The sequence below is a fragment of the Moschus berezovskii genome, chromosome 20, assembly GCF_049115385.1.
Source record: "Moschus berezovskii isolate FMDL1 chromosome 20, NW_MosBer_1.0, whole genome shotgun sequence".
Classification (NCBI taxonomy): Eukaryota; Metazoa; Chordata; class Mammalia; order Artiodactyla; family Moschidae; genus Moschus; species Moschus berezovskii.
In genome coordinates, this window is record NC_142479.1 from 51,770,876 (window position 1) to 52,059,159 (window position 288,284).

Here is a 288,284-nt window from a genome sequence, read left to right on the forward strand (position 1 = left end):
TGACCTGGAATTGTTTCCCCCTTCATCCCTTATTTGGGGACAGATATCCAAGGCCTGGACCCCAACCACCATGATCGGTGAAGCTAAAAGGAGTAGAGGATTCTGGCAAGAGGCCTTAGTGCCAGTTTGGTTCAGGCTCTTTCTGGTGGTGTGGCTCTGGGCACATCAGTACATCTCTCCTGTAAAATACTGTGATGTCTTTGTCACCTGGGATTTTTGGGAGGAAGAGGAAATTAAATGATGGGTTTCTGAGATGTTTGGATATGCTGTAAGATGCTGTGCAGGGCAGGGGTGGGGTGGGGAAGGGAGGGAGAGTGTCAATTTTGACAGGAGGACCTGTTACCACCTTACTTGACCCCTTCCCGGGCTCCACAAAAAAGAGAAATGAGAAGTAGAACGGAGATCTGCCCAGGTTCAATGACTCTAAAATAAGCCAGGCTGGGAGTTTTCTGGCAGTCTTGTGGTTAGGAGTCTACGCTTTCACTACTGAGTGAAAGTGAAGTCGCTCAGTCGTGTCCGACTCTTTGCGACCCCATGGACCATAACCTACCAGGCTCCTCTGTCCATGGGGTTTTCCAGGCAAGAGTACTAGAGTGGGTTGCCATTTCCTTCTCCAGGGGATCTTCCCAACCCAGCGATCGAACCCGGGTCTCCCACGTTGCAGGCAGACACTTTACCATCTGAGCCACCAGGGAAGCCCAGGTTTAATCTCTGACTGGGGAACTAAGAGCCTGCAAACCCATGCTGCTAAAAGTAAAATAAGCCAACCTGCTGTGTTCTGCTGGAGGGGAGTCTGTGGAATACACTGACTCCTCCTTCTCACCCTGGGTTTTGCAACAGGTGTGGGTCAGCCCTAAGATCCCACCCTAAGCAGGGCTCCCATCTTTCCCTTCGACACAAGAGAGCCTGGCATGACAGAGAAGGCCTGGGTTTTGTAGAAAGACCGGGGTTTTCAATTTCTCTATTGTGAGAAAGTGGCATAAATTTTGCTTCCCTTCCTCTTTTTAATTTTTTTTCTTTTGAGGGGGTGAGGGTGGCCACACCACACTGCTTGTGGATCCTAGTTCCCTGACCAAGGATCAAACCTGGGCCCTCAAGCAACGAAAGCACAAAGTCAAAACATCTGGACCATCAGGGAATTTCTTTCCCTTCCTCTTTTGGACCTCATCAGCACTATTTAGCGGGCTTCCCAGCTAGCCCTAGTGGTAAAGCACCCACCTACTAATGTAGGAGACATGAGAGAGGAAAGTTCGATATCAGGGTCAGGAAGATCTCCTGAAGGAGGAAATGACAACCCATTTCAGTATTCTTGCCTGGAGAATACCACGGACAGAGAAACCTGGAGGACTACAGCCCAAAGGGTCACAAAGAGTAGAACACGACTGAAGCGACTGAGCATGCATGTTCTATTTAGCAGCCAGGAGAGTTCAGATGATAGATACGTGGTTACCAGCTGGAGCAAAGCAAGTAGTAAGAACCAGAAGTCAGCTTTATGTTTCTTGGACCCTGGAATGTTCTCCTTAGGTTCTTAACCAAAAGCCTTCGGTTCTCTGAAGCAAGAAGAAAGAACTATGAGAGGTCCTGTCGTCTGATTTTTTAAAAAGACTTTCCAACTATTCTTTCACTCACTTGCTATTTCTCAAGTGCTTACTTATGTGCAAAGCTGTATGAGCCAAATCCAAGACTGGTTCCTGCCATCATGGAACTTGTCTTAACGCCTTCGTTTGCAAATTAGATATATCATAACTAGGTACACTATACAGAGGAGGACGTGGAGGCACTAAGTAATTAAGGACCACGGTGGCTCAAAAACTAATGTCCTGCACTCCAAGGTTCCCCAGTTACTGGGAGAGTGAATAAAAGGTTGCTTTTGTCTGGTCTCTGAGCTCATTCTCTCTTGCTTAACTGCCCCCCACCCCGCATTAATAAAACATCCTTCCACAGAACCCACTACACCTGGGAGGAGTAGGCCACTCTAGCAAACCCCCTTTATCCCGCCTGCGCAATCCAGCTGACTTCCGGCTGCCACTACCCACGTCATCGGGTACCCTCGCTGCGCATGCCTAATAGGAAGTCGGACTATACCACTTTGGCATACCGAAGGGGGATATTTTCCATGTTTTAAAGTTTAAAACCGACTCCTGATGTTAGACTTCTATTACTCTGGGTTTTTTCAGAATATATAAGTAAGTCTAGGGTGGTGGAATATGAAAGGACCGGACGGGAATACGGGCGAAAGCGGAACGGGGGATGGACTCTCCCCTTCACAGATAATGGGAGGAGCCTAGCGAGGGCAAGTTCTTTCCTTTCGCCGCTGCGGCCGCGGCCATGAGGTAAGCGCTCTCGGGTCTGTGATCCTGGTTGATTTTTACTTTGCGTGGCTCGGTACCGCGGCCCATAAGGGAAAAGACAGGGCGGAGGCCGCCCTGAAGCGGCTGGTCCTGGAGCTTGGGGTAGCCGGAGCACACTAGCGCCCGGCCTCGAGGAGAGGTGGGAAGGGGGACGTCCCGAGAACCCTAGGCCGGGGGAGGGCTGGCTACGCGCCCTGCACGTGTCTGAAGCGACCCACTAGGGCAGAGGAAAGGCGGCGGCGGGGACTGGGCTGTGGCCCCCTTAACTCGCTGGGGCAACCTGTGACTCCGAGCACATCTCTGCTTCCATGTGACGTAGGACAGGCCGCGAATAGGCCCCAAGCCTCTGCCTGTCCAAAATAAGGCGAACCTAGCATTTTGATGCTTTCCGCCCCGTAAACCCATCATTAAGAAAAACTTTAAAGCTAGTTTATTGCTGAGATAAGAGGCGAACGAGCCCAGGATACAAAAGACTAGACTGAACTAGCAAACGAGCCCAGGAAACAGTCCACTGGCCACAGATTCTTGACATTCAACACTTTATTTTTCGTGTTGGGTACCAGAAAAGGCGTAAAACCCCTCTTCATTCCAGTTTTATCTGTAAATCTTATTTTCCAGAGGGGAAAACAGACCCATAGACGTTGTCTACGTGGGGTGGGCAGGTTTTGTTGGGGATGCTCAGTCTTGCCCAGGTATGGTTTTCAGGACCTGATAGTGTTTTCTGTTTGTCACAGTATGCTCAGGCTTCAGAAGAGGCTTGCCTCCAGTGTCCTTCGCTGTGGCAAAAAGAAGGTCTGGTTGGACCCCAATGAGACCAATGAAATCGCCAATGCCAACTCCCGTGAGTTCTTGGGGTCTGCGTTCCTTCTATACCCTCCCCATTTCTCATCCTTTGTGCAACGAAAGGTGACACAATTATGTTAACTGTTAATATAGGCTAGCTTACAGTTTGCCGGGGGGGGGGGGGTCTCCTAAAATGGAGGAGTCATGAAAATATGGATTGCCAGAGGTTCTCCTGACCTTTGCCAGAATGACAGGATGGCAGTTGATGGCAACCACTCAGTGTTAACATTAATAAATATCGCTAGAGTGGATGTTCTGTTTTATAGCTATGTGAGAAATTTTTGGAGAGAGTACAGGGACTCAGGGAGGGGCGGGGAGCGGGTAAGAGGTGGCCAAGGAAACGAAGTGATGAATTGGGAAGTTCAAATCAGAATATAGAGTGGGCAAGTAGGAATTTATAGCCAAGGAGCACAGTGAAGGGGGTCAGTGGATGAAAAATTACTAAGAGGACAACAAACTAATGGAAAACTATGAAAATGTGTGTGTGTGTATGTACAACAGTCGCTGTGCTGTGTAGCAGAATCTCACACAACATTGTAAATCAACTACAATAAAATAAATATTTTTTAAATAAAGAAAAATACTAAGAGGAAACAGGTTAGGGGGTTTCTGGCTGAACTGACCTAACAGGATTCTTTAAGGAAGTGTACAGATTGGCCTGTGAGAACCTTCAGGGGCTGATGAAAGTTTAGCAGGAATCTTTGTCAGTATCAGGGAAATTCTTTTTCTGTTTGGGTTTGTGGTATTGTAATATGTGCTCAGAAAGTCCTTATTTTAGACTGCTTAGCTAATAGGTGAGACAGAATCTGAAGGAATAGGCCATATCTGCATACTGTTTTGAACACATACCCCAAAATACGTATATTTTGAGTGCTATTAGACATCTAAAAGGATAGACGTTTTTTGGGGGGGGAGGGGTTTAGGTCCCCTGTTTGCACCATTTTTGAAAACCAAGGATGTGAGCCATGCCTCTGTCATGTCCTGTTTGGACTCTTGAGTTATGACTGGTGGGACTAGGGCCCACCTGACTGACCAGGTATATTGTGATTTCCCAGGCCAGCAGATCCGGAAGCTGATTAAAGATGGGCTGATCATCAGGAAGCCTGTGACTGTCCATTCCCGGGCTCGATGCAGGAAAAACACCTTGGCTCGCCGGAAGGGCAGACATATGGGTATAGGTAAGTGCATTCTATTTATTCCAAGACTTAGGGAAAGATAGATGATTAAATCTAGACTGGGATAGATTCAGAATCTTTTCCCATTCTGACTTATTTTGAACCCTTTTCTTAGTCTGTGATGTTTGGTGTGTTTTTCTGTCTGCAAATCAGAATGTTGGCACAGGTGTGGGAATTGATGACACTGGTAGAAAGAGGTCTCATTTATTGAGCACCTATACCTTGCCAGGAATCCTACTGGATACTTGGGAAATGTCGTCCTATAAATCCTAACATCACTGTGTAAGGTCAGCATGATCTGGGGAGATGAAGGTCACACCACCTTTTAAGATCTTCCAGCTTACCTGGTGCAGGCTGCCTCAGTGCATGCCCTGGAGTATTCACATTCTGCCTGAAGTGAATGAGAGATAATTGCCTTGTTTCTGCTTCCTTGAAAGTTGAGTAAATGAAGGAAGTTTAATACTTGGGATCATCTGTAAAATGGAAATAACGCGACTTAAGATGAGGTATAGCTCTTGGTACATGACTCAGTGGACTATAGAGTGTTGCAGAAGTTAGTAGCTCTTGTTTCAACTAATCAGCTGGCTCTAGTAACCCAGATGCACTGTGATGAGCCTGACTCTTCTTCCTCCTAGGTAAGCGAAAGGGTACTGCCAATGCTCGAATGCCCGAGAAGGTAACCTGGATGAGGAGGATGAGAATTCTGCGCCGGCTGCTCAGACGATACCGTGAATCTAAGAAGATTGACCGCCACATGTAAGGACCTTCTCCTGGGCTCACCAAGATCCATTGCTGCTTTGATGACTTGTTCTTTGCACGGATGCAAGCTCTGTCTCATTGGCCTTGGGCAGAGAGCCATGTGTCTTAAACTTTTCTTAGGAAAGTTCTTCCATTCTATCCTCCCTGCATGCACCATCAGGGTAGCCCAATATCTGCCAGGTGAGCTCTTCTGACTCCTAATTGTGCAGAAAGTCTTGGATGAGGAAAAGAATTCTCTGCACCGAGAGGAGCGGACAGGAACTCTACATGCTTAGGGGCCTTGTGTGGAAGAGCAGATCACAAGCCCACCTCTATTGATGCCATTACTGACCAGAACCTCTAATAACCCTTGTACCCTACAGGTATCACAGCCTGTACCTGAAGGTAAAGGGTAACGTGTTCAAAAACAAGCGGATTCTCATGGAACATATCCACAAGCTGAAGGCAGACAAGGCTCGCAAGAAGCTTCTGGCGTAAGTTCTGAGACATTTAAAATATGTTAATGTCTCGTCTTGACTTCCATGCAGTCTGTCCAGAATACAGCTGTTGTGTTAGAGATACATACTGCTGTGTCTTGTACACACCCGCACACCACCCACCATCAGTGTTGGGATAGTGTGGGGCTGTTGGTTAATTGAATCAGCGTTTGGTGTCCCCAGCAGCTCACCCATCTTCTCTTTTCCAGGGACCAGGCCGAGGCCCGCAGGTCTAAGACCAAGGAAGCCCGCAAGCGCCGTGAAGAGCGGCTCCAGGCCAAGAAGGAGGAAATCATCAAGACTCTGTCCAAGGAGGAAGAGACCAAGAAATAAAGTTCTCCACTTCTTCTCTGTACATAGTGGCCTCGGCAATTGCATAGATCGCTCATTCAATAAAAGACAAGCCTTTATCTGCCTACCTCTCTGCTTCCAGAGTCTTCAGTGGGGTCTTCACTGTTTATAGGACCAGAACTGAGGACTGGGATACAGACCCTTCCCTGGGTTCCTGCTTTGTTGCTTCCTTGACTCCTAGACTCTGGTCAGGCTCATGTCCCCATCCATGGCGTGTGGGGCCTACTTTGAAGGGAGGGAAGGAATGACTTCTACCCAACCTTCGGATATTCTGCCTGTAAACTGCCCTTTACAGCAGAGTATGAGTGGCACCTCCGACACAGTCTCAGATGTTGGGTTTTAGTTGGTATTTAGTTGTAAGTTGTCACATTAATTAAAAATGACAGAAAATAGTATGCTTGCGCTCCTCAACTGTACTGAGGTACAAAGTTGCAGTCTGCTGCCTTGGAACCCCAGGATAGGGGGGATTGAACCACCACCGGTCCAGAAGGTATGATCTGAACCTGAACTGCTGACTGCTGCCTGAGCTCTTCAGACAGCCTTATTGAGATAGAACTTAAGCCATCATTTTGAGCATCCCTATTTTTAATTTCTAAACCTTTTTTTTCTTTCCTGTCCTTATCAGTACTGTTTCCTGTTTTGTTTTTTGCTTCATAACCATCAAAAGGGGTCCAAAGAAAAAAAAGACTTTCTTGGCAAGAGTTGGGATAAAGGCACATAACACACTTGTCAAAGCCATTCTGGGTTAACTTTATAAGTGAGAAGTAGGTTTTATCTTCCCTGTTATATGGTAGTAATGACCAATAAATTTTTCAATAAAATATCTATAGCTCTGTGAGCCAAGTACTGAGGCATTTACATTGACTTGCGTTGATTCTCTCACATTATAAAGTAGGGTATTTGCTTCTCCATTTTTCAGATGAGAAAAGAGGTTAAGCCACATCTTGCAGTCAACTGTTAAGCCTGAATTAGTGTTGCATCATTAGGGATGGGAGGTTCCCAGGCCTCAGGCTTTGGAAGACTGGGCAAGAGACGTCTTTGATGGTCAGAAGGATCCAGTCACAGTGGAGAATGCCTGGAAGAGCTGACTTGAATATACTGAGTGGGTGACAGTTTGAGGGACGTGTCCAGGTGGAAGGGATCGGTCAACCAATTTTAAATACAGAAGTGTCAGCTCCGGTGAGAAGTGGGAAGGAAAGGGGAACAGCTATGACGTGCCCCTCCTGGTTACTTCCCTGCCTTCCACCTGTCTTCAGGAGGAATTTTTACTTTGGAGTTATGTGAAAGCCAGTAAGGGGTCTTTAGGGTATGTAATGGGCAGATGTGCCCATCTGCATTTGGTGTGGGAATGGCAGGGCTAAAGTGATCTTGAAGGCAGCAGGCCTGTCCCCATCTCTGCCTGTAGTCTCCTTGTCCAGTCTGGACAGGTAGGGAGATGGGTAACCCAAGGCAGGGAGGTGCAGACAGAATAGTCCAGACAACCTCCACCACCACCCATGTGCATCAGAACCTGAGCTGAGAGGACACTGATTTGGGGTTGCCTGTTGCCACCATACCAGCCTGTGCATAGTGTATCCATAGGGCCTGCTCTAAGCCTATCATTCCAAATGGGGAAGCTGTGGCCTGGAAGAAGGGCTTTCACTAAGGTGCTTGGAGCATGAGACGCCTTCCCATGCCTGGACCAGAGGAGGAAGGGCATGGAAGGCCACCCACCTCCACCAGGCAGTAGAGAGATGACAGGAAGGACAATTAGAACCTTCAATGGGGCTCCTGAGCCGCCCGCACAGAAAAGAGTTGCCATCGTGGACCAGGAGGTGGTGCTGTTCTCTCACAGGTCACTGAAATGAAGTTAAGTGGTAGTCATACAGTCGTGTCCGACTCTGCAACCCCATGGACTGTAGCCTGCCAGGTTCCTCTGTCCATGGGATTCTCCAGGCAAGAATACTGGAGTGGCTTGCCATTTCCTTCTCCAGGGTCTTCCCAACCCAGGGAATGAACCCAGGTCTTCCGTATTGCAGGCAGATTCTTTACTATCTGAGCCACCAGGCAAGCCAGACCACAGGTCACTGAAGATATTGGAAACTGCCTTACTTTGGTGAGGGGCTGAAGGGAGGGGGAGGGAAGAATTAGGTTGAAGGAGCCTCTCTTGAGAAGGCTTGCATTTAATCACTTCTTTCTGAAGTTCACTCCAGGCCTAAGGTTACCTCTTTCCACCACCGGCCTCTAACCCCTTTCCAGGCAGTGCCGGGGAGGGCCCCCTCAGCAGACAGATCCCCTAAAGTAATTACTGGATCTCTTCCAGTTCTGGAGCCTTGAGAACTTCTAATGAAATGACATGTCCATTCAGGACTTTCATCATGGTCCAATGGTTAAGAATCTACCTGCTAATGCAGGGGACACAGGTTCGATCCCTGATTCTGGAAGATTCTTCATGCTGCGGAGCAATGAAGGCCATGAGCCACAATTACTGAGCCCGCATGCCGCAACTACTGAAGCCTTCGCACTCTAGGGACTGTGCTCCGCAGCAAGAGAAGCCACTGCAGTGAGAAACCCACGCACCGCAACTAGAGAAAACCAGCGCGCAGCAACAAATACCCAACACAGGCAAAAAAAAAAAGACGTGTTTGTTCTCTCAAGAGCTTGAACCTGGTCCCATCATATAATTTTGCATACCCTTCAAAGGGGTTCATGGTCCCAGGTAAAGACTCCCTAAGCAAGTCCAACTCCATTTCTGGAGAAGGAAGCTGAAGCCTGGAGGGCCCCCCATAATCCAAGCTTGGCTTAAACACCAGAACCCACCTTTGATTCCTTCAGATGTGCATGGGCGGGGGGCAGTGACTCAGAGTGGGCTGCACCTGAGAGGTACAAGCACAGCTGCTGCGCCTGGAGAAAGGCTGAGGTCCTTGGTGCTCTCTCTGAGGTGAACAGATGAACCACCTGGGCTGGCTCCCCAAAGCACAGGGAGAGCTGAGGCTGGAGGTATGCGCTGTCTTCCTCGCACTCTTCAGCAGGTGCCCCCAATGTCCTAAGCTTTGGGGAGTGGGTGTTAAGGAGGTGGGGAAGGGGGGAAGGCTGAAGGAGCCAAAGGCAGTAGTGCTAGTAAGATGAGGGGCCTTACTCTCTGCATCTCCCTGCCTCCACCTCTGGTTTCCATCTTTCTGCCCTTTTAGGCCTCTTGTTTCTGGCCCCCAGACATCCCCCCTTTTTGCATCTCCCCTAAACCTAGATAACCTTAATCCCTCAGGGTACCCAGGTTAAGCTCAGGCTGCGGTGGGCGGATAGAGGGCACAGACAACAGCCAAATGGTGGGTGGGCACCACCAGGAGGTTGCTGAGCATCCTCCACCCCAGGCCAGTGGTGTTGCTACTCCTGCCACCCCCAGAGCGGACACAGAGGAGGGCCGCGGCTACAGCGGGGGCACCAGCTGTTCCCAGCCCCCAGGCTGTGAGCCTGCTGTTGGGTGGTTCAGCCACCCGAAAAAGCTGCTGTGTTCAGCAGTGCGGCAAATGAGCTGGGGAGAGGCGGGGGTCCAGGCCAGCTGCTGGCTGGTAGGGACGCAAGTGGGTGTTCAGAAGGTTTGGCTGAAAGTCTCTGTCTCCAGGAGGTGAAGTCTTGATCCCTGGAGCCCCTCCAGCATCTCCAGGGTTCTCTGTTTCCATCTTACTGGTTTAAGGCCCTGAGGAACCCAGGGTCAAGTTGGGGAAGAGTTGAACTGGGAAGCAAGAGATAGAATTTCTGAAACCAGCTCGACCATTAATTTGCTGGGTGACCTTGGGCAAGTTTTGAGTCTGCTCTGGGCCTCAGCTGCTCCATGTAAAAAAGGGACAAGTTTGGGCTGGATAATCTGTATGACCATGGGCAAGCTACCTAATATCTCTAGGCCTCAGTTTCATTATCTGTGAAAAGGGGACAGCACCACTTTCCTCACTGGGTCCTTAAGAGGATAAAATAAAATTAAGTCCCTGGCACAGTTTCCCAGACATAGTAGGTGTCTGTGTGAGTTCCCCTCTTTATAAGCCTTTCCACTGGGTCTGTGACCCTTTTATCCAATCCCACCATCAAGGGTCCTAGGAAGGGGAGTCACATTCCTCCTGCTCCTCCGCTGCCCCCCACCCCCATCATTCCTGGATGAAAGGGACCAAAGAAAGCATGGTTGGGGACCCAGGGACTGGTCCCACCTGGCCCACCTTGATTTGGGGATGGGGGGCTGGAAGGCAGAACTGGATGAGTGCCTATCTGGAGGAGCAGGCCCCCCGCCCGCTCTGCATTCAGGCTGCACGCCGTTGCCCTGGCACCCCCGCAGCCCGCCTCTCCCTCCCTCCGCGCGCCCCTCCGTCTATAAATAGCCCAGGACGTGCTCGCCTGGGCGATGACGCGGCCGGGCGTGCCGGAGGGGAAAGGCGGCTCTGCGGAGCAGGTGGGCGGCGGGCATCGCGGCGGGAGGGGCGCCACCACGGCCCCCTTGCGCCAGGCTCCCAGTGATGGGCGTGATTGAGTCATCTCAGGGCCGCACGGTCCGCCAACGTATCTGCCTCGGGCTTAGGGGCTGCGGGGGCGAGGCTGATCTCGGGTGGATACTGAGGGCGCCAGACCCTGGATTCGGCTGGTCTCCAGGGGCATCTCTGGGGGGCAGAAACGCGGAGGTGCGTGCCCGCCCCTTGCGCAACGCAGGTCCACATCGAACCAGAAAATGACCGCAGCGCCACCCTCTCTCCCTCCAGCGTCCCCCAAACCTCCTCCTCCATTTCCTCAGATCTGGAATGAGGAGGCCTGGGGACCCACACTGTCAGGGCCAGCCCAGCCCCTCGCCGAGATGAACACATTCTCCGACCTTCAGGCTGTCTCCTATTTTGGTCCACACCCCCAACACGCCCAGGCCCCGCCCACCCCTCCCCTTCCTCTGACCCTAGCGGATAGATACATAGAGTAGCCAGGTTGGGACAAGAAACATTTAATTAGGGGTCTGGAGGCTCAGCAATGCCCCAGCAGACTCCTCATGCAGCCTCATGTACAGTGGGCATTGGGCCCGCCCCTGGGATATTGCTGGGGGGGCGCCTCATGGCAGCAAACAGGGCAGTGTGGCTTGAGTTCCTCCCCCTCTGCCAGGGAGAGGTGGGGCAGGGGCCAGTGGGTAGGAGGATGTGTCCCTCTCACCACATGGGAGGGTGTGACTGTGCCCAGGATGGGGGTGGCATTGGCTGGCACGATCAAGGGCACAAGAGGAGGCTCTGAGCTTGGGGGGGGAAAGGGAGGTTGGCACCAGAGAAAAGCAACCTGCAAGGGAGGGGTCTTCTTTGCGTGTCCCCACACACCCCCTCCTTCAGCGTGCCTACCCCCTTCCCTTTCTGGTGGTCAAACAGAATTCATTGTCTGTTTCCCACTCCCGCTTCCTCCCAGGCCTGTGTCCTGGAAAAGGGACCAGATGCAGCCAGAAAAAGGGCTCCCTGCAACAGCAGCCCTGTCCCCCACAGAGCCCCGAGAGAGGGGGTAAGGAAGGGCTATTGCAGTGTCAGTCCTGAGGGTGGGGTTCCTGGGGCAGGCCTGGCAAGGCCTGGGACAGGAACGAAGCGTTCAGAGCCCTGACAGGGAAATGGGGATTGTTTTGATCAGGTGTGGGCCGGCCAGTGGGTTTCTGTGTGCAGGCCGCTCTTGGGTGTGTCCTCTCCCAGTGAATGAGGGTAGAGTGAGGTTGCTCTGTGGTGACTGTCCCACTCGAGGGGACAGCCTCTGATTTACCACACCCTCCCCAGACCTCAGCCCTCCCCTCCACTGTCCACCCAAGTTTCAAGTAACAGGAGAGAGAGCCGCAGAACTTTCCTGAGAGTTGATGGAGTGACAGAGGTGATGAGACCACGGTCCTCCCGCAGCCATGAGCTCCCTCCCCACCCAGAGCTGGGGCTGAGGGACCCAGGAGGGCCCCACTCCCAAAGTGACAGCTGCAGGGTCACACATACAAGGGCCCAAGCAGAGGCTCTGTGAGGAGAGGGGGTGTCAGGCATGCAAAGGTGCGGTGGGCAGGGGTAGGCTCTCTGGAAGAGGCAGCCCAGACGTTCCTCAGGAACTTCCTGTCAGGGCTGGACTCTGCATGGCAACTGGACCGGGGGGACCCACCTGGAGTTTTGCCATTCCCTCCCACTTTCTCCTCCTCCCCACCCCCAAGTCTCAGAGCTGCAACCTCTTTAGGGCACCCCAGGACCCCAGAAATAACACCTTTCTCAATACAGAAGGCTCCCAAGCCATGGTGAGTGGCCCCTAGGAGAGGAGCAGAGGGAACCTCCCCGAGGCGCCAGAAGCTAGGAGGGCTGGGCATGGGCAGGGGTGGCTTCTGGGTTCTCTTGGCTCCTCTCAGATCTCAGTCAGGGCATCGGCTGGAACCAGGCCCCGCTTCTTGCCACTGCTGACGCGGATGAAGCCGTCAGCATCTTTGCTCCTGCCCACGCCCACACAGATCTGAGCAGGAGAGACACAACGCTGAGGCCTGGCACTGCCTGCCTCCCTGGCCCCGAGTCCTACTGATGGCTCCCAGTGGGCCCATCCCAGGGGATGATGGGACCAGCATCAGATGTGGTTGGAGCCGGGGTGATGGGAGCAGATCCCATGAGAATCCAGGGCACAGCAGCAAGAACCAGGCGGTCAGTGGACACCAAGCAGCACTTCGGGGCTGACCTTTGAGATCAGCTGGTCTAATGCCCCTGAGAAACTCCCTGTTTCCCAGAGGAGGTAACAACGGGGAAAGGACTTGCCCATGGTTGACAATAACATTCAGACCTAAGCCTCTGGACTCCTAACCCAATGCTCTTCCCCCAGCTGTCTCTAACATAACTGAGCCCATGCCTGTGTTGGCCACCAGCCCCAGTTCCCAGCAGTCCCACTGCTGCTTCTTTCTCTCTTTTCTTAGTGAGAATCTCAGTTCCCTGACCAAGGATTGAACCTAGCCCATGGTAGTGAAAGCCTGAAATCCTAACCACTAGGTGACCAGGGAAGTCCCCAGTCCCACTGCCTCTAATCTGCCCTCCCTCCTGCCTCCAGGCTCCAAGCCTCCTCCAGGGTGCTCGCCCACGTTCCCGCCACTTCTCTCCCTCCTATGCCAGCCTCTCCAGCCATGCGGGGCCCAGGTCCTCACCTGGTTCTCCTTGAGGCTCATGTAGCCTTGTTCCTTGTTCCCGGAGAAGGGTTGGCAGCAGCGCCAAACGTTCTCGCCTGGTCTCACCCGTTGCACAAAATTAGCTGGGAAGAAGCCAACCCGGTCGCCGATCTTGCCCTGGAATGAGGCTGGCAGTGAGCGCTGTGCTGCCCCAACCCCAACTGCTTTCTCTAGAGCTAATATCCACTCAGAGCCAATGTCATCATCCTGTAGATCCTGGGTTCTTTGTGTTTGAGCCCTTCGTCGGGGGGCTTCTGGATTGGGACGGGCACAAGGTAGGCAGAGGGACAAGACTGGGGCACAGAGGGGTGAAGTAAAGGCAAGACCTGAGGGTGAGCCTAGGCCTGGCTAGGTCGTAGAGGAAGCGGGTGGGTGTTAGGGAAAGTGCCCTCTATGGGTGTGGGCCTATTGGGTGCCTACCACCGCTCACCCTCCGCTCCCCACCCTGCCACATCACCTTCCACCAGTCCTCGTTAGAGTCATCCACCAGCATGATCCGGTCTCCAGGCCTGGGACAAGAGAGTGGGGGGGCCAGGGGGTAGCATGTGGGGCAGGAGGGACCTGCCCGCCCTGCATCCCAACAGTCCTAGACCCCCAGGTCCCCTGCAAGGGTGCTCGATGGCCCCTATGTGACCATAGGCACACAGACACTGTCTAGGACAGAGGCTTGGCAGGGGCAGGAGACATGGCATCAGCACCAGCCCTCTTGGACTCTGGCACCTCTGTCTCATTTGGGGGCTCAGTAGCCTCCAGCATGCCAGGCGGAGGTTCCTGAAGGTCCCCCTCACACTCATGTTCCAAGGTCTGGGAGCGCAGAGCCCTGAGGTTGGAGACAAGCAGCCCCCCGGGATCGGGGTGGAGGTGGTGGGGAGGCTGGGCCACTGGAGGACTCACTGCAAAGCCAGGTCGTTGTTTTCCTGGGGCAGAAACTTGTACAGAGCCACGTAGGAGTACATCGGCCCCACGTCCTTCCGGAGGGGAGGCCTGGAGGGCTGCAAAAAAGCTCAGGGTCATCGCTGGGAGAAGGACACCTTCATCACTCCACCCACTCTCCCCTTGCCCTGATCGTGCCTCCCCTGGGGCTAGGATATGGGACAGTAACAGGGAGAATTCAGAGTCTCCTGTCTGCTGTGCGTATACACCCCTGAGGGACTGGGCCAGGGATGGGAAGGGGGAGCCTCCTCTGCCTGCTGCACTGGAACTGCCTACCCTTGGGGAGGAGGCGTGGGCTCTACAGGCATGGGTCAGTGTTGGGAGGGGTAACACTCCTGCCTCCCATGCCTACTGACCCTGGCATTGCCCATCCCTGTAGATTGAGGATAAATGATGGCACAGTGAGACTCCCACTCAGCATACTCTCACCCACCTAGGGATCAGTGACAAGGAGAAGGAGGTCCCCTTCCCACCTGGCCTGACAAGGCTCAGTGCCATCCCAGCCTCACCTGTTGTCCTGGGCTCTTCTCCTCTGGTCCTGACCCTTCGCTCTCGGCTGGGGCTGTGAATACTGGAGATGCAGGGTGGGGCCAGAGTGTGAGGCTGCATGTGGCGGCCCCCACTGTGCTCCCTTCCTGCCCCTGGTCCCCAGCCCCACTCACCGCTGTCGCCAGGGCCCTCCTCTGAACTGCGGATGCTGCCCTCCCCATCCTCCGTCAGCTCATCCCGCTCACTCTGGGGACACACAGAGGGGACGGCTCAGCCCCCCACCCTCTGGGACCCCTGCCCCCTCCCTTTGGTGTTCCCCATACCAGGCTCCTTGTGGGGGACTCAGAGGTGCTGCTGAAGCTGGAGCGGTTCATCAGGGCCAGGGAGGTGCCATAGCGCAGGGTCTCGTACACTGGGTCTACCTTCCCGCTGGCCCCTGCCGAGGAGTCACCATCAAGGCCAGGTGCCTGGCTGCCCTGCTCAGCCAGCTCTAAAGTGAATTCTGCATGCCCCTCACCTGCCCCTCCCGGTCTCCCTAATTGCAGTGAGAACTCCATGTCCTCCCACGGTACCCAGGGACAAGCCTGAAGCATCCGAGACCCCTCACCCTCTGTGCTGTCTGTGTTCACTCCATCACCCCGTCCTGCCTCCCAAACAAGTCTAGCATCTGCTCATTTCTTTCCATCTCCATGACTGCCAGCCTGATCCAAGCTACCAAACTGGCAACCATCATAGCTTCCCCATGGTCTCCCTGCTTCTCTCCAACCCCTCCAATCCACACAGTAGCCAGAATGCTCTTGTAAAAACACAAAAATTGACCTTGGAATAAAGTCTAAAGACTTGAGGGGGGGGGGGGAGGGATGAATTGGGAGTTTGGGAGTAGCAGATACAAACTGTTATATAGAGAACAGAAAAACAACAATGCCCTACTGTATAGCACAGGGAACTATATTCAATATCCTGTGATAAACCAAATGGGAAAGGATATGAAAAAGAATGCATATATATATATAAAGAATGTATGTAACTGAGTCGCTTTGCTGTAAAGCAGAAATTAACACAACGTTGTAAATCAACTATACTTCAATAAACTAAACTTAAAAGAAAAAAGAATAAAGTTCAAAGAACATTCTTAAAAGGGACGCTAAGGCCCTGCACCCAGAGTTCTATCTCACCCTCTCACTCCCAGCCTCATTGTCCTTTTTCTGCCCCTTCCTGCTTCTAGGCTGCCTTCTGTCCACACTGGTCTTCCCCAGATCCTCAGGTTAATTCCCTATCCTTCAAGTTTCCTGGATGCCTTCTTTGTCTCTGCGGATGAGGTGGATGCCTTTTTATCCTCTCTTTGTTTCCTATCCTTCGGTTTCAGGCATTCACCAAACGGTGGCTAGTTGATGATTTGTGTGATTATCTGTTGCATGTCTAGCTCCCCTACTAGACCATGAGCTCCACCTTCTTTAGGACTGTGTTCCTGTGTCTAGCACAGCGCCTGGCACTTAGCAGGGGCTCCATAAAGTTTTTGTTGAAGGATGGCTGGATGGATGAATGGGTGAATCAACTCTTCATTCAGGACAGGAGCATCCAGAGAATTAGGGGGAGGGGAAGATGAAGAAAAATCTAAATAAATAAAAGGGAGTGGTAGCAGTGCCAAGAACAGGCAGTGCCAGTGTAACTCAAAGCCCATCTGAGGAGTGTGTGGGTCTCTCCTCACACCACAGGGATGAGCGGCAACGCTGGACACTCACCAGTGGGTGGGGACTCCTTGCTCACGGCACAGGCTGGTGGAGGCTCATGTACCAGGAGTGGGGAACTGAAGTTACGGCGGAAGGAGGAAGACTGTGGCAAAAGCAGGCAGAGAGAGGGTATGGAGAGGTCACGACCCCTGAGAACCTGGCCTTCCCCAAGCCTAAGCACCCCTCGACCTGAGGAAACAGCCCTGAGTGGCACTCAGAGCCCCAGAAGCCAAGCCTGGGAGCATCAGTCAGCCATCTCCACGGGGTCCCCACTCACCGTCTTGCCTGGGCATTGCTGGTGGGAGATCTCCTCGGAGCACCAGAGGTGGACGCTGACTTTGCATGTCTTACACCGCAAACCCTGCTTGGAGTTTCCTGGGAAGAACAAGAGGGGTGGTCAGTGACAGGGGGTAGTCAAGATAGGCTACATCCATGGGCAAGGAGCAAAGGAGGTAGGTTAGGGCGTGGGGGGAGCAAGGGATTGGGCTTCCTCATGCCAGCCTGGGGCCAAGCTCTGAGCGCTGACCCTGATACAGTCAGGATGGAGCTGACTCTGAAGCCTGAGTTGTTAGTAAATCCTGAGACCCACCCCCGACCCTCAAGGGTACTATGTATCTGCCCATGTGGAGGGGCACAGTTAGGTCTGGGGACCATGAATAGCTGGAGCCTCGACATCAGGCAGCCCGTTCCATGGGCCCACTCCCCACACCCACCCTGGCCCCTTCTGTTGCCACCCAGGCACCTACCCACAATGAGCTGGTGGCATAGCTCACAGGGACTGGCTCGCTTGAAGACGTGTTCCTGGAAGCTGTGCAGCCTCACTGGTTTGAGTGGTGCCAGGGGGCGTGGGACTGGGCAGGGGGATGGGGCGGGAGTGGGCAGGCCCCGGTCTGCGGAGGCTGGTGGTGGGGTAGGAGGGGGCAGTGGGGTCGGGGGCGTCAGCAGCACCTCGGTGGGGCACTTAAGCTCAGGGCCGGAGCGAAATAAGAAGTTCTCAACGCTCTTACTTCGGAGGATGGTCTTGAGAGAAAGAGAGCGCTTGAACCGCTGGAGCTGAGAGAGGAAGAGGGATGGTGAGCCTGGAGGAGGCTGGCTCCCGGGGGTCTCTCCTTGGCCAGCAGCAGCCTGAAGGTGAGAGCCAGAGGTGATACAAAGCCTCTCCTGAGAGAGAGGCTGCCAAGTTCCAGAAGGTAGGTCACCACCCCAGGTGCCCACAAGAGCCAGGCAGGGAAATTCCTCTAGCAAAGGAGTTCTGACTGGACAGGCATAATTAGTAGTGGTGGGGACTGCAGCAAACTGTATGGCCAGCAAGTAGCTGCTGGCCTCCTCTACCAGCTGAGGCTAGTCTATATGGCCAGCCCAGCATTGCCAGGGTTCCCAATTTTTAAAAAGAAGTCTAGACTTTTTTTTTATAAATGTAATTTTTTTTGGGGGTAATTTTATTTTATTTTACATGGCATGTGTAATCTTAGTTTCCCCATCAGGGATTGAACCTGTGCCCCTTGCATTGGAGCATACAGTTTTAACCACTGGACCACTAAGGAAGTTCCATATAAATGTGATTTTTTAATAAAAAAAGATTAATCCGCTTAATGAACTTATGAGATTTAAAGTCAGTCAAGAGGGACTTCCCTTGTGGTTCAGTGGTTAAGACTCTCCGTTTCCACTGTGGGGAGTGGGGTTTGGGGGGTGATGAGGGGGTTGGGGGGATGGTCATGGGAAAATCCCCGATGCCACGTGGCCAAAAAAAAAAAGTCAGTTAAGAAATTGAGACTCTTATGTGAAATTGAGACTCTTATGTGAAATTGAATAGAAACAAATTCAAAAGGTTTTATTCTCCTTTTTTTCTTTGCAGAAATGGTAGTATATTATTTCTCCTGTACCTTGCTTTTTTTCACTTAACAGTAAATCTTGGAAATCATTCCATACCAATACACAAAGAGTTTCAGCATTCTTTTTTTATGGCCACACAGGAATTTCGTTGAATGGGTGTACCATTTACTTGAGTTAACAAAATAATACTTTGGGGGCCAAATAAAACATGCCCGGTCCTCAGTTCTTGAACGGGGGGGGGGGTCGCTCTGGACCCTCATCCTCAGTGTTGATTCTCCCTCTGAAACACCTCTCCAGCCCATCCCTTACAACATCTCAGCACCCCCAGAGGCCTGCCTGAGTTCAGGCTCTGGCACCCTCAGTCTGGTTCAGGGCTACAACTCTTTGCCTCCACCTTGCCCATCCCCACCTGTTCTCCACGCAGCAGGAAGGTGACCCCTGACAATGCAAAAATCATTCATGGCTCCTCAGGACTCAGTCAAGGCCTTTGTGCCAGCCAGGCCACTACTACTTGGCCATACCCACCCTTCCAGCCCATGCCTTCCACCTGAGTTCAGACATAATGACTTGAACTCATCTGTATGTTATGCCTCTGAGCGTTTGACACGCTTGTCCTCTTCTCTGCCTTATCCAATTATGTCTCACTTTCTATCCTCCAGGGTTTCCTGTGACTATTCTTCCTCGGGGGAGCCATCTCTTCTGTAGGGATTCCTTTCAGTGGGACCACACGAGAGCTCCGATCAGGTCTATGTTTTGTTATTTACTTCTCACTCCTCCAGGAGGTTGTGAGCTCCTGGACAGCAGGGAAAATTGCTTCAAATCCCCATAATGGGCTTCAGCACATAGAAGATGCTCATTCCATGTTTGTGGAATAAATGATGAGCAAGTGGCTTGAACCCTAAACAGACTGCATGTTCTGGAGCATAGGGTGGATTCTGCACGAGGCCAGAGCACACTGGCCACCTGATGTGAAGAGCTGACTCATGGGAAAAGACCCTGATGCTGGGAAAGATTGAGGGCAAGAGGAGAAGGGGACGACAGAGGATGAGATGGTTGGATGGCATCACTGACTCAATGGACATGAGTTTGAGCAAGCTCCTGGAGTTGGTGATGGACAAGGAAGCCTGGCGTGCTGCAGTCATGGGGTCGCAAAGAGTTGGACATGATTTAGTGTTGGAATAACAATGACAAAGGGCTATTTCTCCTGCTCACCCGAAACCTGGACCGCTCTACCCAGACCCTCGCCCCACTCACTTCCTATTCAGAGCCCTTTCTCCTGCCCACTTCTTTCCACCAATGATTAAAAAAAAAATAAAAAGATGGGGGGAGGGGACATAGGGCAGAGAGACTTGGCCCAGGTTCCCAGCTGGGATATTAGGCAGCCTGTGTGCCATGGCTGCCAGCTTGGCAGCCATGCCAAGGGGATGGAAGTGAAGACCCCTCTAGCCCTGGGGAGGCCAGCAGGCCACAGGACAAAGGGGAAGCAGATGGGGAAATGTTTGGGCACAAGGCGCGTCCTGGTGTGCCAGCTGAAAGGCCAGACAGAGCCCTGGGGTGACTGGCATGTTGAGTTGCCCAGCTCCTTCCAAATCCAGTTTCCTGGCCAGCACTGTGGGCTTCTTTGTGTGTCTCTGAGAAGCAGGGCCCCAGGCCCCAGATGCCAGGGTGTTGGGGCAGAGGTGGAGGCCCAGAGGGACAATTAATTAGAACACAAATGTGTTCTATGGGCCAAACGTGGCTCTGGAGGCTCTGACAGGCCTGGAGGCACGGGTGAACCCACCACTGCTCTGCCCGGAGGCTGTAGGCACAGAGCACAGGAGGTCTCTGGGAGAATGGGCTGAGGGTGGGGGCAAAATGAAACCTGTTGCCTGAAGGCAAGTCATTTCACTTCCTCTCTCTGAGCCTCAGTTTCCCTACCCCCAAGAGGAAGGAGTCAGGGTTAGATGCTCTCTCAGCAAGACAGAAAGCAAAAACCTGAAAACCCCAAAGCAACCTAAACTTATGGGAAACTTCCCTAGTGGTCCAGTGGCTAAGGGAGGGGGCCCAGGCTCAATCCCTGGTTGGGGAACTAGATCCCACATGCCGCAACTAGGAGTTTGAATGATGCAACTAAAATGGAGACCCAGTGCAGCCAAAATAAATGAATATTAAAAAACAAAACAAAAAACTAAATTTATAAACATAACGAGAGGTGTTTATTACCAGAGTCCTGGAATGGATATGCAGCATCTCATTAACCCATTAACCTTCCACCATCCTCTGAGGTGGTGACAATTATTGTCCCACTTTTCAGGATGAGGAACTGAGGGGTTAAATTACTCACTCATCATGAGTCCTCAGCTGCTAAGGAGCAGAGCTGGGACTTGAACTAGTGGCTTTGGCTACTGAGTCCAAGGAGTAAGGAGCCCTCTGCCTTGGCCCTCGCCTCTGCCCCTCAGTTGTGCCATGGGCTTGTCATGAGATGTAAGCTTAGAAAGACTGGCTACCTAGAGCAGTGCCCACCCTGCACCACTCTGGCCACAGCCCCTCGGAATTGTTGTCTGACTCTGTTGGTCCCTCTTGTGACGGCAAGAACACCCTCTCTTGGGACAGTCATTCCATCTTTGGGCAGCTGCAATCGCTGGAAAGTGCTTCCCTATATAGAGCTGAAACCTGCCTCCCTGCCTATCGGCCCTGTTCCTCCCTTGGCTCCAGAAAGGGCTACTCCCGCTTCCGCACATCAGTTCTTCAAATATTTGAAGACATCAATCATGTTCCCCCCTTCTGAGGCCATTATTTCCAAAGTAATCCTCACAGGATGAGGTTTCAAGCCTCCCTTCTGTCCAGCCTGTGCCCTTTCCTGGTCCCTGCCTGGCCTTAGTGCCAGGAGCCACCGCTGCAGGGGACCAGAGGTCTCTGGAACAGACTGTTCCCCAGCGCCGGGGCAGTCCCGACTCTGCCCCAGATCCCAGGAGGGTGGAGAGGCAGGAAGGAAAAACACCTGGGGTGGCTGGCGGATGTCAAAGACTGTGGCTGGAGGGCAGATGCAGGCATCTCTGCCAAATGGCTTAATGCCTGCCCACTCCAGAGACATCTGCCTTGGCCACCCAAACCTCACCTGGGCTCAGCCTGGCCAGGTATTTCCACTCCTGGGACTCCTAGTTTCCAGGGAAGACCTCCCCACCACGATCTTTTTGGTGCCCCTACTGTCCCAGGACCCATTCCCTGACAGAAGAAGTTGCCATATACCCTGGCAAATGGGCACATTTGCATCCCATTTCCTCCCCACCTCCCACCCAATCACCGCCAAAGCACCAGAAGCTTGTCTGGCTTGGAGCCTGGACCACCAGGCCTGTCATTCTGAATCCCCTCTCAGAGGCAGGGCCTGGCCTGCCTGCCTCCCCACCTCTCCACACCCTTTCTTCCCTCAGTTCCCACCAGCTCCTGAAAAGGTATTAGGCAACTGGCAGAGGGGGTGGCAGATGTGACACAAGCCGACTCAGATGGCAGAGCTGGCATGGCAAGGTTTTCCCAAGAATGGCACCAGAGGGGGTGATGGCAGACCCCATGAAGTAGGATAGGATGGGGACCCAGAGAGGGCAATGCTGACACTAGGAAGCTCACTGCGTACCTTAGGTTTAGGAGTGACACCCAACCTTAGAGTGGGCAGGAGGCTGAACTTGGGCTGCAAGAAATTCCCAGGGGCCCCCAAACACTGATAAATAAGTCTGGAATGTTGGCTTCACTGCCTAACAGGCACCAGCCTCCTCTGTTGTATCTGCCTCAAACTGAGCTGGGTGGGCAGCGACCAACCCTCTCCCTTCCCTCCCCTCCACCCCGACAGTCTGAAGACAGAAGCTTCCTTGGGACAAGTTGAGATGGGGGGATGGAAGGAGGCTGCAAAGGTTCTGAATTCTCTCTGCCCACCTCTGCTCTCCTGAGTACCTTCGCCCCAGACCCGAAGCCCAGCCCATGTTGTTGTTACGGAGCCCTTCATAATGAGGTACAGGGAAGGGGGCAAAGGGGCAGGGATCCAACTGACCTGGTACAGAGGGACCAGGTCAGGTGTACACTTCTTTCCTTCCCTGCTCCTCAGATCCCCATGGCTCAGATCCAGAGGTGATGGAATGAGATGGTCCTGGGGCTGGGAGGAAGGAGGTACAGACCTGCCAGGCCCTGACAGCCCCCTTCCCACACAGCTGAACTTGCTGATTGCTGAGGCAGCGCTGCCCAGCACTCCTGCCTGCCTTCAGAAAGCCCTTAAGGAGGGGGCGGAGTGGCCAGGCCGTGGTGTGGGAAACAGGGCAGGACCTGAGAGGCCCCCAGTGCCCTGGGAAGCAAGCAGGAAGGTTGTATGTGTCTGTCCAGGGTGATTAGAAGGCAACTGAGGTCAGGCTCACTGGAACTCAGAATGGGGCTCTGTTCCTGGGACCTTCTGCTTGAAAGAAGCTGTCACAGTTATTCCAAGCAATATCCTAACACCTCAACACCTCATTCTTCTCCCAGTAGACTTGACTCTCTGAAGGGAAGTTAATTCTGTGGTCTGAGAGCCCAAGGTTTCCAGTTCTCAGAAGGGAGCAGGAGAAGGTCAAGTGTGAATCTGAAGTCTTGGACATGAAGACCCACTGGGTCCCTCTGGTTTAGGGACAGGAAGCCTACCTGGGGTGCCTCAGCTAGACTCCATCCACTCTGGCCCTACTCATCTTTCCTTGGTCATTCCCTGGATGACCTTGACCTTGAATTAACCTCATATCCTGGGAAGTAGTCCAGATAGAATTAGGAGGAGGATGGGCATGGGAAATAGCTATAGATGAACTAGTGATACCACGGAGAGCCAAAGATGGCACCCATTTCTGGTTCGGGCTGCCTCCCTCCTCATCTGGGTAACAGAAGCCAAGTGGGAACCAATTACCACGGTGGAAGGGAAACGGTAACCTTGGCCTGAAGTCTGGGGAGGGGGCAGAGAGCACTGCCCTTCTCTCCCCATCCCCAGGGACCCTGCTCAGGTTGCTTCCTGCACAACTTTTTGCGGGTCAGCATCTAGAACTTGGGGAGACAGCAGACAGATTAGAAGTGGGGGTTGCAGAATCTGAGCCCTGTTATGTTCTCCGTCCTCCTCCCCGCCCCCAGCCCCTTCCTTCAGCGCCAGGAGTCTGGGCTGTGCCTGACTTCATTGGGGAATAATTTATTCATTGTGACTCCCGCAGGAGTAACAATCATACATAATTAGGGTTAATTATGACATTCATTAATTATGATGACTTCCCTTTTTGCTTCTACCCGCTCCCCACGCCCCCACTACCACCCAACGCCCCGTCCCGCTGGCAGGGTCGGGGTGGGTCTGCCTGTCTTTCTCCTCCGGAGCCGCAACGACAGTCCGCGGGTCCCCGCGCGTGATGGCCCGCGCTGCCGCAACACCCAGCGCGAACTCGGAAGCTGCGCACCCCGGGGCCGCGGGCTCACGTCCCCGAGCCTAACCGGGCTGGGAGGAGGGAATGTCGGACTGCGGCGGGTCAGAGAGAGCCATCCAGAGACTCTGAGATAAACACGCAGAGAACCCGGGAGAGACGCACAGAGAGATACTAAGGCAGAGACAAACAGGTTGTAGAGACACATTCAGAGAGACATGGGCAGAGAGAGAGGGACACACTGAGCTACAGGCGGAGACTTGGCGGACACAGGCGAGGTGCGACCGGCGCGCACACTCAGGCGCGCACACCGGCCCACACCCGCTACACACCGCTACACACTCCCTCCGCTTCGCTGCGCCGACTCCCTCCAACAACGCCGAGTTACAACCTCCCTGGAGGGTCGCGGGGGAGCTCCGCTCGTCACGCGCGCAAGGGCGTGTCGTGTTTGAGTGATGGGAGCGGTCTGCGGTCCCTCATCCGAACCTGCTGCCCCTGGGTCGCCGCGCGGAGCGTTAGGGACCACACGGGCCCTTCTACGGTGACTCCAGGGCACCGGAGGCCACAGTGGCAACTGAGTCGGGAGGAGGATGCCCCGGCTGGGGGCGCACAGGGCAGGGGGCCAGGCTTCGCGCCTCTCGAGTTACCTTGGTTTCCTGGAGGGCAGAGACGGTCCCCGGGGGGGTGTGGGTGGCAGCGTCATCCGGTTCGTTCTCCTTCTCGCTCATTTCGGTCATGGTTAGGGGAGACGGGAAGAGAGGGCGCCGAGACCCGACGGCAGCCCACCTGGAAGCAGGCTAAGGGTGGCAGGCGTCTCTCCGGGACCTGAAGCCCTTAGAGATAGCCCCCCAACCCAGTGAACCCCTGGAGAAACCCGCCCAGGCAAAGCAATCCCCACTCCCGGGTGCGGGCGGAGAAAGTTCCTGGGTTGGTGGGTGAGAGGAGGCAATTATACGGAGCCGAGGGAGCAGGGAGACCCCAGGAGTGAGGATCAAGGGTCTGAAGAAGATGCTGCTCGGAGCGATGGGAGGAGGGAAGTGGGGACTCGGGCAGGAACCGAGGCAGGGAGCGATGGAGCTGTCAGTGTCCGGCCAGCTCCGCTGTCCTCTGCGCCCGCCCCCACCCCCCCTCCCCTCCCCCCGCCGGCCCCCGCCGGGCACCCGGCGGCCCCTCCGCCCAGTCCTCGCCTCCCAACTTTGATTTAGGAGGTCGCCTGGTCCCTCCCCCTTCCCTCCGCCGCTCCCCCGCGCCGCTATGTAAATCAGGTTCTAAGCTATTGGCTGCTGCGGTGGCCAGGAGGGCGAGCTGGGCGGAGCTTGGGGGGGCTCGACAAGATGGGGAGGAGCTTGGAGGGTAAAGAAGTGGAGGGGGCAGTTTCACACTGAAAAATCCGGAATGGGGGTGGGGGGGCATGACAAGGTTGAAGGAAGAGTTCAGGAGATCACATTAGAGTCTGGAAGGGTTAGAGGAGGATAGAAATAGGTTGGATCTGCAGAAGGAGAGCTGAGAAGGAGATGAAGGTAGGACTTCCTGAGAGTGAAGAATGGGGACCCTTCCACCCCATTAACTGGATGTCTCTCTGCCCTGGAGACATTCTCTCCAAATGTACACATCCTTGGACTGTGCGGTAGGGGTTTCTCCTGCAGAATATGGACAACTTTACACCATGTGTCAAAGGCCAGCCCTGTCCTGGAAAGCAGGACAACGACATGGATTTCCAATCCTGTTGTCTGGACTTCAGCAGAGAAGAGGCCTCAGTCCCCACACTTGAGGTCCCCAAACCTCTCCAAGACACTCCCTCTCCTAAAGATTCTGCCACAAGTGAAGTTAGATGGGGGTAGGGAGAGGTGGACCCTCCAAAGAGTCTTCTGTCCACTTGATCTGAAGCTACCTCTGCTAATGCATGTCACTCACCTGCCATTTCCTAAACTTCTCTGCTCTCCCCTCTTGGCCCTTCTGGCCCTTCATCTCTGGGCCTGTCCAAGAAAATGGAGGGAGGTTGGAGACTGAGATACTCCTTCCCTGGATGTGGGTGGAGAGACTTCTGGGTCTAAGTCTCCTTCCTCCTCATCGCTGCGGGTGATGAAATGAGGAGTGGGTGGCACTCAGAAGGGTCCTGCCTTTATGCCAGCCCTGGAGGAGGGCCTGAACCCTGTGTCCCTCCTCCTCACCCACCCATGAACACAGCCATTCATGGGATCTCTCGCCTCCTGAAGATGAGCTCACGTTGGTGCTGGAGCGCTGCTCAGGTTACAGCATCTAGGGAAAGAGATTTATTTGCCAGTGGCAGAAGTAGGACAAGTGCAGACGGGCGGGTTTGTGGTTATGGGGGCTTAGTCTCCTCCCCTTCCAGATCCACACACGGCAGACTCTCTGAGTGCTTGCTTTCCTAAAAGGAGTTTCCACAGAACTTGACCTCAGCCCTCAGACCAGTTTCCCCAAAAGCCCATTCGTGATCAGCCTCTCCTGTTCCCCTCTGAAGGCCATCCTCTTCCCTCCAGCCCAGCACAGGTCAGCCCAACAACACCTCCCTAGGCAACTCATACTTAGGAATGCTTGGAGCACCCTGAGATGGTATCACCAGGCCTCTATCTCTAGCACTCCTGAGCTGGAACAAACAAGCTTCTTCTGTGTTTGGAGACCTCCTGAGGGAGGTATGTACCTCTGTGTGTGTTAGTTGCTCAGTCGTTACCAACTGTTTGTGACCCCATGGACTATATAGCCCATCAGGCTAATCTGTCCATGGAATTCTTCAGGCAAGAATACTAGAGTGGGTTGCCATTTCCTTCTTCAAGGGATCTTCCCAACCCAGGGATTGAACCCGGGTCTCCTGCATTGCAGGCAGATTCTTTATCATCTGAGCCACCAGGAAGATACCTCTATTTCTCTCCAAAGAACCGAGGCTCTGGCTTCCTTCGAGTCCAATAACTGGGTAGTCACTAATTCGCTCGACCTTGGGTAGGTAACTTTTAAAGCTTTGATTTCTTCATCAGCAAAATGGAGACTCTGCCCACCTAATTGTTCAGAGGATGAATGAGATAGTGCAATATACCACTTAGCCTAGGAAAGACAGACACAGAAAGTTTTCATTTTCTTCTTTCTCTCCTTTTCTCTGAGGGACTTGTCTCTTCCTAGGTCTTTTTCTGAGGCAGAGAGAAGAAACAGCTTCCTTTCCTCACTTTCCTCAGCTGTTTGGAGCCTGTTATGTCGTGGAAGAACTAACCCAGAAGGAGAGCCTGACTAGACTTGGGAAAGAATTCTCAGGGGAATTAGTGGTGTGGGGGACCGAGGAAAGGCAGGGAAGTCGGTGGGCTCTGGGGCCCAGCTGGTCTCAGCAATAGAAGCCTAAGGTAGAGCAAATATGGAGGAGGCAGGGGGCTGGATCCCATGACCTCTGGATGTCCTTCCTGGCCGGCAGCCTTCGTGTTTCAGAGCGATCTTTCATGAACTAAGTCTGAGTCATTGTCTCAGTGCTGACAATTCCCACTGCAGTGGCTCAGAGCTGGGGAGGGAGCAACAGGGCTAGCTTCTCTTGGGGGCACACTGTCCATCTTATATTCGGAGGGCAGAAATGAGGGGCGGGCAGAGCAAGGGGCAAGGCATTCCAGGAGGATGAGTGGCAGTCACTCTCTCAAAAGGGCTCTCAGACCGGAAGTCAAAATAGAACTACCAGGAGGCCTCTGACTAGGAGAGCTGAGTGAATAAGCACAGCTGCTGGGCTCTCGGGAGCCTGGGGATGATAGGATGGACTGCTGCTGCTGCTGCTAAGTCACTTCAGTCGTGTCCGACTCTGTGTGACCCCATAGACGGAAGCCCACCAGGCTCCCCCGTTCCTGGGATTCTCCAGGCAAGAACACTGGAGTGGGTTGCCATTTCCTTCTCCAATGTGTGAAAGTGAAAATTGAAAGCGAAGCCGCTCAGTCGTGTCCAACCCCCAGCGACCCCACGGACTACAGCCCACCAGGCTCCTCCATCCATGGGACTTTCTAGGCAATAGTACTGGAGTGGCTTGCCATTGCCTTCTCCGGATAGGATGGACAGATGACTTCAAATCTGCATATGGCCAAGGCCCAGCACACACTAAGAAAACCTGGTCCTCACCCTGGTCTGTCCTTTTTTCCTACTCTGTGATCTTGGGCAGAGAACTGTCCATCATCTCTGGAGGGTCCTTAGTTTCTTTCTCTTCAGATTGGATGAATTGGACTAGATTATTTTGAAACGGGGAGTTGGATTAAATGGGGAGGGTAATTGTCTATCTCTTAGTGTTCTTTTGAGGATTATATAAGTTAATATACGTAAAGAATTGGGCAGAGAAAGTACATGGTAGTTACCATTGTATTTAAAAAAAATTTTTAAGGATTCTTATTAACTTTGGGTTTGTAGGTGAGTTTCAGGGAGTTCATGAACCCCTCGAAGTTGTATCAAATTCTGGAGGATAAGCATTTTCTGGAGGAGAGTCCAGAGCTTTCCTCTGCTCCTCAGAGAATCTAAGATCCCCCAAGATTAAGAATCACTGGCCTGAATGACTCCAGGGCCCTCCACTGGGGGTTGAGATTCTTTGACCGCTATTCCATAAGGACTGACCTATTTTCTCCTGTAAACACCTTCAGTTCAAGCCCCTCCTTGCTTTGGCCTCTGCCCTCATGGGTTGTCGACAGCCCAAGCTGAGCACATGAGTGACTAGCCTTTCCCTCCAGCTTTAGAATCGGGGTTCCCAAGTTGGGGAGTTTGTCATGGTTGAGGCCAAGTCTGGGTTCTCATCTTCAGCTGGGGAGAGGAAGAGTGCCCAGGCTCAGTGGGGCTGGGAATGCTGAGAATACAGTGAGAGCCTGGCCTTGTCCCATCTCCCTCACGTCCCCCTGCCAGCCCACCCCATGGGCCCCAGAGGCAGATGCCGCTCTAATGAGCTAAGGCCGGTGGCAGGCATCGGTAATTATGATTTTATGGAAATATAGAAGGCTCTTACGCAAGTGCCTGACACACTTCCTGGCTGTGGCTTCTGGGACAGCAAGGTCCCCAGGGCCTGGAGGAGGGCCTCTCCACCCCTTGGAGCTCGGGACACTGGCATAGAGCCACCCTTCCACTGCCTGTGGCACTGTCCCTAACACGCCCTGAGTGAGCGGCCCCCTCTCTCTGTGCCTCAGGCTTCCCGGAGGGGCACAATATGGGCTCCAGTATGTGCTGCCCCTCCCCCACCCCACCAGGCTGAACTGTCCCGGAGACCTGTTTTCATGGGAGGGGGATGTTTCCCTCTCCTCCAATAAGAAAGCTTCTCTTTCCAAGAAGATGCCCCTTCTATTCGGTTTCTATTCTCCTCGAGGCTGGGGACATAAGGCTGATGGCAGCCTGTATTGGGGAAGTCATAACCCCTGGCTGCCCCTCCCAGGCCCTATGCCAGTTTGCCCCTCCCCCTCCCCCATGCCTCTGATGTCCTGAAGTCTCCCCATACCCACCCACAAAGCATCTGTTACCAAGGCAACAGCAATGTCATCACTTTTGGGTGAGCAAAGAGGTGGAGCCCAGTGGATGGGGTGGGGCTGTTAGGGATTAGAATTTTGGAGATAAGAGCACTGAGGGCCCCCATATTCTTAAGGGAGGATCTTTTGCTGCAGAGGGGCCCTGGGCACAGACTGGGGTGCAGACTGCTGCTGACAGCTGGTGGGAAAGAGGGCGGATGAAGTCTGGAAGGAACTGGATCCGGGTGTTAGAGGAGAGGGTGACTGGCTTTATTAAGGGTGATGATGTTAAAGAGAGGTTGAGGCAGGCAGGATGGGGCCCGCCTGAAACTCCTCCCTTAGTGTTCAGCTCATTAACTCCTCCTGGGCAGAGATTTTCGGGCTGGGTGTCTAGACTGTTGAAACAGCAGCTGGAGTTCCTGGGGCCAGCTTGGACCCACACCGCCCCCTGCAGGCTACACAGAAAACAGCACTGGATATCTTTCGGGTAGGAGTGTGTAGGTGGGCTTCCCAGCGGGCGCCAGCGGTAAAAGGACCCGCTTGCCAATGCTGGAGACACAAGTGAGGCAGGTTCAATTCCTGCGTCGGGAAGATCCCCTGGAGGAGGAAATGGCAACCCACTCAAGTACTCTTACTGGGATAATCCCATGGATAGCGGAGCCTGGCAGGCTACAGTCCATAGCGTCGCCAAGGGTCAGACATGACTGAGGAGATTTAGCAGGTGTAGGTGGGGCCTTTAAGAGTCTACATTTGTGACATCTAAACCATGGGGTCCTACTAAGTGCCTACTAGAGAGGCTTTGGGCTCGGGGGTGCCTTTTTACTGCATTTGAAGCCCTCTTGTAAATCCTGACCCAGAGAGTGCCAACAATACAGGGGGTCCCTCTGAACAGACTTGGGGGTAGGGAGCAGTGGGGACAGATATGTGCCTTGAGCTGAGATGACAGAGGCCATAAAGAGGGCTGGAAGACAGAGGGAACAGCCTGGGCAAAGCCCAGGTGTGAAATAGAACAGACTGTTCTGGAAGCTGCAGGACTGTAAGCAAGGGAGAGGGGGAGAGGTGAGAGGGAAAGGCAGAGGAAAGTGGATCAATGGCTGTGGATGCTGGGCCAGGAAGATGGGTTTTCCTGCACAAACAGGCTTCTCAGACTCACTCATGGGAACCCAGGTGAACAACCTGGGGGTACCATGGGGCATGAGGAGGCAGCAGGTGGGCAGAGTGGTTCACTCAGAACTAGAAAGGAATTTAAAGACATGGCTCTATATTAAGTGTTTGTGCAAGCCTTGCTTTTGACTCCAAGAATATCCATATTAGTTTTCCCACTAAAATATGATTTTAGGGACTTTCCCTGATGCTCCAGTGGTTAAGAATCCACCTTTCAATGCAGGGAACTCAGGTTCAATCCCTAGTCGCGGAGCTAGGACCCCACATGCCATGAGGCCACTAAGCCCATGCATCGCAACTAGAGAAAGCCCGAGTGCCATGATGAGGACCTAGCACAGCCAAAACATTTTTTAATGATTTTAAGCATTAACCACTGTGTACCACTGATGCCTGGAAGATGGGCGGGGTTACCCCGGGGTTTTCATAACCCAGCTTGAGAATGTCACCAAGAGTGATAATGGTATGGTCATCCTTGTGTCGTAGGAAGATCCCTCTGGCTCCCAGGGCAGCAACATGGAAACAGAGCCAGAGTAGTGGGCTAAGAGCCTTCTAAGGGGATGGCCAGGAATGAGTCTTGTTTTGGCCTGGGTGTATGGCAGTGAGGTGACTCAGGGTCCAGACCACTCTTACCAGCTAATCAGTTCAGTTTAGTTGCTCAGTCATGTCCGATTCTTTGCAACTCCATGGACTACAGCACATGCGCCAGGCTTCCCTGTCCATCATCAATTCCCGGAGCTTGCTCAAACTCACATCCATCGAGTCAGTGATGCCATTTCATCCTCTGTCGTCCCCTTCTCCTCCTGCCTTCAAATCTTTCCCAGCATCAGGGTCTTTTCCAATGAGTCAGTTCTTTGCATCAGGCGGCCTAAGTATTGGCCACTAGCTAATAACCTTGGGCAAACTGCACAGACTGTAATTGGGACCTTCTTACCTCAAGAGGTGGTTGTAACATGCAGTGGGACCTGGAAGATCGAATACCCCAGAAAAGCTGTTTCCTTGCAGCCTTCACTGCTACTCATCCTGAGGGAATTCTCAAGTCATAGCCACACCTAAGGAAATAAAAATCCTGTATCCTGTCTCTCTGCCATCATTAGTCCCCCTACCCCCATTCTACAAAACCAACCGCAGCAGCCCAGCCACTATCATTCATATTTGCCCATCCTCAGAGCTCATGGGCCAGGAGTGGAACAGAAGCTGGAGAGGCTGAAGCTCAGAAAGGTCAGAAGTCCCTCCTTTCATCAGAATCCAGGTTCCAGGGTCCAATACTTCTTTGAGAGCTGTTGAATAAATGAATGCATGAATCATTCAAATCCCTGCATCAGCCCCTTTCTTTGCAGGAGGGGGAGTAGACCTTACTCTCCAGCTCCTCAAGTTGGAATGTTACTTGGAGAGTCATTTCAGAATTCCATACATATTTGTCAGGCAGAGTGTCATACAGCACAGTCATTAGGAGAAAGGGTTGTAGTTCAGGCAGCCTGGGTTCAAGCCCTGGCTGTGTCTTATCTTAGCTGTGTGACCTTGAGGTAGCTACTTAATCTCTTGGAGCCTCAGTTTCCCCATCTGTATAATTGGGGGGAGGGAGGCAGTGATAATAGAATCATAGAAAAAAATAGCATTTATCTTAGAAGGTAGATGGAAAAGTCCTCTGAAGTCACACTGAGCACTAAAGAACTATTTGTTAAATAAGCAGACTCTACATTTATGTGTTATATAAATAAACTTACACTTTCAAGTGTTAAATAAATTAACCTGTATAATGGACTAGGCACTGGAAATATATAGAGAAAAGGACATCTATATTGGGACTTTGCTGGCAGTCCATTGGTTAAGACTCCCCATTTCCACTCTAGGCAATGTGGGTTCTTTCCCTGGTCAGGGACTTGAGATCCTGATCCCAGAAACTGTGCAGTGTGGCCACAATAAATAAATAAAGACACCTACACTTACTGAGGGCTCAATTATTATCTCATTCATTATTACCCAGCCCTATGGGGTAGAGGTTCTCATCATCCCCTTTTTACAGTTGCAGCATGAACCTCAGAAAGGTTTAGTTTCTTGCCCAAAGCCACACAGCTGTACTTGCACTCAGGGTCTGTCTCGAGAAACACACTCTTAACCCTAAACACTAACCCACCTCTTAGTCTCTACTTTCAAGGGACTTCCACTCTGATGGGAAAATAGACATTAAGAGAACAAAGAATAAACTGCATGTCAGATGACTGCTGTGAAGGAATTTGGTGAAGGGCTGAGACACACGGAGAACATAAATGCCGACTGGCTGGGTGGCAGAAGGGTTTTAAGGAGGAGGCAGTGGTCGAAGGTTCAGGATCCGTGTGCCAACGCAGGGGACATGAGTCATGCCGAGGGGCAACTAAGCCCCAGCACCACAAGCTTGCACATTGCAACAAAGAGTAGCCCCCACTTTCCACAACTAGAGAAAGCCCACGCCCAGCAACAAAGTGCAGCCAAAAATAAATAATTTTAAAATATATTATTAAAAAAAAAAAAGGAGGCGGTAACTTTGAAACATGAACCGAGTACCTTTCCAACATGAGACTTCCTGATGGTGAGAAGAACTCTCAGGAATACAAGACTGGGGACTCAAAGACAGGTCTGTGCATCCTCAAACTCTAGGGGCTGCTGTTCGGTATGATGCCTTGTGGAGTTGCGCACTAGAAGCCTCAGAGACACTTTATTGGGGAAAGGAATCACCCTACTACTACTGGCCTGTAATTGTAGCTCAGCTAGTAAAGAATCCACCTGCAGTGCAGGAGACCCCGCTTCGATTCCTGGGTCAGGAAGAGTCCCTGCCTGGAGAAGGGAACAGCTATCCACTCCAGTATTCTGGCCTGGAGAATTCCATGGACAGAGGAGCCAAACAGTCTACAGTCCATGGGGTCTCAAAGAGTCAGACACGACTGAGCAACTTTCACTTACTAGGTAGGTTCAATGAATGGATGAGGGACATGCCTCTCAGCCCCTCTTCCTCTGAGGGAGCAGTAGACTTCACACTCTAACTCTTCAGGTTAGAATGTTGCCTGGGATAGAAGACAAAACAAAACAATCAATTTTGGTTAGAGGAGGACAGTAAAGTATTCCTTAGCAATTTTTACAGAAAAAAAAAAAGTTACTTCCTTGGCTTAGGGTAAGGAATAACCCCAAGGGTATTATTAGGATCGAGTTATGCCATGCCTAGACAATGATAGAGCTGTTTGGATGTGAAAAAAAAATCCACCTTAAAAAAAATATATCATGCTTTGGGACTTCTCTGGCGGTCCAGCTAAGGCTTCCATTACAGTGCGCATGGGTTCAATCACTCGAGGGGGAACTAGGATCCTGCATGCCTGTGGTGCAGGCCCCCTCCCCAGACCGGCTACTGAAGGTGTCCCCTGAGGGGCCCACACCAGTCTCTGCCTTTTCCACTTCCAGCCTCTGTAACAAACCGCCTCCCACCACCTACTCATTCCCTCTGCCCCACTGCCGCTCCCTCATCCTGTTCCACCCAGACCAGGGCCTCGCCCTGCCTCCTGACCCTTCCTAGCCCCTTCTTCTGGCCTTCTTGCAATCTTGCTCTGTCCAACCTTGGAGGGTCCCATGGTGGGGGGGTGTCTTCTGGCCTTGAATCCAGCTTTGGACAATGGGTGAGTCTTGAAGTCTTAGGGGTCTTAACGGGGATCTTGGGGACTCAAAGTTTCTTTGGCCCCCATTGGCAGGAATGTTCCCATCCCCTTTTCTCCTTTGGTCTGGCTTCATAGGAGAAGAATGTAGGTACAGGACTGAGGGCCAGGTACCTGGAGGAACCCAGCCCATTGTGTGTGTGTGTGGCGGGGGGGGTAGGGTGGGGATGGGGAGGGCAGCATACTCTGGTTTTCCTTCTCCCTTCCTCTGAGGAGGGACTGCCAGAATCACAAAGCCTGGAGAGTTAGGGTCACATGAGTTCAGGCCACATCTTTGGAGTCCTGTCTCTGCTCTCTGAAACGCCCTTATCTGTTTACACCAAACACAGTAGTGGGAGGTGGAGGCAGCAGGCCTGGGCTGACAGTGTACAGTGACAGCAGGAGCTGAGCCTGAGGAAGGGGGCCATCCATAAACAGTCTGCCCCAAGCCCCAGGGCAGAGGAGGGGCAGCGAGACCAGCCCAGCTGGACTTCCTCTCCTTCTGCCTCCCCGGGGAGGGGGCACTCCCAGGCCCAGCCCCTCTTTCTCACAGGTGTGCTCTCCCTCCCATCACCACCTCCTGAGCTGTTTCTACAGCAAGCTGGACTATATTCTGAAACCTTCAGTCCCCTAGCCAGGCAGCCCCCAGTGACAGGACAGGTGTTGGGCCATCACTGCCCCTATATGGGGGGAGGCTGGGGGGAGACCAGGGGGAGCAAAGGTCCTTTGTAGGTCCACATGATGCTGTGTGTCTGTTTGTCCTGTCCCCTGGAATGGTCAGGCTCCTAGTCCCCATAGCATCCTGTGAGGGGTCCAGGCAGTCGGTCTCCAGGAGTCAACTTGGCTTATGTATGTGGAGCTAATCTCTTAGCCCCAGGGTGGCCCTCATAGTTTCTGGGCCTCTTGGGCAACGGTAAAGGTGGGGTTGGTGGCTATCTATCCCTGTGACTGGTTTTGCTGCAAAACTGTCTCCCCTTTGAGTTAATGATTGGTGGGGAGCCCTAGGGACATCATTTCTCCATTCCCTCCCAGCTTGGGCTGCCTATCAGGTCCTGAGTTTCCTGGAGCCCTGGTTGCTCAGCCAATAAGGGGCCAAAGTCTGGCCCCACCCTTCTGTGCGTCCCTGCCTGTGTATAAAGCCTGGGGCCCCAGGTGGATGGCCCAGGGGGTCCAGCCCATCCCAGTGCTGAGCTCTCTGCGACACAGCTGCTCCTGCTCTCTCTCCAAGATGCTGTTTTGGCACAACCAGCCGGAGCACCTGTGGCCGAGCCCCGGGGAGCGGTACTCTGGGCCGCCAAGCAGCTTGCTCAGGTAAGGGCCAGAACCCCTCCCTCCAGTCCCCGAGGAAGGCACTGATCTGAGTTGTGATGGACATGGTAGGGCCATCTGTTTCAAGCTGAAGATTATGGGCTTCCTGCTCTTGCGGGGTGGTTGGTCAGTGCGTGCATGCTCAGTCATATCCAACTCTTTGTGAACCCACTGGGAAATAGTCAAATGTACCTGGAATTTAGTGGGTCCCAGGACATCTCAAAATACCCTAACCACCCACCCGCTCAGGACACATGTTGGGCAGTCACTGGCCGTCAGGCAAGCCTTGAGTTTGCAAATAAGTAATTGATGGCAGATGTTTGCAAATATTGTAGTATTGGGGATTTGCACCTTAAGAGGAGCTGAATGGGGACCCCTTAGGCCCTGGCTGCTGCAGGGGTACCTGCTTCAGCAAACTGTAGGCTCCCTGGAGGGAGAATCTGGCAGAAAGAGTCAAAACCTCTTGGAGGAGGGGGTGGGCAGGGCAGAAGCCAGCAGTGCCTTCCTCTCCCTGGCAGGGAGGCCTTGCCCTTACCCTACCTGAAGCAGGAAGAGCTGGCCAACATCCCCCGAGTGGAGCAGCCCTGTCCCACATTCCAGTACGTGCTCTGCGCAGCCACCTCTACGGCCCGTGAAGCAGCAGGAGGAGGCCCTCACCTACCTGAACCAGGGTGCGCTGGGCCTGGGGATGGAGAGGGGCTAGCGGGGTGCTAGCGGGAGGCTGGACCCGGGGTGGGCTGGGGGTGGCAGGCAGCCTCTCTGCCCCTCAGAGAGGGGTGCCCACTGCCCCTCAATTTCTCCTAGGCCAATCCTATGAGTTACGGATGCTCTGCAACCCCAAACTGGTCGATGCCACCCCAGAGCCCTGGCTGCTGAAGGCAAGTGCCTCCACTCCCAGAACTGGCAAAGGCTGGCTATGACTATCCCTCTGGCAGGAAGCCAGCATCATCGCAGTGATGTCATTCTCAAGTGGAATCCTCTCACGTCCACCTTTTCATTTGACCTTACAACAGCTCAGTGGCGGCGGGAATTGTTGAGGAAACAGGCATGGTGAGGTGAAGTATTTTCTCAAGGACACACAGGCAGTGAGTAGCAGAGCCAGGATTTAGAAACACATTTACATAGCATTATTCACACACGATTCCATCTCTCAGGAAAAAAAAGTTTTTATTTAGCTCCTGTTCTTTGCCAGAAACTGTTCTATGCACTAGAGATTCAGGGGTAAAGAGACAGATGTGGCTTCCTTCCTCAGGGGACTCATGTTCTACTGAGACAAACATGTCATTGAACAATTTAGATACGATTACAAGTTGATTTACAAATCGCAAACTGCTAAGTGCTGCGAAGAAAGAGTGAGTGCAAAGGGAGTAACGCCTCCATTTTACAGATGAGGAAACTGAGGTTCTAGGTTACTTCCTCAGTTTCACTGCTTGTTGAGTGGCAGGTGGCATCTGGACACAGATCTAGTTATTCTAAGTCCTTCTGCCCGCTGCGGGTGGGAGAGGCTGGAAAGGTTGATCTGCTCCAGAGGTGGGAGCTGGTTCCCAAATGCCCTGGTGCCCTCCTGTGCCCACAGAGCGTGGTGCATGTGGTCTTCCATGACTGGCACCTGCAGTTCACTGAGCAGCAACAGCTGGATGAGTGGAGGTGGAGCCGGCCTGGGGACCGTATCCTGGACATAGGTGAATGGGGTGGGACCAGGGCCCTTCAGGGCTGCTGTCTGGCTTAGAGGCCCCTGTGGATGGGGGTGGTGGTGCTGAGCCCTGCTCCCTGCCTGCCAATCTGTGCCTGCAGATATCCCACTGTCCGTGGGGGTGCTGGAACCCCAAGTGCTGCCCTCACAGCTGGACACCGTGGAGTTTTACTGGGACCTGACCAAGAAGACCTCTCTCTTCCTGCAGGTGAGTCTGAAGATGGGACAGGAAGGAGGCTGGAGGTCAGATGGGGGTGGCAGCAGCCTATATGGAAAAGAAAGGTGAGCTTGGGTGGAGGTCAGTGGAGGTAATAAGAATCACTTCCAGAAAGCACCATGAGGAACAAAGGTGGACAAAAGTTGATTGAATGTCACCATAGGGAAGGACTTGTTAAACATTAAGGTGATGGAAGAAATGACAATACATAGGACAGAATTTAGCTTCATAGAAAGTAATGGTCTGCAAAGTATAGGCAAAATTAAAAGGAGACATCAAATGGGAAAAACAGTTGCCACATATAACATATATAATGTTATATTTTAAATATATAAAAAGTTCTCATATATTAAAAAGTAGATGAAAGCTCAATAGAAAAATGGGCAAAGGATATATAAGCAATTTATAAAGAAGGATACAAATTGCTAATAAATGTAGACAGTTCAAACTCACAAAATGTTAATAATGCTAATTAAAGCTACATGTATATATGTGCACACACACACGCACACACGGCTTCCTTGGTGGTTCAGTGGTAAAGAATCCACCTGCCAATGCAAGAGATATGCCTTCAATCCCTGGATCGGGAAGATCCCCTGGAGAAGAAAATGGCAATCCACTCCAGTATTCTAGCCTGGGAAATCCCATGGACAAAGGAATGGCGGGCTACAGTCCATGTGTCGCAAAGAGTCAGACATGACTTGGCTAGATTAAACAACAAACTATATATATATGTATATATATACACATATACACACTGGCAAAGGCTCTTAAAAAACTCTTATTGGTAAGCTTTAGAGAAACAGACAACCTCATATCCCGAGAATGCAAATCGATGCATCCATTTTGTAGGGATGTGGGCAAATTTTATTATATTTAATGTTCATACTCATTTTCCCAGTAGTTCTAGTCTACCTCAGGAAATGCAGTGTTGAATAAGTACACAAACATACCTTTAGCAGCTATTCATGCCCCTGCCATTTTTATATTGAAAGATATTAATCAAAATGTCCATCAGATAAGGGTGGACTTTGAAATAGGTGTTTACTAGTTTATAATGGAAATTGTGTAGCCATTACAATGATGTCTTGGAAATATTTCATGACAAGAGAAACTGCTTTCCTGTACGTAAAGGCAGAATGCAGACTTGTGTTTAATATCTGATTTCTGTTTTGCAAAAGTAAAAGTGTGTGTGTATAAAAGTTGTGTTGTTTTCTTGCCCAGAGAAAAGATAGAAAGAAACAATCCTTGAATGTTAACAGGACTATCTCTGAGAGGTGGGGTGATGGAGATGCCCTCACCCTTTGTACTTTTTCAGTGCTGCACTGTCCTTAGTTGCTCAGTCCTGACTCTTTGCGACCTGATGGGCTATGTAGCCTGCCAGGCAAGAACACTGGAGTAAGCTTCCATGCCCTCCTCCAGGGAATCTTCCCAACCCAGGGATTGAACGCAGGTCTTCCACATTGCAGGCAGATTCTTTACCATCTGAGCCACCAGGGAAGCCCAAGAATACTGGAGTGGGTAGCCTATCCCTTCTACAGGGGATCTTCCCGACCCAGGGATTGAACTGGGGTCTCCTGCATTGCAGGCAGATTCTTTACCAGCTGAGCTACCAGAGAAGCCCCCCTGCATTTTCTATGTTGAATAGATTTCCTTTTATAATAAAAAGTATTGTCAAAATTCACCTGTAAGTCCCTTTTTCGAATGTCCTCTGTACTCTAAGCACCTGGACGAACAGCCAGGTGGATATGGCACAATTTCAGTTCCACCACTTCTTGGCATGGACCTTGCCCGGGTAATGTAATCTCTATGAGCCTCAGCTTCCCTACCTGTAAAGTTAGATTCTTTAGTTGTTCTTCACAAGATTGCGGGAAGGCTACAGTGGTTGTGCAGGTCAGGAAGGCTTCCTAGAGTAGACCGCTAGGTTTAGCAAATTAAATACAAGACACTCAATTTAGATAAATTTTGAATTGGTAACTTTACCCTGGAATGGAATTGATGGGCTCAAGTGTGAGCAGAGAGAGCTTTCCCAGTAGAGGACTCTAGGGACAGCTATGCAGGTGTATTGGGGTGATAAGTAGGCTAGATGGGTGGGTCAGTGTGTTCACTGATGGGAGAGAGAGAGCGCAGCCAGGCAGAAAGGCTTGTCTCTTTAAGGTGCTTGAATGCCACGGTCAGGGACTTTGCTTCTTGTCTAATAGTCTTAAGGAGCCACTGAGGGATTTTGAACCAGGGAAAGAACCTAATAAGGTATGCCTTAAGAATAGACACTGGTTGGGATGGGAAGTTGCTGTGGCTGACAGGTGGCAGACAGGTGACAGGTCTCAGGTGAGAACCCTTGACTGTGGGCGGGACCTAGATAGTCACCCTTCTTTTCCACCTCAGGTTCACTGCATCAGCACCGAGTTCACTCCTCGGAAAAAAGGCGGGGAGAAAGGCGTCCCCTTCCGCCTCCAGATCGACACTTTCAAGCCCAGTGACAAGGAGCTTCCGCTGGAGCACCTGCATTCAGCTGGGTGCCTCGTCAAGGTGTTTAAGGTATGGGCAGCACAGGGCCCTTTCCCCGCCCTCCCTCTCAGGGCTGTCCCCCTGCCTTGCTGGCTGTGTGGACCTGACTTGGCTTTGCAGTGGGCCCTCACTCAGCCTGCAGGCCCTATATCTGGGACTGTTTCCTTCTCTGTACACAGAGGGATGGGGCTTGGTCTCTTTCTCAGAGCCCTTCTTGCCATGAGAAGTGGGCAGGTATGGAGGGGAACTCTGATGTTTCCTTGTCACCCAAAAGAGCTGACTGGAAACTGAAAACTGACCGGGAGAAGATTCAGAAACAGCCCACGCATGAGAGAAACAAGCATCAGACAGCCTCTGAGAGCACCGTCTTCATGGAGGTATGTGTGCCGGGCAGGGGTGTGTGTGCAGAAAACATCCTCATTGAACACGTGGGGAAACTGAGGCCTCAGGTATTGCGACTGCTGCAGGATCATCAGCACCCCCACATACACACCAGTGATTCCCTGTTTCCTGCGAGGACAAACTGCAGTGCCTGTAGTTGATGATTCCCAGGAGCTGAGGCGCACAGGCTGACTCTCCTGTGCCCTGCTGCTGCGACTACCCGACTTCTGCTCCCTCTTCCTGGAGCACCTCCCTTGCTGCTGTAGCTCCTCCAGGAAGCCTTCCAGACTCCCCCAGCCAGACCTGAGGCTAGTTTAACTCTCTTGTGTGGAAATCTGATCTACCTGTGAGGGGCTCCTGGTGCAGGGACCAAGTTTGGCCCAAGGCCTGCCAGCAGTTGCCACTGCGCTCCTGAATGTCCAGGCTAACCTTGCTGTTTGTCTGCCCCACACGGTCCACCGTGGCCAGAGCCCATTTCAGGGGCCCATCTGCCTCAGAGCCCTTTTGCTCTGACCTCTCCCCACTCCTGCAAGATCCTGTCCCCGGAGAGGTGAGGCAGGATAAACACCTCCTATCAGCCCCTGGGGTGAGAGTGAAGAGAGAAGCCATCAACTCAGGAGGCCAGTGAGGGGCAGGCCCAGGGGTGCCACTGAGGGAGCTTCTGGGGAACACGTGGGTGACACCAGGACAGGCCTAGGGAAGCGGGGGCAGGAGACTGGGCACCCTGCTCCCCTGAGCCAGGCTCCCTGCTCCCCCACAGGCTCTGCTCACCATCACTCGCCTTGGACACCTTGCGGGGCAGCTTAGCTCTTGTGAGTCTTCCCCCCCACTCCCAACTCTTCCAAAGCCTTCTCAGCAGTTCCTTCTTTCTCCATAATAGGGTGGCCCTGCCCCCTGGTGGACAGATGTGGTATGGCCAGAGATGGCAAAATCGTTGCCTGATGGCCTTTGCATGTCCCTCGGGCTGGATGAGCCTCCCTTCTCAGACTTGGGACCCCCAAGGGCAGGGATGTTTCCCCTCCATCTTGTTGTCAGTCTGTGGGTCCATGGTGTTACTTGGACCACTCTTTATGCCTCAGGATCTGAACCCCGGAGCCTCCATCCTAGAGACACAGCAGTGGTTGCATTGGCACCAGTTCTCCAGCTACTGATAGTTGCTGGCCAGTTTCACTGGTGAGGCTGGGATCTGGTCCACAGGTAGGGACCAGACCTGTAGGGGACTGAGGGCACTCAGGCAGGAAGCCTGTCTGTCCTGGCTTGCTCTGTGTCCTTCAACTTTTACTTAGAACTAATTGTTGACAAAGCACAATGCTTGCTAGGCTGTCTTCTTGTGCATTATCTCATACCATTTATACATTACTCTGAGGACAGGGCTCAGAGAGGCTAAATACCTTGCCCAAGAGCACATAGCTAGCCAGTGGTAGAGGTGGGATTTGAATCCAAGTCTGATTTCTATGTCTGGATATACTAGGGCTATTTGTAGACTTACAGTGGATGGTATCCCTTGCCACCCTTGCTCCCTCACCTCTCTTCCCCTAATTTAGCCCTGTCTGACTTTGCAGGCACTGATCTGCTGAAGCTTACTCGCCACGACCTTACTCAGATCTGTGGAGCTGCTGATGGGATCCGCCTTTTCAATACTCTCTGAGCCAGGTGCTGGGCATGCCAACCAGGGTTCCCCTTTCACTGTAGACTGTGTGCCAAGTCACTTCAGTCACCTCTGACTCTTTGCAACCCTGTGAACTGTAGCCTGCCGGGCTCCTCTGTCCATGGGATTTTCCAGGCAAGAATATTGGAGTTGCTTGCCATGCCCTTCTCCAAGGGATCTTCCCCAACCCAGGGATCAAACTTGTTGTCCGTCTCCTGCATTGGCAGGCAGGTTCTTTACCACTAGTGCCACCTGGGAAGCCCTCCCAGTGTAGCGGCACTTACCAACTCAGCTGCAGTCCTGTTTCATAGAATGTTTAAGTGGAAGGCACCTGAAAAACTGCTTAACCCCACTTCTTTTTACAAAGTAAGAAACTCAGGAGGACAGCAACCTGCTGCCTGAGGTCAGAGCAAGGCTAGCAGAGTAGGGCTTGAAAGTTAGGCTGCTGGGACTTCTTTCTGCGGCCATCCTGTGTGCATCACTCAGTTTCTGGGGGTAAAGTTGGGTTTTTCTCCTCTCCCCACAGGGTCCAGCATTCACTAAATCTTGGTGACCCCTCTCCCTAGACACCTGGGAGGAGGTGGGGCTCTCCCAAAGGGGCTAAAACTGGGACCTCTTAGTTCAGGTATGAATGTAGACTTTTCTCTTGGCCCAGGCCCATCCGACACCGGCTGACCTTTTATGTTGCTCAGGAGGCCTCTAGGCAAGACGATGAGGTTCCTAAGAACCCTGACTCAGGTGAGGTTCTGGCCTCTTCCAAAACAAAAGCAGCAAGCCGAGTGTGTCTGCATGAAACCTCTTCTGGCCTGGGACCCAGCATGCCCTTGGCATGTTCATCTTCCGTGATTTGACTAGTCTTCTCCTTCCAGGATGTCTCCCTGGGTTTATTCCTCCATGCTCTACACTCTGATTCCACAAATTCCATCCAAACTTGTTATTCTATTAGTACAAGGGATTAGAACACTATAATCTTGTTGTGTATTTGGGCCTCAGTCATTCATACAGCATCCCATCACTTCTTTAAACTGGAGGTTCCTCTCAATTTGAGGCCTTGCCAGAGGTAAGGAATGGGAGGTGAAAAATGGAAGTGTATAAACTTTTTTCCTTTACTCCTTCTCCCCATCTGGGCACCTCCCAATGAGCTACTACTTTGCCCTCTGGGCAGTGGCACCCCCCACTGACTCCTGCCCCTGTGCTGCCCACACCCCCAGGCTTTTATCAAGAGATCTCTCTGGATGAACTCAGTGCTGTAGAGCTCCTGGGGAAACTGGCTGAACTCCTGGCCGTCCCAGCCAATCAGATCCATCGTCTTTTCCATCAGGGCCCCAGGGGCATCCTCATTCTCCTCAGTGACCAGGTAAAGTAGGCAGTGGTTCCCTGCACGGTCCCACAAGGCCTGGAATAAATACTCTTTCCAACCCCAGGCCATCTTGCTGTCTCTGCCCTAGTTTATTCTGTTTGGCTCTAAGAACAGAATTGTCTTAGTGACCCCTTCTCCTTTGCAGGTGGTTCAGAATCTTAAGGATGAATCATACTTTGTGGCTGTGGTGAAGAAAGGTAGGGGTTTTAGAGGGAGAGGTTGTGTGCCTGGTAGGCCCTAGAAAGGTTGAGATTGTCTTATACTGTCTCCTAAATGAGATTGAGTTTCCTTGAAGGTGTGTTGTGGATGCTGTGCCCCAACTAAGCTCCATGCCAGCTCTGTGTCAAAAGGACAGTCGTATAGCTAAGAACAGCTACTCATTGCTCAGTAAAAAGTAACCGTATCCTCATGAGGGGAAAATCCCCTGGTTTCAGGGAGTTATTAGGAGGAGAAAGCCCCTGCTCTCCCCACCACACTGCCTCAACCCCACCAAGTCATACCGGTCACAAGGGCAGGTGCTTGCTGGACATCACCTGGAGCGGAGCACTTCTGATCAGCAGGCTGGTGGTCCTGGTTATTCACTGCCTGCCCTCTGTGCTCCTGTACCCAGGGAGGTCCTAAAGAGCTGGACTCAGGGGCCCTGGAAAAACACGAGTGGCAGGTGCAGCACAGGCTGCTTTGACGTTTGGGAGCAGCACAGCAGGCTGGAGGTCTGCCTCATTCCACTAGAGCCCCTTCTTCTTCTAACTGCTTTCAGTGCAGAATCCAGATGGCTACTACCTGGTTCTGCCTTAGGCCCAGAGGTGCCCTGCTCAAGAGGAGACTGGTACCAGCCTGGTTCTCTGGGGTTCTATGTTCACCATAAGCTTTATTAAAATCCTCAGATGCTTCACCAGGGTTCAGGTAAAGAGCCAAACCGTCATGTGTCCTGCAAGCAGGCCCCAGGCTCATGTTTCTTTCTGCTCAGCAGCAAGTTGTTGGAACCCCTGAGACAAGCTGAGCTGAGCTGGCCAAGCCTGTGAGGCAAACACCCTGGCAATATGGATAAGGAACTCTTGCCCCAAGCTGCTCAACTACAGCTATTCTTGAACAGTGAGGTTATAGGGCTTTAATTTTTTTTAATGTAGTTCAATTAAAATCTTAATTTTGTGTTTCATTTTAAGTTTATAATCTACCTGAAACTTAATTTTCTGTGTATTTTTTTTCCATGTAGAAAACCAACTTTATATTAAACAAGGTACTTTTTAGTAAGTGTTATTAGGCCATGTTTTATGCCATATCCTTTTTTTTTCAATCCCCTTCCCTTAAAACTTTCTGATGGAAAATTTTAAACATACTGAAAAGAAAAACCTATGTGTGCATGGTGTGGAAAGCAGACCAAAATGCCTTTATTAGTCATTTACTCCACTTATCATTTACTGATCATCTCTGGTGAGTCCTAAACCTGCTGACCTCTGGCTAGGGAGGGTAGGCAGGAGGAAGGCTCTACATACTGGCTGAACAGAGTAACAGGATTAAAGGATGGGAAGGGAGAATCTGCATATTGATGTTCAAAGACCTAGAACTTGCCTCCCTCAAAGGCCAAAAGCAGGTAAGGACAAGGAAGCAGGTAGGCATCTGCTTGCACCCCTGGAAGGCAGTGTGGGACCCCGTTGGCCCCAGATGACCAATCCAGACTAGGCGTTTACCTCATGCAGCATGAGTGGATTTCAAGTGAGGCTCATGATTCCACAGGGCTCCCCAGGGGTGTTTCAGGGCAGGGTAGACACCCTGAGATCTAAATCAAGGTTGCTGATCTGGCTCCACTTCTAGTCCCTATCTCCACCAAAGGATAGGGACCCCACTGCATTTAGCTTTTGTTTATCTTTCAAGCTAGGAGCCTCCAGCAGACTAGATACTGAAATGAAGCAAATAAAAGCAGGTAATGTGTTTACTGTATGCCACTATTACTGCTTTTAACCTAAACAACTCTAAAACAGGTACTGTTGTCCCCACTTTACCAACAAAGAACTGAGATAGAGGGGTTAACATGGAATTTATTTGATTAATCATTACACTACTCCCTCACTCCTTTTTAGTCTAAGGGTAATGCTCTGCACAGATAAGGGACTCAGTTTGAACTGTTACTATCAAATTAATTAAGACAAAGGTTTTTTAGAAACTGATTTATATTATGTCTTCTATTTTTCTTAGAGACAAGTGGAGTGCAGGGTATTAAGGCTGATGAAAAGGCTATTGAAGAGATACTAAATACTTAAAAAAATAAAGATGCCAAAAAGATTGAGCCTCAGTGGCCTTTATACACCAAGGGTTCAAGGACGTTAAGAATCTTAGCTACAAGTCAGGCTATTTCCGCAGCAAAATGAAAAGTCTTCACAGCTTATTTCCTTTAATTACATCATAAAACAAATTAGAACATACAGGAAACAATAATAGTTACATAACAATTTACTTTATATATTTATATATAAAATTTTTTTTTTTTTTTTTTTAGTCCAAAGATTTTTAAAGCAAAAGGAATCCTCTACTGCCACCTTGGATTTTATTTATTTTAAATAACCCTTCCTCCCCCCCACCCCCCAATCTCAAGCGCCAAAAGTACTGGGTGGAAACACAGTTGCTTGGACAGCTAATGCTGTTAAGTCACCACAGAGGAACTGTGTTGGCCCCAGGGACTGGCTAAGTGTTGGGGCAGGCCTAGTGGAGAAACAAGCAAGCAGCGGCTCCCACACACCGAAGCTCTCACTCCAGGGCAGGCTGAATGGCTGGACAAGGCTTAGGCCAGACAGCGATGTTGGGGATCAGACCCTGCCAGTCAACCACCCTCTGAATTTTACCCCTTCCTCAAGGAGTGGGGGTGGAGGCGGGGCAGTGCAAGGGTCAAACAGCCTGATTTGAAGATAAAATTTCTCCCACAGCACCATTTACCCATCCATCTCTGTCCCCAAGCAGAGTCTGACAGGCAGGGGGAGTCCGCACAGTTCTCTGAGCTCTGCACAGGCCTGTTTCTCAGGTCTGTGCTCTCAGGGTCACTGGAAGGTGGGCAAAGGTGAGGAGAGGGGTTGGGAAATGACCGAGGCAGGTTACTTGGAAAAAAATTCCTGGGAGGAGGAAAAATGAGGCAGCCAGAATGGGAGGCATCTGAAGGGTGATCATAAACAGGAATGGAGAAAGGCAAACAAGGCCTTTCTCTCCCCGGAGCAACTCTTCGGACTGGGGTCACAGATCCTCAGGGGCCAGCTCTGAGAGCTGCAGCATGGTGAGGGAAAAAAAAAATCCCCAAGTATCTTATGATGAGCCCCATCTCACAGATCTTATATGTTAGAGGTTAGTGTATTTTTCGGGGGCAGGGTAAGGAGGTAAGCGAGAGACAACATCTCAGGCTCACCTCTTCCTGTACTTATTAGAAATTAACAGTCATCAGAGAAGCACAGAAAAGAAATTATTCTTAAGGGAAGGGAAGGAAAAAAAACAAAAAAAACAGATGTAAACCCAGAAAAGTAGCAGCAAAGGTTTCACTTATTATAGGTCTATTATATAGCACTAGGAAAGAAAATCATTCAAGTCTTTAGGCAGGGAAAGGTAAAGGAATTAATCAAACCATGCCAGTTAGAGACTTCAAGTTAGGATTTTCTAAGACTTTAGGTTCTCATTCACTAGTGCCATAAAAAAAAAAAAAAGAAAACAAAGAATAATGACATCAGGGGCTGAGAAGGGTTAGGCTAAGGTAACAAACACATACATGTACGTGAGCAGCAGTGTGGGACAGATTTGAATTAATAATAACAAGCAGTGTAAGAGACACTGACAAGCCAAAACTTAGTGGGGCAAAGCTTTCTTCCTTCACTTTAATAAAAAAAAAAAAAAAAAGAGATTACTTCACAGGTTTTCCTGGGTTCTTGGGGGTATGTCAGTTGAGAATACGTGTGTCTGGACAGCTCTCTTCCCTCATCTCTCCCTGAGATGGGGGATTCTCATTTACTTCCTACCTGCTCTTGCTCTGGTGGAAACCACGCCCAGAAGTTGCTGGGAAGCACTGGTGGTGTTCAGTGGTGCCGATCCCCTTCTGGGTAACACTGGTCGGCTGTGTGCAAAGTAGAAGCCCTCCTTGCCAGGAAGAAGGGCATGGAGTTCATTAGATGGAAAGTAAATCTGCTCACGTACGAGGCAGTTGTTTCTACATATTCAGGACAGATGCTCGTACCCGAAGCAAAGTACCCCAGTTCCAGAACCAATTTTCTCCTTTTCTTTGAATTGCAACTACCATTTCCCCACCCTGATTCTTCAAAACAAGACACTGAAAAATACAGAAAACAAAAAGGGTCAACTGATACAGTTTTGGTTGTTCATAGTTCTTTTTCTTAAAAGGGCAGTGAACCACCCTGCCCGAGGAAGCACTGAGTCTCGACACCTGGGAACTAACTTCTACCAAGGGCTTACTCAACAAAAACAGGAGGCAGAGATGGAAGAAGTGCATTATGGCATTTTTCTTAACACCCATGTAAACTTGTCCAACAATTTTTTTTTCCTGCTGAAAATTAAATGTAACTCTCTTGGGCTCCAAAGATTCACTCAGACTCAGCTGAGAAGTTCTTAGTGACTTTCCTCCAGATCAAAGGCTCCAGAGATGCGGAACTGATGTTCTTAAGGATAAAAATGGGCAAAACAGGTAGACTTGCCTTGGGGTATGGGGCAGGGGGGTAGGTGGGTTGTAGAAGCCCTTCAGGCAGAAAACTCACTTGCCTCAAATGGTAGAAAGTTTATTTCAAGTGAGAGGGCAAGTTAGAGCAGCATGCTCTCTGCTGGAGATGTCGACATGTTAAGTTTGGACATCTGGACACAGCAAATAAAAGCCAAATTACCTGGATTAATTATACCCTACTGAAATGGTTGTATACAGGTTTCTCAATCTTCCAATCTTCTAATTAACATTTATGATAGAAATAAAGGTGAGAGGCTGTGACTTTTTAACTCCCCTCACCCTTCTATCACTTTAGGGTTCTTTGGTCCAAGATCATTGTAAGGGGGAGGGTTCTGCCTCAAGACCTCCAATGAAACATCCTATCTGTCTTCTCAAACAAGACTTGACTAATTCACATAGCCTAGGTTTGAGGTGGTTAAAGATCCTAGAACTGGTGGGCAGATAGAGAAGGCAATTTTTTAATAAAATGTTCTGGAAGCTCAAAGCATAACACTGAAGGAGTCTGTCAGCCAGGATGCACAACAGGGATAGAAAATTAACCTTAAATCATGCACACAGGGAGGGGAAAAAAGCAGAACAGACTGATTTCCTTTAAACCCTTCCTCTCTCATAGCAGCTGTCATGAGCAATCTGACTTTCAGCCCAATAAACATTAAATGGACAAGGGTCCACCATGACCAAGTGTTCCTTGCTCTAAACATAGTCACCAAGGATACACTGCCCACAGGCAGGCAGGAAACCAACTCTTCTTTTCTGGGATACTCTCACACTTCCTAGCAACTTCAAACTAAGGCAGGTTCCAACTTATACTTTGTTTAGCCTCCCATGGCATTTGTGGGTTATCAAACCAGTAACAATGCATTTTACAAGGCAATCAGAAGAAATAAAAGAACTCGACTGCTACAGCACTGTAGCTATATTGAACCATTAAAACAGTTTGGAAAGCCTGAAATAAAGCATCATAAAAATACTCATCAGATTTCCCTCTAAAAGGTGATATAAGGAATATGAAAAATTTCTGACTTACATGTTTACTAAATCAACTTAATGGATGTGGAAATTTATAAAAGCCACTTAAGAAATACTTTTACACCCACTAAAGAGCAGAATAAGGTGGGAAATATTTTTTACATAAAAGCACAATGTGCTTTCATATTCCAAATATTGGAAAAAAGGGAAGAAGCCAGATTCCCTTATTCCTTATATCTGACAGTTTGATTTCAAATTCAGTAAGCAAACATCAAAGATCACTCAGTGAAAACTGGCCTGAGCTGCCTTACGGTTACTGAATTCAAGGTTGCCCAGATCAGGACAAGAATTCAGAGAGGAAGCCAGATTGAAGACATGGAAATAAATGAGCAGGGTCACTGGGAGTGAAGCAGGAGGGGTATAGAAAGGAAATGGGAGAAGTCTATGCAAAAAAAACCCAACAACTGGAATCATCACCTTCAAGGTAAGGTCAGTGAAGATGTAAAAGATACTGATGATGCTGGAAAACATAAGGGGAAAAGGATGCTTAGAAAAGAGATGACCTGGATGTGTAATAACTTTGAGGATACCTTCTTACTTTGCCCAAATCTCTTCTCACTTTCCACTCGTTTTTTTTTTTTTTTAATTGAAGGCACACTCCGGAGTCAAAGGGACCAATAAGTTTTTCCTAATGGTGAGTCAGGAAATATTACGTTCAAGTGACAGGGCTCTTTCCACCTTACCAAAACTTACCATGGGTTCTCAAAGTCCTGTATCATCAACCGACAAAGGTTTCAGATTGGCATAAAAATACATGTCCTTCCAAGCTTTATGGGCCTCAAGTTTTCTTGAGAAAGGAACAAGGCTCCTGCCTGACCATACACACACACCAGTGCTGCATACTCCAGGGCCTTTATTCTCTCACTTAACTCTGTTCTCACCTGCACAAGTCCACACAGACTTGCACATGGGTGCACTCTTTGAGAAGAGAAACAGCATTTTCAAGACATTCGTGTACTAGTGAATAGGTTTGTTCCTTTTTTAAATAAAGAAGTACCTCAAGAACTTCAACTGCTGGGAAATTAAAATCCACACTCACTAATAAATCAAGGTTTTATTCAGGCACTATTTTTTTTTTTTTAAAACTTTGTATGTTAGAGCTGTTGCCCCCTAAATACATATACATACATACATACATACATACATACATATATATATATATTAGTTTTGTTTGAGTGAGTTACCTGGGGATCTGAATATTTTCAACCACATCTAGAAGTGTGTGTGCAAATGTATATATGTATATAAGTGGGATATAGCCAGGAGAGTGGGTCTCACTTTTAAAAAGTATATTCCTTATGTGGTAATCTGAAAAGAGGATAAGGGAAAGGAAATGAAAAATACATATAATTTGAGCTTTTAAAAGGGTATAATAATAAAATAAGATTTAAAATAAATTTAACATGCTAACTAATGGTGGATAGTAGATTCCTAGGACCTTTTCAACTAATTGCTTATGGAAAAGTAAATCACATTTTATTCTTACATATGCTCATATTACTAACTCCTGCAGCATTAAAACAAGCCTTTTAACAGCCTGGATCATGTAGAAGATGACCTAAGATTGTGGTGGGCTGCACATTAATGTCCTAAAAAACCAAAAGTCACCCTATTAAAAAATCACACAAGGTTTCTAACCTTGATGTTTAGAAAACTACTTCTTACATTTCAGAAACTCATTTTATTTCCCTCATCCTCTATGATTTTTTTTTTTTTTGATGGGGGGAACCTCTTCTTTGACTCTGAGTCATGGGCACTGAATACTCTGCTCTAAGCTCTGGTGACCAGGCTGCCCAAGACACTGAACCCCCAACTTCCTCTCAGCGTTCTCTTTCTGCCACCCCAATGCCTTTACCTGGCTTCTCTGATATTTCATTCATGGAAAGTCTGGAGCTCAAGACAGAGATGGCTGATGGGTTCTGAAAAGGTTCTAGTCCTTTGAGGCTCCAACATTAGATATGATACCAAACACTGATGTACAGTTGACCAGCTGTGATAGGGTCATTCTCGCATCCCTGATAAGCTGAAATGGGAGGAAAAAAAGAGAAACAGCCCAGCTCAATCACGCAACTCCTCGAGCAGCATTCCTGCTAAAGTAGAACAAATCTCACAGGCACAAATCAGGGATGCCACTGATCACACCTAGATTTTGGTCAACACACAATATTTGAGCTTTGGTGGCAATGGCTTTCAGTTTCAGTTTTGGGATTTGCCATTCCACTCTCTCCTAATAATGCATTTCTCTGTCTTTATTAAGTGAGATGGAAGGAAAAATGTGCGGGGGGAATACTGGGTGTATCATGCATATTATCATTTACCACAAGATATAACAAAAACAAAAAGGCAAAGTTTGTTTTCATTAAAATAGTCTTAGTTCAATTTCTTCTCATAATTTTTCTTGACTGGCAAAGATTCAGGCAGGGTCCCCTAATGGTAAAATTTAGAATTAAAAAAATATTTATTGACAATGTCTCTTTTAAAAATGTTTGGTAACCCCAACTAATCATCCAAAATGCAAACTGTAAACACAACAACAGCAAAGGAGTAACAATTGAGTGTGAGTAAGCAGACTATGAACAGATGACAGACTGAGCAAGAGTGCAGGAGGGAGCCACAGAGAACGGAAGACAGGTACACAGGGTGCTACAGAGAGTGACAGTTTGAGGGAATAAGTCATCACATCTGGACCACAGTGATTTCAATGCAACCATTTAGCAAACCTCTGGGCCAAATACTAAAACACAGGAGGAGGAATGGACAAGCCTTCTTTGTGAGCATGCTCGGCATGTTGGCATGGGAACAAGGAAGCACAGAAGCTCTTTAGTCATCTCACAATGGATGGCTACCATTTATAGGATGCAAAGAAATTTTCCCTCTGGTCCCTGATACAACATGTATTGTTTTTCTATGCTTTCCTTGACCCTGGAGGACTGCAGTTACTGTTCCAAAATTGCCAAAGAAACCCCTTAACAAAATAAAGAAACCACAGTAGCAGTAACACTGGGTTTGCTGGAATGCCCCCTTCCATCTACCTTGCTTATGACTTTCCTCTGGGCACATCCAACAGGAATGGTTAAGTTTTACCAATCCACATGATAAAGCCGGCACGAACTCAGTCCCCTGGCCACAGAGACGGACTGGGTCAGGGTGAGAGTGGGGGCGCACGTATGTGTGGCTCTGGGGGTCTGGACGCCGCCCTCACTTTGTAACCTTTGCCCGGAACACTGGGGGTGCTTCCAATGGAGATCCACGGTAACTCTAGAAGTGTCATTAAATACTCAGTTCACCAAGGTTGACCACCTCCACTGTCATAGGATGATGCAGCATCTGCAGAAGCGCTGTCTGCTGCCCCCTACTGATGGGGGTGGAGTGACAGGTGCGAAGTAGGCGTGGACTTTAATATTGGGTAAATGGGTCTGAAACAAGACAGAAACATTACTAAGAGGGAGGCCTTCAACAGAAACAGCAAGGTTGCTTTTCAGAAAAACCAGAGGGACTGAGTGGACATGAAGGCAGAACAGAGGCTGAGCACGGCCAGCATGTTGAGACCTAGGTTCTACTTCACACCATTCAAGGTTATTCTAAAAGACCGTATCAGCTCACATACCTTTGGTCGCTGCTTCCATAATAAAAAAACTGGGGGCAAAAGTCATGCTCATCTCTTAACCTGTCCCAAAGGGATTCCTGGTTGGATTCCCATAGCTGGAAGAAATTATATAAACTTAAAAATTAATTTTTTCCAAGCCATTATGGACAATGTTTCCTCTGATATCTTTAAAAACCCATTATCCTCCTCTTTTAACTAACACGCTTCTAACATTTACTACAAAAATGGTTTCTAAACTCCTGCTGTGTTCAAGGCATTGTGCTAGTTCTGTAAAGGGACAATGATCAAGATAGAGATCCTGCTCTTAGGGAACTTAGGATCCAGCCAGGCAGGCCTAGGGACCATAGGCCACAGAAGCAGCTCTGGATGACCTGTGGCTTTCCTCTTTTGGTAAAGAAGAGATATGGATGCAAGGCCTTCCCACTGCAGTTACATTCTCAGTCCTCCAGGTCTAAAGGGAGAGGTGGAACTGAGGTCAACTGGAACTTCAACTTAAATCTGCTGCTCCTTTATGCACTCAGATGCTCTTAAGGCCAACAGAGATATTTTTAAAGATTGGCTGTAAGGGCCAAATTAGGCAGAGTGCCTTTCCCACAACAGGTGTGGAGCAGATGTTCCAATAAATGTCTGTTGAGCAGAACAATCCAACACAAAGATTCATCCAGTCTTTTATAACCTCTTTGCTGGCAACCTGTCTTTCAGTGATTTGGCTATACATGAGTCTGTGATGAAGGATAGGGCAAAAAGAAAAGGTAAAAAACTGTGTGATCCAACCACCATTTGCTGTCTTAAAGATCCCCAGCACAAGAGTTTGATATGAAAGGCTATACAAATTAAAAATTTTAAACCCCATTTAACTAAGTACTTTTTCATTATTTCTTTTCATCCTGCTAAACTTCCATCAGGAACAATAGGAAAGAACTATCTACCCTTAGGTTTGCCTGCCATCTTTTTTTCTCTTTGTTGAAAATACAAGTAAATACAAAAATCACAGGAATCTAAACCTTAGAAAAGGAAATGGAGGGGGGAAAAAAGAAAAAAGGAAAGAGTGCTGAGAAACTAGAGCCAGAGGGTGATGCTGCCATCTTTACCCTGAGTCTCTTGATTCCAGCCCGTGTGATTTGCTGGCAGTCATAGAGTTCTATCCGCTCGAGGCTGTGACAGCTCTTCAAGTGCTCCAGGGACGCATCTGTGATTAGGGGACAGTTGTCCAGTTCAATCACCTCCAGCTGGTCATGGGCGCAAGCCCCATTCCCCAGGTGACGAATTCCATCGTCTGTGATCAGCTCACAGTGAGACAGACTCTGCAGCCAAATAGAGCAGGGAAGGACACTGAAATATTTAATGGCATTCTTTGAATCAGAGGCCTGTGTGTAATCAGGAAAAAGAACTTTCTGGTTTGATTCCGAAATACATCGAGCCATCACGAGAGCCATGTGGTGAAATGAAGAACACATATCAGAGTCGGTGGGGTTCTGCTTTTGATAATCAATGATCAACATTCTCCGGGTGATTCTAAATACATCTTGTGAATTCCTATGACTGTGAAATAGTTCATAAACAAAACAAGACATCTCCCACAACCCTCTCGACACACAAATTATTAGTTAATATTTTTCCTCTCTTACTGGGACAAGGGGGGGCTCAAGTTTTTCCTGTAAAATTTTTTTTGAAATTTGGACTAAATATTGAATACCTGATACAGGGCATGCCCAATAGTTTATTACCTGAAGATGATTCTTACAGCTGTAAGATGTGGTCACCTATTAACTTTACAAGTTTTCCTTAAATCCCTGGTTCCTCCATGTAAAACACAGAACCCTTGACTGAAACATGGTTTAATGTGCCACAGAACACCAAAAATGAGCCTAGATACAGAACAGACAACCTGAATTCTTTCTCACAGTGTTACTGGAAGCAGTAGCAGAAACTCCCTCCAAGTAAAGCTTTGATTGGTTCTGTTTTATAGGAACATTTAGTCCCAATGAGAAGCAGACTATATTTGGGGCCATCTCATCTCTTGGATCTCTGGAAATTTAAGCATCATTCAGGCGGGAGTGTAATTCATGCAAGAGGGAGAAAAACTCTGTCAGTTTTCAATCTCCAAGCACTGATAGAGAAAACATTTAACTTTTCCACAGTTTCTTTCTCCCTTCAGACAAGTCCTCCCTTGGTCTTCTGTAAGTTGACAATTTGGAGAAATATACTTTCCCAAGATGGTAACCAGACACCAATAGAGCTCAGTTTTGAGTAAATCCAATAAATATATAAAATTTCCAAAGTCAAACTCACCAATACTTGAAGTCGAGGACAGTGTATAGAAAGTTGGATTAATGTGCTATCTGTTATCTGAAAGAAACATGTAAGTTTATTTTAGGTGTAACTGCAAAAAATTCATGGGCCATACCACATTTGACTACATTTCCAGACTGATATCCTGATAATCATCAAACAACAGAATCTTAAGGTTGAAATCCCATCAGCTACCAGAACCTGTTTTTTTGAAAATCTATCCAGGCTAGACTTAAATTCATCTAGTCATCTTTGAACAGGTCTGTTGAAAATTGTTTTTGAAATAAAGGAAAACTTGTCCCCTCATAACTTCTACCCACTGGACTTTGTTTGATCTCCTTAGAACCATCACAGAAGTGAATCAGAAGACATTGTTCCATGAAAAAAATTAATGTAGGAACATCCTCAAGTTTTTAGATATCTGATCCATATTTTTATAAGCAATACCACAACTCAGGACTGGTAACTGGCATGTCAGTTATTTTCCTCAAGGATGGCAGAAAGAAGCTGCTGGGTTAACAACAAACATTCAATAAGGAAAAACTCCTAAAAAACAACAGTCTTTCATAATTATCTTAGGATGAAAAGTAAACTAGCGTTTCTTTTCTAATTTGTCTTCAATTCTGAAATTATTATTATAATACACATAATTCCACAGGGTTTAAGAAATGGCAGGGGTAGGGGATTATAGCGGGCAAGCATGTGTGCATCACTCAGGAGTGGACACCAGAAAGGACACTCAGGCATGTGCAAGAGATGGATGTGAACATGTTTTAGTTTAATAAGGATTAACAGGTACTAAGTAGTGTCCAGATAACAAATAGTTACCTGGAGTATATATAGTTACTGAATATATAGCTGCTATAGTTACCGAAGCATCTTTTCTTCTTTATTTTTGCCATTAAAAAAATTCACTGCCTTTTTTAAATATGGAACGCTTCACGAATTTGCGTGTCATCCTTGCGCAGGGGCTGTGCTAATCTTCTCTGTATCGTTCCAATTTTAGTATATGTGCTGCTGAAGCGAGCACACTGCCTTTTTTTAAAAAGTTTTTATTTTGGCTGTGCTGGGCTTCATTGCTGTGCACAGGCTTTCTCTAGTTTTGGTGAGCATGGGTTACTATAGTTGTGGTGCTCGAAATTCTCATTGCAATGGCTTCTCTTGCTGTGGAGCGCGGGCTCTGGGGCACACAGGCTTCAGCAGTTATGGCGCATGGGCTTAGTTGCCCTGTGGCATGTGGAACCTTCCTGGACCATGGATCAAACCCATGTCCCCTGGATTGGCAGGCAGATTCGTTACCACTGGATCATCAGGGAAGTCCTCTGTCTTCTTTTCAGGAGTTCCCCCTTTAAAATTTCTCCCCACCCAACTAATAAACTCAAAGCTCTTAAAGAAAGTGTTAATAAGGTAGTAAGTCTGCCTGCCTGAAGGACAGGGTTCCACACAGAGCTCGGTCTCTAGGGTTAATGATATATGAGGCTCTGGGTCCAATTAAGCTAAAAAGGGACAGATATCTATCAGTGTAATGGGGCTTTAATTATTTACTAGTATCATAATCCTGTAGATGTAAAGAAATATCTTAATATCTTTATGATCTGAATGCCTGATCCTTCTTTCTTTCTAATGGCAACCTTACTGATGACACGTATTTTCCTAGCACAAACTGCATGAGCACCTGTGCCTGGTATGCCTGGAGGACACCTCAATAAATGGACAGCCAGCAGGCTCTACAATATGTAAGGGTAGGGAACTGAATGTTCCGATGTGCATGTATTATGTACATTTCTATTATACTGTATTTCCGAGTAAAAATCTACAATCTTACCTGAACACACTCTTCCAGGTCCATCTTTTCAAGCTCATGGCAATTCTACAAAATACCAACAACCCAACATTATAGAAAAAACATTTAAAATATAGGAAAATATTAAGGTCAGAAAACTAAGAAACAGTATTAAATATACTGATGAAATCTCAAGAGCTTAAGAACTGGTGTCATTTCAATACCACTTCCTACCTTATTCCATTACTTACACTTTTTAAAAAGGCCTGTATCATAGTGAATTTCTCAATTATTCCACACTTAAGTCCAAAGGAATAAATTTCCTGAATATTCACTGAGATAATATAGAGATCCTTTCAACCAAAAACAATTTAATGAAAATGATTTCTTTGGAAGCACAGGAAGGGAATCTGTGTCCTAATCTAGTTATGCCAAGCGCTGCCCCCTGTTCCCTCCCCCATTAGTATTCCACTGATCTGCCCTGAAAGCAAATGCCCTTCCTCGTGGTCCATTACACTGGTCAAAGATGGTATACTTTTAAATACTATTATACAGTGACTTAAAAGCCCCTTCATGTATTAGTATCTTGTGGAGAATACAGAAAATCTCTTAAAATCTCTCCATTTAGATTAGGCTTACATGCTTCTTTCAACATTCATTCACCAGTTGCATACCAAATAACCAAGGAAATTTCTTTCACAAAGCACTAGGAAATGCCTGCTCAGTTTAACCTAGCATCTTATGAAAAAGTGGGAAATCAAGTCTCTTGAAGGAGTGTCGTGCTCTCCAATGCATGTCTACCTTTCCAGAGCACTTGCCTGAAGCTTCAGCCCAAGAATGCTCAGGAACACCAGCCACAGACATATTCTCCCACATCCCATACCTCAATTTTCTACCCCCTACATTTCCCTATGTTGCTCATTCTTCTGAAATTAGAAATCCTGAACAAAGCCTACAGAACCTGAAGAAAACACTTACCCTGGCCAGAGTGGTAAAGCCTACATCGGTTAATTGAGAACATCTTGCCACTTCTAATATTCTGTCAAAAAAACAAAGTGAAAGTCAACCCCTTGGTCCCTGAAAACTGGATCTATTAAAAGAGCAAGAATTTAAGAAAACAACCTCCTATTCCCTAAGGTCTATGTAACACAGAATGACATTCACAGCTAAGCAAGTCTGTATACAGATCTTGCCATTCTCTTTCATGGAGTCATCAAAAAGTAGTTTTGTAAATATATTTCAGGGTGACGCAATCAGAAGAATATAATAGAAGCTTGTAGTTAATGCCAAAATGCATGATAAACACATTAAAAAGCCTTCATGATAGCATACTGCTTACCCCCAGAGGGCAGCCTGCTCCTAGAAAACAAAGGAAATGGAGATAAATACTCTGTTTGAGTTAATCTTGCTGCTAAAGTAAATTATTCTCTTTCCCTATTTCACATGTAGGTTCACTCAGATTTAAATAGCTTTTAAAAATACGATGAAGGGACTGGTTAATCACAGGCCTGTCCCAAATAAGAAATTCTATATGAAAAAAATATCCTTAAGCTTCCTGCCTCCTCCCACAGGCTCCCAGGGAGGCCCAGCAGAGAAGGAAGCTGAGCTGGCAGTCACTCTCCAACTCAGGAACTGCTGAACACGACCCTCAACACCAACCACAGGCTTGGTGAATCAAAAGTAGTAGCTCTTTTCTGTGAAAAGTCTGGTGCTGTCTATATGACAGTACCGAGGAAAACTGTATGTTTGCTTACAAATTACTAAAGAAGTTAAAAAAGAAAACAAAACCACATAAAGGCCCATGGCCAGGTCATTATAAAAAAGTTTTAAGAAAGTTTTTATTGGTTTACAATGATTGTTGTAGGTAAGAAAAGTGGTTTTGTAGGTTTTGGAGTTAGACTGCCTGGGACTGAACACTTATTCCTGCCCTTACTAATTGTGAGACATTGAACTGTTTACTCGACCTCTTTGTGCTTTGGTTTTCTCATCTATAATATAGATAATAACAGTGCTTATATGGTGTTATGATGATTAACTGAATTAATATTTGTTAGTCATTTAAAACGATGGCTAACACGTTTAATATATAAGTACAATGTAAGATTTGTTTTAAAGACCAAAAATCAATATGGGCTTGATACCATGTATCTGTTAACATAGCATTCTTAGTAAATATTCAGCCAATCTTGTACTTAGGTAGAGAAGAGGAGCCACAGAGAAATAAAACTTGCTTTAAAACCATCAATACAAAAGAGGAGTTGTTTTTTCTCTTTAAATATTCCCCGCTATGTACCTGACATCATTACTACAATAGAGTAGGTAGGCCTCTATAAATTTTCTTCAGAAAGAAATTACATGAAACATTAGTAAGAGGAAATGTCTTTATTTCTTTTCTCAAGTAATGAGATAAAATGTTGGTATTTTAGTACTAGTTATATTCTAGTATGGACAGCAAGAAGTAGAAAATGAGGACCATTACCCCCAGGTTCAGGTCAATTACATGTAATCAAATGAGGCACGAAGCAAGTAGGTGGGCATCTGAAAAGGCAGTAGTGGCCTTGTAGAGTCGACCTTAACAATTTCAAGTTTCCAAGGAATGAGCATGAGTGGAGGCCGCTGCTCCTTTTCTCTGATTTTTTGAGATAAACAAGAAATGTTTACCTAAGCCGAGGGCAGTTCTGACCTAAAGCGTTCAGGATGGCATCTGTGATGTTGGAGCAGCCAGAGGCACAGAGGGACTGTAACTTATGGCACCCTCTGCATATAGTAATGAGACCTTCATCTGTGATTTGCTAAAAAAAAAACAAGAGGGAAAACCCCATAGTTATCAGTAACTTAGCAGAAGATAAACACACAAAAAAGTTACCTCTGTGAAGTAAGTGCCAAAAAGAAATAAAAGCAAATTTGATATTAATCACGTAGCAGACCTAAAAGAAAATGAACACTTTCTTCCTTCCTTCCAGTTCCTTTTGATTTAGTTTTCAAGAGAATCTGTGCTCATTGCTGGTGCAAAGGGAAGAAGCTATAATGGGGTTCTTTTAACCTAATGGGAGTAACAGGACTGGGAACAGCATGGGGTGCATCTTGGTGTAGGTTCAATTAAATGATTTTAAAACCTAGAAAACAGATAAGAACAGCAGTATTTTAACAGTATAAACACATTTACAAGTTCAGAATTGATACTGGTATTAAGTTACTTTAACAACCTGTGGATGACACTACTACAGTCTTCTATCAACCATGGATCCATTTATTTCTAAATTTCAGTTTTATAATATAAAGACTATTCTAATTTAATGGAGAGAAACAGTTGTATCCAACTCAAATTTTGTATATTTCAAATTATTATTTTAATTTTAAAATGAAAAAGAACACAGAAGATGTTACATTTAAAAAAAAGATGTTGATTTGGATATGATCAACATTCTAATTTATCCTTATCTTGATGGACAACTGAAAAAAAAAAAAAAAAACAAACAAAAACCCCTCAGACTTTAAATATTCACTGCTTAAATCAGTATGCTCTCAGTATTGTAGAACTGAAACACAACTGAAAAATGGATGCAAAGACAGAGACAAGATCTGTCATAAGAATGAGTTGATAAGGCATATATACGCAGGAAAGTATTGTGAGGGCTGTGCTTTTTTTCTTCATGTTTTAAAGTCTATAAGGGATGACCGAGGAAAAAAGATGAAGAAAAGTCATATTACCAATACTCTTGATTTTTAAAAAATTAAAAAGAGTAAAAATCTGCTAAACTTTTATGTTTTCAAATCAGTCAAGAAAAAGAGACTGCATTAAGTATTTACTTTGGTCACTTCAACAGTTTCAGGCAGAAACTTCAAGAAGTCTTATGAATGCTGAGAATCATTTCATCACATTGCACAGGAATGACAGATGGAATGACTCATGCCCTAAGATCTGGGTGAAGATAAACACATGACAGAGCTGGTTCTTTATGCCAGAAGGGTAGAGGAAATGAAACTAAAATGGTAAATGGTAGGTATGGTATGTATGTATTTATATGTATGTAACATACATATGGAGAAGGCAATGGCAAGCCACTCCAGTACTCTTGCCTAGAAAATCCCATGGATGGAGGAGCCTGGTAGGCTGCAGTCCGTGGGGTCGCTAAGGGTCGGACACGACTGAGCAACTTCATTTTCACTTTTCACTTTCACACATTGGAGAAGGAAATGGCAACCCACTCCAGTGTTCTTGCCTGGCCAGGGATGGGGGACCCTGGTGGGCTTCTGTCTATGGGGTCACACAGAGTCGGACATGACTGAAGTGACGCAGCAGCAGCAGCAACATACATATAGTATCTGTGCATGTGTACATAAATAAAATCTGAAGATGTGTAAGCTTTTTCCTATCACTAAGTTGTGTAACATCTTTCTTTCAGGCCAAATACTTCAGTTTCATAAATGAAAGTAGGCAAATTTTCTGGTAGTTAGCAATTATGGGAATCAAAATATCATCCCCTTAATTCAGTCTCTAGAAGCATCTTAAACAGATCACTTATAGCACCATCCCTTAAGGGCTGGAAGGACAGGATGCTTAAACTGCACAAAACATGGCCCTATATGTGTCACCCTAAAATGACCACTGTGACCAAAGAATAAAGGGAAAGTATAACAACTAGAAGGTTTAGCACAAACAAGGAAAACCCTCACTAACTTTTTTCACTGCGATGAGAGGCTCTTACTCCAAAGTAACACACGTATGTAATTTTTGAGGCAAGAGAGAAAAGTTGAATGTGTACCATCACTGCTCTAGGATCCTGAATAATTTTAGTTAATTCTACAAGCAAAATCCAGGGGCTTTGTGATAGACACAAAAAAGTTGATAGTGTAAATAAACAAATCAAATGTAAACTATAAATACTAATTGAGAATAATTTAAAGGGTATACTTTGCTTGTCACCTACTTATATCAGTGGTCCCCAATAGTCATGACTCACTGATAGATCTTAAATTGATGTGACTGCAATTAATTTACCAAAAATATTTTAAAGGCCAAAGTTTATGAATAATTCACTTCTAAAAGGTAAGTTTTCCTAAGTAGAAGAGAAACGGGTGGAGTTATGCTTGAGCTTACTCGGAATTCAATATAAGCTACTCTCTATCTCATCTACGTCAAAGGCCCTAGGAATGAGCACTGCTGAGCATGTAAAAAAGCATGATGTTTACTTGAATCTTCAGGGATGAAGTGGACAAACTGCTGGTCTTTATGACCGAAACTCTTATAATAACATTACTGAAATGAATTACTAGCACAAAAGAGTGGTCAGAAGGACTGCTTACTAAGCAAGTCTGCAAGTTCAAAGTCACCAGTTCAGGACAGTGTGCACCTATGTACTTGAGAGCTTCATCTTCTAGCTAGAAAAATTAAAAAGAGAGAGAAAAAACTATTACTGATATTGTTTAGTATTTTAAAACTTTAAAATCTTAAAGGTTTTAGAGTGTACATACACACACAGAGTGTACATATTCATCAATGCATTTTAAATGTAGCTAACCAAGTTTCAAATGATCATATAAAAGTGCAATTCATATGATTAGTACAGTTATTAGTCTTTGTCATCAGTTTGGGCCACATTAAATTCAATCACTAAATCAAAGATAAACACTGCCTAGTGCTCACGGATATTTCTTCTGATAAATTAAATATGCTTCACAGAATTCTGCTGAAGGATTTTGAAACTAAAGTAACTTTCACATTTCTACACTTTGTAAAGTTCCTTAACAAACTTTTCAGAGCAGGAGCTGAGAAAGGAATCTGCAGTTTATCTGCTGCTGGAAGATCACTGCTATGAGTACAGTTCTGAGACCAGATGGCAAGTAATTTGACTATAATGATGCATCCCAATCAATATTTTTCAGGGTTCCATAAATAACCAGAAGTTCAAGCTGTTGTTTTAAGGCAGTCATACTTTCGAAGCTCTGTTTCAAACAATGGGAAATCTTCCCATTATGGTGAAAGAATGAGGGCATTTAAAAAAAACAGAACTCAAGGCCTGGTTTTAGCAACCATTAATAAAAAAGTGGGGGAATAAGAGCATAGCCCTACTTTGTCAGTCACTTCTAAACCCACTCTTGATCATTTCCTTCCACATGTTGGTACCATGTCAATTCCTTTTTTTCCCCCACTGTAAAACACTGAGATATTACAAATTTTAATGACAAAATATGTTGGATTTGTGATGTAACTGGCAGGAAATAAGCATCAACACTATAAAATGTAGGTTGCTATAAACTTTGCACATCCAGCTCAAGGTCTCAGGCAGTTGACAACCTGGCATGTTTTCTTTTCAGATTAAATTACATGAAACCCTTCTTGCCAACAGCACCTATTCTATACGATTTTGTCTCCTCACCTTTGCCTCTCCTCAAAAATTTATCTTTGGTCAGGTGTTAATTCTTCTCCTTTTTTGGGGGCCGGGGTGGGGGGTGGGAAGGCCATGCTGCATGGCCTTAGTTCCTCAACCAGTGACTGAACCCATGCCCTCTGCAGTGGAAGCGTGGTGTCCAAGGAATTCCCTCTTCTACTTTGTCAGTCGAGAGAAAATACTTTAATTTTTGGTAAGCATGGGTTTTTGGTCAATAACACACAACTACGTATCTCTCTAGCCAACATCTTGGGGCTGCCCACCAAGCTCATGGTGCCTCTATCAATCTAAAGTAAGACAGGGAGTTATTATTACCTGTGTGCAGCCTTTTAAGAATAAGGCTTTAAGACCTCCACAGCCTCTCACTAGAGCTTGGATACCATCCTTGGTTACTTGGTCACACCAGGAAATGTTTAATTGCTCCAACAGTGGACATCCCTCACTTAGGAATAAAACAAAATGAAACAAACATATGACTAAATCCAACTCCAAAGGCACCAATGTCTCATTTTATTGGTTATTCCATAACAACAAAAGGCGCATTTATCAATGCCTGTGGTGTTCACATAGGACTACACCACTAGGAGGGCTAGCTCAAATCTACCTTAACAAGCTCAAGCACAATGCTGCTTTTCAGATATATTAGATTTTATGGAGCTTTATACTTTTCAAAATATATTCTTTCTGCACTTATCACAACTTTAACAGTCTCAGACAGGAAATGGAAATTATGTGATTCATTCATTCATGTTAACAGAGTAATTAATGAAGAATCAGATTCAATCTCAAATTTTTCTATCAAACAATTCGAGCACTTATCAATGCATTAGTAATGAGGACACGGAAAATTTTCTTTTAAAAATTACAAAGGTTCTGCAAAATTTTCTTTTCTGGGACATATCTAGGGTATATTTTACACAAGTTGAATTTAGGATATATGATATTAGATCTCTGCCTTCTATCAAACACTATTCTATTTTCTGATTTCACATTTAAATTATAGAAGAATCCCAAGCTCTAGGGCATTCTTTGGAAAATACTGCTTTGTTTTATAAAATAAAGCCAGGCATCTTGGTTCAAGTTCATTCTTCAGCATTAATAGTGTGACTTCAGGCAGTCACCTCCGGAAGTCTGCCAGAGTCTCTCTCAGACCAAGATTAGCAACAGTCCTTGTATGTTCTCCTCAAATTGATGCATTCATTTTTACCCTGACACTTATTCCTCTGTAATACAACATACTTAAGTGTCTGTTTTCTTCTTCTAGACTCTGGGAAACTTAAGGGTAGAAACAGTTATCTTATTCAGTTACCTCCCATGGTTGAATCACGATAACTGGCATTCAGAAGAATTTTAGATTTTATCTGTAAAGTGTCTACCTCACAAGATTTTCAAATAAATGAGCTCATTTACGTGAAGTGCTATAAACTATGAACACTGTTATACTACCTTATTTACTATACCAACCAGCCTTAGATACATGTGTTCTTAAATACAGGTGACACATTTTCATATTATTTACACTCTACTTAACTAAATTTACATTTCTTCTTTTAATAGTTTAATTCTTATTATTCATAAATGTAACTAATACATGGGACCATAATCATTTATAAAAGGCTGATAAAAAAGTAAAAGTACAAAGAGAATGGGCACTTCACCCTCCTTTTAAGACAAATCTTTTTGTAATGTAGTTTTAAAAATTATATTCACATTAAAACAATTAAAACCTACTGAGTGCTTACTACACACAGAATCCTGTGCTAAGCACTTCATTCGTGTACAAACTACTATTCTGTTCAGAAATCCTAGTTACTGCTATTCATTTCACCTGAATTTGTCCTATAATGTGGGCAAGTGGTAAAACAAAGGGTCAATTATGAACCACATACATATCTATAAAACAAAAGTTTCCTTCAATTCCAACTTAAATAAGTATTTGTTCTGATTATTGGACATTCTTGTTATAAGAAATTTACCTCAGAGCTTTTAGAGACATGTTTGTTATTGATGTACAGGAAGCCAAGTCAAGGTGCCTGAGTTTGGAACAGAACTTGCTAAGGCTAGTACATGTACTGAAAAAGGAGAAAATAATAAACAAATAATAAACAAACAGTCTACTAAGCATATGATATAATAATATTATACACAATTTTCAATAAACAAATAAGAACACATCCTTAGAATTTCATAGATGATTCTCATGTGTTACAAAAACCATAAAATTTCCATACCCCAAATATTAAAAAAAAAAGTAGTTATAAATCCAAGGACCTTTCACGTTGACGAAGAGGTAGGTTCTCAAAGGATAAAAAAAGTGCTGTGTATAACAATTTGCACGGGGGGAAGATCGTTCTTGATTCACATTTAGAAACATTAATAGCTATTGACAGTGACTACATTTGTGCTGATAAGAGATTTACAGGTATTTTGTAAATTCACACACCAGAAAGCTACCTAGAATATGCCAGCAAGTTGTGATACATGAAAACCAAAAGCTGTCTCTGCTCTTTCACTTAAATCTCTTTCTGTTCACGATAACCTTGTGCATGGCATTAACAAAATAATCAGATTTTTGCAAGGTATACTGAGGATGGACCAGTGTGAGGCTGAAACAAACTAAGTTATGTAATATTACTGCCTGTTTTCCTTTATGAATTTGTTAAAAGCTCTTTGTCTCACAGTCGTCAAGTTCCTCATTTAAATTTTTTTCTCAGTTATGGAAAATCTCAAATATACTCTCAAGACTAAATAACAGAGAATGCACATATACCATCCTTAAACTCTGACATTTATCAATATTCTACTATTGCTATTTCATCTATTTCCTTCTTTTTTCTTGTTCCAATTTTTTATAGAGGAAATCCCAGACATATTATTATTTTACCTGTAAATATTTCAGGACATATTTCTAACATATAAGGATTTTAATTCCTTAATGTCTGACACCCAGTCTGTGTTCAACTTTTCCCAAAAGTATCATAAATGCCTTTGTCAAACTTCCTCTTGTGGTTTTCTTCTGCTGTTTAGTAATGAACACTCTTTCTTGTGTTTATTAGCCAATCATCTCTTTTCTTGGTGAAATGTCTATCTAAGTGCTCACAGCTTTTCTTTTCTTTCAATTGATTTTCTTTTTTGGGGCCACACTGTGTGGCATGCGGGATCTTCGTTCCCTGACCAAAGAGCAAACCTGTGCCCCATGCAATGGATGTGCAGAATCTTGACCACTGGACCACCAGGAAAGTCCCAGGCCTATTTTTAATTGGATTATCTTGTTATTATTGATATCAGTTCAGTTCAGTTGCTCAGTCGTGTCCGACTCTTTGTGATCCCATGGATTGCAGCATGCCAGGCTTCCCTGTAAATCACCATCTCCCAGAATTTACTCAAACTCATGTCTACTGACTGAGTGATGCCATCCAACCATCTCATCCTTTGTCACCCCCTTCTCCTCCTACCCTCAATCTTTCCCAGCATCAGGGTCTTTTCAAATGTGTCACTTCTTCACATCAGGTGACCAAAGTACTGGAGTTTCAGCAGCTTCAGTATCAGTCCTTCCAATGAATATTCAGGACTGATTTCCTTTAGGATAGATTGGTTTCATCTCCTTGCAGTCCAAGGGACTCTGAAGTCTTCTCCAACACCACAGTTCAAAAGCAGCATTTCTTCCGCACTCAGCTTTCTTTATAGTCCAATTCTCACATCCATACATGACTACTGGAAAAACCACAGCCTTGACTAGATGGACCTTTGTTAGCAAAGTAATATCTCTGCTTTTTAATTTGCTGTCTAGGTTGGTCATAACTTTTCTCCCAAGGAGTAAGCATCTTTTAATTTCATGGCTGCAGTCACCATCTGCAGTGATTTTGGAGCCCAAAAAAATAAAGTCTGCCACTGTTTCCACTGTTTCCCCAACTATTTCCCACGAAGTGATGGGACCAGATGTCACAATCTTCGTTTTCTGAATGTTGAGCTTTAGGCCAACTTTTTCACTCTCACTTTGCATTCTTTGGCACTGCCTCTCTTTGGGACTGGAATGAAAACTGACCTTTCCTAGTCCTGTGGCCAGTGCTGAGTTTTCCAAATTTGCTGGCATATTGAGTGTAGCACTTACACAGCATCATCTTTTAGGATTTGAAATAGCTCAACTGGAATTCCATCACTTCCACTAGCTTTGTTTGTAGTGATGCTTCCTAAGGCCCATTTGACTTCACATTCCAGGATGTTTGGCTTTGTGAGTCATCATACCATCGTGATTATCTGGGAATTGAAGATCTTTTATGGATAGTTCTTCTGTGTATTCTTGCCACCTCTTCTTAATATCTTCTGCTTCTGCTTTCTCTATATATTCTTGATATATAATTTAATGGTTTTCAGTGAAGAAATCTGGTACTTCTTATTCTCAGTAGGTTTTACATGGAAGCTTTTGATCATATTAAGGAAACTCCCTTCTATTCTTTGTTGCTTTTTTTTTGTGCCACTCAACTTGCAGGATCTTAGTTCCCGAATGAGGGACTGAACCTGCTCCCCAGCATTGAAAGCACTAAGTCCTAACCATTTGAACCACTAGGCGATTATCTGCTGAAAACTTTTTATCATAAATGAGTGTTAAGAGTTTGTTATGTGCTTTTACTGCATCTAATGAAGCATTAGTTATCTATTATTGCACAGCAAATTAAAACTGAGCAGCTTAAAATAATAATTATTTATTATCTCAGTTTTCATGAGTCAGGAATATGTGCACAGACAGCCCAGCAGAGTGACAGCCCAGCAGAGTGACTTGGACTTAGGATCTCTCACAAGGCTACCATCAAGGTATACTAGCCACAGCTGGAATCATCTCAAAGGTAGCTAGACACTGATTCCCTTCCAAGCTCATTTAGGTTAAGTGGAGGTTGGCAGACTTAAGATGACCCAATTTCAATCTTCCCCATTTGGTTTTTGATAGACTTCAAGTTCTTGCTAGCTGTTGGCCACAGACCTCAGTTTCTTGCCACATGGGCCTCTCCAAAGAACTACTCACAAGTGGGCAGAATGCTTCCCCAGTGCTGCAGAAGAAAGTAGAGCAAGATAGAAGACACAGTCTTTTTGGAACCTAATCTCCAAAGTGATACCCAACCTCTTTTTGCAGTATTCTATTGTTAGAAATGAGACACTATGTCCAGTGTACACTCAAGGGGAAAAGATTACACAAAAGTGCAAACAAGGAAGAGGCAGTGATTATTTGGGGGCCAGTTTAGAAGCTGCCCATCACAATGAAAATGATCATGTGGTTTTTGTCCTTTATTCATTCCAGAGGACAGTAAATCTCAGAAGCTGCTTATTTTTGTATGTTCAGGAAGTTAAGAATGGTTTCGGCATTTTTAAATGGTTGAAAGAAAGTCAAAAGAAGACACTATTTTGTGACATGTGATATTAAATGAAATTAAAACTCAGCAACATGCGATAAAGTTTTGGTGGAGCAGAGCCATGTTCATTTGTTAACGTACTATCTGTGGCCACTTTGTAAAACACTGGCAGAGTTGACGCTGACAGAGACTACATGGCCAACAAAGCCTAAAATATTTCTTTATCCAGCCCTAAACAGAAAAGTTTGTTGTTCTCTGCTTTATTCTAATTATTATGAAAAATTACATTAATTGATTTTCAGATGTTAAACCACATGTATTCCTGGGATAAATCCCACCTAGATAAGATCCAACCCTTTTATATGTTGCCGGATTCAGTTTGCTAAAATTTTATTATTTCTCCATCTCTGTGTCTGAGGAATATAATAGACTTCCTTTTATTGTGATGTTTTTGCTTGGCTTTGGTATCAGAAAAATACTGGCCGCATAGGACAAGTTATGAATTATTTCCTCTTTTACTTTATGAGTGAGTTTGAGTATTAGTATTCTTCCTTCTTTTGATGGACTCACCAGTGAAGTCATATGGGCCTGGGCTTTTTTTCTGTGTGGGACAATTTTGAATTATTGTATTTACTTCTATAGATTTATCCAGACTGTTAATCTATACCTTCCCAAGAATTGGTCCATCTCACCTAGGTTGTCTGATTAAATTTATTTATGATATTACCTGACAAACATTTCATCTTGTCTGCTTTTGATAATTTGAATCTACCCTCTCATTTTCTTAGTCTAGGTTTGTCAATTTACAAAACTTTTTTCAGTGATTATTGATTTTGTTACTGTTTTTGTTTCCTGCTTCACTGATATCCATTCTAATTTTTTTTCCTTGCGTTGGGCTTTGCTCTTCTTTTTGCTAAGTTTTAAAAAAATTTTATGTGTTTATTTTTGGCTGTGATGGGTCTTTGTTGCTGCACGTGGGCTTTCTTTAGTTGGGGCAAGCAGGGGCTACTCTTTGCTGTGGTGTCTCTTGTGGAGTATGGGCTCTAGGGTGAGCAGGCTTCAGTAGTTGCAGCGCACGGGCTTAGCTGGTCTGCAGTAGGTGGAATCTTCACGGACCAGGGATCAAACCCTCATCCCCTACATCGGCAGGCAGATTCTTAACCAGTGGATCACCAGGGAAGTCCTTTTCTAATTTCTCAGTATTGAAGGCTGTTACTGATAAGAGCTTTCTCTTTTTCCTCTTTTGTGACACAGGATTGCAGAGTTGTATTACTATCTTGGCCGCATCACATAAATGCTGGTAGCTTTTCATTTTCCTTCAGTTCAAAATTACATAGAAGCATGATGCTGAATTTCCAAAGATTCTGTTGAGAATCTCTAGTTTAACTTTCTAGTTCTGGTCAAAGAATATATTTTGAATGATTTTAATCTTCTTAAATTAAGACTTATTTAGTAGACCAATCTATGCTCTATCCTAGAGAATGGTCCAAGTATGTTTGTAAAGAATGTTTATTCTGTAATCATTGGGTGGAGTGTTCTATCTGCACAGTATGCATTCTTCCATCTGTTTACTTTCAAATTATTTGTGTAGTTCAATCTAAAGCTCGTCTCTTATAGACAGCACAAGCTGGGTCTTTTTTTTTTTTGAAGTTTGTTTTTTTAATCTTATTGATATATAATTGATTTACAATATTGCGTTAATTTCTGCATAGCTAAGTGATTCAGTTATACATACATATATATATTTTTTCATATTCTTTTCAGTCATGGTTTATTACAGGCTATTGGATATAGTTCCCTGTGCTATAAAGTTGGACCTTGTTGTTTATCCATGCTAAATGTAATAGTTTCTATCTACTAACCCCAAACTCGAAGTCCATCTCTCCTCTTTCCCTCTTCTTCTTGGCAACCCCAAGTCTGTTCTCTACGTCTGTGAGTCTGTTTTGTATGTGCATGCTCAGTTGTGTCCAACTCTTTGCAACCCCAGGGACTCCAGCCCACCAGGTTCCTCTGTCCATGGGATTTTCCAGGCAAGAATACTGGAGTGGGTTGCCATTTCCTACTCCATGGGTCTTGTTTTTTAATCCATACTGACAATCTGTCTTTTGGGTGAAGTGTTCAGTCTGTCCACATTTAAAAAAATTATTGGTTTTTAATTTTTTTTGGGGGGGTGCGGGGCACCATGCTGCATGGCATGTAGAATCTTAGTTCCCTGATCAGGGATCCAATCAGCAACTCCTGCATTGAAAGCATGGAGTCTTAGTCACTGGACCACCAAGGAAGTCCTAGCAAAATTATTGATATGGTTGCATTTTCTCTCCCATTTTGTTTGTTTCATGCTTTCCTTGTTTTTCTTTTACTGTTTTCTTGTATCAGATGTACTGTTTCAATTCCTCTGTTGATTTTTTTACCTTTTCCTTGAGTTATTTTCTTATAGTTTGCTCATAGAATACAATATGTATCTTAATTTACCACAATCTATTTCAGAACAATAAATCTCATCCTTTGTCGTCCCCTTTTCCCTGCCTTCAATCTTTCCCAGCATCAGGGTCTTTTCTAATGAGTCAGCTCTTCACATCAGGTGGCTAAAGTACTGGAGCTTCAGCATCAGTCCTTCCAATGAATATTCAGGCTTGATTTCTTTAGGATTGACTGGTTTGATCTCCATGCATTCCAAGGGACTCTCAAGAGTCTTCTCCAACACCACAGTTCAAAATCATCAATTCTTCGGCGCTCAGCCTTCTTTATGGCTGCCTTATTTAAGTTCTGGCAATTCTTCAGTTCAGTTTCCCAGCAATTATTCTTTCTGTTTTAGATATTCTTTGCCCAGCTTTGTGGTGTCTCAATATGTGCAAATATAGTTTACTATTCAACCAAATTTATGAAGATTTCTGTAGTTTTTTTTTGAGTAGCTTCTCTCTTTCCAGACACCTACTTAGTCATCCTGGTCTCCCAGAACTTTGATCTCTTTCTCTTCAAACCAGACAGAACTTTGTGCCCTGCTTGCATTCCTTCTCCTGTACCATTATCTCAAAAATGCCACCAAGCAGAAAGCCACGACAATCATAAGGCTCACCTCATTTGTTTCTCAGTTCTGCTCTGCATGTTGTCCAACATTTCAGACTGCTTGCTTTCTATGTTTTGTACAGTTTTAGAGCTGTTTATAGCACGAGGGCAGTGACTGTTGTTATCAGAAGCAGAGGTCTCCACCCTTGATTTTTAAAGTCTTTATCTTTTTTCTTTTAAACTATATTTACTGCTAAAGTCACTAGAACATGCAAAATTCTGAACATTAACTTGTGGTTATTTGAGATATTTAGATTTATGTGCTTATGTTAAAAGCTTTTATTTTTCAGAAATGCTTATTTTAGTAAAGCATATTGGAACTTCCCTGGTGGAGCAGTAGATAAGAATCCTCCTGCCAATGCGGGGGACATGAGTTCCATCCCTGGCCTGAGAAGATCTCACATGTTGCAGAGCAACTAAACTCGCGTGCCACAACTAATGAGCCTTCACTCCAGAGCCCTTAAGCCTGCATGCTGCAACTACTGAAGCCCGTGCCTAGAGCCTGTGCTCTGCAACGAGAGGCCACCACAATGAGAAATCCCCACAGCGTAACAAAGAGTAGCCCCCACTTGCCACAACTAGAGAAAGGCTGCTAAAAAGCGACGAAGACTCAGTGCAAAAAACGAAATGCATATTTACATTGTTTAGGAATTTTTCACAAAAAGATAAAATGAATAAGATAAAAGAGTGGGCGTACAGAGAAAACAAAACTAGCACTACTACTAAATAATATCAAGTAACTTAAAAATTTTAAATTTCATGGCAGAATTTGAGCCAAATTCCAAAATAAGCTTCTTGTTTCATTTCTAACTTCTAAAGTCGCTTTCTCTTTCTTGAAACATCTTTTCTCTATAAAACCAAAATGAAATTTACTAAATATATTAGCAGCCTGCATTAAAAGCTAGTACAGGCAGGACACAATGGGCTATGACTTACCCTTCTAAAATATAAAATACTTACGCATCTGTAGTCTTTGTACACCCATTGAGATTCAGTACTTCAATGTTCCTACAGTTTTGTGCAAAGGTTCTTTATAGGAAAGAAATAAAGTAAAGGGTCTGAGGCAAAATGTACACAATTCTCAGCATTAAAAAAATAATAAAAGATACAAAACAGCAAACCTGGATATTAGTACAAAAAGTCGTTAAGTTACGAATAAATTAATTTTCAACCATAAACTTTTAAACATCAATCTTTTTGTCAACCAAAGTTAAAATTACCTGAGCTTGAATTAAACAAACAACAAACTTTACTCAAGGTTCCAAATGAACCATTTATAATATGGGGAAGCTGGTTTTTGGTGGGGAGCACATGTTCTTGTTTTATTCCCAAAACCACATATCCCACTACTGGATATTTGTATGATAAGCAATGAATGTGTATTTGGGTTCAGAACAGCTTAAGAATATGAAAACTATCCCAGCCTTTTCTGGGTGAGATGCTGCTGTCTCTCGTGTTGTTCTTTACTGCAGTCAGTAAGATCAGTTAATCAGTAGTTATGTTTTTACCTTAAAGCATTGTCTCCTACTCCAAGACACCCACGAAGACTTAACTTTCGTAAAAAGCCCCCACACCTTTTTGAAATGTTCTCCACTACCCGGCCCTGTAAAAAGAGAAGATAGATACACAAAAAGATAAGCCACCACATCGTTTTTGAAAAGAACACATTCTCATTTTTAAAATGCTTCTAACTCGTTTTAAAAACATAATTAAATCAAATCAGCTTTCTTGATTTACTTAAAATATGCCTAACCTCTATATTGTTATTTATTTTGTTCATCTTTAAGATACTTTGCATTTGAGGAAATGGTGCCCTGTAGTTCTCTTATGTTACTGTATTACTGTTTCAGTACATTTACTATAGTACTCTAAACACAGCAGAGACTCAATGAACACTTAACAAAAGCCTGCTGAATGGTTTTGTAGGTTACGTTGCTTTAAACTTTACATCCATGAAGATAAAGAGAATTGGGAAAAACAAAAATCTACCACATTGATGATACTTTCTGAAGATAATGGAAAGTTCATGTGAGGTTTCTTAAGCTTCTTACATGAATCCTCAAGACAACTAAGCTCCATTAGTACTTTAAAAAAAAAACACAAAAACCCAACCCAGTTGAAAAAAATCTAAACATACATCTTACTTAATCCTTGTAACACAAAGAGGAAGCTATGATTTGCACTCTCCAGATGAGAGAACCAAGGACCACAGAGTTAAAATTCAGGTTAAAATAATATAAGCTTAAGCCATTCTCCATTTGAGAAAACAGGCAATACTAAGGATGAAATATGAGGGAGAAATGAGAAGGGAAAAAAAATCTCTCCACAGCAAAAGTAATCCAATACATTTTTCTGGAGAATGAAAGAAAAAACTATCTGTAGGCTCTCCTAGAACCCAAAATGCTCATCAAGAAGAATTTATGCAAATATTATGCCTCAGTAAGTTCTTAACTCCACTTATTTTTCCATAAACGGATATAAAAAGACTTCCTAAAAAGAGCAAACACAGGTCCATATTTCCACAACAAAAATAAAAACAAAAACTTAGTAATAAATAATTTACTATTATTTCAGTAAAATAATTTTGCTTATTTGCAAAAGCTGAACAAGTTCTTGGTTAACACTGCAGGCTCTCATGAAACTTGGATGAACTGAAATTAATGGTTTCTCTCTCCAGGGAAAGGAGATTTATATAGATGAGGCTAATTTGTTCCATGCTGTAATTACATTCTAACAAGAGAAATGGGGCCACACACCACATAATTATACCTCAATATCCCTCTGGAAATCAAACAGGTCAATTCGCTGCCAGTTACTGCCATCCAAAGCCAGAACATTCCAGGCCTATTTTGAAGAAAAAGACACAAAATGAGCAGAAGCTGAAATGAAGGGAAAAAGCCAGCAAAGTCCAAGTTCAAAATTCAACCTACTAATGATTGAAATTGTCCAAAAAATGTCTCAGCACGCCCATCATTAACTCCCAAAAGGTGAGTCTCACTTCTGATTCATGTTTTATTCTCCAAGTAGATTATCTCATAAATGAGTGGGTACAGAAATTAGTAGCTGTGAAAGATTTTACATTAGGGGGCTGGGGAAAGGACAGGGTGTAATAAGTACCATAGTCAGAGACTGTTTTCTAACTGGAATTTCTAATTTCAAAATGAGACGATCCAACTGGTGAAAAGCAAGTCTGTCACTCTAGGAACAAGGTGAGGAAGAAACCAAAAAAAGAAGATGGACTCTGAACGCACTGTGTTCAATACATATACCACGTTCAATAAAAACATGGTAATCCCTAGCGTCACTTGTTTGGATCTGCAACTGTGACCTGGAATTTACAAAAGACGCTATCATTTCCCTATATGCGTGACAGAGACTTTAATGCTTTCCTCATTACAACTTAGCTCACTCAGGCATGTTTTTCAATTGGTCATCTTTCCTTTCAACTCGATTCAATGGTAATACATTTCTTTAATTAGCTAAAGAGAGCCAAGAAAGTTTTTCAGCTTTTCAGGATAAGGTGAAAAATGACTCCACAGAGTTAATTTGCTATGGATCATTCTGCATCGTATTTTAATCAGAAAGCCTTTAAAAGTTTTCCTTATTAAAGTGTATGCAAAGTCTTCATCCTGTTAAGTCAAACTGAGGATATCATCTACTTTTACAACAATTCAAAACAAAGAATCGACACTGAAATTGTAAAAAGGAAACTGCAGGTACGCTTTTAAGTCCCAGGTAACTGTCATACAACCAGCAAGACATATGCCAGGGGTACAGGAGAAAACAGTCATTATTCTAGAAATCTTTAAGGTTCTCTTAGGATTTCAATGTTATGTCTCATTTTGTGGCTTCATATTTTTCTAATTTTTTTCCCTTTTTTTCTTTTAAAACATTTATCTTTAATTAGCTGTGCTGGGTCTTTGCTGCTGTGTGGGCTTTTCTCTAGTTGCTGCAAGTGGGGGCTACTTTCTAAGTTGCAGTGTGCGGGCTCTCACTGTGGTGGCTTCCCTGTTGCTGAGTACGGGCTCCAGCGCACACAGGACTCAGCAGTTGTGCTTCCCGGGCTCTAGGGTACAGGTTCAACAGTTGTGGCGCCCAGGCTCAGTTGTTCTGTGGCATCTTCCTGGATCAGGGGTCAAACCCATGTCTCCTGCACTGGCAGGCGGATTCTTTATCACTGACCCATGAGGGTGCCCCCAATGGGTTCTTAAATGGTTCCATGGGAGACAAAACTTGTAAAGATTATGTGTTCACTAGATTCATGGGCTAAATATACCTCTGATTTGGCTTGATAGTTCTCATTTTCTCACACTACTTTTTTTCCAGCAAGCAGGAAATATGGTAAACTGAGACTAAAATTAGGAATGACAGAGTTCTCTCCAGAGTTTTTTTTTAAAGCACATTAACAAAATACTTCAAGTATAGAGAGTAACAGGCTAACTACTGATGAACCAATTGCACAGATTTATCGAAGACTGGCATTGTGCTTCCTTTTAAGTTAAAACACATTAAGAAGGAAGAAGAACCTGAACATGAAAACAACAATTAAAACTCACTCAAATCAACACTCTTGAGATGAGACTCTGCTACTGAACAGGTTTAGACACCAGTTTGGGAATTTTGTTTTTCAGTGATGACCTCAGCTTCTAATGTAGACAGAAAAGAAACCCCAACTCATTTGTACCAGCTATGACTAGGCCAACGACTCAGACACCAGGACAGAAATGTCATGAATAGAAATCATCAAAATATGACTGCCTGTTTCCTAAATAGCTGATACACAGTTTCAGTATGGCTTTTAGGCGGAGAAGGCAATGGCAAGCCACTCCAGTACTCTTGCCTAGAAAATCCCATGGATGGAGGAGCCTGGTAGGCTGCAGTCCCATGGATGGAGGAGCCTGGTAGGCTGCAGTCCGTGGGGTCGCTAAGGGTCGGACACGACTGAGCGACTTCACTTTCACACGTTGGAGAAGGAAATGGCAACCCACTCCAGTGTTCTTGCCTAGAGAATCCCAGGGAAGGGGGAGCCTGGTGGGCTGCCGTCTATGGGGTCACACAGAGTTGGACACGACTGAAGTGACTTAGCAGCAGCAGCAACAGCAGCAGCAAGATAAGGTGAATTTTCTATGTTAAGTTTTGTGCGTTTTTTTTTTCCCCTGAGGAAATCAGTGTTGGAAATTTGAAGGCAAACCTGTCTTTACAAAGATAAATACTCTGATATAATCAACCACATTACATACTCAGCACCTCCAACTATACCTGGCACATAGTAGGTTCTCAATAAATATTTGTTAGACAATCAAAAAGCCATTGTCCATTTTATAAAAAGGTGGTAATTATATGTATTCACTCGTTTTATTAATTATTGTATATCTACATTACAAAAGAGACTAGGAATGGTTCATAATGTAATTTTCCCACAACGGAGATTCTATTCTTAGTGTTAGTGGCAACAATAAGATTACGATATTTCACTGTTTTGTCACAGTAATGTCAGTTGTCAGAAGTTGGTAAGTAAGCATAATGCAGAAAGTGACTTTGAGAAAGGACTTTGGTTTGCGCTCTAATTTCTTAAAAATTAAATTCTAGTTATAACCTTTTGAGAAAAAGAAAATACCAGGAGATATCAAAAGCTTTCCATGTATATACATAAAATGAAGTAGGAAAACATAATGAAACACTGTATTATTACAGTTCTAAGTAAAGTGTAATCTTTTAATTTGCATGTTTAACATGCTTTTTCCTTGCAGATGCTTCCTCTGCACATATTATAGAAATAGTCAAGAGTTTCAAAAAACTAAAGTTAGAAACAATATATATAGTAGAATTCCACTGCAGAATTAATATGGGTTTAGGTATGCCATGGGTGCAACAACATCCTTGGAAACATGACACATAGCTACCATCTGAAGTAAATGGTTTGTCTGCTACAGAAGCTGATTATCATTAATGTCAGGAAGGAATGCTCTTCGAATTATGTCAGCCACTCTTACCCTGGAGACCTGAGCACAGCGACACAAGGTAACAACATCCAGAAAAGAAAATATCCTAAAAAGAGATGGAGAAAAACTTTACTATACATTATATGACAAAGGAGTTTCTCTTGATTTTTGCCTATAAATAATTGGCTATGTTAACACATGCAGAAATAGACAAATAATCACACAGAAAGCTGAAGCAATTTATAAAGATTAATACTACCCATATAAAACACAGGGGAGAAAGTCATCTTTTACCAATGTTATGTGTAAGTACAAGTTCAATCATTCACATCAAGGGATGATAAAATATTTCCAATACATTTTTTTAAAGTAAAAAACAATTTCCACACTATGACTATCAAAAGAAAGAGGCAATGGGAAGGTTATCTTTATAAAGAATTTTACAGTTATAAAGGGAAAAAAAATAAAATACTGGCAACACCTAAAAATTAGCAACTATAAAACGTTAAATCTCTATGTATTTAATTCCAATTTGGGAAACTGTAAAACTCATTTAACACATCAATGTCAGGAAATACCACCTAATTTTTTCTCAGTCTTAGACAGTTTAGCATTATTGTAGAGACTCTCTTAGAGAGTTTAAGTAATATTATTGAAGCATTATTATTTGAAATAATTAACTTGCATAAAGAACGATAACTCTCTATACTATAAGCCACCCATAAAAACAGGTCAGAGTATCCTGGGAATAAAATGAATGGGTCACTTGAGCTTCAAGGTCTCCTTACTCATGAATACCTTTAAAGGTCATTTTGATCTGAATAACAAGCGAAGCTCTTCTGCAGGTGGCAAAAGGTACAATATAGCATGTAGTTTAAAGATGATATTCCTTGAGATAGCTGGAGATACTGGAGTGTTACAAAATGGAGGTCAAGAAGATCAATCTGGAGATGAAGGCTACATTTTCTATTCCAAGTTACTGTAACAGAACAAACTATTTGGTGATTAGAGGCTGTCAATCACATTTTAGAACTCGGAATAAACTGAGTTAATAATTACACCAGACAAAGTTATGTACATTTTGTAAATAAAGTTTTTTAAAACTATTAATTTGGGTAATATACATAACATGAAACTTACCAGTTAACCACTTTTAAATATACAGTTCAATGGTATGAAGTATATTCACACCGCTGCACAACCACCACCACCACTAGCCATCTCAAGAACTTTCTCATTTTCCCAAACTGAAACTCTATACAAAGTGAACAATGACTCCTCATTTCCCTTTCCCCCAGCTCCTGGCAACCACCACTCTACTTTGTTTCTCTATAAATTTAACTACTCTACATATTTCATATGTGTGGAATCATATAGTATTTGCCTTTTTGTTACAGGCTTCTTATTTCATGTCTTCAAGGTTCATCCATGCTGTTGCATGTATCTGAACTTACTTTTTAAAAGCTGAATAATATTCCAATGTATACATATACCATATTTTCTATATCTGTCCACAGATGGAAAGTGTGAATGCCCTTTCCTGATCCCTTGAGGTGACCCTGCTACAACCCTGATGGCTCTCTTTAATAAAATAAAATTTCCATCTTTTAAAATACTGATTACAAACTCCATTCCCAAATAAATACATACACTATCAATCTAGGTACCTTAATTCCCAAAACAGTAAGCTTACCTAATGCAATAAACCTTACACTGCTTAATGCTGCTGCTTTTCCCTGTCACCCACTATATACTATCATTTTTGTGGAGCTTCCTCAAGATCCCGTTTCTGCCAAATCACCAGTAACCCCTAAGTAATTTGCATAAATATAACGTTACACATGGCGGGGACACACGAGAGAAATTTTAGATAATGGATCCTAGACTACGTTTAGTCAAGGGGAAACGATACTGCTACTTTTATATGACAGGCAAGAACAGTAAACTACATTATACTGCTTTTCATCATCTTCAGTCTTGGTACTTTACACTGCAACCTTTTACACAATTCCTTCTTGAGGATACCTATTATCCATAACCAGAATGGTTATGATCAAAGAGATAAGAAAACTGAGGGAGAATGAAAGGTCTGTTACTATTGAAGGATACTGCTTGACTGCTTCAATAAAAGTCTTTCCCCAACTCTTATCAAGAGATTGTTGAAAAACTGGCCTAGCTTTAGGCCACCCAAGTTTAAGTAAACTAAGCCTCATTTTCCCTAATCAAGCAAGAAGACTTTGGCTAGGTTTCTGAAATATAATGTGGAAGAAGTTAGTGTCTAGTTATAAGTAGATCTTATTGCCATATGAAAAAAAAAAAAAAGACGTGCATGGTCCTGGAGAAGGTATTCAGAATTTCTGAGTGTGGAGCCCAGATATCTGCAGAATTTTTTGAAAAAACCAATCTCTAAAGGTGATTCTTATGAATATTATATAAAGGTGATAATTTACGATTTTCAAAAACATTTATAAAAGATGTACAATTCAGATATTTTAAAAATACTACACCTTCATGTTTTTAACCCCCTGATCATGGACTGAAATACACCAGGGTAGAGAGATGACAACAGTGAATAACAGCAAAACTTTTTCATTAATTTACAAATTCAAATCTCTAGATGAAGAGGAATTTTTTGGTTAATCCATATCCACTAACAAAAAATGCATGTCAAAGATGGCATCTGCCTGAGTTTGAGATCTAATACTCAAAAGAAGTCAAAGTCAAGAATCATTCTTCAGTCAGAACTCATTTTAAAGATTCAGAAAGAAGGATGGGGATGGGGCAGAAAGGAGGGACATATTTCCTGTTGGACAGATCTAGCTGGTCTCTGATCATGTTTGTTTTATAAAGTCAGAAATAAACAAAATTCGGTTCTACTTCTGGTCATGGCTGAGTAAGTTTCCACTGGACTAACTTTCTAGATACAACATCAAATTGTGAACAAAATATAAAAACAACCATCTGAAGGCAACAGAGAGTGAACAAATGCAGGCAGTTAGTAAAGGGGAAAAGGGAACAACAAGCGACTCTCCAGGTGCTTTTTTTTTTTCATGGGTTTTATTCTGAGGACAGGTTGTACTTGGGGCTCTTAGAACTTGAACAGAAACCTGTGAAGGGGAATCAAGAGCAGAGTTTGGAGCAACCATAGGCAACAGGAAGTGAGGAGAAAAAGAGAGTTAGAATGAGGTGAGGGAGCACAAATTCCGTCCAAACCCCCAAGAGACCTCTGACTAGTGGTGGAAACACTCCAAGCTGCTAAATTTAGAACTGAACTTGTATTTCAGGGGCCACCCACAACATGGGACACAAAGTTTGTAGGCTGGGGACAGCCAAGTTACCTATCTGCTAAAAATAAACAAATGAATACACTGAATAAAAGTCCAAACTGAATACACAGAGATGAATAGAATGAACTAAAATATTTTAAATGAATAATGTAAAAAAAGGGAACCAATATAATTTTTGAACTCTCTATTTTCTGTATATCACCAGGCAAAAGACCAAAAACAAACAAACTCATACCAAAAAACTATAAATAATGAACTCTAAATAGATTCTTCACAGTGTAATGGGTTATTTCATGTGCAATCTAAGATTGAGTAAATAAGTAATTATACTGTAGACAGAGTCATATTTCTCCCTTAGAGAAGAAGAGTCATATTACGCCCATAAATATGGAAAGGAGAGCTAAAATGAGCCTGAAGGTATTAGACTAGGATTGGAGGTGTTAGTATAAACTGGTTATATAACAGAATTGTCATGTTTAATCTATCTATTCATCTATATATAGATACAGAAATAAAGTTGCATAAAGATATGTTCATGCACTACCCACCTCCAAACATGTATTTCTTAGCCCCATCTGATGAGAAGATCTAGAAGAAATGATGTCCAGTAGCAATAAACATAGCTAGGGTAGAGATCTTAGTTTCTAAATACCATTCTCTACTAAAAATCATCCCTGAGCTCCTTGCAAAAAGTCTGATTCCAGGATTGTGTCAGGAAAAGTACAAGAAGATCCTAGAGTATCTTGTGCCAAAAAACAAGGATATATTCAAAGAATGATGGGACATAGTCAAAGAACATAGAATATAACCATAAGGGACTCCCCCTGGCTAACTGTGAAACATTTTGAGCACAAAACAAGAATAATCCAAATGGGATTACCACACACTGAATAAAATAGTAATTCATGAGTATATACTGATGTCACTAAAGAAAGGAAAAAATGGGACAGAAGGGAAAACTCTTCTTTAGAGAATTCCAACTAGTAAAATGTAGAAGTAATGATGGAATTAGAGAATCACAAATTAGTCTCAAAGTATTTCACCACAGGACACTTACTAATGATAAAGGGGAAAATGGTAACATTACAGTGGAGAAATCTGGCAGATACCATCTTAACCTGATGATCCAAGTTAACATCAACAGTAACGGGACAAACAGACACCTTATGCTTATGATATGAGCAATGAGGGGGCCTCCCAGGTGGTGCTAGTGGTAAAGAACCCACCTGCCAATGCAGGAGACATAAGAGATGTGGGCTCGATCCCTGGGCCAGGAGGATCCCCTAGAGGAGGGCTGGGCAAACCACTTCAGCATTCTTGCCTGGAGAATCCCATGGACAGAGGAGCCTGGCAGACTACAGTCCATAGGGTTACAAAGTGATTGGCACAGCACAGCACATGAACAATGAGAAGGATATCTATATTGTTTCTGTGGTATTCCTACAAAATTGTGCCAACTGAATTTACTCATGAAGGACATTCTATAAAGAATCTTCAAAACTGTCAATGGCTATAAAAGACAAAGAAAGACTGAAGGCCTATTCAAAATTAAAGCCAGCTGAAGAGAAGTGACAAGTAAATGCAACCTGTGATCCTGGACTGCAACTTGAATCAGGAAGAAAAATATTTTTTCTTGCCTTGTATTACAAAGAACACAAAGAATAGGATCATGCATAGGATAACTGGTAAAATAGGGATAAGGTCTATAGACTACATAATAGTATCACATCAACGTGTATTTCAAAATTACAGTAATTTCAATTACTGTACTGTGTTATATATGAGAAAGTCTTTGATTTAAGAAAATTCACACTGAACTCTTGGGTAAAGAGTATGGTCTGCAACTTAATCCGAATAGTTAAGAAAAAAATAATGTAAGTAAGGTCAAAGGTTAACATTTGAGGAATCCAAGTAAAAGTTTTATGGAATTTCTTTGAATTACTTCTTAAACTTTTTAGTAAATCTAAAATAATTTAAAAACAAAAAGAGGAAAAAAAGAGGTAAAAAATATGTTAAAACTCAAAGGAGTGGCAAGAAGTAAAAATACAAACAATAACCACTGGCTTAGTATCAGCTATATGTATCTAATTGGGTCATCTTGTATTTTGCAAGCTAACTCCTGCATCTAAGCCTTGAACAAAAACACAATTAACACACAGAAAACACAAACTTCAGGAAACAAAGAGATTATTAAAAGATTATTTTCCAAATAATGTTTTCTTCCAGGGTTATATTCCTAGGATACTCGTGCTCCTTTGTCCTCAAGATGGCCCCAATCTTGACAGAGTCATGATTTTAGGGCTATTAAAAACTGGCCCCACAAATATCAAGCTGAGCCTGGTGGGAGTTCACGTACAAGGATGTGTAATGATAGAAAGACAAAAAGGACTTGAAAAAAAACCAGTATCTCCACATAGTTAAGTGGCTCTCAGTCTCAAAAGACAAACAGCTTTGTTTGTGTCCACATACATACATAATCTACACAAAGGCAATGTGCCTAATATGTATCTTATTAATAGTCCATCACTACTAAGATATCAGGGCTTTCCTCCTGGCTCAGCTGGTAAAGAATGTGCCTGCAATGTGAGAGACCTGGGTTCGATCCCTCGGTTGGGAAGATCCCCTGGAGAAGGGAACGGCTCCCACTCCAGTATTTAAGCCTGGAGAATTCCAAGGATTGTGTAGTCCATGAGGTCACAAACAATCGGACACGACTGAGCAACTTTCACCAAGATAACAAGGCAATAGTGGAGAGTTGTTACTGGCTAAGAAAATTTGGAGCCAAGAAAGAGCTGAAGTTCTTTAACAGAACTAAAATAAAACAGCCAATTCACTCCCCAAGAATATTTTGTTACTGCTGTTGTAAGCTCCTCCAGGCAACGGAGTGTTAGGCTTGGAAATATTAAAACAGCAAATGGCAAGACTTCCTGGTGGTCCAGTGCTTAGGACTTGCTTCCACTGCAGGGGACACAGGTTCCATCCCTGGTTGGAGAACTAGATTCCACATGCCATATGGCACAGCCAAAAACAAACAAACAAAAAAAACAAATGGCAATTAAGAAGAAGCACACAAACCAGGGAAGAGATGAAGTTTGAGACAGGCAGCATCCAATTTATTAATGGACTGTATATGCAAAGTTCGTGAATTCTCCAATATAAACAATATCACAAGAGTCTGTTTGTCAGGCAAGCCTTAGGGGAAAAAATCCTAAACTACAATACTATGTATTATGAAAAAAAGCTTGAGCTTCAAATCTTGTAGCATACCTGAATCAAAAACCTTTGCCTCTGTCTACAAAGAGGAAACAATAATCTCATCTGAAATGCTGTTCTTTCTTACTCTCCTGCAACATCCAGTTAATCACTACTTACCCCTTTATGACTCAGCTCATGTCTCATTTCCTTGGAAGCATCTTCTGAACTCTCTAAGGTTGACTGTAATGTCCTACACGTGAGCTTTGCTCTAGGCAAACTTCCATTATACCTTTATATTGATTATTTTCCTGTCAGTCTTTTCTACTACTCACTGAGTTTCTTGAGGACAAAAAGTCCCGTTTATTTCTATATCCAACATAATGCTTGGTACACTGCATGTCTCCTCCTATACTAAGGTTTAAGGAAATTCCAACTAAGTAATATTCCAGAAAATGCAAAACTATGGAGATCAAAAAATAAGCGGTTGCCAGGGATAAGACCCTGGTGCTGGGAAAGACTGAAAGCAGGAGGAGAAGGGGATGACAGAGGACAAAATGGCTGGATGACATCACTGACTCAATGAGTTTGAGCAAGCTCCGGGTGATGGTGAAGGACAGGGAAGCCAGGCTGCAGTCCATGGAGTCCCAAAGAGTCGGACGCGACTGAGTGACTGAACAACAAGGGATGAGAAGGGAGAGAGAGGCAAAGCAGGAAGGATTTTTACAGCAGTGAAGACACTATGTGTGATACTGTAATGATGGTATGTTATTACACATTTGTACAAATCCATAAAACCTACGGAGAAGGAAATGGCAACCCACTCCAGTACTCCTGCCTGGCAAATCCCAAGGACGGAGGAGCCTGGTAGGCTACAGTCCATGGGGTCGCAAAGATTCGGACATGACTGAGCAACTTCACTTCACCTCATAAAATCTACAACACCAAGAGTGAACCTTAAGGTAAACTACAGACTTAAGATAATTATAAGGTGTTAACATAGGTTCATCTTTGGCAAACAAATAAACAAAAAACATTCTGGTGGGTTATGTTGATAATGGGGGTGGAGGCCTACATGTGTGAGGAAGGGGGCACTTAAGAAATCTCTGTACCTTCCTCTCATTTCACTGTAAACCTAAAACTGCTCTACAGAAACAAATTTTTTAAAAGAAAGAAAGAAAGTTGAAGGACTACAAAGGACAAGAATGAGGCCTATAATAATTATTGAACTTCAGCATTCTGCTAATGTAGAATAAAAATATACATCTTTTATTCTCTCACCAAGGAAACACATAGATTAATTGCAGTAGCAAACTCAAATGAAAATGCATCATGATACATGGTATGGAAAAAAACAGCCTAAACATATGCTTATTTTTATAAACAGTCATATATGTAACTACTGTGTTAAAAATCGGTATGAAACAAAATATATCACATGAACCCCTGCCCCCACAAAGGTTTAAGGGGACATAATTTAATTATTTTTTGGTATCTCGTGACTTTCAGAAAGAGCATCAATTATCATTCTATTCAGTGAAATCTGCATGAGTAACTAAGTGATGAAAACTTCTCTTCATTAAATAAACAACCTTGTACTGTAATATTTTTGAATATTACTATTAATTTTTAATTGATGTAACACTGATTTATAACACTGTATAAGCCTCATGTGTAAAACACGTATTTCTACTTCTGTATACCCTACAACATGCTCACCACTCAAAATTTATTTTCCATTAATTCACCATACAGTTGACCCCCTTTATACCTTTCCCACCACCCTTTCCCATCTGGGGACCACTACTCTTCTCAGTCCTACATGTTCGTATTTGTTGGTTTTCTTTTTCTTTCTCGTTTTCTTTCCTTTTTTAAGCCACACTGTGCAGCACACAGAATCTCAATTCTCTGACCAGGTGCTCCCTGAACTGGAAGTTCAGAGCTTTAAACAGTAAACCACCAGAAACGTTCCCTGCTTTTGTTTGCTTTTAAAATTAGCTTTTATATATTCTCTCTTATTGTCAGATTGCTAATAATAAACTCAGTGGACCCTCTATCAACATAACTCTTCTGATCCCATTTTTATTTACTGATACTCATAATTGAATTTGTGTTAACTGTGTTTAATGAAAATAATAAATAAGGAGTAAATGGAAACTGAGAAATGGCTGGCATGTATCCTCTAAGTAAAATGCACATTTGATCTTCCAGCTTGCTTTCTGTTTCTCTGATTTTTTCTGGATAATTGAACAGACTAGAAAACGAAATGGTCAGAAAGAGCAATATTGTTTTTCTGTTCTTTGATTCAGGTACATCTGCCAACGCACCTTAAATGTGAGAGATGATCACTTTTGGTAGTCTGAGCATCTAGTCACATCATTTTATGGTCTATGAGTAAAAAATAGAATTAACAGTAATATACATGACATTTTATTGCACTTCCTATGTGCCAGGCACTCTTTCTAGTAAGCACTTTATAGTCATCAACCTTTTTGATACTTGTTCGCTGTTGTTTAGTTGCCAAGTCGTGTCCAAATCTTTCGTGACTCCATGGACTGTAACTCGCCAGGCTCCTCTGTTCATGGAATTCCCAGTCAAGAATACTAGAGTGGGCTGCCATTTCTTTCTCCAGGGGATCTTTTTAATCCAGGGATTGAACCTGCCTCTCCTGCACTGGCAGGAGAAGTCTTTACCACTAAGTCACTAGGGAGGATTTTAGTACCTTCCTAAAAGGTAGGTACTAAAATCTTTAGTTTACAGCTAGTAAATGACAAAATGAAGGTGTTCAGATTTCAGAGTTGATGTTCCTAACCATTATGCCCTTAAAAGTAAGAAAACACACACCCCTATCCACCCTGAATTCCTGGCAATTAAAGTGAACAAAAATACTAGATATTTTCAGTGCTGTAAGCTTCCTGGAATAGAATATAATAAGATAGCATGTATAGAGAAAAGAGTTAACATAGCACACCTATCCTTATTAGAAAGGCCCTGTTTCAACTGTTGCTTGCACTGTTGCACCTTGGATGGCATTTGGGAATTTGGATTGCAAAGGTTTTCCACTATTCCCTGATAAGCTTCCCTGGGAGACATTTTAATTTTTTTTGTAACTTATTTTTGGAGGAATTAAGCACATCCTGTGTGACTCCACTGGGAAAGGACTCTTAAAGGCAAAACCTGGTTTCCTATTTCACTCCACTCAGCTTTTTATTTTAGGGAAACAAGTGAAGTTTTATTTACTAGGAGGAAAAGAGTACAATATGCTGTATAGAAATATGGGTGGACTTTGCTTTGTATCTTTTGCCTGTAATAAATCATAGCTATAAGTATGACTATATGCTGAGCCTTGAGTCCACCCAGAAAATCATCAAACTTAGGAGTACTCCAGGGGACCCAATACAGCATGATTATTTATTTTAGACAAACAACTCCAGCCAATTCATCCTCATCTAACTTTCCACCTAACTTCAGAAAATTCATCTACCAACTCATACATACACATAACATATTACATGATAATTATGACTCAAAAACCCAAGAGTTGAAAAATCAATGAAAAAAGTTTCAGATTCTCGTAAATAATGATAAGCCTCATTCTGAAACTTCATTTTGTTTCACAGCTAAAAGGGCATGTGTGGGTTCGAACAGTCTTATTTACCACTCACGTTATTTTTAAAGTTATCAATATCATCCTGAGAAGGAATCCTGAGAAACGACTCACTTTACATTAGCTCTTGGAAAACAGAAGAGTCTCTGTCTTATAAACACTGACATTCATTTTTCAAGATGTACTCCTAAAGATATACACATGGTTCTGCTCTGAAAGGAAGTACTGTCAATTCTGCTAACTGAATTTCACATTATGCAAGCAGTGGATTCCAGCCTGCTGGAGCATTACTAATAAACTTTGTTTCAAAAGGAAAGGAGGAAAATTAGTAAGTTAAAGTAAGCTACAGCTAGGAAAAAACACAAGAACACTTCCTTAATTCATTGGTAAATTGGCTGTGGCCCTGAATTTGGCCCTAGCAACACAAGTTTTCCCCTGAAGACTGATACATGTTGGATCAAATAATGTTAATATGTAACTTAAAAATCTAAAAGTCAAATAGTCTATGCTACTTATTAAACTGTATTTTTTAAAACAGCTAATACACAGACACGGTATGAAATTTCAAATACACACACCCACAAACTTAGAAGCCACACAAAAAATCTGACCAATAAGTAATGACAGTTACAATATAACTCATAAAATAAGACACATATCCACAAGTCTATACCGTTACAAATAATTGAATAAACATAACAGATGTGAAGGGTCTCCCTTACAGTAGAATTCTAATTAATAAATACAGGAAGAATTATGAAAATATAAGACCATGGCAAACATAACAATAGTAACTGTTTCAGGTAACATCAACGGAGGCTAAAATTAGTGGACAAAAATGAGTAACGACACACAGTCTTAACGTATCTCCCACAAGATACTTATCAGGCTATTTAAAGTTCCTAACTGAACTGAAGGAAATATTACATTTAATGAATTTCAAAAAATTACAAATGCCCTGGACAGAATTCATTAATATTTATACTAACTAACTGGTTCCCTGTTTAGTGTAATTTCAAAGATATCACAAAATTCTCTTTTCTATTTGGCTTAATTGGTTTAAACAAAAAGTTGACCCATTGCCTGAAAGAGAAATCAGTCAACCCATAGCTTCAGGTAATGGTAAGAAAAAGCCACTGAGATTTAGGAATTGTTTGTGGTAACAAAAACTGGTTGATATAGGAAGTCCTATTTATCCAATCTTCCCCACAATACTATCTGTTTTGGCAACTATATGCTTTACAGTTCATCAACAGTTAATAGAGAAAAGTAAAAATAGTGACTAAATCAAAACCACAATGAGATACTGACTCTCCCCTATGGCTATTATCAAGAAGACAAGAAATAACAAATGTTGGTGAGGATATGGAGAAAAGAGAACCCTCATACACTGTTGGTGGGAGTGTAAATTGGTACAGCCGTTACAGAAAACAGTATAAGATTCTTAAGTAAAGACAGGTCTACCATATAATCTAGCAATTCTAATTCTGGGCAGTTATCTGAAGAAAACAAAAATCCTAACAAGAAGATATCTGCACTTCCATATTTGTTGCAGCATTATTTACAATAGTCAAGAGATGCAAACAGTGGCTGACTTTATTTTGGGGGGCTCCAAAATCACTGCAGATGGTGATTGCAGCCATGAAATTAAAAGACACTTACTCCTTGGAAGGAAAGTTATGACCAACCTAGACAGCATATTAAAAAGCAGAGACATTACTTTGCCAACAAAGGTCTGTCTGGTCAAGGCTATCATTTTTCCTGTGGTCATGTATGGATGTGGGAGTTGGACATAAAGAAAGCTGAGCACTGAAGAACTGATGCTTTTGAACTTTGGTGTTGAAGAAGACTCTTGAGGCCCTTAGACTGCAAGGAGATACAACCAGTCCATTCTAAAGATCAGTCCTGGGTGTTCACTGGAAGGACTGATGTTGAAGCTGAAACTCCAATACTTTGGCTATCTGATGCAAACAGCTGACTCATTTGAAAAGACCCTGATGCTGGGAAAGATCGAGGGCAGGAGAAGAAGGGGAGGACAGAGGATGAGATGGTTGGATGGCATCACTGACTCAATGGACATGAGTTTGGGTAAACTCTGGGAGTTGGTGATGGACAGGGAGGCCTGGCATGCTGTGGTCCATGGGGTCCCAAAGAGTTGGACACGACTGGGCGACTGAACTGAACTGAAGAGACGGAAGCAACCTAAGTTTCCACTGATGGATGAATGGATAAAGACAATGTGATACACACATGTACAGTTAGTTCAGTTCAGTCGCTCAGTCGTGTCCGACTCTCCGCAACGCCATGAATCACAGCACACCAGGCCTCCCTGTCTATCACCAACTCCCGGAGTTCACTCAAACTCATGTCCACAGAGTCGGTGATGTCATCCAGCCATCTCATTCTCTGTCGTCCCCTTCTCCTCCTGCCCCCAACCTTTCCCAGCATCAGAGTCTTTTCCAGTGAGTCAACTCGTCGCATGAGGTGGCCAAAGTATTGCAGTTTCAGCTTTAGCATCAGTCCTTCCAATGAACACCCAGGATTGATCTCCTTTAGAATGGACTGGTTGGATCTCCTTGCAGTACAAGGGACTCTCAAGAGTCTTCTCCAACACACATGTACAACGGAATATTATCCAGCTCCAAAAAAAGACGAAATCTTGCCATTAGCAACAACCTGAATGAACTTTGAGGGTACTTATGCTACATGAAATAAGACACAGAGAGAAAAACATACTGTAAGATCTCATTAATACGCAGCATCTAAAACAATAACAACAAAAAACCCCACAAATTTTTAACTATGGGTTGTGATGGATATTGATATTAACTAGACTTACTGTGGTGATCATTTTGTAATATATTATTTTTTTTTTGCAGCATATATTATTATTGGTTTTTTTGCTGCGCCATGTGGGATCCAGGATCTTAGTTCCCAACCAGGATTGAACCTGTACCCTCAGCAGTGGAAGCATAGATCTTAACCAGATCTTAACCACTGGACCGCCATTTTACAATACATACAAATATCAAATCATTATGTTGTATACCTGAAACTAATAGATTATATGTCAATTATATCTAAAAAGGAAAGAGGGGAGGGAGTGGGAGGGGAATGAGAAATGGTGTCTAAAGCTAGAAAGGGCCAGGGCAGGCAATGGTGCTGTGTAAAGAGTTACAGAAGATGTTATCCATGTTACCCTCCTTTCTTGCCTAGATTTCTTTAATAGCCTTCTTATTGCTCTCCACTCCAATCTCCCAATCTGGCTGGCACATAGTACCCACGCTAATTCTTTAAAAATATAAACCAGATCATATTATTCCCCTGCCACAACATGAGAGGTCTCGCAGACCACTGTAAGGAATCTGAGTTTCATGACAAAAACAGAAAAACTCTAATAAAATATAAAAACATAAACACAGTACGATCACAGCATGATCGCTCAGTCACAGCCAACCCTTTGCTGCCCCATGGGTTGCAGCCTGCTAGGCTCCTCTGTCCATGGAATTTTCCAGGCAAGAGTACTACAGTGGGTTGCCATTTCCCACTCCAGGGGATCTTCCCAACCCAAGGATTGAACCTGCATTTCTTGAGTCTCCTGCATTGGCAGGGAGCACCACCTGGGAAGCCCAATTAAAAATAAGTATGTCTTAATTTATAAGTGTACTCAGTTTATGGTAACAATGAAGAACATAACCTGTTTTTAAAATATTCATCTTTAAGATAGCTAAAATTTCACTGAAATTTATGGGATACTCAAGATATTCAGAGTGCATTTTCCAATGGCTCTGGTAGTCTAGGATGTTCTTTCGACTATAGTCAACCAGCTCGTATGTCTGTTTTACTTTCATGGAAAAAATCCATTTCAAGTTCAATTCAGTTCTTCTTCTCTTTTTTTTTTTTCCCTAAGCATTTTCAAAGTCCTAAGGTTTAATCCCCGCTTCCAAGAATCTTGCAATCTAGTGGAGGACTCAGCATGCAAATACTTAGGAATGCCAGAAATACTCTTTACCAGCACTAGAGCGAGATATTTTTCATCCTGAAGCAGGGACTGGTTACGGGCTAGACAGCAATAGCAGCTATGAGCAAGAAGACGCCCCTGAGCACAGGAACTTCTAACATTTCGCAAAGAGAATGTGCTTTTTTCAGTCATGCTACTCTAACAAAATCCCAAGTGTAATAGAGGAAAGTTTCAAGAAACTTTTTAAAAGGCTGTAATTTCTAGGATAAGACTGTTTAATAAAGGCATCAATAAATTTTAAAATTCAGATAATCCAGATCTTAAAGGTACACAAAAATTAGCAAAAAGTCTAAGATTATTTTAAACAGGCAAATGTGATACACACACACACACACACAAACCTTCATAAAGTTAGACTTACCGTAATAGGAGTTCTTTGGGAAGTTTTTTATTGATTACAGCTTCATCGCTATTTGAGAACATCTGCAAAAACAAAAATCATTGTGTCAAGTGCTACTTAACATTTTATTACGTTTAACTCAACAGCTTAGGGAGAAGGCAGTGGCACCCCACTCCAGTACTCTTGCCTGGAAAATCCCATGGACGGAGGAACCTAGTAGGCTGCAGTCTATGGGGTTGCTAAGAGTCGGACATGACTGAGCGACTTCACTTTCATTTTTCACTTTCATGCATTGGAGAAGGAAATGGCAACCCACTCCAGTGTTCTTGCCTGGAGAATCCCAGGGACGAGGGCGCCTGGTGGGCTGCTGTCTATGGGGTTGCACAGAGTCGGGACACGACTGAAGTGACTTAGCAGCAGCAACAGTTTAGACTACCACCTGGTAGCTCAGACGGTAAAGCGTCTGCCTATAATGTGGGAGGCCCGGGTTCAATCCCTGGGTGGGGAAGATCCCCTGGAGAAGGAAAAGGCAACCCACTCCAGTACTCTTGCCTGGAAAATGCCATGGACCCGGGAGCCTGGTAGGCTACAGTCCATGGGGTCGCAAAGAGTCGGACATGACTGAGCAACTTCACTTCACTTCAACAGTTTAGAGGTAATCCTCTTAGGAGAGAAGAGAATAAGAACAATGGATATTATGAGCCAAAGTCCTATTTTCAGAAACTCTTTAGGTTAAAAAATGTCTGAGACATTTAATTTGCTCTCTATCTTTAGAAAAAAATTAACTAGTAGCAGCCAGAAGGAAGACATTATGTGCCAGGTGCTATTTTTAGTGTTTTTATGTATTAATGTATTGAATCTTATGACCCTTAATCTTCATTTTACATATAAGGAAACTGAGCTGCAAAAAGTTTACTTGCTTAAAACTGCATCAAGTAGAGTTACCATTTGAAAAACCTTAAGGCAAGGTTATTCTCCATATCTAACTCATATTTATTTGCTCATGGAGTTGTTCAGAAACCTAGGATAGGGAACATTCTCTTTCAAGTTTTATGAATCATGCAGAAAACTAATAATGCCTCATAACCACCAACATATGCATTCTGGATGCACAAAGGATCATTCAAGTTAATGAAATAACTCGCAATGGGTACTTTTTAAACAGACCCACAATTTCTTCCACTATAAGCTTGTCTAGTAAACTATATTAAAAATGAAATACCCATATATCCAATAAAAGTCAGGAAAGACACATGTCACTGAAACTGAGGAATACGTTCAGTCCCTGCTATTAAGTATCACATAGATGCCTCTTGACTTCACGAAGTGAACATTTACTGAACATCTTGTAAGTATTAGGCACCTTTCTAGGCAATGAAATACAAAGACAGTAAGATGTTATCTCTGTACTTAAGGGTCTCCTGCTCTACAATGAATAACATGGAAATAAGCAAATACTAAATTTGGACTGGCATCAAGGAGATAAGCTAAAATATGTTAAAACTATAGTTGAAGTAAAAGATGATACAGATCTCTAAAATTACAGGGGCAGTGGAAATGAAAAAAAAAGCTGGAGAAAAAAGGTGTTTTAAAGAAGCTACAGAATTGCTGATGGAAAGCTGGATCATCTACCAAGTTTCAGTGCAGCAAATACACTATGTTATAATAAAGCTACTGACTATCACATGCTTTAGGAAATTACCTGACATCAAAGAAAAATCTGCTTCCCTAAAATCTCTATCCATTAATGGAAGTTACTAAGAAAAAAATCATACTCCTTTTTGGTAAAGCAGTCTTTCAAAATGAAGTCATCCCATTTCCTCCTAAACAAATCCACAACTTCTAATTTTCTAAGACTCTTCATTATTATGATTATTCAGGCTTTTTTGGCCACACCACGCAGGATTTTAGTTTCTCCCAGCAGGGATCCAACACTTGCCCCTGCAGTGGAAGCATGGAGTCTTAACCAGTGGACTGCTAGGGAAGTTCCATGATCATTCTTCTCTAGGTACACTTATGAGAAAGAATGCATGAAGGAGTTATAAAGTATACCCCGAATAATCTAGGGTTGATGACATAAATAACAATGTCTATCAAAGACAGCTAGACATATCAAAAGTTGAGACCTGCCTGGGGAACTTCTTAGCATACAACATGTATCTTAAGCTTGAGATCTTTGGAAAAAATTAAACTTGTAAGTATAAAATATCACTAAAGCACCCAATATAACAGACTATGCCCAACTCAAATCCACAAAATATAAACGATAATCACTTTTATAGTAGAAATGCTAAATTCTTTATCTTGTATATTCAAAGTATTTAATTGAACACCCAGCAAGGCACTTTCTGCTCACTTGAATATAGACAATAATTAAACTGATAAAAAATATAAATCTGCTATGTATTGTTCACACAACTTGTACTAGATTTTTTTTAAGAAAAGGAACAAAAATCACACCCAGTAGCAATTTTTCCCCCTAAGTTAGCCTAAATGGGCTTCCCTAGTAGCTCAGTTGGTAAAGAATCTGCCTGCAATGCAGAAGACTCCAGTTTGATTCCTGGGTCAGGAAGATCCCCTGGAGAAGGGAACGGCTACCCACTCCACTATTCTGGCCAGGAGAATTCCATGGACTGTATACTCCATGGGCTTGCAAAGAGTCGGACACGACTAAGTGACTTTCACTTCACTTCTTCAGCCTAAATAGGCCAAACGCTGTTGTCTCTATATGAACATGAGGTATATGAAAAAGTAAAGAAGAAAAGGAATAGTGTTCTGGGAGTACCTGGGAAAGATCATGTGTATAAGACATCAGTCCAGATTTGTATTTCCCTCCTCTTCCTTCTGCATACATGTATCCTCCTCCAAGTAGAGAAAGATCAGTGGTTCACAAACTGTGGTCAAACAACAGCATCAGCATCAAACAGGACCTTGTTAGAAATTTTCTTGGGCTGTACCCCAGACCTACAGCATGAGAAACAGGGTGCCAGGTGTGGTGGAGGGAAAAGAGAGGCAACCTGTATTTTAACAAGCCCTCCAGGTGATACTGATGCTTCCTGAAGTCTGAGAACCAATGGACCAGAAAAAACGGATTGAGGACCCCAGAACTTATGAAATCACAGTTTTAACACACAGTCAGAATACTTTATTATTTAAAGTGACATAGCAATGGAACTTAGGAAATAATCCTAGAAGTAGACACACATTAATTTTAGGTGTTTTCTAGGAAATCCAAATGGCTTCCACTCTAGTTCATGATATTGTTTATAACGTAAATACTTCACAGAAGCAATAGAGTGTATTTTTTAGGCATCTTACTATTTCAGCTGAATCCAAACTCTAGATTTCTCATACAACATATAAAGATGTCAAAACCAGTTAGACCAAGGATATAATAAATTAGAAAAACTTGTGAAGGTTTTAGACATTATTGTTTTAGAGAAGTCACTGTTCAAACATCTGACATTCTTAGCTATCTTGTTTCATATTAATGTGTGGAGATATAGTGTTAGTTGCTCAGTCGTGTCCAACTTTTTGTGATCCCAAAGATCCTATTTGATCCCTATAGCCACCAGGTTCTGCTGTCCATAGAATTCTCCAGGCAAGAATACTGGAGTGGGTTGCCATTCCCTTCTCCAGACGATCTTCCAGACTCAGGGATTGAACCCCCGTCTCCTGCACTGCAGGCAAATTCTTCACCGTCTGAGTCATCAGGGATATATAATTACATATTTTAATAATCTATCTGCAAACAATTACAAGGATGTGGGGATGGGGGTGGTAGGGGAACATGAGAGCAACTATAGTATTCTCTCTCAATTATTTGTTTCAAGGTAGGACATAATCCCCTAAACAAACAGACACTGTAACAGCCCTCCTGTTACAGGGAGGGACATTCTTATATATTTATATAAGGGATATAAATATATGCCTTATTTATAGGGATAGGACATTCTTATATATTCAGGTTTTTTAAAATCTAAGTGATTTGGTTTGTCACACATTAACACTTATTACTTCTCTGTATAAAACCGTAATTGTTTTTCTATAAATTACCTGGTTGAGAAATATAATTGTGAAACTACTTTTTATAAACTGTAATTATAACAAAGAGCTCCTGAATAGTATAAAGCATTTTTTGACTATTATTTTAGCTTTCCTGGTCAGTTTTGAAATCTTTGGCAAACTTTGGGAATTAGTTTACTAACATAATGAATTTAAATGCTCAGCACACAACAAAGACACAAGAAACCAATTCAAGAGGTTTTAAATCCAGGTTCTGAGTGGGAAATGGCAACTGGGTTTAATAAAGGAAATAGGAAAAGAAACACTTTCTCAACAGTGACCCCTGCTGATTAAAGTAAAGTATAGCTAACAACTCCAAAAAACAGAAATTAAAAGGTCTGACCTATACTATTCAAGCATGATAGAGGAAATAAAAATTTAATACACATTTTGGCACAGATTACTAGTATCCCCCAATATCCTCTCTACACATCTAGAGTAATAGAACTCCCAGTTTTTAGCTAGCACATGGCTGTGTGGAAAGAAGACTTTATTTCCCATTACATTCTGGTCAATGGGATATAAGAAAAAATGATGTGTGCAGTAACAGGGGGCTTGGAGTCTCCTTAATGAGAGAGGGTGTGCCCCTTCTTTACTCCTTCATCAATTATGCTGTTTGAAATGTGGTCAGGATGAATGAACTCCATCTTGTATTATGAAACTGAAGACTACAGTTTAGAGATAAGCAGAAAACTAGAAAAAGCCTGCAGGTGACTACAGAGACACCATACTTCTGGACTTACATATGAGAGAAAAATAAACTCCTATCATATTTAAGTCATTTAATTCAGTTGCACAATACTGAATTCATTGTACACTTAAAAAAGTACAGGGTGGCAAATTTTATATGTATTTTTCCACAGTTAAAATTTTTTAAGATTCTTTTTTCACATTTTAAAGTTTCTGAATTTAGGAAGCATCTTACAATCAAAATCAAAAGCTTTTTTGTGTGTGATATACAAAATATGGTGCATTTTGTAAATCGCAGTAACTTTTAATTATAGATAGCAATTATAGTAAGACCGAGAGGAGGAAAACAGAGCTAAAATAAAAATGAAGGACCTCGTGATTCTCTTCAAACAAGTTCTGTGCTTTTTTTTCATGTTACCTTCTCTGGAGCACCCATGCAACCAAACCTGCCTATTCTGTCAAGAGGAATCGATTAATGCCCGCTGGACATGTTATCTGTGTCATGAAACCTTTTCCAATCATCCTAACTGGATGTGACTGTTCCCTTCTCAGATAAAATCCCAAAGCACCCTGGGCTGGTATGGTGTCCAATATATCAGACTGCAAGCTCTGATAGAATGACGAAAGGGGCCTTGTCCGTTTAGTTCACCACAGTACAGTCAGTAAACAACACAATGCCTATAAACTCCTGAACCAATGAATGTCATTTTTACTAAACAGATCAGGAAATATTTTTTGACTAAATTCACAGCAGACCTCCATGCTTTCTTCACTTCGTATCTCAGTAGTGGAGGGGAGGGGAAGGGAGACAAAGGAGAAGGAGGGATATGGTTGGGAAGGGAGAAGAGAGGAGGGGAGGGAAAAAGAAATTCAATAAATTGAATGTTCCTCTAAATTCATCAAATAACATGCAAATGATATGAATTTATTTCAACAACAGACTAAGTAATATTACAAAATATAACAAGTAAAACACATGAAGAAAAAAGTTTGGATACTCAACTTATGTCAACTTTCTTAAAAAAAAAAAAGTTGTAATAATTGCAAAGTTTTCACCGATATGGTATTTCATCTGTATACAGAAATTTTAGCAGCTTTAGTACGGCATAATTTACACAGCATAAAATTCACTGGTTTTAAGTATACACTTCAATAATTTTTAGTAAACTTACAAAGCTGTCAAACCATCACTACAATTCAGTTTTGATGAATTCCATCATCCCCAAAATAGCATTCACACCCATCAGCAATCAATCTTTAAGCAATTACTCATCTGTTTTCTGTGTCTGCAGATTTTCCTTTATGAACATTTAAAAAAATAGAATCATAAAATAATGCAATTTTTTGGACGTGGCTTCTTTTATTCTGCCTGTTTTCAAAGTTCATCTATGTTGTAGCATGTACTAGTAGTTCATTCCTTTTTATTGTTGAATAGTATTCCAGCGTGTGAAATTACAAATTTTGTTTATTCATTCTAGCTAACAACATTTGAATTGTTACACTTGCTTTGGGTTGAAGTGGGTTCCCATTTCTCTTGGATAAAATCTAAAATGGAGAGTTTATGGCTTGTATCATATGGTTAAGTTTATTTTAAACTTTTAAATTGTTATCCAAAGTAGTTGTACCATTTTATATTCCCACCAGCAATGTATAAGGTTTCCGATCTGTCCATATCTTACCATCCAGGGGCATCTGGGATCTCCAAACAGGGATCGAACCCTGCAATGGAAACAAGGAATCTTAACCACTGGACCTCTATGGAAGTCTCATGTTGACTTTATTTCAGCTAGTCTAATTTATTTTGGGGGGCTCTAAAATCACTGCAGGTGGTGATTACAGCCATGAAACTAAAAGATGCTTACTCCTTGGAAGGAAAGTTATGACCAACCTAGACAGCATATTAAAAAACAGAGACATTACTTTGCCAACTAAGGTCCGTCTAGTCAAGGCTATGGTTTTTCTAGTGGTCATGTATGAATGTAAGAGTTGGACTATAAAGAGGGCTGAGCGCAGAACAATTGATGCTTTTGAACTGTAGTGTTGAAGACTCTTAATAGAGTCCCTTGGACTGCAAGGAGCTCAAACCAGTCAATTCTAAAGGAAATCAGTCCTGGGTGTTCATTGGAAGGACTGATGTTGAAGTTGAAATTCCAGTATTTTGGCCACCTGATGTGAAGAGCTGACTCATTTGAAAAGACCCTGATGTTGCGAAAGACTGAAGGCAGGAGAAGGGGAGCACAGAGGATGAGATGGTTAGATGGCATCACCAACTCAATGGACATGAGTCTGGGAGTTGGTGATGGACAGGGAGGCCTGGCATGCTGCGGTTCATGGGGTCGCAAAGAGTCGGACACAACTGAGTGACTGAACTGAACTGAATGGGGTGTTATCTCATTATGGTACCAATTCGCATCTCCCTAATTATTAATGCCGGAGAAGGCAATGGCAAGCCACTCCAGTATTCTTGCCTAGAAAATCCCATGGATGGAGGAGCCTGGTAGGCTGCAGTCCGTGGGGTCACTAGGGGTCGGACACGACTGAGCGACTTCACTTTCACTTTTCACTTTCACACATTGGAGAAGGAAATGGCAACCCACTCCAGTGTTCTTGCCTGGAGAATCCCAGGGATGGGGGAGCCTGGTGGGCTTCCGTCTATGGGGTCACACAGAGTCGGACACGACTGAAGTGACTTAGCAGCAGCAGCAATTATTAATGCTGTTGGGCATCTTTTCATGTGCTTTTTGGCCATTCAAATGATTCTTGGGTGAAATATGCATTCAAATCATTTACCCTTTTGAGCTGTTTAATTTCTTAGATTTAGGGGCTCTTCATATCAATATATTTAGAATACACATTCATTATCTACTCTGATTTGTAAATATTTTCTCCCATTCTGTATTATGTCTATTTCTTAATAGTGCCTTTCAAAGAATACTTTTTTAAAAAAGAGTATTTTTAATTTTGATAAGGTCCAATTTATCTTTTTTTTTTTTACAGATAATACTTTTGATATCATATATGTGAACTCTGCCTAACCAAAGGTTACGCAATTGTTTTCTAATTCAGAAAAATTTAAAGCCATGCCTAGCTGACTCAACCAGACACAATGGTCTCTAAGCAGCTAGAAGGAAATTATGCCATAGTAGACAGACACAACCAAAATACAGAGAGGTCTGTCTTACTTAAAAAGAGTTATAATGATGGCTTTTGGGACATAGAGTAACACAAATCAGATTCATAGAAAATCCCAGAAATTTTAAAGGAAGTTGTACCTGCTGGATACAACTACAACAAGCAAGAGAGACTATTTAAAATGAAAGGAGGCCTCTGGACTCCCAACTTTCTGTAGGGAGGAAGTACCCTGAGAAAGCTACTTGGCTTCATAAGGTATTTCTTATGTAAAAGGAGAACCTCTCAGAAAGCAGTGTTAAGAGCTCATTACGCAGTACTAAGAATCACAGAGAACAGTGGATTAGGGAACCATTCCCAGGAAGTAGAACTGGGCCCCAGTCAAGGCACACTTCCTGCTAATGTGTTACCAAAAGTCAGATCCAACTGTTTGCCAACACTTGAGAGGCAAGGTTGGTGGAAAGAAAAATGCCTTATTTCAGAGGCAAGCAACCTGGGGACAGAGTAGACTCATGTCAAAAGGCCAACTTCCCACTGACAATCAGTGGGCAAGAGGTTTGTTTGTTTTTTTTAATTGAATTATTAGACCCCAGTCTCAGATATCCAATTTATTTGGCTATCTGATTTATTTAGTTTGGGATGGGCTGTTCACTGGTACTTTAAAAAAATATTTATTTATTTTTGGGTTGCGGTAGGTTTAGTTGCGGCATGCGAAATCTTTCACTGCAGCATGCAAGCTTCTCTCGAGCTATAGCACACAGGCTCAACAGTCGTTGCACTCGAGCTTACCTGCCCTGCAGCATGTGCAATCTTGTTCCCCAACCAAGGATCAAACCCACATCCCTTGTGTTACAAGGCGGATTCTTAATCACTGGGCCACCAGAGAAGTGCCTGGGCAAGAGCTTTTAAAGGGGAGTTTCAGGTGTGTTTATAGGCCAAGGGAGGGGGCTACAGTCAGCTCTGACAGACGTTGTGAAATTTTGGTCTCATCAGTGTCATCTTGATTTTATCTCCCATGAAGAGGAACTTAAGGCTCTTGACTTTGTTTGATAACTGAACAATTATTGTTTGGTTTTGTTTGTTTTCCTTTGTTTCTGCATTTTCTTGATTCTCTGTTAAACTTACTCTTTGGTTAAAGATTTTCTACAGACAAAAGGCAGGCAGAGGACATAGGGGAGAAGGACCACAGGGTTCTGCTCTGTTTTAGCTGCAGTACGTGACCCTGACAACATGTCTACTACATTTCAGGGCTGATGCATGCATGTGTGCGTGCTAAGTTGCCTCACTCGTGCACGACTCTTTGTGCCCTTATGACCATAGCTTGGCTAGCTCCGTTGTCCATGGGATTCTCCAAGCAAGAATACTGGAGTGGGTTGCCATGCCCTCCTCCAAGGATCTTCCTGACCCAGGGATCGAACCTGAGTCTCTTATGTCTCCTGCACTGGCAGGCAGGTTCCTTAACACTAGTGCCACCTGGGAAGCCCTTGCCTCCTGTTTAGTTCAGTCGCTCAGTCGTGTCCGACTCTCCGCGACCCCATGAATCACAGCACGCCAGGCCTCCCTGTCTATCACCAACTCCCGGAGTACACTCAAACTCATGTCCACAGAATCGGTGACGCCATCCAGCCATCTCATTCTCCGTCGTCCCCTTCTCCTCCCGCCCCCAACCCTTCCCAGCATTAGAGTCTTTTCCAGTGAGTCAACTCGTCGCATGAGGTGGCCAAAGTATTGCAGTTTCAGCTTTAGCATCAGTCCTTCCAATGAACATCCAGGATTGATCTCCTTTAGAATGGACTGGTTGGATCTCCTTGCAGTATAAGGGACTCTCAAGAGTCTTCTCCAACACCACAGTTCAAAAGCATCGATTCTTCGGCGATCAGCCTTCTTCACAGTCCAACTCTCACATCCATACATGACCACGGGAAAACCCATTGCCTTGACTAGACGGACCTTGGTTGGCAAAGTAATGTCTCTGCTTTTTAATATACTATCAAGGTTGGTCATAACTTTCCTTCCAAGGAGTAAGCGTCTTTTAATTTCATGGCTGCAATTAGCATCTGCAGTGATTTTGGAGCCCAAAAAAACAAAGTCTGACACTGTTTCCACTGTTTTTCCATCTATTACCCATGAAGTGATGGGACTAGATGCCATGATCTTTGTTTTCTGAATGTTGAGCTTCAAGCCAACCTTTTCACTCTGCTCTTTCACTTTCATCAAGAGGCTTTTGAGTTCCTCTTCACTTTCTGCCATAAGGGTAGTGTCATCTGCATATCTGAGGTTATTGATATTTCTCCCAGCAATCTTGATTCCAGCTTGTGCTTCTTCCAGCCCAGCGTTCCTCATGATGTACTCTGCATATAAGTTAAATAAGCAAGGTGACAATATACAACCTTGACGTACACCTTTTCCTATTTGGAACCAGTCTGTTGTTCCATGTCCAGTTCTAACAGTTGCTTCCTGACCTGCATACAGGTTTCTCAAGAGGCAGGTCAGGTGGTCTGGGATTCCCATCTCTTTCAGAATGTTCCACAGTTTATTGTGATCGACACAGTCAAAGGCTTTGGCATAGTCAATGAAGCAGAAATAGATGTTTTTCTGAAACTCTCTTGCTTTCTCCATGATCCAGCGGATGTTGGCAATTTGATCTCTGGTGCCTCTGCCTTTTCTAAAAGGCAACGAACGACACAAAGAGGCGCGGCCGTGAGGAGCTACCCCATGCCTGAGGCCAGGGCCGGCGGCCGAGAGGAGCTACCCCACGTCCAACAGGCGGTGGCTGTGCGGGCGCAGGAGGGCCGAGAGGAGCTACTCCGCGTTCAAGGTCAGGAGGGGCGGCCTTGAGGAGATACCCCTCACCCAAGGTAAGGTACAGTGGCTGCACTTTGCTGGAGCGGCTGTGAAGAGATTTTCCACGACCAAGGTAAGAGAAACCCAAATAAGACGGTAGGTATTGCTAGGGGGCACCAGAGGGCAGACATACTGAAATCATAATCACAGGAAACTAGCCGATCTGATCACATGGACCACAGCCGAATGTGGTCCACTGGAGAAGGGAATGGCAAACCACTTCAGTATACTTGCCTTGAGAACCCCTTGAACAGTAACAAAGGGCAAAATGATAGGATACTGAATGAGGAATTCCCCAGGTTGGTAGGTGCCCAGTATGCTACTGGAGCTCAGTGGAGAAATAACTATAGAAAGAATAAAGGGATGGAGCAAAAGCAAAATCAATACCCAGTTGTGGATGTGACCAGTGATAGAAGCAAGGTCCGGTGCTGTAAAGAGCAATATTGCATAAGAACCTGGAATGTTAGGTCCATGAATCAAGGCAAATTGGAAGTGGTCAAACAGGAGATGGCAAGAGTGAACGTCGACATTCTAGGAATCAGTGAATTAAAATGGACTGGAATGGGTGAATTTAACTCGGATGACCATTATATCTACTACTGTGAGCAGGAATCCCTTAGAAGAAATGGAGTAGCCATCATGGTCAACAAAAGAGTCCGAAATGCAGTACTTGGATGCAATCTTAAAAATGACAGGATGATTTCTGTTCGTTTCCAAGGCAAACCATTCAATATTACAGTAATCCAGGCCTATGCCCCAACCAGTAATGCTTCCTGTTACTCCCCCTTTAATGGGGGAATATATATTATCGTTATTTTATCTCTGTGAATAACTGTGTATGTTGAGCGTATGGGGCAGGTAACTTTTCTTTTTAGTTCACAGGTCTTTGGAACAAGAGGAACTGCAGGTAAGTACCCTCAGTTCAGTTGCTCAGTTGAGTCTGACTCTTTGCAACTTCATGGACTACAGCATGCCAGGCCTCCCTGTCCATCACCAACTCCTGAAGTTTACTCAAACTCACGTCCATGAGTCGGTGATGTCATCCAACCATCTCATCCTCTGTCATCCCCTTCTCCCACCTTCAATCTTTCCCAGCCTCAGGGTCTTTTCAAGAGAGTCAGTTCTTCACATCAGTACCCTCATCCACCTCTAAATTTGACACTGATAAGTTACAGGTATTCACCATTGTTTATTTGTACTTTTTTATTTTTTACAGGTTATTTGTCTTTGGATAAGATTTTGAAGGTCTTGGGAGAGAATGCGAATCATAGGAGCCAAAGGGCAGACCATGGTAGAACCTTATAATAAGGGCCTCCAAACAATCTTATCTCCTTGCTACAATACCCTTTTGCAATGAGGTTTTGCTGTACCTTCCTTCAATAAGTGAAGTCTATTTTCCCACCCTTTGCATCCGAGTGCACATGATTTTTGATCTGACCAAAACAAAACAAAACAACAAAAAAAACGGTGTGTGAGTGAAAATAACACTGATTTCCAAGCTAAGGCTTAAAGGAAACTTGACCTTCTTGAAACACTCCTGCCACTATGTTAGAAAGCCCAAGATAACCTTCTGCATGATGACAGGCCTTGTGGAAAAAGAGTACCAGCTGACAGTGACACCAAGATCTCAGACTATAAGTGAGGCCATCTCAGACGATCAAGCCCCTGCCAAGCCACCAGAGGACTGCAGCCTTGCCAGCAATCTTTGTGAGTGACTAGCAGAAGAACTGCCAGGCTGGATAACTGTTTCAAGCCACTAAGTTTGAGAGTGGTTGTTAGATAGCAAAAGCTGTGAAAACAGGTTCTCCATTTAAAAAGTGTATGACTTGTGATCTAAATTTTAAATATTTGAATGAAATTAGAGATATACAGAAGTAACCCAACACAGGTAAAATCTTTTGGTGGGAAGAAAATTCCTGGGAAAGATTAAGGATGAACTGCCATAGAGAAGTCCAGAGTTGAAGCTGCAGAGTTTTTTTAAAAACAATTTTTTCCGATAAGTAATTTTTACTGATTATGCCATTCCCTCACTCAACCAACACCAGATGTTTTTCCAATTGGTTAGATTTTCTTGCCAAAATCTTAACAGGAAAAACATTTTTGTATGGCTAAATAAACCTAAAACCAAATAAGTATGTAATTCCTCCACCCAACATCTTGTCCTTAGTAGAAATATAATTGCTTTTTAGAAGCAAACTGCTGCCAGTGCATTACCATCTCATGACTAAATTTATCCTAAGAAAGAAATCCCTAGATAAAAGCACCAAGGAAGGGATACATTTAGAAAACAGATACATTACTTTAACAGGTCAAACTTTCTGCTTTGGATGCCTTCTAATATCTGATTAAATAGTCCAACCTTTTCTTTTATCCTGACTTCTGCTTATTTAACCAATTCAATATCCAGAATATAAGTACACACTTCTATTCTGTTCTTTGGGTTGCCACTTTCTCCTCCCTGGGATCTTCCTGACCCAAGGACTGAACCCGTGTCTCCTGCATTGGCAGGAGGATTCTTTATCATTGAGCCACTTGGAAGCTCTACCCCATTACATACAGACAAAAGAACTAGTAGATACAAAAAGGCCATGATGGGATGTGACTCAGGATTAGCAAGCATTTAACTGAATCTCATATTGCAAAATTATCAGAGAGGGTGGTAAATCAAGGGAAAGTAGGGTTTGATTTCATGTACAAATTCTAGTCAATGTGCCAGAAACTGAAAACTGGCAGGATGTGTGGAATTTTCCAAGACATATGTCAGATAGTAATTTTACAACTCAGTCACAAACACACGTTCTAAATCATCTTACTGCTATGGAAATATTTCCAAAGCAATGGTATTTTAATACAGCCATGTTACTTATTTGTAGAAAAAGTATTCCCCTGTTTTAGATAATGTAAGAAACAAAGTACACAGTACCCAAGACATCCTAACTGCATGCCAGAAAGTATATTTTAGATTTAAAGGGAACCAAAAGAAACAATATGCTAAATTAGAAAGATTCTTTAAAAGGGAAAGGAAGAAAAGAACTTTGTAAGAAAGGCATTGAGGAAGAGTGATAACAAGTTAGTAGACCAAGAAAATCTATTAGACTTTTTAGGCCATGATATGAGCTACTGGAGATCAGTGGAGAAATAACTCCAGAAAGAATGAAGAGATGGAGCCAAAGGAAAAACAACACCCAGTTGTGGATGTGACTGGTGATAGAAGCAAGGTCCAATGCTGTAAAGAGCAATACTGCATAGGAACCTGGAACGTTAGGTCCATCAAGGCAAATTGGAAGTGGTCAAACAAGAGATGGCAAGAGTGAATGTCGACATTCTTGGAATCAGCAAACTAAAATGGACTGGAATGGGTGAATTTAACTCAGATGACCATTATATCTACTACTGCAGGCAGGAATCCCTTAGAAGAAATGAAGTAGCCATCAGAGGAAAAAAGAGTCCAAAATGCAGCACTTGGATGTAATCTCAAAAACGACAGAATGACCTCTGTTTGTTTCCAAGGCAAACCATTCACTATCATGGTAATCCAAGTCTATGCCCCGACCAGTAACACTGAAGAAGCTGAAGTTGAACAGTTCTATGAGGACCTACAAGACCTGTTAGAGCTAACACCCAAAAAAGATGTCCTTTTCATTACAGGGGACTGGAATGCAAAAGTAGGAAGTCAAGAAACACCTGGAGTAACAGGCAAATTTGGCCTTGGAGTACAGAATGAAGCAGGGCAAAGGCTAATAGAGTCCTGCCAAGAGAATGCACTGGTCATAGCAAACACCCTCTTTCAACAATACAAAAGACGACTCTACACATGGACATCACCAGATGGCCAATGCTGAAATCAGACTGATTATATTTTTTGCAGCCGAAGATGGAGAAGCTCTATACAGTCAGTAAAAACAAGACCGGAAGCTGACTGTGGCTCAGATCATGAACTCCTTATGCTAAATTCTGACTGAAACTAAAGTGGGGAAAACCACTAGACCATTCAGGTATGACCTAAATCAAATCCCTTATGATTATACACTGGAAGTGACAAATAGATTTAAGGGACTAGATCTGACAGGCAGAAGTGCCTGATGAACTATGGATGGAGGTTCGTGAAGGACTGATGTTGAAGCTGAAACTCCAATTCTTTAGCCACCTGAAGTGAAGAGCTGACTCATTTGAAAAGACCCTGATGTATAAATGCTATTAAGTTTTTAAAGAACTCTGGAGTATAAGTAAGTTTGTTTAAAGAAATTTAGTCTATTCAACCTGAATCAGCTCTGTCAAACGTTAATTAAAAGCCTCATTTTTAAAAAATAAATAAATAAATAAATAATGGTGGTGGGAGGGAGGGTTGGGAGGCTGGCTGGAGGTGGAGGTGGTGAAGTTTATAAATCTAATTAAAAATGAAGTTGCATTTCCATTTTCCAAATCCACCCATCCACCAGCGTACTGTGTCACTAGACATTATGTACGATTTTACTTTGCGACAGAAACCATTACATTTAAAAATTCATTACAGCAAGGTGAGTTAGTCACATGATGGATGCAGCTTTAATTCTGCCATATATTATTACAGTTAAAATGTAAATGATGAAAAATATTTTGTGCTTATCAGCATTTATGTGGAAATGTGTTTTACAGTGATATATGATGTTATATATCTATTATTGTGATGAAAAAAAAAAGCAATACAAAAAGACGAAGTGTTTATTAAAACATGAAAAAAAAAAAAGAAATAAATGGTTTTGCAGCACTGAAGAAATTATAGAAAGTAAATAAGCTAGATCAGACCTGTTTTATGTAGTAATTTTATAGTTTATTTTAATTATTTCAGTTGTAAAATATTGTTATACTGTTAATTAGTTCTGATTGTTCATATTAAACTATTGTAATGCAAAAAAATAAATAAATAAATAAAATTAAAACAAGAAAAAAAAAAAATGAAAAGACCCTGATGCTGGGAAAGATTGAGGGCAGGAGGAAAAGGGCACAACAGAGGATGAGACAGTTGGATGGCATCACCAACTCAATGGACATGAGTTTGAGTAAACTCCGGGAGTTGGTGATGGACAAGGAGGCCTGGTGTGCGGCAGTCCATGTGGTCACAAACAGTCGGACACGACTGAGCGACTGAACTGAACTGATGAACAAGACAGTGGTACTGTTAAGAACAAGATAGATAAACAAAGGCTGTAAGATATGGCTAGATATTTGGCTGTTATTAATTGATATATATATATCTAGAAAGACGTCTCTATACCATATAACTCAACTGAATTTTTATATAAAATGTCAACCAAGACAAAAGGACATTAGAAAAACAATAGTATCCTCCCTATACCTAAGAAATCTTGTAGGGAGTTCTGATATTTACCTGTTTTTCTAAATATGGTTATCAAATTTAGACAGTTTCTTCCTGGTGCCTCAGCTGGTTAAGAATCCGCCTACAACGCAGGACACCCCGGTTCGATTCCTGGGTCAGGAAGATATGCTGGAGAAGGGTTTAGGCTACCCACTCCAGTATTCTTGGGGTTCCCTGGTGGCTCAGACGGCAAAGAATCTGCCAGCAATGTGGGAGACCGGGGCTCAATCCCAGAGTTGGGAAGATTCCCTGGAGGAGGGCATGGCTACCGACTCCAGTATTCGTACCTGAAGAATCCCCATGAACAATGGAGCCTGGCAGGCTACAGTCCACGGGGTCGCAAGAGTCGGACACAACTGTAACTTCAAGGTCCTTTTTCTGGATGTTTTTAGCATAGCCTTCTGTGGCCTCAGTTTACTGAAATCATAATCAGTACCTATGATCTGTGTCTTTATGAAACTGCTTCAACTTTGCTTCCAATCTTTCCACTAAATTTTTTTGGAGGTATCATTTTTTATTTCCAAAAGTTACTTATTTATTGAAAGAGTTTCAAAAGAGTGTTCTCTTCTTTTGAAGATGCAACACTTAATTTCTAACAGATTGATGCCCCTTCCCCCCGGCCCACCCTGTTTTTCCCCCTCTGCTCTCTACTTCATCTCTTTTATTTGTTCACCCTCTCATCAACTGTTAGGTTATCCCTGACTGTCTACTTCTATTCATCGCATTAAGAAACTATACGGAAGTTTACTGTTTGGCTCCACGTCCCTTCCTTTTCATGCATCTGATATACCTGGATCCAGAATATCAGCCTCTATTTTCTTGGAGAAAAAATAATGCCCAGTTTTTAGAAGGGCAAATAGTTTAGAGGATTCAACCACTTCATTTAAGACATTCTACAGCTATTATCTACTTTTAATCTCCAGCCTCATCCTTGTATTTTCACTTTTTACTACCAAGTGTTGAGTCTTTTTGGAGGTTTTGTAAATCTCCAAGCTAGTCTCTGCAGACAAGTCAGAGTGTACGTCCTTCCACTTGGCTAAATCATTTAATACTCTTCTACTAATTTTTTCTTATCTTTAAAAATTTTTTTGTCATATTTGTCCCTGTGATCTTACACTTCTTTTTATTCTTTTATTGTAATGTCAGTGCTATTTGAAAAGAAAGGAAATAATGCATTAAGTCAAACGCCCATGTTTAACCAAAATTCCCATGCAGCAGTTTCAGTTATCTTAAATAAAGTCATAAGTATATTTAACAAAATTTCTGGATACCATGAAACTCATCAGGGTAAATAATAACCTTGGATAGCAGAATGAGGGTTAAACATGATTTCAAAAGGATAGTATCAAGAGGAAACTAAACGATAAATTTTAAAAAGTCTTAGATTGAGCAACTACTAGTTATATAAATATGAAACTAGAAAGCGAGCTTCACACACACAAACAGGGAATTTTAATTTATCATGATTTATTTATGTGACTTACTGTAACAAATTTTAAAAGAAAATATAATCTTAGGATACATTAATGAAAGCAGAGGACCAGACCAGGAAACAAAACTACTGTATATTCTGAGTGCTTGTCAATAATTTTAACATCATATTTAAGAAAAGAAGACAACTAAATATCATTTAGAAATGGGATTCCAGGATATTGAGAGAGCCTAAAACTAAGTTTTGTGGAAAATGGCAAAGATTAGAAGAATATTCAAAATGCTAAATGGAAGAACATTATAGCTGCTATCAAATACCTAAAGAATTGTCCTTTAAGATCAAATAGCTCTATATTGTTCAAGATAACCAACCTAGGAGAAATGGAGATAGTGTGGTTAAGACAGATTTGGCTTAATAAATGTGGAAAGCTGTGATACTCTCCCCATTACTGTTCAGCCAGCCTTTACAATATCAAGGATGTCATACAGCAGATTCTTTCATTGAGAAGGAGTTTAACTAGATGACATTAACGTTGGTACTAAGGGCAGATAACCATGATGGTGGCATCACTCACCTAGAGCCAGACATCCTGGAATTCAAAGTCAAGTGGGGCTTAGGAAGTATCACTATGAACAAAGCTAGTGGAGGTGATGGAATTTCAGTTGAGCTATTTCAAATCCTGAAAGATAATGCTGTTAAAGTGCTGTGTATCTACATCTGGACGTGAACAAATGCTAGATTCAGTCTGAGAAGCCTCATTGAGTCTCACACATGATATACGTAGCTTTTAGGGCAAACAGTTCCATCCTATTTGCAAACTGAGCTCAGTTCCTCTGGGTGGATAGGTCATTCAGACTGGAGGGACTCAGCTGGTTGGGAGAGGGAGCGAAGGGTGGAGTGTGGGGAGGTAATTCTTGCTCTGGAATCTTTTGGGCACAGGCTTAGGATCCTAGGCCACCCTATCACACTTGGGGGGGAGTCAGTGAAAAGTGAGTGTTAGTCCCTAAGTTGTGTCAAAATTGCCAGGAGAAATACCAATAACCTCAGATATGCAGATGACACCACACTTACAGTAGAAAGCAAAGAGGAACTAAAGAGTCTCTTGATGAAAGTTAAAAGAGGAAAGTGAAAAAATTGGCTTAAAATTCAACATTCAGAAAACTAAAATCAAGGCATCCGATCCCATCACTTCATGGCAAATAGATGGGGAAACAATGGAAACAGTGACAGACTTTATTTTCTTAGACTCCAAAATCACTGCAGATGGTGACTGCAGCCATGAAATTAAAAGACACTTGCTCCTTGAAAGAAAAGCTATGACAAACCTAGACAACATATTAAAAAGCAGAGTCATTACTTTGTCGACAAAGGTCCGTCTAATCAAGGCTATGGTTTTTCCAGTGGTTGTGAATGGCTGTGGACCATAAAGAAAGCTGAGGGCCAAAGAATTGATGCTTTTGAACTGTAGTGTTGGAGAAGACTCTTGAGAGTCCCTTGGACTGCAAGGAGGTCAAACCAGACAATCCTAAAGGAAATCAGTCCTGAATATTCATTGGAAGGACTGATGATGAAGTTGAAGCTCCAATACTCTGGCCACCTGATGCAAAGAACTGACTCATTGGAAAAGACCTTGATGCTGAGAAAGACTGAAGGCAGGAGGAGAAGGGGGCGACAGAGGATGAGATGGTTGGATGGCATCACTGACTCGATGGACATGAGTTTGAGTAAGTGACATGAGACACGAGTGAGTGACTGAACTGACTTAAAGGCAGATAAAGAAACTCAGAGTCAAAAAAGGTCATATAATGACAAAGGGGGTCAATTCATCAATAAGATACAAATGCAAACATTTATGAACTTAACAGTGGAGCACCTAAATATTTAGCAAATAGAACTAAAGGAGAAACAAACAGCAAAACAAAAGTAGCAGGAGATTTTAATACCTCACTGTCAACAACAGATAGATCTTCCACAGAATTCTTAAGGAAACACGATTTGAACAAATCCTAGCCTAAATGAATCCAGTAAACATACACAGAACAGTCTATCCATTAACAGCAAAATACACATTCTTCTCAAACATACACAGAACATTCTCCAGGACAGAAAATATGTTAGGCCAGAAAACAAATTTTGACAAAACCAGTTAAGAGAGAAACTATATCAAGTATCTTTCCTGATCATGATGGCAGACGTGTATTTTCCAATATCCAAGCAATATCCCATTTCTCAGCAGACACAGAATGGGTGGCCTACAAATTTAACTCAATTCTGACACGATCTACCAAGAAATAGCATCAGATCCCACTGGTTAAGGGCTTGGTCCTACACGACTGCCCCCACTGCAGATACCAATTGCAAGCCCAGGGGGTTACCTGTGTTTCTGACCAACTGGTTATAAATCGAAGGTTCCTGCAATTCACTTCTCAGGTTTAATTAACTTGCTAGAACTGGTTCACAGAACTCAGAGAAACATTAACTTATGTTTATGCGAGTTTATAGAATTCTATAAAGAATTCAGATGAACAGTTAGATGAAGAGGTACATAAGGTGGATGGGTCCTGAGTGCAGGCGCTTCTGTCCCCATAAGCACTGGGATGTACCACCCTCCTGACATATGGATCCCACCAACATCTCTGAACATCCTTTTGGGTTTTTTAAATGGAGGCTCCGTATGTCATAAATACACAGACATAATTGACTAAATCAATGGTGGCTGGCGACTGGTTCAATTTTAGTTCCTCTCTCCTCTCCAGAGGAGAAAGTTCCAATCCTCTTATCATGGTTGGCTCCCCTAGCAACTGGCCTGCACCATTCTTTTACCTAGGGTCTTTCAAAAATTCACCTTATTAACATAAATTCAGGTGTGATTGAAAGGGGCCTGTTGTAACAAAAAGACACCCATTTCACTTTTATGGCTCTTCAGTTCAGTTCAGTTCAGTCGTGTCCGACTCTCTGCGACCCCATGAATCACAGCACGCCAGGCCTCCCTGTCCATCACCAACTCCCGCAGTTCACTCAAACTCATGTCCACAGAGTCGGTGATGCCATCCAGCCATCTCATTCTCTGTCGTCCCCTTCTCCTCCCGCCCGGAACCTTTCCTAGCAGAGTCTTTTCCAGTGAGTCAACTCGTCGCCTGAGGTGGCCAAAGTATTGGAGTTTCAGCTTTAGCATCAGTCCTTCCAATGAACACCCAGGATTGATCTCCTTTAGAATGGACTGGTTGGATCTCCTTGCAGTCCAAGGGACTCTCAAGAGTCTTCTCCAGCACCACAGTTCAAAAGCATCAATTCTTCAGCGATCAGCTTTCTTCACTGTCCAACTCTCACATCCATACATGCTGCTGCTACTGCTAAGTCACTTCAGTCGTGTCCGACTCTGTGCGACCCCATGGACGGCAGCCCACTAGGCTCCGCCATCCCTGGGATTCTCCAGGCAAGAACACTGGAGTGGGTTGCCATTTCCTTCTCCAACGTGTGAAAGTGAAAAGTGAAAGTGAAGTTGCTCAGTCTTGTCCGACTAGTAGCAACCCCATGGACTGTAGCCCACCAGGCTCCTCTGTCCATGGGATTTTCTAGGCAAGAGTACCGGAGTGGCTTGCCATTGCCTTCTCTGATCCATACATGACCACGGGAAAAACCATTGCCTTGACTAGATGGACCTTGGTTGGCAAAGTAATGTCTCTGCTTCTTAATATACTATCAAGGTTGGTCATAACTTTCCTTCCAAGGAGTAAGCATCTTTTAATTTCATGGCTGCAATTAGCATCTGCAGTGATTTTGGAGCCCAAAAAAATAAAGTCTGACACTGTTTCCACTGTTTTTCCATCTATTTCCCATGAAGTGATGGGACCAGATGCCATGATTTTTGTTTTCTGAATGTTGAGCTTCAAGCCAACCTTTTCACTCTGCTCTTTCACTTTCATCAAGAGGCTTTTGAGTTCCTCTTCACTTTCTGCCATAAGGGTAGTGTCATCTGCATATCTGAGGTTACTGATATTTCTCCCGGCAATCTTGATTCCAGCTTGTGCTTCTTCCAGCCCAGCGTTCCTCATGATGTACTCTGCATATAAGTTAAATAAGCAAGGTGACAATATACAGCCTTATGGCTCTTAACTAAGGACAAAAGGCCACATATAGGACAAAAGGCCACATATACGACAAAAGATGTTTCCACTGCTCTTATCACTTCGGAAGCTACAAAGGTTTGGGGAGTCAAGAATCAAGAATGAAGACCAAAACATATAAATGTTATAAATCACAACATCACAGGCATGAAACTAGAAGTCAGTAACAGAAGGAAAATCAGAAAATTCACAAATACATGGAAATTTATCACTACTCAACAACCAATAGGTCAAAAAAGAAATCAAAAGAAAAATCAAACAATATCTTGAGACAGACAAAAATGGAAACACAACAAACCAAAATTTATGGGATGCAGTCTTAAGAGGAGTGTTTGTAGTTATAAATGCCAACATTAAAAAAAGAAATAAAGATTCCCCCATCCCAAAAAGAAAACATTTCACCTCAAGAACTAGAAAAAGAACAAACTGAGCCCACAGTTAGTAGAAAATAAAGATTAGAGCAAAAATAAACAAAATTGAGAAATCAATATAAAAGGTGAACACTTGGTTCATTAAAAAGATAATCAAAATGACAAACCTATAGGTAGCTTAATCAAAGGAAAGGAGAGGACTCAAACAAAATTGTAAAAAAAAAAAAAAAAATTGTAAATTATAAAGAGGAGACTTCACAGCTAATACCATAGAAATAAAAAGGGTCAGTTCAGCTGCTCAGTCATGTCCAACTCTTTGCAACCCCATGGACTGCAGCACGCCAGGCTTCCCTGTCCATCACCAATTCCTGGAGCTTACTCAAACTCATGTCCATCAAGTCAGTGATGCCATCCAACCATCTCATCCTCTGTCGTCCCCTTCTTTTCCCACCTTCAATCCTTTCCATCAGGGTTTTTCAGTTCCTCACATCAGGTGGCCAGAGTACTGGAGCTTCAACTTCATCATCAGTCCTTCCAATGAATATTCAGGTCTAATTTCCTTTAGAATGGACTGGTTTGACCTCCGCACAGTTCAAGGGACTCTCAAGAGTCTTCTCTAACACCACAGTTCAAAAGCATCAATTCTTCAGTGCTCAGCTTTCTTTACAGTCCAACTCTCACAGCCATACACAACCACTGGAAAAACCATAGCCTTGACTAGATGGACCTTTGTCGACAAAGTAATGTCTCTGCTTTTTAATATGCTGTCTCGGTTTGTCATAGCTTTTCTTCCAAGAAGCAAGCGTCTTTTAATTTCATGGCTGCAGTCACCATCTGCAGTGATTTTGGAGCAGTGGTTTTGGAGTCATGCAACTATGAGCAATTATACTATAACAATTACAGGAAATGAGTAATTCCTAGAAACATGATCACTTACTATTATTAAAAAATAACTAAGCAATTAGACTGAGGTGGCTGTAATGTCTTGGTAGCTGACATAACAACCAAAACCTAAGCTAGTGTATGTGTGCTGCTGCTGCTAAGTCACTTCAGTCATGTCTGACTCTGTGCGACTCCATAGACGGCAGCCAACCAGGCTCCCCCGTCCCTGGGATTCTCCAGGCAAGAACACTGGAGTGGGTTGTCATTTCCTTCTCCAATGCGTGAAAGTGAAAAATGAAAGTGAAGTCGCTCAGTCGTGTCCGACTTTTCGCGACCCCCAGACTGCAGTCTGCCAGGCTCCTCCGTCCATGGCATTTTCCAGGCAAGAGTACTGGAGTGGGTTGCCATTGCCTTCTCCGAGTGTATGTGTACTGGAATATAAAAAAATGAAACCTAAGAACAATCCCAAATAAGACAAATGCTTAAGATACAGCTGATCACTTCGCTTCAGAGTCTTATTTATAAACACCTTGCCCATAGCTCCTGGGCATGGAGCACTTCTAAAACCACTTCTGGATTGGTGCTCACAATTCAAACCAATGTCTGCTCAAATAAACTCTTCAAAATTTTAATGTGCATTAGTTTGTTTTTTAACACTTCCAAGACCGAATCACAGAGATGTAAAAAGTTTAAATAGACAAAAATTACTCCCAAACTCATTTTATGAAGCCAGCATTACCCAAAGCCAGAGAAGAAAGTACAAGAAAACTATAGGCCTATATTCCTGATGAATTTAGATGCAAAAATTCTCAGTAAAATAACAGCAAACCACATTCTACATAACCGTAAAAGGGTCATACAGCATGATTAAATGGGATTTATCCCTATGATACAAGGATGGTTCAAGGCACACAAATTAATCAATGTGATGCACCACATTAACAAAATGAAAGACCAAAATAGTATGAACATCTAAATAGATGTAGAAAAAGATTGACAAAACCCAACACTGTTTCATGAAAAAACTGGACACTAAAGGAATGTTCCTCAACATATTAAAGGCCATATACAACAAGCCTACAGCTGACACCACAATGGTGAAAGGCTAAAAGCTTTCCCCCAGGATCAAAAACAAGAGGAAAGTACTTTAATCACTCCTAGTCAACACAGTACTAGAAGTCCTAACCAGAGCAATTAGGTATGAAAGAAATAAAAGGCATCCACATCAGAAGGAAGAAGTACAAATATCTGTTTGTAGATAACATGACCTTATACAGAAAAATTTTAGATATAACATAAAACCATCAGACCTAATAAATCCATTAAAAATGCAGGTTACAAAATCAACATACAAACATCAGTTGTGCTTCTATACACTAAGAACAAACTAGATAAATATTAAACAATCCCATTTAAAATAATATTTTTAAAAAAACCCTAATAACTCTCCCAGACTTCAGACAATCCTATAAAGCTACAGTGAGCAAAACAGTGTGAAAGTGAAAGTATTAAGTCACTCAGTTCCTCTCCAACTCTTTGTGACGCCATGGATTATAGCCCGCTAGGCTCTTCTTTCCATGAAATTCTCCAGGCAACAACACTGGAGTGGGTAGCCATTCTCTTCTCCATGGGATCATCCAGACCCAGGGATCAAACCTGGGTCTCCTGAATTGCAGACAGGTTTTTTATTGTCTTAGCCATCAGGGAAGCCCGTCAAGACAGTACGGTACTGGTACAAAAACAAACATGGATCAATGGAACAGAAGAGAGAGCCCATAAATAAATTCACACACCTATGGTCAACAATCTTTAATAAAAGAGGTAAGAATATAAAATGGGAAAAAGCCCCTACAGTAAGTGGTGCTGGGAAAGTTGGACAGGTGCATCTAAATTAATGAAGTTAGAACACACCCTCACACTATGCATTTAAAAAGAACTCGAAATGGCTTAAAGGCATAAAAGTAAGACATGAAATCATAAAACTTCTAGAAGGAAAATAGGCAAAACATTACGTGACATAAATCATACCAATATTTCTTAGGTGAGTCTCCCAAGGCAACAGGAATAAAGCTACAGTGAGTATAAGTTTGACCTAATCAAACTTATAAGCTTTTGCACAGTAAAGGAAACCATTTATATATACACACACACATATATATAAAAGACAATCTATGGAATGGGACAAAATATTTGCAGATGATGCAAACAGAGGCTTAATCTCCAAAATAAATAAACAGCTCATAAAACTCAACAGGAAAAAAAAAAAAATCCAATTGAAAAATGGGCAGAATACCTTAATGTACATTTCTCCAAAGAAGATATCAAGATGACCAGTACACAAATGCAAAGATGCTCAACATCTCTAATTACTTTAGAGAAACACAAATCAAAAATATAATGAGGGGATTTCCCTGGGGGGTCCAATGGCTAAGACTTGGTACTCACCAGAGTTTAGTAAATGCTGGGGGCTCAGGTTCAATCCCCGGTCAGGGAACTAGATCCCACATGCCAAAACTAAAGATCTCACATGCTGCAATGAAGATCGAAAATCATACATGCTGCAACTAAAACCCGGTGCAGCCAAAAAAATAATTTTTTTAAAAAATACAATGAAGTATAGCCTCATAGGAGTTAGAATGACCATCATTAAAAAAGTCAACAAACGCTGGAGAGGGTGTGAGGAAAAAGGAACCCTCCTACACTGATAGTAGGAATGTAAGTTGGTGTGGCCACAATGGAAAAAAGTATGGAGGTGCCTCAGAAAACTATAATTTAATTATCATATGACCCAGCAATCCCACTCCTGTGCATATAATCAAATAAAACTATAATTCAAAAAGATAAAGGCACCTCTTTGTTCACAGCACTACTATTCACAATAGCTCAAGCATGGAAACAACTGAAATGTCCATAAACAGATGAAAACATAAAGATGTGGTACAATACAATGGGATACTACTCACCCATTAAAAAAAAAAAACACCAAATAATGGTATTTGCAGAAACATGGATGCAACTAGAGATTATCATACTAAGTGAAGTAAACCAGAAAAAGAAAGACAGATACCACACAGACATTACTCATATGTGGAATCTAAAATATGGCACAAATGAACCTATCTATAAAACACAGAGATCAGAACTTGTGGTTGCCAAGTGGAAGCAGGAAGGGAGAGGGATAGACTGGAAATTTGGAGTTGACAAATGCAAACTGTTACATTTAGAAAGGATAAATAACAGGTCCTACTCTGTAGCACAGGAAACTGTATCCAGTCTCTTGGGATAAACCATAATGGAAAAGAATATTAAAAAAAAAGTATATATATTTAAAACTGAGTCACTTCGCTCTACAGCAGAGAATGACACAACATTATAAATCAATTATACTTCCATTTAAAAATTTTTTAAATACAAAGCAATAAATTTACCACAGAGATGAAAGATCTACACATAAAAACTGCAAGACACTGATTAGAAAAATTGAGGACACTAATAAATAGAAACATTTCCATGTTTATGGACTGGAACAATTAATATTAAAATGCCCATACCACCCAAAGTGATCTACATAGGCAATGCAATCCCTATCAAAATTCCAGTGACATTTTTCACAGAAATAGAAAATAAATCTTAAAATTTAATATTGAACCACAAAAGACCTTGAATAGTGAAAGCAATTGTAAGGGAGAATAACAAAGCTGGATGGATCACACTTCCTGATCTGAAACTACATTAAGAAGCATTAGTACTCAAAACATTAGGTATTGGCATAAAAACAGACACACAGACCAACGGAACAGAACCAAGAGAGCCCAGAAATAAACCCATAAATATATGCTCAACAGATATTTGAAAAGAGAGTCAAGAATACTCAATGGGGAAAAGACAGTCTCTTCAATAGATGGTACTGGGAAAAGTGGATATTTACACGTGAAAGAATAAAATTAGACCTCTATATTCTATGACTCACAAAAATTAACTCAAAATGAATTAAAGGCTTATATAAGGCCTAAAACTCCTAGAAGAAAAATATAGTGAAAACACTCCTTAACACTGGTCTTGGCAATGACACCAAAAGCACAAGAAAAGGCAAAAAACAAGTGGGACTAAATCAAACTAAAAAACATCTGTGTAGCAAAAAAAAAATCAACAAAGTGAAAAGGCAACCTATAAAATGGGAGAAAAATGTTCACAAACTGTCTGATAAGGAATTATTACATAAAATATACAAGGAATTCATACAACAATAGCAAAAATAAGTAAATAAATAAAAATGGGTGATGGATCTGAACAGACTTTTTTCCAAAGAAAAGGTGTTCAACATAATCAGGGGAACAACATAAAACTACAATGAGATATTATCTCAACATTTGTTAGAACTGCTATAGACAAAAGAACTGAGAGGGACTTCCCTGGGGGTTCACTGGTTAAAACTCTGCTGCAATACCTGTGCAAATGCAGGGGGCACAGGTTCAATCCCTGGTCAGGGAACTAAGATCTCACATGCCATCTGGCATGGTTAAAAAAAGACATGAGACAAAAAGTACTGGTGAAAAGGTGGACACTTGTGAAGTGTTAGTAGGAATGTAAATTGGTACAGCCACTATGGAAAACAACATGAAGGTTCCTCATAAAATTAAAAACATATCTGCCATATAATCCAGCTATCCCACTTTGGGTGGACATCCAAAGGAAATGAAATTACTATCTCAAACACATATCTGCAACTCCACATGCATAGCCAAGATATGGAAAACAACCTAGGTGTCTGTCACCTAGATTAATGGATAAAGAAAACACACACATACATATATACATGTATACACACATACAAGTGTGTGTGCATATATAATACACACATACATATGTGTGTGTATATAATACACACATACATATGTGTGTGTATATAATACACACATACATATGTGTGTGTATATATATATAAACATAAACACACACAATGGAATATTATTCAACCATAAAAAGAAGGAACTTTTTCTTGCCTTTTACAACATGGATGAACCATGAAGGCATCATGCTAAGTCAAATCAGAGAAAGACAAACACTGTATGATCTCATTTATATGTGGTGGTTGCCAGGGGTCTATGAAGTAGGGGCATGTATGCAGGTCAGGAAGCAACACTCAGAACTGTACATGGAACAACAGACTGGTTCCAAATAGGAAAAGGAGTACGTCAAGGCTGTATATTGTCATCTTGCTTATTTAACTTATATGCAGAGTACATCATGAGGAACGCTGGGCTGGAAGAAGCACAAGCTGGAATCAAGATTGCCGGGAGAAATATCAATAACATCAGATATGCAGATGACACTACCCTTATGGCAGAAAGTGAAGAGGAACTCAAAAGCCTCTTGATGAAAGTGAAAGAGGAGAGTGAAAAGGTTGGCTTGAAGCTCAACATTCAGAAAACAAAGATCATGGCATCTGGTCCCATCACTTCATGGGAAATAGATGTGGAAACAGTGTCAGACTTTATTTTTTTGGGCTCCAAAATCACTGCAGATGCTGATTGCAGCCATGAAATTAAAAGACGCTTACTCCTTGGAAGGAAAGTTATGACTAACCTAGATAGTATATTAAAAAGCAGAGACATTACTTTGCCAACCAAAGTCCGTCTAGTCAAGGCTATGGTTTTTCCCATGGTCATGTATGGATGTGAGAGTTGTACTGTGAAGAAAGCTGATCGCCGAAGAATTGATGCTTTTGAACTGTGGTGCTGGAGAAGACTCTTGAGAGTCCAACCAGTCCATTCTAGAGGAGATCAATCCTGGGTGTTCATTGGAAGGACTGATGCTAAAGCTGAAACTCCAATACTTTGGCCACCTCAGGCGACGAGTTGATTCACTGGAAAAGACTCTGATGCTAGGAAGGACTGGGGGCGGGAGAAGGGGACGACAGAGAATGAGATGGCTGGATGGCATCACCGACTCTGTGGACATGAGTTTGAGTGAACTCCAGGAGTTGGTGATGGACAGGGAGGCCTGGCGTGCTGTGATTCATGGGGTCGCAAAGAGTTGGACACGACTGAGCAACTGAACTGAAATGAACTGAACTGAAGTAGGGGAAATTGGAGAGGGAGGGTCAAGTGTACAAATACCAGTTAGAAAATGAGTAAATTCTGTAAATCTCATCTATAGCGTGATGACTGCAGTTAACATTACTATATGTTACTGTACTGAACATTACTGTACATAATAAGTATTTGAGAGTACTGAGAGATCTTAAATGTTCTCCCACAAAACAAACATCATTGGGATTTTCCTGGCAGCCCAGTGGTTTCCACTTCAGGGGACACAGGTTTGATCCCTGGTCAGGGAACTAAAATCTCATGCCGTGTGGCAGGGCCAAAATAATAAAATAAAAATACACTCAAAACAATATCATTAACTATGTGAGATGATGGTTGTGTTAACTAACCTTATTGTGGCAACTGTTTTGCAAAATACACATATATCAAATCACCATGCTGTATACCTTAAACTCACATAGTGTTAAAATGTCAACTATATCTCAATAAAGCTGGATACAAAAAAAAAAAGAAAGGAAGAAGGAGACCAAAGAGGGAACCAATACAAATAAAGAAATGCAATTTATGTAGAAGTATAGAATACACTGGGCTTCCCAGGTGGCACTGTACTAGTGGTAAAGAACCAGCTTGCCAATGCAGAAGACGTAAGAGATGCGGGTTCAATCTCTGGGTCAGGAAGATCCCCTGGAGAAGGAAACACTCCAGTACTCTTGCCTGGAGAATTCCATGGACAGAGGAACCTGGCGGGCTACGGTCCACAGAGTAGCAAAGAGTCAGACATGACTGAAGCAACTTAGTACATATGCACATAGACTATACTAAAGTAGGTTTAGTTATTTTTCTTTTTTTTAAATATTCTTTTATTTATTTGGCTGCTCAGGGTCTCAGTTACATGCAGGGTCTTTTAGTTGCAGCATGTGAACTCTTAGTTGTGGCATGTGCAATCTAGTTCCCTGACCAGGGATCAAACCAATACCCCCTGCATTAGGAGCACAGAGTCTTAGCCACTGGACCACCAGGGAAGTCCTAGTTATTTTTCCTTAAACATTTAAAAAGAATCAAAATTAAAATCAATGAAGACTGAGGAAAAAGCAGGCCAGTGTCATTACTAGATGTATGAACAAATTAGCCAGCACAAAGCTTGGTAACTCTGTTCTTTGGCAGTATGCTTGATCTCATCTTCCCAAACCAGTGGTGACTCAAGACTAAACAAAAACAATTAGGACAATGATAGTTTTCATAAATCTACATGCATTCCATTTTTAAATGCTAGAATTGCACCCTTCAGATCTGGCATAAATTAATCTGTATTTCATTTAAAAATATCAATGATATGAAACATTTAAAAAAATGTTGGCAACATTTTATTAGTTAGCCCCCTCCCTTTTATTCTCCCATTTTACTAATCCAAGACTTTTGTAAACATCCTAGAATGTATGTTTTATGGACAGTTCGTTGAAGAATTTGGTTATGAATGTCATGCCCACCAACAGCCATAAAAAATAAACAAAAACATGTTTATAGATTTAAAAAATTAAACACTGATAGGTACAAGAATGTTGATATACAAGCAAAATTTTAAATTCACCTCTCTCATCTCTGGGGTGTTCTCTTACTAGAAGAGAGACTCTAATCTCTTACCTGCTTGATGGAATTCTGGAACTAGGTGAGGGAAGGAAATGAGGAACTTTCACTGCTCGATGTGGCATCTTAGCTTCATTCTCCTCTGGGTTTAGGTTTCAAGGTCCTAAACTTCTCACATTGTTTCTTCAAGAATAATCTCCTGACTCCCGTAAGGTTGATGGCAGTTGTTCAACTGATTAGGATGAAAGGGATGCGTGTGGAGGTGGTGGCACCACGAGCTCAGCAGCAGCTCAGGTCCACCTCCCATTACAGATTTCCAGTGCCACCTGTTCTCAGCCTTCATCTGTAATATACAGTACTTTTATGTTCTGAGTTTTTCAAGGGTCTTACAGACAAATCATGATCTGTCTCCTGCCAGTATTCTCCTCTATAGGGTTTGACCTTCCTCTTCTCTGTAGGTCACTTACTTTTTAACTAATCTTCCTTGCTTTCCTCCTCCTACAGAAGTAGGATTACAGATGTCTCATCCTTTAAAACAGGGAAGCTTATACTCCTGTCTTCAGATGATTTTCAAAAAAGCCTGAAAGTAATTTTACTTTGCTGTCTGAAAAGGGATGGGCTTTGTATCTTTTAAGTCAAATAACTTTGAAATAGCCAACTACTCTTCAAAGGCTAAATGTTTATCTTCGATAATAACTCCCAAAGGATAACACAATTGAAACCAAAAACTCAAATGCTCTGTTAAATTAGACTACTACCTCTTTTTCAAACAGAGCCTACACTTTCTCATCTCTATGGCTTTATATCTTTTATCTAGAAATTTATTTCATTTTTAAAACGTTCTCCAATTTCATATTCTTCAGGAAGCTTCACTGATTCTCTCTCCTAGAGGGGAATGCCTTTTTCCCACTTGAGATTTTTCGGAGGAAGAATTTTCTATAAACTCACTCCTGACTTCTCTGTACTTCTTTACTTACAGACACGGTAAATTATCTGAACCTATGTGACTACTTAATCTCACAAAAATGAAGAGCAAACTTGGTTCATCTCTGCGCTTCTACTTTTTCAAGCTATGGAGCAAGGATTCACCACTTACTCAGGGCCAGACTCTCCCTTGCATAGAGAAGCTTGAGTCAATAATGCACTGCCTGGAAGCAAGTGGGGGTCTCCCTAAAGGACTTCAGTTAAAAGACACAATTTGGCTCATACTGAAAGCTGTATCCTTCAACCTGGTCTCTGTTAGTAATAAAAGTGGTATTTTGAACCTACGCACCACCCTTGTTTTCTCCATTTGTTCAGAACTTCGGCAAAGATAAAGGATGCTTTACTTGAAACTTCAGAAATTCCAACAAGCTCTAGGTATTTCCTTCTTGCCTACTATCCAGCACTCTGTTTATGATTCTATTATAGACCTTAAATTTTGTCTTACTATGTTGTCTTCTAATCTATAAAACTGTAAGCTTTTAAAAAGTGGATTAACCACAGTGCCATACACATGACAAATCATAACAAGACTGTCAGATTATAATTAATCTTATAACAAAGATGTTATTTTTCCTTGTCAAATTTCCTCTACAATATTTTGGGTCATTATCACCAGTCCTGATTTTTAAAAGCTAGTTATACATCTTATAAATCTAAAATTGAAAATAATTCGGCTTACACTGAGGAGATGAATTCAAATGAAATGGATAGAATTTAAGCTAATATCTCAAGATATCCTTCTATATGACAAAGACAATAACCACTCAGATTCACTGCATTAATATATCATCATCAGTGATAGCAGCTGTTAAAAATTAGTACATAAAAAATGATGGATACGATATGGCCAAACTAGTGGTTGTGGTCACTCTTCTACAGAATACAGGTTAGAAATTGAGAAAGTACATTTTTAGTATAACTGAAGTATTTCAAAATTAGGAAGCCAGAATCAGGTCTTTTCTAAAACTTCAGATCAAAAGTGTACTCAGAATGACATCAGCAAAAATGATGGAATAAGAAAATTTGAAATCCCACCTTTCTATGTTCTGTGCTTAGAGGCTCAGTCGTGTCCGACTCTTTGTGACCCCATGGATTGTAGCCAATCAGGCTCCTCTGTCAATGGGGATTTTCCTAACCCAGGTCTCCTGCATTGCAGGCCGATTCTTTACCATCTGAGCCACCAGGGAGCCCCTACCTCTCCATAAAAGTAACCAAAACCTGGCAAAATCAAATGTACTTGAACTTCAGAAATTAACAGAAGGCTTGCAACAATCCAAGGAGTGTATATTCAAGCACAAAGCCTGAATTTCACTAAGAACAGAGAGCTTTGTGGCATTTTAAGTTACTCCAAGCCCCAGAACTGCAGTAGCAGTATCCTGAAAGTAAGAGCTTGCATTGCTGGTAAATGAGGAACCAGAATAGATCTCATTTTCAAAGTGTTATAATTATTTGTCTTGACTGTCTCGTTGCTCCCTGTAAGACCAGCTCAAAAGGTCTGTCTTTATTTTGCTGGCCTAAAAGGGTTGTTTTTTAATATTACCCACTAAGTCATGTCTGACTCTTCATGACCCCACGGACTAAAAGGGGCCTAATGCTAAAAAAAAAAAAAATTACTCTACTTTGTTCAGAACATTTACAGGCAAATGTTTTAGTCACTGCTGCCTAAGTAACAGATAACAACTGGAGAAGACATAACCAAAGAGTTTAGGGGAAAGGGCTAGAGAATGAGATACCCACAAGGGTATTGAAAGTTCCAATATGTTCCTGGGAATCGAGAAGACCACATGCACATCCAGGGTTGCACACACACTCAGGAAAGACCTGAGAAGATCCTAAGCTGTCACTTCTGGTTAATCTTGAGGCGTTGCAGAAACAGGAAGTGAAGGCTAAGGCATAACTGTAAACTGCCTGGCTGAGTACTGAAGGCATGCTCTAACACACACAAAGAGCCCCTCAGCAAAGACTGGTTCCAAGTGTTTAAAACTCTGCATAATCATGAGCTGACTACTAAGCTAAATGAACAGAGATTTCAGTGGCCACACACAACAAAGAATACAGAGTTTACAGAACTAGTTCAGAAAAAGACACTAAACAAAACAAACAATACTACTACAATAAGCAGCAGCATCAAAACCAGGAGGGGAAAGAATGTGATTTCCAGAGTTGCCGCATTTTAACATTCAAAATGTTTAGCTTTCAACAAAAAATTACAAAGCATGCAAAGAAATAATTTGTAAATCATCTATATGATAAAAGTCTAGTATTCAAAATAAAGAACTCTCACAATTCAACAGTAAAAATACAAAAAAACCAATTAAAAACTGCACAAAAAATATGAATAAATACTTCTTCAAAGAAGATATACAAATGGCCAACAAGGACATGATTCAACATCATTCATTAGGGAAATAGAATACAAAGCTAAACCAGCCCATATGAGATAACACCCCACATACGCTAAGATGTTATAATTTGAGAAAAAGCAGGGGGCAATGAAAAGAATAAATGTAAGAATATGGAGAAAGCTAAACCATAGTACATTGCTGGTTGGAATGTAAAATGGGCAGCTGCTGTGGAAAATAGCTTGGCAGTTCCTCAAAATGTTAAATATAGAATCACAGCATGACCCAGCAATTCCACTCCTAAGCACATGCCCAAAAGAACTGAAAAAAGGTTTCAAACACATATCTGTTAATAAATGAACGGAGAAACAAACTGTGGTATTTTCATACAATGCATTCACTATACAGTCATAAAAAGGTAAACACGCTAAAACATGGATGAACCTTGAAAACATTATGCAGAGAAGCCAGTCAAAAAAGACCACACACTGTATGATTCCATTCCTATGAAAGTCTGGAAAAGAGAAATCTAAAGAGACTAAAAGCAGATAAACGGTTGCTTAGAACAAGGGAGTGACAGGAGATAGGGAGTAATGTATAAAAGTTTTAAGTTTCTTTCTGAGGTACAGATAATTTCCCAGAATTGACTGCGGCAATAGCAAATATCTGTGACTGAATTATATACTACAAAAGGAAGAACATTCTTGTAATATAAATTATCTCAATAAAAAATATAATTTAAAACTGTGTACTCAACAAGGTCTTTGAAGAAAGGTAAAATAAATTCACAGTAACCTTCTCCTCAGTAAAAACAGAAGTCAAGAGAAAAGGGAGAAAAATCTTTAGAGTGCTCAGAGAAAATAACTGCAATTATGACCCAGGCAATAAGGAAGGAAAAAAGATGTTTCTACACAAAATTAGGTAAGTTCATCATCCGCAGGTCCACAGTAAAAGGACTTTTTAAAAGGATCTACTTTCAGAAGAAAAGTGAAACAGGTACTTCTGCTTATAGGAGTAATAAACCAGATTATTTTATGAACTTTGCAAAGATCACCAAAATTTTGATGAAATACTACTACTACTAATAGATTTTCTTAAAAGCATGGAAGAGCAAAAAAAATAGCATAAATAAATAGCATAGTCAGTCCCTGGACTTCCCTGGTGGTGCAGTGGTTGAGAATTCACCTGCCAGTGCAGGAACACCAGCTGAATCCCTGATCTGGGAAGATCCTACATGCCACAGACCAACTAAGCCCATGGGACTACTGCGCCTGTACTCTGGAGCCTGTGAGCCTCAACTACTGAAGCCTACTCGGGTAGAGCCTGTGCTCCACGAGAGAAGACACTGCAATGAGCAGCCCACACACTGCAACTGGAGAGTAGTCCGCACAGCAACAAAGATCCAGGATAACCAAAAATAAGTAAACAAATAAATAAAATTATTTAAAATATAACATATATATGGAGCAGAAACTACGCTATAAAAAGAAACAAACACATACAGAGATGGCCGGAGAACTTTAATACTCTTCTCAATGAAACCAAGAGACAATAGACAAAACGTTAATAAAAACCTAGGGGATCTGAATATCAAAGCTTGATCTGAAATATGTGTAATGAACAGAGTCAAATAATAACAGTAACTTAAATTTAATGAATGCATATTGTATACTTGGCAGCCTTGTAAACACTTTTTATACATCAATTAACTCTTACAACAACCCTGGATACTATTGTCTCCATTTTCTTATTTAAAAACTGAGGTGCAGAGATAACATGTATTCCAATGTCTAACCACTGTAAATAGCGATCTCAGTCAAAATGCACTGATAAAATGTTACCTTTGCCATAATTTGACAGTACTGTATGTCATAATTAGGAATCATTAAGACCCTGCTGCTGCTGCTGCTAAGTCACTTCAGTTGTGTCCGACTCTGTGCGACCCCATAGATGGTAGCCCACCAGGCTCCGCCGTCTCTGGGATTCTCCAGGCAAGAACACTGGAGTGGGCTGCCATTTTAGATCCTTACTGTTTTTTTTGATAAACACTATGATCCCTTTCAAAAGTGTCATCAGCCCTCTTGAAATTATCATCACCCCTTTTGAAGTTTTCCAAGTCTAAATCCACTTTTAAAATTTTGTCAGTCATAAATATGAGGTCCCGTGTACTTAGGGTTCATCATTAGGTGTTTCCCTCGTCTACCTAAAAGTCTTCTTTTGTTTACTTAAGAGTTCTGAGGCCTTACTCTTCTGTTGATCCATCATAATTTTATATTTAGATATAAACAGAAAAACTATAATTTTAAGAAATGTTAAAAAAGTGGGGTACTCTGGTCTCCAGTGTCTGATGGATAAGCACTTCCTCCTTCCTGCAACGTGCCATTTAAAAGGCAGTTTCATTTAAAAATTTTGTGTCTGATTTTTTCTCCCCATCAAACCTAACCAAGCATTTAATAAACAAAATTTTACTTTGTTCCAACACCAAATATTTAGAAAAACTGATGATGTACTTGGCCACAAAGAAACTTTCAAAAATCTGTTAACATATAAGCCACTAATACACTTACATATAATTCAATAAAATTAGAAATGAACAACAAAATAGCCCCTTGAGATCTATACCTAGGATTTTTTAAATACAGAAAGGAAATAGCAGAGCTGAAATTTGAACCGATGATGTGGTTCCACTGTCTTGCTCAAACCCGAAAGTCCTAATTTATCAGGCTCCAAGACTGTGTTACCCAGTGTGATGCAAGTGAAGTGTTAGTCGCTCAGTCATACCTGATTCTTTGCAACTGTAGCCTGCAAAGCTCCTCTGTGCATGGAATTCTCCAGGCAAGAATACTGGAGTAGGTAGCTATTCCTTCTCCAGGGGATCTTTCTGACCCAGGGACCAAACCTGGATCTCCCGCAAAGAAGACAGATTCTTTACTGTCTGAGTCACCAGGGAAGTCCATGGTACTCAGAAAAGCAAATTCACGGGACCAGGTAATTTGCCAGTTTTCCAGGTGACTGTTAAGCAAATTGAAGTTTGAAAAACCACCTCTCTAAACCAAGGCTCTTAATCCTGGGGAAAAGCTTTGCTCTGGACTCATAATTTGAGATAATTCTTTAACCCACTAAAAGGGTTTTCTACTGTGCAGTTCAAAGCATGCTAACTGGACACAAAAATGAATATACAAAAATCAACAACAACTTTATAGCTCCCTAATGACAGTAAATTCTTATTGTTTCTACCTTTAAAATATATCCAGGGTTCAATTACTCCTTATATCTCCATCACAACCAACTTCATATAAGGTACCACTACTACTTTTCTCAATTACTCAAAGAACCTTTAATACCAGTTATATACTGCTGCTGCTGCTGCTAAGTCACTTCAGTCGTGTCCGACTCTGTGCGAACCCATGGACGGCAGCCCACCAGGCTCCGCCATCCCTGGGATTCTCCAGGCAAGAACACTGGAGTGGGCTGCCATTTCCTTCTCCAATGTGTGAAAGTGAAAAGTGAAAGTGAAGTCGCTCAGTCTTGTCCAACTAGTAGCGACCCCATGGACTGTAGCCCACCAGGCTCCTCTGTCCATGGGATTTTCTAGGCAACAGTACTGGAGTGGCTTGCCATTGCCTTCTCCGAGTTATATACTACTTCTCTACAAAGCAACAGTGATCCTTTCAAAGCTTGAATATTCTTCTGCTCAAAAATCCCTATGGCTTCCCCTGTCAGAATAGAAACCAAAGGACAAAATGGTCAATAAGTCCATTTATGATCTGCCCTGCTCTCCCATCCTCCCAACCCTCACCCCTACTCCTAACTCACGACTCTCTGACCTCTTCCCTACCAGTTAACCAACCTCTCCATGATCTGGCCACAGTGACCGACCTGTTCACTCTGTTCCTAGAATATATCAAGAACACTCCCATCTTCCTTTATGCATTCCTTTGCCTGTATGAGTTTTCTCCATTGTTCCCTTAAGTCTGTTCAAATATTAACCACCAGCAAGCTGTTCCTTAACCATTCTATATAAAATATGAACCATGCCCAGCTCCCTTCTTTTTCTTATCCCTCATTTCTGTCAATAGCATTTATCAGCATCAGACACATCATGCACTTACTTTTTTATGTTTCATGTCAATTTCCCTTCACTAAATTTTAAACTATATTTGGGAGGATTTTGTGTTCTGTTCACTTTTCTCAGCATCTCTAACAATATCAAACACATATAAAGTGCTCAAATATTTGTTGACTGAATTAATGATTCTGTTTCTGTTTTGTCGCTCAGTTGTGTCCGACTCTTTGTGACCCCGTGGACTGTAGCCTACCAGGCTTCTCCATCCATGGGATTCTCCAGGCAAGAATACTGGAGTGGGTTACCGTTTCCTTCTCCAGGGGATCTTCCCGACCCAGGGATCGAACCCGGGTCTCCCACATTGGAGGCAGACGCTTTAATGTTAAAAAAAAAACATGTAAGATCTTAAAGGAAGAACTCCTTATCATATTCACGAATGAGAAGGAAATTATAATAAAGATAAATTCCCTCAAATTAATATGTAAAGTTCATGAATTAAAACTGTGGTACTGGCAATAAAAAATAGATGAAAGTACACAGTTCCAAAAAGGCCTTTGAATTCATTTAATTAGTTTTATGATAAAAATGGCATTTCAAAACTAGTGGGGAGAAGATGAACTAAATCATGTTGGGACAATTGGCTATCAAAGCTCAGTTAATACTCTATCTTATAAAACAAACAAAAAACTCTACCTTATAAACAAGCTCCAGGTAGGTTAAAAACTACCTTACATGGGACTGCAATGAGTCTGACACAACTGAGCGACTAACACTTTCACTTTTCATCTTCATGGAAGGATATTTATAATATTGAGATGTCATTCTGTAGTCACTAAGTTGTGTCCGACTCTTGTGACCCCACCAGGCTACCCTGTCCATGGGATTTCCCAGCGAAGAATAATGGAGTGGGTTGCCATTTCCTTCTCAAAAGGCTCCTCCTGACCAAGGGAGTGAACCAGTGACTCCTGCATCGCAGGTGAATTCTTCACCACTGGGCCACCCGGGAAACCCAATCCTGAGATAAGGGACACTTTTTTTTAAATAAACACCAAGAGAAAAATGACAAGACTATTCAATGAAAACCTTGCAAATATATGCGCACATAAAGGGTCAGTATCCAATACAAAGAATATCTAGAAAGAAAAAAACAAAAGACACAATCTAATTTTCAAAATTTAACAGAGAATAAAATAAGCAAGAAGAAAGAAAAACTTCTTTCTTATGGAAAAAATACACAAGATCAATAAAACATGAAAAGTAAAACAGGAAGATACTGAACTTCAGCAGTAATGAGGGAAATACAAAATACAATAAAACACAATTTTCCTTCAATCACTGAAAAATTTTAAAGTTGGGAAATATCACATGCTGGTGAAGATGTGGAGAAAGAAGTTCACTTACGTACTAGTGGCCAAAACATAAATTAAGAAGTCAGTTTGACAATATCTAATAAATATAATAATCATATATTCCCTATAGGATTCTTCCCTATAAACTCTCTTCCTGATACTTAACATAAAGGAGCATATAAAAGAACATTCATTTTATTTGTGTTTGTAATGCAAAGGACAAAACCTTAAGGTCCATTAATAGCTAGCTAAACAAACTACAATATCCATATAATGGATTATTATGTTGCTGTGAAAAGAAGTATATCTAACAGACTCAAAGACATACTGTAGTTCAGTACAGTTCAGTCGCCCAGTCGTGTCCGACTCTTGGCAACCCCATGAACCAAAGCACGCCAGGCCTCCCTGTCCACCACCAACTCCCGGAGTTCACTTAAACTCATGTCCATAGCCGGTGATGCCATCCAACCATCTCATTCTCTGTCGTCCCCTTCTCCTCTTGCCCCCAATCCTTTCCAGCATCAGAGTCTTTTCCAGTGAGTTAACTCGTCGCATGAGGTGGCCAAAGTATTGGAGTTTCAGCTTTAGCATCAGTCCTTCCAAAGAACACTCAGGATTGATCTCCCCTCCCTGGTGGCTCAGAGGTTAAAGTGTCTGCCTCCAATGCGGGAGACCCGGGTTCGATCCCTGGGTCGGGAAGATCCCCTGGAGAAGGAAACGGTAACCCACTCCAGTATTCTTGCCTGGAGAATCCCATGGACGGAGAAGCCTGGTAGGCTACAGTCCAGGGGGTCGCAAAGAGTCGGAGACGACTGAGTGACGGAACGGAACGGAGAATGTAGTTAAAACTTCCCAAAGTCAAAAACAGTATGAGGCTACTTCAGTTCAGTTCAGTCCAGTTGCTCAGTAGTGTCCAACTCTTTGCAGCCCCATGAATCACAGCACGCCAGGCCTCCCTGTCCATCACCAACTCCTGGAGTTCACTCAAACTCATGTCCATCGAGTCGGTGACGCCATAAACACAGAAAACTAAGGCTAGGTAAAAGCACAGGAAAAAAAAAAAGTACAGAAAAAGGCTTCACAAGGACACTCACGAAGTTTAAAACTGGTCCTTATCTCTCTTTTTGCTTCTCCTTTTTAAATGAATTTTTATTGAAGTATAGTTGATTTATTAATACAACATTGTGTTAATCACTGCTATACAGTAAAATGATTCAGTTATACATATACATGCATTCTTTTTTTTATTCTTTTCCATTACAAGTTTACCTCAGGATACTGAATATAGTTCTCTGTGCTAGAAGTAATACTTGTTTGTTTATCTGTTCCTTATCTACAGAGGCGAAGAGGATCAGGATTAGGGGCAGTATAATAAGAAATTATCATACTTGAAATGTCTTAGCTTTTAAATAAAACTTTATGCATGCACTTATACAAATTAAAACACTAATTTTTTTAAACTTACTATAATTTTTTAAAAGAGAAAAAGCAAGGTTCTAAACCATATGTCCAACAATTTTGTTCATTCATAAAATGTGAACATATCCATACATAATAATAATAGATACATACATTTATAAAATTACAAAATTATTGAACCCATGTCTCTTGCATCTCCTGCACTGGCATATGGGTTCATTACCACTGAGCTACTAGGGCTTCCCCTTATAGTGAACAGTTAATCATAACTTCTCTTCCAAGAACAAATACTAAAGCAAAGGTGGCGCAGTGGTCAAGAATCTGCCTGCTAATGCTGGAGATACAAGAGACACGGGTTCGATCCTTGGGTTGGGAAGAATTGCTGGAGTAGGAAATGGCAACCCACTCAAGTATTCCTGCCTGGGAAATCCCATGGACAGATGAGACCGGCACTCTACAGCCCATGGGGTCGCAAAAAGTCGGACATGATTAAGCACTCATGTACACACACACACACACACACACAAAGTCGGACATGATTAAGCACTCATGTGTACACACACACACACACAAAGTCGGACATGATTAAGCACTCATGTGTGTACACACACACACAACCAGTCCCAAATTAAACCAAAGGCCTGTAACTTCTGTACAGAAGTGGGCAGAAGAAAGACCCGTCCCTGAAACATTAAACTAAGAAACCTGAGGCTACTTTAGGACAGCCAAAGAAGATGATGCTCAAGCTGACTTTGTCTAAAATAACGGTACACTTTTCAGCCACAGTCCAACTGCAACTGTAGTAAATAAAAGCTACAAGAAGGTTTACTGAGTTTATTTTTGGTTGTTTTTTGTTAGTCGCTCAGTCGTGAACAAATCTTTGAGACCCTATGGACTGCAGCCCACCAGGCTCCTCTGTCCATGGGATTTCCCAGGCAAGAATACTGGAGTGGGCTGCTATTTCCTCCTCCGGGGGAATCTTCCTAACCCAGGGATCGAACCCATGTCTCTTCCATCTCCTGCACTGGCAGGTGGGTTCCTTGCCACTAGCACCACCAGGGAATTTTTGGTTAAATTATACTTAAGATTTCAATTTGATCATTTCCTTTCTAGTACCACTGGCATTGAGCAAAACAACTACTTACAAAAACTATTTGGCTGGCTCTGCACCTTCAACCTGAATGTGTATCCAGGCTTAATTTCACAAGAGAAAAATATTGTTTCCAGTTAAGATAATGTGAAGCATATATATTTTCCCCTGGCTCCCAGCCGAGTGCTGAACTGAATCCTGTCGTTTTCATTCTGTTAATTCATCTCCGAAACAATATTGTTACTAGAAACACTGACAAGTCACTTGACAACAGTCAGAATATGTAAAACCTAGAAAAATGAAGATGTATCCTAGGTAGGCATGTAGTACTGTCAAGACTAGAAAGGTAATGTAATGAATTATCACACATTTCATATGAACATATATTTGATAGATGTTAGAAGGGTCAGAGGGGCTTTCCTGGTAGCTCAGCTGCAATGCAGGAGACCCCGGTTCAATTACTGGGTCAGGAAGATCCCCTGGAGAAGGGATAGGCTACCCACTCCAGTATTCTTGGGCTTCCCTGGTGGCTCAGCTGATAAAGAATCCCCCTGCAGTGTGGGAGAACTGGGTTCGACCCCTGGGTTAGGAAGTTCCCCTGGAGAAGGGTCAGAAAGATCTTGGCCATAACTCCAGAACACCTTGCACTTTATGGATGGGATTATTTTTAATGCAAATTTCAAATTATTGAAATAAATAAACACTCTTTGTTTCTCAGTATTCTTCCTGATATTAATCTTTTATTCTATTAAGCCTAGTTGATCTCTGACCTAGAAATGCATGTTTATTCATAAAATACTATATCCTGAATTTTTATCATTTTTCACTCAACAGTGGTATATTGTTTATTACATAGGTATCTAAAAGGAATTTAAGACTTGGTAGGGTTTATACCGGAGAAGGCAATGGCAAGCCACTCCAGTACTACTGCCTAGAAAATCCCATGGATGGAGGAGCCTGGTAGGCTGCAGTCCATGGGGTCGCTACTAGTCGGACAAGACTGAGCGACTTCACTTTCACTTTTCACTTTCACACATTGGAGAAGGAAATGGCAACCCACTCCAGTGTTCTTGCCTGGAGAATCCCAGGGACGGGGGAGCCTGGTGGGCTTCCGTCTATTGGGTCGCACAGAGTTACACACGACTGAAGTGACTTAGCAGCAGGGTTTATACAGAATATTTGTTAACAGTTGTTTAAGAGTTACTTAAGTTGTCTAGTAAGCCAAAGAACAGGTTCAATGCCCACGCTTTCCAGTTCACATGAAATTAACTTTGCTCAATTCTTTGGCCACAAATTTAAGTGTTAATCAATCCTAACCAAACATCTTATAAATACCTGCTATGGATCAAAAGAGTAACTAACAATGGGTAAATTTTTCAAAACAACCCATTCTCAGTTGGCGTGCCCTACAGGCACATATAGGAGACTTCAAGTCAACTGGATTAAAGTTCTGGCTTTTAAATACTTAGCTATTTAATGTGGAAAAATGACAGTCTTTCAGAGCATCTGCTTTCTTATCGATACAATAGCAGAAAAATATCCTCTACCTACTACACGAGATTTTTTTTCTAAGTTCAAATGAAATCATAAATGGGAACATGTTCTTTAATGTGTAAAACACTGTATTAAGCTGTTACTTAAGATAGTTCAAAATATCTGTCTTACTGAAGGGAAGTTAGCAGGATGCCCTTCATATACGAGGGTCAGCATTTTTCAATCATTTATAAATTCCTTAAAAATATTTAATATTTGCCTAAAAAACAAATGGAACAGTATGTGTTTAACTACTTACTATATAATGAATTCCTGGAACTACTGGTGGAAGTGTTATTTTCCTGTTACTAGTTTTCTTTTTATTTTTTAAAATGTATTTACTTTTTTAATTGAAGGATAACTGCTTTACAGAATTTTGTTGTTTTCTGGCAAACATCAACATGAATCAGCCATAGGTATACATATGTCCCCTCCCTCTTGAACCTCTCTCCCATCTCCTTCCCCATCCCAGCCCTCTAGGTTGATACACAGCCCCAGTCTGAGCTGCCTGAAACAGACAGCAAATCCCCACTGGCTATCTATTTTACATATGGGACCAAGAATGAGATGGCTGGATGGCATCACCGACTCTGTGGACATGAGTTTGAGTGAACTCCGGGAGTTGGTGATGGATAGGAAGGCCTGGCGTGCTGTGATTCACAGGGTCGCGGAGAGTCGGACACGACTGAGCGACTGAACTGAACTGAACTGAACGGAAGTTTCTGTGTTACTCTCTCCATACATCTCACCCTCTCCTCCCCTCTCCCCATGTCCACTCTGCTTCTAACCTTAATTTCTGCTTAAATTTCTGAGAAATGTCCAGCTTTAGAGAAGAGCAGTTACTCTGACTAGCTCTCTTTAGTAATCCTACTGCTTTGTTTCCCAAGAAGTGAAATTGTTTTCTATAACTCTCCCATATAGCTAACACTGCCAGAACCCACTAAATTATTTTTCTCAAGCAGTTTTCTTCCTGTGTAGATTACAAGCTCTCTGAGGAAGAGACGATGCTTTGGAGCAGCTTTGCATTTCTAACACCTATCAGTATTTAACACATACTAATGCTAAATAAAATTTAAACAGAACTGGAACTCCTACCAACAGAATGCCCTGGTTTTTTAGACAGAATTTCTGTGCCCCAGACAAGGTGAGATTAGCTTTGTTGAGTTCCCAGATATAAGAACAAATATATTTTGTTCTTGGTAGTTTGAGAGGCTGGAGCGTGGTATGATAGTTTCATTAGTATAACTGAATGTATTTCAGCTGCAAAATGTACAAGTTGTAAAATAACTGTATTTTAGGTGCTATACATTAGCTACTGCTCTTGCTTCTAGGGCTAAAACATCTAGGACAGGACAGAAACCTGAAAAGAGCTATTGGTTTTATGATGGCAAATCCATGGTATGTAAACTGATTTCCCTATGGAGTTCAAGTTGTAAATACAAATTAACTTTGTATTCTTTCAAGGGATTAGTATTGTAAAAAAAACTTCACTGGTAAGCCTAAATGTCTAATTCAGATTGCTACTTATCTCTACTGTGCAATTCAGTTGCCATAAATTAAATCCAGTTTCATTTATTCCTCCTTAATGCTGTCCATTTAAGTCACGGAGTATTATTTTAGGGGCTTCCCTGGTGGCTCAGTGGTAAAGAATCCTTCTGCACATGAAGGAGACACGGGTTCGATCCCTGGTCCAGGAAGATCCCACAGGCCGAGGAGCAACGAAGCCCGTGTTCCACAACTATCCAGCCTGTGCTCTAGAGCCCAAGAACCTCAACTACTGAGCCACATCTACTGAAGCCTGCACATCACAACTATACAGTAGCCCCTGCTCGCTGCAACGAGAGAAAAGCTTGGGCAGGAAGGAAGACCCAGCAAAGGCAAAAATAAATAAGTTTTTTTTTTAAGTAGAGTTTTAGGTTTAATCTTTTTTGTTTCAGCAGAGGTATAATGGGCATAAAACATTGTATTAATACAGTTTGTAATAAGGTAGGGAAATAGATACTGGAAACCTTATTTAAGAGCTGTTAAAGACAGAGAAGTAAGCAGTTTTCCCCAGTGTGCAGTGTGGGTTTACAGTAGTGCAAACAGAAGGTCCCTTGAGTTCTTGATTCCTATTATCTAGGCCAGATTTTTATGTCTGGACCAGAAACTGATGTGCTCAGATGAAATTTATGTCATTTAAGATCTTTAATCCACCTTTTGAGGCAAATAATCTAAATACAATTATTATTTCTTAAGGAATGAGTTGACCTCAGTAAAACTGCATTTTTTTGTTGTTGTGTAGATCTAGATTTGGGAAGCTGCTTTTGTATGACTTCAGTCAGCTGTGACTAAGAATACTGAATATTAAGTCCCTTATCTTCCTGAAGTTACCATTCATGATGTTAGAAAAGTTACATTATTAAATAAATGCTTCAACTTATCCAAGGACACTTCCAAAATGTATCAGGCTTCCTTCCTACAAATGGGCTGCAGAAACAAGCTATGATGTGATTTTTGCAACAGAAGTGTCTTTACATGAAGGCATGTAAATAACTTTCAAAAAAACTGATGAGTGTAGGGAAAGGGTATTATCAATGCAGTGCTCTTAAAAATAAATAAATAAATGCATCTCTACTTACTTGTCCATGTTCAGTCATGCCATAGCTTTATTTTCTACAAACCAGAAAAGGAAGAATGACCAGTTTCTTGGGTAAAAGCTGACTGTTTTAAATGTCAACTTACAATTTGGTTCCAGATTTTCATCTTAGGAGACATTTACCCACATCTGCCTAAAAGTTAACACAATAATGGTTACAGTATAAACTACATATAAACATCATCAAATTATTACTGATTAAACTTCATAGGTTCAACTACACTGATTAAAATTCATAGGTGTTCCTGTCCAGCAAACCCAATGTATAAAATTGAATCAGATGAAAAGAAATCATTACATTCTTTCCTTTATAATACTTTTTCCTTTAAATAGTATATTCCTTTAAAGCATTTAAAACAATGATTTACGAAGAGTCTACTCAAAACCACTTTCACTCCAGAAAGTAATATAATAGGCATCATTGATTGAGCCCTTATCGTACAACAGACCATGTACAATGTTTGCTCAATGTTATAAAAACATCATAGAATTTAATCTTTATAATCCAGTATAGGTTTTATACCCATTTTTTAGATATTGAAAATTTGAGACTTTGAGAGATTAAATGACTTGTCTTAGGTCATACAGGGCTTCCCACATGGCTCAGTGGTAAAGAATGAGCCTGCTAATGCAGGAGACCCAGGTTTGATTTTGGGTCAAGAAGATTCCCTGGAGGAGAAAACGGCAACCCACTCCAATAATCTTGCCTGGAGAATGCCATGGACAGAAGAGCCTGGTGAGACACAGTTCACGGGGTCACAAAGAGTCAGACACAACTGAGTAACCAAGTACACATGCACACTAAGGTCATACAGATTGTAAATGGCAAAGCCACAGGGTACAAACTCAGACTTTAAAGCTAATGCTTTTAAATAAGTTCTCTTTATACAAATATATAAATTCCAAAAATATTAAAAACTAAATCGTAACACACTAAACTCCAGGATATCACACAATCATTACACCTATTCCTCACTCCTTAGCAAAAATCATTCAGACAGATATAACATATCTGATGCTATTAAAGTGCTGCACTCAATATGTCAGCAAATTTGGAAAACTCAGCAATAGCCACATGACTGGAAAAGGTCAATCCTCATCCCAATTCCCAAGAAGGGCAGTACTAAAGAATGTTCAAACCACCGGACAATTACACTCATTTCCTATGCTAGTAAGGTTATGCTCAAAATCCTCCAAGCTAGGCTTCAGCATTATGTGAACTGAGAACTTTCAGATGTTCAAGCTGGGTTTAGAAAAGGCACAGGAACCAGAGATCAAATTGCCAACATTCACTGGATCATACAGAAAGCAAGAGAATTCCAGAAAAACATCTACCTCTGTTTCACTGACTACACTAAAGCCTTTGACTGTGTGGATCATAACGAACTGTGGTAAACTCTTAAAGAGATGGGAATATCAGACCACCTTACCTGTCTCCTGAGAAACCTGTATGCAGGTCAAGAAGCAACAGTTAGAACCTTGTATGGAACAACTAACTGGTTCAGGATTGAGAACGGAGTATGACAAGGCTGTTTATTGTCATCCTGTTTATTTAACTTATATGCAGATCACATCATGCAAAATGCTGAGCTGGATGAAGCACAACCAAGCTGGAATCAAGACCGCCGGGAGAAATATCAACCTCAGATATGCAGATGATACCACTCTAATGGCAGAAAGCAAAAAGGAACTAAAGAGTCTCTTAATGAGGGTGAAGGAGGAGAGTGAAAAAATCAGCTGAAAACTGAACATTCAAAAAACTAAGATCATGGCATCCGGTCCCATCACTTCACGGTAAACAGAAGGGGAAGAGGTGGAAGCAGCAACAGATTTCCCCTTCTTGGGCTATAAAATTGCTGTGGATGGTGACTGCAGCCATGAAATTAGAAAATGATTGCTTCTTGGCAGGAAAGCTACGACAAACCCAGACAGTGTGTTAAAAAGCAAAGGCATCACTTTGCCAACAAAGGTCCATATAGTCAAGGCTATGATCTTTCCAGTAGTCATGTACGGATGTGAAAGCTGGACAATAAAGAAGGCAGAGACAAAGAGTTAATGTTTTCGAACTGTGGTACTCGAGAAGACTCGTGAGAGTCCCTTGGAAAACAAGAAGATCAAGCCAGTCAATCTTAAAGGAAATCAATCCTGAACACTCTTTGGAAGGACTAATGCTAAAGTTGAAGCTTCAATACTTTGGCCACCTGATGCACACAGCGGATTAATTGGAAAGGACCCTGAAAATGGAAAAGACTGAAGGCAAAAGGAGAAGAGGGCAACAGAGGATGAGATGGTTGGATGGTATACCGATTCACTGGACACGAACTGGGACAAATTCCAGGAAATGGAGTCAGACACGACTTGGCGACTGAACAACAACAACCATATCTGTATACAGATATACACGTATAGGTTCAGAGGGGCTTCCCTGGTGACTCAGTGGTAAAGAATCCACCTGCCAATGCAAGAGGCACACGTTTGATCCCGGACCTGAGAAGATCCCACATGATGCAGAGCAACCAAGCTCCAGTGACACAACTATTAAGCCTGTGTTCTACAGTCTAGGCTATGGTTTTTTCAGTGGTCACATATGGATGTGAGAGTTGGACTGTGAAGAAAGCCGAGCACCGAAGAATTGATGCTTTTGAACTGTGGTGCTGGAGAAGACTCTTGAGAGTCCCTCAGACTGCAAGGAGATCCAAGCAGTCCATTCTAAAGGAGATCAGTCCTGGGTGTTCATTGGAAGGACTGATGCTAAAGCTGAAACACCAATACTTTGGCCACCTCATGCGAAGAGCTGACTCGCTGGAAAAGAGTCTGATGCTGGGAGGGATTGGGGGCAGGAAAAGAAGGGGACAACAGAGAATGAGATGGCTGGATGGCACCACCGACTCGATGGACATGAGTTTGAGTGAACTCCGGGAGTTGGTGATAGACAGGGAGGCCTGGCGTGCTGTGATTCATGGGGTTGCAGAGCGACTGAACTGAATTAGAGTCTAGGAGCTGCAACTACGTAGCCCATGTGCTAAGACTGCTGAATCCCATGCCCTAAAGTCTATGCTCCATAGCAAGAGAAGGCACTGCAATGAGAAGCCCACATTGCAATGAGAGAAAAGTCGATGCAGCAATGAAGACTCAGTACAGCCAAAAATGAAATAAAGTGTATATAAAATAAAGAATATTTATATATAATAGTATTTAATAAATAAATATAGGGTCAGGTCACAAAGGTTGTTTTGTGTTTACTGTAATAGCAGTTAGAAACAAATATAAGAACACTGGCAATAAATTGAATATCTAATCTCCAACTCACAGCAACTTGGGGGATTTATTTAGAATCATACAATCTCCATGTTGGAAGGAACCTTAGAGTTGAGACAATGGAGGTACAGAGAGACAATTTACCCTCAGGCACACAGATACACATGTATATGTGTATATAAAATACTTATGCATGTGTTTCCTAGTTAAGAAATTATTCCTTTCTATAAAACCCTAAACATGTCATCTTAATGTTTTCATTTTCTTACTCAAATTAATTTCAAAATTAGAACATTAAAATATATAATGATCTGGCTCAAAAAATAAGATGACAAAGGGTAACATACTCCAACAGAGAACTGTAGCTAACTAACATTTATACTTAACATTACATTGTTAATTTTCAAGGAACTGTAAATCTCTTCTCTTTTTCTTCACCCCACCCATCTGAACAAAGCAAAAAAGAAAAAAGTAAAACAAACCTGACTCTTTGTTGGTAACTGCATTTCAGAATAAAAGCAGTTGGCAATGACTTTACCTGGAGGGAAGCATAAAACAAGAGGTACTCTACATTTAAAAGCCTGCCCTAATCTAGAAATTTTACTGCTTTCTTTTTGCCTGTCCCTCCTGTCACATAAATTCTCTCATTTTGCATACTCAAAGCCACTCAGAATAGCCATACCTATGGCATATTCTTACTATTGCAAATTACAAGTAAGAAACTGAGAATGCTTTTCCATTTTTTACTTTTAACTGATTGTGAAATTATATCTGCCTGCATCCTTCAGTTGATCAGAAAGTTCTGCTCACCAGCAAATATCATAACAGGTGGTACATTTGATAATATAAAATTGGGCTGCTGCTGCTGCTAAGTCACTTCAGTCGTGTCCAACTCTGTGTGACCCCATAGACAGAAGCCCACCAGGCTCCCCCATTCTCCCTGATTCTCCAGGCAAGAACACTGGAGTGGGTTGCCATTTCCTTCTCCAATGTGTGAAAGTAGAAAGTGAAAAGTGAAAGTGAAGTCGCTCAGTCGTGTCCGACCCTTAGCGACCCCACGGACTGCAGCCTACCAGGTTCCTCCATCCATGGGATTTTCCAGGCAAGAGTACTGGAGTGGCTTGCCATTGCCTTCTCCGATAAAATTGGGCAGGCATCTGATATATTGACTATCTTCACCTCCTTGTAATTAGATATGACTTGTGTCTTAGCACCAAAGTAATGCATAAGATCAATATACTATTTACTTTCACAGTGTTCTATTTCCCTTTTTTAGTTTTTACTAGAAATTCCTGGGATCAAGGACAAAAATGACAGAAGACACAGTCAATATCTGTTTCATATGACTAAATCCTTGTCTACTATGTTTTATTAATAGGTGACTTTTACGTCATAGAAACTTAAAAGACAGCAAAATGGATTAAATTAATTATATTTCCACCTGATTACAACTGTCAAATATGAGGCTTAATAAAGACAACAAAATATCATAAAATCAAATTAGAGGAAATATGATTAGGGACTAAACAGATTACTTACCTATAGCTTTAAATCACATGCCTGCTAAAGTTATTTGATATGTGCTGAAAATAACTAGCCAGCAGTGCCACTCTTTTTAACAGAAATAGTCCTCAAGAGCTAATGCAAATCTGTTTTGGATTTATTACATTTAAATACAGGATGCTCAGGGCTGGTGCACTGGGATGACCCAGAGGGATGATATGGGGAGGGAAGTGGGAAGAGGGGGTTCAAAAAAAGAAGAAAAAATAAATAAATAAAAAATACATACATTTTTTACAGTTATATAATTAAGCAACATGAATCAAGCACAAATACTACTGCGTAGTTCAATACTACCACCTACTGTTAGTGGCTATTATTAAATTAAAATCTTTTTATCAAATGGGTCCAAGTGCATTAAGATATAAAACCACCAGTTGGAAAAAAAAAAACCACAGTTGGATGCCTTCATTTTTCTGAGGCGATTTTTGGGTGGGGGTCTGATCTAAGAATTTATGAATTCTGGGATATTAAATAGGAAAACAGTGTAAAGGCAACTATGCACAAGCAGCTAAATTTGGTCAGTTTAAGGGCATTCTTTCTTCTTCCTCCCTCCCTTGGATTTTCCTAGTGTAACGGAATATTTTATTTTGGACATCTAAAAATATACCCTTGCAAGACCACAGTACTAGTTAGATTACTGAAATTTTTAATTTAGTTTCCAATCTGTCACCAGTTGAGAAACAGTAATCTAAGGGTTAGGAATTTAAAAAGTACTCATTAATCTGCAAGAAAAATGATACCAAAATTTGAAAAGATACAACTCTGAAGATGAAAATGGAGGGATTTTTAAAATAAAAAATAAAATAAAAAGCAACACCAACAGCTAAAAACTGACAAATGGCCTAGAACATGAAGACATGACTTTAAAAGTGTGGATACTTCTAACAGAAATACTGCTTTAATGAATGAAAATCTTCAATGTAAAAATAGATTACATCTTATAACGTAGAACTTAAATATCAACCATACATTTTGTAAAGTTTCCGCCAAGTTAAAAAAATTTAATGACTTAATGGATTAAGCATAATTTCCAACACCTAGCTGTTTATCTTATGTATACTGTAGCAAGATACAAATATATGTTTATTTTTAAGTAACGAGTGAACACAATATAAGTACATGACACAATGTACTGTGCTTCAAAAGGACCTATGATTGTAAAATAAACATCAGTAACACTATTCAAAAAAGAACAGATTGTCTGAATGAGCCTAAAAAGCACACTTCTAATTTCTATTTTCTATAGTAATGTTAGGTAATAGGTAATCACTTTCAAACTAATCTCTAAAGTGTTAAAAACAAAATTCCTTACTTTCACTAGTTCTCCTCCCATTGCAAGGCCTTTCAAATAGAAACAAATGACTCTCACCCACTGGAAAATACATATAACATTTTCCACATGTACCAACTTGGAAAATACGGGTATTTACTATGCAGAATGTTCTTTAGAAGATAAAACCTTAAGGGAAAAAAGGGTCATTACTGCAGTCTTTACTAAACTGTGTGACTGAGCCTACAAACTTTAACAAATACTGGAGTAGCTATTTCAAAAGAAATGGCCAAGGTCAGCTTTTAATAAAAAATTAGATTCATAGGATCTGGAATAAAAGGAACCTTAGTAATTGATTTTAACTTCTTTTTCTTACAGAGGAGGTAAATGACCAAACCAGAGAAGTGAAAAAAGTTGACCAAAGCTACAGTCAGTTGGTTGACAAAAATCAACTAAAAAAATCAAGAGTAACTAAATCAAGTTCTGGTAACTCCCAATGCAGTATGTTCTTTCTACCACGAAACAGTTTATGATTTTTCTTATTTTGGACAAACTGAAGCAGTAAAATGAAGCAGGTAAAGAAATATTATAACCTAATCAAGCAAACTTCAGTATTATAGATTTATCAGAGCAGTAGTGATGCATAATGGAAAAAAAAAAATGCCCAGTGTTTCAAAATACCCAAACTGGAACTTATTACTTCCTAACTATGTGAGTCTTAACTTCTCCAGGCACTGATTAAACTGTAAAATAGTATGAGAATATCACTGAATGTTACTACTATACTTTTCTTTAGGTTATACGTTTTAATAAATCCAAATAAGATAGAATTTTTCCTCCAATAGTACTACATTCTTATAATGGAGCTAACTAAGAGTATGACAAAGTGGAGAGGCTTAACTGATAAAAATCTAAACTTGGATTCAAGGGCTAGCCTGACACGTGTCTGTCATTAATGTCACTATGTTAAGATAGTACAAGTTACAGTACTTAAAATGAAGGACAGCTATATTCTCTCAATAGCAAAAAAAAAAATAAAACATGCTGGATAAAGAACTTTAAAAAAGCTCTTTTTCACATTTTATGAGTTTTTATGCTATGTAATGCTAAAAACAGACCAGAATGATAGAATGGAGTTAAAAAAAAAAATGCAGATTGGAATCTTGGCTTCCCAATGTACTAGCTGTGCAACTTGAATACTTGTCAGGCCCTAGCTTTCCTCGAAATAGAACTGTGAAAATTAGAAGTAACAGAGGTAAAAAAAAAATCTAGCTCAGTGCACCTGACATACAGGACACATTGTATAATCATTTTTAAATCTGAAAGGAAATTATCAAAAGTTGCCACAAAACAAAGTGTACTACAAGTAACATACAAGTATTTGAATGAGTTTCAATTAAAAGACTAAAACAATTTAGTATACAGTATTTTAACTTATAAGGGTTATTACTGTGTAGATCTAATGCCAAAGTGATACAACAAAAACAATTTTCACATCTGCATATCTTTTTAAAACTCTTTTATCCAATAGTCATCTACTTGGCCATTTCACAGGATGCTATATAGCTGCCTAATAGGTACTCTTCTCCCCTGATTTAACTTAAGAAAATATTTGGTTTTGCTTTTTACTGTTCTGAGTGTGAGATTTAAAGTGTGTGGCCAGCACTTACAACATCCAAAAGCATAATACACAAGAATATTCCCTATAAAAAGACTTTAAATAATTAAACAAAAAAGTTTTAGTTATCCCCCAAAAATGTGGCCAAGCAAAAGAAAATAATCTTTCACTTTTTGTATTAACCATAACTAACTTGAAATTAGTTGTTACATATTTGCTACAGAAATTTCCTACACTCAAGAAAAATCCTCAAAGCTACCTACTTACAATTATAAAATTATCATTTAACAACCTTCTGAGATTTTAAGAATTAAAAAATGTGATGTAAATTTTTAGATATGGAAAGCTTGTTTATCTTATCTAAATCTTTTATCCACTGAAAGTAAATATTTTAAATGTTTTCAATGAATTAGCAATAACTGTATTATTTCATGAGAGACCAAATAGTTTATTGTTTTATTACTTGTGAATTAGGTCATTAAGGGGTACATGATTTTAAAAAATACTCAGATAATGAAACTCATTAACAGGTATCATTTGCAGTCCCTTCTCATTTGTATTCCAGCATGAACACTTCCATGGGGTCATGAAGAGTCAGATACTGACTTGGAGACTGAACAACAACAAAAATTAACACTTCATATCATAGTAAGAGTAGCTTTTTGTTTACAAATAAACATGTTCATCATAAACACTGTAGAAGGAGTGGTGTTCCCTCCCTCATTCTTACTGTTCTTTTCAGACATTTTCAGAAAAATTTTGGTTCCCAGTTAATACCAATCAACACAAATAGATATGCTTAATAAAGCAATACATTTTATTATTTTAGAACCACCATTACAGATTAACTACAAATTAAAATGTAAGTATAAAAACGGGATATAGTGATACAATTTTAAAGCACAAACTACAAAAGAACTCTTTCCAACAACTACTCTCACAACCTAAAAAGTGAATAGCAAAATGACAAAGAGCTGACTGCAATGGCAAAAGGCTATCCTCTACTCAATTCTTCAGTATTTGGGTTTCCCTTTGAAGATTTCTGTTAACTGTTAAATCTCTATTTGGTAATTCTAACGACAGTCTGGACTTTTACAGTAGAACTGAATATGAAACCATCATAAATTAAGCTTTCTGCGTCTCTCTACATCAGGGCAACATAAAGTTCTATTAAAACACAAACATAACCTACTGTAATAATATCTTCCCATGACTAAAGAGACCAATTCCTTGATTTTCTCCACTCCTGGCGCTGTAGTAACGTTGTAGTTCTGAATTTAAACTCTCCCCAAACACTTCCTGTCTTGACCTTTGTGGGTAAATTAAAACATTTTCTCCATAAGCATATAAAGAAATCAAGGAAAAGATTAAGTTGAAGACCCTCAGCTAACGATTTCATCCTCAACGCTTAGTTGGCAAGTTTCCTCAAACTTTTGTCTGTCTTACAATTTCATCCTTCAAATGAAAATGAAGAAAAACATCAAGTGAGACGTACAGTGAATGTGAGTGATTCCAGGTCAGCCTGATTCTCTGTCCAAAAAGGCCAGGTAACATTTACTCTTCTTGCTGTTGCTTCTTTCTTTCTCGTCCACTCAACAAACCTCCCCGTATATTACTATACTACAGTAATTCACCTGTAGTTATACCTCACTTCCCAAAGGAATCGTTTCCCAACACTGCCTACTCCCTAAAGACGCTTTCAGATGTTTTATTTCTTCATCCATTCCATAATTTCATTACTATAAACCTCTCTCGTCAGAGGAAAAGTTCTCAGAGAAAAAGGGACTTGAAAGGATTTTCTTAAGTCTCTCAGACCTTGTCCCAATCTCAAAGCCTGTACACATCTAAGAGTTCCCAGAAACAATGAGCTACAGAAGTACAGACCACACGGGAAAGAAGAGGAAGTACCAGAACAATACCCAGACCACACTGCACCGAAAACCCTGGGACGTTTCTATCACCTCAGTCTACCACCCCCTACTCCCCCAGTTTAACCAAAGTCTCTCAAACTCAGAGAAAAAGTCCCGGGCCCATAATTTCCCCCTCGCTTCAAGAATAAAGTGGCAGAAAGAAAAGAAACGAGGTCCCTCCGGTCGATCGCAGCTGTAATACCTTTTCTGCCGGGTGAAGGGAGGCAAGCCAAGGGTTGTGTAAAGAATGGAAAGCTGAGTGATATTGGGGGGAGGGGGAATTAGGGCGCCAGAGCTAATCCCTCGCCGGGGCCCGCGAGTGGAAGACGCAGAAGGCGACCAGCCGGGAGGACAAGGGAAGCCGGGCTGCACTGAGCTTTTGGGTGGCGAGAAACGGGAGAGAAGTGTGGCAGCCCCAAAGGCCAGTGGGTGACGGCGCCAGGAGAGAAAGGAGATTCGGTGCGGAGCGAATTTTCCGGCGCTTGAGAGCGGAAATAGTCTTCCTCACGGGACCCTAGCACCCGCCCCCTCCCGCCCCCGCCTCCAGCGCACACCTCAAACCTGCTCTTGGTCACTCCGTTCACGTCCCTCCTCATGGGGCCGGCGGGTGCGGCCGGGGCCGGGCGCTGCGGCGTGCAAAGACTGGGGGCCCCGGGCAGGCCCCGGAGTTCCGGTACCGAGACAAGGCAGCGGAGCAGCGGGATGGGGCCGTCGGCGGGGAGGAGAGACCTCTCGACTCCAGCAGGGCCTCCTCCTCCTCCCGCGGTGGTGGCGACGACTGCTCGTCGCTAGCTCTTCTCTCTTTTCAGCCTCAACTTCAACCCAAAACAAAAACACTCCCCACCTGCCAGCAACGCCGCTCCTCATTGGGCAGAGCCGCCCGGGCCTCGGAACAGCGTGGGGAGGGGGAGGAGGAGGAGCGCGCAGCGGCGCAGGACCACCCCTCCCCCACCCCCGGGCACAGCCCGCGGCCGTCAGCCCAGGAGCTACGGGAGCGCGGCGGCGGCGGCGGCGGCGGCGCGAGCCCGCTCTCGCCTCCAAGGCAGACAAGCCCACCGCGAGAAGGAGAGGCAGGGAAGTGCCTATGTGTCTGTGTGTATTTGTCTCTGGGAGGGGCTGTGGGGCGGGTGCGAGTGCGCGCGTGCTCGCCGACCGGTGAGAGAGAAGAAAGCAGGACAACTGCACACAGCACCCGAGCCCCCTCCTCTCCCCTCGGCGACAGACAGCACGCACCAACCCACCAAGCACTTGAGCTGTCTGTCTTGTCCTCCCAGCCCCTTAAGTCTTGTCGCTTCCCAGTAGCCCGTGTTGGCACACATGTCCTTCCCAGCCACCCAGCTCCCTTCCCCTATCACTCACTGTCGCCTTGAACCCAAAGTGCAGCAGGCGGTCCCTGCTCGGAGCCATTTTCCTCCTTTCTGGTAGTCTCTAGGTTGGGGTAGTACTGCTGCTGCGTTCGCCGCCGCCGCTGTTGCCGCCGCTGCTGCCGCCTCCCCCGCCTCCGTGGATTGCATTACCGGGTGTTGCAGTGAGGCTTGGGGGGCCGCTGCGGGGTGTGGATCTCCCTGTGCATGGATTCGGGGGGACAGTTGCGCAGCCGTCTGCTCTGGGGACGAGCAGCGAGGCCGCACTTCGTGCCTTGTGGTCAGGGGGTGCAGTGCAGAAGCTGGGCGACCATTTCTTTAGCTGGGGGAGGGGCGCGCTTTGGTGGAGGTGGGGGCGGGTGAGACAGAAAGGCCTTGGCTTCCCCCGCCCCTCCGCCGCCCGACGGCCGCCTGCACCCAATGGGCTCTAGCGCTTACCCGCCCTCCAATCAGCGCTCTGGTTGGTGAGAGCCTGATCCTGACGCCACTTTGGCGGGAGAAACGAGCGTGTCTGAACGAGTAGGCGGTGTGGGGGGCGGGGGAGGGGAGCCTTGCCCAATGGTTAACATTCTCTTTCTTTCCTTAGAAGCTGGATTGTATCATGGTGTATGTCATAGTATACTTTAGCAATTCCAGGTCTCGAAACTTATGATCTATGAAATGCGGAAAACCACAGAATTATACCTCAAAGATAAAATATTAGAAACTGTGTCACAAACTCTAGCAGTCCTGGCTGGACCACTTCTAACTGTATTCCGAAGTAGATGACTTTTGTTTTCCTACCACTTCTTTGCACTTTCAGTGACTGGCTTATTATGAATGTCTGATTTAAGAGATGAGCTTACTTTAAGAGCAACAAGTGCAGAGATCTTTTAAGCGGGCACATTTTACCTGAAAGGTTTATCCTTCAAGCACCTTTTTTTTTTTTTCAATCTTAGAAAGGACTTCCTAAGCAAGGAAACCAGCTTCAGAAACTTATTCTCAGGCCCACACCCCCAGGTCTAGATGTTACAGCCTCCTCCTGTCCCAGACACTGTTAATGTTACTGCTTCATGGCCATCAAATAGAAATAACCTTTCAGTTGCATCTCATCTTAGAGCAGGTTTCTCCCAGCAAGAACTACTGATGAATTTGGTGACAGAGGCCTGCAAAAGATAGTAAAAGTGGCTTGAGCAAGATAAATCAGATGAAACTTCCACAGGTTTTTCTCTAATTTCAATTATCCTTTCCAGTTAACCCATTATCAAGTACTACTCAGGAGACTTTTTTACTTTGTTAAAATTTTTTTGATTGGATTTTTCAAAAGCTGAATAAACAAAAGTATTCAAAAGTTAAAAATTTATTACACATACGCATGATGCTTTTTATCAAAGAAATTTATTTGCATGTAAATAAACACATTTTTGTAATGTTTTGGGAAAAAAATCCCACAGATTTTTGTCTACTTTCAAAAAAATGAAAAACCCCAAAGTATTTACAGAACGGCCATATGCACAGAAAATCAAATTTGAAAGATTTTTTAGAAAAGACCCTCCCCAACTGCTCCTGATGTACATTTTTAAAACGCAAAATTTAAAGCTCAGTTTCTACAACTGAGCATGTTTCCCAACCTAGCTTCTGAGATGTTAGGTACTTCCTACCCCTCAAAAAAACTTCAGGGTAGAAATAAAAGAGGGAGGGAGATTTAGGGATAAAGGTTAAAAAAATGAGACTGCCAAGGGATTGAAAATGAGTTTCCTATACTGGAATCTGCTTTAAGTGACTCGACTGGATACTGTGACTCACTAGCTCCCTGGAAGGTTTCTTTTCAATTCATGATAGTGCTGCCCTGTATTTTCAGACCTAGGCCTTAAGGAAAATCCTTCCAAGAGCCACCAACCTCAAGCCTAGTTTTGGCAATTATATCCTGTTTCATTTCACACTTCCCCCCATACTTAAAGAAACTGATTTTTTGAACCTGGAATCTTCATGTACATCAGAGCAGGTTTTGACCAAGAACCCCTAACATGAAGCCAAAAGACAGAAGAGGAATCAGGTCAAACTAAGAATACATAAGACACCAGCAGCAGAAGATAGGTAGAAGTTGACTTCATGTCCTTGTCGTCTTTTGAAACAGAAGAATGAGTACACCTAGACAGGAGGGAGGTGTCCCAGGCTTGGTTTATTCTGCCTCTTCTCCTCCACCCTGTGGAGAAATGCAGTGCTCCCTGGTTCTCAGGCAGGGTGAAGCAGTTTAGCCCCGGCTCCCTGTTAAGCAAGTTCAGATGCTGGGTCAGTGTGTGGGGTGTGCCCATCGACAATTCAGGGGCTTATCCTTCATCCAGATCCTAACTCGGAATTCTTTGATCTGGGATGAAGACAGAAAGAGAGAAAAAGCTTCCCAGTTTACTCATTTTGGTATTTGTTGGCTCTACTTGGGGGAGCTGAGCCCCTGATATTATGCAGTACATTCCCCATACTTTCCCCACCCAAACTTAAAAACCATTTTAACTTTTGTTTTTTCCCCCTGCAGAAACCAATGGGATAGGATTCAAAACTAGGTGAGAAACTTGTGAGAAATCCAACCTGGTTGTATGTCTGAGAGGCTGCTACTGTATCAGCATCACAAGATAAAGCACTCTGGTATCACCTTGCCCATGTCCTCCTTAGTGTCACCCAAGACATTTGACTCTGATACGGTAACCGATAACTTTTCTTGCTCCACTTTGCAATGTTTCGTTTCCTACTTCTTATTACCTTGGGACACAAAAGTGGCAGAGTTGTTGAGAGCTGATGACCAGAAAAGGGAGAACACTAAAGGAAATCAGAGACAGTCAGGAAAGAAAGCCAAAGCTGATTTTCCAACTCTATGCTAACTCCAACCTGCAGAAAGAGCTGAATATAGAAATCTTCTTCAGTATCTGATGAAATCACTCCATTTAAGACACACACACACACAAATGAATCACCTGGCTTTTTTTTTTAATCCAGAAGAATTGTGCTGGGGATCGTGCCCCATCCTGCTGATACAGATCCTGAATGGAATCATCAGGAATGGCACAGTGCAGGTGTCAAAATCAAAGTAAGGCCGCAGAATTTTGAGAGGACCCTCCAAATACTGAGAACTTGTGTTGCACTCAATGGTCTCCTGGATTTCTATATATATGAGAAGGGCTTCTTATTGATGTCCCCCAGAATCCAGACTTAGACCTGTTCTTCCAAAAAGGTCCAATTGTGTTGCTACATAGTAGCAAGGGTTTATCTTCATGCCCACCTAGCATTCCAGGCCCCCATTACTTCAAGTGAGCTTGAAAACTGTTTTAAGTGAACTATGGCTGCAAATTTTTTACTGTTTTATCTAAGGGAGCATACAGTGGAGTGATTAAAGTCTGGACTCCTTATCCTTGTGATGAAGGGAAACAAGGAGCCCAGTTCTCAGGAATGGCATCAGTTCTCCTACAAACAAAATGCTGGGATGTGGACTTTTGGCACATTGTAGAAATAGGAGAACTATGAATTCTGTAATGGTTTTCATGCCACTGGGTCAGGGAGGCTATCCCACTTTTAAACTTTACTGCATCTGAAAACATGTTTACATCCCAAAAAGCCAGCCGAGCTTTCTTTAAAGGAAAGAGAAACTATAAATCAATACCTCCACAGAAAGATAACTCCTAATATTCCTATGATGTCTGAACCCTATGAAAAACCTCCTATAACAAAAACACCATTTTGGTTTTCTACTTGACTCTAAAGATGGGCTCTGACTGATCTGCTTCAGCTTGATACTACATTAACAGCATAAGCCACAAGCTCCCTACCACCAAATATGCCTCCTCCTTGCCTCCCATCATTTTGAACCCTGAACCTCATAGAATTAGAAAAAACACTGTATAAAAGCAAACAGATAAAGGGTTAAAATATTACAAATAAATAGCTAAAATCATCTTCCCTCCCCAATCACTCCTCTAAGAAACAGACACCAAACATTACTTAAGTGTCCAAAATGACCCAAGTCCTTCATTTGCCCCTGCCTCAAATGGACAACTACCCAAAGGTGAACAACCTTCATGCAAATGCATCAAGGAATGTATTGCTTTTTCATTTTCTGCCCAGCCCTTCAAATACATGCACTAAAATGAGTTTAAAACATGGCCTAAAAATGGAAAAAGGGAGAAAAAATATATATGAATATTTCCCACAAAACTGTTTCCCACCCTTCCCTCTCCCTAAGCCCTTCCCACCCCCTCCCTTTCATAAGCAAATATTTTAAAACTTTTTTTTTTTCCTGGCAAAGGAACAAGTGATTTGCGGTAACCAGAATCAAACCCTATGGTCTCTTTAGTAGGGTCTGGCTATGCCTTTCAAAATTCATCCCACTTGGTGTCAAAGCCATGCCATTTAAGATTCTTAAACACAAAATCAGACCTGTCTGACTCACTCCTTATGGTGATTTGCCTATACACTTAGTTCTTCTCTGGCCATATTTTTGCTTTAAAAAGTAAGGTTCCTAGTTGCCAATCAGGGCCACATCCATAAGATCGTCATCTTCCTCCCCAATCATAAAGTCAGGGCTGAGCCTTGAGGGCCTGTCTGTAGATAAGATTGTGTTACTTGTCATAGACAAGGACTGGTCTGAAGAGATAGGTGATTTAGACCAACTCTCTGGCTTGATGCTATGAGATTTTTTCTTGTCTCGGTCTTTGTCCCGGTCCCTATCTTTGTCTTTTACTTTCTTCTTTTCTTTTTTGTGCTTCTTATGTTTCTCTGTGCTGTATTCTGGAAGAGGTCGGATGCCATCATCTGAGCTAGGACTGTTCTGATAAGATTTCTCTGCTATGGAGGAGCCTGACTCACTTTCACTGTCCAGATTCTGGGGGGTATATGCTGGTGACTTACTATGGCTGGGAGAGCCACGCTCATGCTTTGGAGTGGAACCACTGATGAGTGGAGAGCCATAGTTTTTGGAAGAGGCCATCTGAGGCCTGAGCCCTTCTCCACCACCTTCCCCAGGTTTCTGCAAAGTCACTTTGGCTTTAATGCTGGGGGATCCCCCATCATGCTTGCTGATGATAATTTTTGCCACACCCGTGCTCCCCACATTTTTAGACTCTGAGGTCTTCTTAGATGAATCCACTGAGCCCCCCGAGGTGGAAACCTTTGATTTGTCTTTATCACTTTTCTCACGCTTGCCCTGGAACTCTCCTCCAGACATGTTATGTTTGGAGGACACAGGATGGCTAGAATTTGTGCTCACCCCCATTTGGCCGTCCATTGGGTCTTCACCCCCAGGGCCACTGGTGACAACCCCATGCTTCAGTTTATCTATGACAGCTGTTAAAGACGGCTTCTTATTTCTGCTGGGAGATTTCCCTTTGGAACTCCCATGCTGGTTCTGAGAGGATGACATGGAAGAGCCACTTGAGGAAAAGGAAGAGGAAGATGCTGTACAAGAGTTAGATGATGGGGGAGTTTTCTGAGACAATGAGCCTGAGGATCCTAACCCTGAAGATGACTTCATGCCGGTGCTTGAACTAGTTCCAGACATGTGAGAACCACCAGAACCTGAACTGATAGGGGACTTGGCTTTAGAGGATGGGGGAGTCCCAGGAACAGGCTTCATTGGAGAGGCAAGCTTATCAGAGCCTCCAGGTGGCCTTGAATGGGAAGGGGATATGTTTGGTTTACTTAAAGAAGGATTCATAAGTGATGATGGCTTCCCTTGAGGTTTCATCTTGGTGCTGCTGGAGCCACTGCTCAGTCCATGCTTGGTAATAGGAGAGGAGCCTGGCTTTCCCCCAGACTGGGATGAATTTTTGGATTGGCTAGATCCAGAAGACCCTTGGCTAGAATATATACTGCTACTTAACTTAGAACTTGATGAACCTTCTGATTTACTGCTTTTCATCTTGCCTGAGTTGGAAGCAGAAGATAAGGAAGAATGGCTATGGTGGCTTTTACTTCCTGAGGAAGACACAGAACCGCTGCTGGTATACTGACTGTGAGAAGAGGGCTTGCCCACCATCACAGTTCCCTTAGGAATCTGAATAGTAATTTTGGGAATGGGTGGTGTGGCAACACCTGGGGGAGTCTGAGATCTTCCTGAACTGCCTGGAGATTTGGATCCACCTGTACTAGTAGGTGGGGTGAAAGGTCGGTTAGAAGAACTGTGAGATGGAGACTTTCCCTCAGTGTCTGCCTTCTTCCGCTTTGGAGGCTTATCTTTGCTTTTGCCATCATTAGAAGGGGTTCGACTGCGCTTCCCTGGTTTGCTGTCTAATCCTGTCCCTGACAGACTACTATTACTGGCACCATTGCCTTCCTTTACTCTCTTTTGAGTCTTTTCTTTTCCTAAGTCCCCAGTGGTCAATAAAGGACTCTGGCTACCACTGTGATGCTCCATAAGATCTGTAGGACCCAAAGCCTTACCAGCCACTGCTATAATACTGAAATCAACCGTGTCAGCTTGGCTATTGCCTTTAAACTTAGTCTCCCCATTATCACCTCCAAGCATTGGCACCCCCAAAGTATTTAGTGCCTGAGATGCAAATCCTTTGAAATCATCATTATCTCCACTTTGGCTGCTTTCATCAAAATATTCTTCTCCAAAACCACTTTGGCTCTGGCTGTTCAACAAATCAGGATTGAAATCTACTCCATCAGGAAAAAAATGATTGGTAGGTGAGTCACTACTGGGGCTGCCAGCAGCATCTGCAATAAGGTCAGCTGGATCAGTGTATGGATTTTCATTATTATTGGCTTGAAAGACATCAGGGTCAAAGAGGGCACTCTGAGAATGCCCAGAGCTTGAAGAATCTCGAACAGGGGTGCCAATGGGTGGACAATCGTCACTAGTGCTGGGAAGCTTAGAAGCTTCTTCTGCAATGTCTGAAAGGATATCAGTTACATCTGGGCCAATGCTGTCTGAACTGGATAGTCGGACCATCCTTTGAATACTGGGTTGGGGGTGAGGTACTGGTTGCGGGTAAGTTGTTGGGGGAGTACTACACTGGCTTGGAGCTGGAGTGATGTGTGGCGTATCCAGCGTGTCAGCTGTCATGTTGACATCAAAGATAGGGTTTTGTGAGTCAACATCCATTGAAAATAGCTCCCTCTGAAAGTCATCTTCAGTCTGGTGCTTTGGTTTGTCAGGTGGTAATCTTGATGACTTCTTCTTCTTCGTCTTGTTGCTTCCCGAGCACATTTCCATCCGGGGTGAGCCGGAAGAGGAGTTCTGCCTTTCTAAAGGGCTGCTTCCATAAAGGGTTGAGAAATCCTGGGCAGGATTATCTTTAAGAAGGTTCATGAGCATCGGGTGGTTCTTGGTGTTGCCGGCCATCGAAGAGACAGGTGGCGGCGTGTGATGAGGAGGGGTCGGACTCGAGCCAATGGTAGACCCCCCGTTCCCTGTGATTTGCAACAAACTGGTAAGAATTGGGTTCTGAGATACCTTGCTGAAGTCCTCCCCATGGCCCACCGACTCATGCCGATCTTTGATGCTCATGCTCATATTAAACAAGGTGGTAATGGGACCCCCCGGAAAGGTGTTGGTTGGTGTAGTGGTACCACTCATTGGGTTGTTGCCTGTGGTCATGCCATACCCTGGGCTGCTAGCCGGGGGCAGGTTCTTTTTCACCATGTCTTCAACTGTCTCTGCAATGAGGGACAGTGCTGGGGTGTCGGCCTGAATGGTTTCAGCTTTCCTCCGAATAGCCCTCATCGTCACAGGAATCGACATACATCTGTAAAATAAGATGGAAAAAACAAAATGAACAATGCACTAGCTGCTACTTAAACCAATTTTTCATTTGAGATAAAGGCTTTAATTTTGCCTTAAATAAAGATTTGCAATAAACAGTTTTCAGGTAAGGCAAATAATCTGTAAGGCAGGAGCAGTTCTGTAAAATGCCAGAGCTCTGGGTATACCCATTCTAAAAAGAATCTGGAGGAAGACTTCCCTGATGGTCCAGTGGCTAAGACTCCATACTCCCAATGCAGGGTGCTTGGTTTTGATCTCTGGTAAGGAACTAGATCTCACATGCCACAACAAAAGATCCGCATGCCACAACTAAGAGCTAGCACAGCCAAATAAATATTTTATATGAATGAATGAATAAATAAAAAAGAATCTGGAAGGAATTCCCTGGTGGTCCAATGGTTAGGACTCCAAGCTTTCACTGCTGAGGGCCCAGGTTCAATCCTTGGATGGGGAACTGATATCCTGCAAGCCACACAGGGCGGCCAAAAAAAAAAAATCTGGACCAGGAGGCAATCATCAACCTCCTTTGACATGCCACCAAAAACAAACAAATCATAACAAAAGTCCAAATAATTAGATACCATACTGAACTTTAAAAACTGGTAATAATAACCTCAGTAAGAAAATGCCCTCCTTTGAGGACTTCACATATGATTAATGGTGTAACGGTATATACAATTTATCTTAATTGATGAACTACTAGAAAAATCTCAACCCATCAAATTCTATACTTAAATAGCTTAAATCACCCCAAAGCTACACTGTGAAAAGTGCTACCACTGGCAGGAAATCCTTTTTATTTTACAGCAAAGCTCTTTTTATGTTACAGATAAATTTATGTTTATAAACATGTTTGAAAACATTTCGCTCTTGACTATGTCAACAAACTTTCTTAAAAGACCAGATGGTAATAATACTGACTTTTTAAGATCACATGGTTTCTGTCCAACTACTCTGCCATCTTAGCTCAAAAGCTACTATAGACAATATGTAAAGGAACAGACGTGTTCATTTACAGGCGTGTCTTATGTTTCGATAAAATTTATTTTTATTTACTAAACAGACCACTTGTAGTTGCTCTAAAAAATCTTGAAATTATATATTAATGCTTCCAGGAAGCTGAATGGCTGAAGTATCTTCCCACATACTGCTGTTTGACATGTTACATGTGTTTTTTACAAAAATGACACAGAGGAAAAGTGAAAAAAAGATCCACATCTTTTTTCAGCTCTCTCCCTCATAAAAGAGCCCTAACACTGGGTCTGAAGTTACCTACTTTACTTCCTTTTACTCTTATGAGATTTATAAAATCAAAAACTCATATTGCTTCTAGATCCAAAAGCAGAGAAGTGTGAATTGAAAGCAGTGACTAAATGCCTTCCTCCTAAATTTCTAATTCATTTATTACTGAAAACAGCATTCTTTATACACCTCTTAATGGTAGTCTGATGAAAAAGGGCCAGTGCTACCTTTGAACAACTTTGGCAATGAAGTCATCTGTGCAGATGAGTGCATCTGACAGCCCCTTGTAGAGTTTACAGCTCACATGTGTTGAGTCCTGCACATCCATTACCACTGAAAAACAAAACATATAGGAGGTGTTTAGGATGGATTTGGCTTCAGTTTCTGACTTTTCAAAAAGAGATAAAAGGACCAAACTGCTACCCTGAGAGAGGTGCTAGCCACCCACATAACTCACCACACACCAGGGAGTCATTCACAGGGTGCTGAAAAGATACGCTGAAACGAGACTCTGAGAGGGGACACACTTCAAATTGGAGAAGCCCTGGAGAATCTAAAAGGCAAAAAAAAGGATCATAAAATAATCAACCAGATAAAAGACTTGAGATATGTAAATAGTAATCATTAATTATGAAATCCTTTCTCTCCCTCACTGGAAACTAAATCCCACACATTTTTTTAAAAACATAAAACCCATTGGGCACTCACAGGTGATTGAAGAAATCAGATTCCAAAAAATCTACCAGTTTATGTTATAAATACTCTAAAAGAAAGTAACTAAACTTCAGTTTTTTAAAACGAAGATATTTAATCCCTAAATTGATAAAGTACTTGGCAGATAAACATCCTGCCTTGAAAATCAATTCTGAAAATAAATGTGGCCAAGAGGAGTTTCTCATTCTATTTGATAAGCAGACATCAGAATCACTGTCATAAACCCTGCTTTCTACTAGTACACAGCTATTAGCTATACATTCCATAGTTTGGTAAACATGGATGTAGGGAATACAATCTAAAATGATATATTTATGCCAAATACACTTACATATAACTATCATCACTGGTTTCTAAGCCAAACATGCTGAAAGCCCAGAGACAAGAATTATATACTTTCTTGGGAAAAAGTATGCATCTCTGTAGGACTAACTTCATAACTATCTCACAAAAACTCATTTTTAAATGCTCTAAAGCTATGTGGATAATCTCCTAGGATCATTACTTCAACTTTCTAAAATTTCTCGTTTCTGGAACAATTCGTATTCCCATAAAATATATGTCCTGATTTACCTTCTGGGTTTCTTCTTGCCTACCATTTGGCACAGTTCTATCACTGAAATGTTTACAACTATTGTAAAAAATTAACTATGATTAACTAGGGCAGCCAGAATTCATATCAAGATTTCTAAGAGCAAACTGTGTGAAAAACATCAGCATTCCAGAATCCTGGAAGAGAAAGAAAAGGGCACAGGTCTCATCTGTTTTTAAGCTATATGATTAAATTCTCCAAAGAAGGTGGAGAAAATATACTCAGGGTTAAAACGTGAGAAGCACTGCCTAACAATCTAAAATTTAGGTGTCAAGAACTCTCTTCCTACCAAATCTCAAATTATACCTTATATATCTGCTGCAAGATTCAGGGCCCCAGGTACCCAATTACACCACTGCATGCAGAAAAATAGTAAGTCCATTGCAAAAAAACCTCAGTGGTTTCCATATGCCAATATACAGATTGCTTCCCTCAAAATTATCCACAGAGCTTAAACTAGATTCCCAGCTCCTCCCACAGAGATTCTAATTAAGTTCTTTGGTATGGAAACCAAATATTTGTAGTTTTAGAAGCTCCACAGGTAATATGATGAGCCACCAAATTAGAGAACTACTAGAGTAATCAGTTCCATTTACCAGTAAATACAGGAAAAAGAAAGGCAGTACCTTCCTTCAGAATAGTTCTTTTGACACAGCTTCCTATTAGGGTGTTATAGGCCACTTGGTGTCTGATCAGATTCAGGATAAGAGGAACCCGGCCAGGGTGCTGAAAGGTGATTTTGCTAACAAGGGTTCCCTGTAGACTTCTACCATCTGGAAGAGGTGCATCCTTGTTGAGGAAATAGCAGTGCTGTTGACCTGGAAGAGCCTGGGCAAAAAGAACAAAGGGAGCAAATGCTATTTACTCAGCCACTGTACTCCAACCACAAACTACCCTGAAAAAAAAACAAAACACCCTACTTCTCAAAAATCAGCAATTTCTTGCTGAACAATAAAGCTCCACAGTGAATTACTGGTCAGCTGACGTGAAACGCCAATTACTCACTTGGCTGAAAAGACCCCTTTTTTGTAAATGTTCTGCCAGTGGTTTCCTAACCTAGCTAACATAAAAATTACCTCAGATATTTGTATAAAAGGGGTCCCTGAACAGTAAGTGCAAAATTTTTATTTTTATTAACACCCTATACAGTTATAATGGAGCCAGAATTGAGGAACTGTTGACTACTGTCAAACATTCAAATAAATTCAAGTTCAGATGAGGTTTTAAAACCGGCCTTAATTCACTCATTCTAGTACTTTCTTCTCTGTAAGTACTCTATAGATCAGAAGTTCACAGCACTTGAAAGGATTAAACACAAGAATTCTTAATAATTACTTAAAAGCTTATAAAAGTTTAGGATACCATTAAGAGACTTTCATTTGAAATTTCAATAATTCAATGTACATTGTTTCCTGACTTGGAAGTTATGTTCTTTTTCAGTATATTTCAAAGATATTTGTAATTTCCTGCCTGACTGAGAAAATAGGACATGATCCAGTAAGCCAAAAGAATGTCTTCTGATCTCAGGTATCCTATAAAAGGAAGATTCTGATCTTGGTTCCAAGCATAATCTACAACAATCCATAAGGCCTTACTTACAGCATAAAATCGCATGTTGTGATTCAAAGGTAAGGGGTCAGGATCCTTTGACAGTTCAAATTGAGTGATCAGTTCATAGAGGGGTACATAAGTTGGCTGAGTTTCAAACAATGGAATTCCTGGAACAGCAGAGATCAATATAATCACAGTAAGATGAAAATGTTGACAGCTCACTTTTCCCTTCATTCACCCATTTATTCAAAAAGTACTTATTAATAAGCATTGACTAGTTTAAAACACCATGGTATCTATACCTATCACTATTTTTTTGAGGTCTAGACTGAAAGAGGGCTAAGATAATGTGAATTTGAAGTTTGCTTTCACTTTTATAACAATTATTAGCTTCTGATGCTTCTTAAAACTCACCTGTGCAGTTCTGAATTTTCTGAACAAATGCTCTAGATACTGGAAGTGGCTGGGGAAATTTCAAGAAGAAACAAGCAGGAAGATCAACACTGTTGGCACTGGTAACTGAGGAGAAGGAGGGAGTCCTTAAAAAAAAAAAGTGGAGGATTGGGATTCTGAATTGATGTAAAAATGAAAAATCTCAACACTCAGACATGTTTATATCATATAAACACATACAAAGGCTATCAAACTTCACTCTTTGAACTTCCTTTCCCCCAATTCCAAAATATCCTATTTGTTAACCCTAAAGTATCTTATCAAACATCTATCCTGAAACACATTCTCTAGTTATTAATATTACTCCAACATAGCTCCCGATCAACATAAAGTCCCATAAGAAAATCCCATAGAGCAATCACTAAACCACTAAACCAGTGGAAGTAGCACAGTTCTCTTCTTTCTCTCTCACAATAAAACAGTGTTCTATGAGCAGACTTCAAAGAGGAGCATGCAAATACTGAAAAGAGAAATCAAATGGATAAAACAAAAAGCCCACCCCTAGAAAGTCAAGTGTGGGAAGAGCCAAGTGAAAGTAATACTTGTTTCTTACTGGGCTTAAAGTTGAAAAAAATGGATTTTGCTACCCTAGAATTATATTTCACTTACCATTTGTTGTCAACTGGATGTGATCCCATAATTAATGGTGCAATTGGGAGTTTATACATAGCAGACGTTCCTTCAATTGTCACTGATGCATTCATGCCCAAAGATCGAGGAACTGGGAAAAAGAAAAAAAATGTTATTCTCCAGAGTTACATAAATTATAAGGATCTTAACATTTAAAAACACAAAAAAGCTACCGTCTGTGTAAATCTGTCAGCCCTAATTATCAGATTCTATCCCTATATAACTTAGAAATGCTAGAAGTACCTTTCTAACAAACCAATAATTCTGTTAATAAATAATACAAAATATAGGAAACAACGCGGTCTAAGGGAAAAAATTTCAAAGACCAATTACCAATATTAACTTATTTTCTCCAACTTCAGAATGCATTTAAATAGAATTATGACTATAGACAGTCAATGACTGAAGTTAAAAGGGGAGCAAAATGAGGTATTAGGCCATATTTCATTAGGTTTTAGTATATTAAAGTGCAAATACAGGAATTCCCTGGCAGTCCGTGGTTAGAACCCTGTGCCTTCACTCCCAAGGGCATGGTCAAAGAACTAAGATCCAGCAAGCCATGTGGTGCACCCAAAAAAAGTGCAAATACAAAGTAAGATCCATTATTTTAGTTCTTTAGTAAGTTGGTTAACTTCTTTACCTTTAAAGTAATGATTAAAGCAAATTATTTCAAGTCAGATTGTTTACATTTTCTCATTCACTCATTTACTCATTCAAAAGGACCAATTATGCTTTTATTATTATGTATGTATATCCTATGGATGAGGAGCCTGGCAGGCTATAGTCCATGGGGTTGCAAAAGAGTTGAGCATGACTGAGCAACTAGACAACAACAAATGTATATGTACATATACATATGTATATATGTATAAATGTGTATGTATATATAAGAAGCAAACTCTGGTAGAAATGGAAAACTTTGATAGAGATGGCAAATTTACTTGGGAGTAGCAAATCAGAAAGTACAGGCAAGTCTGGGCATTCAATTTTTTTTAAATATTTTTTAAACACTGAGCAAAACCTTTAGTTACTTTATAGTGAAAGTCTTACCATTAGTCTCATGCAAAATGATAGGGGATGTTGTCTTATCATCCAGCAGGTCAGAAGGAGAGGCATAATACTTCAAGTTCATTAAATGACCTATGAAAAATAAAACTTATCACTACTTTATCGGGTAACTTACAAATAAAGAAAAATATTCCCTTCCTATAAACCTATATACAAGAAAATAGTTTAAAATATGAGAACTCATGATCCAAAGCAGCTTGTGAAGTATGACAGAAGTATAAGTATTATTTCTAGTAGCAACAATTTACTTCACAATTAAAAAACAAGAAAACTAGGGGAGGGCAAGTATTGATACCTTAGAAACCATTAAAAAATACACAAATGAGAGAGGGGTAAATTTGGAGTCTGGGATTGGCAGATACAAACTATTATACAACAGTGTCCTACTGTAGAGCACAGGGAACTACGTTCAGTATCTTGTAATAAACTATTATGAGAAAGAATAGGAAAAAGAATAAAAGTATGTATAACTCAATCAGTTTACCATATACCAGAAACTAACACAACATTGAGAAGCAACTACATTTCAATTAAACAAAAAGAAAACCATCACAAATGACTAGTAATTTTCACCTTCTGCTTATAAAACCAAGATCAAATTTTAAGTAGTAATCTTTCAACTAAAAATTAGGTTTTTTTCTAAATAAGCAAAATAGCATCACATACCCCCACTTCTTGGAGTGAGATAGCCAACACTTCCATGAAGAATCTTATCCAAGGGACCAGCATTGGTTGCTTTCCTGCAAGACAAATGATCTATGTTTATTTACATCTAAGCCCTGAAGGTATTAGTATACAATGTGATAATGAGTTCAGCTCTTACACGTCTTTTAATTCTATCCTAATGACTCTATCTTGGGCATTTAACAATTATATTTAACCCTCAAGGTGAAGGGATTATTTCTAAGAATACACCAGTGTGTAATATGGTGAACAAAAATTACAACTATACTATTATTTATCAGAAGGGAGGCCAGGTTTCACAAGTCTTCTCATAAAACCTATGCAATACCAACCAATAACTTAGGGATACTGATATTCAGAAAATGGAATGCAATCATTTGGGAAGTGAAAGGATATGGACAAGATGTACAGTACAGGTAAAATACAGATGCATAATAACATCTATCTGTAATACATATTTTTTAAATAACAGAAGCCTAGTAACCCATAGAAAAAAAAACTTTAAAGAACAAGGTCAAAGAGAATTGACACCTTAGCCAGTCTTACCAATACATAACTGCCATTTTAGATAGATCCTGTTCTAAGGATTGGAGAGCCAAGTACATTTTAGTCTTCAGTTTGCTAAAAAGTAAACAGAACAAGAATTAGTTAACAAATATACATATACACAAACACTGAAAGCCTAGAGAGCAAGTCTAGCTTGGAGGCAACTTAGTTATCTATTAAAAAAAAAAAAAACATCAAAAAAAAAATCATTAGTGATCTACCAAAGCTAATTTTTATCTCTACTTAAAAGACCAAGCAAGTAAGCAGAATCCCAGGTAGGTTAAAAATATAAAACTAGTTCCATGACAATTTATTTTGGCCTAGAAATCAATATGCTGAAAATACCTCAAGGATACTATAATCATTAATGCAGATACTGTTTATTTAAAATACCTTTAAAAGACATTAAGTTAGAAGCTGAGTTATAGACTGTCAGTATGAATAGAAATCACAAATGAGCTAGGGCAGAAGACTTGGCAAATTTCTAAGTACAAAATGATTTATAGATTTATACTAATTTTTCAAACAAAAGCAAAAAATACTTACTTGTCCCCTGGAAGGTTATAAAGATTAACAAGACCCTTAAGGTGCTTAGAAAATTCATCAAAATTTTTTTCCCTGTAAGATGTTCAGGGAAGAGGAGAGAGGGAAGAGAATAAAACATACAATTACTACTCAATCTTTTATCAGCAAAGTCCCAAAAATCAAGGCTATAGAAAACTAATCTTAAAAATTTGCTTTAATTTCCCCCCCCAAGAGTTTTCTAGAATCAATCAAAAGTTGTGAAAGAAAATACAATGTTTTCCTTTCTCTGCCCCATTTTTCAGGAGAAAGTGCTAATAAACAGTATAAAAGATAGTCAAAAAGACCTGTTAAATCATATACTAATTTGTTCTTAAGTAATGAGACTTAGTTTAAATAAATCACTTCTCCTCTTAATTTGTAACTGAGATGACTGGATGTCATGAGGAAAAAAATCTTTTAGAGAGAAAAAGGAAGTAAATAAATTAGGAAGATAGGACACTTTCATGTATAAAGTAAGAGCAGAGAAAGGAAATGAACAGTTGGAGAGAGATGGGAGACCTAAGCAAAGGCAGAATAGGTAGTGTGGAGGCAAACGATATATTTTAAAATGTTCCTATGACAAGATTTACCCCAGGAAAAAGAAACTACTACCAGGAATCCTGGCATCCTAAAACCTAACATTCAGAGATGGATTCTTGGTCAAATAAGCTTTTATGGGCAGGAATCCAACACAACAATTCTAAGTCTCTATATCCTTTTTCAAACTTAAAAAAAAAAAAGTCTGTTGAAAACTGTACTGCTCTGACAACACTTACTGCCCAAAGTGCCATGAAGACACTAAAAGGAAACAAGAGCAACAGCAAAATATATTCCTTACCTTAAAATCATCATCTATACAAAGTGATTAAAAATACCTGATAAAGACTAATATTCTAAGGTTCCCACTTCCAAACATGCTTACAAATTAACTTAAGAATACCATCAGTTCATAAACTGGTACAGTTTCCTATTCTACATTAGAACCAGAAATACTGGTTTCCTGGACTATTCTGATAATATATCTTTGCTAGACTTATTGAGTAAATGAAATCATAAAAGGTTATTTTTTTATGTTGCATTGCAATTTTTCAAAGCTCATTCAAATCTGGTATATTTGGCTGTAAGGACATTAAAGTGATCACTGGAAAGCTGAGTGTAAAACTTGTTTCTCAATGTTAAACCCTTAAGACTCCTCCATGTGATATCTGATAACTTCACTATATTTAAAACGTAAAATTGATTTAACAACTTTCTCAAATTCCCAGAGAGTTAATTCTGGGTTTAAATTTAAGCATGGAAATCTCCACTCAATTAAAGGAGAAAAGATAAGCCAATGACAAAAAACATCAATTACTAAAAGAGACTGTTTTCAAGCCTAGCACTTTACTATGATTTGGGACCCATAAACCTTAAATATAAAACAATTCTTCTCAAAGTGAAAAAAAGTTCTTTCCATAGTATAGACTCAATTTTCTCAAGCTTTCTCTAATTCAATAATTAGGGTCTATTTATTTTTGTTCCACAGAGAATTCCTAAGGTTAACTCAGTAGTTCTCAACCAGGAGTGATTTTGTCCTCAAGAGGATGTCTGACAAAATCTGAAGATATTTTTGATTATCATGGATCAGGAGGTTATCATAGATCCTAACTAGTTGGGAGAAACCAGGGACGCTGTTTAACATCCAAGAATGAACTGGGCAACCCCCTAGAGCAAAGAATCTCCCAACCCAAAATGACAATACTGTCAAGGCTGGGAAACCCTAGGATAGATGGAATAGAGTGTAAAAAAAAAAAAGCAAGCTAAGTCAATTCTGAAAGTGATCAAGTACAGACTCTGAAAAATCTTGACCCAAGAAAATAAAGTTGTTCCTTAGAAATTCTGACCATTCTCAAAATTTAACTATAAGGAACAGCACTGTCTGCCAATAAAAGGGAATGTAAATGTCAGCTGCTCACCTTAGCTGCTGTACAAGCTCTGGACAGCTCTGAAATTAAAGAAATTATGTTAAAACTCTAAACTACTTTAAAATGCTTGAAGACATCAAGTTTTTTCTTTTTTATTAATAACACATGCTTTATAACAAAAACATTAAAACTATAGAAGGTCCTTTTATTAAGATATCAAAAACATCTTCTTCCTACTTGGTAAACCATGGGGTTGGGTCAGGAAATTAAAATCAAATATATGAAATAGTTTATAAAGGAATCAACTTTCAGTTGCTTGTTTAAAACATTAGGATCTCTCTTTAAAGCCATCCTTGGAATTCATATCCAGCTGTCTGGTATACACCTTTCACATTCCTATTACAGGGCTTTTCAGAGACCTTAGCTATATATAAGATTATCTGTCCTTCTTGGTTATAAGTTCTTTGAGGATAGGAATTTAAATTATTTGTATCCCCAGCACCTATTGTTCAACTGCGGCTCATGTTTGGTTGATATGAATTGGAAAAGGTTCCTCTGGTGTTTCTTCTTGTCAAAGCCTTTGGATGATGTCAGAGATGGACCCAGAGTATTCTAAATTCCACTCTACAGCTACTGATGTTGTAGCCCATCACATCATCTCTACAGTGGCTCATGAAAAAAACCTAAACCCAAGCTATTTCAAACCCCAACAATTTCTTTAAAAATTAATGTCCCTAAGTAAACCCCACAGATTCCAGTGAAATATCAACACATACCACAGGATTCTCCCCATGGTGAGCCACTTTTACATCACAAAGCTGTCCTGCAGGATCTAACTGCACTTCCACATAGAACATATCTGACGTGATGTAACATTCAGTGCCACTGGCACTGAGATGAGAGCCCAGTCTAGCAGGAACAAATCAAAACAAAAATTAATAGAAGACACATAAATAAAGCCACCCAAAGTCAACACTAAGTTAAATATTTCTGCCTATAGATATACTACTTACCCATTCTGTCTTGCTATAGACTCCAAACGGTCAGTCATTGCTGGTAAAGATGTTACTACAAAAGGGTGAAAAAAAGGAAATCACAAAGCATGCTCCAAATAACTTAAATTGTATTCTTCAAAGACAGAAACATCCTGAGGAGTATATCTGTCCTTCCAAAGTCATAAACACATTCAATAGTCCAAATACTTGTAATCTGCACAAAGCTCACCTGTAGTTCAAATTCAAATGCTTATAATTTGCACAAAGCTCATTGATAAGGCTTAGCTGCAGCCTAAGCAATAAGGGTCAAAAAAAAAAGACCTATTTGAAAAAAACTGGACCCTTCTCCTTTCTCTTTTTCATTACACATTTGGGACAAGTTATCTTTATAAAGAAGACATACTTAGGGACTTGCTGGTCATCTAGTGGTTAAGACTCCACACTTCTACTGAAGTAGGTATGGATTCAATCCCAGCTCATTTGTGATAATCAGTGTAAAACCTGTTCGTCTGTTTTTACTTTCATTTTCCTTCAAAACCAGACAGAAGTAGTAATTATAAGCTTGAATAATCAAGCTCATGACTTAAATTTGATGTTTGCTTAGTTTTTTTTCCTCTTTTCATTTTCTCATGAAAATATTCTTAATAAATACTGTAAAAGTCTTAGAGTCAAAAAGTCCATCTTCTTATTGAGTTAATTAGGAGAGAACATGTGAAGGAAAAAAATTTTCTCCTATATGCTATCTTAGTTACCCTTCATCAATTACTTTTTGAGTCTCTACCAGCCTTCAAAATAGAATAAAAAATAAATGTTTCAAAAGTTCAGGTAAAAGTTAATCTCAACTTCATAATGAAATCAAGAGTGACACCCACAAATCTCAATTTACATTTCTAGTATAAGTATAACGGAGAAGGCAATGGCAAGCCACTCCAGTACTCTTGCCTAGAAAATCCCATGGACGGAGGAGCCTAGTAGGCTGCAGTCCATTGGGTCGCTACGAGTCAGAAATGACTGAGCGACTTCACTTTCACACATTGGAGAAGGAAATGGCAACCCACTCCAGTGTTCTTGCCTGGAGAATCCCAGGGACGGGGGAGCCTGGTGGGCTGCCGTCGGTGGGGTCACACAGAGTCGGACATGACTGAAGTGATTTAGCAGCAGCAGCAGTATAAGAATAAAAGTCTTTCCTAAACTGGAGCATTTTTAAGAAGTTAGCATATTTCAACAAGGTTTACAAACCTTTGAGAGCTTTCTGCAATGTCTCCAAACAGCTGACCAAATGTTGGTGCCCTCCAGAACTCATTACAACCCTTTTCTCCTGTATTAAAATAGGAAAACATTTGAGGTAAAAATTAACCAAGCCAATAGTTTTTGGTAAACACATATATTATTCTAGAAATAGTATTTTAGGATAGTCTACAGATTATGAAGTAGTCTATATACTCTATATTTCTTACACATTCTAGATAATCTATAAATTTTTAATTGTTATTTTGTCCATCTATCCAAAAGAGGAAAGATTAATCTACTGAATACTTGGATACACCATATCCATATCCATGAAAGGAGAAAAAGGTATTTTCACATCTAGGACTTCCCTGGTGGTCCAGTGGTTAAGACTTCATGCTTCCAAAGCAGGGGACATGGGTTCAATCCCTGGTTGTGGGACTAAGATCCCACCACATGACACAGCGCAACAACAAAAAAGTCTACAACAAAGGTATTTCCAGATCTAAAATAATTTTCAGGGAAAAATTAGAAGAATCAAAATGTGAAATCAGCCTCCTGCAGAAGTGACTATATCCTAAGACTCAGGATGCGGTGGCTCAAATTTGACAATTTCCAAACCTAATAAGGTGATATGCATGTAATCTGAGAAATACAACCAAACCTTAGTCAAACTACTGGGCCAGCTAAAAAGTTCATTTGGATTTTTCCATAAGATGTTACGAAAAAATCAGAATAAAATTTTTGGCCAACCCAACAGACTGACTCTAGAAAACAAGATACATAGTCCAAAAATCCAAACAGCAAAAATTTAGCATAATTTTTCTAAACCTATCCAAGGAAGCAGTTTCTCTCTGTACAACATTCTAGTCCCCAGAAGTACGAGCAGTTTTATGATACAAGGATAGGTTTTGAGGCTTTTCCATGCCCTAAATCCATCTCTCTTGGCTCTAATTCCATGCTCCAAAACATCTGCTTAATTAATAATCTGGATTCCTTTATAACTTAAATAGACAAGGACTGTGTCCATTGCTCTAAACAATGGATACCAGTATTTTGGTAACTGGAAAGACAAACCCTCATTAATAAACTGGCATTCTGACTTTCATGTTAATCTACTGGTATTTTGTTAGTATGTCAGTTTTAAAAGAGATTCCCCAGTGGATCAGCAGTAAAGAATCTGCCAGCAGTGCAGGAGCCACAGGAGACACGGGTTCAATTGCTGGGTTTAGAAGATCCCCTGGAGGAGGGCATGGCAACCCACTCCAGAATTCTTGCCTAGAGAATCCCATGAACAGAGAAGCCTAGCAGGCTACAGTCCATAGGGTCGTAAAAAGTTGGACATGACTGAAGAGACTTAGAATGCACACATACAGTTGTTGAAAATTCTTCAAAATCTTTTATATACCAATAAAAGTAGGTTTCTGAATCTGCAAAAGTGACAAGTAGACAATGGAAGCTATGGTGACCAAACCAAGAACTGGTAACCCAAGAGAGGGTCTTAGTAGCCACCTGGAGTCCTCTAGCCCATGATGTTCCTCTAAAGATAGTATAATTTATAGGTGGTATCTCAAACTAGAATATGGCTGCCTTCTAGTTCAAAAATGACAACCTCTGAATACCCAGACTGGAAAAATTGTCATTAAGACTTAAAAAAAAACACTACAAATCTTTTTTATGTATACAATCCTGACCCAGAAGATATCTGCAGAACTTAGTTATGGAAATCTCTAAGCACCATGACATTTTGGTGTCCATTCTCTCATTTGATCTTTACAGCAAAACTGTGTGAAAAGGCAAACTGGTGTTGCTCATCTTACTCAAACTGGTGTCTCTACCTTCTAGATGAGGAAATTGAGGGTAAGAAAAAACAAGTAATTTGTCCAAGGTTACACAGGCGGTAGTGGAGTCAAGGTTAAAATAAAGGTTTCTCTGACAGCAGCAAATTCAGTTCTCTTACTAGTGCTGTGCTATACACTCACTGCACCCGCTGTGTTCCACTTAACTATGGGCTCCCCATACTGGTGATTGCCTCAGGAAGGAGAATGTACAGTAGAGAAACTCCGAGTAAACAAGTGAAGTTAATTAAAAATGTCTGCAAACTCTACTACTAGTATAGATACAATGAAAGTATTAACACATTAGAATCAAGGACCTTGACAGGAAGTAAAAAGTAAATGTTTTTCTATATCAGGCTATCACGTGTATTTTTTTTTTTTTTTTGGCAGCGCTGTGGGACTTGTGGGATCTCAGTTCCTCAAGCAGGGATTGAACCCAGGGTTACAGTAATGACAGTTGGGAATCCTAAACACTAGGCCACTAGGAAACTCATTATGTTTTATAAGTGTGTTTCTTACAACTTTTGCCTAAAATATCCCAGCCTACTATAACTCATGATTAACACAATTCTATTAACATATCTTCTTCTTAGGTAGACTCTTAAAAGTTGAAAGTCATCATGTACATATGATGTTATGAGAAATAAAACTGAAGACACACCCTAATAACTAGCGAGAAAAAATCTACACAGGTAACTTAGCTTATCAAATAATTTTCTAAGCACAACACTTTATCCACTTCACCATAATCCTCACCATGACTTGACGCACAAGCTTAATGGTTTCACTCCAAGGTCTATTTTGGTTAAATTTTGCATGGAGCCGTTCCAAGAGAGAACTCATCTTACTCAGCTTTTCCGACTCTAAGATATAAATCAGAAAACATCATTAGCAACTCTTCTTTCAAGACCTTCCACAGTTTTTCTTGCAAACAAAACTCCCATACTTCATCCTGATACGAACTCAGTTAAAATCTTTTCCAATATCATTTACTTCAAAATACACAAAGAATTCATTTCTAGTAACAAGTAGACAGAAATTATGGGTCTAATCTAACAAACACTATAGAAGGGGACTGCTTTCTCTTCAGACTTAATGAGAAGCAAAAAAAGAACCATCTCCAGTCCTGAGGATCAAGACTACCATTCACTGACAAAATAATTTCATGATATGCATGAAATCCCTTGCATGACATATGCACAGCATACATTTGAACATGGCCTTACTATGTTAGTTGGTTTTCAATGTGAAAATACAGACTTTTCTTAATTTTTTCACATAATTTTAAGAGATCAATTTGTAAGTATTATCAAGAAAAGAAGCTTCATTTACCATTCAGATATTTCCTGTTCGAATTCAAACTATATGAACAAGGAAGATGTCAAGTGACTGAAGGATGACTTTCAGGCAAAGGTAAGAGAAAGGTAGAAAAGAATGGATCCCAGATAGTGTTTGAAGGAACCTCCTACAACCTCCAACACTCCTGTAATTCTTTTAACTGCTTAACATGAGCAAGGACTGTGCTGGAGACCAGCAGTGCAAAAATACAATATGCCTGAGATGACATCTGTGAGGGTGTGTGGATAAGTTAATGTGAAAATAACCATCACACAAAGCAAAATGAGATATGCTCTTAAAAACAGAGACACATTACTATCAAAATTCAAAAGGAGGAAAAGTGTGTAATTAGTTTAGGGATGTAACAGAAAAGATGTCTTGAAAGATGAATACAACGCCAGCAATCAAAGTTGAAGTAGTGACATCTTCAAATCCAGGTTCAACTCCTCCCTCCAATGCCTTCATCTTCTGGAAAACTGTTTTTGGGGCTGTTTCATCCAGTTTATAATTCTGGAGAAATGTTTGGCAATTCCCACATTTAAGACATTCACTCAGGCACTATTTTACATCTCAGAGATACAGCAGTGAGCAAACTAGACAAAATTCCTGCCTCACTAAGATTCCACTTACACTTGTCATTTCTCTGCACCCTTTTCTCTGCTTCTCCTTCAAACACACCTCCCTTCTCTCCCTTGAGAAGGCCGATGATAAATATCTTTACAAAAATGCTTCAATGAAACATTTTTTTGAGCAACTGTTATGTGCCAGGAGAAGGAAACGGCAACCCACTCTAGTGATCTTGCCTGGAGAATTCCATAGGTGAAGGCGCCTGGTAGGCTGCAGTCCGTGGGGGTCACAGAGTCGTACACAACTGAGGCACTAACACAACAACACATTATGTGCCCAGGAATGAGTAAGGCAAGATCCTGCTCTACAAAGCTCAGAGTATATTGCAGAACACAAGGAAATAATCGTGTATGAATAGAACTATGTCCAAAATGCTAAGGAAGCATTTAAGCTGAAATGTGGAACTTTAGAGTATATAAAGTTACACAGAAAAGTGTTTTTCAGCAGTTCTTAGTTCAGATATTTAAAGACTGAAATTAAAAGCATTTTTAAAATATACAATACCACAAGATATGAACACTGACATTTTTGAAAACTACTGGCATTGAATACCATAAGGACCTAGTCATTTCATTCACGCCAAAACATCTTACAGTACTTTGATATATAGCGCTGTATTACTGTTTTATGTCATCATTCAGATTTCTCTTTTCGAAGGAGCAAGCAAGTTTTACATTCACTTGCCTGGTCTTCCATCTCTTAAGGCTAAAAAATGCCCTGAGGCCCAAATGTTGCCCCTTGCCAAATAAGAAACCTTCACAGAAGTTGGGAGCCCCATCTCCCCAAAGTCGAAGCTCTCCATCACCAAGGAAGGCTGTCAGAATCTAAAACTCAGACATATCCCGCCTCCTAGATCCTGCGCCCTTGGGAGAGTGGCCCCCGCGGAAGCATTAGCTCCCCCAGCTGTGTCCCGCCCCCTGCTTTCCCCCTCAGTCAGTCACTTACCCTCGGTTTCCCCCTGAGCCTTCATCCTGACGGCGGGGAGGGCCTAAGTCCTACACAAGAGGATATGCCCTTCCCCACCAGTAGTGGAGGAACCAAGTTGGTTCGGGCTCCCGGGACGCAGGGCACCTGCAGTCCCACTCTTCCAGGGAAGACTCAGTCTGAAGTCCCCGGCGGCAAGAAGAGAAGGGTGCTCGCGGCCGCCGCCATCTTCCCCAACGGAACTTCCAAAAGATCGCGAGATTAACCGTGATCCTGCGAGAGAGAGGAAAGGGGCTGGGCACCAAATATCGCGAAAAATGATTTATACCTTGCTTCTCGCGAGATTATCCCCACCCCGCCTGCTCTCTGGTTTGTCTCCGACTTCTCGGAGCTAGGCGTGGAGCTTGTGTAGTGGTAGTGTTCGACATCTCTGCGGAAGTTGGCACTTTCGATTTGGCTTTCAAGCAGTTAAGAAAGTAAAAGCCCCAGCTGTCTTTATTGAAATACTAGCTTTTCGAAGAATATTGCTGTTAGGAATATTTTATTAAAACTTTCCCTTTATTGAGATACTAGATATTGGGTCTTTTTAACACGACGTCCCAAGGTAGCCCAATACACTTAATTTCCATTACCGAATTTCCTTTTTAATTTCAGAAATATTTTTCTTGAGCAATATTTCTGAGGACGTGGAAGATTCTGAGTTAAGCAAAACTTGTTTGCAGCAGTCATCAGTTCAGGTGAGTCGCTCAGTCGTGTCCGACTCTGCGACCCCATGAACTACAGCAGGCCAGGCTTCCCTGTCCATCACCGACTCCCAGAGCCTACTCAAACTCATGTCCATTCAGTCGGTGATGCCATCCAACCATCTCATCCTCTGTCCTCCCCTTCTCCTGCCCTCAATCCTTCCTAGCATCAGGGTCTTTTTCAATGAGTGGACTTTTCGCGTCAATCAGGTGGCCAAAATATTGGAGCCTCAGCTTCAGCATCAGCCCTTCCAATGAATATTCAGCAGTCATCAGATACTGCTAATTATATTTAGGATCCCAAAGGTGTTCACGATGGATTGTATTTTTTTTGTAGTCAGTAAAAGCAAGCAGGTTAGCTCACATTCTACATTACAAATCACAAAGAATGTGTGGTCCTGTCTCTTGTATCAGTAAATTTTCACGAAGAGCAATCTGGAGTAATGCCGAGAAGTTAGAAGTTCCCGCCCATTGGAACAAGAGCCAGGCTAAAATACAATTCTACTAGCACTGGGTGGAAATTCTAAAAATAGTTAACATTACTCTTTTTCTTTTTTTTTCAAATACATCCTTGAGAATAAGTGCTGAAAAGTCGGATTTTACCTAATTTGCTGTAAGGATATTTAGCAATGGATTTCCATTGGCTCTTTAGTCTCAAGACTTTCCCCCATATTTCAAAAATGATATGCAAACATCCTCCAAAACAATTCCTCCTGGTAACTACAGTTCAGATGAACAGACTAAGAAAAAATCTCTATTTGTGACATGCTTATTTTGACAAAGATATGTATAACCATGCTCCTTGAAAGTAGAATTAAAATTTACTTCATGTCTATTCCTCTTACCCTCATTCCTTTTAGTCACTACACAGAGAGTTTCTTGAGGCAGTAATTGCCCCTCATTTCGAAATCCCTGCTACCTAGCATTGTACCTGGGCTTGGTAGGCAAATCTTTTACTCGCCCTAAAATTCCTCTCTAAATCTAGCTCTTCTCCCCTTGCCAAACCCCAACCACACTGACCTTCCACCTGCAGACAATTCTTTCACTCCTTCCTCTCCCAAGGTCCTTGAACAGGCCTTTTTAATTGCAGGAAGGCTTTCCCCTTCATTCCCCATCATCTCACTGAGGCCCTCTTATATAGTTCTCAAATGTCTTTTGATCTGGACTAGAGATGCAAACTTTCTCTAAACCCTGAATTAATAAAGTCCTCTGTTATACTATTTCAGTACTTAAATTAAGTACATGATGATGTATTCAATGTCTGTCTTCCCTGCTAAACTATAAAATCCAGGAGGGTGGCTGCACTGGGTCTAATTCTTTCACTACTGTCTAGTCTAGTGATACTGCCTAGCCTAGTTCCTGACACATGTCAGAGACTCAATGCATATGTAGAGGCAAATTGATAGGGTTGTCAGATTTTTAAAAAACAGAACACTCAGTTAAATTTTAGTTTTAAATAATTACATTTTTTAGAGAATCCCAGGGACGGGGGAGCCTGGTGGGCTGCCGTCTATGGGGTCGCACAGAGTCGGACAGGACTGAAGTGACTTAGCAGCAGTATAAAATTATGTTCCAAATATTATAGAATATAAATCTAGCGATATTAACATTGAAGTACAGAGAGAATTTATCCAACTGAGAATTTCCAAAGATAGTTCATATTTAAAATGCTGTGGGAATTTTCCCTGGTGGTCCAGTGGTTAAGAGTCCATGCTTTCACTGCCAAGCACCCAGGTTTAATCCCTGGTTCAGGAACTAAGATCCCACAAACTGCCCAGTGAAGCCAAAAAATAAATAAAAACAAAAAATAAACTAAAATGCTGTTTCAACAAGCATCTGTGGAGTCCTAATACCTGTGTATTAGAAGCTGGTAATACACACTTGACAACACAGCCCTAGCCTGTGATGGGTTCACCTGATTTAGAGTTCTGAAAATTTGACTGGTCACTGAAACTGTAGGCACTCAAAAATATGTTGTTAATTTACTCATGTCCAAAGCATGACTGTTCAATACACAGCTACAGTTTCTCATGCAAGCTCTTTGTGCAAATGAACAATAAATACCGTACTACTGTAGCTAGGAATTGTTAAGCCATATAAAACTTGAAAACAGAATAAACTTTACCAATTTTGGTCACAAAATAGAATGAGAAATTACTATTTCTCATCTGAAAATGCAGATGAAATGACATCGTTGAAAATTTGTACTCTAAAAGTAAAGATCCCTGGTAGTCCAGTGATTAAGAATTTGCCTCTCAAGGCAGGAGACAACTCAGCCTGAGCACTCCAACAAAGATCACCCCTGCTGCAACTAAGACCCGACACAGTCAAAAATAAAAATAAACAGATTTTTTTTAAAGACATGAATTTTTATAAAACAAAAAGTCAAAATAAAGATAGGATAGACATGTCATTAAATAAGAAAAGTAATTCAAGGTACATACACACAAAGAAGAGGACTACGGACAAATGTTAAATGACTAAGCTTTGAGGGAGACTTCAAAGGCTCTTAAAACCAAAATCTAAACTAACAAGTTGGACTTGGGGTGAGGGGAAATTGTTATAATTTTAGTTAAATATTTCCTCTTGTGTAGAGCCTAAAGAGAAGCTTTCTGACTTGCTTTGGGGGACTTACAGGGAAACTACAGTCATCACCTGACTGGCCACTTGGGCTTCCCAGAGTTACCCTGACTCCCTGCCCTGGGAGATCATGAAACGAACAAATCATGCAGCCCTGGAATTTCTGAGTTCAAAGTTTTCCTGTAGAGTGAAGCAATCCTCATTCTACAAAGGCACAGTCCTCACCATTTGTTGGACCAATCCCAGCAGTTTATAGTATGTTTTGTATTTTAAAATTTAGAGAGACAAAATGCCTTAAAGGCTTAAAGATCGAACACCATAAAATTCCTAGAAGAGAACATAGGCAAAACATTCTCTGACATAAATTGTACCAATGTTTTCTTAGGTCGGTCTCCCAAGGCAATAGAAATAAAAACAAAATTTTTTTAAAAAGGGACCTAATCAAACTTGCAAACTTTTGTACAGCAAAGGAAACCATAAAATAAAAAGACAACCTATAGACTGGGAGGAGAGCATTTGAAAATGAGGAGACAGAAGGGCTCAATTTCCAAAATATATAAATGGCTCGTACAACTCAATAGCAAAAACACAACCCAAGGAAAAATGGGCAGAAGACTAAAGAGACATTCCTCCAAAGAAGACACACAGATGGCCAACAGGCAGGCACAGAAAGATATGTTCCACATGGTTAATTATTAGAGAAACGTGCACGTCAAAACTACAATGAGTGGCTTCCCTGATGGTTCAGCAGTTAAGAATCCGCCTTGCAGTGCAAAGGGACACTAGTTCAATCCGTGGTCCAGGAAGATCCCACATGCTGTGGAGCAACTGAGCCCATGCACCACAACTACTGAGCCTGCTCTCTAGAGCCCAAGAGCCACAGTGACTGAATCCCACATGCAGACTGCACAGAGCCTGTGCTCTGTAGCAAGAGAGCCACTGCAATGAGACGTCCTCACACTAAAACAAGAGTAGTCCCCACTCACCACAACTAAAGAAAGCCCACATGCAACAACAAAGACCCACCACAGTCAAATAAGATAAATAATAAGTAAATACACAAATCTTAAAAAAACCCACCTACAATGAGGTACCACCTCACGCTGGTCAGAATAGGCATCAAAAAAGCGACAAATAACAAATCCTGTAGAGACTTGAAGAAAAGGGAATCCTCCTACTCTGTTGGTGGGAATGTAAATTGGTGCAGCCACTGTAGAAAACAGTATGGAGGTTCCTCAAAAACCTAGAGTTGGCATATGATCCAGCAATCCCACTCCTGGACATGTATCTGAACATAGCAGCACTATTCACAGTAGCCAAAATATGGAAACGACCTAAATGTCCATTGACAGATGAATGGATAACAAGATAACAAGATGTGGGGTGTGGGTGTGTGTGTGTTTGATGGAATAATGCCATTTTATTTTCTTGGGCTCCAAAATCACTGTGGATGATGACAACAGCTATGAAATTAAAAGACACTTGCTCCTTGGAAGAAAAGCTATGACAAACTTTTGTTGTTCAGTAGCTCAGTCGTGTCTGACTTTTGGTGACCCCATCAAGTGCAGCATGCCAGGCTTCCCAGTCCTTTAATATCTTCCTGAGCTTGCTCAAACTCATGTCCATTGATGATGCCAATTGATGATGCCATCCAAGCATCTCATCCCTCTGTCATCCCCTTCTCCTCCTGCCTTCAATCTTTCCCAGCATCAGGGTCTTTTCCAATGAGCTGGCTCTTCGCAACAGGTAGTGAAAGTATTGGACCTTCAGCTTCATCATCAGTCCTTCCAATAAATATTCAGGGTCGATTTCCTTTATGATTGACTGGTTTGATCTCCTTGCAGTCCAAGGGACTCTCAAGAGTCTTCTCCAACACCACAGTTCAATAGCATCAATTCTTTGGTGCTCAGCCTTCTTTATGGTCCAGCTCTCACACCCATACATGACTACTGGAAAAACCATAGCTTTGACTATACGGACCTTTTTTGGCAAAGTAATATCTCTGCTTTGTAATATGCTGTCTAGGTTGGTCATAGCTTTTCTTCCAAGGAGCAAGTGTCTTTTAATTTCATGGCTGCAGTCACCATCTGCAGTGATTTTGGAGCCCAAGAAAATAAAGTCTGTCACTGATTCCATTGTTTCCCTGTCTATTTGCCGTGAAGTGATGGGACCAGATGCCACAATCTTAGTTTTTTAATGTTGAGTTTTAAGCCAACTTTTTCATTCTCCTCTTTCACTTTCATCAAGAGGCTCTTTAGTTCTTCTTCGCTTTTTGCTATAAGGGTGGTATCATCTGCATATCTGAGGTTATTGATATTTCTCCTGGCAATCTTGATTCCAGCTTGGGATTCATCCGGCCCAGCTTTTCACCTGATGTACTCTGCATAGAAGTTAAATAAGCAGGGTGACAATATACAGCGTTGACATATTCCTCTCCCGATTTGAAACCAGTCTGTTGTTCCATGTTCGGTTCTAATTGTTGCTTCTTGACCTACATACAGATTTCTCTCTGGAGAAGGAAATGGCAACCCACTCCAGTATTCTTGTTTGGAAAATCCCATGTACAGAGGAGCCTGGCAGGCTATAGTCCATGGGGTCACAAAGAGTCAGACACAACTGAGCAACTAAACCACCACCACCACAGGTTTCTCAGGAGGCAGGTCAGGTGGCCTGGTGTTCCCATCTCTTTCAGAATTTTCCACAGTTTTTTGTGATCCACACAGTCAAAGGTTTTAGCATGGTCAATGAAGCAGATGTTTTTCTGGAATTCTCTTGTTTTTTCTATGATCCATCGGATGTTTGCAAGTTGATCTCTGGTTCCTCTGCCTTTTCTGAATCCAGCTTATACATCTAGAAGTTCTTGGATCACATACTATTGAAGCCTAGCATAGAGGATTTTGATCACGACCTTGCTAGCATGTGGAATGAGTGCAATTGTATGGTAGTCTGAACATTCTTTGGCATTGCCCTTCTTTGGGAATGGAACAAAACCTGATCTTTTCCAGTCCTGTGGCCATTGCTGAGTTTTCAAATCTGAGTTACAAACCTAGACAGTGCATTAAAAAGCAAAGACATCAGTTTGCCGACAAAGGTCCATATAGTCAAAGCTATGGTTTTTCCAGTAGTCATGTATGGATGTGACAGCTGGACCATAAAGAAGGCTGAGTGCCGAAGAACTGGCGCTTTCGAACTGTGTTGGAGAAGACTCGTGAGAGTCCCTTGGACAGAAAGGAGATCAAACTAGTCAGTTCTAAAGGAAATCAACCCTGAATATTCATTTTAAGGACTGATGCTAAAGCTGAAGCTCCAATACACTGGCCACCTGATGTGAAGAGCCAACTCATTGGAATAAACTCTGATGCTGAGAAAGATTGAAGGCAGGAGGAGAAGGGGACGACAGAGGATGAGACAGTTGGATGACATCACAGATTCAACGGACATGAGTTTGAGCAAGCTCCAGAAGATTGTGAAGGGCAGGAAAACCCGGCATGCTGCAGTCCTTGGGGTCACAAAAACTCAGACATGACTGAGTGACTGAACAACAACAAACATCAATGTCATTTGCAGCTACATGGATGGACCTAGAGATTATCATACTAAGCAAAATGAGTCAGAAAGAGAAAGACAAATACCATATGATATCATTTATATGTGGTATCTAAAATACAACACAGGGACTCCCCTGGTGGTACAGAGATTATGACTCTTTGCTTCCTCTGCAGAGGACACAAGTTGGATCCCTGTTTGGGGAACTTAGATCCCACATGCTGCAAAGTGTGGCAAAAGAAGAAAAATATGACACAAATGAACTTATCTGTGAAACAGAAACAGGCTCACAGACATAGGAAACACACCTGTGGTTGCCATTGGGAGGATGGGTGAGGGTGGGTTTGACTGAGAGTTTGGAATTAGCAGATGCAAACTATTATATATGAAATAGAACAAAGATCCCTCGAAAGTACCTTGGTGTGGCCAAAAAAAGAGAAAAAATATATATGCAGTGCTTAGGATTACAGAAAGAGCTGTTCCTTCGCCTATCATTTACTACTAGTGCAGATGTGCTCCAACTCCTTCTGAGTCTAAATTTCTGCCTTTAGGACTATTATCTCCAGCAAGCTACTGGTTGCCTTCGTCTCAGGTGTGGGACACAGGACAGCTCTTGGAACTGGGAGAACCAGTATTCACAAATCAGACTGTTCTGGAAAATTGAAAGGTGCTCAAGAATTTCAAAGGGTGGCACCAGGTCTTTGTGAAGGTGCTCCTAGAAGGTGTTGTTCCTGGAGCAGTGGAGGTTCTCCCCTCAGATCTGGGGAAAATGGCTGAAGTGATGGAGTCCAAGATCGAGCAAAGTTTCCAAACTGTTACTTCTTGGAGGAAAAAGAAGGAACAAGAACAATTCCGTAAACTCTTTATTGGTGGTTTGAGCTCTGAAACCACAGAAGAAAGTCTGAGGAACTACTACAAGCAGTGGGGAAGGCTTATAAGCTGTGAGATCATAAGGGACCCTGCAAGCAAAAGATCGAGAGGGTTTGGTTTTGTCACCTTTTCATCCATGGCTGAAGTGGATGCTGCCATGGATGGCAGACCTCATTCTATTGATGGGAAAGCAATTACCCCCAAACGTGCTGTCCCAAGAGAGGAATCTGGACAGCGAGGGGTTTTCCTAACTGTGAAGAAGCTGTTTTTTGGTGGAATTGAAGATACGGAGGAACATCATCTTAGAGATTACTTTGAGAAATATGGAAAAATCAATGCCATTGAGATAATTACTGATAGAGAGTCTGGAAGAAAAAGAGGCTTTGGATTTGTGACTTTTGATGACCATGATCCTGTGGATAAGATTGTGTTGTAGAAAAACCATACCATCAACGGCCATCATGCAGAAGTGAGAAAGGCCTTTACTCGACCTAAAATGCAACAAGTCCAGGCTTCTAGAGGTGGAAGGGGAGGCAAAGCTTGTTTTGGAGATTATCCTGGTGATAATGGAAATGTTGGACCAGGGTCAGGATGAGGAAGTAGTTTGGAGGACGATCTGATGGATTAAGAAGTGCTCAGTGGACTTGGTCATGGTTATAATAGGTGTGGAGGATGACCAGGAACTGGCAATTTGGGAGTTAGCCCCGGTTATGGAGGAAGAGGAGGAGTTTATGGTGGTGGAGGACTTGGATTTGGATAGACAATAGGATCTTTAGCTTCCTATTTTACATGGACTTGACTGTACAAAGAGGAGAGAATAAGAGCCCAGAGGTAACAGGGCAGCTTTAGGCTATCCAAATAATTAATGAAAACTCTTTTATCAGTCATGTCATGACTGTGGCAGTGATGTAGCAAAGACACCAGAAGAGATGCAGAGTCATTTGTGAATGGATTGGTATACTTAAGAACATCACCTTACTATGGAGGAAAGAATGAAAAACATTGCTTTTGAGACAATTTCCCAATTTTTTTGTTTCTTTCAAGTAAGAGGATAGAAGCATTCTTTATTTGATAACATTAATTTTTTAAGTGTCCAGTGACATGTGAACCTGTTTTCAAGATTTTTCTCACAAAGTTTTGAAAAACTGTTTTCTAGGATCATGGTATAATGAGACATTTAAAATACTGAAGTGTCGTGTAGTATTAAGAAGTTGTTGTACATTTATGATTTAATAAAGACTTCTAAAGGAAAAACAGCAAAAAATAAATAAATAAATTTCTGCCTTTAGGAGTTGCATATAATAATACTCATCCTGGTCACCTCATCAGGTTATTTATTTGTTTAATTGATATTTATTGACAGGTTTAAAAGACTTCTATCGAAAATTGAAAAGTGCTGTAGAAATAGAAGGTATTATAAAAACTCAATAACAAACTTCATTCATTATTCATTCATTAGGGGTTTCTAGTCTGCTTCAACAGGAAACAGATAATTAAGAAAGGATTTGGGACTTCCTTGGTGTTCCAGTGCTTAAGAACCCCCCTTACAATGCAGGGGGTGAGGGTTTGACCCCTGGTCTGGGAACTAAAATCCCACATGCCATAGAGAAACTAAGCCCATTGTGGTGCAACTAGAGAGTCTGACTGCCTCCACAAAAGATGCTGCACGATGCAATGAAGACCCCAAGTGCCGCAACTAAGACCTGAGGCAGCAAATACATAAATAAATAAAATATTTTAAGAAGTTTCTGTAAAGCAACTACATATCAATAAAATTAATTAAAAATAAAATGGAAGCAACTTAACGTCCTTTCACAGAGGAATGGACTAAGATGTGGTACATATACAATGAAATATTACTCAGCCATAAAAAGGAATGACATAATGTCATTTGCAGAACATATGAATGGACCTAGAGATTGTCATACAGAGTGAAATAAGTCAGAAAGAGAAAAACAAATAGTGTAAAACATTGTTTATATGTGGATTTAAGAAAAATGGTACAGATGAATTTATTGGCAAAGCAGAAATAGAGTCACAGATGTAGAGAACAAACTTACGATTACCAAGGGGGAAAGGGTGGGTGAGACGAACTGGGAGATTGGGATTGATATTCTGATAGAGTGCCTGAAAAACTATGGACAGAGGTTTGTAATATTGTACAGGAGGTGGTGATCAAAACCATTTCTAAGAAGAAATGCAAAAAGGCAAAATAGTTGTCTGACGAAGCCTTACAAATATATGAGAAAAGAGAATGAAAGGCAAGGGGAAAAGGAAAGATATACCCATCTGAATGCAGAATTCCAAAGAATAGCAAGGAGAGAAAAGAAAGCCTTCCTAAGTGATCAATTCAAAGAAATAGAGGAAAACAATAGAATGGGAAAGACAGAGATCTTTTCAAGAAAATTAGAGATATCAAGGGAATATTTCATGCAAAGATGGGCACAATAAAAGACAGAAATGGTATGGACCTAACAGAAGCAGAAGATATCAAGAAGTGGCAAGAATATACAGAAGAACTGTACAAAAAAGATCTTCATGACCCAGATAATCACGAAGGTGTGGCCACTCATCTAGAGCCAGACATCCTGGAGTGTGAAGTCAAGTGGGCCTAGGAAGCATCACTACGAACAAAGCTAGTGGAAGTGATGGAATTTCAGCTGAGCTATTTCAAATCCTAAAAGATGATACTGTGAATGTACTGCAGTCAATATGCTGGCAAGTTTGGAAAATTCAGCAGTGGCCACAGGACTGGAAAATGTCAGTTTTCATTCCAAACTCAAAGAAAGGCAACGCCAAAGAATGTTCAAACAGTGAAACTGTTCAAACAGAGAACTGCACTCATTTCACACACTAGCAAACTAATGCTCAAAATTCTCCAAGTTAGGCTTCAACAATATATGAACCGAGAACTTCCAGATGTTCCATTTGGATTTAGAAAAGGCAGAGGAACCAGAGATCAACTTGCCAACATCTGATGGATCATAGGAAAAAGCAAGAGAATCCCAGAAAAACATCTACTTCTGCTTCATTGACTATGCTAACGCCTTTGACTGTGTGGTCAAAACAAATTGTGGAAAATTCTGAAAGCGATGGGGATACCACACCAGCTTACCTGCCTCCTGAGAAACCAGTACGCAGGTCAAGAAGCAACAGTTAGAACCGAACATGGAACAACAGACTGGTTCCAAATTGGGAAAGGAGTATATCAAGGCTGTATATTGTAACCCTGCTTATTTAACTTCTATGCAGAGTACATCATGTGAAATGCTGGGCTGGATGAATCCCAAGCTGGAATCAAGATTGCCAGGAGAAATATCAGTAACCTCAGATATGCAGATGATACCAGCCTTATGGCAGAAAGCAAATAGGAAGTAAAGAGCCTCTTGATGAAAGTGAAAGAGGAGAATGAAAAAGCTCACTTAAAACTCAACATTCAAAAAACTAAGATCATTGCATCTGGTCCCAACAGTTCACGGCAAATAGATGGGGAATCAGTGAAAACAGGGACAGACTTTATTTTCTTGGGCTCCAAAATCACTGCAGATGGTGACTGCAGCCATGAAATTAAAAGACACTTGCTCCTTGGAAGAAAAGCTATGACCAACCTAGACAGTGTATTAAAAAGCAGAGACATCAGTTTGCCAACAAAGGTCTGTATAGTCAAAGCTATGGTTTTTCCGGTAGTCATGTATGGGTGTGAGAGCTGGATCATAAAGAAGGCTGAGTGCCAAAGAATTGATGCTTTTGAGCTGTGGTGTTGGAGAAGACTCTTGAGAGTCCCTTGGACTACAAGAAGATCAAACCAGTCAATCCTAAAGGAAATCAACCCTGAATATTCATTGGAAGGACCGATGATGAATACTTTGGCCACCTGATGTGAAGAGCCTACTAATTGGAAAAGACCCTGATGCTGGGAAAGATTGAAGGTAGGAGGAGAAGGGGACGACAGAGGATGAAATGGTTTGATGGCATCACTGACTCGATGGACATGAGTTTGAGCAAGCTCATGAGATGATGGACAGGGAAGCCTGGCATGCTGCAGTCCACAGGGTCACAGAGTCAAACACGACTGAGTGACTGAACAACAATATATACACTGTGTGGTAGGGGTTTAGTTGCTAAGTCATGTCCGACTCTTTGTGACCTCGTGAACTGTAGCCTACCAGGCTGCTCTGTCCATGGAATTCTCCAAGCAAAAATACTGGAATGGGTTGCCATTTTCTTCTCCAATATATACACTCCTATGTATAAAATATATAACTAATGAGAACCTACTATGTAGCAAAGGGAACCCTATTGAGTGATCGGTGGTCGCTGGTGGCCTAAGTGGGAAGGAAATCTAAAAAAGAGTTTATATTTGCAAACATGGACTTCCCTGTAGCTCAAACGGTAAAGAATTTGCCTGCAATGCAGGAGACCAGGGTTCAATCCCTGGGTCGGGAAGATCCTCTGGAGAAGGGAATGGCAGTCCACTCCAGTATTCTTGCCTGGAGAATCCCCATGGACAGGGGAGCCTGGCGGGCTACAGTCACGGGGTTGTAAAGAGTTGGACACGACTGAGCGACTAACACACACACACGTATGTAAACATATAACTGATTCACATTGCTGTACAGCAGAAACTAACATAACATTATAAACCAACTATACTGTAATAAAAATTAATTTCAAAATAAAGTTTCTACTGCTGGAATGATAAGCAGCAGGATGGGTGGCAGGCGGGAGGGAGGTTCAAGATGGAGGAGACTATGTATACCCATGGCTGACTCATGATGATGTATGGCAGAAACCAACACAACACTGTAAGGCAATTATCCTCCAGATAAAAATAAATCAACTAAAAACAAAGGATTTACTTGACAAAAAAAATAATAAAATCCAGCTCCATCACTCAAAAATAAAGAAAGTTTCTACTGCTGATATAATGGTGGATTAATTTGGATGATGAATTTTATTCTTCAAGGTCTTATTTGACACATCATCACAATTACTTCTGCCATCTCCACTTTTCCATTTTGTTGTGGGTGTGTTGTGGGTGCATCCTGGGTCAAATACTTGATCTCATTTAAAAAATTTAAAAAAAAATCAGAGTAATTTTGCTGAACTCATGCCAATGCTTAATAAGGCTGACCAGTCACTTTGTCTAATTAACTCATTAAATTTCCTGCCATTGTGTTAGACACTGGTGGAGATCTTCATATCCAGGCCCTTTTGCAGCAATGAGTAAGTCACCACACCTGCATTCAAGTACTAAATTCTATACTGTTTTTTTCTTTTTCTTGACAGTATTAATTTTACTTTCACAGATGATTAAAAAGTTGTTAGGTCTTCCTTTTTCTTTGGCCTAGACGCATGGTTTGTGGGTTCCTAGTTCCCCCATCACTGATAGAACCGGGGGTCCTGGCAGTGAGAGCATCTGAGTCTGGTTTCCTTATCTTTAAAACAGGGATGAGGCAAATCGTGTTTTGCAGGGTACAATGAGGGTCAGTAATAATTTAGCACGTAGTTGTATAGGCTACACAAGTTGGAAGAACTGTTAATACTTACAGACTTGGGTTGAAATAGTACCACATTCGCCCTTTATCCAGTTGACAATATTAACATGCTGATACTTAAAGAAGTTGTATAGAGTATGCAAAAATTGGGGTTTCCCTGGTGGCGCAGACGTTAAAGATACACCTGCAACGCAGGAGACCCAGGTTCGATCCCTGGGTGGGGAACATGTCCTGGAGAAAGGAATGGCAACCCACTCCACTATTCTCGCCTGGAGAATCCCAAGGACAGAGGCCGGCTATAGTCTAAGAGGTCACAAAGAACCGGACAAGACTGATCGACTAAGCATCACACACACACAGACACACACACAGACACACACATTAGTTTTCGCCGAAGCGGAATATGTATTTGTTCAATGAGTTATCAATAAAGTTTCAAATTAAAAAATTCTCCCTGGTTCCTTTAAGTTTTGCTCAAATGGCGAGCCCGGTTCTTATCGCGAGAATCTGGCGGAATGCTCCTCTGGCTGGAGACCTGCTCTCGCGTTTTTTGAGCTAGCAGCGGTGAGAGGTGAAAGGGAAGCACGAAATACCGCGAGATTACTGAAGATTCTCGCGGTATTTCTTGGGATTTACCCCCTCCCCCCGCCTTCCTCCTAGTGCCGTTTCGGTTTAACCTAGTGTGTGACTGTGAGACTGTGTGAGGGGCCGAGTGTGTGAGGTACTTAGGTGAGACGGAAGCTAGAAAAGGGGCTCCCTCAGGAGCGAGGGACAAAGAGGGCGTGAGGCACCTAGGCCGCGGGACCCCAGCGACAGGAAGCCGCCCCGAGCCGGGCTACCGGGTAGGGGAAGGGCCCGCGCAGTCCTCACAGGGCCCCAGAGCGAGAGTCGGCCACACAGCGCCGGGCCGTCGGCTTCCTACTTCTTCGACCTCCCCGGCGTCTGGGCCTGAGGATTGGCTCGGCGTGGGGAGGAGGAGAAACAGATTCGAGCAGCTACTCGTTGTCTCGCAACTCCACTGCTGAGGAACTCTCATTTCTTCCTTGGCTCCTTCACCCCCACCTCATGTAGGAGGGTGCTGAAGAGACGGGAGGGAGGAGGAGCCTGGACTACCGTCCCTTCCCTCCCCACCCCCTTGTAGGGGCGCTTTGGTAGGCGTGGGGCTGGGGGGGAGGGTGGGGGTTACTTTTTGGAGTGCTGGGGAACTTTTTCCCCTTTTTGAGGCCAGAGGAAAGGGAATGCCCAATCCAGAGAGACATGGGGGCAAGAAGGACGGGAGTGGGGGAGCTTCTGGAACTTTACAGCCGTCATCGGGAGGTGGCAGCTCCAACAGCAGAGAGCGTCACCGCTTGGGGTCGAAGCACAAGCGGCATAAGTCCAAGCACTCCAAAGACATGGGCTTGGTGACACCCGAAGCAGCACCTTTGGGCACAGTTATCAAACCTTTGGTGGAATATGATGACATTAGCTCTGATTCCGATACCTTCTCTGACGACCTGGCTTTCAAACTGGACCGGAGGGAAAATGACGAACGTCGCGGGACTGATCGCAGCGACCGCCTGCATAAACACCGTCACCACCAGCACCGACGCACTCGCGACTTATTAAAAACTAAACAGACAGAGAAAGAAAAAAACCTGGAAGCCTCAAGCAAGTCGGGCTCGACGAAGGACCGGATATCAGGAAGTTCAAAGCGTTCAAATGAGGAAAATGATGACCACGGGAAGGCACAGATCTCGAAAAGCAGCAAGGAATCCAGGTCATCCAAACTCCATAAGGAGAAGACCCGGAAAGAACGTGAGTTGAAGTCGGGACACAAAGACCGAAGTAAAAGTCATCGGAAGAGGGAAACACCCAAAAGTTACAAAACCTTGGACAGCCCCAAACGGAGATCTAGGAGTCCCCACCGGAAGTGGTCCGACAGCCCCAAGCAAGAGGATAGCCCCTCCGGAGCTTCTTACGGCCAAGATTATGACCTTAGTCCCCCGAGATCTCACACCTCTAGCAATTACGACTCCTACAAGAAGAGTCCGGGAAGTACCTCTAGAAGGCAGTCAGTCAGCCCGCCTTACAAGGAGCCTTCCGCCTACCAGTCCAGCACTCGGTCACCCAGTCCCTACAGTAGACGACAGAGGTCTGTGAGTCCCTATAGCCGGCGACGTTCTTCCAGCTATGAAAGGAGTGGCTCTTACAGTGGGAGATCACCCAGTCCCTACGGTCGAAGGCGGTCCAGCAGCCCTTTTCTGAGCAAGCGCTCTCTGAGCCGGAGTCCACTTCCCAGGTGAGCTATTTGTCTAACAGTCCGTTCTTTCCTACTGTGGCTTATGAGGAACTGGGGATTAGACCTGTTAACATTTTGTGGAAGCACCCAGTGTTTGGCATTGTCTAGAACACTTTGCTGTTGGCCAGTCATAATGTGGGTGAGACTGGTCTCCCCTTAACCCAGAATTGAAGAGGAGAGTTCACATGCCTAAAGCTACTAAAGGTAGGTACTTCCAGTGCTGGAACCTTCAGCTGTAAGCTCCTATATGAGAAAAATCATAGGCTTCTGCTTACTGAATGCATGGAGTTGATACTAGTTCCTAGAGTTTATACAGTTATTTCTGTTGCTTTGTCTTAACTTTTCAAAAATCACTTTGGAATTAGTGCTTTAGGCTTCATTGGACCTGATTGGAGATTTCATTTGTGTTATTTGAGGCTGTTTTCCTAGGTCATCTACCATTTGTGTTGTCCACTGTGTCTCCAAACCTGTAAGTTTATTTCCTTATAGACATTTTCTTTGATAACTTATAAAAGACTTCCATCTTTGATGTTTTTAGTGGAAATTAAGCTGATTAGTTCTTCCCTTTTATGGTATAACCTGGCAGAAATTGGTTCCAAGGATACTTTGATTTTCTTGACAAGCATCACAGCAGTTTTCAAAATCTTTCTCTTAAAAAATGCTAATAGTATCTTCACTGTGTTATTTTTGGTGATAAAGGCATGTTAGTTTGAAATTTAATTGTTGGAGTGAATTGTCTACAGAAAAATGTTCTTGTTCCTAAGTGATGAGGTGTATGTACCTCCCTCTTTGTAATCTTACCATTTTCCACAAAAGGAGAACTTGGGCTTAGGAGTCACATCTGAGTGGAACCCCAATCTTGTTTTGTAACCTTTGGCATATAATTTAATTTTTCTGTGTGTGAAATGAGAGTAATAACTACCTAGTTCTAGAGTTGCGAGGTTTAATTAGTAAATATGAGTGCGTAGCCAGGTACAGTGCCTGGTCAGTAAATTCTGTCAGTGAGTGAGGAAAATGTTGAGAACTAGTAGAGAAATTATGCTAATTTGAAAAAAATCCATGCCATGTCTTTTTTATGTCAATGTAATTTTTGCTGACTTCAAGTTATGATTATTTATAAACTAGTTAGAATTCATCAAGTTACAAGAGTTCCTAGCTGTTACAAGAAGTTCCTTAGGCTTTCCCCCTCCATTTTATTGTAGTCAGGACTCAAATATGTACCACCTAGATTCTGCAATTAATACTTGATATACATTTTATCATTTCTGTCCATCTCTTCATCAAGCCATCTTCATTTATTTTGATTCATCTCAAAGCAAGTTGTATACATTAGTATACTTCACTATAAACACTTTAGCATGTACACCATTAGCTGGAGTTCACTTTTTTTCTGGGGAAATGAGAAGTAAATTTATATACAGTGAGGTAGATGTCTTAAGTGTACTATTTGTAAAATTGCTTAGTTTTTTTTTTAAGGATGCCTAAGAAATAGTCTCAGAATACTTGTTTTCTTGAGGGAGTAGTTTCATTAAGGCTGTTCTGAGAATTTTGATTGTTACGGGATTTGAGAATATAGAATTGCATTGAGGCTAAAACAGCTTTCAGTAAAAACAAGCTGCTTTTGCAATAATGCCTTTTGGATTCAAATCTCAAGTTCTCTCTTCCTGTACTCACTTAGTTGAAATTAGTACAGTAATGGTAAAAATCAAGAAAGAATTGAAAACACAATATGATCCTATAGGACATAAATATATATAAACACTAAATAATAATCCTGGAGTCACACACACATTTTTAGTTAGCTAGTAAAGAGCATTACATGTTTGTAGGTGTGCAGTATGTGCAAATGTACATATTTTTCCTCATTCAGTTTCTTAGAGTAGGGAACATATGATCCCTTTTATGATCTTCTCGGTTATTTTTTTTTTCCTTGAGAGAGACAGTCAGAATTAAACAAGCGATATAATTTTTAAAGACTGAAAATGCTTTGAGAGAAACTTTGAAGATCTTTGCATCCACCAAATTAGTAGTGATTAATAGTAGCAAATTCATTTCAAATGGGTGGAACCTAACTTAATTCAGGGAAAAATTACATTTGTTTTTGAAGACAGTTTTGTTCGTTGTTTGAAGACAATTTACTTATTTGTTGTCCCCATTTTACCCCCTTTTTTCTTGAAGAGTGGATCTGGACCTCAGCTTTAACATTTGTGTAACTTACAGCCATCCAAATGTCCTATTAACAGTAAGATTCTGTTCAGAAGTTGAAGGATTTGTAGCAGAGTTCTTTAGGAAGATATAGTCATGCTGAAAGATTAAAGAAACAGTGGGTTGTAGAGCGTATTTCTGACATTACTGTTTTCCTGAGATAATATTAGTTTCAACCCAGTCTGTAATTCAGAGAAAGCTTCTTATTTTAGCCACTTTATTTACAGGAGATGTATTAGTTTTCTTAAGAGTAACTGGGTATTTAGTAAATCCGTTTAACTAGTTTCATTGTCTTGTATCCTCATGTTCATATAAATGTTGTTGTTTGATTTCAGTGATTATTTTATATTTTAATTAACTTTTGGAAGAAAATTTCCAAAAGGCATTATGGGTATAAGAAAACCATGACTAACATCATGTGAGTTGTTTCCCCTACCATGTATATGCTGTTTGTTTTGAAACATTTTGAATCACATCAGTCTTACCAATGATCAACCATAAAAGGGAGATATTGAAGATCTGAAATGGAAACAATTTGTTTTAGACTATTAGGCAAATTATGTTTTGTCCAGTCATACTTGACACATTGTGTGCCTGCTAAGTTCCTTCAGTTGTGTCCAACTCTTTGTGACCCCATGGATTGTAGCCTGCCAGGCTCCTATGTCCATGGGGATTCTCCTGGCAAGAATACTGGAGTGGGTTGCCATGCCCTCCTCCAGGGGATCTTCCTGACCCAAGAGTCGAACCTGCATCTCTTATGTCTCCTGCATTGGCAGGCAAGTTCTTTACCACTAGCACTACCTGAGAAGGCCAGTAGCACATTTGACTTTATTAAAAAGCAAAAAAAATTAAGAGGGGTTGGATTTTAATTTAGAATAATCTGCCTTTTAGATTCCCAGATTTTACTTCCCAATCCTTTCTTAATAATGGAGAAAATAAGTTGAACATGCAATAATACCTTGCTTTATGAATTTATAAAATGTTTATTGGAAATCATTTTATATTTGAAAGTACTAGAAGCCATCATAGTTTTAAGAACATCTAATAAATTATTTTGGCAAGATAGTTTCTCCAGTTTATGTAGTTTGTAAATCCTAAGTCTTGTATCTTGGGAGTTTGTTTAGTATAGGCACAACTTAATTATAAACTGAGGATACATGAACAAAATCTTTTCCTGGGATTTTTCAATTAGATAGCTCTCTAGTTTAAAATTTTAGGTTTTGGTGAAGTGTGCTAGTTACTATGTTTAGAATTAAGTATGACTTTTAAAAATCATGTTTTCACTTTATCAGATATTTAAACCAAAATTCTAAAAGTAATAGTGAATATGGATATTTTCTAACATGGGATAAAATATCCATCCATCTTCTTTCAGTTGAAGAAGTAGTGGATAATTTTTAGATTATATGACTGAAATACGTTACCAGGAAGGATTTATTTCTTTCTAATCCATTTTTTAAAGTAAAGAACATTTTTAAATTTGTAGAAAAATTGTGACGCTAGTACAAAGAATTCTTTCATATCCTCAAACTCAGTTTCCCCTATTATTAATATCTTGTATTTGTTATAATTAATGAACCAATATTGATACATTATTATTATTTGATGGTACCATCCAGTCCCATCACTTCATGGCAAATAGAAGGGGAAAAAAATGGAAGCAGTGACAGATTTTATTTTCTTGGGCTCCAAAATCACTTCGGAAACAATGACTGCAGCCGTGAAATTAAAAGACAGTTGCTCCTTGGAAGGAAAGCTATGACAAACTTAGACAACATATTAAAAAGCAAAGACATCACTTTGCTGACAAAGGTCTGTATAGTCGAAGGTATGGTTTTCCCATTAGTCATGTATGAATATGAGAGTTGGACCATTAAGAAGGCTGAGTGCCAAAGAATTGATGCTTTTGAATTGTGGTGCTGGAGAAGACTCTTGAGAGTGGGTGCCATGGACTGCAAGGCGATCAAACCAGTCAATCCTAAAAGAAATCAACCCTGAGTATTCATAGGAAGGACTGATGCTAAAGCTGAAACTTTAATACTTTGGCCACCTAATGAGAAGAGCCAGCTCATTGGAAAAGGCTCTGATGCTGGGAAAGATTGAGGGCAGGAGGAGAAGAGGGTGGCAGAGGATGAGATGATTAGATAGCAGGCTCAACGAACATGAGTTTGAGCAAACTCCGGGAGATAGTGAAGGACAAAGAAGCCTGGTGTGCTGCAGTCCATGGGGTCACAAAGAGTCAGACAGAACTGAGCGACTGAACAACAAGTCTATTTTTAAGATTACTAAGTACTCAAACTGGGTTTTTTTAGTTACAGTTCTTCATAGTTTAACTAATCTGTTTTCTTCCATATTGCTGTAGTCTATCCATTTAAATTTTTTTTCTTTTTCCAATAGAAAATCAATGAAGTCTAGAAGTAGAAGTCCTGCATATTCAAGACACTCATCTTCTCATAGTAAAAAGAAGAGATCCGGGTCACGCAGTCGACATTCCAGTATCTCACCTGTCAGGCTTCCATTGAACTCTAGCTTGGGAGCTGAACTCAGTAGGAAAAAGAAGGAAAGAGCAGCAGCAGCTGCAGCAGCAAAAATGGATGGGAAGGAATCCAAGGGTTCACCTATATTTTTGCCCAGAAAAGAGAACAGTTCAGTAGAGGCTAAGGATTCAGGCTTGGAGCCTAAAAAGTTACCCAGAAGTGTAAAATTGGAAAAATCTGCCCCAGATACTGAACTGGTGAATGTAATACATCTAAACACAGAGGTCAAAAATTCTTTAGATACAGGGAAAGTGAAGTTGGATGAGAACTCTGAGAAGCATCCTGTTCTTAAAGATACGAAAGTACAGGGAACAAGAGACTCTAAACCTGTAGCACTGAAAGAGGAGATTGTTACTCCAAAAGAGACAGAGACATCTGAAAAGGAGACCCTTCCACCTCTTCCCACAGTTACTTCTCCACCTCCTTTACCAACTACTACCCCTCCACCACAGACACCCCCCTTGCCACCTTTGCCTCCACTGCCAGCTCTTCCACAGCAGCCACCTCTGCCTCCTCCCCAGCCAACATTTAGTCAGGTTCTTTCTTCAAGTACTTCAACTTTGCCCCCCTCTGTTCATTCAAGGACATCTACTCTGTCCTCTCAGGCAAATTCTCAGCCCCCTGTACAGGTTTCTGTGAAGACTCAAGTATCTGTAACAGCTGCTATTCCACACCTAAAAACTTCAACGTTGCCTCCTCTGCCCCTCCCACCCTTATTACTGGGAGATGATGACATGGATAGGTAAGTTCTGTAGTTAACTGGGAAATTTTAACCCTCTTGATCTAAGTGTAATGTAGTTTTTGTTCTCAAGGCTTTGTCAAAATTATTCTAATGCATGTCTGTTTAGAATGCTTTCATGAATAGGAAATGCCTGTGATGTTTGGTTTTCAGTGGAAAAAGTCCTTATGTATGACATGATTAGGAAAAGAGAATTACAGTTTGAGGTCTAGTAATCCTTTTTCTCACAAAAGTATTTATCAATAATTTTGATTTAAATTTTTAAAAATCATGTGTTTTTATCCTTAAATTTTTATGTTGAAAATTTTAGTATTACATAGCTGCAGAAAAATTAACACCTATATGCCTTTCACCTAGATTGACCAGTTGTTAATTTTTTGCCATATTTTTTTAAACTATAGATATTATGACATTTTTGAATAGTTTAGCATGTCTCTCCTAACAAGAATGCTTTCCTATATAATCACAATACCTTTATCAACCTGAAAAATATTCATTTATTGAATAATATCAGTAGTATATCAATAATAATAATATTAATATCCTAAGTGGTCCCCAAAATGTCTTTTATATCAATTTTTTTCCATCTTGATACTTTAAAAAAATTATCCTTAAGAAGCAAAAGAACAATATGTAGAGTCTTTGCTAATTAGAATATAAATTCACAGTGTGGTGATAAGAGCTCTCATTTTAATGAGTCCTCTGAGTGTTGAGACCTGAAATGATTTGAAGCATGAATTGGATTTTATGGAAGGCATTAGGAAATATATTTGTTTAAATTCTTGGCGGGCCTAGCTAGGCAAGTACAACCAAACAAACTTGATTTAGCAGTGACATATACCATGGCAGTCTTTGGGTTATTGGTTTTTCTATGGAGATTCTGCCCTCTTGTTATAGAGAATATGAGTTTCACTTAATACAACAAGTTTTCATAGTAAGCACAGAAATAGACATTATCAGTCGTGCATCCCAGATCAATTCCCAAACTTCCATTACTTTCCAGGTGATAGCAGTAGTTTAAATAGTGATACATTTCAGCCCTTTAGGTCTGTATTTTTTCAGACTACTCTTTGTGCTTTTTTAGAAGGTGCAAGTGCAATAAATGATGGGAAAAGAGACTTTAAATGAATGGCTCCATTACTATATATAGTGGTAAATATGATTTTAAAGAAAAATTCCACATGCTCTTTCTAATATTAATAGGTATTAATGAATTCTGCCACATCCTGAGAACTACAAAGGAGAAGAAAAGAACCTGAAATTTATGTAGAAAAATTTGTTTGAGGTACACAATATACTTATCATAGATACAAAATATATATTTTTGTAGTTTTGTTGAAGTCATCCAGAGGCAACCTAGGCCACTATCTTTCCACGAGAACCTTGTTTAAATATTAGTTTACATAGTGGCTAGAATGATATCAGTGTGGCTAGGAATCTTCCTTTTGAAATGTTTACTTGACTAACCAAGTAGACATTGAACTTATCTACTGTGAGTCAGGGTAGAGTGCAGATTTGCAGAGGTGGAACAATTTTGATAGAAGACACATAGAGATTTCTATCTTTCAGATTGTAAATGAAGGGTAAAATAAGATCATTCAGTGCTTATTTGAGTATGTGTAGCTGTCTTTAAGAACACTCGAGAGAGAAGTGAGGAAAATTATTTTTGTTACATATTATTTCTGATTCCAAAAGTATAACTGTTTCATTTAATAGTACTTATTAAAGGTAGAAAAATGGACATGAAGATTTCTTCCAATATCAATTTTATTTTTTCACTATGTACTAACTTAAAATTCAAGATGGCTTTTCTGTTTTTGTCTTTATTTATTTGGTGCCACCCTTTCCATGTACCAGCTGCACCTTTCACATGAAAAACATTTGTTTATGAATTTAGAAAAAGGTTTTTTTGGCCATGTGGCATTTGGGACCCTACTTATTCAATCAGGGATCAAACTTGTGTCCCCTGCATAGGAAGCGCTGAATCTTAGCCATTGAACTGCCAGGCAGGGAAGTCCCAAAAAAATAATTTTATGTAAGAAGACTTTTTAGGAAGAAATCTGAAAGTTGTGAATGGAACTTCTGTTCCTCTGTACTTTATCTCATAGCAGACTACAGGAGCTTAAATGTTGAGAATGTGACTTATACATCTTTTTATTGCCTATAGTACTTTAAACATAAAGCACAGAATGCAGTCATTAAATATTGGTATATGAATAAGTAAAACTGCTGAAGGAACCAGGGTCAGGGCTTGTGTGAAATGAAATTGGGCATGTAGTTAAGAAATTATTTGTCACACGGATGATATAAAGCTTGTTTTAGAGGATGTGTCCTTTTGGGAAAAGAATTAATCTCTCTTTCAAACATATGTGTATATATATATAGTATGTATATTGAGCAGAAGTATATAAACCCAGGTATCAAGTGGAAGAGTGAATTTAATTAATGGTATTTGCAAAAACCTTTCTGATTCACAGTCTACAATTCTTGGTTTCTAGAAGCAAAAGCTTCCAAACATCCACTTTGATATAATGCATTCTTCACAGACATAGCTGTTCATGGGGATATGCTGCTTTTAAGGAGATCATCCATATGCATGCGGCTAAATTGCTTCAGTTGTGTCTGACTCTGTGCGACCCTATGGACTGTAACTCCCCCTGCCCCCAGTCTCTGTCCATGGCTCTGTCCATGGGATTCTCCAGGCAAGAATATTGGAGTGGGTTGCCATGTCCTCCTCCAGGGGATCTTCCTGATTCAGTGATCAAACATGCATCTCTTATGTCTCCTGCATTGGCAAGCAGATTCTTTACCCCTTAGCCACCTGGGAAGTCCATTCATCTGTATACTCTTCTTTAAATTTTCAGTTAACCAAATAGGGTTTTTAAAATGTTGTTTTCATCCCTATTTTTTGGATAGTCTGGTTCATCTGAAGTTTTATCAGACTTGAGTAGAGTCTACAGGATTCTTAAAGGCTGTATTTTTAAAGTACTGAACTCTTGTATAAAAGACCTCTTAAATGTTCAGGTTTGAATTTAGGATTTTGCTAATAGAATGCTTGTTTTCTATTTCTAGTCTATTAGAATGCTAATAGAATGTTTTTAATGTGTTCATTCAAATTTTAATAGAAGTTTATAAAAATAAATCACTTTTTAAACAACCTTCTTTAAGAGGAAGGAGATGAATGACCATATTTAAAGTGCATGGTCACCCAGTCTCCTCTGTCCATGGGATTTCCCAAGCAAGAATACTGGAGTGTGTTGCCATTTCTTCCTCCAGGGGATTTTCCCAACCCAGGGATCGAACCTATGTCTCCTGTGTCTGCTGCATTGCTGGCAGATTCTTTATTCACTGAGCCGTCCGGGATGGGGATATTTAAAGTTGTTTATTTTAAATTTTGATTTGTATTTAAATTACAAAAATTAATTTTGGGGAATTCCCTGACTTTTCAGTGGTTAGCACTCCAAGCTTCCACTGCTGTGGGCCCAAGTTCCATCCCTGGTCAGAGAATTGAGAACCTACAAGCTGTGTGACATGGCCCCAAAAAAAGTTAATTTTCTTTTTGTGTAGTTCATATGTAAATTCATATTTTTTTTATTAACAGTAAAGACTTATAAGAGGCGTTTACATTGTACCTACAGAATAAATTCCAGCATCATAAATTCCAAGCGACTATCCATATTCTAAAATGTGAGCACTCTGGGATTTGACAACTTTTTTTTTTTTGATTATACACAGGCATTAATGCAACCTTGTCTCCATGAGTGAACCCATCTGCTGGTAAAAATGGAGAAGGAAATACTGATATTGATAGGGTCAATCAGTTCTTTCTGGTGCTGAATCTCCAAGTAACGACTGAGGTGCTCCCTATTTCTTCCACTGTGTTAGACCCTCTCTGCATTTGCCGTATGTTCTCAGAACCATGTAGAGCTTTATTTCAGGGAGTCCCCTACACTAAAGGCTAAAGGCCATAATATTACTAAGCATTGCAATTTTATCATTTTTATTTTATGCATCATTATTGCAAGGCTTTTGGTACATGTGGAATTTGTTGAAACAGAATTTAACCTCTGTTTAACTTGTGTGCTCTAAACTGGTAGTACATATCCCATCAAACACTCATTCTTTCTTGAAATAACATACTGAAATACAGTTTTTCAGAAGCAATGTACATTTTCACAATAGCAAATAATATTTGAACTCATAAAGTAAATTTTTTAGAAAATAAGATGTAAATGTAAAACATAGACTGAACTTACATGAAATGATGGTGAAAGAATTCAGTTAATTTAATTCTAGTGACACAGAACCAAGCTGGACTTTATTTTTGAATCATGAATTGAAGTTTATAAGAAGTATTTTGACAGTAATTGAAAAATTAGGAATTTTCTTTTCTGAATGTCTTAAAAATTGGGGAAATTTTAAAAACCTATATGACATCCTGACCCAAAAGTTTTCTGGTAACAGACTTTGTTTCAAGGTAGAAAAATCTTACTGCAAGTTGGTGTGTGTTCATCACTATCAGTAATTTAACAGAAAATTTCAGATGATCGTTTTGCTCTACCTTGACTACCCCAGTTCTGGTTGATATGGTGCAAACTAGATTCTGTTATTTTGTATGATTTTTGAGATTAAAATGATGAAAAATAATAGGAAATAGTAGCTTTTGAGATTTTGTTTCACACACTGAAGGTAGCAGTATGCTTTAAAAAGATAATGTTGCAAAAAAAAAATAAAAAGATACGTTGCAAGGGATAGCTGTATTATCCATTAGATGTATTTATGGTTCTATGTAAGTATTTATGAAAGTTTTCTCTTAATAACCACTTGCTGAAAAAGTAGAAGTTCCTACTGTGGTTAGGATTCTCAGATCATTTTTAATCTTCTGATACTGTGATGGAATACAAAAAACTATCATGGTTTTATTTCTAGACATGAATTAGTATGCTGCCTGTCTTTTCTGAGGACATGCATGGCACAAAATCCTTCTTTTACTCATAAGTAGAGGTGGTTAAAAAATTAGATCTGAAAATTGAATTTTCTAATGTATTCCAGAAAAGCCATCCCTTTTGTTCCCCCACTGACTATTATAATTTGTTGGAGAGGCTTTCTGCTGCAGTACTTTGTTGTTGTTGTTTAGTCATTGTCGTGTCTGACTCTTGTGACCCCATGAACTGTAGCCCACTAGGCTCCTTTCTCCAGGAAATTTCCCAGGCAAGAATACTGGCATGAGTTGCCATTTCCTTCTCCAGGGGATTTTCCCAACCCAGGCATTGAACCGGTGTCTTTGGCATTGGCAGGAAGGTTCTTTACCATTACCATTTGAGCCACCAGTGCTTTAATGATTCTGAATAGTCTCTTGGACTCGTTCTCCTTAGTTTGAGGGTTATTTATCCATTTTGGATGGTTGAATATGATTGCCTTTTCTTCCCAACAAGTAGAATAAATCAGTGAATTTTTTCATTTATTTTGATTTCCAGCTTAGCTGTATTTCTTAAAAAACACTAAAATACTCTTTGCTTTTTCCAAGTTTCTCTCCACATCTTTAGTAACATAGTAGTATTACACTGTTGGGCTTTCCATCAGTATTGAAATCTTTAGAACAGGTTTGATGACTACGCAGGTTGCTATGGTGCTTTGCAAATTTATTTGTTTATTTATTTTTGCAAATTTAAGATTATAACTTCCTGTATTTTATTTCATCTCAATAAAAATCCAGATAGCCTCTTCGGGAGGACATTAAAGAGTTCATTAAAGTTTCTACAAATAATATCCCAGTTTTTTTTTTTTTTAATATACTGTAGATTTCTTTTTGCAAAATCCAAGTCTCTTTAACTGACTAAACTCCATTTCTTTATGTTATATTACAGGGGCTTTTCCCTTAAAAGTAAAATCTTTGTAATCTCTTAATAACCAGACATGACAATCTTTGAGTTTTATTTGCTCATTCTTTGAGTAATTGTGATCTTTTTCTTTTTTTCCTCTCTTGTTTAGTCCGAAAGAAACTCTACCTTCAAAACCTGTGAAGAAAGAGAAGGAACAGAGACCACGTCACCTACTCACAGACCTCCCTCTCCCTCCAGAGCTCCCTGGTGGGGATCCATCTCCACCAGACTCTCCAGAACCAAAGGCAATCACACCACCTCAGCAACCATACAAAAAGAGACCAAAGTGAGTTTTTGGCAGGATCCATCCCTACCTTTGGACCACAACCTAGACCATTAGGATCATAGAGGATTGGGCCTAATGTAGATCTTCCTTTATTTTCACAGATAAAATTCTTTCATCTACATCCCCAGATACCTTGTCATGTTTTTTAGAAAAGTAATAATTTTCCAAATTCAAGTTTACCATGAACATTGATCCCATGGTATCTTTTGAGTTCATACTACTTAGAGTATTAAAGAAGAAAAAAATCATTTTATTCAGAGGATGTCAACCATGTACATATTAATGAGCAATTAATAGATGGTAGGGGGTTTTTTCCCCTGAACTACATGAGTTGCCATGTCATAATGTAGTAGAATCTGAGTTTGATGTCCTGATTGCTAGCCTTCTTCTCTTAGTAAGAAAAACAGTTGCCATTTTTTGAGCATATATTATTGCCAAAGTTTTATATTTTATAGTAACCCTATAATGTAGGGATTATTTTCCCATTCTATAGTTGAGGAAGCCAGTAAGAAGTTAGAAAGTAAGCAGCAATTCTATTATTTGATCTTATGTCTTCCTGAGGCAGAAAAAGAGAAAAATCTCAGCCACTGTGAGAGACTGTTTACTATTTATTTTATATTATTTGATTCCTGGCTTTTTAATAAAGAAACTGATAAAAGACCCAGGAATCAAAGAAATCATCATAAAAGAATTCTGGCTTTTTCTTTGAATACACTTAGAGAATTTCTTGGCATGGTTAGTACTCTCAGCTTCCACTTGAAGGTCATGGGTTTGATCCTGGGTTGGGAAACAAGATTCCACAAGCTGTGTGACGCAGGAGAAAAAAATACACTTAAATTTTTAGAGCAACATTTTTGTTTATTTTTTTGTTTGCCTTTTTTAGAATTTGTTGTCCGCGTTATGGAGAAAGAAGACAAACAGAAAGTGACTGGGGGAAGCGCTGTGTGGACAAGTTTGACATTATTGGGATTATTGGAGAGGGAACTTATGGCCAGGTATATAAAGCCAAGGACAAAGACACAGGTAAATAATGCCAAAAAATTCTAGATGTCAGAAGGCTAAAAATTTAGCGGTACTGCTGTTTTAAGTGGATTTAGCAAAAGTAAACTTTGAATTCTAACTTGGTCTCCAAAAGTTACAAAATAGACTAAAATTTTCCGAAAGCACAGTATAATTATTACCCTCTAAAACCCTTCCTTCTGGTTGTCCATTGAAAAAGTTTTGGGGGATTTAAGAAAAGGTAGAAATAAAATTTGTAAGTTGCTCTTTGTTTGGTAAGGAGTTAGTCCTTGAAAATAAAATGAAGTAGTTTAATTTTTGGTATATTTTAATAATCCAGAATTTTTAGGCCTAATTGAATATGAATTAAAATTTTAAAGTCATTTAAAAATCAAAGATAAGAAAGGGAACCTGGGGATTTTAAAGTAGGCATTAAGTTTATCAGAGCAAGAGCATATATTGGTTGATTCATAATGGTGGCCAGAAAATGCTAATTATGATAAAACTGTTTGAATTTGCTGTAATAGGAGAGCTAGTGGCCCTGAAGAAGGTGAGACTAGACAATGAAAAAGAGGGCTTCCCAATCACAGCCATTCGTGAGATCAAAATCCTTCGTCAGCTGATCCACCGAAGTGTTGTTAACATGAAGGAAATTGTCACAGATAAGCAGGATGCACTGGATTTCAAGAAGGACAAAGGTACTAGCAAAGAATCGTGTTTCTCTATGGTAGATTGGTACATTTTATTTCCCTTTTCTTAGCTTGTTTCCATGTTTGTGTTTTTTAACAGGTTGTACTAAAGAAATCCAGCTTCTTTAATTCATATCAAAATTAAGATGTTAATACATTGCTCTTATGCTGAACAATGCGTATTTTATAAAATGTCCATCCATCCTCATCAGTGTACTCTTACACTTTTGAAATGATTGTTAATCATTACAATTACAGTGCTATAACACCTAATAAGGCCAGCACATAAAAAATGTAAGATTCTCCTCCAAGCAACATTTTGAAGTGTTTTTTTTTGTTTTTCACAAATTATAATAATAGTAATGAAAGTTAAAACCCGAATTAGACAGTTATTCTCATTTTTACATCCTTCCTTCACTTATGCTGTGCTTAGTCACTCAATCATGTCCAGCTGTTTGCCACCCCATGGCCTGTAGCCTGCCAGGTTACTGTATCCATGGGGATTCTCCAGGCAAGAATACTGGAGTGGGTTGCCATGACTTCCTCCAGGGGATCTTCCCAATCCAGGGTTCAAATCTAGGTCTCCCACATTTCAGGCAGATTGTTTACCATCTGAAGTCACCAAGGAAGCCCAGGAATACTGGAGTGGGTAGCCTAGCTCTTCTCCAGGGGATCTTCCTGACCCAGAACCGGGGTCTCTTGCATTGCAGTGGGATTCTTTACCGGCTGAGCTACTAGGAAGCCCTCCTTCATTTATATGCATCTTTTTTTTTTTTTAAACGTAGCTTTGTACTTATAGTTTATCATCCAAAACAGGTATTTCTAAAACAATTTTCTTCAGGTCACATTGTGGTTTTCCTGGATTTGTAACTTGTCTTTGGGGAATAAAATTGTTGAAGTCTATCTATGACATCCAGCCAACTTCTGTTAAAATAAATCTGAAGGTTTAGAAATGGGCAGCTGTAAAGAGATAGCATATGTGAATATAGCCTGGGATATTAAGAGAAAATATGATTGAAATACATAAAATTAGGAGGGTATTGGTTAAAGTTGGACTTCTTTACAGAGCCTCAGAGATACTAGCATTAAGAGAGTAGTATCTCTTGAGTTTAGTAGAAGCAGTTTTAAAGAAAAGGAAATTCTGCTTAGATAAATTTATGAAAGTTAGATTAGAATAGAATTAAGTATACTAGGTATATTTCTGGGTGTGTTTTTTAACCTTTTCTGATTATAAAAATAATACAGAGTAAAGATGCATAAGAAAATGTTAATTGGTTGCTTTTGTTGTTGTTTTTTTTTTTTGAACAGAGGAAAATTTATGCGTCGAACCTGGACTGGTCACTTATAATATACATGCTACAATTCCATTCTCTCCAATCATTCCACCTTCACCCTCTCCCACAGAGTCCCAAAGACTGTTCTAAATGCCTATGTCTCTTTTGCAGTCTCTTATACAGGGTTCAGGTTACCATTTTTCTAAATTCCATATATATGCGTTAATATACGATATTGATGTTCTTCTTTCTGGCTTACTTCACTCTGTATAATAGGCTCCAATTTCATCCACCTCATTGGTTGCTTTTGGACAGGTGCTTGCCTTATCCATATCATTCTGTACTGTATAAATAATTTACTATATACTGTTCAAATTCTTTTTCTTAAAAATCATAAAATAATTGAGGACTTCCTTGGCAGTCCAGTGGTTTGGACTCCATGCTTTCACAGCAGTGGGCACAGGTTCAGTCCATGGTCAGGGAAACGAACATGCTGTGCGGAATGGCCAAAAAATAAATTTTTTTTTTTAATCACAAAAAAATAAGTGAATAAATGGATGTGATGCATGCCTATTGTGGAAGAAATGAGAATATAGATAAATAAGAAAAGGAAAATGGCAATCACTTCTTTCCCACCCCCTTCCAGTATACTCCCATCCATAGAAAATCACTATATAGTATTAACATTTTGGCATATTTCTTTCTGGTACTTCATAGATATTGTATTTATTTTAACATAACTGAGGTCAAGGTGTATTTAGTGCTTTATATCTTGCTATAAGCAATTTCCTGTATCATTAACATGTTTTGATGAGAGTGCATGAAGATAAATGAATCCAAATTTAATTTCACCAGTCCTTGTCGAGCAATTAGTTGTCGGTTTAAAAATATAATAGCACTGCATTGAGCATCTTTGTTTAAATCATTGCATTTTGATTTATTTCTTAATATAATTTCCTAGAAATAGAATTATTTGGTGAAAGGAATTTTCATATTTAATTGTAGATTGCATAATAATTTATGTCCCACCAGTGAGTCCCATCTCACTTAATCTTCCATAATGTTGAATTTATCTTTTTAAAAAACTGTCATCTGATAGGTAAAGCATGAGTGATACCATTATTTTGGATTGCATTCCAATTTTTTCCCTTGTCTATGAATTTTACTTATTTTTCTCTTTCTTGAGTTGTCCCTTTGTATCCTTTATCCACTCCTCTTTTACAATTTTAGTGTTTTCTTTTTTGTAGGAGGGCTTAACTAAAGCTAAGGTATTCCTTTAATCCAGTGGTTGTTAACTTTTTGATAGTCATGGACCTTTTAAAATATCTCATGGATTCATTCTTCAAAAAAACATTTAAAATGTTATATGCTATTTCAGAGTCCTTGAAGCCTACCCTCTAGACTAAGAATCCTTGCCTTTATGTTACTGAGAGAAGAATTTTAGACTGGATAGATCACAGTATAACTAGGTCTAGTGTTTCTTATGTTACAGAATTTGCCTCTATTATGCACCATGCTGAAAGTGTAAAGATAATGTGGATTTCAAATCTTTTACAATTCTCTTAGCCTTTTACCTACTTTTAAATTTAGGATGTTGAATTGGATGATTCCTTTTTCTTTCAATTCTTAGATACTGTTAATTTCATTAATAGTCTACTAAATGCACCCCTGGCATATTATGTAAGTGCTGTTAGCACTTCTATAAAGATTTCTACAAAAGTAGTCTTAGACTGTGTAACAAATGGGCATGGTTGTGTGTTACAAGTAAAACTTTATTTACAGCAGTAGACAGAAGGGATTTGCCCTAAGCAGTCTGTAATTTGCCAACTGATTTAGATCATAAAAGACTAGTTATACAACCTAATTGGGGGAGTTGTCCCCTTCAAGACGTAAGTAGTCCAAAGAGCACCAGACTGTGGGTTAGAAGATTAATTCAAATAGTAGTTCTGTTATTTATTATTAGAATGGGCAAGTTACTCAATTGCTGGAGTTTTAGTTTTTTCATATATAAAATTAAACATCTTTTTCTAGAGAGCTGATGGTCAACTCCAAAATTATATAAAAATTAAGGCATTGTTATTTCAGCATCCTTTTTCTCTTTTCTAAATTTTTTCTTTCATCCTATGTAGGAGCCTTTTACCTTGTATTTGAATATATGGACCATGACTTAATGGGACTTCTGGAATCTGGTTTGGTGCACTTTTCTGAGGACCATATCAAGTCATTCATGAAACAGCTAATGGAAGGATTGGATTACTGTCACAAAAAGAATTTCCTGCATCGGGATATTAAGTGTTCTAACATTTTGCTGAACAACAGGTAACATAGTAACCATATGAGGTTAAGCATTTTCTCCCTCTCTTCTGACACCCTTAGTTTCAGCTAATTAATTAAAGAGTTATAGGTAGACCCAGTAATGCATTGTTTGTGTTTATGTACATCTGATGTCTGTACTTTAGGAACAGCTTGTGATGGGATACTTTTATCAGCAGAGTCTCAGACTCAATCTTAGTAAGGAACTAAAGGAGATACGATTGTAAAGGTATTTTTTATTTCATTTATAAAGGTTTTTTTAAATGCAAATATTTTAGAGAATCACTCACATCCTACAGGAATATTCAGAGAGCTTTTGCCATAGTTAGTAATACTTTTGTGGTCCTAAGCAAATTCCTACACACATTGAATTCTTAAGGAAATTCTCCTTTGTTTTGTTGACAGAAACAAACCTGCTTATATCTGCTTTTGAGACTTTCTTAGTTATCGAATTTCAGAGTAAATACAGATGTAGTTGGGGACTGACCTTTCTGCCAGCAGTTACTCCTGGGTTTTAATAGTATAGACAGACAGGAATTTGGTAAAGAACAGTGTTAATCCTTCAGAAGTTTTTATCATCTGCTTCCTTCCTCTTTGGCTGTTTGCTTAAAGTGAATTGGTGATATCATTTGTTACTCACAGTAGCCTTGAGTAATAGCCCTACATATTGAGGAATCAAAAGCAAGTCTGGAACCATTGAAATAAGGCCAGTGTTGGTTCTGTAGGTAATTAGGCTGTTTATAGCCATCTTTGTCTGATGCAAGGAGATCCAGCCAGTCCATCCTAAAGGAGATCAGTCCTGGGTATTCATTGGAAGGACTGATGTTGAGGCTGAAACTCCAATACTTTGGCCACCTGATGCGAAGAGCTGACTCACTTGAAAAGACCCTGATGCTGGGAAAGATTGAGGGCAGGAAGAGAAGGGGACGACAGAGGATGAGATGGTTGGATAGCATCACCGACTCCATGGACATGAGTTTGGGTAAACTCTGGGAGTTGGTGATAGACAGGGAGGCCTGGCGTGCTGCAGTTCATGGGGTCACAAAGAGTCAGAAACAAGTGAGCAACTAAACTGAACTTGTCTGATGCACCCTTTGTATTAAATATTTCTGTTCAGTTCTGTTTAACAAATATTATCTATTAATAGATGGGACTATAAAATGAATATGACATGTTTCCTATCTTTGTGGATTTGGGTGACCAACTCTTCAGGGTTGCCCAGGACTGTCCTGGTTTTAGCACCTAAAGTCCCATGTTGGATGGTTGGTCCCTGGAGAGTTGCATTTAGTAGGGAAGCAAAACAAATAAATTGCTTATTTCTGTAAACATTTATTAAACTCCCCCCAACCCCCGGATTTGGGAGCATCTGGGAAGATGTGATTTCAAGGAATGAATAGGAATTTACCAGAATGACAACAGAGGGTTACATTTCTAGGCAAAATGATTGAATTTACAAATTCACATTTGTAAATTCACATTTACAAATTCACAAAATTTACAAAAGCACATAAATGTGAAAATAACATAGCATGTTTGAAAAACTGGAAAAGGAGTCAGTATTGCTAGGGCAAGAAGAGTGAAACACATAATGGCGAAATGAAGCTGGACAGTTGCAAGGAGCCAATTTAAGCTTTATTTATAAGAGACAGCCATTAAGAGGTGCTGGTTAATTTTTTGTTTTCAAATTATACAATTAATCCATTATCATTAATTGTCCAAATTACTGTAAAATTATTACTTAAATACCTTTATGAGATAAAACATGATATTAAAAGATTCCTTTCTGTCACTATATCTGTGATCCACCACAATTCTTATTTAAGCTGGACTTGGTTAAAACCATCTATATATACAGTAATAATGCATCAAAAACTTTAATGATGATGGCTATCATGTTGCAGTTTTTTTTACTATAGTTTTAATATACTTTCTTCTGTTCCTTTTGCTCTTCTGTTGGAGGATGTGTCAGGCCAGGAAATAATTGCAGTCCTGCTTGGTGTCCATTCTGGTGCATCCAGCCCCTCTCTGTCCCTAACTTCCCGAGTTCAGGAAGCTGGTGATCTTCTAGACTAAAGTGAATTTTCTTTTCAGTTTTCTAAGCACGCTGCAGGAGTCTCATGGTCTAGTCTGATCCAACCAGCCTCTGCTCTTGCCCATTTAGTTCTGTCTACACAGAGACTTTTGAGTGAGATGGTGTAGAGAGGAGTCCTCAGCTGGATGAAGGAGGGAAAACAGTTGATGAGAGAGGGAGGAGAGTGGGGTTGGGCTTCGTAATGTTTATCTTAATTACACAACTATATATGAAACCAAATTATTTTAGATACAAGAGAGACTAAGTAGTCTTTTGCTTTAGAAAAGTCACTGAATGGTCACTATATAGGGTGTGGACTGGGGGCACACAGACTTATTAAAAACATCATAAGAAATGGTCTGAACTTAAACTAACCAAGGCATTGCGAGTAGAGGATGGACAGCATGGACTTGGTAGATCAGTAGACTTGATGAGAGAGTGAATGGTGGGGAATCAATCAGTGTACTCACAGATTTCTCACTTGAGAAACTATCTAGGTGGGCGGCACAGTAGTCAATATAGGAATACAGGAAGAATAGGATGCATCAGGCGAAAGAGGAAACCCCATACTATAGTATATTCAGGGTGCTATAATATATTCAGGGTAGTGATATCAAATGGGCATATGATCACATGGGAGTTTCAAACTAGCAGTGTAGATTCAGGAGTTACCAAGCATAGAAAAGATATGAGAAGGTGAAACCCGAGAAACTGGTCAGATAGATCGGAAGAAAATAAGGAAATATCATAAATGCAAAATTGTCAGGTTTAAGAAATGCGTGGTTATAGATGTCAGGTGATGTAAATAGGTTTTAAGACCTAAGAATAGAGTCTGAAAATAAAAAAGGTCAGTGGTGAAAGTGTGGGGTAAGTGGGTGGGTAGCATAATTAATGGGAAGGTGATTGTAGTTGTGACTTTAATTGTTTGTTTTTATTAATTTTTTATTAAGGATGCAGAGCTTTGAGCATATTTAAATGCTAAAGAAAAAGAAAGTCAATAAAGAGGGGAAAGTTGACGATTCAGGAAAGAACCAAAGTAATTTAAAGGAATGAGGTTCTAGAGGAGATGGCATCAAAGCCAGAGGATTATCCTTGAACAGGAAAAGAGATTGACACATTTTTTCTGTAACTGAAGGGAAAGGAGAAAGCAAGGTTAGAGGTGTGAATAAGTATAGGTAAAACAAAATGTTAAATAGCTCCCACCCGATGACATCTGTTTCCAGTGAAGAAGGTTATCTACTAAGAGGAAGAGGGTATGGGGATGGATTAGGAAATAAACTAGGTTCTGAGCCCCAAGCTAGCTTCCTAGGGGCCACAGAAACCGCCCACACCTCTTGGTGCCCCTCGCCTCTCCTCTGTTGCCCAGGCTGGGCCAGTCATTGGGGGGCAACATTCTGGGGAAAAGGAAGCTGGAGGGCTGCCCTGGCCATGCCTCACGCATGCCTGGTGCTGCAGCTCCACTGAGCACACGGCACTCACACATGAGGCCAGCAGCCCTGTGCATGGGACAGCAACACTAAGCACAGCACACACGTCCACACAGCACACACAGCACACAGCGCACAGTACACACAACACTCACAGCACACACACACAGCACACCCAGCACACAGCACACACAACACACACGGCACACACAGCACAGCACACACAACACTCATAGCACACACAGTACACACAGCACACACAGGCACACACACAAAAAAAAAATTAAAAAAAGAAATAAACTAGGTTCTGGTGATATTTAGGTCTAGCCTGATTTTCCATAACCATATATATCTATTGCTATTTTTTTTAAATACATTTTATCATTTCCACCATCTTTTAAATTTTTTATTTATTTAAATTTAATTAATTATTAATTTTACTTATTTAGCTGTACTGGTCTTTGTTGCTACACGTGGACTTTCTCTAGTTGCAGGGTGCAGTGGCTGCTGTCTGGCTGCAGCGTGCAGGCTTCTCACTGTGGTGGCTTCTCTTGTTGCGAAGTGTGGGCTTAGTAGTTGTGGTGCACAGGCTTAGTTACTCTGCTGCAAATGGAATCATCCCAGAGCAAGTATTGCACCCATGTTCCCTGCATTGGCAGGCTGATTCTTAAACCACTGGATCACCGAGAAAGTGCCTCTATTGCCATTTTAACTTTTAAGTAGTACCATAGTAGAATGTACCTTGAGTCTTGGGATCAAAGTAAGGATGCCACGGAATTTGAGGAACCCTTTTTGTCTCAATATAGGACTCAAGACAGCTATTTCTTTCCTTTTTGCTTTTCTCAGAAATTGCTTATAAATTGAACTTAAAATGTGATGAGGTATGGGACAAATGGGTAAGGTGCCCATAATCTTTACTAGGAATGTTGAGTTGATTTAATGTAAAATTTTGTTGCTAGTAGTTACCTGGTTTTAATATTTTGTCCTGTTGCTCAGATTTTGAGGAGCACCTCATAGAATAGCCTTTTCTCCCCCCTCTTCTGTCTCATTTTTCTGCTAGATCTGAGCTATCAAACATCTGGGATATCCCCAGTCCTTTAAAAAAAGTCAGCTGGCTTTTCATTCCCCAAGAGGTAACACAAACTACACAAAAATTGAGATAGGTATGATTAGTCCAATAGTTAATTATGGTTTTTAAATAGTTTCCCAGCATTTTGTGTTGCATTTTATTAAAATATTACTTGATTCAATGTCAAAGGAAGGATATTTAGCAGAGTGAAACATGGATGTGGTCTCTTTAACATTAACATTATATAACAATTAACATTTTGCTGTATTTGCTCTCTTATTTTTCTGCCTTACTTATTTTAAAGTAAACTACATCAGTATGTTTGACCCTAAATACTCTGACAAAATTATATTATTTTCTAACAGTCCATATTTTATGTTTTTTCAGTTATATCAAAAATATCTTTTGTAGGGAGTTCCCTACAAGTCCAGTGGTTAGGACTTGGCACTTTTACTGTTGTTGCCCAGATTCAATCCCTGGTCGAGGAACTAAGATCCAGCAAGCCCCATGGCTTGGCCAGAATAAAAGAACTGTCTTTTGTGGAGCTAATTTGTTCAAACCAGAATCAGTCAGGGATTATGAATTGGATTTAGTTATTAGGCCTCTTGAATCTCCCTTAATCTGAAATAGCCCATTCAGTTTTTCCCCAACCATAAGTATTTAATCTAGCAGGTTCTAGTCACTGTTGTTTGCCAAGAAATAAAAGAAATAAGTAGTTAAGGAATCAAATCCAAAAACATAATAGTAGTCTAAAAAAAACTCCCTTAGGCTTTGTGGAGTGGTGTGGTCAAAGAAACTTAATCTGGGAGAGTTACCATTAAGAGCAGAACTAAAAGGTTAAAATTCGTTTTTGTAATTCCTTTAACTCCTAAATTATCACTTGACTTTTTTTTTTTTTTGTATCATCTTGTTGCATGTCGGATCTTAGTTCCCTGATCAGGGATCGAACCTGTGCCCCCCGCAGCAGAAACTCCAAGTCTTAACCACTGGACTGTCAGGGAAGTCCCAGCACTTGACTTTTTAACAACAGGAAGCTCCTGTTGTTACTTATGAAAATAATTATTTTTTGTTTTACAGTGGGCAGATCAAACTAGCAGATTTTGGACTTGCTCGGCTCTATAATTCTGAAGAGAGGTGAGTCATTCATCAAAATTACATGTGGGAAATAGGAAAAAGTTCTTTTTATTCTTGGATATGCTAGTATTCTGTAAATTGCAGTAACTGAAGAGTTCCATAATTTTCTAAATGTGTTACCACCTAGATTTTAGACACTTAATTCTTTCTGAATTCTTGAACCCACTTTAGACTGAAATAAATCAACCCAAATTGGAATGAAAGTTATTTCTTCATCATCTTCTGTCCAGTTTACTTTTGAACTGTTAGGTTGCAATGGAGGTGTTTTGATGATCCCCTCTCCAATTGACAGCTGTTTTAATTTGCATTTAATTATACAAGTATTTTTCATCAGAAACCATTGTAAATTTATGTCATGGTTGTATTTTACTTTTCAGCCGTCCTTATACAAACAAAGTTATTACTCTGTGGTACCGACCTCCAGAACTTCTGCTGGGAGAGGAGCGTTATACACCAGCGATAGATGTTTGGAGCTGTGGGTAAGATTCCTTTCATCTTTTTTTTGTTTGTAACTCACATACTGATGAACTTGTATCATGTTTTATCATTTGTTTTTTGCAGTTCTTTTTTAAGTTGAAAAGGATAGGGATCAACTTTTAGCCAGAGTTCAAAGAAATCTGTTAAATATTTCTTAATATCAGACACATAGTTTCAAGTAAGATTCATAGATTGCAATTAATATCTCATCTTTTAATTATAGATTCCGCCTCCATCTCTCTTAGGTCCCCCCTCCTTATAATTTTTTTTTACAAGAAATTGGTTTATTTGTCCTGTAGAGTTTCTCACCATCTAGATGTTGCTGATTGCATCCTCATGGTGATTTTTTAGCATAGTTCTCTATTTTTATTTCCTATAAATTGTAGGTGAATTCAGGTCTGATTCTCAATACCCACTGACCCTGAAACTATTTTACAGGTGGTTTTGTGTACTTCTGACAGATCACATAGTCACTTGTATATCCTAGTTGAGGGTAGGAAGCAGTGGGAGCCTCTTGTCCAGAGTACAGGCAATAACTGAGTGCATTATCTGTAGAAAATTTAAAACAGTTTTTAAAAATCCATTACAAATTAGTCAACTTTTTATTATCTTACACAAGCAGTTCTAAACAATGTCTAATAAAATATTCATCCCTATTGGAGTGGAGTTACATATACACATACCACTTTATGTAATAATATGTAATTGTCTCATTTGGAAGTGTTGTTAGCTATTAGTGGTCTGCATCCATCAATTCATTTGGGTTTTTTTGTGGTATGGTATTCTAATAATTTCATTCTTTCTTGGAATAAAGAAAGGTTATCTATTTGGCTAACCTTGGGTACAAATGATACTGAAAAGGCTTAATTAGGAAGTTACCTGGCAGTCCAGTGGTTAAGACTCCACATTTTCACTGGTGGAGAGCTTGGTTTAGCCCCTGGTCGGGGAGCTGAAATTTCACAAGCCGCCTGGATGGGGCAAAAAAAAAAGTGTTTTAAAGAGTTTTATTAAAGGTTTAAATATTTCATTTTATTTACCAGTTTTCAAAATAATAAGGTGGCTTACTGTTATCCTCCAAAGATGACCAAAGAGAGGTTGTTTGGGGTTTGGTTTTTAGTGTCATTATGAACTCATGGATTTAAACATATTTGACATGTTTTAATTCACTAGAGTTATCCTCCTTATTCCTCTTCAAACTGTCCAGTCTTCAGTCATTGGGAGTTTATTCAGGTTAATTCTTGGGACCTTTTGACCCAACCATAGTGGAATTGATAGCCTCTATTGTTTTCTGGTTCTAGTCTCATCTAGTTCATTTCCTGCCACAGACTTGGAATTGGCCATTTCTCTTAAGGTGTCCTTTTAGTAGAAAATCATATTTAAAGACCACAGATTGTATGTTAGGGGCATAAACATTTTAAATGGGTCATGTTAGTTCATTGTTTCTTAAGCTGTATTATTTATGCACACTGACCTTGACCTCCATACTTTAGGATTCTGACACATATACTTCGCAGGGAACATATCACTTTTTTCCATCCTTTCTCTCCTCTATTAATGTCATTCTTTCAAAGCAGAACTACGGGGCTTTTATTTCAAAATTCAAAAGGGTGATGGAGACAGAGCTTAATTTCTGTAGTATCCTACCCAACTCAAATGAAGCTTTAGTTAAATTTTACTGACTCAAGCTGGGTGTGTTTGTGTTCTGGACTGTTGCTTTAACAGTATTAGCGTTTAAATTGTCACAGCTAGGCTCTAAAGTTAACGCCCCATTAAGATGCACAGAGAAAGTTCATAGCTCTGTTGGTATTCTGTGCAGTCTACCACCTCAGTACAGTAGCCAAGCGTTGATTCCATAAAGATGTCTTCCTCACTGAAGGACTAGAAACTGAAAACACAAAAACACAGTTGAAGATTAAAATTGTAGAAAATTATGCTTTCTTTAAAAGCTCAGTGACTCATTGAATTGAGATTTTGCTTGACTTTTGATGTGCACTGAATACTTTGGTATTCAGTGGTAGTCTCTCTGAAGATGTTTTTATGGGATGTTCTTGGCAGAGTTAATCGATGGAGCAGAGCAGTTCAGTGTGAAAATCAAGGGAGAAACCACACAGACTAGTATAACACATTGTACCTGGAGTCGGTAAACTCAGCAAGGTTGTTCTTTTCGTGTTTTATTTTACCTGTTGTGATAACACTGTATTTGGAATTTGATTTGGCGGGTAATAATAGAAACAAATTTTGCTTACACTTTTCTTTCTCTGGATAAGTTTCAAGAGACTATTGGTAGTAAGAATTTGAGGTTAACAAATACTAAAAGAAAATTGCTGATAACTTTAAAAGCTACGTTTGTTTGCTTTCTCAAATTTTGTCAAGCTAAAGAATTTCAAAGTTAAACTGTATTATAGTCATCCCTCTGTGTCCTCAGCAGGGTTGGTTCTAGGACCCCCTGCACGCAAAATCCTAGGGATGCTCAAGTGTGTTATATTAAATAGTGTAGTGTTTACAAGATGCTCAAGTGTGTTATATTAAATAGTGTAGTGTTTACATATAGCCTACACACACCCACATATCCTCCACTATATTTTTAATCGTCTCTGATTACTTATTATACTTAAACACTGTAAATGCTCCAATAGTTGCCAGCGTGGCAAATTTAAGTTTTGATTTTTTGAAACTTTCTGGAATTTATTTTCTGAATATTTTCAGTTCATGGTTGGTTGAATCTGTTTATGGAGGGCTGACTGTAAACACTGGTTTCAGGAGTATTTGTAAATAGATCTCATTTCAGAACACAGGCCAGAAAAGAGATTTGTTGTCCATTTTTTTTTTCTTTCCTCACTTTTTGAAAAAAATATTTCAGGTATAAAAAGTATACAGTATTGATGTAATTTTTTTCATGTTTTAAATTTATTTTGAAATAATTAGAAAAGATACTAGGATAGTACAAAGAATGTGACTATAGTGTTTATTCAGATTTACTTATTTTTTTTACCTTTCAATTGAGATTTATAGTAAACTGCATATATTTAAGGTGTATAATTTAAGTTTTGACATCGGTGAAACCATCACCACAACCAAAGTAATGTGCCACAAAATTATCCATGTGTTCCTTTGTAGTCCCTCTTTACTGTCCACATCATCCCATTACCCCCCACACCCACTCTTCCTCTCTCTCTTTAGATTGATTTTATATTTCTAGAATTTTGTGGTAAATAGAATCATAATGTACATGTTCTTTTTTCACACTGGCAGCTTTTACCCAACATAATTATTTTAAGATCATTTATGTTAGTTTTACTGATTTTTAACTTGCCACATTTCCTTCTTTAAATAATTTTATTTGTTTATTTTTGGTTGTGCTGGGTCTTCTTGGTGCTTCTCTCTAGTTGTGACTAGCGGGGGCTGGTCTCTAGTTGCAGTGCTCAGGCTTCTCATTGTGGTGGTTTCTCTTGTTGCAGAGCATGGTCTCTGATCCATGGGCTTCAGTAGTTGCAGCTCCCGGACTCTAGAGCACAGTGTCAGAGATTGTGGTGCAAGGGCTTAGTTGCTCTGCAGCATGTGGGATCTTCCCAGATCAGAAATTGAACCCATGTCTCCTGTGTTGATCGGCAGGCAGATTTTTTTGCCACTGAGCCACCAGGGAAGCCTTGCTACTGCTGCTAAGTCACTTCAGTCGTGTCCGACTCTGTGCGACCCCATGGACGGCAGCCCACTAGGCTCCGCCATCCCTGGGATTCTCCAGGCAAGAACACTGGAGTGGGTTGCCATTTCCTTCTCCAACGTGTGAAAGTGAAAAGTGAAAGGGAATTTGCTCAGTCTTGTCTGACTAGTAGCGACCCCATGGACTGTAGCCCACCAGGCTCCTCTGTGCATGGGATTTTCTAGGCAAGAGTACTGGAGTGGCTTGCCATTGCCTTCTCCAATGTATATATTATATATATATACTTATATGTAATATAACATACAGTATATTCATAGAATAAAATGTATGTTTGTATATGTGTACTGTATATCTTTTTCCAGAACCATTTGAAAGTAATTTTTTATGGTAGTGGTGGTGGTGTAGTTGCTAAATCGTGTCTAACTCTTGTGACCCCACGGACTGTAGCCCACCATGCTCCTCTGACCATGGGATTTCCCAGGCAGGAACACTGGAGTGGGTTGCCATTTCCTTCTGCAGTAGTTCTATATATTCACACACTAGTTTTGTCAGTACGCTTATAATGTCCTGGCAACAATACCTCATGTAATAGAGGATCCAGTCTAGTATCACATATTACCTTTAGTTTTCATTCTTTAATCTGGAACAGTTACTTGGCTTTTTTTTGGATTTGATTTTGGCTGAAATTTTAAGTTTAGTTACTTTGAAATATTAATTTCAGGTATACAACATAATGATTCAAAGTTTTTGTAGATTATATTCCATTTCAAGTTACTGTAAAATATTGACTGTATTCCTGTCCTTGGATCGTATTTATTTTATACATAATCTCCAACCCTATATTGCTCTTTTCCAGTTCCTTCTCCCCACTGGTAATCATTAGTTTTTTCCCTATATCTGTGTGTTTGTTTCTGTTTTGTTACATTCTTTGTTTTTAAATTATACATATAAATGGTAATATACTGTATTTGTCTGACTTATTTCACTTAAGCATAATACCCTCTAGGTCCATCCATGTTGCAGATAGCAGAATTTCATTGTTTTATATTTCAGAAGTGTTCTTTTTAAGGTATTACATTTGTACTCACATGAACCCTGCTTGCCTTTTTCTGGGGATGTTACTTTGGTCACTTAGCTAAGGTGTTGTTTTTTTTCCACTACTAAATAGTTACTAGTTTTCCTTTTATAATTAATAAATAATTTATGGAGAGGTACTTGGAGACTATGTAAATATCCCAATATAGTTTTGAAAGGCCTTTTCAAAATGGTGAAAGAATTTAAGCATAATATATTTGAAAGTCCTGTTGAAACTGATTCTGACTGATGACAATGAACTTTACAAATATAATGTCAAGAGGGCTGTATATAATGCCCATTCTGCAGAGCAGATGAAGAGAAAGACTAGTATTCTTACTGGAACTGCTCAGCATCTTTGTAAAATTGAAGTATGGGGTTTTTTAGTGTTTAGCTATTTCCTTAATTTACAGTGGAATTGGTAGAAAAGGACTCTTGACTCCTTTTTTCTTTATTTTTTTGCCACACTATGTAACGTGTAGGATCTTAGTTTCCCCACCAGGGGTTAAGCATATGCCCTCTGCATTGGAAGCACGGAGTCTTAACCACTGGACTACCAGGAAAGTCCCTTGACTTGTTTCTGCTTATAGACTATCCTTTATACGTGGCAAAAGTTTGATCTACCAGCAAATCTTAATCTTTAATATTATTTTCACCATAAGAAGTATTTTCTTTTATGAAAGCCAGGCCCTTAGTTTTGGCCTTTTTTAGTATATCAGATGCAACCTGATACACTATAAAAGTTTATTGAAATACACTTTAAGCTCCAGGGATTTCTCTTCTGACCTCTCAGTTTTATTCTTTCTAGATGCATTCTTGGGGAACTGTTCACAAAGAAGCCTATTTTTCAAGCCAATCTGGAACTGGCTCAGCTAGAACTGATCAGGTACAGCTGTGTATGTGCTCTGAGTGCCCAAGGTTGATCAGTAATCTCATCCTCTAATTTCTTAAATACTTTTCATTCATTCTACTAAATGATTTTATGCTCCTATGTCCAAGTAAGTTTCTCTTCAGTCAGGTTTACCATATATTTTGTCATGGGCTGTATACAAAAAGTGCGTGTGTGTGTGTGTATATATACACACACACACAGACACACACATATATAAATAAGTGTATTTCACTTAATTTGCATAGTTTTTATTAGTTCTTCTTGTAAAAGCATGTTGTTTTCAGAATAGTTTATTCTTATTTAGGTTAGATTAAGATCAACTTTATTCAACAAACATTCATTGAGCCTATTCTCTAACAAATTCCTATCACTGTTAAACTTTAGGATTCAGAAATAGGTCCCTGCCTTCAAAGACCTCAGAGTTTAGTAAGTGATGCATCATGTAAACAGATAATTATTAAAGAGAGCCTTTAATAGAGGGTTGGGTAAGGTCTGGGATTGGGATGGAATTTGAATTTTGTTTTTTTGTTTTGTTTTGCAATAAGATTAAAGGGAAGAATATGACAAGCTAATATAGACTTTTTTTAAAAGGTGGTGTATAACCCATTATGTGTTATGCAGTAAACTCAGTTTTTCATCAGAATTCCAGTCTTAAGCTCTCCTCTGCTAGTTTTCCCTACAAGGACGTTATGGGACCAGTTCAGCCCTTTGAAAATAATGCTAACTGAACAGAACAAAACTGGTAATGAAAATCTATGTGGGACATTAAGAACATATTTTACAAAGCCAAATATGTGAATCATTTTGGACTATTGTGCCAGTATTTTCTCATTACTATTTTTTAACCAACTCCTCCGTCCTTAAAGCAGTGAGGTCAGGTTTTACCTCTCTGCATGCCTTTTAGTTTAATAAGCCAAAAGCCCCCATACCTGAGGAGGTAATCATTTCTGCTTCTAGAATCTCTAAAATTTATAATGCTCATTCACTTCCTTGTTCTCGCTTTTTGCTTTGTTTTAGTCGACTCTGTGGTAGCCCTTGTCCAGCTGTGTGGCCTGATGTTATCAAGCTGCCCTACTTCAATACAATGAAACCGAAGAAGCAATATAGAAGGCGCCTACGAGAAGAATTCTCTTTGTGAGTTTGACAAATATGTACATCTATTTGTTTATGTGTTTGGCTGTTGTTTGGACTTAGCTTTTTCCTGTCCTGGGGAATTAGTGCTATCCCAGTTTATTATGCCAACACACTGTAGGGAAACATTTTATTTTTGAATATTATGAGTTTCATCATAGTCTTGGATTCAAGGCTTCATGTTTTCTACCTGTGGTACTACAATTGCATTTCTTGAATCCTGTGTGGAAGCAAATCTGCTTTCTTGTTTAGCCAGGTTCCAACTCCCTTCCCATGGTTTTTACATGGAGTTGGAAATTCAGAGGCCTTTGGCATAAGGTTACAGGCTTAAGAACTGTGGAGTCATTGTGAACTTGTTCTTTTGCTCTTCCTTTCCACAGCATTCCTTCAGCAGCACTTGATTTACTGGACCACATGCTGACGTTAGATCCTAGCAAACGTTGTACAGCTGAACAGACTCTACAGAGTGATTTCCTTAAAGATGTTGAACTCAGCAAAATGGATCCTCCAGAGTAAGTGCTGGTGGCCTTGTAGTGACTCTAAACCTGAGAAACTCAAAATAATAGGTTTTTTTAAAAAGAAGCTGCAGTGACCATCCAAATAGAGAGGTGTCCTTGAGTATTACGGCTGATAGAAGTTTATTGCTTTGTGTTTTCGTTTTAAACAAGGAACAGATTTAGATACGGTGTTTGTTCTAACTGGACTAAGCTATCTTCTTTTGTCCTTGGAGCCCCAGCAGATTGCTCTGTAGAGCCTCTTTGACAGTATTCCTTCTAGTTTTTGCTTTTAAACATTTCATCTTTTTTAATTCCCTATATCTGCAATGATCATGTTATCCCATACGTGCAAGAACAGTCCTAGTTTTATGTATTTATTTTCTTAAAATATTTATTTGTTTGGCTGCACCAGGTCTTAGTTGTGGCATGTTGGATCTTTAGTTGTGGCATGAGAACTCCTGGTTGAGATACAGTTTTCTGACCAGGGATCGAAACAGTAGTTTGTCTATCTATCAGGCCATATGTCCTGAATTTTTATATAGAAAATATGGTCTCTGAATGTGTCTTTCTTCTATCAGAATCTTATTAATTTTCTCTATTATTTCTCAGAGATTCTACACTCCCCATCTCACATTCTGATAGAAACCTTTGACTTTCACTGACAGCATTATAACTTTCACGTCAGAGTTTATGGGCATTTCTTTCTTATATGAACACTGTATCTTAAATGTATGAGATGTTAGTATATGAACAGGTAATAACTACAAATCTGATAATGAAATGTCCTAATTCATTTATTGTGTTTGAATTTTGATGCATTGAATGTGACTGAAGTATGTAAGCTTTTTAGCAAAAATTGGAAATTTTGGCTGTGGTAATCTATGTTGTGGTAAGATTTAACTTACTAGAATTTATTGAGTATTGGAAAGTCCAGAAATGTATTACACTTCACAAATGAAAATATTCAGTCATGGAAATTCATTGGGCAGAAAGAAAAAAGAATCAGTTTTTTGATCCTTAGAGACCAAGTAACACATAAATAGATTTTACACAGAGATGGTTTAATTACAATGTGCTCATGTGGTTCCAAGATTTAAATTACTACCTTGCCTGGGCTTTTTTTAAATATTAAGAAGGCAGTCACTTTTGTTCTGTTTATTCTCTATTAAAATTTGACCAAGAAAAAAAAGTCTCCTTAATTTTTGTTATGCTGCTGCTACTGCTGCTGCTGCTAAGTGACTTCAGTCGTGTCCGACTCTGTGTGACCCCATAGACGGAAGCCCACCAGGCTCCCCCATCCCTGGGATTCTCCAGGCACAAACAATTATAAAACTTAACCATTTGACTGGAATATGGACATTTTTATAGAGCAGGTGTGTCTCTGTTATTAGCAAGATCTTCATTTCTAACTGTAGAAAGAAATCCTTTGGGCATTTGGATCTTTAGTTCCTCAGACTACCATATGCCATGATTCTATTTACGCTGCTGCTGTTTACTAACTTTTCTGGTTATTTTTATATATTTTTTATCCTTTCCATTTCCCCTTGCTCTTTGCCTTCCCATTTTAATCTCTTGTTCCTCCATTCACTCAGTAGTGCACATTCCCACACACATTTCCCCTTTTGTCTTTTTCCAGCCTCCCCCACTGGCAGGATTGCCATGAATTATGGAGTAAGAAACGGCGACGGCAGCGACAAAGTGGTGTTTTGGTAGAAGAGCCACCTCCACCCAAAGCCTCTCGAAAAGAAACTATCTCAGGGACAAGTGCTGAGCCTATAAAGAACAGCAGCCCAGCACCACCTCAGCCTGCTCCTGGCAAGGTGGAACCTGGGGCTGGGGATGCAATAGGTCAGTGCTGGGAAGGAGCCTTTGTGCTTTTATTAAGCACTTGGCAGATTTTGAAGGTCAAGTGTAAGGATTTGTGTCTGTGTATTTTAACTTTTAGCCACTGAAGCATTAATAAAGAGTTTTATATCCTCATTATGTAAGGGGAAAAGGAGATAAGCCCAGTTTTGTACGTGTGGTCTAGAAAACTTAAAATAGATTATTTCCCTATCCTGAAAACTAATATCTCAGTTCAGTGTGTGGCATTAATTAGTGAATTCTGTTCTGTTCTGTTCTGTTCAGTCACTCAGTCGTGTCCGACTCTTTGCGACCCCATGGACTGTAGCCTACCAGGCTTCTCCGTCCATGGGATTCTCCAGGCAAGAATACTGGAGTGGGTTCCCATTTCCTTCTCCAGGGGATCTTCCTGACCCAGGGATCGAACCCGGGTCTCCCGCATTGGAGGCAGACGCTTTAACCTCTGAGCCACCAGGAAAGCCCCAATAGTTTACCCATGGCGCCCTAACATAATCAGAGCCCTGTCTGTGTTAGATTTGAAAAGACCTTAGAATTTAATCATGTTAAATCATAGTCACTAAATGTAGTTAGTTCTGTGGACTGTTATTTGATCTATTTGATGCAAAACTGTGTAATAATGAATTTTTATAAACAACAAAGTAGCTCTCCTGTGGTACAACTGTTTTTTCTGAGTTACAACTTCCTTCCTTGGCTCACTTTTCCTTCATTGTCTATTTAAAACAGTGACTTTCAACACTGGCTGCACATTTTAATCATCTGAAAAGCTTTAAACATAAACACCTCAGAACAATTGCCAGATTTCTAGGGATAGGACCTAAGGGTTCTGAATTTTAAATCTCTCCTGATGTACAGTAAGGGCTGAAAATCACTGACCTTGAAGGATATAGATAAAGTCACTTTTACTCACAATACAGAGATATTTTAATTAGTCCCTGTATTTTTAAGTGAAAATACAGAGAATAACAAATGTGTCACAATTGGAGGCATGAAAAATGAGACATTCAAAATGAAACTTCATTCATTGGATATTGTAAGTTGACATTGTCAGTTGAAGACGGCAGAGGTCCTTGCCTTGCCTCACCTCATCCTCTTATATTGGTTCCACTGTCTCTCCACAGGCCTCGGTGATATCACACAGCAGTTGAATCAGAGTGAATTGGCAGTGTTACTGAACCTGCTGCAGAGCCAAACGGACCTGAGCATTCCTCAAATGGCACAGCTGCTTAACATTCACTCCAACCCAGAGATGCAACAGCAGCTGGAGGCCCTGAACCAATCCATCAATGCCCTAACGGCTGCCACTTCCCAACAGCAGGACTCAGAGCCCACAGCCCCAGAGGAATCTTTGAAGGAGATAGCCCCTGCCCCAGCAGTCCAACCTTCAGCAGAACAGACAACCCCTGAAGCTTCAAGCACACCAGCTGACATGCAGAATATGTTGGCAGTTATCTTGAGTCAACTGATGAAAACCCAGGAGCCAGCAGGCAACCTGGAGGAAAACAACAGTGACAAGAACAGTGGGCCGCAGGGGCCCCGAAGAACTCCCACAATGCCACAGGAGGAGGCAGCAGGTAAACAGACCGGTCATGAATCTCATTGAGCTCAGGTGCTGTTGATCCTCTTAAAAATCTCTAATGTTTTCTTTTTCACATCAGTGGCCTCAGTTTCAGTTTTTCTGTAACTTAGTCTACAGAAGAACATAGCACCAAGTGATGTATTTCTTTCCCAGCTTCTTTTAAGTCTCAAAGCTTCTTAAAGCACCTTTCATATACTGATTGTTTTTCCATTTTTCCATTTCCTAGGAAGTAGGTAAGTAAAGTCCCTGTGTTCTCACACAAGAAAACCACAGCCGTAGCTAGTGATGCATCTTGAACCATTGTGTGTGGTGGTCAACTAGTACTAGCACTAAATCTGCCTTCTAAGCAAACCATTATCAGATTGTACAAATAGCCACTTGTACTCTAGAACAGTGGATGCTAGGTACTGAGTTCCTGGAAACATATAGTCAAGAAAACCCTAATAAAATATCATTGTTAATCTCCCAAAGAATGATTTGAGAAGATTTCTAAGCAGATAATTAACACCGTACATTTCCTTTCCAGAAAATTGCATATAAAAATGATTTCTTTAAATCTGTGTTCCTGAAGGATAAGTGAATGGACCCCAGGTTAGGAACTGAACGTTATTATTTTTTAAAAATCAAAAAAAGGAAATATGTATACCTTGGTCTTACATAAGCACAGCATGCAATCTATTAGAGGGAAAAGAAGTTTAAATTTTCTAGTCAATTCTGATTCACAGTCTTTATTTCTAAAATCTAAGTGTTTTCAACTCCTTGGAAATTTTTGCTGTATGAAGACCCCATGAATTGGGGAAATGAGAAGATGTACAAGGGCTGTTGGAGTACACTAACCTTCCATTTTTAGGGTGTTGCATTCACATTTCAAATCGGTTGGTGCAGAGTATATGCCTTATTTCCACTGGTACAGGATCAAATAAGTTATTGTATGTAAAGTTTTTAAAAAAAGATAAATAAATTACCCTCTTTACTTTGTGGATAAGGAAACTGCAATCTAGGGAATTTAAATAAGCCTGTCTATGGTCCCACTACTGGAACCATATTATTGGCAGACGCAGAACTAGAATTCCTGTACTTAATGAATGTGTTTCTTAATTCACTTTGCTATTCTGTCCTAACAATCCCAATAGTTTTTAAGAGACTCTGGGATGTGGAATAACAGAGAAAGCAAATCTAGAATTAAAGCATGTCACTTTGTCTCATCTCTCATACTCTCCTCCCTCGTACCACCTCCCACCCCCTCACCAACCAAAAAAATTCAACTATAATCAATAACTGAAAGAAGTTAGTCAAGTTAAGTGGCATAGTGATTGAAAGAAATTCACCCAATAATTAAGTCAACAAGCTATCAGCCAAATGGTGAAAATGAACTAAAATTTAGGCCTGGCTCATGGCCAGAAATTACTGGATTTACTTTTCAGAGGAGAGTAAAAATGCCATCCCCAATTATTCCAGTCACTTCTGGATTATCCAGTTGGTGACTCTCCTATGCCTCTATCTTGCTCCTGCTACCTCTCATGTGGCTGTTTTGCTGTTCATCAACACTTCCACCAGAGGGCAGACTGAGTTAGCCAGAGAAAGTAAAAATCTTATCACTTTGGCTACTATTGAGCTATTCTGTACTTGTTGAGAAACGGTTATGGTTGAATCTAATTAGTAAAATGAAATTTTCAGTTATTTGTATATTTCATTGATCCCTCTCACCACTGGTACAGACTGTTAAGGATTGGCAATATTGTTAACATTTTGAATGTTAACAACAGTATGTTTTTTTTTAATGTGATCTTTATTTTTAATTCTTAATATGTTTTATTAGCCTAATAGTTCTCTCCAACCAGTCTGCCTTTGCTATTTTGAAATAGTTTTCATCCTCTCATAAATGTGAAAGAATGTGAGCTCAAGAATTAGTTCTATTGAAATACAACTAAGCTATTTGTATAAAAGGCAAAGTTTAAATATGAAATGTAGTATAGATGGAAGAAAATAAGTTTAGCTTTGTCCATTTTTGCAGTTAGGCATTTTTAAAGTTGTTTGCCCTTAGTATTAAACAAACTGGTGTTCCATTTCTTGTATAGACCAAAAATACTTTTAAAAATAACTGGTACTGTGATGTTCTTATGTAGTGAGATGTGTAGTATTGATAGTGAAAAACTCTGAAATCTATAGATATTTGTAGTCCAGTTAGCTCTCCTTTTTTTGGATGTCTACTTTTCAAGTTGTGAGTTTTCTATAGCTAATTTTTCATCCTTTAATTTAGCTTTTTCTACCATCTAGTCAGCCAGCCAGTCTGTTAACAAAAAATTGAGTGGGTACTGTATATAGGATGATCAACTTGTCCTTGTACTGTCCTGGTTTTAAAACCGAAAGTTTTAAACCTGGGAACCTCCTTCAGTCTCAGGCAATTGGGACTCTTGGTCACCCTACTTGTATTTACATATAGCACCTGACCTTATCCTCCCACTGCTCAACAATTTTGCAGTATTTTCAGAATACTTTCATCTGCCCACTAAGGGTACGCTTATTTTACTGATTGTTTTTACAAAATATAATTGTGGTATATATGCTACCAAAATACCTAATTGTTATAATTATAAAAACTACTTTTGGCTTGCCTGAGTAATGATTTTATATCAGTGTCTCATAATAAAGAATTGATTATATGGACATTTAAAAATATGCTTCATTAGGGAACAGAAAAGTCAGTCATTTGAAAGATATCCCAAAACAGTCTTTTCTTCAGCAAGGTGACTACCAACTCTCTAAAGGCATGGTTCTGACTGCTTGGTTTTGTGTGTCCTCAAACTCACACCATTTTACATTTCTAGTCTCTTGCCTTGGCAGGAGTTCATTAGACAATGATTGCCGTGGTTAGGCAAATTAATCCATTTGTGGGTAACAAAATGTCTAGGGAGTGGTTCTAGTAAGACCTTCGGAAAGATATAGTGTTAGTTCAATACATTTCTAAATACTCTTGTCACTGCCTCCAAGATAAACAAATGTTTATCAACGGCCCATTCTGCATGACATTGCTGTAGTGACTTTTTATAATTACTGTAATATAGGAAGCTGAATGACAGTACGGTGGTTTTCTTCAGACTGTGATTATGGGGAGAAGGAACTCAAACTGGGAGAAGCAAGTGTTTATGTATACATGATGGTAATGAAAGGTTTTTACTAATTTCATCTCACCTGTATATTCTTCTACCTTTATTTTACGTGTTAACCTGATATCATCAAACATTCTGTAAAATGTGTTAGCTAAGTCCATACAAAGTTTCCTGTTGTACAGCAAGATTATGTCCTAGATATGTGACCACAGCATATGTATTGTTCCCTCTCATCTTCCTTCTTTCTACTTTATTTTCATTAATGTTTTGATCCAACAGCAAAAAGGGGCGGGGAGGCTACCAGCAGCCTACATATTAGAACAGTTCCTTAAGGAAGGAAATGGAGGAGATCTCAGACAAAAATCAGGACAATCATTTGAAATACATGATTTTAACACCAGATGTTAGATCCAGAATGCAACTGTTTTAATCACTTGATTTTATTTATAAATTGCGATTTCCTGATCCCAAGGTTTTTTGCTTTATATATATTTGGTTACTTGTATTGATATTTGTTTATGTTGGGCAGTGTGTGTGTGTGTGTTTGTGTTTATAATCACATGTGATTTTTAAGATGGTGTTTAAAAGAAGTAACCCTTCCACAGCATGTCCTCCTCACATTCTTCCACCAGAGAAGAGGCCCCCTGAGCCCCCCGGACCTCCACCGCCGCCACCTCCACCCCCTCTGGTTGAAGGCGATCTTTCCAGCGCCCCCCAGGAGTTGAACCCAGCCGTGACAGCCGCCTTGCTGCAACTTTTATCCCAGCCTGAAGCAGAGCCTCCTGGCCACCTGCCACATGAGCACCAGGCCTTGAGATCAATGGATTACTCCACCCGACCCCATCCCAACAGGACTTACGGAAACACTGACGGGCCTGAAACAGGGTTCAGTGCCACTGACACTGATGAACGCAACTCTGGTCCAGCCTTGACAGAATCTTTGGCCCAGACCCTGGTGAAGAACAGGACCTTCTCGGGCTCTGTGAGCCACCTTGCGGAGTCCAGCAGTTACCAGGGCACAGGGTCAGTGCAGTTCCCAGGGGACCAGGACCTCCGTTTTGCCAGGGTCCCCTTAGCATTACACTCAGTGGTCGGGCAACCATTCCTGAAGGCTGAGGGAAGCAGCAACTCTGTGGTACATGCAGAGACCAAATTGCAAAACTATGGGGAGCTGGGGCCAGGAACCACTGGGACCAGCAGCTCAGGAGCAAGCCTTAACTGGGGGGCCTCAGCTCAGTCTTCTGCTTATGGCAAAGTGTATCGGGGGCCTACGAGAGTCCCTCCAAGAGGGGGAAGAGGGAGAGGAGTTCCTTACTAACCTAGAGACTTCAGAGTCCTGAAAGATTCCTTCCCTATCCATTCTTCCATCCAGTCCTCTGAACCTTTAATGAAATCATTTGCCAGAGTGAGGTAATCATCTGCATTTGGCTATTGCAAAGCTATCTGTTGTATTCCTTGCTCACTTGCTCCTAGCAAGCGACTTATAAAATAGTGATATTGGTACCAGTTCCTCCTGGATGGGATATAGTCAGAATATTTACTTCAACTCTACCTAGTAAATACAAGTAGAGAATATGGAGAGGGTCATTAAATTGAAAAGTAAATGTTTAATTAGTTCATTTCCTGCACTTCTTGAGCAGAAGAAGGAAACAGTTTCAATTTTGAGATGGCTCAGGAGAGGTTCTTAAAGTTTTTTTGTTTTTTTCATGGTTTCTTTTGAATTTAGGTTTTTTGGTTTCTTTTGTTTTTGGTTTTTTTTTTTTTTTTTTTTTAAGAGAATAGTGTTCACAGAATTTGAGCTGCTCTTAGGCTTTTGCTTTAAGGGAAACAGAGTGACTGGCTGGTTTAAATAAATGTTTCCTTCCTCTCCACCATCTCACATTTTTGCTTTCAAGTGAACTCTTTTTTTTTTAACCCATTGAGCATCTTGAACATAACCTTTTTTCCAAATAAATTGCTCATTCTTAAAGTTTGCTCCACTTTGAGAAAAGACATGCCCCCCTCTCCCTGCACGTGAAGCAGGTTGTAGAAAGTGGCATTCTTGGGCAAGTAGGTAGACTTTATCCCATCTCTTTACCTTTTTTTACCCCATCTTTATAGACTTTCTCTTTCTCTCTCTCTCTCTCTCTTTTTGAGGCATTTGTTTGGAAAAAAAATTAATTGTTGAGATGCCCAAGAACCTGGGATAATTCTTTACTTTTTTTGAAATAAAGGAAAGGAAATTCAAACTCCTATATTGTTCTCTGTAAATCTTCAATTCTAAATTTTTTTTTTTAAAAAAAACCATGTTGTGATGGTGATGTTGATTTGTAGATGCAAACAGCGTAGGACATTGCTGCTGAGGTAGAGTTAGAGATGATACCTCCATACCTGGAGGGTTAGTAACATCAGTTAGCATACTGTTTACACATATTTTTTTATGTCAAAAAGACCCTTTGAAACAGAGCATTGTAATATTGTCAAAGAGGAAAAAAAATACATCCTGAAAATACATGGAAATGTAACTTAGTTTAGGGTGAATATTTTTCTGAAGATATATCACTACCTGAGACCTTTTTAAAAAAAAATAATTTTAAAAGAGCATCCCATAAGAAAGAACAGTATTGACATACACACATATCAGCATGAATATCCTGCCAATTCTTTTAAAGATTTTCCTCCAGAGAGATTTGGTTTTGGTAAAAGGGGTTAAATTATGACTTCGTGGCAAGAATTTTGCTTTATTATTATCAGAAAATGAAAGAGGGGAAGACTTTCAGGGTGGGATAACCTGGGAGGTTTCTCATTCTGGCTTCCAGTTCTGTGTGAGTACCAGCATATAATGTGTTTTTAAAACATACACATTTATAGAAATTATCTGCACAGACCTAGATGCTTGTGAAATGTAGGTTAGCCCCCCTTTACAAAGAAAAGGCAAAATATGTTTCAGCATCTTGGAGAATAGTTTACAGAACTCAAGTAAAGTTTTATGTTTCAATGCCAAGTTCATATATTAAAAAATAAACACTACTTGTGAGAGAGAGATGCGTTAATAAAAAAAAAAAATGTAAAAAAGTTAAAGAAGAATCCTCTTCTGATACTTACATGAAGACTATTTTCCCCTGTTACTGAAATAGGCAGATATCTGGTGTGTGTATTTCTTTATTATCCTCTGGGTTTTGGTCTGGCCTTGCCCTCAGGGCCAATCATTGATTAAAAAGAGAAACTTCTAGCCATTTTGGCATTGGTGGCTTTTTATACCGGTGAGTCCAGTTAGATTTGCTAGGCTCACTGACACGCTGTTGGTAAATTGCATTAAAGTTCATCTGAACCTTTTGTCTGTTGACTTCTTAGTCCTCAGACATGGTGGGCCTTTGTATTTTAGAATATTTGAATTAAAGACATTGGGCCCAACTCTCCCATTTTTGACTAGAGAACTTAAGCTTGGATCCTTTCAAAAGTATCCAGTGAGAAAAATTGGTTTCCCATCAAATATGAATAAAATCTCTATATATTTTAATTGTATTTTGGTTATCAGCAGTCATCAATAATGTTTTTCCCTCCCCACCCCTTATTTTTAATTATGCCAAATATTCTAAATAATATACTTAAGTCTCCATTCCCCTATCCCTTCTATTAGGGAAGGGGGTGAGTGTGTGTGTGTGTGGTGTGTGTTTGTGTGTATGTATAATCCCATTTCAACCCCCATCCCCATTTTGGGTGTCTAACCTTTAAAAAGAAAAGGTTTGGCAATTTTGCCTATTTCTAAAGACAAAGGGACAAAGAAACTCAAATATCCTGGAATATCTGTGTGGAGGAAGAAAAGGTATTTGTTAATTTTTCAGCTATGTTATCTATAAATGTGATGGAAGTAAAGGTTTGGCAGAATTTCTGCTTGGGTATTAGAAAATTACAAACCAAATTAATTATATTCAGAAGTGGTTTTGGTTTTAATTATTGAACCATGGGAGATATTAAGTCCATTAAACACATTATTTTGAACAGATGAGAAATCTGATTCTGTTCACAAGTGAGAGGCAAAACTGGTTTGACCATGATCATTTTTGTGGTTTTGAAAACAAATTTGCTTGACCCGGTTTCTTTAGTTTCTTCTTCAACTGTCCATTGGAATGATAAGAATTTGAAAACAACATCAAATCTATACATTTAAAAGCAGGGCAGTTAGCACAAACTTGTAAGTAGGACTTCTTTTAGCTTATGCCATAGACATCACCCAAACCACTTGTGTGTGTGTGTGTGTGTGTGTGTAATATGCATATATAGTTACAGTACTAAAATGGTTACCAGCAGGTTTTGAGAGAGATTGCTGCATCAGAAAAGTGTCAGTTGCGACCTCATTCTCCCTGATTAGGTTACTGACACTGTATTCCTTTCTCTCTCTTTGTTTTGCCTCCCATTGGGTTTACTTTGTTTATGTACAGATATTTTGTAATATATTAAAATTTTTCTTTCAGTTTATAAAAATGGAAAGTGGAGATTGGAAAATTAAATATTTCCTGTTACTATACCACTTTTGCTCCATTGCATTTACTTCTTGATTTTTACCCTTTGAGCAGATCTAATTATATGTATAAAGGACATTTTTCCTCCACTTTATCCTAGGGGTGCTTTGTCTCAGAATCTCTGTAGACTCATAGACTGCCAGAAAAAGAAGTTCTTAGGGTTTGAAGAGGTGCTGCAAAACATTATACTGGGAACTAGAAAATAAGAATTGGGGGAAACCATAAGCTGTGATTTTCTAAAGTAGAAAACCATTGTACAAAAGTAATGATGGTGCCAGGCCATCAAAAGAGTTGAGCTTCATGTACCCTGACTCCTTCTGAAAGGAGAGGTAAGTGGGTTTGAGCTCAACCGTTATCAAGAGAAGTTGGTATGAGGCTGTTTAGACCAAAAAATAATCTCTTCAATCAGATACGCTCATCCCCCCACCACTTCCTGTGTTACCATGAGTAGAGTCAGCATGGGGATGGATTAGTGTTCCCAGCTCTGTTGAGATTTCCTGATACATTGCCAATCCAGGAAGTAAGTCAAAATTGTTGATAGGGGTAAAATTCCTGTTACTTCCAAAAACTTTTCCTGTCTCCAACTGGAAAATTGCTTTCCCTTCTCTTTGATGGTTTAAGACACAGAAGACTAAACTTTCCCTTGTAATGTCTGTTGCAGTCCTGCTAGTTAGGACATAAGTAGAGGACAGGGAAAAAAAGTATCAGGAGACAAGAAGAGGGGTCATAGGTAGCAGGAAGTTGTGTGTGAAATAAGCAATCATACAAGATTAAGGAGTAGAGCAGAACAGGAAATTAGGAAGAAATTAATTCAAAAACTGGTGATGATGAGGATTGCCAGCGTATTTTTGAATCCCCACAGTTGTTCCCTTGCCTGTGGGCTGTCTTATCTTTACCCCAAGGAGAATGGAGAGTTCAAGATTGTTCCAGTTCCTGGAGTCTTGTGTTTTTTGTTAGTCTCCAGAGAAGAATTTGTTTTCAGTCTTTTTATATTGCAAGTTCATGACTAGGAGTGTGAACTTCAACCTAATAGAGTATATTATTTTCACTTCATAGCAATGACCATCTTCAATTCTGGGCCTGAAAGCTGAGGACCTATCTAAGCTGGACTTTTTTTGCCATCACACTCAAGGCTATTTCTAAGTAGGAACCATACTGTTCAGTACCTAAATTCTTAGGCACTATCTTTTCCAAGATAAGCATCCTTAATTGTGTGGTAAGGTTAATGCCTCCAGTAAGTTAACAGTTCTCTATGCTGAACTGGGATTTTCATTGTTATTAAAGATTGCCCCGTAGCTTGACTTTTTTTGTTTTTTTTAAGGTTTTGCATTACTTTTCTGTTCACAACTTAGTCATCCTGGAGAGCTAGGGGAAATGGATGTGGGGAGTTCCTCAAGTGAGTAAATAGTCAAAGATTCCAAAGGAGAAATGAACTGCCAAGTCTTCTGGTTGTCCTGAGAGGCAAGGTGAGCATTCCTGGACACTTTGGTTAATTTTTCTGTCCAGGTGTGGCATTTCCAGTGTTCCTATATAGCCTTAGGAATACTCAAGTGAGAGTTTACTCCAAGCCAGTTGGGGGAAGTATAACACCTAAAGGAATCACTGGTGGTACTCTACCACACCTCTCACCATGTGCAGCTAGCTCTCCATCTGCTGTCCATCCACTTCATTTCCTATCTTTGTTTTCTCCACTCACTTCCCAATTCTCATGCTTTAGTCCTGCCAGAGATATTGATTGCTTAATCCTGCAAGGAATTTAGAATTACTGCTGCTTTGTAGTTTTGAAGGATAGTGAGAAGCAATTCAGGAGACAAACTTAATGGGGTGAGAGGTGAAAGAAAAAGCAAAATACTTTCTTATTGCTAAGAGCTATGAAAGGAGCTTTTAATTATTCCAGTGCTGTATGTTGTGTAGTACAAGAGATTCTTTAACTGGTCAACCTTCACTTCATTCTCTTCCCTTATATACTGAAACTTGCTTATGCTAATAGCTCAGTTGCAGATGGTGTCTCTAGGAAGTAAAGCTTGGTGAGAAGAGAGAAAGCACCTGAGGGTTGCTTTGATGCCCTGATTAATCACTAGGTTGCCAAAACACTTGACCACTGGATTGCTGTCATATCTCTGTCTCAAGAATTAGTCCAAGGCTGAAAGAAAGAGGTTGATATGCAGTTAGTCTTTAATACTCTCTAAGTGGATAGTTGTTAATGAAGCTGTATGCAGCCCTAAGCCACATCATAGTTCTCTGGAATGAGAAGGTATAACCATGAAATAAACTCATTCAGACATAAGTTCCTTCGGACCTGAAAATAGTTGGATTTGGGGATGTTGTGCTCTGGTATGGTTGTGACTTGAAGATCATGTTGATAGTTCCAAAGGAGTGAAGGACATTTTATCCAAGTTCAAAATCACCCCTGAGGGAGGCAGCATGGAGAGACCTTTAAAAGGCTACAGTGTAGCACAGCAAATTGAAGAGCCTAGCTAAGTGTCTTGTCTTTTAGGAGCCTTTCTGATGGGTTGTCTCAGGGAGAGGATCCCTCTTGTGTTTGATGAGGGACACCCTTGGTGAGGATCAGCTTGTGGATGGATAACCCTCTCCACCAAGCCTAACGCAATTTTGAATGCTTTTGGTGCTGGAGAAAAGAGGCTGAATTCAGAGAGCTAGAGAAAACTTAGGAGTCTGATCCCTTTTATAAATTCAGGAGCTTCTAGGTTTGGCCTTGAATTAGTATTTGCAATTTCTGTTAGGGGACCAAAGTTCTCATTTAAATTGAAGCAATATGAGAAGGAAATGGAAATGAAAGAAGGGCGAACTGGAGAAGTCTGGTAGTGGAGCTGCAGAAAAGAACAGTGTATAATTGCTTATAAAGAAGAGATAAGATATGAGAGTGGTAGGCAAAATTGTGTTTGGAGTAGTGAAAGGGGATAATTGCATAAAAGATCCACAGTTTATTTCAAGGAGGTCCCATTAAAGAGTAAAACGTCCGCTTGATTACAGTAGTGTTACCTTTATGGTTGGAGGATCGGCCTGAAATCCTTAAACTGAGGGATGCTATGCAGACAGTTTCACTTGGGAAACTATATTAAGCAAATAATTTATATCTAGGATATTTTGCTTAGCACTGCTATCTACGTATTTCAAGAGAGTATTCCAGGATTAAGGAGGAAATGATGTGGATATATCAAGCTAAAAAGTATTTGTATTTTTGGAGTTCTAACATTCCCCTGCAGGTGGTTTTATATGTTTTAGGTCAACCTGGAAACTATAATGTTATTCCTCTCCCCTTCATTTTAGATACAAGTGAGGATGATGCATAGCAGAGCAAACAAACCAGAATATATGAATTTGAGTGAGAGAATGCTAGAGCCACAAAAGGGCATTAATATGTCTAGTTCAGTGCCATCGTTAGGCAGTGAAAAAGCAGACCCAGAAAGGCTGAGAGTAAGAAGGGAGAAAATGGCGACTAACATTGTCTGGAAGCTACTCTATGTTAGGTAGCACAGTACCTTTGCTTTTATTATCTGGACTATTAAACACCTTGAGGCTAAGGAATGGAAAGAATAAAAGGCAGTTCCTTATTCTGAGCAATATGTAGGAGATAAAAGGAGGGGGCAGATCACTTTTTCCGGTCAAATCACACAGGACGGGAGCTTGGTGTGCTGTAGTCCATGGAGTTGCAAAGAGTCAAATAGGACTTACCGACTAAACAACAACAAAATCACACAGGGCTAAACCAGAGGAAGTGGTGTCAGTATTTGTAAGTGAGATTACTTTACTTTCAGGAAGTACTAAGTAGTTGAGAGCAACTCGTGAATAACATCTCTATTCCAAGGGACCTTCTAAAAATGTGATGGTCAGAGACCAGCTACAGGCAAGTCTGGTAGGAAACAACCTTACTGTTGCCTCTGGGATTGATTTGCATTCTAGAAAATCAGGTCATGACCTAAGAATATAGGATTAATCTTAGGGAACAAAATGGGACTTCTCATCCTAAGGGGGCTTCAAAGAAAACAGTTTATATACTATGCACTAAGAAGATAAGAGTCCTATGGTTACTGTACTTCTTTTTTTCAATATTTTTGTTTTGTTTTGCAACACACTTTGAAGTCATGAAACAATTTGTAATTTTGGAAAGACTCAGAACCAAGTTCAATGTTGGTAGTGGCATGTGGCAGAAAGTTGACATTGTACAAAAATAAGTTTGTATTTGATGTAGTTGTTTGATATGATATTCCAAGAGTTATGCCATGAGGGTTGCTTCTATGGGGAGCAGTAATATCATTAGCTGGATCACGTCCTGAGTACAGGGCAACTTCTAGGGAAGATTATGGGAGGGTCCCATCTTTGGAAGCTTCTGGATCTAGTGAGAGATGACTCAAACTTGAAGTGGATAGATTGGTGTTTATAAGTGAACACACTGATGCAGGTTATAAAATAAAACAATAACCTAGTACAGAGGGAAGCAAAGCAAAGAAGTAATCGGAAAAACCCAGAGTTAACCAGAAAAAATTATTTGAAGGTAGTGAAGATAGAGGACATGAAACAGAAGGGAGGAAGGTGATTGGAGAGAGAAAACTTATAGAAAGTTTCTTTGTGTTTTGTGCAGAGGGCTATGAGTGGAGTAGTCAGGATAATAAAAAAATATTAGGAAATGAAGGAACAATCTTGGTGGCCTGAATGAGGAATTTGAATTTGATTTGGTAAGCAGTAACAGAATAGAGGAGACGGGGACGGCAGAGAATGAAACGGCTGGATGGCATCATCGACTCGATGGACATGAGTTTGAGTGAACTCCGGGAGTTGGTGATGGACAGGGAGGCCTGGCATGCTGTGATTCATGGGGTCACAAAGAGTCAAGACACTACTGAGCGACTGAACTGAACAGAATAGAGCATGATGAGATGAACACAATGTACAGGACTTTTGCAACTGTACTAGGTCATGGAAGCAGAAAAACTTGCTAGGATATTACTGTTCTTGTCCAGATGTAAGGGCCTAAGAGCTGCAACTAGAATAAGACAAGGGGAAGGAGAAGAAAGGGAGGGGGTCAGTAGAATTAGCAAGGCTTGATGATAGTTTGGATGTGAGGGGAGAAAAAAATATAGGCTAAGGATGATAACCTCAGGACGTATTTATACTGTTCATGGTGATGAGATTTTGGAAAGAGGTAGCTGCTTTGTTTTTAAGAAGTAGAAAATGTTTACTTTATTAACCGAATAATTGATGGGATATGTCTATATTCAGTATTGCAGAGTTTAGTAGGAGGGATAGCCCCTGGAAAATAGTTGACTGTGGGCTGTGTGCCCAGATGATCACCTGCACTCTGACTTTTTCAGATTGGAGAACCAGGTGAAAGAGTTGATTCCTGGGGTGTACCCTCAGACTTCAAGAATGCTATCCCACTCTGGATCTGGGAAAGAAAATACAGTTTTTTGCCCGTTTCTTCCCCGTTAATGCTTTGAAAATGGGATATGACTAGCCTGTGGCAGCATGTGCCTGTGGATGCACGATTCTCTGGCTTGATTCTTGGAAGGCCTTTTTCTCTCCCTCCCTGGGGGTCATTTGTATCTCTGGTTCCTTCTCCCAGAGCCATAAAGTGGGAGCCCCCATTTATTAATTGGGTTGGGACTGGGGAGGGGGTCGGTGGGGGACTCTTTAGTGCAGCAGGCGGGGGTCTTCCCGAATGAGCCCATTAGCCAGCCCCAATGGCAGCTGAAACGGGGCTGCAGCCAAGTCCTCTCGGTTTCAAAAACCCTCCATCGCCTGCAGCAGATCAGAACAAGGCCTGCGGGAGCCCTTAGCTTCTGATTGCAGCTGTGAGGAAGGACAAAACAATTTATAGGAAGCCAAGTAGCTCCTGCCTCACTGTCTCTTCCTTTCTGACTTTGGGGAGGGGAAAGACCAGGATGCGGTGTCCCCTCCCACAATAGCTTCTCAAACAGCACATATAGGCCTAAAGTAAGAACAGGATGAGTGTATGTGTATTGATTGGACATCTACACCTATGCTCTGGAAGTATTTACACATGTCCTTGCTTTCTTCCATCCACACACAGTTGTATTGGTTTAAGCAGTCACTGGTTATACAGAGTTCCCTAGGGCAAGGCCAAATGTGTGCTCAGACTCTTAAAAGTCTTAAGTTGTGTCTTGAGGTTGGGGGGGGGTGTCATGCTTTTTTGTGCCCCATACCCGCCTGGTCTCATCTGCTTTGTCAAGATTCGGGGTTAGAATTAGATTACCTTTTTAACATCATTTCTTCATAATGAAAGGAGTTTGGCCTCCTACTGGAACTCACTTGTTCGTCCCTTAATTTAAGCCAGCTTGAGAAGGCAGGTATCTACAGAGGAGCTTCTCTATGCTTTAGCCCTGAGAGAAAAGTACGAAGGGCAGGAAATTTCACTTGCTGATTGAAGGACAGTATGTCTTCTTCCTGATAGAATCATAGATGACCAGAGCTAGAAAGGGAACTAGAGACCATCTAAGTCAGCTTCCCAATTTATGAAGAAAGAAACTGAGGCTTAGGGAAGGGAAATGCCTTGTCCACGGCCTCATAGTGAGTTAGCGACAGCCAGCCAAGACTAGAAACCAAGAGTCTAGGATCTTAATCTATTGAGTATAGAGCCTCCAATTTTAAGATCATCAGTTCCTGACAGTCCTGTGCTTCCTCAAGAAAGTAAGGATGTGAGATTTTGGGGGCAGGTCAGGAGGGGAAGGACAGATTGAGGGGGAAAGTGAGGAAAAACTGAGAAGCTTTATATGTTTTTACCTCAAAGGCCCAATTACATGCAAATTGTACGACTAATTTTTATTTAGAGTCAAGAACTCTGGCTCATTGAGAAGCAAGTGGCAAGTCATAACCAAATATCCTGAAGCCTCAGAGTTATCCCAAATTCAGGGAGCTTGTTGCCAGCCATCATCCAGCAATTAGATAGTAGGAAAAGATCCTCAGAAATTTTGTGAGGAATTTACCCTAAATTTCAACTCAGGCTCCTTTGCATTATAATACAGCTATATTGAAAAAAATCAGAAAAGAGAAAGAAAACATCTCAGTTGCTGGGAAACTAAGGGGAGCTGCTGAATGAGAGAAGGGATTATAGAACTCTTGAGTAAAATAAGATACTCTCTGAGATTACAGGCAAATGGGGGCGAGGGGAGCTCTGCTCCTCTCCCTTATTTTTTTAGTTTCGGATTGTTGGTTTTCTTCTTTGGTGGAGCAGAAGCAAGGTGGTGTGCTCCACAGTGACTTGAGTCCTGAATAGTGTGCTCAGTGGGCTGACAGGCATGGCAGTTTCTAAAGTCATCTCACTCTGGTGCCGAGACTCCCTTCGCCTCTTTGGACCTCTCCCAGATGTCCCTTCCAATGCTTATTTTCTGGGCATATGAGTCTGGGAGTCACTGACCCAGGAGGGGAATGCTAACTAGTTCCTAAACTGGAAGCAAAATCTTGGGAGAAAGGCAGCTTAGAGATAGATCTAGGTCTAGGTTGTAGGTATAGGTCAGAGAGGCAGGGAGTTTGCAAAATGAGTTTTAATTGCTGATGACAAATAGATCCTAGTACATACCTTGACATTTTCTCCATCACACCGTGGTTGATAGCACAGGAGAAATGTGAAGTTGGTCCCCATGCAGATTCATCCCTACATAGGGAATATACAAACCTACCTGCCCAAACTGTGTCAAATCAGCTGTCCCACAAACCTTTCTGTCTCACAGAAAGTCCTGAGCCTTTCTTCAAGAAGATGTTTTGGACAAGAGAGCCTTCAAAACAATCTGATTATCTAATCTAAAACTAGTTATCCTCTTTTGAGTCACTTTCTTGCATTAACTTTGCATTCACGTCCAACTTTCATTGCCCTTTATAATTCTGGGTTTCAGAGCTTCCTTTTATGTTGAATTCACAATTCCTCTCTTAAGTATAGGAAGCATAGTTTTTACTTTACTAGACTGGGAGCTAGTTGCCTGGAGTTAGGAATCTTAGAAAACTTAAAACTCTTTGGGCGTGTACTTAAGGTTCATCTGAATCCTTCTCAGCTCTGTGAAATAGAAGAGTGGTGATCATCGTCATCACTTTACCTACTAGGGCCATGCTCCTTGAGTGAAAGAGCATGTACCCTTTTTGGTGTCTGGTCCCTTATCTCATGTCTAATGTTACATGTCATTTTCTTTTACAGGTGATAGCAGCAGGAGGAGAAATGGCCCCTGAGGAATTTGGTAATGTCCATTAGTTACCTGACATCCGGAGCCCTGGCAAATTCACTCTCTTTCACAGAGTTTCAAGCCAGGTAGGGATCTTAAGCTAATTAGAGGCCACTGGGCTGCTTTTATAAGGGATTAACACTTCTACACACACATATAGTCTCAGGGAAGTTCTTAGTCCTAAAGATCTCCAGGAGAGTTACCTTAGCTTTTTTAAAAAATTCTTACCCATTGTGGTTTATTATAGGATATTAAATATAGTTCCCTGTACTATGCAATAGGATCTTGTTTAATCCTTCTGTATTTAACAGTTTGCATCTGCTAGTCCCAAACTCGCAATCCATCTCTCTCCCTTCCCCTTCCCCTTGGGAAATGACAAGTCTGTACTCTATATCTTTAGATTCCACATATAACTGATATCATATAGTGTTTGACTTTCTCTTTCTGACTTACTTCGCTTAGTGTGATAATCTCTAGGTCCATCCATGTTGCTGCAAGTGGCATTATTTTATTCTTCTTTATGGGTGAGTAATATTCCATTGTATATATGTCCCACATCTTCTTTATCCACTCATATGTTGAGGAACATTTAGGTTGTTTCTGTGTGTTGGCTATTGTAAATAGTGCTACTATGAATTTATAGGGGTGTATGCATCTTTTCAAATCATAGTTTTGTCTGGATATATGCCCAAGAATGGGACTGCTGGATCAAATGGTAACTTTGGTTTTAGTTTTTAAAGGAACCTCCATACTGTTTTCCATCTTGGCTGCACCAATTTGCATTTCCACCAACAGTGTTGGGAGGGTTCCCTTTTCTCTATACCCTCCAGAATTTGTTATTTGTAGACTTTTTAATGATGGCCATTCTGACCAGTGTGAGGTGGTACCTCATTGTCGGTTTTTTTAATTAATTTTTTTTGGCTGCACTGGATCTTCGTTGTGGTGCACAGGCTTCCTCTAGTTGTGGCGAGCGGGAGTTTCTCTTAGTTGCAGTGCACAGACTTCCCATTCCAGTGGCTTCTCTTGTTGCAGAGCACAGGCTCTAGAGCATGAAGACGTAAGTAGCTGTGACACATTAATTAATTGAGCCATGGTATGTGGAATCTTCCCAGACTGGATATCGAACCCATGACCCCTGCATTGGCAGGCAGATTCTTAACTACTAGACCACCAGGGAAGTCTCTCATTGTAGTTTTGATTTGCATTTCTCTGATGCTAAAGCTGAAACTGCAATACTTTGACTCACCGGAAAAGACTCTGATGCTGGGAAAGGTTGGGGGCAGGAGGAGAAGGGGACGACAAAGAATGAGATGGCTGGATGGCATCACCGACTCTGTGGACATGAGTTTGTGTGAACTCCGGGAGTTGGTGATGGACAGGGAGGCCTGGCGTGCTGTGATTCATGGGGTCGCGGAGAGTCGGACTCGACTGAGCGACTGAACTGAACTGAACTGAACTGAACTGAATAATTAGTGATTAGATCTTTTCATGTACCAATAGAGACATGTCAGTAGACCATCTATATGTCTTCTTTGGAGAAATGTTTATTTAGGTCTTCTGCCCATTTTTTGACTATTTTTTTTTTTTGTAACTGAGTTGTATGAGCTGTTTATATATTTTGGAAATTAAGCCTTTGTTGATCACATCATTTGCAAATATTTTCTCCCAGTCTGTAGGTTGTCTTTTCATTTTGTTTATTGTTTCCTTTGTTGTGCAAAAGGTTATAAGTTTGATTAGGTCCCATTTTTTAATTTTTGCTTTTATTTCTGTTGCCTTAGGAGATCTTTAAATTTTTTTTGACCCTACTATGGTGTCCTACCTTCTTTTTAAAATAAATTTTTATTTATTTATTTATTGCTGTGCTGGGGCTTTGTTGCTGTCCATCAGATTTCTGTAGTTGGGGTCTCCTTTCTAGTTGGGAGTGCAGGCTCTAGAGAGCAGGCTCAGTAGTTGTGACACACAGGCTTAGTTGCCCCACGATATGTGGAATCCTCCCAGACCAAGTTTCGAACTCATGTGCCTTGCATTGGCAGGCAGATTCTTAACCACTGGACCACCAGGGAAGTCCAGTGTTCTACCTTCTGATTAGTAGTTCCTCCCTCCTGGCTAGAATAGGTAACCCCCTTTGTTGACATTAGTGGTCATTTCATCCCTGTGCTTATCTCTTGGTCAGCTATTACTCAGTAATGTGATGCTAATATTGGTTACTCTCAGCCTCTCTACAATAACTGCCTCCCTCACCCACTATGTCATTCACACATAGCCCTGCCTTCTTTTTCCCCCAAGAAGCTACTTTCTCTTTCTTCTGAGTCAGGATAGGACATTGATGTCCCTTTTTACTACTTCTCATCAGTTTCTCCACATCCTTCCCAGGTTTGATGGAAGATCCCCCCGTCCACACACTGTGCAGGACACCGGAAGTAGAGGTCTGCCAGCCTGCTTATTCCCATCCTCCATGCCCAGAAATGAGCAGGTCACCAACCTTCAGTGCCTACCCCTACCCTTCTTCCGGCCAGGTAGGTGCTCTCCTCTCCCTACCCTCCAACCCCAAACAGGATCGTATTTCTATTGTTAAATATCTCCAAACAAGGGGAAGGCCATGTTTACTCAGCTCTCTGGCTTGGTGACTTCCAGCCCTAATTTTTAGAGCGATGTTCCTAATGTTAGATACCATCCCCTTTTCTGTAATTCAAAACCATTTCTCCCATTTAGTGGGTGAGGGAAGAAGGGAACAGTAAATGGAAAGTGTTTGACACTGGAGAGGAAAGGTCTAGTGACAGGCAGCCCTTCTCTTAGGGCTGGAAGCCTGAAGTCCTAGATGTGCATTCTACCCTGTGGCCTGGAATCTTGGGGAATAACTTGAATCTTTTGAGGGAAAGGTTTTATCTTGTGTCTATTCCTGAGGACAAGGATCTCAGACTCTTAAGAGTCCCTGTTCATTCCCAGACACATCCAGGGAGTAGCAAATGGATCACTGTAGAACAGAACCCATCAGTGGGTAATAGTCTCCAGCTCAGGAGGCCACTCTTGTCTGGCCCCTGTAGGGAGTTAGCAAGGGTTCCAGAGCCTCTCCTGCCATTGTAGTTGATATCAGCTTACCCTTTTGACCTTAGATCTCCTCTCTCAGCAATGGCTCTTCACCCCTGCAATCCAGACAGTGTAAGCAGGAGGCCTAAGCAAACGCCAGCTCTGGGTAAGGTGCCCCCTCCCCTGGTAGGCACATACCTTGAATTGGAGGTGAAGCAGTTAGGATGGGATGGATGGAGAGTTAGGTGTTAGAAAGTAGGAAATGTCTCTGGAAGTATTGGGTACCTGGAGTACCGTGCCTATCCCTCGTGTCAATCTGGATGTCTGATCCCTCAAAGCTGCTGGGCCACTTGGGCTGCTACAGCCTTGGTTTTTGCCACACGAGGGCGCTGCTGACCAATTAAAACTCCTGCCCCTTAGCGGACAGCATTTGGGTGAAGGGAGAGGGGGGCACCACACTCTTTCCTTGAGACAGGGGTGAGAAACATCCCCAGAGAGCCTGAGTCCAAAGGCCCAAGGAGCCAGAAGAATAGTTAATTGTTCTTGCACTTGATCTTCCTTAAAAAATAGCCTGAGACCCTGAATGCTCTTCCCTAGTGGACTGACATGTCAGTAGATTCCCAGTCAAACCTGGGAAGCCTCCTAGTTTTAGGCACCAAACACCTTGTACAGGTGTTTCTTTCTTTAGGGGTGTAACAGGCTCCACCTGTCCTCAGCCTCTAGACAGTCACTTTCCAGCCCAGAGTTTGGAGGTATCTGGGTTTTCAGAGAGAAAAAAAATCTCTTATGATAATTGTTTTAAGAGAAGTAGCTCTTAAAGAGTTAGCTCTCTTAAGAGAGAGCTTCCCTGGTGGCTCAGATGGTAAAGCGTCTGCCTCCAATGCGGGAGACCTGGGTTCAATCCCTGGGTTGGGAAGATCTCCTGGAGAAGGAAACGGCAACCCACTCCAGTACTCTTGTCTGGAGAATCCCATGGATGGAGGAGCCTGGTAGGCTACAGTCCGTGGGGTTGCAAAGAGTCGGACACGACTGAGCGACTTCACTACTACTTCACTACTCTTAAGAGAAAGGGAGAGGACTGAGAAGACTGAGAGAGTAACAAAGTTCAACCTTCTGTGCCCCCATCACTTTTCCCAGCACAGACCTGCAGAGCTCAGATGATCTGAAAGATATTTACAGCCTGAGAGTCTAAAGGACACCCAGGACACTCTGGGGCTCTGTGCCAAAAAAGGTGTCAGAAAGCAGGATGGGATGGGGCTGCTTTGGCCCTTAAGCCTCAAGGTGCTCCCATATGTGTATTGCCTCCACTAAGAATCTAAGGGCCATGGAACCCTTGTGGGGATAAGGTCTCCCACATTTGGTTCTCAGTCTCCAGGAAGCCCTTCTGGGCTGAACAGGCTAAGGGAGATGACAGAGGTTCTCCTCCTCCCTCCTACCCCCATGCCCGAGGGTCCCTCCCCAGGAGGACAGCTTGATTAAACAGTCGGTGCTGCTGGAATTGCTGCACAGCTGGCGCTCCCCCCAGCACCCCGAGCAGAGCAGCAGTGCAGATTAAAATCTCCAATTAGCGTTAAAGTGAAGTGAGGAGGTACTGAGACTGCCAAGGAGGCCAGGCGGGGGCCCTCAGTTGGCAGATACCCCCAGTATTGCCTAGATTCTGAGTACCACTTTTAGTTACTCCTTTTTTTGTAGCTCCTCACCCAACAGCTCTCAGTGCCTATTAACTTTGCCTTGCTTGGGGCCAGAAGTCTTTAGAAAGGTGGAGGACAGGGCAGGACAAAATGCTAGGGACACCATAATTGTGAAGGAGAAGAGATGCCCTATTCACAGCCTGCCAGATTGAGGTGACTTTGTACTACTTCTGCTTCTTTTTGCACAGAGAAAGAACAAATAGGTCTCTCCAGAGCCTCTTACTTATAAGGTGCTGCCCACGCAAATGTCCATGCTTGTATATTTTATCCTATTTGACTCATCTGCTCCCACCCAAATCATGGCTCCTTCCTTCCTCCCTCCATTTTTTTCTCAGCTTTCCTGTGAGCAGGGGTAGGTACAGCCTGGCTTGGGAGCACTGCCATGCCCTGCCACCTGGGTCCCACCATGCTTCTCGTTATCTTCTTTGCAGTTTGGGGAAGAGCAGGAGTATACCAAGAATAGAAGCCTCAGACTCTTGCAACCCCTGAACATCACACCCCGTCTTAAGGGCCCTCTACCATTTACACTTCTACCTTTCACTCACCGAACCCAGAAGGAGGACTGTAAAGCTAGCCACAACCTTTGACTTCCCTCTGCCCCTTTAAGGGAAATGGAAGTGGGTACCCAGCTGACTGAACCTACTCACACCTCCAGAAATTAGACACCAGGGCACAGTGCCACCCTCCCAGGCTGGCACATGCTACCCTGGCAGAGGTTCAAATAGCTTTCCCCCATACCCCCACCTCTATGTCTTCCTCTTCTCTCTCCCTCTTTCTTCCTCTCTCTCTCTTTTTTTTTCTCAGCTCAAAGCACAGCTGAGCCTTAAAAGGGGGGTGGGGGGGACCAAGCTGGGGCAGGGGGGTGGAGAGCTCCAATAGCACGTTTTCACCTGCCATTTAATTGGATGTATTTTTAATTAATGGGACCTCAGGGACCAACATGAGACAATCTGATCTCTGAATAGGGACAGGGGAGAGATTGGGTAGGGGAGGAGGATTGGGCCACTGGGTGCGGTTACTGGGAACCTAGGCCCATCAATCACTGGCCACTTTGCGTTCTGGCATGGAGAATAGCGAGGTGGAGGAGGAGGAGAGGCACTGGGATTTCCCCCCAGCTACCAGGACCTTCAAAAAGGATGGAACCGTACCAGTTGACTCAGTTCTAAGCCCCCAAATTGCAGCCAGGATATTAGGTAAGGCTGTTTTCTTGTTCCCGAGTTTTGTGCAGTTGAGCTTGTCCCAGTGATTGCTGTAAAATTGTGAAAGGAAGGTGAGGACAGAGCTTTGAGGTCCTTGAAGGGTGAGGATAAGAGCCAGGGACCAAAGAACCAGAGATTCTGGTGAAAGGGAGGAGAGGAGCAGGGTTCAGAGATATTTCTGTGTGTTTAAACGTAAAATAAGTGCCATGGAGATTACGTGCATATGAGGGCTGATGCCTTGGGGTATGAATCATAGACCCTTACTGTTGTAAGGAAGAGAACTTGGAGCTCATCTTTTCAAACCATTCGTTTTACAGATGTGAAAACGGAGGCCCAGAGAAGGGAAATCAGTTGAATCTTGTCCTGGAGTTGCTTTTGTTCCTGGATTTGGGGAATTTCTGGGAACACCAGAAAATGTAGGTAGGTAGGGTATTGGGAGGAAAGTGAAGGGGAAAGGTTTGGCAGAGTATTATTTTCCGTTTCTTGGAGTCTCCTGTCTCTGACCCCTGAGTCTTGAAAGCAACTTAAGGGAGTAAGGTGGGTGCATTTCCCTCATACAGTCTGTTCCAGAGGGCATCTCCATTCCCTTGCTTTCATGTAGACAGATCCTCCAGAACTACCCACTCCCGTGAGAGTTTACTGTATTCTAAAAGGCACAGGGAAAGAAATACATACTCCCCCCATTCCTTAACCAAGGTATAAATTCCCCAATAGTGACTAAATATTGAGCTTTTTCTCAGATCTTATCACATATTTTTCTGCTGCAGTAAAAACTGATAGAGAAAAGTATGCCCCAAAATGTAGCAAGGTGTGGTCTTGTCCTATGTCTAGGCCAAGAAGAGAGAGAGAATGAAAACTCACGGCTCTGAAAGCTGAGCCAGAAATGCCCCTGTGTTTGTGCAGCACCATGGCCCAAAGCTCTCAGTGAAGCTCCGTCTAATTCTATAAGGTATTGACGCACGCTGGAGAGAGGGGCACGTTCCCAGCTGTCCCCACCCCCACCTCCTTCACTCTTCAGATGCTAGAGTTAAGAAAGACTTAGGGAGAGAAGTGACTTGCCCACCAAGTTGCCAAAGATGGCATTTTCTGGCATCTCCTTCCTTCCTCAAAAAAGTCAACATTAAAAATAAAATTCAACATTGTTCTGTGCTTCATGAGACTAAGTTGAGATCTGGACAAGGATGGACAGAGAGCTTGGAAAGCTGTGTGAGTTTTAGAAACTTTATCACACTCTCCAAGCCCCTAGCACTTATCCCCTACTCCCAGAAATGTGTTCTCATCTCAGTACACCCACCATTTAATATCCCCTAAGTCCCTAGGAAAGACCCAGATGTGCCTTTCTAAGTGCCCCCCAGGCTCACTCTGCCCTTTTCTTAGACCCTCAGGGCCATCTCCTTGGCTGTCTGATTCTCTGCCCTTTCTACTACCAACAAGATGAGAAGGCCCCCTTGCATTGCCCCTGCTTCCAAGGACCTGCAGGAATAGTTGCGGCAGTGGCGGGGGTGGGGGGGGGGTGGGCGGGGGTGGAGGGTGTGTGGCCGAAATTGTGCTAGGGAGTTGAAAAGGAAGGTTTTCTTGTGAGAGTAGGTCAGGGAGAAGCCAGAAAGAGGGAAGATAGAGAGGGGGAATTTGGAAACTGAGGCCTGTAGTCCCACCTTTGGGCAGGGGGTTGCTACCTAACTCAAAGCAGGCTGTTCGTACTGAGTGTTGTTGAGGGGATTTATTAGATGGCTCTTGTTTAGAGAAACAGAGCAATGGAAGAGCATTCAGTGGAGAAAGACAAGAGGCGTCAGGCTTCCTGAAGGCCCTCTTTCTCACCCCTTGTCTACCCCTACTCCAGGATTAGAGGTAGATTGGAGGAGCTAAAAGGCCCTTAAACCATTCAACTATTGATAGATTCTTGATGTTTCTCTCAGGAACAAGACTTCCCTCCCCTCAATCCCCACCAGCCCTGCCTCATACTCTCAAGATTTAACCAAGAATATCACATCTACAGCCTTGGAGTCAGAGCCTGGAGCCTGCTCTGGAATCCAGAAGTAACCCTGAGCTTTTGCAGGGAAAGAGGGATAGACTTGAAGTAAGTGGCAGGCAGAGGTAGCAGTACCCAGTATCCCCTGCACTCTAGAGAAGAGGGGTTGCTGAGGGACTCTGTGTTGGTCCAGGTTTAACTTTTACTCTGATGGGGCTCCTTTCCTCCTTCTTCCTCAGTGTGTCCCACTGGTTGATAAGAGAGCTGGATGTCTGAGCCTCCCACCTTGACACCTCGAAGGTTATCATGCAGACCATTCTCTAACTCCCAAAGCCATGGAGGAGGTGAAGGAAGACATTTCAGAGGTGGCAGTGCCATGATGTACATCAGTACCTGGGAGAGAAGCCAAGGAGAAGAGACAGTGACCAGAGAGGGAGCCAGGAGGAGATGCCTGCTCCTGAAAAAGCCTCCTTACCCCATCCTGTCTCACGCACCCTTTCACTTGCTGACAAGGCTCTATGCCCAGGTTGTGCCAGGTTTCCTGGCTGGTGATCTGCGCTGCCATACAGGCAGCTGGCTCTCTGCTACAGCACAGAGCACATGCTGGGGTCTCACACTTCTTTCTAACTCATCTTAGGGTGTCTGTGGTGCAGATTCCTAGGGATGAAGAAGGGGACTGTGGCCCTGGAAGTAGGAAGACGGTGGGCTCTTGGGCCCTGCAGGTGCCTGTCTGTCTAGCTGGAGTGGCTGTAGGGAGGGAGACGGCTGCTGCAGCTCAGCTGAGCTCAAGGTTCTGGTGACTCGTAGCAATAGGGGGTGGCTCACGATAACAACAGAGGAGCAAGCATCCGGGCCTGTTAGAGCTCCCTTTTGCCTCATTTCTCCCCAGCTCTGCGCTCTGTGGATAGAGGTCTCTCATCTGGATTGTGGGGCAAGGAGAGACCCCAGCTAAGAAAGAAGAGAGGAAAATGGGAGAGAAGATGGCGGGGAACACTGAGCATTCCCAGGGAGAGGCTTCTCAGTGAGGAAAGGATAGGAGAGGCTAGTTATTCTTACTCTGCTGTGTCCATGGGCTACACACAGGGTAGTGTGCTGGGCACCTCAGCACTCCTAGGCAGACACAGCTACTGCTCCCTGCCCTCTCTCACCTGCCACAGCTCTGGGCATCCAGCTGACACCCAGAAAAAAATTTTTTTAAAGTAAGGGAGCACTATTTTAAGACCAGAACCTGGAAGGATTAGTACTTGGTCTTATACTTTCTTTGCTGGAAACAGAAACTGTGGTCTTCAAAGGTGCTGATTTTCTCTTCCCTTACAGGCCAAGTAGATGATGTGCATCTTCTCCAGACTTTCTGAATCAGGGGGATGATAAAATACTGTGTTTAAGGTCACACCAGCAGAACAGGGACAGAAAGAGGACCAGGAGAACTAGCCATGGCCCTGACCACAGTCCCAGGGGCCTCCCTGTTTCAGCAAAAGGAAATAGGGATCTTGCATACCAGTGTATCTAGAAACTCAATATCCTCCTCCTAACCTCAGAGAAGAATCGGAGGGGAGTTCTCTGAGAGAACCTAAGTTTTCATTTGCCTGTTTCTGTTCTTTTCACTGATGGCAGCTCTGCTGTCCAGCAGGGATGAGGGGCCCCTCTGCTGGGATGCACCTGGGGATCCAGAGACAGTTTTGGTTGGATGAAGGGACAGGCCAGCTGCTCTTTGTGTAGGGAGATGTGACCAGTTCCACTCCCCCAGCTCTTCCTGGCAGTGTCAGGAACCCAGGGACCTCTGCTGGAACACCCGTAATAAAGCTTAACCCTGAACTGAACTGACTTATCACCTGGCTCTGCTATGAAAGTGGTGCTGTAAGGGGGAGGCTCGGTGCACCAGGTAGGGTGTAGGCAGGTGTGGGGAGTTCAGCTCCGGGAGATACAAGGATCACTCCACAAGACCACCTCTTAAACCTTCTCCTCAACCCTCCTTTAACTTCCACCTCCATTTAGCTGACTCCACTTCTGGCTCCCTCATGCCCTCCAGTCTGAGAAGACATGGTAAGTAGTTGTCTGTTCCATTTTTCTCTCACTCTCCTTCGCTCCTCCCAACTCCCAGCCAAGAGTTACCCCATTTGACCTCTTCCCATTGGTGAAAGCCCTCCGGTTCTGAACCCAGAATCCCCAGCCTCTGAAACCCTCCTTTTGAGAATGCCACTCTGGCTCTGAGACTGACTCACCAGTCCTCATCCTCCACATAAGTATAGTGAGGCCAAGACAAGTATGTCCACTGGCACCAAGGGCCCTGACCTGAAGCAAAGGGCAGCTCTAGGGGTACAGCAGAGCTTGGCCCTGAATGTGTATATGCCTGTGCATTGGGCACACTGGTTTATTAGTGTTATTTCAGCATTGTGATGCAGAGAGAGTAAGTGTAACAGCTGCTCCTTGCTTGCAGTGTTTATTGTTACCTAGAGACAACCTCCTGGCTTTTTCCCAGCTCCCCCTCCCCCCCAGCTTACCCCCCTCCCTGCCAACAGTCCTCCTCTCCCCACACTGATGGGAAATTTATGGCTTGCCCATACCATGTCTTTAACCCTCTCCTGTCCATAAGATAGGTGGGTCAAGGGAAGCCAAAGTGAGCAGTGAGAGTGCTTAGGTCCCAGCAGGGTAGAATTGTGCATGGAGGAGGGAAGGAAAGACAGAGGGACGGAAGACACCTCTTCTTCCCAATCTATGTCTGGACTCAGGCCCCAGTTTCCTTCCTGACTGTCATGTTGAGAGAGAAGTCTTAGGATCCCAGGCTTCTCCTCACAAGATGATTCTCTTCCCTGTGTATCTCTAAGTGCCCCCCTCCCCAGTGGACGGGCTGCTCCTGAGCAAGTACAACAAGGTAGTAATGAGACAGGAGGAATAAATGCAGAGTGGCAGAACCCCCAGGCCCCTCCTTTCTATAGAGATGTCATATTGAGACAAACAAGAGGCTCTGGCGTGAACGATGCCGCTGGACCTCCACAGCTGAGTAGATCAAACATGAAGCTGGCTGCTGAGCCTGGTGGGGAAAACTGCCCACCTTAACTTCACCCTGAGCCCAGCACTAAGGTCCTGAGAGAGTCCCAGGCCACCCTCCAAGCTGATCTCCTAGGTCTAATTTCCTAATCCACTTTTCTCCTGCTCATTGTTTGGTTTGATATGTTGGGGAAGATCCAAGAGACCAAGGGAACTGAGGCCTCAACAGTCCTGGGGAAAGAGAAACTCCTCTATCCCCTCAGTCCCAGGACCTTTCATGGAGGGGCATCATGTCATATATTCACCATCCCTGCTGGAAACAAGAGAGGTAAAGGGATAGGATTTTAGCAGAAAGGATAGAGGTTAGATATATGGAAAAACTTACTCATGGGATAGAAGACTTCCGAATGGACCTACTTTTCTTCAGAGACTTTTCTTTTGCCTTGGATGGTTTTCAGTCTGTGTTTTCCCATGGGGCATTGGAAGAACGGGTGCTTTTCTGGGGCTCCTCCAGACATGTACCTCAGTGCAGTTTCCTCCTCGACTGTGTGGTGGTTGGATTGAAGTTTATGGGCTGACAGCCATGAGCTCCAGTGCCAGTGCTGCTGTTTACCAGCTGTGCTACCTTGGTAAATCCCTTAACCTCTTTCAGGCCTAGTTTCCTTGTCTATGAAATGCAGATAACCTTTTAAGATGGTGAAGAGAATTTAGAGAAATAATATGTGTAAAGTACCTCAGAAAGTACCTGATACTGAGTAAGTGCTCAGTCAATAGTGGTTGATACAATAGAGTCTACTACTTTTTCAGAGTCATCAGGGCTGACGTTTCTTCAAAGACTCTTATGAATCCTCTGGAATTATAGCCAAATGTGAGTTTGTGCAAATGCTGGGGGTAATGTCCATAATGATTTGAAACAGGGTGGCAGTCTCCTGGAAAGGAAGTAGCCTCAATCCTTTGAGTCCCACTCCAGAAGAAGTCAATTTCCCCATACCCATGACTTCAGCTAGGAGTTCCTCAGGTAGTGTCCTGCCTGAAGCACAGCTTCATCAAGAATGGAACTGGGAGAGACAGCCAGTAAGACAGCAGCACAGAGTGGAAGTCCCTGGTGGCCCAGTGGTTAGGGTTCCGTGCTTCACTCAGGGGGCATGTGTGTTCTGTCCCTGGTCAGGGAACTAAGATCCTCCACACTGTGCAGCACAGCCAGAATAAAAAGACAGCAACACAGAGCACTCACCAAGCACTTTATAGCTGGTAAATGCGTTTACCTATGTTATATATTAGCTCTTTTAAATACCCAGAACCTCTCAGTAAAATGAAGAACTAACTACCTGGCATTGTTCTTGGTGTATTATATTTTTAAGTATGTTTAAACTCTATAGACTATTTCATCACCTAGTATGTCATGATTTATAAAGCTTATCCACTATTTTAATCATTTAGATATGTTTACTGTTACAAATAATACCATGATGAACATCCTACCACATAAAACTTTGTGGGTTTTTTTTTTCATTTTTTATTGAGGTAGAATTGATATACAACATTTTGTTAGTTTCAGGTTACAACATAATGGTTCAATATTTGTATATATTGCAAAATTATCATCACAGTGAGTCTAGTTAACATCCATCACCATAATAGTTACAGAATTCTTTTTTTCTTGTGAAAAACTTCTTGCAATTTTTAAAGTAAATTCAAGGGAGTGGAATTACTGGTACAACACATACAAATACCCTACTCCCCATACCCTACTCCCCATAGTTACAATCATTTTATTGATGCAATGAGAATAATATTTTTTAATCTTCCTCTTTGGAATTCTGCAGTGGGAACACAAGGGCAGTCCCTTCTCTCTCCTGTACCCAGCAGAAACATTAATAATTTATCATATCCTTTTTAAAAATTGAGGTAATTGCAGTTGTAAAAATAATACAGAGAGCTCCCTTATACATTTTGCGCACTTTCACCCAGCAGTAACATTTTGTAAAACTGTAGCAGAATATCTCTGTTATTTCAGTCCACCAGTCTTAGTCACATTTCCCCAGTTTTACCTGTGTATGTGTATATATTAAGTTCTGTGCAATTTTATTACCTCTGTAAATTCTTAAATCTGCTACCACAGTTCCACCACCACAAGGATTCTTCATGTTACCCTTTTAATGATCATGCCTCTACGTCACCCGCTTCTTAACCCTTGACAACCACTAATATATCCTCCACTTCTAAAATTTTGTCATTTGAAAATGGAATCATACACTGTGTAACTTTCGGGGATTGGATTTTTTTCACTCAGCATAATCCTCTGGAGATCCATCCGAGTTTTTTAATGTATCAGTAGTTTATTTTATTTATTTCAAGATACGGATGTACCACAGATGTACCATGTTTAACCATTAATCTATTAAAGAATACTGAATACAACATTGTAAATCAGCTGTACTCAAATAAAATTAAAGGTTTTTTTGAAAAAAGGAACACTTTGTGCTCTCACTTTGTACTCACTTAGCAACTAATGAAAAAGCCTATTCTTGGTGTCCTGAGTTGTTTTATATTCACCATTATTAAGTTTCTTAACCCTTCAGTCATGGCACCTATTATTACTTCCATCTCATAGACAGGGACAATTGAGGCTCATCAGTGATTTTCCCACAGTCACATGCTATTAAATGGCAAAGAAGAGCTTGGAACTCAAGACAACAGGGCTCTACTACCGCAGGCTTTCTCAGACCTTGACTAAGGTTGCCGGGAAGAGGATGTGGGCAGAACCAAAAGAGAGATGTCAGGCAGGAAGAGCACTGGAGCAGCCTGGGTCAGTTCAGGTCTTCACTGCTAACTTTGCTTCACAAGTTACAAGAGCAGTGTCATGAAGGTAAAGAATCTGCCTGCCAGTGCAGGAAATGCAGGAGATGCAGGTTCAGTCTCTGGGTTGGGAAGACCCCTAAAGCAGGAAATGGCAGCCCAACCCAGCATTCTTGTCTGGAGAATCCCATGGATAGAGGAACCTGGCAGGCTACGCTCCGTGAGTCGCAAAGACTTGGACACAGCTAAGCACGCCAAGTGCCCATGCACATCATGAAGCAAGGGGCAACATAGCTTGTGCATTTGAAATCATTTCCCCTTTGACACTTCAAGGTTGAAGTGGATGAAGCCCATGAGCAGTCTTTCCACAGACCTGGGACCTGGAATATGAAAGGGAGAACTCAGCCTTTGGGTATGTATCAGAGGATAAATAGCCAAGGCTCTCCTTGAAAATGTGAAGTTGAGTGTCTCTGATGAGGTTTGAGGAAACTAAGGCCCATGACAAGTGAGCTTCCTCTTCTGGGGTGATAGGTGGAGGGCAGAAATAGCATTTTAATAGTAAGGGAGAAATAGCATTTTAATTTTTTATAGTGTGGTGGGGAACTATAGGTCATTTACACACAGACACATACACCTTGGGCAGGCTCAGTGTCTGGGACATGGTACGAGGAAAGCAGAGTGGAATAAAAAAATGCCAGTTCACCATTTTGCCTCTGTGGCCGCAACCAAAAGTATGCTCAGGCTTCAGAAGAGGCTAGTCTTCAGCATCCTCTTCTGTGGCAAAAAGAAGGTCTAGTTAGGTCCCAATAAGATTAATGAAATCACCAATGCCACCTCACATCAGCAGCTCTAGAAGGTGATCAAAGATGGACTGATGATCTGGAAGAATATGATGGTCCATTCCCAGGCTTGATGCTGGAAAGACACCTTGACCCACTGGATCGGGATGCACATAGGCATAGTTAAGGGAAAGGGTACTGCCAATGCTCCGATGAGAAGGTAACCTGGATGAGGAGGCTGAGAATTCTGCACCGGCTTCTCAGAAGATACTGTAAGCCTAAGAAGATTGACCACTACATGTATCACAGCCTGTATCTTAAAGTGAAGGGTAATATGTTCAAAAACAAGCAGATTCTCATGGAACATATCCGCAAGCTGAAGGCAGACTAGGCTTGCAAGAAGCTTCTGGCGGACCAGGCTGAGGCCCACAGGTTGAAGACCAAGGAAGCCCACAAGCACCATGAAAAGCGGCTCAAGGCCAAGGAGGAAATCGTAAGGACTCTGTCCAAGGAGGAAGAAACCAAGAAATAAAGTTCTCCCCCTCTTCTCTGTACATAGTGGCCTTGGCAACTACAAGCATCACTCATTCAATAAAAAAACAAGTCTTTATCTGCCTAAAAGAAAAGACAGTTCACACTTAGTCCTCCCTTTACCACTGCTCTTTCTCTCCAAATCATGGACAGCTGTCAGAAGGAGCTAGAGAAATCATTTGGTCTATCCCTCAGCCTCTGGGCACTGGCAGAAGCTGACAGGTGGAAACCTAGAGTCAGCCCAAACGTGATGAATGGCAGAGATGCCAGCTTGCAGGAAAGAAAGTTTGGCTTTCCTCCTGGGAGCTATGTCTGGCCAAAGGCTGCTTCCTCCCACCTCCTGCTGGGACTGGACTTTTTTTTTACAGTTGCTATTACCATTGCTCCCCTGGCCTATTCCAGTAGCTGTGGTGGATTTATAACAACTTTCCCTGTCTACTTACAGCTCAGGAACCAAGCTGACAGCACACATCACTCTTCTCCATCTCCCTTGGCCCATCAGAAATGGCAGATCTTCTTCCAACGCACCCTCCATCCTTATCGAGTAATTCCAGCCATGGGGGATAAACACTGAGGGCTTCAGAATTTATAAGGAGTACTTTGCATTCTTGAAATAATCAGAGATATCCATCCTAAACCTTTTTTGGGGGTGGAAGTTGGTGGGATTTTTTTTATTTGTTTGTTTTTGTCTTTTTGCCCCGCAGTGAGGCTTACAGGATCTTAGTTCCCCCACCAGGGATTGAACCTGGGCCCTTGGCTGTGAAAGCACAGAGTCCTAACCACTGGACAATCAGGAAATTCCCTGGGTAGAAGTTCTTAGACAAAAGGAGGCCACTTTTACTGGCTTTTATTCCCAGTGAGATTCCCGACTGTCAGAGGTCTGGAATGTGGAGACAGCTACCTGCCCTTCAAGCCAAGATGGCACCTAACCAGGAAACCCCAAGACCTCTGCTTCTTCCCTTCCCTTGGCTGCCCCTCCACTCCAGGTACCCTCCTCTCCTGCCACCACTCCCTTCCCATTCCTCTTTTCTCTCTCTCAGCAAGTTTTTTATGTGATTACAGGCACTGCATGGTAATTAGTGCTAAACTCATTTGCACAACTACAGTTAATTGGCTACAACAATTAATTAATGTGTTGGAAATTTGGCACTGGAAAAAAAAAAGTTTGTCATCAAAAAAAAGGGCAAAAATTTTAGAGTGAGATACCCATAAAAATCGAGCACAGGCTTCAAAAGCCCAGCTGGGCCTCAAACTTAAGGCTGGCCTCAGATGCCTTCCAACTCTCAACTTCAACACATTTCCCTCTTTCCTCTTTCATTTTTTCCCTCTTCCTTTCTCTATTTCTCTTCTTGCTCTCTCTTTTTTTTTTTTTTTACAACTTAAGCAAACTCATTTCCCTGATAAAATATAGCATGACTAATGGCTAGAGCATGTAAAAATCATTGGGAAAATGTCCTTGGAAGACGAATGCATTTTCAGCAGAATAATTAACTTAATTAACAAATTCACATGCATATTCATCAGGCTATTAATGTCTTCTCGGCTCAGCTTGATGAACATTGCGGTAATAACCATCTCATTTACATACTGCATTCTACTGCGATCCAAAACAGAGACAACATACAGGCGTACACACGCGCACACACACACACATGCTTGCACCACTACACACAACATGCCTAGGCCGCTTTGACGTCCAGGTTGGCTGGCGGGAAGAGAGAGAGGGAGAGGTGTGGAAGCTCGACTAGGTGGTATGATTTGTAGAGGGTCATGAGTGAGGTGGGCCAAGGACGCCCACTTGTGAATGAGAGAACTTTGATATTCTCTTCCTCTGGCTCTTTTTCCTTATTTCCTTTTCTCTGTGTCATTTTCTTCCTTCTTCTCCACCCCCCCCAACCATGTCTCTCGAGGGAAAAACTTGGTATCCGTGCCAACTCCCCCACCCCCAACCTCCTCCTTTCCTCCCTCTCTCCTCCTTCCCCTCTCCCAACTGCTGCCAGCCGGCATCAGCGCCGAATTGCCATCTCCTTGAGCTCTCTGTGGAGCAATCTCAGAGAGCAGTAAGGTGTGACGCGGGGCTCTGCCGGCTTCGCAGCACCGCCCGCGGAAAGAGCGCAGGATGGCGGAGGAAGATTAAGAGAAATCGCGAGCAGGGCTCGGCTGCCATTGGTGTGTGCAAACGCCGAGGAGGAAGGGAGAGGGAGCGCGAGGAGGGGGGGTAGGAAGGGAGGGGGGAAACCAGCAGCTGTCGGCCTAATTCTTCTAACACTCTGCTTGTGGTCATATTAGAAAAACAGATTATGCCCCTCGGTGCCACTCACTTATACTTGACATACGTTAATGTTCTGTATCTCCATTCTCCCGGCTTGACGACAGTGGACTTCAGGTCTAGGAAGATGGGGGCCTGGGGGGCCAAGGGGCAAAAAAATGACCCTGCCTCCTCTTTCTTCCTGACCTCCAACCCCAGTCTGTACTTGCCCTTTAGAAAGGAAAGCTGGGCCCAGAATTTGCATCGGATGCCACCATTTGCCCCCGCTTTTTTCAGCCCCTTCGGAGGTGCAGAGGTCAGAGGACACCTGGAGGTCCTTTCTCCTAAAAGTCACTCCCCCTTTAGAGTCTTAATAAGTCTCTTAATAAACCAAGTGTGACTAGCTTTGTGGCATCCCCACCCGTATGCGCCCACGTTCCTATGCGCCCTTCCCTCTCAAATCAGAAGCCGGGGGTCAGAGAAAGGGGTGTATGAGAGCCGGTGCTCCGTGAGGGGTTTATAGAGAAGCCATAAGCTAAGTAAGGCCAGGATTGTTTCTAGGTTGCTATGGAAACCAGGTTCCCTCCTCCTGGCAGGAAGGGAGGAGTGCCTGAGGCCTTCCTCCTTCCACCAATCCTGAAGGCTATACAGGCGGAGTTTGCTAAGGTCTGGGGAATAGGGCTAGTCTTGGAGGGCAGACCCAGGGTTCCCCAGAAACCCTGCCTGCCAGGCTATAGCCCTTCAAGCCCCCACCTTCCCTGCCCTCTCACCCCAATATTCCGTCAAAGGAGGCTTTTTCCTCTAGGTGCCTTGTCCTCTATGGAGACCTGTTGCTTAGCAACCACTGGTGCCTTCTTCCTAATAACTCACAGGGACTGAGAGATATAATATCTGTCTCTATATTCAGTTTCCCTCCCTTGTCTATTTATATTTAATAGCTGAAGCCCTGTCTTGGGTTCCCTTGGCATCTGTTTTAGAAGGAATAAGCTGCAGCCTTATAAAGTTACACCTGAGGAAGAACTTCCAAACAAGGAAAAGTAGGATAATGGAGGGGAGTAGATAGGAAAGCTGTGAAATCATATTCTCTTAAGTATAGAGAGAGGAAAAAAATATAGTATTGGAATGTGGGGAGGGGGTGTCCGAAGGGATTCCCAAGGGTCCACTCAGGACCTGGAATGGATGTTTCCTGACCTGACACACCCTGCCCTGCCCCTCTGTCCTCACCACATCCAGTCTAGAGCACTCTCGTATTTCCATATATGGCAGGGTCATCCCTCTGGGGATGTCCAGTTTTCTAATGTCTGGATGTTGGTGTCCAGGAGGAGGGTGCTGTGTGGATGTGTGTCCAGTGAGACCTGGGTTTTTCAGGGAAGATCTTCTGAACTCTCCACTAGAAAACCTGGCAGACTTGACCTGGCAGTGGAAATGGTACAATCGTGGACAAAAATGAAGAGCACGGAAGGCCCAAGAGTAGCCTAGAGGCTGTGTGTAGGGTCAGGAAACCTGCCTTTAGGTCCCCTCTCCTTACTGTCCTGTGATCCAAGTGACTCACTTCATCTTTTAAACTCCTTGTTGCTTTACCTGTAGATCAAAATTAACGTTTACCTCCCTGGACTTTAGCAGGATCAGTTAAAGTCGTAATGTGAAAGGAAACACCTTGGAAGCTATCAAATTTAACTAAAATATTATTTTAAAGTTTGGCAAAGGTCTGACTGCTGGGAAGAGGGAGGCATCATGAGTCCAGCCTGGCCCTGGGACTTAGGAACACCTTTAGTTTGTTGGCCAGAAAAGTGTGATTCTTTGCCCTCTCCTTGGTGGGGTAGGAGCTTTAAATCAAAATCAAAGCTATCTAAGGAGAGCAGCACATGATGTCCTTTCTCCCCACCTCCATTCCCAACCTCTGACCTCTGGTTCTTCTTGTCGGTGCCCCACTGTGACCCTCCACCCTTATCCCCAGTCAGCATTTCCCCTGCCATTGTGCTCACTTACAGACTACAATTTCACCCTCTACACCCCCCTTCCCGGCACCTCCTCCAACCCAAGCCTTCTGTGGGAGACAGATGGGGTGTCTGCGATGGAAAAGGCTCTGGGCTCTACGCCGCCTTGGGTGGGCAGCCCGCCTCCTCATCTCCCCACCACTCCCTCTCCCTACCTAAGGCACTCAGAGTCACCCCGGGCAGCTTTGAGAGCTGCTGAGGATTTCAACTCTCTTCTCGGACTCAGCTCCAGAAGCCCAGGGCCAGAGTGCCATCTTTCTCAGAGACCTAGACCCCAGCCCCTCTTCATGGAAGACAAGGGCAAAGGCAGAAGGGCTGGGGGATGGGAGAGCTCTATGTTAAGCGGCTAATGTGGAAACGCAGGGAGAGACCCAGAGTCCTTCACTGAGGACTGGATGACTGGGGTTTGGGGCCTGAGTTGACAGAGGAGGCTAAGCCTAGCAGTTCCTTTGTTCCAGAAATCGGGGGTCCCTGGAGGGAGGCTCAGCTTAGGGAGGGGGGAAAGGGAGCTAACATTACAGAGCACCAACTGTGAGCCAGGCACCATGCCAGCCCCTTTCCATACCTGTACTCACAACTAGCAGGTGAAGAGTCAGAGCAACTAGGTGTCTCGCGAGCTCACAGCCTCTCTCGGCACAGCTGACCACCTCCTCCTCTGAGTCTGTGGTGTCAGTGCCAATTCTCCTACCACTCTGGCTGCTCTTTCTCTGTCTCCTTTGCAAGCTCATCCTCAGCTCCTCAGAATCAGCCAAGTCCCCCGATTATATACTTTCATGTACTGTATATCCTTCTTTCAATGCATTTAGCACAGTTATTTCATAATAATTGGTGCAGTCATTTGAATAATGATCCTATTTCCATCTCCAGATGGAAAGTTCTACAAGGACAGTGACTGTATGTGTCCGTGTTCACCAGTGACTCCCAGTGCCCAGCACAGTGCCTAGCATAAAGCAGCTCTTTAGTAAATATTTGTTGAATGAATGGGAAAAAAAATGACGAAGGACAAAAATCTTTCTGGCCTAAACTCAGATTCCCAGCTACTCCCCCACAGAGCTGACTCTTCTGCAATGGGTAGAACAGGCAACAAGGTGCCTGGGAGGCCAGACTACCTCATTCTTCCTGGAAAATGAGGGACAGGAAAGGCCAGGCCAGGCCAAGTCCTGGATATGGGGCCCTTGCCCTGCCGGAAACTGGCCCTGCCTCTCTGCTCTCCAGCTTCTCTAGACATTGAAAGAATTCAGAGCCCTAACAATGTCTCTGCATGTCGGGGCCAGAAATCACTCATGACGGAAGGGAGGAGTTCCACTGGGGAAGAGTGCTCTGCATAAAACCCCTCTTTTCTGCCTTAGCTGAGACTGTAGAGACCATCAGCTCCCACCCCTTTGTCTTCTTCCCCTGGGCTTCTGACCAAGTGGCAGGGATAAATGGTAAGAGCAGGACAGTCTGCTTGTTCTTGCAATGTCGGGAGTGGTGGGGCTGGTGATGAGCCTCAGCCAGGTGATTGGAACAGAGGAATACAGGATCCAGCAGCCTCAAGTCCTCTGGAGTTGAACTCTCTAGACCCTGGGAAGCAGGAGTGGCCAAAATGGCCTCTAGGAGTGGCCAGCTTTCAGTCCAGGGCTTTGTCTGACCTCTTTGCTGCCCCTGCCATCTGACCTCAAAGAATATTCCTGAGTCTGCAGAAAGTTGGAGTTACCAAGCCGAGCAACCCTTTGCTCTCCCAGGCCATTCCTCATTCTAGCCAATCACCTAGCCCAGAGCATCTCTCCCACCCAACTCAGGACCAATACCCAGTCCCCACGGCAGCCTCTCACCCAGCCCCCTTATCCTGACTGTGCCCCTCAGCACTGGGCACCCGGAGTCATGGATCTGGAAGCCATTCTAGGCAGTGTTGCTCTCTGACCCTACCTGTTCTCTGGGCTCCTAATGAAGTAGGACAACTCAGGCTATGGGCCAAGTCCTTGTGTCCTCATCAAAAGCAACATCTGTCCCCTCCAAGAAGATAATCCTATGGGGGGGGCACGGTGAGACAGGCACAGGGTAGGAACCCCCATCCTGCCTGCGCCCTCACCCCAGATTCCACCGCAGGCACAGGTTGAGAATGAGGGCCAGCACAGCAGCAGAGGCCTACACTCATGCTTCCCCTGCCCGGGGCCTTCATGCCGCTGAGCCTCTGAACACAGGGGCCCCTCCTTGACTCACCCAGCTACCTGGGCTCCTGCTGCTGCCAAGCCAGCCTTCTTTTATTCATGCGTTGTTTTATTGCTGGCAAATGCTGCTGCTTGCCGCTGTTGGAGGCGTTCCTGCCAAATCCATCCCAACATCTTGGCCTGGCATCAGGGCGGCATGCTAATGTGGAAATTTAAAGAGCCGCTCAGCTTTAAATCGGAATTTTAAATGAGCAGCAGTGCTCCAGAGGGACCCGGGCAAAATCGAACAGTATCTGATCCACCCTTCCTACCCCCACTCCCATAGCATCACCTCACTTCCTCCCACCTCTCCCCTTCACTTGGACTCTAGATGAGGGAGTGTCACCGGACACACTAGTGGAAGAAGGAATCAGTATGAGGCGGAACCATCTAGACCAGTAAGGAGCTGGAAACTTCCCTCCCCCACCCCTCATCAGGACTGGGAAGGGATTCATTACTTGCTGTCATGGGCAAATGGAAGCAGAGAACCTCTACACAAGGGAACAGGGCTCGGGACGGTGAGACTGACATTCCGACCTCATGTCCCATTTTACCAAAAACCAAGAAGTGAAGGCCCAGAGCAGAGCACAGAGAAGGTGGAATTCCATGAAGACGCTCACATGCCACATACACTTGCGCACCCTGGGATATGTGCGCACATCTAGGCACGCAGGTCAGAATGCGTCCTGAGTCTCCCTGTAGCACCTACACACACACCTTGTGTCACCAGCACCTACACATGCACCTTGTACATTACGCATCTGAGGAGAAAAGTTATTCACATGTGCAAGGAGTCTTTCTTCCCGTATCCAGCCCATTGTTCTAACCAAAAAAGCTGGCTTTTGCAAGTTGCTAGCCAGAGCTGTGGCTCAGGTTTTTCCAAGAATCCTAATGCACTAACATTCCCCCGGCAGCTACCTTGAGTCCGCTGTAGTGGCAACAGTGGTGACACAGCCCCACAGCAACTCTGCCAGGACAGGGGTGGGGGCACCTGAGCCCATCCTCTGTACCTGTCATGGCTGCGGCGTGGTGACTTCTCTGGTGACCACTGGGTGACAGGCTCAGAGATCTCACCTCTCTCAGAGATCTGAGAGAGGTTCTAGGCATAGCCTTGGTTTCAGAGGGAAGGGGGGCAGATGGGAAATGAGGGGGACAGAATCTGCGCCTCTCTGTGACCCCCTTTCCTGCTGACCCATCTCCCTCCCTTATCAGAAAGCCTTTATTGAGTGCCTACCCTCAGGGAGACACTGTGCCTCATGATATTCTGCACTGGGCTGATGACAGCCCCAGAATCTGGATGTGCTGTCTCTGTTGGAGGAGCCACAGTAACTCACACGGTAACCTCAACCTTATCCACGTTAGGCCGCCAGGCCAAGGGACGCTCCCTGACCTTCTCCAAGATGCCCCCTCCCTCAAAGACGGAGCCAGCTCCTCTGTGGGCTGGAGTGGCTGCCAGCCAAGAGGCTTGGGGCAGGCCTGGGGCATGCAGCTGGCACCTGCCCACCAGATCCCCAAGGAGCACCTTCTTCCCTCACTCCACAGCCCCAGTTAGATGGCCCCTGGGCTACAGGGAGCCAGAGCTCACCACTCCCCATTCTCAGAGAAAAACTCGAGCCAAAACAGGTCCAAGCAGGACCAAGCACTTAATACAGTAGGAGTAAGGGGACTTGAAGGCCTGGACTGGAATTATGGGAGAAGTTACTAAGGTTCAAGAGATGGTTGAGGATGAAGAACTCAATAGGAATGAGATGGGACAGGGGGACATGAAGCGAAGGGGCTGAGTGAATCTGCATCTCTCATCTCATTAGCAACATGTAAATAACATGCAAATAACCCCCTCTTTGTTTAGAGACCAAAGAGTCTGTGCTTTTTTGGAAGTGGCTATAGAGGGACCACCAGGCAGTGTCTCTGAGACCCTCAGACATGGGACACCCAGGCACAACAGAGGCCAGAGTAGGACTTCCCTGGTGGTCCAGTGGTTAGGACTCTGCTCTTCTACTACAGGGGGCATGGGTTCAATCCCTGTTTGGGGAAGTAGGATCCTGCATGCCATTAGGAGAGAGAGAGGCCAGAGCGTGGCCATCTTGTTCTAGATTATTCCCTGGATGGACTCTCTCTTTGGGCTTCAGTTTCCTTACATCTGAAATGGCAGGGCTGGACTGGATAATCTCTAAGGCTTCTGTCCACTACCGACAGTCTGTGGTTCTCTGATTGCTGCCCAGTGCCAGTCCAGGGCAGAGGGGCTGATTCCATTCAGGGGTAGAAGCTACTTGGCTCTCTTGCCCCTGCCGCCCGTCTCAGAAGTTCTGTCATGCCACCCCCACATCCCCACATACCAGCCACTCCAAACGTGGGCAGTTTCCTGACGGCAATATTTTATCTTACTCCATGCCTTTACCCACACTGCTTCCTCTGTTTGTATGCCTTCCTGCTTTAGCCCTTCACCTGGATAACTTCTCCAACTGCAACAGCCTTACCTACTTTACTCTTCCACTCTCTGGGCATCCTATGTATTGTGTACTTCTCTCATTTCCCACTAGACTGTGACCTCCTAGAGGGCAGGTCCTGGGTTTTGATCAAGAAGGAATCTCTGGTATAAGTGTAATGGTTTCCCCAGGCTGCTGTAACAAATTCCCACAACCTTGGTGACTTATAAGAGAAATGCATTCGCTTACATTTCTGGAGGCCAGTGGTTCAACACCAGTTCCACCGGGCCAGAATCAAGGTGGAAGCTGGACTGATCTCTCTCTGTAGGCTCTCAGGGAGATTCTGTTCTTTCAGCTTCCAGTGACTGCTGGCATTCCTTTGGCTGTGGGTGCATCACTCCAGTTTCTGCCTCTGTCTCACACCGCCTTCTGCTCTTCTCTCTGTGTGTACTCTCCCCTGCCTCCCTCTTATAACAACATTGTGGCATTACTGCCTACTCTATTTCAAGATTCTTAGCTTGATCACAGTTGCAAAAGACCCTTTTTCCAGATAAGGTAACGTTCACAGTCACAGGTCTGAGGGATTAGGATGTGGACACATCTTTAGACTACCAAAATAAGCAAAGATGGCTTTAAATGTACCATTTGATGAGCATTTGCCATGTGCCAGACACCAGATAGACATTTTTCTCACTGCATTTAAGTCTCATGGTGAAGGTATTGTGAAAGGTAGATAGTAATGCCTCTACTCCACAGATAAGGGAACTGTATTGAGAGATTGAGTCCTCTGGCCAGACTCACATAGTTGATGACTGAACAGAGCAGGATTTAAAACCAGAGGGGCTTGGACTTCTTCCCTGATGGCCCAGTGGTTAAGAATCAGCCTGCCAGTGCAGGGGACATAAGTTCGATCCCTGGTCTTGCCACTGCACCACAACCGCTGAGCCTGCGTTCTAGACCCCACATGGCATGACTACTGAAGCATGTGCCCCTCAAGCCCATGCTCCGCAACAAGAGAAGCCACCACAACAAGTGGCCAGGGCACCACAACTAGAGAAAGTCCACATGCAGCAACAAAAACCCAGCACAGCCAAAAATAAAACAAATTATTAATAGTTAATAAGAATTTTTAAAAAACAGATGAGCTTGGCTCCAAAGACAGCATGATTTTTGCCTCACCAACAGCTTCAGAGCCTACCTCAGGCCTGGCACAAACCTCTTACCTGAATGGATGTGCAGAAAGAGAAAGATAGGTGGGCAAGAGACAGGAAGATGAGGCCCAGCCTTCCTAATGATATTGACTCAGGCTTTCTTTTGCCAAAGATCCTTTACCTCCTCTTTAATCCTCCCCCATCACCCTTGACCCCTTGTTTCAGAAGCCTGGAATCTCCCCCAGTATGTAGCCCCTTGCCAACTACTGCTGCCCAGAGGGTGGCACAATGCCTGGACTTCAGGCAGGAGATTTCAAATCACAGAACCAGAGGGACATCTGGAGGTCACTGCTTCTAGCCTCTGCCCACACACAGGTCTGCCCATGAGGACAGGGCAGACAGGGTCAGGGTAGTGGGAAGCAGAAAGGAGAAGTAGCCATCTCTTTTTTCAGGTACCCATTCTCCTCGCTTCTTACACGACTTGTGTGGGGAAGTCCTCACTCAAGTCTAACTTTCTAGACATCATGATGTAATGAAAAGTGGCCAGGGTAAGATGTCCTGTAAATCAGTCCTAGATTGTCCAAAACATCAAATGAGATTTTTACTAAGTCCCTTCACCTCTCTGAGCCTCTAATTCTTCATCTTTAAAACGGGATCGATAAGGATAATCATACCATCTCACAGAACTGGTGGGGGTGGGTAATAACAGGGAAGCAGCTAACCCATAGCTTGGAGCAAGGCAGGTGCTGTGAGAATATATTGTAACAGCCCCTCAGCCCTCCAGCGAAGCCCTTCATCCTGGGTAACACAAGGCTTCGCTCGCCTCAGCCAGTCTGGTCTGCCTTGCGCGCTAGACTGTGAACTCCTCTTGGCAGAACCTCGTTCAATTTTTAATCACTGCCCATTCCCCTCCCCAGTGTCTAGCCCGAGCTTGGGCGCATAGGCTCGGTTTAAATTTGACAAACAAACGAGTGAGGGTATGAGTCGGGCCCCCAAATTCCGAGAGGCACAGAGCTTGACTTCCACCACCAAGGGCACGACACTTTCCCCTGGGATCCAGAAGGCGGAGGCGGCGGCGGCGGCGGTGGCGGCGAGGAAAGAGGCGCTGCAGCTTTAAGATTTCTCTTGGGCGTCCCGGTTGCCAAGGCGCGGTTGCCAGGGGCCTGCGCAGGGCTGCGTCCGGCCTCCGCGCGCCGACTCCCGGCTTTCGTCTTCTTCGCCGCCACCGCTGCCGCTGCCGCTGCCGCCGCCGCCGCCGCCGCCGGGCCGTGCAGGGCTCGGCTCCTCCGAACCGTCTGGCGGACTTGGCACCGGCCCCGGCTCTTCAGTGCCCCCGCGGTGCGTGGCAGGCTGCGGCTTCATTATCCTGATTGATTCCTCCTGCTCTCCGACACCGTGGGGGCCCCGGCCAAGGAAGGGGGGCCGAGGCGGCATCTGCGGGCCCCTTCCCCGGCCTTTGCCCCCAGTCGCTCCTCGGGCTGCCGGTTCCGACAGGCCAGGCAGGGCGGGGAGGGAGCGCCGGCCGGCCTTTACCCCCTGGTGCGCGGGGAGGGCGAGGAGCGGAGCTGAGTCCGGCTCTGTACTCCCGCCCAAGGATCCAAGAACAACGCCGCGCCGGCCTCTCGGCCTGCCCTCAGCAAAGGATTTGCCCCTTCCCCAGGAGGGTACAGATGGTTTGGGTGAGGAGGGAGCAGAGTGATGGACTGAGAAATTCGGTAGAACAAACCTTGGCAAAATGGCAGAGGCGACATCGTCGAGGAGCACTGATCCATGGGCCAAGACAGGGTGGCGCCTGCCTTATCAGATATTCCCCTGGGTGCCTTACCTACTGTTCTTAGGGGAAGTAGGGACAGGGTCTGCACAAACCACACGGGACACTCAAGGATCTGAGCTCAAAGGAAGGCCAGAGGCCTCTCGAGAACCTGTTTCCACATCTAGCAGGGGGTGGTCTGGCTGTGAAATCTTCACCCCCGGGAAACTAAGTGCTGAGGTGAGGCCTCAGTGGAAAGAGCATCTGGGGGCCAAACTTGAGATGAGAGGGTCTTCTTTGGTCAACTACTTGGTTTGTGACTTGGGCAAGTCACTTTACCTTTCTTAGCCTTTGTTTATTCATCTGTCAGTGGGGTTAAGACTTCCCTGACAGTTGTCAATGGCTGAATGGGATATGTTGATGGCCAGACCCTACTTAAATTCTCTGGCAAGAAAGAGAAAAGGAGATGAAGGACTGGTTTCCCATCCCTGCTGCTGTGTTGGGTGGATACCTGCTCTCTCCTTGAAGGAGGTAAGTTTCCCTTGAACCCGTGTCTCTTACATCCCCTGCATTGGCAGGCAGGTTCTTTACCACTAGTACCACCTCATATGCTTAAATCCCTGTTTAATTGCAAGAACACCTGGAACATGCCAACCAGAGCTACTTCCTTGTCAGGGTAGAGGGGCAAAACTTCTCTCCACCTCACTGGCATGGCATGGACTTAATTTCTTTCTCTCTCTTTACATTTACCAGTCTATTATAAAGAATGCAAAGAATGGCAGAAAGCAAATGAAGAGGTACACAGGGCAAGGTCCAGAAGGGTCCCTGTGGAACTAGGGTGCACCACCTTCCTAGGACATGTATGCATTCATCAGCCCAGAAACTTGTCAGATCTTACTGTTGAGGAGCTTAATCCAATTAATTTCTAAATTCACACCAGGCTCTCCACACCTCTCTGAGTGGGGCCTCTTTCCTGCAAACCATGACAGTCTCCCTCTAGTGCTTGGGCCCTGTCCTATCCAAGGGCCCAAACTGGAATATCTCTTATGCAAGAATTTATACTCCAACCTTTAGCTTTCCTCAGCCCTGGGAAAGAGGAAGCTGGTGAAGGATTGGAGGCCAGTTTTTCCAGACCTGTGGCAGTCTCGTTTGTGAACCTGACCTGAGCCACTCTAGCAACGCAGTGTCTATCTCTGGGGGTGTTTCCTTATCGGTGAGATCATTAATTTATTCTTCCAGTTCACATGTCTTGGGTGACCACACTGCGGCACCCAGCAGGTGGGAGTGTGGGAGTAACACAGAGTGGGTGGGAAGAGCTCTACTCTGAAGCCGCTGATCTGGGGGGAAGACAGACAGACACACACGTCAGCCTCTCCGGTACAAAGATAGTTACTTCAAGTTTATAGAACAGTCCACAGTGTCATGATGCTTCCCCCATCCTTCCTGAACACAGCAGGTTCTTGCCCTGGACTCTTCAGCCAAAGGCTGTTTGCCTTCCTTCAAAGGAAAAGACAGATCCTGAAATTAGAGCCTGGAGCTTTTATTTATTTTGTTTTATTGGGATAATCTTATTTCTATAACGATCATGTATTACTTTCATATTCAAGGTAAAAACACAGTCAAAAATGTTCCCAGTTTGGGGGGAAAAAGAGACGTCAGGGAGGATTTTTTTCCCCTCTGGTGACCAGAGGCAGGTCAGCACATGTACCAAGGCATGCCAGGCTGTCCAGGGCCTTGATCAGTGTGACCCTGTGATCTGCTGCCTCAGTCTACCTACTGACTGGCTGCCCACCTGCCCCTGGCTGGCCCGCGCCATCCTCGGTGCTTATAGGCCTGGGCTTCACTTTCTATTAATACAAACCACGTGGGACCCTTGCTGTGGCGTCCTCGTTGTCGTCTCTAGGCAGAAGAGGGAGCCACAGCCGCCTAGTGGCTGCCAGGGAGGCTGGCAGGAAGGGGCATCTCCACCAGGCGTCTCCTGGGAAACAGCAAGTTCCCCAGAGAAGGGACATTTGGAAATAAAATTCTGCCTCTGTGTGTTTGTGTGTGTTGGGGTGGGAGGGGGAGTTAAGGAACCCCCCACCCAGCCTCCTCTGCCCTCCACTCTTCAGGGAAAGCCTGCCTCAGCCCCTGTCCCCACTAACTCCCAAAGCCCCAGCCCACTCCCCAGAAACAGTGTAGGTTCTGCTGGACAAGTGACCCAGAAAATGTCCCTTCAGACTCGTGATGTGGGTGGGGAATAGCAGTGGACTGAGAGCCAGAGGCCCACATCCTCAGCTGCCCGCCTCACCCTGTGGCCCTGGCCAGTTGTACCCCCTTTCTGAGTCCTGGGTTCCTCCTCTGTAGAATGAGGGCACTGGGTGAGATTTCTGGTCCTTCTTGGTCCTCACCTTGAAGCTCCTCCACAAAGCCCAAGAACACGCGAGGGCATTCTAGGCCATTCCTTCCTGTCTTTGGAGCAGGTACCTGACAGGAGCTAATGAGTCCTTGTGTGACCTTGACTGTCACTTAAGGCAGCCTGCGCCCTTAATCTGCACGTTTATTTATTCTGATATTTGTGGGTGTGTAACAAGAGTGAAGTCTACCCTGAGAGGGTCCAGCAACAGCCCAGATTCCACAAGAGAGGCATCTCAGCCCCCCAGGCTGTCCTGCACCAGGGAGCATCAGCATGCTATGTTCCTTCCATGATTACCCCTTGACATGAAGGGGCATGGAACCTTCTCCTCCCACAGTGCCCCAAGTCAGCCAAAGGGAGAAGCCATGGTACCCCTTGGGGAACAGAGGTGGTGGCAGTGTCCTGCCCCCCTTCCCTCTCTCACACCCATCTGGCTCCCTTTGCCTTCCCTTGCTCTTGAGGGACCAAGCCCCCTCCTAACCCAATCTACCCCCACCCCAATAAATATGGGGTGTCTGGATCAGGGACACCCTTGGAGGAGCCCTTGGGAGTCCACAGGCAGAGGTCAGAGATGCCTGAGCAGAAGCAAATGGCTCTCTCCCAGCTGGAGCGCCCCTCTGACTGGTCTCACTTCCTAGAGAGCCCCTTCCTCAAGAGACCTTACCTTCCTGGCAGGGAGGGGATGGCTAAGAGAGCTTTCCATGCAAGCCTCAACCCTGGCAACTTTTGGAGGAGACAAAGGAGCTTGGGAAGGAAGAGGGCTGGGAGTCATGCAGAGACCTGGGGGCCCATTTGGGTGTCCTCTTAGGAGGAGATACTGACTGGCCCTCATGACCTGACCTGACATTATGGCTTCCCAGCCCCTTGTCTGCCTGAGGGAGGGGCTGGGGAGTTGGAGGTGGGAGAGAAGGATGGGGTTGGGGATAGGGGAGGGAGGAGGGGAAGCAGAAGTGATCTGAATTCTGACTATCGGCTTTATTGGGAACCTACTGTGTGCCAGGCGATGGACTCTGTCCCTGTTTTACCTGGATTGTCTCATCCAGTCCCCACCTGAGCCCTGTGCCAGTGTCGTTATCCTGTTCTGACAGAGAAGGAAACTGAGACTCAGAGGCATTATATAACTTGCCCAAGGTCACACAGCTCATCGGCAGTGGAGCCAGGATCCTAGCCCAGGTCTGTCGGCCTCCAGTGGGTTCTCCCTGCTGCCAGAAAGTCCTCCTCCTGGAAAAGCAGGTCTGGGGTTGGGGTTTTCAGTCACAGCTTATCAGGATCCCCAGAGGCAAATCTATTGTCATCTGCCCTCCTCCTCCTCACCCATCTGCCAGGCAAGTCGCAGGTGAGCCCCCTGCCACGGCCCCTGCCCCAGCCCCAGGTGCTGGCTCAGCTTTGCCTGGCTCCCTGCCTCTCCCTGGTGCCCCCAAGGTGGCTCTGAGGTCACCCCACACCCCAGTGCTTTCCATTCCGTGTTTCCAGATCTCAGGACGCGCAGGAAAACGCAGGCAGATAGAAGAGGTCACTTGAAGGTTAGAAGCTGGGGTTCTGGTCTTGGGCAAAAGATTGGGGGCCTGCTTATCTCCTTTGATTCAAATGAACCCTTTCCCCGACTCCCACCCTTCACCCCCAGAGACAGCCAGAGCTTTGCTTAGTTAATGAAATACAAAAGAAGGAATGGGGGTGGGGGCGGCTGGAGAGCCCTGGAAAGCGAGGGAGAGAGGAAAAGTTGGGTCTTTTCCAAAGAGTTAATGTTCCACAGTATGATCGATTAGGTGTCAGATGTAATTTCAAACCAATACAAGATGAATGGCATAATTTTCCCTCTCTCATTTTAGACAGAATTAAGAATCCATTAGCTAACACAAATTTTTGGCAAGTTTAATAGGAGCTCAAATCTACATTTGGAGGAAACGCTCCCCAAAGCCTATTTCAAGCTTTTGCTCCTGAGGCCCTTGGCCTCCCACGTCCTCCAACCCTCACAGACCCTCTGCTGTCTGTCCCCACGAGCAGTCTCCTCTCCCTTCTCCCTGTCCCCACCACGGGCCCTCCCCAGCCCAGCCCAGGATTAACTGGCCTGACCCCTCTCACAAAGGCTGGGCCTGCCCACCATTGTCTTCGGGTGGCAATGGGTTGGGGGGAAGGGGTGGAGGGGCTGGCAGTGGGCCCAGGAAAGAGGGAGGTTGTTGAATTGGCCCCAGGCTCCAGACAAACCCTAGGGAGAGAGGTGAATTGGGGCTCTGGGGCCTTTTGACTCAGCTACTCCTCAGTTTCACCCCAAGAAAAGTTCTTGTTTTTATCCTAGACAAAGCATTATCCCATTCCTAACGGGGATTCCAACCTATTCTTCCTCAAGATCTCTCACATTTACTTATGTTGACCCATACGATAAACCTGAGAGATGGGAAGAATAGCTATCACCCCATTTTAGAGATGAGGAAATTAAGGCTCAGAGGTGGGAGAAGGAAGGGTTGATTGGAGTCAGCTGGGTACAAGAGTAGATCTTGACTCTGCTGCTACCTCACTTACTTGGGCCCCAAGGCATTTTCCTCTGGGTCTCAATTTCCTCATCTGTAAAATGGGAAGAATATTAGTACCCAGCTCAGAATTACCCTAAGGGACAAATGAGAAAGTTCTCGATGAAGGAGAGCCTTCATGACTGTCCATCCAAGTGGAGGTGCGAAATGTCTACTCTGTACCAGCCTATGATTCATTTCCTGCCTTTATCCTGTGAGCTCACAGTCCAGTGAGGGAGACACACATGTAGACCAAGCCTTGCCCCGAAAAGCAAGAGAGGCTACAATAATTATGACAACTTACTCTTACTGGGCACTTACTCTTTGCCGCATGTGGGAGCAAATTCTTTATACATAGTAACTCATTTGCTCCTCACACCATTATCAGAGAGGTACTGCTATCCTTACCCCACTTTTCAGATCAGGAAACTGAGGCCCAGACAGGTGAAGTAAGTTGCCTGAGGTCTCCAGCTAAGAAGTGACAGAGCTAGAATTCCAACCCAGGCAACCTGGTCCTGGAGTAGGTGATTCTAAACCCGATGCTGAGCAGAGGTCAGGCCTAGGATGGTGAAGCACCAGAACATGACTCAGCCTGCTCAGCGGCCTGGATAGTCTTCACAGAGGGCAGTAGACTTGAATGAGGTCTTATGTGATGAGTAGGAGTTGACCAGGAAGGTGAGGAGAGAGCATGCAGGACAGCGCGGCAACATGGACAAAGGCACCTAAAGAAGTCTCAGCGTGGGGGATGGTAGCCCACTGTGCTACCATCCCATGGGGAGGATGGGGAGAAGCAAGCTTGGACAGGCAGACCAGCTGCCTCATCGTGACAATCCTGCTCTATAAACTGGAAGTTTTTCCTATTGTCTAACTGGTTTAGACCGGAGAAGGCGATGGCACCCCGCTCCAGTACTCTTGCCTGGAAAATCCCATGGACGGAGGAGCCTGGTGGGCTGCAGTCCATGGGGTTGCACAGAGTCAGGCACGACTGAGCGACTTCACTTTCACTTTTCACTTTCATGCATTGGAGAAGGAAATGGCAACCCACTCCAGTGTTCTTGCCTGGAGAATCCCAGGGATGGGGGAGTCTGGTGGGCTGCCGTCTATGGGGTCGCACAGAGTCGGACACGACTGAAGCGACTTAGCAGCAGCAGTAGCAACTGGTTTAGACAGCCTTGCGTGCTATTCTTAGGAGTTACGGCTTTTTCATATTGTTAAAATGGGTGGAGTCAGCGTCATCCATGGGTCAAACACTTTATACCTATTGCCTTGTTTCTTCATTCAAGCAGGTACTGTTATGTTTAAGAGGAGTAAACTGAGGCTCAGGGTTATTAAAAATAACTTGCCCAAGAGACACAGCTAGAAAGCAACAGCCGAGCAGCAAACTTAGCTCTGAGACTTCCCTGGTGACCCAGTAGTTAGGACTCCATGCTTCCTATACAGGGGACGTGGGTTTGATCCCTGGTCAGACAGTTAAGATCCCACCTGCCGCAGGGCAACTGAGCCTGCACGCTGCAGCTAGAGAAAGCCTGCATGCCACAACGAAGGCCTCAGTTCAGTTCAGTTCAGTTCAGTCACTCAGTCGTGTCCAACTCTTTGCGACCCCACAAATCACAGCACGCCAGGCCTCCCTGTCCATCACCAACTCCCGGAGTTCACTCAAACTCATGTCCATCGAGTCGGTGATGCCATCCAGCCATCTCATTGTCTATCGTCCCCTTCTCCTCCTACCCCCAATCCCTCCCAGCATCAGAGTCTTTTCCAGTGAGTCTATTCTTCGCATGAGGTGGCCAAAGTATTGGAGCTTCAGCTTTAACATCAGTCCTTCCAGTGAACACCCAGGACTGATCTCCTTTAGGATGGACTGGTTTGACCTCCTTGCAGTCCAAGGGACTCTCAAGAGTCTTCTCCAACACCACAGTTCAAAAGCATCAATTCTTTGGCACTCAGCTTTCTTCACAGTCCAACTCTCACATCCATACATGACCACGGGAAAAACCATAGCCTTGACTAGACGAACCTTGGTTATGAAGACCTAGCATAGCCAAAAACAAACAAACACACAAACAACCCCCATCCCCCGGGTCTGGCCCCAGAGGTCACACTCTTAATCCACCATGCTTCCTGTGTGCTGGTAGGCAGTGGGGAACTTGAGAGGAATTTTCAGAAGGGATTGATGGGTTTGGATTGAGCTTTATAAAGAGGATTCTGGCAAGGTGTAGAGACTGGATTCGGAGAAGGCAATGGCACCCCACTTCAGTACTCTTGCCTGGAAAATCCCATGGACGGAGGAGCCTGGTGGGCTGCAGTCCATGGGGTTGCACAGTCGGACACAACTGAGCAACTTCACTTTCCCTTTTCACTTTCATGCATTGGAGAAGGAAATGGCAACCCACTCCAGTGTTCTTGCCTGGAGAATCCCAGGGATGGGGGAGCCGGGTGGGCTGCCATCTATGGGGTTGCACAGAGTCGGACACGACTGAAGCGACTTAGCAGCAGCAGCAGCAGCAACAGAGACTGGATTGGAATAGAGTGAGATTAGAGGCAGAGAAGCCAGTAAGGAAATCGTTGCTCTGGTCTGAATGGAGAACAAGGTTGGGAAAGGGAAGGCCTTCCCTCATCGATGGGGAGAAGACAAGGGCCCCTTGGAACCTAAGTAATAATTATAATAATCAAGTGCCTACTCTGTGCCAGGAACTTCCCATGAGCCATCTCCAATTCATATAATGCTGTGGCTGTGTAGCAAATACTGTTAGTCCTATTTTACAGACGAGAAAGCTGAGGCTCAGAGAGGTTGACCAACTTCTCTGGACAATACAGCTATGATCTGGAAGAGCTAGGACTGGCCTGAAGCCCTAGCCTTTCCTCCCAACTCACTCCCAAAAGGTGGTTGGGCCACACGTCAGAAGTCATCTCTTCCCTCTTGACATGTCTTACTGTTCCCTGGGATACATAGGGAGCTGGCCCTCTGTTTTATCCCAGCAAGTGGCCTTGAGCTGAGGGATGTGGAAAAGGGGATGAGGAGGAGTAGAAAAGAGAAACTGGAGAGGGCTGAGCTCTGGCGCTCTAAGGGGACAGCTGGCAGCCATTTTTACCTGTGACTGGCCATTCAGGAAGATGTACAAGAAGGTATACTGGGAGATGAATGCATTTAATTCTCTTAGGCCTTAAGTGGGAAAGAGGCTTCATGCCTTTACTTCATTTCCCAACTTTGGGGAAGTCCTTCCTGTTATCTAGCTCCCATCTCTCCTGATGGGGTCACTGTTGTTCAGTCACTCAGTCCTGTCTGTCTCTTTGCGACCCCATGGACTGCAGCATGCCAGGCTTCCCTGTCCTTCACTCTCTCCCAGAGTGTGCTCATGTCCACTGAGTCACTGATGCCATCCAACCATCTCATCCTCTGTCACCCACTTCTCCTCCTGCCCTCAATCTTTCCTAGCATCAGGGTCGTTTCCGATGAGTCAGAGTAGAGTAGGCCTCATGAATAACCCCAGTTGCCAGTTTCAGAGAAGAGGCCCTGCACCCAGCCATGAGGACATACCTCATCATCTTCCTCTTGGGGTGGGAGTCAGGGGATGGAGGAGGTTCTACCTACTTACCTTCATGTCACTGCATCCCCAGAGGTGGGGTGGAGGTGGCTAGGCTCCCAGGGTATCCCACTGAGAGGAAGAAATGACCAGGCCCTGGTCTAGCCCCTCCTCCTCAAAGAGGAGGAGTAGCAGTGTCTGATGAGGGAGAATTAAAGAAGAAGGGGAGACCTGCTGGGGCAAGAGCCTAAAAAACAGACCCAGGGTTCCTGCCTTGAAGGGAGGAGGATCTCTGCATTTGGGTAAAAAGTTAAATTCATGGGCATCATAGCCAAGTCCATATAAAAGAAGCCATATCTCTGCCTGGGCTAGAAATCACAGGAGCAGGGAACTCCTGGGTCAGCCCAGGGTCACCCTAAGGAAGAGAACTTTGGGAGGGAGCTGGAGAGAATACTTAAGAGAAAATGGCAGGACTTCCCTGGTGGTCCAGTGTGTAAGACCACATTCCCAATGCAGGGGGGACCAGGTTCCATCTCTAGTCAGGGAACTAGATTCCCCCAAGCATGGGGCAACTAAGAAGCCACCATGCTTCAACGAAGCTCTCGTAACCTGTAACTAAGACCAGTGCAGCTGAAATAAATAAATAATAATAAAGAGAGAGAGAATGACTTCAAGGGAAAGAACTCAGGCTTTGGAAGCGAAGGGGCTCCAGTTAGAATCCAGTCCTACTCCTTCAGAGGCAGAAGTACCTGGAGCAGGTGTGCTCATTTATCCAACAGATTTCCACTGATATCCTGCCATGTGCCAGGTACTTCCTGAAGCTCTGGGATATTTCAGACAAAGAGCCTTACCTTCAGGGAACTTATATTCTGGCTGAGGAGACAGGCGTAATATATGAGTAAATAATATTTATGTTACTATTGCTGTTGTTCAGTCCCTAAGTCATGTCTGACTCTTTGAAACCCCATGGACTTCAGCATACCAGGCTTCCCTGTCCTTCACTATCTCCTGTAATTTGCTCAAACTCGTGTCTGTTGAGTCAATGATGCCATCCAACCATCTCATCCTGTGTTGCCCCCTTTTTCTCCTGCCCTCAGTCTTTGCCAACATCAGGGTCTTTTCCAATGAGTCAGCTCTTTGCATCTGGTGGCCAAAGTATTGGAGCTTCAGCTTCAGTATCAGTCCTTCCAATGAATATTAAGAATTTATTTCCTTTAGGATTGACTTGTGTGATCTCCTTGCTATCCAAGGGACTCTCAAGAGTCTTCTGTAGCACCACAATTCGAAAGCATCTGTTCTTCGGCACTCAGCCTTCTTTATGGTCCAACTCTCACATCCATACATGACTATGGGAAAAATCATAGCTTTGACTATACAGACCTTTGTAGGCAATGTGATGTCTCTGCTTTTTAATACACAAAGTTTGTCATAGTTTTCTTCCAAGGAGCAAGTGTCTTTTAATTTCATGGCTGCAGTCACCATCCACAGTGATTTTGGATCCTAAGAAAATAAAATCTGCCACTGTTTCCACTTTTTCCTCATCTTTGCCATGAAGTGATGGGACTGGATGCCATGATTTTCATTTTTTTTTAATGTTGAGTTTTAAGCCAGCTTTTTTACTCTCCTCTTTCACCCTCATCAAGAGGCTCTTTAGTCCCTCCTTCCTTTCATCCATTAGAGTGGTATCATCTGCATATCTGTGGTTGTTGATATTTCTCCTGGCAATCTAGACTGCAGCTTGGGATTCATCCAGCCTGGTATTTTGCATGATGTACTCTGCATAGAAGTTAAATAAGCAGGGTAACAATATACAGCCTTGACGTACTCCTTTCCCAATTTTGAACTAGTCTGTTGTTCAAAGTCCATGTCTGGTTCTAACTATTGCTTCTTGACCTGCATACCGGTTTCTCAGGAGACAGGTAAGGTGGTCTGGTATTCCGATCTCTTCAAGAATTCTCCACAGTTTGTTGTGATTCACACAGTCAAAGGCTTTCGCGTAGTCAAGGAAGCAGTAGATGTTTTCCTGGAATTTCCCTGCTTTGTCTATAATCCAACGGATGTTGGCAATTTGATCTGTGGTTCCTCTGCCTTTTCTAAATCCAGCTTGTACATCTGGAATTTCTTGGTTCACATAACTGCTGAAGCCTACCTTGAATGATTTTGATCATTACCTTGCCGCAGGTGAAATGAGTGCAATTGTACAGTAGTTTGGACATTGTTTGGCATTGCCTTTCTTTAGGATTGGAGTAAAAACTGACCTTTTCCAGTCCTGTGGCCAGTGCTGAGTTTTCCAAATTTACTGACATATTGAGTGCAGCACTTTAATAGCATCATCTTATAGATTTGAAATAGCTCAGCTGGAATTCCACCACCTCCACTAGCTTTGTTCATAATAATGCTTCCTAAGACCCACTTGACTTCACACTCCAGGATGTCTGGCTCTAAATGAGTAAATACCCCATTGTGATTATCCAGGTCATTAAGCCCTTTTTAGTATAGTTCTGTGTATTCTTGCCATCTCTTCTTAATCTTTTCTGCTTCTGTTAGGTTCTTGCCATTTCTGTCCTTTATTGTGCCCATCTTTTCATGAAATGTTCCACTGGTATCTCCTATTTTCTTGAAGAGATCTCTAGACTTTCCCATTCTATTGTTTTCCTCTATTTCTTTACATTGTTCACTTGTCTTTCTTATCTTTCCTTGCTGTTCTCTGGAACTCTGCATTCAGTTGGGTGTATCTTTTCCTTTCTCCTTTGCCTTTTACTTCTCTTCTTTTCTCAGCTATTTGTAAGGTCTCCTAAGAAAACCACTTGCCTTCTTGCAATTCTTTTTCTTTGGGATGGTTTTGGTCACTGCCTTCTGAACAATATTACAAAACTCCATCCATAGTTCTTCAGGCACTCTACCAGATCTAATCCTTTGAATCTATTTGTCACCTCCACTGCATAATCATAAAAGATTTGATTTAGGACATACATGAATGGGCTAATGGTTTTCATTACTGTCTTCAATTTAAGCCTGAATTTTGCATTAAGGAGCTCATGATCTGAGCCACAGTCAGCTCCCGGTCTTGTTTTTGCTAACTGTATACAGCTTCTCCATCTTCAGCTGCAAAGAATATAATCAGTCTGATTTGGTAAAGACCATCTGATGATATCCACGTGTAGAGTCATCTCTTGTGTTGTTGAGAGTGTTTGCTATGACCAGTGTGTTCTCTTGGCAAAACTCTGTTAGCCTTTGCCCTGCTTTGTTTTGTACTCCAAGGCCAAAGTTGTTTGTTGTTCCAGGTATCTCTTGACTTCCTACTTTTGCATTCCAATCCCCTATGATGAAAAGGACATCATTTTTGTGTGTTGGTTCTAGAAGGTCTTGTAGATCTGATTCATAGAACCGTTCAACTTCAGCTTCTTCTGATTGGGGCATAGACTTGAATTACTGTGATGCTGAATGGTTTGCCTTGGAAAAGAACCGAGATCATTCTATCGTTTTTGAGATTGCACCCAAATACTGCATTTTGGACTCTTTTGTTGACTATGACGGCTACTTCTTTTCTTCTAAGGGATTCTTGCCCCAGCGGTAGACAAAATGGTTATCTGAATTAAATTTGTCTATTCCCATCCATCTTAGTTCACTGATTCCTAAGATGTCGATGTTCACTCTTGCCATCTCCTGCTTGACCACGTGCAGTTTACCTTGATTCGTGGACCTCACCTTCCAGGTTCCTATGCAATATTGTTCTTTACAGCATCAGACTTTATTTTCACCACCAGACACATCTGCAACTGAGCATCATTTCTGCTTTGGCTCTGCCTCTTCATTCTTTCTGGAGCTATTTCTCCACTCTTCCTCAGTAGCATATTGGTTACCCACCAACCTGGGGGGTGCTTATCTTCTGGTGTCATATCTTTTTGCCTTTTCATACTGTTTATGGGGTTCTCGAGGCAAGAATATTGGAGTGATTTGCCATTCTAATATTAATATTAGAAGATAGTAAGTGCTATGGTTGGGGTGAGGTCATGAAGATGTGATCTAGATTGAAGGGTAGGTCCCCCCAATGTGGGACTTCCCTTGTAGCTCACTTGATAAAGAATCTGCATGCAATGCAGGAGACCCAGGTTTGATCCCTGGGTCGGGAAGATCCCCTGGAGAAGGAAATGGCACCCCACTCCAGTATTCTTGCCTAGAGAATCCCATGGACAGAAGAGCCTGGCAGGCTACAGTCCATGGGGTTGCAAGAGTTGGACATGACCTAGCAACTAAACCACCACCACCACCCATTTTTAGCCACTGTTCATCTTTAAAATTGAGAAGTTCATACCTATTCCTCAAGATAATTGTAAAGATTACATAAAATAATATGCTTAATCCCAATTGGAAGCCACTAGCTTTCACTTTCACACATTGGAGAAGGAAATGGCAACCCACTAAAGTTTCTTGCCTGGAGAATCCCAGAGACAGGGGAGCCTGGTGGGCTTCCATCTATGGGATCACACAGAGTCGGACACGACTGAAGTGACTTAGCAGCAGCAGCAGCAGCAGCCACATGTGACGATTTAAACTTAAATGAATTAAAATTAAATAAAATTTATGGGACTTCCCTGGTGGTCCTGTGGTTAAGACTTCACCTCTCAGCACAGGGGATGGGGGTTCGATCCCTGGTCAGGGAGCTAAGATCCTACATGCCTCATGGGTAAAAAACCAAAACATAAAACCAAAGCAATATTGTAACACATTCAATAAAGACTTTAAAAAATGGACCATAAAAAATTCTTTTTAAAAAAATTAGAAAAAAAGGGTCTTTAGGTTTTTTAAAAAATAAAGAAATTTATTTCCTCAGTCACATTTAGCCACATTTAAAGTGGTTAATAATCTCATAAGGCTGGTGACTACCATACTGAACAGAACAAAGAGCATTTCCTAACAAATGCTGGAGAGGGTGTAGATAAAAGGGTGTTGGTGGAAATGGAAACTGGTAACCACTATGGAAAACAGTATGAAGATTCCTTTAAAACTAAAAATAGAGTTACCATTTGATCCAGAAATCCCACTCCCGGCCATAAATCCAGACTAAACGATAATTTGACAAGATACATGCACCCCTATGTTCATAGCAGCACTGTTTGCAATAGCCAACACATGGAAAAAAACCTAAATGTCCATCAACAGATGAATGGATAAAGATGATGTGCTACATGTATAAAATGGAATACTACTCACCCATAAGAAATAAAATAATTCCATTTGCAGCAACATGGATGGACCTAGAGATTATCATACTAAATGAAGTATAATTCATAAAGAGAAAGACAAATGTCATATGATGTCACTTATATGGGGAATCTAAAATATTATACAAATGAGCTTATCTACAAAATAGATTCATAGACACTGAGAACAGATTTGGTTGCCAATGGGGAAGCAAATGGGGAAAGCGGGTGGGGAGGGATGGCACAGGAGTTTGGGATTAGCAGGTGCAAACTATTATATATTGAATAGATAACCAACAAGGTCCTACTGTACAGCACGGGGAACTCTATTCAATATCCTGTGATAAACCATAACTGAGCAATCACTTTGCTATACACAAAAATTAACACATAATTATAAATCAACTATGCTTGAAATAAATTTTAAAGAAAAGAAATAGAGCATTTCCATCATTGCAGAAAGTTCTATCTGAAAGCACTCGTCCAAAGTTCTCAGCTCTGGGCCTGGCCCAAGTTGTGTACACAGTAAGTGAACACTTCAGTTCAGTTTAGTCGCTCAGTCGTGTCCGACTCTCCACGACCCCATGGAAGGTTAATCCCTCTTGAAAGACTCAAGCAATGAAACTGACTATTCTCCCAATAGCCTGCCCAAGACTGTCCATTTGATGTTCTCCAAGACTGAGTCTGAAAACTGAGATGGGGAAGAGCCAGGGATTGGTCAGAGCAGAAAGAGAGGAGGAGGAAGTTCAAATCTACAGTTGAGGGAGTCTGTGTTAATTGCCCAGAGGGTGGAGGTGATGGGAATAGTGTCTGAGGCAGGAAAGAAAAGGAGGCAAGGAATAAGGAGGAGAAAGAGAAATCCAAGCACCAAGAGCTGGCCCCAACGAGTTTTTTTTTTTTTTGATGAGTCTTCACTGCCAGCCCCAGAGAGAATGGGTGACACTTTTGAAATACTTGATCTCAACACCTGAATCATTGAGTTCATTCATTCATGCAACATTTGTTTACTGAGTACTGTGTACCTGGTCCTAGGTGCTGGGAGTGCTACTATAAATAAGGCCCCCACCCACTGGGACCTTGTGTATGATGTGGTGTGGGGAAACTAGACAATGAACATAATATATGTGTAATATATGTAGTATTTTAGGTGGCAATGCATCCTAAAGGAAAAACAAAGCAGAGAAGGAAGAAAGGGAAAGGAAGTACAGTTTTGGATGTGGGGAGCTAGGAGAAGTTTCTAGAGAAGGTGATGTTTTATTTTGGTTGCCTAGGTGGGAAGTGGGGAGTGACTGCTAATGGATATGGGTTTCTTTAGGGAGTGGTGAAAATGTTCAAAACTGATTGTGCTGATGGTCACATAGCTCTGTTAATATACTAAAAAACTATTGACTTGCATACTTTTAAGTAAGTAAATCATACCTCCATAAAGATGTTATTTTGTTTGTTTGTTCAGGATCTTAATTCTCAGACCAGACCAGCAGTGGAACTGGGGCACCCTCCAGTGAAAGCATGGAGTCCTTACCACAGGATCAACAGATTCCCTAAAGCTTTTTTATTTTTTTATGTTATTCTTGGAAACTATTGTAATATTGTACACAACTGTATTTCAATTAAAAAAAACAACACAACAATCACTCTGGCTGCTACACCAAAAATAGACTGAAGGAGACCAAGGACAGAAGCTGTACACAGCCAGGAGAGAGGGGATGGCAGCTTGGCCCAGGGTGGTAGCAGAGGGGAGATGAGAGGTGCCCAGATTCTGGATTTATTTTGACGGCAGAGCAGACAGATTTGCTTTCCAAGCAGATGGGGGTGTAAAAGGGCGTTGCCGAGGATGACTCCAGAGTTTGGGGTTTAGGAAAGCAGAACAGGTGAGGAAGTAGAGTCCTGGGAAGGGCAAGGGGCTAAACAAGAGGCGGCACCGGGACTCTGAACGGAGGCAACGTTGTGTTAGGTTCTAAGAACCTGGCCGTTTAATTTGGATTGTATCCCTACCGTATTGCAGAACCTCTCGCAGCATCAGTTTTCTCAGCCTGTCTTCAGGGAGCTGCAGAGATGGGTTGGGACAGACCTGACTCATTTCGGGTACTGGGAGAGCATTTGTTCCTTCTCTTTCCCTTTCCTTCTTCACCCGATACAGCTCTGAGCCAGAAGCCCAGGAGAGAATGAGGAGGGGGAGTATGCAGACCTCAGGCCCCCAGAAACTAAACTGAGGGCAGCGTGTGTCCTGCGCTTCCACCTTCTCTGGGGGCAGGAAGGCTGATGCTGACACATTTGGGATTGGCAGAGGATGCTCTCCGAGCCAGTTCTTCCCAAGCCAGTGGGAGATCCTCGGAAGCCTTTAATTACTGCCTCAGAGTGGATGCTAGGTTAATGTGATGATTCGAAAGGTGTATTTTTCAATTACATTTAACGAAAAGATTTATAGTCAAGTAAAATATAATTAGGAGGCTGCCAGCAGACAGGCCCCCTGAGAGGAAGAAAGAGAAATGAGACAGACCCCTAATGGAGCAGGCCCCTAATGGGGCAGGCTGGAGCCCAGACTACAGGACCTGCTTACCCTCCCTGCCTGCTTTGAAGATGTCAAAGCACTCATCAGTTCAACCATTCAAACTCATTGGCTAAGTACCTATTCCATTCTCTGCCCAGAGTTTTCCATGGAATCAGAACAGATACTTCAGTCCAGCCTGTCCTCAGAGAGTTTACAGGCCAACAGGAGAGACCAGCAGAAACCAAGTCAAGAGTTAAGTGGTGTAAAGGAAATAACAGGATGCCGAACTAGAGAATAACCAGGGCACCATTTTGCAAGGTGGGAGACAGGAGCAGAAACTCAGATGGGAAGTGATGTGACCTGGCTTAGAGGGGAAGCACTGAAGAAGGAGAGAAGAATCTGGACTTTGTGTCCATCAGTGGTTCTTGGTGAGAGGCTATATGGAGAATGAGAGGTAGGGAGAACTCAGGATTACTTCAGGATTCTGGCTTGAGCAACTAACTGGGTGGTGCCGTCAACTGATGGTGAAGCTAAGAGAAGAAACAAGAGGGCAGGCACATGGACAATGGGTTCAGACTTGGAATGGAGACCTTCTAGAGGCTTCTGAAAATCTATGAAGGGCAGAGATCTGGGTGCCCCACAACAAGGGGATTCCCTCTCACTACCCTACTCCTTTGCTTCCTAGCTTGCCCTTCAACCTTTCTAAAGGTCTAACTTCCATTCCTCCCGCTGTGCTTTGGGAGTGCATGCCTCTCAAGTTTGGAGAGAGAATACTGTCATTCTCAATTCCCTTTAACTAACTAAATTCCTCAAATTCTGCCACTAAATCCATACTATATTTGTATTCATTGAACACCCACTAAGGGTCAGACGCTGTGCTGGAAGCTTTAGCTACATTATTTCAACCAATCTGGCTTAACCATAGTATTAATATAATAATACTGACAGTGACCACTTAGTGACAGCTCTCTTGAGCTAAGCCTTTTACATAAACTGTCATATTTAAACCTCACTGAGAAATAACCTGCCCAGGGTCACACAGCCAGTTAGTATTGAAATCGAGATGAGTCATCAAGGACTGTCTCCAAAGCTCCAGCCTCTCGGAGGGGGATGAGGACTGCATGACTGATGGGAAGGAGTTGCCATTTGGATGTCTTTCCCCTCCCTCTCACGCATTCTGTCCCAGCTGAAGCACAGAAGCAGCAGGATCCTCCCAGACTTACCTGGGTGCAGAGGGCAGGTGCCCTTGACGACAACCCCAGGGAACCATTTGTTGGGGGAGGAGCAGTTGCTATAGGAGCTCCCAGACACTAAAAGTGACTGCCTGGTGTCGTTGGAAGGAAGTGCCCACCTACATGATGAGGGGTCCCGTTCTTGACACAAAGGGGTGGTTCTTGCCTCCCTCTGCTGAGAATGGCTAAGGAGTTTGTGTCTGTGTGTATGCCTTTGTACAGGACCTGGTACTAAAAGGGCCAGGGGATATTCTCACATGTGCAAGCTAGAAAAGGTCTGCCTCCCATGCGTTTGCTTCAGGATATGTGTGTGTGTGTGAGATGGCTATCTGGCTCTCTAGGCACTCGTGAAGGCAAATAATTTGTACATTTCTTCATTCCTGTAACTGTGAGTGGAGTTCATGCAGGATGGAAAGGGCCTGGCCCCAGAGTTGAGTTCTGAGCTCAGTTCCCCACCTCTTCTTGCTTGTCTCCAGCTCCCTGCTTCCCCCTCCACCTCCCCCCATTGCCGGGCAGAATGCCCTCAGCCTGTGCCGGCTGGCACACATGCCACATGGTGCCTGGCGCACGTCTGGGCAAGGATGACGCCCCCAGGCCCGGCTGGGATACCAAGCCACCCGCTGCCTCCCCCACCTCCAGAACGGAGCGTCCCCATCCCATCCCCTTTCTCAGCCAGGGACACAGGGAGCAGGCGGGGACACAGCACAGACAGATACAAACACACAGATGCACCCGGAGACGCCCACAGGCGTGTGCCCCAGAGAGGCACAGACACAGGCATTCACACAGGCTTGGGTACACTCACACTCACACACACACGCACGCACGCGCACCCCAAAAGAAACTCGTGGGCAGTCGCCACTTGCAAAGATCCCAGCAGGCAGAAGTTGACCCGCTGGACTCTTGCCCGGGTCAGGCAAACCCACCCTGGGCCTCTGTCCGTGGTGCTGAAATCAGACTCCCCTTACAGAAAGAAGAGATGGAAATGGACCAGAAGAAAGAATGGAGGAGAGAGAAAAGAAGGGAGAGAGAAATTCATAGATAAGGCGAAATGGAGAAAGAGAAAGGGATAGAGGTAGTTTAGAAGATACCAGGGGAACCAAAGTATTGTGAACACTGGGATTAGGAGAGGGAGATGATAAACATAAGGTGATCTCAGCCTCCCTGTTCCTGCAAAAGTGCAGTTTCAGGGTCAAGTATTTATTGATCTTTGCCTTTCAGGGCCAAGAATGAGAAGAGTTTGGTAGAGGTACAATGGCATGTGAGGGATTCAGGATGTGTGGTTTCTGTTGACCTCAACTTGTCCTTTTCAGGTGCCTTCTTGCCCTGGAGGACCATAAAATAGTAGAGGAAGGAGAAAGACACCAGGGAAACCCAATAATGACCCTGCAAATAGCTCCCTACATGATTCCTTATCCCAATTTGTGTTGGGCAAGTGGACAACAATGTTGATCTGGATTTGTTCTGGGGATTGCAGGGATTTAGTGACTGCTTAATGCTTATCCACAAGATTGGCTTATGGGTTCCCATCTCCCTCTCCAGAGATAAAAACTTCCCTCTGGTGGGATTGTCTAGTAAGAATGGATCTCCCACCAGCAGCATCTTAGTCATGAAATTTATGGCACATGAATAATGTCCACATTCCTGATTGGAAGGGAAGGATTTCAAGGGCCAAAATGTTTACCATATAATCTAGGCAAGAGAGAATGAAGGAGAAGATGAGAGAGAGAAAAGAGGGGAAGAGAAAGAATTGTGAATATGGACAGAAGGATGAAGGAGGGAAGGAAAAAGGATAGAGACTGGAGAAAGAGGAAGGGGGAGGGTGGAGATACTGATAGCAGAAATGAAAGAGGGCATGAATGACCCAGACAGACTCCAGTGTACAGGGAAGGGTCGGGGAAGTATGCCAGGTGGAGCAAATTGCTTCCCTCAAGCTTCCCAGGGGCCCAGATTAGACTGGAAGTCCAGCCTGGTCCTGCAGCTGTTCACAATGGCGTCCTTCACCCAGGGCTTCAGGCAGAAATACCCCATGGACCAGGACTATGGTTGTGAGGAGCAGCTGCCCTAGCAAAGAGGGTGGGTGGAGTCAGAGGCAATCAAATCTGCCTCTGTGATTTCCCTGTAGGTGGGATGGGAAGAGCGGGTGCCTCCTTGGGAGTATTTCCACCTATTTGCACTAGTGGCAGGAAGAGAAAGCCACGTGTGTGGATATTCATTGGAGAGTGGATACGTAACTGAGGGCGAGGAGCAGACAGAGGACGTAGAAAGGCAGAAGGAGAGGAGTAAGTGGAAAGGAAAGAATACTGTATTCCTAAAATTTTTGGACTTCTTAATTATTGTTTCTTTTTTCCTATCAAAGGAAAAGAAGCAGAAGCTAGGATAAAATCCGGGCCTATGTGCCCCAGTGTCCTTATTGTAGTATAGGTATAACAAGAGTCCCAACCTCATAGGGTGGTTGAGATGATCATCAGCTCATGTATAATGCTTGTCAGTTACTGATACTGATAATAGACTCCAAATATATGTTGGTTTCATACTAGGATCAGCTGAGAAATCTTCCATGTTTGACTAGACCTTCTTGCTACATTCTCAGGTCCAAACTTTATGCATTGTGGAAGACTGTGATATTTCCAGCTATTCAACTTTACTCCTAAAGAGAAGGAGCCAGGATTTTTTCCTGGGGCACAGGGGGGAACCTCATGATCTTGAGAACAGGGTGCTCATCAGTGGCCATTGAGGATGTTTTCCCGGATTCCTGAAAAATCTGGACCCTGGACCTACACCAGTGCCTCTCTGCCCAGGTTGGAGCCTCAGCACTCCACCCCTCATCAGTGCTGGCCCCAGCGCTGCTTAAGCCTGTTTGAATGTGGCCATGTGGAGCCTTTCTTCCAGACTCTTCTTTCAACCCTGATCCCTTTGCCTTTTTCCTACCTACCCTTCTGCTTCTTTCTTGTCTCTCTCTTTCTTATCAGGAATCTAGTTAGGGGAAAAGGGATTCCCTCACTACCGAGAGGGGCAGGATTTCCCCACCCTTCACAGGCCAAATGGATGGTCTCATTCTGGAGGTCAAGGAAGCTTGTGGGGGCTGGCACAAGGAGGGGTGAGGGGTGGCAGGGCAGCCCCCATGTCCTCCCATTCCCCCCCAGCTCCTGTCTCGTCACTGTCACCATTCAATCATAGCAGATGGGCTGCAGCTGTGAGCGCCAGCCCGGCACACAGGCTGGTCCGTGCCACTTGGGAGAGAAGGAAGAGAAAGGGAGGGAGGGAGAGAAGGAGGAGGGAGAGAGGAAAGGGAAGAAGAGGAAGAGGAGGAGGAAAAGGAAGAGAGTGGAGGAGGAGAGAGATGACTTGAAAAGAGAAAAGACTTGGTATCTTTCACGCTTTTCCCTTCTCAGCAGGAGAGCAGAGGCCAGGGCTGGGCTCACAAGCTGGGCAGTGCCAGGCGAGATGGGCATATGCCCTTGATTACTACCAGGACTGCAGGCCAAGCCTCCGCTGCCGCCACGGCCTCATAAATCAGTTTTTAAGTAGCAACCACATGGACATTTCCCAGCTGAGAGGCCTGGCCTCTGTCGGCCCAGCGAGGGCAGCCCTGGAGGAGGGGCAGGTGCCAGGCCAAGGCAGGAAAAGAGAGAGGGGGTCCTCAGGGTTTGATGGGAAATGGGGTTGGAGCAGGCTCAGGGAAAATTTGGGAGCAGGGACTTCTGCCAATAAGGAGTAGGTAAGAAGATGACAAGTGTCTGTCATCAGTGAGTCTGGAACCCAAACCCCACTCAGCTTTGGGGCTCTAGACCCTTTCCTGGCTTCCCCTGGGAAAGCTGCTTATGAGGAAGAGGATGGTACTGTCCCTGGAACCTCCTCCCTCCAGGTGCCCCTCCCACAAGAATCTGTGTGAATGTCAGAGCAGCACGTGGGCCTGTGCACTTGAGTATCTGAATGATTTGCTCACAGCTTCCGGTGGGTAAGAAGGTATATCCCTAATATCTAACCCAGCCCCAGCACAGACCAAATATCTGTAAAACTGCTTGAATGAGTAAGTGATTGATTGAGTGTGAAGGGGGCCAGTTATGTGTGTTTTCAGGAATGGGAGCATCCATATCCGAGTGTAGCGGGGGGCGGGGGTGTCTGTGGGTGCTCTGGGAAGATCTATTCTGACAGACGTGCCTCCTCCTTTTCAGGATCGACCCCCTACTCAGCCCTCCCCTGGGCCCGGTACTCCCCAGTAGGACAGCAGCTCCTGAATTCCACACCCCCAGTCTGATCCCAAGCTTGGCCGCCCCCTCCTCCCCGCTCTGCGGGCCAGCTTTGATAGCTGGGGGTAGGGGGCTTGGCTGAGGTTGGTGGGGAGTGAGGTGGGGACGGGAGTCCCGCCCTTGCCCCTGGAACCGCGGGCAGAGCCGGCGGGGTGGGGGCGCCCAGCCTTCTTGCGCCCGGTGTCTCCTCCGTGGGTGAACAGATGTCTCGGAATTTTCGATGTGCTCTCCGCCCCTCCTCGCAATACCACCCCCCCAAGCTGGCACCGGCTGTGGCGCCCTCCCTTCCCCCACCTCCGACTGCAGAACCGGCTGATGGATCAGGGAGCGCGGCCGGAGGCCTGGGCCCGGGGGCGGCGGAGGCCCGCGGGGTCGCGGCCGCGGGCTGGGCGGAGTCTCGGAGGCCCCCGGCACCGGGGAGCCGGGTCGGCGCTGCCCGGCCTCTCCGGTCCTTCCCTCCTGCCGCGTCTCCTCAGCTCTGTCCCTCTTCGGTCCTCCGTCCTCGATCTACGGTCTCCCTACCCCACCCCACCGCCCCGCCGCGTCTGTGCAAACCCCCTCCACGCAGAACCTCACACTTCGCGACGGAAACTCCTCCTGGCAACTTCGGCGGAATTCTTCCCTCCAGAGACCCCTTTCTCTGCATTCCGTGAGCCACCCCATCCCCAGCTGGCCGCCTGCCTGCCCTCAGTGGAAACCCGGAGTTTATCCGGAGAGCATGGAGGAAGGGCAGGAGCGGAGCGGGGCTCCATGTTAGGGAGGCCGAGGAAGCCGGCTGGCCGGGGCTGAGAGACACCCAAATTTTCTAATCACTGCTAATTAATGAGCAATCCAATTCGGTGGACCCTCAACTCAGGGAAGGGGGGCGGGGCCCGCTGAGGGCAGGAGGGGGCCTTGGCAGGGCTTGGCAGCCGGGTGGTGCCAGGCGCCCTCCCCCACCCCCACCCCCACCCGCCAGCATTCCGAGGTAACAGGCATTTGTTACCCAGCTCGTGCCAGGAGCGATTGGCAGGTTCGAGTAGGCACAGTCATTCTGCACACAGATGTCCCTGCGCTCACTCTTCTGATATGAATTCTGTCAGCTCCAAATCTGAGGGAGATGAGCAGACAGCCACACAGACAGTTACAGACGGACAGAGACACAGACAGCACAGTTGTCTGGAGGACACAGAACTCCACGGGTATTTATTTTTCTTCCCTGAAAAAAAAAATGAATGAAAGAGAAATAAGACAGGCTCCCACTAATTTGGGGGACCTGTCTGAACTCCGGAGAGTGGCTCTCACTCCTCCCATCCTCTGCTGGCTTTCCTCCCCTCCTCAGACTTTTCCCGTCTCCCCCAGGGCCCCACAACAGCATATCCGAACTTAGGGTCACTGCAGCTAGAGTCAGTGCAACCAGAGCCAACCGAGTCTGGGAGGTCTGGGTCCTAACCCAGGACTCAGAATTTCTAAATCCCTGCAAGTTCTAGAATATCACCAAGGTGTAGGTTCCAGCCTTCTAGAGGTGCTGAAATTCAAAATTCCAGAACTCCCGCTCCAGGGCAGTTTGGGTCCAGTGCCCAATCCCTGGATCACCTTCTCCATTAGAGATGGGAGACCTGGGCTCTGTCTGGTACCCTGGAATAGAGGACCCCACATGTCTGGTACTGGCCAGACAAAGCCCAACCTTGGCAACCAGCCCAAAATGCAACCTGCCCTTTGAATGAGGAAGGTGGAAAGGTCAGATCAACTGACTCCTCCCCTTGCTGGCACTCTTTCCCAGCAACAGTTCCCATCCTGACCC

At 42.5% G+C, this 288,284-nt stretch overlaps 5 protein-coding genes, 1 non-coding gene and 3 pseudogenes across 17 annotated transcripts; 5 read left to right on the forward strand and 4 right to left on the reverse strand.

Annotated features, from left to right (window-relative positions):
* Positions 1-2,284: 2,284 nt before the first annotated feature.
* RPL19 (ribosomal protein L19) lies at positions 2,285-6,022 on the forward strand. Its single transcript, XM_055407739.2, has 6 exons — positions 2,285-2,333; positions 3,086-3,192; positions 4,250-4,372; positions 5,005-5,125; positions 5,491-5,601; positions 5,814-6,022. The coding sequence occupies exons 1-6, from the start codon at positions 2,329-2,331 to the stop codon at positions 5,935-5,937; spliced, it is 591 nt and encodes a 196-aa protein (XP_055263714.1). The 5' UTR covers positions 2,285-2,328; the 3' UTR covers positions 5,938-6,022.
* Positions 6,023-10,895: 4,873 nt separating this feature from the next.
* Positions 10,896-24,602, reverse strand: STAC2 (SH3 and cysteine rich domain 2). 5 transcript variants are annotated; one of them, XM_088829040.1, is made up of 12 exons: positions 24,119-24,602; positions 22,106-22,207; positions 16,998-17,304; positions 16,529-16,626; positions 16,264-16,354; positions 14,845-14,957; positions 14,695-14,767; positions 14,542-14,603; positions 13,994-14,091; positions 13,557-13,608; positions 13,079-13,216; positions 10,896-12,405 (listed from the first exon to the last, which is right to left on the reverse strand). In XM_088829040.1, exons 1-12 carry the CDS (start codon positions 24,206-24,208, stop codon positions 12,301-12,303), a joined length of 1,329 nt encoding a protein of 442 aa, XP_088685166.1. In that variant the 5' UTR covers positions 24,209-24,602; the 3' UTR covers positions 10,896-12,300. The 5 variants fall into 5 exon arrangements, with proteins under 5 accessions (XP_088685166.1, XP_088685165.1, XP_088685164.1 ...); XM_088829039.1 differs by lacking the exon at positions 22,106-22,207 and having other exon boundaries at positions 16,998-17,150; positions 17,259-17,304; positions 24,119-24,601; XM_088829038.1 differs by lacking the exon at positions 22,106-22,207 and having other exon boundaries at positions 16,998-17,150; positions 17,259-17,376; positions 24,119-24,601.
* A 10,373-nt stretch (positions 24,603-34,975) lies between these two features.
* On the forward strand, positions 34,976-43,103 carry LOC129538424 (transcription factor CP2-like protein 1; annotated as a pseudogene).
* A 3,292-nt stretch (positions 43,104-46,395) lies between these two features.
* On the reverse strand, positions 46,396-148,904 carry FBXL20 (F-box and leucine rich repeat protein 20). Of its 5 annotated transcripts, none has more exons than XR_016035530.1 (15): positions 148,397-148,904; positions 77,072-77,126; positions 73,848-73,922; positions 72,587-72,681; positions 72,039-72,107; positions 64,644-64,739; positions 62,983-63,109; positions 61,583-61,657; positions 58,937-59,067; positions 57,254-57,314; positions 56,318-56,362; positions 54,493-54,549; positions 53,292-53,504; positions 51,626-52,009; positions 46,396-50,616 (listed from the first exon to the last, which is right to left on the reverse strand). XR_016035530.1 is itself a non-coding variant. In XM_055407744.2 (15 exons), exons 1-15 carry the CDS (start codon positions 148,442-148,444, stop codon positions 51,902-51,904), a joined length of 1,317 nt encoding a protein of 438 aa, XP_055263719.1. In that variant the 5' UTR covers positions 148,445-148,809; the 3' UTR covers positions 46,396-51,901. The 5 variants fall into 5 exon arrangements, 4 of the variants coding, with proteins under 4 accessions (XP_055263719.1, XP_088685168.1, XP_055263722.1 ...); XM_055407744.2 differs by adding an exon at positions 91,489-91,550 and having other exon boundaries at positions 46,396-52,009; positions 148,397-148,809; XM_088829042.1 differs by lacking the exon at positions 148,397-148,904 and adding exons at positions 91,489-91,550; positions 147,599-147,919 and having other exon boundaries at positions 46,396-52,009.
* LOC129544895 (U6 spliceosomal RNA) lies at positions 55,416-55,522 on the reverse strand. Its single transcript, XR_008683632.2, has one exon. It is a non-coding gene; the product is annotated as a U6 spliceosomal RNA (small nuclear RNA).
* Positions 148,905-152,631: 3,727 nt separating the features above from the next.
* MED1 (mediator complex subunit 1) lies at positions 152,632-173,301 on the reverse strand. 2 transcript variants are annotated; one of them, XM_055407742.2, is made up of 17 exons: positions 173,055-173,301; positions 170,901-171,007; positions 168,319-168,397; positions 167,098-167,152; positions 166,861-166,993; positions 166,136-166,164; positions 164,163-164,234; positions 163,617-163,691; positions 163,053-163,126; positions 162,369-162,458; positions 161,298-161,409; positions 160,650-160,774; positions 160,284-160,402; positions 159,311-159,512; positions 157,836-157,931; positions 157,606-157,711; positions 152,632-156,119 (listed from the first exon to the last, which is right to left on the reverse strand). In XM_055407742.2, exons 1-17 carry the CDS (start codon positions 173,077-173,079, stop codon positions 152,888-152,890), a joined length of 4,731 nt encoding a protein of 1,576 aa, XP_055263717.1. In that variant the 5' UTR covers positions 173,080-173,301; the 3' UTR covers positions 152,632-152,887. The 2 variants fall into 2 exon arrangements, with proteins under 2 accessions (XP_055263717.1, XP_055263718.1); XM_055407743.2 differs by lacking the exons at positions 166,861-166,993; positions 170,901-171,007; positions 173,055-173,301 and having other exon boundaries at positions 168,319-168,398.
* A 7,370-nt stretch (positions 173,302-180,671) lies between these two features.
* On the forward strand, positions 180,672-181,532 carry LOC129537391 (heterogeneous nuclear ribonucleoproteins A2/B1 pseudogene; annotated as a pseudogene).
* Positions 181,533-186,906: 5,374 nt separating this feature from the next.
* Positions 186,907-227,691, forward strand: CDK12 (cyclin dependent kinase 12). 2 transcript variants are annotated; one of them, XM_055407748.2, is made up of 14 exons: positions 186,907-188,551; positions 193,154-194,035; positions 200,024-200,200; positions 201,084-201,223; positions 201,727-201,897; positions 205,292-205,481; positions 211,120-211,176; positions 211,554-211,655; positions 217,197-217,274; positions 218,298-218,414; positions 218,792-218,923; positions 220,545-220,756; positions 221,890-222,342; positions 226,063-227,691. In XM_055407748.2, exons 1-14 carry the CDS (start codon positions 187,509-187,511, stop codon positions 226,773-226,775), a joined length of 4,467 nt encoding a protein of 1,488 aa, XP_055263723.2. In that variant the 5' UTR covers positions 186,907-187,508; the 3' UTR covers positions 226,776-227,691. The 2 variants fall into 2 exon arrangements, with proteins under 2 accessions (XP_055263723.2, XP_055263724.2); XM_055407749.2 differs by having other exon boundaries at positions 226,090-227,691.
* A 3,715-nt stretch (positions 227,692-231,406) lies between these two features.
* On the forward strand, positions 231,407-253,635 carry LOC129544350 (large ribosomal subunit protein eL19 pseudogene; annotated as a pseudogene). Its single transcript, XR_016035531.1, has 6 exons — positions 231,407-231,425; positions 238,127-238,237; positions 240,525-240,667; positions 241,265-241,344; positions 244,386-244,488; positions 246,277-253,635. The product of XR_016035531.1 is annotated as a large ribosomal subunit protein eL19 pseudogene (transcript).
* The last annotated feature ends 34,649 nt before the right edge of the window (positions 253,636-288,284 follow it).

Bases quoted from the DNA above. Each gene is read 5' to 3' on its own strand.
- RPL19 (XM_055407739.2), top strand. The intron at 3,193-4,249 runs GTGAGTTCTTGG...GTGATTTCCCAG, and splicing joins AATCGCCAATGCCAACTCCC to GCCAGCAGATCCGGAAGCTG. The intron at 4,373-5,004 runs GTAAGTGCATTC...TCTTCCTCCTAG, and splicing joins GGGCAGACATATGGGTATAG to GTAAGCGAAAGGGTACTGCC.
- CDK12 (XM_055407748.2), top strand. From the start codon at position 187,509: ATGCCCAATCCAGAGAGACATGGGGGCAAGAAGGACGGGAGTGGGGGA. The intron at 201,898-205,291 runs GTACTAGCAAAG...CATCCTATGTAG, and splicing joins GGATTTCAAGAAGGACAAAG to GAGCCTTTTACCTTGTATTT. The intron at 222,343-226,062 runs GTAAACAGACCG...ACCCTTCCACAG, and splicing joins GCCACAGGAGGAGGCAGCAG to CATGTCCTCCTCACATTCTT.
- FBXL20 (XM_088829042.1), bottom strand. From the start codon at position 147,904: ATGAGGAGCGGCGTTGCTGGCAGGTGGGGAGTGTTTTTGTTTTGGGTT. The intron at 91,551-147,598 runs GTTTGAGGTGTG...TTGTTTTTGCAG, and splicing joins AACGGAGTGACCAAGAGCAG to ATGTTCTCAAATAGCGATGA. The intron at 57,315-58,936 runs GTAAACATTTCT...TTTTTTTGACAG, and splicing joins CAGAACTGCCCTCGGCTTAG to AATATTAGAAGTGGCAAGAT.
- STAC2 (XM_088829040.1), bottom strand. From the start codon at position 24,208: ATGACCGAAATGAGCGAGAAGGAGAACGAACCGGATGACGCTGCCACC. The intron at 13,609-13,993 runs GTGAGTCCTCCA...CTCTTGTCCCAG, and splicing joins AACAACGACCTGGCTTTGCA to GCCTGGAGACCGGATCATGC. The intron at 12,406-13,078 runs GTGAGGACCTGG...TCTCCTGCTCAG, and splicing joins TGAGCCTCAAGGAGAACCAG to ATCTGTGTGGGCGTGGGCAG.
- MED1 (XM_055407742.2), bottom strand. From the start codon at position 173,079: ATGAAGGCTCAGGGGGAAACCGAGG. The intron at 160,775-161,297 runs GTAAGTGAAATA...TTTTTTTTTAAG, and splicing joins CATCCAGTTGACAACAAATG to GACTCCCTCCTTCTCCTCAG. The intron at 157,932-159,310 runs GTACTGCCTTTC...TTTGCCTTTTAG, and splicing joins AAGAACTATTCTGAAGGAAG to ATTCTCCAGGGCTTCTCCAA.